Genomic DNA, 288,358 nt, shown 5'->3' with positions numbered 1-288,358 from the left:
AGACTGGGCTACATAATGAGAACCGACCTTAAAATATCTAATGACTAGTAGCTTAGGGGTTATGAACTTTTGCTGCTCTTACAGAAAACACAGGATCAGTTCTCAACGCCTATACGGTGGTTCACATCCATCAAACACTCCAGTTTCTGCAGATCCAACACCTTCTTCTGGCCCTCACAGGAAGTGCACACAAATAGTACACTTTTTTTTTAAGTATTTTTTTTATTTGCTGACTACACAGGACACAATCTGGTGGTCATTAGCCATATTCATGGTCATTCCAACTGCTAGCCTCTGTACTAATCAAAATGAAATGTACTAAAAATACTATTTCAGCCATTCAACACGCTTGTTCCTACTGAAGTTCAGATGGTTTTGGAAAACAGCTATACTTTGCATGATAGCTCAACTATCCAGGCTGCTTTCCAGGTTGTAGTTCCTTGATACTGGTACACACCTTCCATGGTCACCACTGAAAGAAGACCACATCACTTCCTTTCATAGTCTACTCACCAGAAAGTCACATGACTCTAACTACAACATTTGAGGTGTGAGAATGTTGGCCCATTCTTACCAGGAGAAGGAAAAAAAAAAAAAAAGCAGAAATACATTGCTATTTCTCTTCATCTTTGTTTGCATTTCCATGCATAAAATTATCATTGGAAATGTAAATCAACACAGATATTATATTAATATGGCCAGGTGGTGGTAGCACACTCTTTTAACCCCAGCACCTGGGAGACAGAGACAGCAGATCTCTGAGAGTTCCAGGCCAGCCTGGTCTACAAAGTAAATTCTAGGACAGCCAGGACTATACAGAGAAACCCTATCTCTAAAAATCAAAATAATAACAATAATAAAAAGAATTATGTGACTATAAAAGGGACTGTTAAGGAAAGTGAAGTGCTATTTTAAATTCTCAAAATGTTTAGACTACAATCATTGCCTTTACAAAATTTGCTACCTTTAAGATAGAAGAGTAGATACTTAAGCCAGTAACCTATTTTCCATAACAAATCATCCAGCTCAAACTCAGTGACCAAACCAATGATCTTTAGAGCATGCTCAAAGATCTGTAGGTCCTCAGTCCACAAACGGTTCACCCAAGATCTGTTTCAAGATGTCCGGGGACCTTATCTGGAAGGACGTTGATCCTGAAGAAGTGATTTGAATAGTTGGAACCAAGAAACTCAAAAGCTTATACATTCATGATTCTGGCTGCTGCCTAGGACTTGATTTTCCACATGAGGCACCCTCCTGCCCTGCTCTACCTCTCCATAGATCAAAGATAGAGAGAAAGCAAGCTAGAACTGGGGTGGAAACTTCCTCCCTGCAGCTAGCTTTCAAAGTGTTGGAAAGTGTGATGGAAAGTCAGAAATGGTCTTGCCCAATTGTAGAGCTTATGAACTACAAAACCAGTCTGCTGGTCAAAATTTACCCACCTGTGAAATAGTGGCATGACTGCTTATGGGAGTAACCAAGTGCCCTCTGGATTTAAGACCAGCTCCACAGAGGGAAAGTCATGTCTGAGGATGTCACAGGCCCAAGTGGGAACTTAGTACTGTTTAAACCTACACAACATCAAACTACCTCCTAAATATCGATGTTTATACCCATAGACAGAAGCTACACTCAGCCGTAATCAGAGAAGTTCCTCTTTGCGATGAACAACAGCAAATGCACAGATTCCTGCCTACCCAGGATGCTGAGAAAAGGTCACAGTTGGTGGTCTAGCCATAACAACCCCTCTAAGACTCAGGGACCATTGCAGATGAGAAGCAAGGCAGCATATAAAAGCTGTATATTATATTCTGAACATAACACAGCCATTGCAATCATGAACTCACAGCAGCTGTGGCTACTTTCCTTGGTCCTGCAAAACACCAGCTCTGTCAACAATCACTCTTGGATGGTGAAGGGCTCATGAGAACTTACCCCTCCCTGCTCAAGTGTTAGCTAATGATACAGTGAGATAAAGGCAGAGTTACTGTCTTCAGTTATATATCCACTGTTAAATCCATCAGGCTCCAGGGGACAGCTCTAAATCTGGGGTCACATAAACAGTACAGGTTAAACTCAGTAGGTACAAAACAAAACAAAAGCACATGAATGAGCAACAGATTTGCCAAGAGGAAGGAGGGGTGTACAGAGGTGGAAGGGAGATTTTTTTAAATGGGTGGTTTGAGACTAATCAGTATACGTTGTAGATATTTATGAAATGTCAGTGGAAATTTTTAGTTAATAAAAAAAACTAACTTAAAAGCATGACTGGCCCTGCACTAAAGCCAGAAATACAATAAACACAAGATGCTTCCTCTGTGTTTGAAGAAGCAAGACTATCACTACACTTCAATAAGTACCGAGCTAGTGTATATAGAGGCTCATTAGATGAGCTACTTTGCTGTCCGTTTATAGTAAAAACCTATTCTAAGATGTTCTCTGTTTTGATCATGGTACCCATGCCACAACACTTGAAACAGAACCCCTAGTAATGTCATAAATAAGGATGTGTGAGTGCTATCCTGCTTGAAAGTAATACAACAGAGATGTAGCTTAGAATGCTATCATTGGAGAAAGGTGGGGGGGGGGGGAATATGCGGTGAGATCATGAAGTGTTCTCTGTTATTAGGAAGGACTCTTTTTAGAGTCAGGGTCCCATTATATAGCCCTGAATGACTTGGAATTTACTATGTAGACCATTAGAGACTCTGACTCACAGAAGTTTACCTGCCTCTGCTGCTCAAAGATTGGAACCAAAGACATGTGACCATGTCCAGCTTTTTATGGGGATTTTAAACCAACAATCGAGACAACCCATTTGTCTTTGAAGAATTATTTAAACTGCTTGTGAAAAGTTGAGGTGGTACAAGTGTGAGCAGATAGTGGGAATGGTTTCCAGAATCCAAGAAAGAGGAAATGTGAAGTTAAAGCTAACATGATGGGAGTAGACAACGAGGCTGAAAACATAACTGAAAAGAAGTCTGGATTACTGGATATGGACATCAGGGGAAAACACGGACCAGTTCCCAGAGGTGTCCTTCAGGTCCCTGGTATGACACGACACAAACAGCAACTACCAAAGATAGAAACTTACTTTTGTAAAACAGCTTAGACAGCCATGGATAGGACACCAGCAGGGAAGTGAACAGGTCTGGCTGGACAGGGCAAACACTAAGAGAAGAGGGGAAGTGGGCAGAAGATGATTCCCTTGCCTTTATCTCCTCTGCCGTACACTCCTCCTCACAATTCCTTGCACCCCCCCCCCAAAAAAAATAACATACATGTTGAAATTATTGTAGAACAGTTTTGGGTGAAAGTATAATAGATGGGATCAAAGCATGAAGAGATTAAATCCAAAAGGATTTCTTCAAGAACAGAGCTAAATTTTGGACATGATAAAAATGCAGGTGTGACCTGCAAGTGACATTTCTGAATAAGAAGGCTGGCACACCATGCTCCTGAAGTCAAAACACTGAATTCTGAAATAGTGTATCTGGTAGCCAGCCTGTGGAGAAGTCTGAACTCTCCACATCTCCTTTGAGATGCTTCTTCCACTTAGAGACCCTGGTGGGACTGGCACTCACTGTCCAATCTGAGGTAACTTGCTAACCAATCACAGGTGATAGGCTTTATAAGTGGTTGCTCATGTCCAATAAAGCAAATGCTGTTGTAGCACAAATTCTGGTTGATCTTAATAATAAAAACCCAAAAAACAGATATTGGGGCAAAAGCTGAAGATCAGAGAAGCAAAGCAGTCAGCCTGTTGAGAGTTCTCACCTCTACAAATGCTCAGACCAAACGGGCAATCCTGTCCTCTGACTGCATCTCCAGACTGCATCTGCCTCCATCAAGCATACCTCAGACTGCACTGAGCTTCTGTCTCCTGCCTTATATTCCCCTCTCTGCCCAGCCATGTCACTCTTGTCTCTACCTCCTTAGCTCTGGGATTAAAGGTGTGGGATCCCAAGGGCTGAGATCACATTTGTGTAAGCTCTGTTTCTCTATTAGACTGGATCAATTTTGTGTAGCTAAGATGGACTTGAATTAACAGATCTGTCTGTCTCTGTCTCCCAAATATTGGGATTAAATGTGTGCCACCACTGCATGCCCTCTATGACTAACTAGTGTTGCTAGCTTTGCACCCTGATCTTCAGGAAAGCTTTATTTGTTATATCATGAACAAAATATCACTTCATGCTGTTCCTTAAAACAATCTCCAGAAGTGGTTCATCTCCATGTCCTTTACTGACCCATGTCATTTCTTCTTTTCCTGAAGTCATGTTTTCAGGACTCAATTTCACCTCACAAATTAATCTTTTCTTGGACCCTTTGCTGACTCCTCACATCCACTGCAATTTAACCCCCCTACTGAATCTTTTACACAATACACTAAAAGATAGCTTGTAATATGTTTTTACTTATGTCATTATTTATTGATTTTATATAGGCCTTTCCTTTTTCCATTTAAATTTTTTAAAAAGTTGTTTTTCATGTCAATCCAAATTCCCTCATCCTCCCATCCTCCCCCATATGTCTAGTTTGAGAAAATATCCCTCTATGTGGGTTGGACTCCCAAAGTCCATTTGTATACTAGGGATAAATACTGATCCACTACTAAAGGCCCGATAGACTGCCCAGTCCTCCTAAATGACACCCACATTCATAGGGTCTGGGTCAGTCCTATTCTGGTTTCCCAGCTATCAGACTGGAGATCATGAGCTCCCCCTTGTTCAGGTCAGCTGATTCTGTGGGTTTCTCCAGCCTGGTCTTGATCCCTTTGCTCATCATTCCTTCCTCCTGTAACTGGATTCCAGGAGTACAGCTCAGTGTTTAGCTGTGGATCTCTGCTTCTGCTTCCATCAGCTACTAGATGAAGACTCTAGGATGGCATATAAGGTAGTCATCAATCTCGTTATCATAGAAAGACATTAAAGGTAGCCTCCCAACTATTGACCAGATTGTTAGTTGGAGTCATCCTTGTAGATCTCTGGGCATTTCCCAAGTGCCAGATTTCTCCTTAAATCTATAATGGCTCCCTCTATTATGGTATATCTTCTCCTGCTCTCCTCTATTCTTTCCCTGTCTCAATATTCCTGGTCCCTCATGTCCACCTCTCCCCTCCCCTTCTCACCTTCTCTTTCTCCTAACTCCCTCTCCCCTCTCTCAATGCTCCCAATTTGCTCAGGAGATCTTGTCCCTTTCCCCTTCTCTAGGGGACCATGTATGTCTCTCTTAGGGTCCTCCTTGTTTTATAGCTTTTCTGGCAGTGTAAATTGTAGGCTGGTAATCCTTTGCTCTGTGTCTAAAATCCATATATGAGTGAGTACATACCACTTTTGTCTTTTTTTGTGACTGGGTTACCTCACTCAGGATTGTTTCTTCCAGTTCCATCCATTTCCTTGCAAATTTCAAGATTCCATTGTACTTGCTGCTGAGTGGTACTCCATTGTGTAAATGTACCACATTTCCTCCATCCATTCTTCAGTTGAGGTGCATCTAGGTTGTTTCCAGGTTCTGGCTATTACAAATAATGCTGCTATGAACATAGTTGAACAGATGTCCTTATTTTATGAATGTGTATCTTTTCCGTATATGCCTAAGAGTGGAATTACTGGATCTTGAGGTAGACTAATTCACATTTTCCTGAGAAACTGTCTAGGCACTTTTCACAGAAGCATGAGGATCCAAATTCAGATCTCAAGCACCCACAAAAAGCAAGGTGTGACTGTGCACACTTGTGACCTTAGTGCTGAAAGAGGTGGTATCAGAGACAGACAATTCTTTATGCCCACTAACCAGCCAGTCTAGATGAATTGAACTCCAGACCCTGCCTATAAATTAATTAGAGGGCAGTAGAGGAAGACATTCAATTCTAGCTTGTGACCTTCACATTCACACATGCATACACAATATGCACAAATGAACACATAAAACAACTCAGTGAGAGACCCTATTAAATAAATGGATGATAGATAGATAGATAGATAGATAGATAGACAGACAGACAGACAGACAGATAGATAATATAGAGGAAGACAATTCTGATATCTGGCATGCACATGCACGTACAACATATGCAAATTAACACATACACATCACAACACAAACACACACATGCCCAAGATCCCTTTGAGCTATTAAAAGGTCTGTTTTAAAACTTCAGTAGGCTGTATATTCTCTAAGAGTCACCTCTTTTCCATCTTGCATTTGAAATGATATTCTTCCTGTTTAATTTTCCCTAAGTACCTTCCTGTTTCTCCTATAGTGTGTGTTATACAGAGTAAGCATCTCTTTACTTGCCAAGTTCTAACATTGAACTGTTTAAGCAAGAATGAAGGTATGCATTTTTACCCCCAGAACCTACCAATATACATGGCAAGCACTTTGCATTCAGTAAGCAGTACTGAAAAGAAAAATACAGCCTACTACAATACCATGAATGTGGTGGACTAGCAAACATTTCTTGATGATTCAATGGGATCATAAGGCTGACTTATTGTGTCTTATATTGCTATCTGAAGTAGATTAAATACACTCCAGATTGGGTAAAAGGGTGTCAACTAGAAGACAAAGAAATTAAGTGGCCAGCTAGGATATTTCAACTTGATTTACATGGAAGGATCATGCAGATCCCTGATGAACAATCACTTGTTTTAGTATATTTGCAGCTCTTATAGATAAGACAGTAGGTTAGTTCCACATGAAATAAAATAAAGCTTGGTAGTAACTTCTTTTGATCCCAAAAGCTATTTCTTCCAAGACTTTCTTTTATTGTTACTTTAAATGTTTATTGCTTTAGTCTCCACTCTGTTTAACACAAGGGAACTAAGACTCTGATCTCATCTTAATTTCCACCTATCACATCAACAAGACCAGGGAAGATAACATACTTTGGTTTGTATAGTTTAATGTTTGATTTGTATTCAATGTAGCAAGCTTCTTTCTTGAAAACAGCATGGTATCCAGAGATAATGGCCTAAACTATTTATTAGTAATTGGGAAAGGCAGGCAGACTCTTAATCATGGTATAGTTTAATTATAGGAATATAAGTATAATTACCATCCTTGTAATAAATTACTAATTTACATGATGAATTATCTTGCTTCAGTTTTCAAAATAAAATGAGTCTTATATTATTGAATGGGTTCTTGATTTAAATTATTCTTCTTCTAGATCCTGTCCATCAGTGACTGAAATTTAACTTTATAATTCTTACTCTACTTATTAAATTCAAGATTTCAAAGCTGAAAGTAGAAAACCATGAAAGAAAATATTTTTACTCATTTTATTTTACATTATTCATTAAGCATAAACTTCCATTATTTAGCCTCCAATTATTAAAATTTATTTCATTCCAGGCCAAAGAGATGTCTCAGTGGTTAAGAACACTTGCTGCTCTTGCAGAGGACCTGGGCTCAATAGCCAGTGCACACATGGCAGCTCTCAACCATTTGAAACTCCAGTTCAGGGGCTCTGAAACTCTCTTCCAGCCCCCATGAACACCATGCACTTATGTGGTACACATACATACATGCAGGTGAAATACTCATACATATAAAAAATAATGGAGCTGGGTAGTGGTGGTACTTCTGAGTTGAAGGCCAACCTGGTCTACAGAGTCAGTTCCAGGACAGCCAGAACTACACAGAGAAACTCTGTATCAGGAAAAAAAAAAACAGTTAATTAATTAATTAGTTAATTAAAAAACTAATGTTTTGAGGCAGTGTCTCTGAATTTGGCAAGACTGGCTGTGCATCAAGCCCCAAGGTGCATCATGTGTCCTTCTCCCCAGCACTAAGATTACAGCAGCATACTGTTGAGTTTGAGTTTTTATATTGGTTCTGGGATCCAAACTCAGATCATCCTGCTTGCAGACATGTACAAATAACCCTCGGTACTTGTTACCCTTGCCATTAGCACAAGAGTAGAAATCAACATTCTGGATTTATACCTAAGTTCTGGGGACCTTTAGTAACAATGTCAGAGAAATACCATTGGGGAAATCAAAACACATAGTGGCTGAAAAATTACTCCAAAGTTCATTTCACTGTTTTAGAACAAAGTATGTTTTGTATTACTCTAATAATTCCTTGGTTGTGTTTTTCAGCTTACTGTTTAAAATTCATTTTAAAGTGGCATATTTTTCCTTCAGCCATCATTTTTTTTTAAAAAAGGGAGGCCTGAGAGCAAACTATCACTGTTTTTTAATGTCATCAACTTCCAATTGCTCTTTTCCTTTATCACTTTGCCATTCCCTGCAAAGAGCAGTAATAAGCTTTAGGCCAGACACCTATTGTTAGAGAAAGATGGCTATTTTAAGCTCTTCTTTCAGTTTCATTTTTGTCTCAAATTCTAGCATTCTTCTTCCCTTTAAACAAATAAAGGTGAAGAAGAAAAAGGAGGAGGAGAAGGAGGAAGAGGAGGAGAAAGAGGAGAAAGAAGAAGAGGAAGAGGAGAAGGAGGAGGAGGAAGAGGAGAAGGAGAAGGAAGATGAGGTGGCAGAGGAGGATGAGAAGCTTGGGAAAGATGGTTCTTCCTCTATTACATCAGTGGCCAGAAAGTCTCCACAAATTAAATAAAAGTCTAAAAACAAATTTCAGATGTATCTGAACTCTAGTAGATCTGAGGCAAAATTGATTTCAGAGCAAAGTGTACTCATTCCTCCATCTTTCAAATTGTAGGAAGCAAAATAATGGGAGAACTTGTTGTACAGTTAATCCTGGAGAAACTCGACCTGTAAGTGTGGGTTCTGATATTGTTTTTTGCAGTACAGCCTGCCTGACTTCAGAAGTGCCCACCCCCAGTCAGTTCTGAATATCTTCAGGGGGTGAAGACTCATCACAGAGGCATCTCACATCAGCAGTAATAAGGCATTTGCCTCTGTCAGACAAGAACCCGGCTCCTGAAACTCAATGCTGAAATAATGTGCTACCATGAAGAACCAAAGAGAAAAACACTGATTAAGAAATTTTATTTGAGCCAGTCAGTGGTGATGCACACCTTTAATCCCAGCACTTGGGAGCAAAGGCAGACAGATCTCTGAGTTTGAGCCCAGCCTGGTCTACAAAGTGAGTCCAGGAGCCCAGCCTGGTCTACAAAGTGAGACCAGGACAGCCAGGGCTACACCGAGAAACATCATCTCAAAAAAAGAAAGGAAGAAAGAGAGAGAGAGAGAGAGAGAGAGAGAGAGAGAGAGAGAGAGAAAGAGAGAGAAACAGGAAGGAAAGGAGGGAGGAAGGCAGGGAGGAAGGAATCTCATTTAAAATTAATTACAGAAATTATATAATTTATAGAAATTAACCTAATCAGATATTTTGCCCAATTGTTTGCCTCAGAGGACTGTAACATGTCCTGGTCCATGTCTTCTCAATACTCACAGCACACCATTCACCATTCGTATAATATGTAGTGTGTGTGTGTGTGTGTGTGTGTGTGTGTGTGTGTGTGTGTGTGTGTTTGACAGTACTTCTTACTGCGTACATCATAACAATGGAAGAATGCTTACATGAGTGAGAAAAAACATGACTTTCAGCCGACATAGTCATGCCGTTCACCTTGAGCTTCTTTTAAACAAAATGAATTGGCTTACTAAGGCAGTCGAGGAGGAAGCTAAAACCATCATTTTCTAAAGATTTTCAAGGTAAAATCCCTGAGGGATGATCTTTTGTCAGTGTCTAAGGCTTGATTAGCTGCCTTAATTCAGTATGATTAATGGCTTTTCAAACTCTGGGGCACCAAGTTTCCTCATGCACTTTATTATATGGGTGGTGTAAGTGGGGTGTTCTTCAAGTGAACATCACAACCTGCACACAGAATACATCAACAGCTATAACAGGTGATTACGCATCATGTCACTCTGCTAGTGTGAAAGATGTTTATAGGTGAAGCCCTCCACTCATTTAAACACGCATATCCATTTCTTACAAAATAAATAACCTCATCGCACTGGAAATTTTCCTTTCATCAAAAAATGACATTCTATTCTTCCTGCTTTATTTGTGACTGTGCCTCCAATAGTGCTTCTCTTAGTCAAATAAATCCAGTAACAGTCCATTTTTATCTGATGCAATTTTAAGTCACAGAACCTAAAAATTGCTTTGCAATTTAATTCCTGGTGACTAGAAAATATTAAACAGAGAAAGCAAATATCGATGCTTAGGGTGAGTGTTAAAGCTCTGCAGGTTCTTAGAGAAGACAAATTTCAAGTTCTCCCACCCAATTTGGTAGGGCTCTGCTATATGCAGTGAACAGGATGAAGGCTTCCATCTTACTCAAAAGTAGAAGAAATCACAAACATTGGCTATAATTTATAAAACCACTGTAAAAGTTGTAGTGAAAGAATTACAGTCTTTCTCTAGGGATAGAGTGAATAAGAACCTAAAACCTTTTCCAAAGCCCAATTCAGGCCTCAAAGCAAAGGTGAAAAATGAATCCATTGCTGCAAACTATAATGGCTTTCACTTCATACCCATTTGCCTTCAAGGCTGCACACAGGGAGGCAGACGAGCCTCAAGTATCTGGTTCTCCATAGCTAGGTCAGCCAAACCCCAAGAATTCCCTGTTTCTCAAGATCTTTAGGATAAAGCCAGAACATAATGAAAAACAGTCAAAGGGAGTCCCAGCAGAGAAGCATTTCGTTGGCTCCACTGCCTGAAAGGACTTGCTCCTATTATGCTCTCTGTAACTCCTGTTGACACACTCAAGTTTGCAACTGGTGTAACTTCTGTGTCACATCAGCTAAAATGGGTGAAATTGGTGTGATATATGACACAGAAGATCGCAGGAAACCAGTGGTTACTAAGATTGAAAAGAAAATAAGACAAGGGATTCCATAAGAAAAGTGTGGGTGCTTGTTTTGCCAGCCTCTTTCCCTCAATATAAGTAACTCCTGCTAGTGATACAATTACAAATTATAGTTTTGATGAGTCAAATAACTGAAGCAGAAAGTACCTGGCCTCTGAAGTTTATTTCATTCTAGATGGGGACTATGTCATTTGAATTCTCTTCTTCAAGAAGGGAAATAATGACTTTAATTTTACATGGTAGATATGTGTTTATGATAGATTTAAAAAGAAAGAATTCCACAGGAGATCATTATTCATGGAAAATAAAACTGTTTCAGAGAATGAACTGATAGCCATTAGAATTTTTTTCCTACATTTCTTTTCTATGTTAAGATTACTTGATGATGTGACTCATCTATCTCTTGGGAATGTAAGACTTCTTTGGTGCAATAAAAAAAAGGTGCAAAAATTAATTTTGGGGGAAGAAATGAATGTAAAGATTGATCTTTAGGGGATTGATATCAGTCATTACTCACCTTAGGAATGTTAAGAGTTGCATAGGCCTCAGTAACCTGACAACATTTTCCTTAGCACAAGATCTGTGACAGATGAAAAACCCATTCGATTTCTCCTCAAGTTAATACAATGCATAACTTATATCTCTAAGAAGTTTTCCAGCTAAATCTCTAGAGGCCAACTTTCCATACTGTACAGAAAGGGGAAAAGGAACAAAGTACAGCCATGAGAGACAATGGCTTTGTGCAAAGTACAGCCTTGGGGAACGATGACCTTGAGAAGTCTTTTTATTGAACTAACTCTCAAGCATCATTTTGAAGAAAGTGAAGATTCATCATCTATAAATGTCTCTATGAAAATGCTATTAACACAATAGTGTGTGACTTCAGCATAGGAACTTACCTTTAACTATTGGGAGGCAACCAGGAGCAAACAGCAATAGCTAATATTGTCTTGGGAGTCTCTTGGGCTCCCTGGACAACTCAAACACACACACACACACACACACACACACACACACACACACACACACACACACACACACACACACACACACACACACACACACACACACACAAAAAAAAAAGCCTCATAACCTAGTACTGGGTAAGTACTGGATATTTTGTTAGTCTATGGCTGTTGCAGGCAGCATTATAAGCCCAAGTGGCAAAACTTTATTTAAAATATATACATCCTTTAGATAATTCCTTGTGGCTTTTTCAAAGAACCTTAGTATTATTTCCCCCTTTCCCTCCTCCTTCTGTATTGGCTTCCCTCCCCTTTCACCAGAGTTTAAACTTCCTACTACTGGCCCTGAAATTCCATCCTTTACCTTCCTATTTTGCTTACCTGTGTGCCTAACAACTTACCTTCCACACCATTTCATTAGTAGTGCTTCAAATACACTTTCAAAAGGAATCTATCTGTTCCTTGGGTCATCAGCTTTTCACAATGTGGAAAACCTCTAAACTTGCCTCTTCCTCCCTCACTGTCTGAAACTGATCTTCATCCTTAGGTCACCAAAATATCTCCTCTCCTCTCTGGGTTTTCCAATAAAATTAGCTATAATCCATCCAGGCTTTGGTTGCCCTTTCCACATGACCCAACCCCACTGTTCTCTACTTGTTAGATAATTATCCTTCCTTTTCAGCATATCCACATGACAACTATTTCTTTGATATTCACTTTGTTCTTAGGACTGCTCAACAAACAGGGATGCAGCCATCAACTGGGTCCTTTCAGGAAGTGCCAGTGTTTATTTAAAAGTGTCCCATCATTCCCATAAATGTATCCCATTCTAGCTTTACACTCCCATAGCCTGTTCTTTAATGCACTTCATCATCGTGTCTTTGACATTAGTAATTTTTACAATTAATGCATCCATATTCAGGACATTCATATATATGTAAATGTATGCTCTCTGACTTATTCCAATAACCCATCTTAAACAGAAAAAAAATTAAGCTAATGATATATTAACACATTTATCCTATATAGAACCACAGCTTAGCAACATGGTACACTAGAGAATGAATATCAGTTATATTCCCTGGTGATTGCATTGTGAACTGGACGCTATAGGTCACTTCCAGTGCTGGGTATGTCTGGAGATTATGCAGCTACATACATCCATCCTGTCAAAAGAACAAAGTTCAAGATTCAATGTATGTTTTATACTAGGTGAGCATTGCTTTTTCATTATTGTGGAACTAAAAACCTACAAGGTAAGCCACAACTAAGCAAGCAACCATCTGTGGGTTTTACTATATACATTATTCAATATAAGTAATATGCATAAATGCATATTGAAAATCTCCCAACTGTTTTGCAAATTCCTTAAGGGATAACATATTTCTACCTTAAATCTCAAGACAGATAGCAAGAATATAAAATTACTTCAGGAATGAGTCAGTGAGAATACCATTAGAAGAGGATTATTTATTTATCCATAAATAGAGCAAAGATAAAATGTCAACTCAATTCCTTCTTGCAATAATAAAGGGTAACTTTTATTGAACAACATGCATTCTGATCATCATTTAAGTTCTTTACACACATTTAACCTCAAAAATCCTGTGAAAGAAGTGCTATTATAATCCCTGTTTTTCACATTTTCAAAATGAAGCATCTAAAAACAAAGCAAGTAGTCAAAGACAGTAAATAATGGTATCAGAATTCAAATCCAGCCAAGCTTGATTCTAAATCTAATGATATACTTTATCGTTCTCTTTCATAATTCTGAGTCTTCAGAGCTAGACTTCAGACACTATTGAATGCCTCTGTCCTGATAAATTTCCTAAGTAACTACATACTTAAATCTTTAACTATAAATAAAAACTCCTAATAAGTTCATGAGTAAGACTTCTGTTGGTGTCTTTTGTGCAGAGTGACCTTACAATTTTTCATCCAAATCAAGACACCATTGGAAATGGAATGGGTGCTATATCTCTTGTTTATTGCTACATAACAAATTACCTCCACATTTTAGCTGCTTCAAGCTACAAACATATTATCTCACCCACCTCGAGTCATGAATCTGGGAGACATTTATTTAGCTCATGATTCTGCCTCAGCATTGCTTGAATTTGTAGTCAAGATCTAGTCCCAGCCTGAGGTAGTGAGACAAGGCTGGAGGCTGTTCTAGTCTCAGTTGTGCAGCTGCTGGAAGGTTTCAATTCTCTCTTCCACAAGCCTCTCTGCAGAAGGAATCTGGTTCTCCCTAGAGTGAATGGTGATAGCAGGAAGGAAGGGAAGACAAAGGAAAAGGAGGGAGATAAAAGGAAGAAAAGGGCAGTTCTTATAATCTAATCTAGTACTAGCATACTATTCTTTATGTTTTTTCTCATTTCATTGTTATGTGGAGTTGGTATGGCGTTATAGAAGGGTTCCTATAATGAGAGTGCTAAGTGGCAGATCATCTCATTTGGGGGAGAGGTGCAAAGAGTGAGACAGGGTCTTAATATGTAGCTCTGGCTATCCTTGAACTCACTATGTAGATCAGGCTGGCCGTGAACTCTCACAAAGATCTGCCCGCCTCTGCCTTCTTTTTGTTTTTGTTGTTGTTTGTTTGTTTGTCTTTTAAGCTTTGGAGCCTGTCCGGGCACTGGCTCTGTGGACCAGGCTGGCCTGGTTCACAGAGATCTGCCTGCCTCTGCCTCCCAAGTGCTGGAATTAAAGGTATGAGCCACCATACCTGAGTAATAGACTTGTCTTGAAAGCAGGCCACCTATGTGTTAATTATAGATATTCCAGGGCATCAGGATTTTACATGAAAATAATCCAGACAAAACAAACCTTACATTGCTCCACCTTTGCCCTATATTTGGATTACATATACTTATATTAGTGATTTTCTACCTCTGAAATTATTTAATTCTATAACTAAGTCCCTGATAATCCATAGAGTGAATAACTGCAATGACTTTTCTCATTCTCACCCACTGAATCCTCCTCCTGATACTGATGTGGAAGCTAACAGCAGTCATCAACCACTGTGTTCTCAACCATCTCTCTCCCTTTCCACAGCAAATATTAAACGGTTGCTTCTCTGTATGCATTACAGTTTCACCCAGTCCCAGCCCCCTAAATGTCATAAAGGTCTTCTTGGCAATCTAAGGGATTAGTAAATGGTTTTAAAAGGTTTGGGGACCTTGTAAAACATTGAAGTATTGTTACCTTAAAATTTAAAATGTCTCTTCTTAAAATAAATTATCAAGTTATAAACATGGTATTTGCTGTGACAATATCAATCTACCGAGAGAGGAAAGCATGTAAATCTATAAATTGTTAATAACAACAGGTACTCTCAACCTTAATCATTTTCTTCTCAAAAGTTAATTTTATCATGTATTGCCTTAATAAGTTCCAGGTGGATTTGGGCATGGTACTAAAGATAACTCCAATTCACTCAGTGAGGCTTCAGAGCAAAAAATTAAAGCAGCAATAATATATCTGGAATAAGGGTTTGGTTTCCCTTGTTAAATATGTTTAGTGTTATGAATATCTACCTATCCATTGACCAAAGACAAGGAAAAAGTGAGGAATGATACAGGGGTCATAATTTATTATAAGTAGTAAGCCAAATTTACCTGAAGACATTCCTTTCCACAATCATTGAGGTCAAAGCAATAAAAGTAAAAACTGTTGACTTTGAATTATTTGGTACTCTGAACATGTTCTTTTTAACCATGTGAATATTATACATTACTCTATGCTCAGCTGGACAATGGAATGGCTGCTTTGCTCAAATACAGCAATAGCCACTATTATATCATGGAGAGGTCATTTGGGAAGCTAAGCTTAAAACCTGAGTCTAAGCATGATTTGGTGCTATTGCTATATTGATGTGCTGGAGAGAGGACAAGTGGAGAGCGGGAGAGAGGGAGGGAGAAAGACACTGACTGTGACTATATCACTTTGCTCTAATTGTTTGTTCAACCCCATGACCAAAGGAAGTCAAGAACTGACTGTCTGAAGAATGAAAACGACTATGAACTTCCCATAAAAGTCAAACAAGAAAACACACAAGCCATGAGAAAATAGAAACAAAGCACCTCACTAATCTCTTCCATGATTCATTGCTCACATTCATGCAATTTCCAGCATTGTCTTGACACATCCTGTTAGGAAGAGTAAGGGAGAGAACTGTGCAACCAGGGTACAGTAGCTCTTCCTTTTCCTTTCCGTTTTGTTGAGGAAACAAGTTGCATCTTCTGGGGGGGGGGGTTCCCCTACTTATAATCTATCGTCTCATCAATTTAACACACAGATACTTGTTTTCATCTCAGTTGTAAAACAAAGTTGATGTCAGCTGAAGCTGACTTCAGCTTGCCAAAGGCTGACTCCTCCAGGCAGTGCAATTTTTCATCTGTTACTTGAACAGTTTTCCCTAGTGCAGTCCTGTCATCCACTTTTTCTCCCTCCAATTTAGGAACTGCAACTGATTTGACAAAAGTTAAGTCAATTGACTCGTAAATTTTTCTAGTTATTTTTTAGAATATTTAATCACGTGCACAGAACACCAGCCATGAATCGTATTTCTACTGCATCATCAGTCACCTTTCTACATGTGATAGAGCTGTTGCCACTTCTTTTTTGTCTTGGTAAATGTGCACAAAGTCTTATTTACTGAGTCAATTTCAAAGAATTTTCTTTAGCATGGGCATAGAATTGCTTCCCAAGTATAGGGGTTTTTTTTTTTCCTATTTATAAACAATATGAAAGTGTGTTTAGTCCTGTCTGAAAGGATTACAAACTAAATCTCAATACACACATGAGAGGCTCTCTTTTGAGTTGGTGGCTAGAGCTGTTCAAGAGACTCCCCAAATGTATAGCTTATTGCTTTTGCCTTTGGCTGTCCCCAAGAGGTAAAAAATAAGTCACTACTGCTGAAGACACCATAAACTTCAATAACAGAGCCCAGAGATCTTTGAGGTAGGACTGAATTGAATACACCTTCCCTGACAACAAGTTTTCATGGTACTAGAAGGCACCATACAACAGTCCTACCTAGCTGTGACACCTATGAACCACAACAATGACCAGCATGGCACAATAGCCCTAAGAGTGCAGTAGTGGCATGCATACCTTGGCGGTAACCAACAGCTAAGTGGACTTTCCACCAGAATTGGACAACACTTTTTCTTTCCCTACATTCTCACCAACATTTGTTGGCATTTGGTATTGATTTTGTTTAGATTTGATAATGATCACTCTGGGATAAAAAAAAAATCTTAGATTTCTCTGATGGCAAAATATATTGAACATTTAAGAAAATATTTATTAGTTTCTTCTTTTGAAAACTGCCTGTAGTTCATTAATCCATTTATTGATTGGAAGATTTGAAGCTTGGAGTGTTTGGTTTTTGCAGTTCACAGAATAAATATATAAAGAATATCTATGATTATTAAATACTAAGAAGACTGCATTTTTCTCCAGCTATATATATAATTTCTGAAAATTTTGCTTGATTATATTTTTTAATATTAACTGTTGGTTTGATGACTATTTTTTCAACACACTCTTGCTTAACATCTACATGACAAAAAACAAGCTGAAAATCTCTGAGTCATAGATCAGTGGAGAGCAGCCATCTGGAGCCCTGACACTCAGGCTCCAAGGCTGATGAGGAGATGCCTGCTGAGAACTTTGCCACATCATACATCACCCTTTCAACCGTAGACTAGCTAGTGTATTTATCTTTCAGGTAAATAAACCATCAGTTAGAATCACTGCCTGACCACACAGACACACACACACAGACACACACAGACACACACACACACAGAGAGAGAGAGAGAGAGACACACACACACACACTCCCCAAAGTCATTACCCAAAAAGAGGCAGTTTTCCTGCCAACCTTGGACTAGCTAGTGTATTTATCTTTCAGGTAAATAAACCATCAGTTAGAATCACTGTCTGACCACACACACACACACACACACACACACACACACACACACACACACACACACTCCCCCATCAGTTAGAATCACTGTCTGACCACACACACACACACACACACACACACACACACACACACACACACACACTCCCCCATCAGTTAGAATCACTGTCTGACCACACACACACACACACACACACACACACACACACACACACACACACACTCCCCAAAGTCATTACCCAAAAAGAGGCAGTTTTCCTGCCTCTTGACACTCAAAGTCTTGTCTATTTCCAGAGAATGAAACCACGACTTGGAGTAATTTGATACTCTGTTTTAAAAAGTATCTGTGTTTGTAAACAATCACATTTTAGGAATGGTACAAGTATTTTTGAAGCCTCCCACACAAAGATACACAATCTAATTTCTAGATTTTTCAAAATAGATTCGATTACATCTTAGAAGAAAGGGAAAACTTCCAGGAAGCTGGGTTTTGCTAAGCCTTACCTTTTCCATGAAGTAAATGATAGGAAAACAGGAGTTGTAGTTATCAGCCATCACAAATAAGAAAACCAACCACCATGGCTAAGAGAGGAACAAATGAACTTTACAAAATCCTATTGCTAAGAACTCTCCTAGAAAAGTGAAATCTGACATCTATTAAGGATATTAAAAAATAAAGCACAAAACCTTTTGCACATCAAAGCCATCTTCTTCCCCAGGCTATCTATCCTATTGTTTTGTCTCTTGCACTGTTGATTCAAGATGTCCCTTACAACACCTGGAGTGAGGTTGTTACCCCACAGTTACCCCACTGCTCTATTAGTCACAGTGCATCCCCTCTATTGAAGATGCTCTATTAGTCACAGTGCATCCCCTCTATTGAAGATGCAATAGTATCCAGGATATTGTGATGAGAATGCTATAGTACTGATGCTTACTATTCCTCACTACTATACATGTGAGTTGGCCACCACACAGGCTAAATTGACTTGGCATCATTTCTCATTGTTAATCACAATCAAAGACCCTTTCTTACCTCGTTAGTAGATATTCATTGTCAGGAGCCTAGCACTTTTTTTCAAAAGTTAATTCCAATCCTTTATCTAAAATAAAAACATTAACTGTTACTTACCCCTTGCTATGCTGGTAAACAATTAAAGCCAAGCTCCTAAGGTATATTGCTTTTATACTGCAGATATTGAAATGTGACCCTTGTGATTATAGACTGATTAAAAAAGAAATCTTATGGCATCCCAGCATGCAGTCAGCTTTTAAAGATTAAAAAAAAATGAGAAGAGTAAAGAATAATGAATTGCCAAGGCAGTTGTCACTAAAAAGTGCTTAATTTAATTTAAAAAGCATTTCCCATAGTTGTGGTTCAAGATGTTGATGTTTGTAGCTAAATTAGTTTACAACTCACCTGCATCAAATTTCTAATTATATAGTTACTACCATGTATACTCTTTAAGGAGGCCAAAAAACTTCCAGAATAATTACTTGCTTTTTTATTTTAACCTGTAATTCCCTGAATTTTTTTTCTTTCTTTCTTTTTTATTTATTTTTTTTTGTTGTTGTTGTTGTTAATAAGCTTCATGTTAGAGTAGAAAGGTCAAAGGTATAAAAACCTTTCCTTTACCTTCTCAAAGTCCAAGATTAGCATCTTCATAACGACAAAATATTGTGGTGGACTGGAGGGGGTTGTCTTCCAGAGGCTTGGGTGCTTGAACACTTGGTCTTCATTTGGTTATGCTGTTGGGGTAACTTTAGGTTAGGATGTGTGATCTTGCTGAAGGCTGTATGTCACTGGGGTGGGCTTTGAGGCTTCAAAAGCCATGTGCCGTTCTCAGGTCACCCTCTCTGCTTCTTGCTTGCCATTCCAGATGTGAACTTTCTGTCCTCAGCTCTCAGCTCAAGCCATCATGTATACCACCTGCTGTCCCTGCCATTATGAGCCCTCAACTTCTTTCTGGAACCATAAGCCCACATAAGCTCTTTATTCTCTAAGCTGCCTTCATCAGGAAAGTAACTAATAGAAATATCAGTAAGAGAAAAGCATGCAAAATGTGTATTCAAAGACCTACATAAGAACATAGTTTTGTGTTTAGGCTTGATAAAGAATAGGCAGCTAAGTATAAGTATCTTTGAATAACAACAACAAAAAAAAAGATATCAAATAAGGGATTTGTGAGATGGTTCAACTGCTAAAATGCAATGCTTGCCATGCAAGCAAGACTGACAACCTAAGTTCAATATGCATGAATATACTGTATGTATAAAATAAAATGTTTGAACTTAAAACAAAATCAAAATAGACCTAATCTATATAATAAAAAGCTGCCTTGTGTTGATATCTTGCTTGTACAAATAAAGCCTGCCTGAAGGTCAGAGAATGGAGCTTCCCACTAGCTAAACATAGAAGTCTGTAGGTATGTATGGCTTCATTTGCACAAGCAAGATATCACCACACCTTATGATAAACAGAAAGGCCATAGAACCACTCAAGTACTTTAAGAAAGAAAGAAAGAAAAAAAGAAAAAAAAAAAACCTCTGTTACAATGAGAACTTCATGAACTCCAAATCCAAATTTATGAATATACTAAATACATCAATTCTGCCAAATTCAATGACTTAAACCTGGAAAATTTAGGTGAGTGTCTCAGATTCTTAATTCTGTAAATATCAAAATCATTTTCTTCATAGAGGAGATAAAGGTAAAATGAGAGTTGTGCATTTCCTTTTCTTTTTATACCCATGTGTCTTTGTTAGGCCAGAGCAGAACACGTCACTCTCCCAACTCTACTATAACTTTAAGTCTTCTCAGCTTAACCCTATTTTTATAGTACCTGACTCATTTTCAATTGTTTGGATTTTTGTAGAGTTTTGTTTAACTCAAAACACAGTCACTCACTATGCTTTTACTTCCTAAGTGCCAGAAGTTCAGGTATGCACCCCTGAGCCCAAACTCAGATTCCACTATCAGAAGTCTATCAGTCTGGTCTCTTGTCCAGTCTTTAAGAAGTCTGAGCTTACAGCCAGGATTTCTGAATCTTCTTCGAATCCCCCATGACAGCGCCCCTTACCAGCAGGAAGTAGTTTGGAAAGAACAACGCCCAAATTCCCAAATATTGTCTATAAATGTTTGTTTTCATTTAAATGGACTTTGTTATATAAAATAAATTTTAAAAAAATAAAAAAAAAAAGAAGTCTGAGCTTTAGAGGGTTAGAAAAGTGACTCAGTGGTTAAAAGTACATGCTGCTCTTGCAGAGGACCTAGGGTCAGTTCCCAATACCCATGATGGGCAACCCACAATAACCTGAACTCCAACTCCTGGGGTTCTGATACCCTCTTCTGGATTCCATGTACATGTGAACACACACAGTTGACACATACACAGTCACACCCATATACACATTAAAAAATAATTTAAAAAATCATTTATTAAAAATCTGAAGCCCATTAGAGAACTCTGTTTATTGTTGATGCTTTGTGTTCTTCTCTCCTTCCTCATTTTATCTATATGCTACGAATTCCCTGTGAGACAACATAATGCAACTAGGACACTTTTTCTCTCTCAGTAGATCAGCTCTGGTATCAATCTCTGGGTAATTGGGATAAAGAGTCCATTGCACAGAAAACGATAGAGGCTATGTTTCAAAGGTCACCTGACATCTGAGCATGGACTACAGATGTGGTCAGCAATAACTTGTCAATTTCACTTTAAATGTTCTGAACCAATACTGTACCATTTTTAATTCTTTCTTAGAAGATGAGAAGGACATGCTAAGGAGTTTGCTTTCTTTTTTAGAAGATAAGTAGGAGGCTATTGAGGCAGAAGGAGGTGCTAAGAAGTTCAAACTAGTAGTTCTTCTTAAAAAAAAAACAACCCTCCATTTTTAATTAGATGTTTTCTAAGAGGGATGGGAGAGTAAATCACCTTTCCATTCTCAGGACTGTTTGCTATGGCCAGATTGCCTGTGCATTCCAATCAGTAGCAGTTGAAGAACTGAAGCACCTTACATATCAATCTAGGATTTTAAAGTCACAAATCCAAACACACATACTCAATGACTCCATTATCTGTCTGGTGGCTTACTACATAACCCAGTGGTCACTCTTTCCATTTCCTTGTCCTTCACCCCCATTTGTCACCTGTTATGAATTAGCATTTTCTCTGAATAGACAAGCCTTCATGAGAAATTACGTGACCCTTCAGCTTTAAGCACTATCTCTCAGTACCTCCTGCCATGCTCAGTGCTTTTAACACCACTTTTGCATCTCCTTAGTTTCTACTCATCTACACAATACATTCGCAGTGCAACTAAGAAAACATTGCCTACTTTAGTTCAAATCCACACCATTTCTTACCTGTTTCCTAGCAAGAGATTCCTAACTGATCTTGAGGGGTGGCTCTTCCCTCCCCATCCTCCACCAACAGCCAGAGTGAACTCAGTCATCAAAATGCAAATTTTACCAAATCAACCCTCCCCTTTAGTGTACCTCAGTGACTTTTCATTACTATGAGGATAAAAGCCAATCTTTAATGGGTCTTTAAGATTCCTTAGGGTCATATTTGAATATCCATCTATCATGCACCCACAATATACAACCACAATGGATTGCTGTCAGTAATTTGAATTTATGTGTCTTCATCATGGGTCCTAAAGCCATGATTCTCTCACAGCTTCAAGAACTCTCCTCCAGTACTACTTGTCACACTCATACACCAGCACCCCTTTCACGCTTACTTAGTGTCTAGTCATTCTTTAGGTATGTACCCTCCCAACATCATATATATTATCCTTTATGTCACTAATGATGCTTGTAATCTAAAATGTATTTGTAAGACTATTTGAATAAAGTCTATTTCCCTTCTTTTCTAGAGATTTATACTAGTATTTTTATTTGTCTATAGGGGGTATGTATCTGTATGTATAAGTCACATGAGTGCAGATGCCCACAAAGGCCAGAAGAGGGTGTCAGAGGCCCTGGAGCATAGTTACAGGCAGTTGTGAACAGCCTGACATGGATGCTAGGAAAGAGTTCTCTGTAAAAGCAGTTGTATGTGCTTAACTGCTGAGCCATCTCTCTAGCCCCTCCCTTCTTGGCAATAAGTTCAGTGTGCTCAGGAAATGCATTTATATCCAAATTATTGAATCAGTGAATGAATGAATAGCATGCTTACTGAAACAAAACTGAAAAACAAAAACTAAAGACCTCAGACAATAAAAAACAATTTCTTATACAGCAGCAATTCCAGAAAAGGTGGCTGTCTGGTACCACAGGGACTACCTGTGGTGATATCATGTTTGTACAAATAAAGTGTGTCTAAAGATCAGAGGGTGGAGCTTGTCACTTGCTAACCATAGAAGTCTGGAGGTCTGTACAGACAGACAGGAAGTGAAATGGCGGGGTGGAGAAAGGAATACAGGCAATAAGAAACAGGAACTCAGTCTCTTTTCCTCTGGGAGGCTAGTGAAGTAAAGGTGGCTTTGCCTTACTCCTCTCTGATCTCTCAGCATTTTACCCTATATCTGACTCCAGGCTTTTATTATTAAGGTCTGTTAGAACTCATGTTACAACTACCCAGGCTATAGGTACATAGAGTTTGTGTCCTATAGCTCCTATAGGAACAAGCTGTTCTGAAACAACAAGTTAAGAAACACCTAAGTGCTTGCTATACCAGCATACATGCCCCAAATTAGTCACAGGAAAATAAACAAATTTGCATGAAATATAGTTGAAATTAAGTTCCTAATGGCACACTTATGACAGTGTCATTAGAAATGCATCCGGTTTGTACCATATTTTAGGTGGCTTTGCCTTTAATCCTCTCCTGTTTCTAGCTGATCTTAAAAAAAATAAATAACATTGAGGAGGTTGATAAAAACACAAAGCTTACTGAATAAGTAGTCCCCTCTTCCATTTCCTTCTGAGTGAAAAGCTGTGCCATTCTCACAATGCTCCTAGCCATCCGCAGGCCAGATGATGCATCTGCTTTTTAATTAAACAGACTGAACATCACTTCATTAGAATTGGACACTCTCCAATCTTTTAAAGATTTTTCTACCACCAAGCAGTTTGTCTATTTTTAAAAAACAATCTCAGAGATGATGCCTTGTTTGTCACTTTTTAACTAAAAGAGGAGATTGTAGTGTGCTGATATATTTATTTTCATAACACATTTTAAACCAGATGCTATTTCCAGGGAAAAAATGATTTATGTTTTAATTTAACTAACTTTGCAAATTGAAATGCTATTGTGTCTTCTCTTTCTTAAATGAGTATCCGAAACAAAGAAGTTATCAATAAGATGGATAAAACTCCTTTATTCTACAGTGGGTACTGGCTGAGGAGGAAGGTTTGGGGCATAGAAGGATCAGTCTATACATACAAGGGAGGATCTCGGGCTCCAAGAACAGCATCCTGACCTGAGTTACTATCACAGAATGCCCAGGACAAGGAAGCCTTCAGTAGCAAAGTAAGTGAATCCAGAAACACTTCTGCAGAGGACAGCAGCAGCAACATAGTGGACTGCAAAGACCTCAGGTTATGACATTACCCTGCCTCTATGGGAATGGATCATCATTGGATGATGAACTCATTAGTCATCAATGGATCTGTGGGAAACAATGTGTGTGTGAATGGAGAATCTTGGTGTCTTAGTGAACAAAATCTGGAGTCCTCTCCAGTATCCATGCATAAGTACACTAACCGAATGTGATGATTTTAGTTAACAGATGTGTAAATATGGTTTTCACAGCTTTTTTGTAAATTTAAGGACTATAAGAAATACTTCGGAGGAATGGAGCTGAAGAGATGGCTCAACAATTAAGAGTGCTTGCTGCTCTTGCAGAGGTCTCAAGTTAAGTTTTCAGACCCACATTGGACAGCATACAATAGTCTGCTGGACTGGAACTGAAGTTCCAGGAAAATGGCTGCCCTTTTCTGGCTTCTACAGGCATCAGGCACTCATGTGCTGCATTTCAAACATGCAGACAAACACTTATACTCACAGAATAAAACTACATAAAACCAGAAATATTTGGGAGGATGTCATGTGATTTGGCCTGGTATTGCTAATGGCAGTTCTCTAAACTGAAGCCAGTACTGTCTTGCCATTTGCTGGTCCACATGTTCAAGTGAGTGACTTTGGCAGCTGCCCACCTCAGATGCACTAATGTGATGTATTGGTGGTTGACTACAAAAGAGCAGCAGAGTGGCCATCCCCTACCACGTGTAGTACTCCACCATTAGCTCTGTAGTTCAGCTGAGCCTGGATAATTATGTTGTGTCCAGTCCTGTGTTTTTTGAGTGAAGGATATCTACACCAAAAGAAAGTTCTTTTCATTTTGTTTATAGCTAGGGCTCTAAAAGGTGACTCTACCTGTGTGTTTTGATTGTCTTGTTCTTGAGGTGTCCATGAGGGAATAGTACAGACATGAGATAACTTAGTCCATGAACACCTTGGCTAAGTGATAGTGAAGCCCATTGCTGGGAACACTGAGGACAGGCTTGATCCATTCCTGTTCTCCACAACACCAACACCCTGAATGCTACCTGCCACCCACCCCCAGGATGAAGGAAAAGAAATGTCAGTCAGCAGGTAGCAGCCTGGGTAATTGGAGGGTGGGCCAAAGGATTCTGCCTTGGCATGAAGGGGCTAGTAGCTACTGTGGGAATAGGAGCAGCCCAAGGGTACCACATCTGTACTGTGATTGCCATTCATGAAAACCCTGAGTTTCATGCTCATGCCACCCTCAATGAACATTTTGCTGGGGCACAGCTGTGACACACAAGTTCTGTGGTCTTGTTCTGTCCTTGAACTGTCTATAATAGTTTACATGTGCATATTTGTTCACTTAAAACACCTGTGTTTCCAGAAAATGAAAAGATGTGGATTCCTTCCAGACTAATGTGGTTTGATCACACCAGACCGCCTGAAACAGAGTACAAGCTGATCCTACATTCCAAACAGCTGGACAGGACAGCCCTGCAGACTACAGCTAGGATATCTTCTTCGAATCCCCCAAGACAGCGCCCCTTACCAGCAGGAAGTAGTTTGGAAAGAACGACGCCCAAATTCCCAAATATTGTGTATAAATGTTTGTTTTCATTGAATTGGACTTTGTTATATAAAATTAAATAAAAAATACTCTATATGCATAAAAAAAAAAAACCTGTGTTTCATCCATGCTCTAACTTCCAGTTTTTAGGTAACTTTAGTAGTAGAAAACAACACTATCTTATTTTGTCTTATAAGAACTGCTAGGGTTTTTTTTTTAATGATTAAATCAAGCACCACCCACAACAAAATTCTCTTATTCTACTAAGCATGGCTTAGTAAGTATAAAGCATATAAACCCATAACAGCATAGGTTGATATAAAATACTTGTCAGGCACTTTATTTGACTAAAGTCTCTCCTTGAGGGAGAGCCAAGTCTGTCTAGATAGGTAGGTAGGTAGGTAGAAAGATAGACAGATAGATAGATAGATAGATAGATAGATAGATAGATAGATAGATAGATAGATAGATAGACACAACCTGAAAGGTGCCAATATAAATCTCTGGTGGTACAGAGATTGTAAGAGAAACCAACCAATGACTGGTCCAGCCTCAGATGCATGCCATGAGAGTGAGCCCACCCCTGACACTGACTGGAGTGCCAGGACCCAGAATCTGGATGGCCAAGAGACCTAAGATAGAATCAAACATGACTGAAGAAAAAAATGTCAATGTAATAATGCCTAACAATATTTTGCTATACCCAGTTGTCATCCAGCAACTAACAAAAGCAGATGCAGAGATCCACAGCCAAACATTAGGCTGAAATCAGGGAACCATAATGAAGAGAAGGATGAAGAATTGTAGGAGCCAGAGGGATCAAGGATAAAACAAGAAATCCACAGGATCAACTAACCTCAGCTCACAGGAGCTCACAGAAAACTGAACTTACAACAAGGAAGCCTGCATGGGACTGACCTAAGCCCTCTGCATATATTTTACAATTGTGTAGCTTGGCCCTCTTCTGAGACTAATAGTGGGACTTTAATTCTTTTGGGACCCTATCTCTCATATTAGTTTGCCTTGCACAACCTTAATACAAAGGGAGGTGCTTGGTCTTACTGCAACTTGATATGCCAGGATATGCTTGGTTGATGTCCTTGGGATACCTGCCCTTTTCAGAATAAAACAGAGGAGGAGGATTGTTGAGGGGGGGTTGCATAATGGAGGTGAAGGAGGGACTGGGAGGGGAGGAAGGAGGGGAAACTGTAGTCAGTATGTAAAATAAATACATTTTTAAAATTATATATAATTAAATTATATATAGTATATATACATATATATTAAGAATAAAAAAAGGAAGAGAAAAGAAAACATAATAACACAACCTGAAAGTGCCTATATAAAATCTGATCATTCCAGATTAGAGGAAAATAATTAGCATAACAAATGAGAAAAAGAAAACTTAGACCAAGAAAAGAACATTTGAGAATTAAAGGCTACAGAAATTATAAAAGATGAAATAAAGTCTTCAAAGGTGACTAGGATTTTTGTTTACAAAGACCTTGAACATGGATCACAGAAAGACTATAACACCAGAGTTTTCATTTAGAAGAATCATCTTGTCAAGTCTAAAATAATTCATAAATAGAAGACAGCTTCATATCACTGTAAATATAAAAGGTGACTATTTTATGTGCGGCCCAGGGCAATTTGGTGCACACCTGCCGCTTGGCTGCACTGCTGTCATGACAAGTCTTGGTGGAGAGCAACCAGAAAATTGAAGTTTCAGTTTACCCTTGGGCACTCCTGACTCCAGGAGACACCACAGGCTGGGACCACCTGAGCAGCACCCAGGAACGAACCATCTGAGGGGAAAGTACCTAATGGTCCAAAGGTAATTTCTAACCTTCCAACCATTGTAGAGAGGGTCACCTGATGTCCCTTAGCCTAACACACCCACCCCTTCACCAAGATACCCCTAGGTAAGTGTCAGCCAATCAGGGGTCCTAAACCCTTAGAAATCCCTCACCCCAAGCTTTCTCCCTCCAAACCTTACCATATACTCCTCTTGCTTTCTTTTAAATTCATGACCTCTTTTTTATTGCATGCCTGTGTGTGTGTGTGTGTGTGTGTGTGTGTGTGTGTGTGTGTATAGGAATATATATATATATATATATATATATATATATATATATATATTCCTAAATATGATGATTCACTTAGTCTGTATAATGTTACTTATATGTATATTTTTGGAGCTGACCATTTGGTATTAGAAAATCAATTGCTGTGTTCTTCCCTGGGGAAGACTATTTCTCCCATTGTCAGTATTCCCTGATTGCCTGTAATTCTTTATGTAGGATTTTGGTCTCATGGGCTTTCTCCTGTCCACTTTGGCATGTCTATTGGTGTAGCCCTTGTTCAGCTCACATTTGGGCAGTCATATTGGTGGAACTTTATGGGTGTCACTTCTGACATTCCTAAGAGGCATGATTTCATAGCAAACTGACTGATCCTCTGGCTCATACAGTCTTTCTGCCCCCATTCCATAGTGTTCTCTAGTCTTTGTTCTTTTGTGTGTATATATCTTTTGGGTCTGGCCTCCACAACTCTGCATTTTTATTGGTGGTGATTTTCTACAGTAGTCTCTGTTTCCTTAATGAGGAGGGGTGGGGACCATACTTATCTGTGGGTATAAAGACAAATGTTCAGATTGTTGATAGGGATTACATTGGTTTAGTCAGGTTGTGGTTGCAATTCTCCACAATCCAGAACTTCAGTAGCACTGAGTATCTGGCTGGGTTTTCCCCTCTTTTGAGAAGATCTTAAATCCAATTAGAGACCTGTTGGTTACCAGCAGGGTATGTGTACCATTATTGTATCCTTAGGGTTATATTGTGCCAGGCTGGCTATTGTTTTAATTCATAGGCATCACAGCTAGGTAGGACTAGTGGTTGCTTCTCTCCTTTGGAAATTTTCATGCCACCTTCTGGTACCATTAAAGCTAATCCCTCAGAGAGAAAGCTTTCAGGTTGGGGCAATTGACCCCACATTCCCTTGGAGAAGCACCTAAAGAAAGAGGAGAACAACAAGGGAGTAAAATTCCAATCATTAATAAGTACTTGTTATTAGTGACTGAAAGCATCCCTGTTTCTGATGTGCATGGTGTCTTCAGCAATAGAGACTTACCTTCAACTTCTGGGAGAAATAAGTCAATAGCAATAAGCTGTATGTTTTGGCAGCCCCTTGGACAGCCCTGACCAAAAACACAAAAGGGGGCTTCTAATATCTGGTATTGGGGTTTTTGTAAGGGAGTCTTTGACTCTTGGGCGATCATTGTCATCCCAGATGGGAAGAGTTTATCTAAACTATATGTGTATATTAATATACGGAATTATATGTATTATAGATATTTTAGATAGTATGTTTCCTTATGGCTTTTCTCAGACATCCTTATTATTATTTTACGCTCCTTCTTTTGTCTTTACCCACTCCCTATGATCAAATTCTTATCGAATCAATCAGTGAGTACTGATGACAACCCTTTAGTTTTCCATTCAAGCCAGGACAATGTGGTTCCTGAAACTTTAAAACAGTTTACTAAATATGTCACTTCCTTATATATTTTCAAAAATACATTAAGCTGCTTTCAATCACTGACAAATTTTTATAATAAACATTTCTTATTAGTCATTGAAATTCTACTCCCTTGTCAAAACCTTAAATATCTACAAAAATAAGGAAAGAAGCCAGAAAGATGGCTCAGTGGATAAAGGCACTTGCCACTAAGCCTCACATGGTGGAAGGAAAGAAACCATTCCAGCAATTTGTCCTCTGAGTACCATGTTTACATTGTGGTATGCATTGTACCCACACACATATACTAAATAATGCAAATAAATAAAGGAATTGAAAGTTACATTTGACAACTAAAAGCCCATATCTTTGACTCATGTTTATTTAGTTCCACGTGAATCCTGGGCATAGATCTAAATGATTCATCTACACCCTAATAAAGAAACACTTGCATGTCCACGTTTGTCACTGCTCTTTTTACAATAACAATGAAATGGACTCAGCCTAGACATTTGGATAATGAAAATGTGGTATGCATATACATGGAATTCTGTTCAGTCGAAAAGAAAAATGAAATTATAACATTGGCAGGAAAATGGACAGAACTAGAAAATAAACTGTCTCTGAAAGGCAAATACAGTATCTCTCTCTCTCTCTCTCTCTCTCTCTCTCTCTCTCTCTCTCTCACACACACACACACACACACACACACACACACACACACACGTGGACCCTGGCCTCTAACTGTCAAATATATGTATCCAAATGCAAATAAATGTTAATAAAGGCCAGAAAACAAGAAAGGAGCCCACAAGATAGATGTGTGTGTGTGTGTGTGTGTGTGTGTGTGTGTGTGTGTGTGTGTGTGTGTGTGTGATGGTGGGTGCCATAATGCACCTAGGGTAGAGAAGATAACTGAACAAAGTAGAAGGAGGAATACTGCAGCAAAAATCCAGAGATATCGGGGATAGAACAGTAAAATATGAAAAGGGTGTCAGAAGTGTTATGCAGCACTTTCCTCAGAGGTTAAATCCTTCCATCTGGAAGAGAAACTTCTTGAGACATAGAATAATAAACAAGAAGTTCAACAACAGGCTATTTTATGACTGATGTTTACAGTGAGGTGAAATGACAGAATGTTCTAAGGGGAAGTGAAAAACTCCATCCTGCAGAGAAGCTCTTGAAGATGCTAAGTAAACAATTCAAAATAGCTTCAGGAAGTCCCTGACACTGAGCAGATTTACTATGCCCCACCTTCCCCAAAAGTAATAAGCAGTAAAGACTTATGGGAGACACTCTCAGACAAGCCAAGCTACAAAGAAGACAGAGACAAATTGAGCAAGCTGAAGGCAGCAAAGACCACCCAAACTACCTGAAAGAGGCTCAGACCAACTGAGCTGTCTGATATAGACACTCTCCAACCTATTAAGCTGCCTGAAGTTCATACAGTATGGTTCAGGTTCCTAGCTTCTGTGAGTGGTCACTTGTGCTAGGGTGGCTATTTGGTGATGTGGATGTTTTAGGTCATTTCTGCCCCTGTAAGTAACCCCTCACCCATATTCCTGTAAGTAACCCCAATAAAACTCATGATATCCTTACTTGGCTTTTCCTATCTGGGTTGAATTGACATTTGTTCATGTCACCCCAATAATAGTCCTATACAACCAGGAGATGGGAGAAAGAGTCAACCAAAATGAAAAGTGTATGAAAATTCTATATAGAAACCTGTTACAGTGTTTGCTCATTTTTTAAAAAAAGAAACATAATAGCCAGCATAATCACAGATTATAAACTTCATGACAGCAGGCTCATAGTAGCAAATGAGAGAGACATTGCAAGCTTCTGAGACACCCCCTCAAAGAAACAGTCAAGACAGGAAGCCATTGAAGAGAGTCCATAAAATTGTGAGGAAAATGCTGAAGTGTAGTTCTTCACAGCACATGGCTTCAGGCAAGGGGATGGAAAAGGACTCAGTTACCTTTAAGGGCTTAGCCACTGGGAGTTTGACCATGATCCAGTGAGTATATGAGCAACACAAATTGGGAGGAAGGAGGCCAGAGGAATGGGAAGTAAGTATTATCAAGGTACATTGTATGGAACTCCCAAATAATGAAAATAGTATGTTGGAAAAAAATAAAGATAATTTTGTAATTTAATTCTATTTTAGATGCTTAGGTGTTCTGCCTGCATTTATATAAGTATACAATGTGCATTTCTCCAACATTCACCACATCTATGATCTGCTGGAGTGCATGAAAGGGCCAATCCTGCACACCCAAAGTAGGATATTCAAGAGGAGTCCTATTGAGGGCCCAGCATCAATAATGTAGCAGTAACCAGACGCCTTGAGCCTGACCAATGGCTCAAGTGTTTGTAATGAACACTTGCAAACAGATCTATATCTATATGAATACAAGTGTTTACTGTGTGACTCACTGTGTCACCATGCAGCTTCCATGATGAGATTGACTTTTTTCCTCTTTTTTTTTTTTTTTTTTTTTTTTTTTTTTTTCTCAAGCTTTATTTTGGGAGGAGGTTGCAAGCAGAGGATAGATATGAAGGGATGGGGAAATGAATGGGACTGAGATGCATGATGTGAAAGACACAAAGAATAAATAAAAAGAAAGTTAAAATACTGTAATAAAGAGAATTTGAGAGATTTTTAAGTGGCTACTATAAGGAATTGGAAATAGAGAACCATGGAAGCACATCTAATTAGTGTTGACAGCTCAGTTTCTCCAAAGCAGAAGTGAGCTACAATAAGGAGTACCTGTTAGCTAAGGCCTCACAGTGTAACATTGAGTCACACTCTAAATCCACTCAGAGTTGCCTGTATATGGTCTAATCACAGTCTTGTGACCTAAGTTGTCAGGTGTTGTGGAAGAGAAAGCATAGTGGTTCACATGAAAAAGATAGAGGAAAATGTCTAAGGAAACTCAGACTGAATACCCAGCCTCCATTTCATAAAGCTATCTACCAGCTTGCAAAAAAAAAAAAACAAAAAAAAAAAACCCAAGCCAGGTGTAGTGATGCATGTTTGGTAGCCCAACACCTAGAATGCCAATGCCAAGGCAGGAGAATTTCTAAGAGATTGAGGCCAGCCCGTGCCACCTAGTGAGTCCAACCCAAGATACAAACCAAGACCTTTTCTCAAAAGACGAACAATGACAGGCCGGGCAGTGGTGGTGCACTCCTTTAATCCCAGCACTCAGGAGGCAGAGGCAGATGGATCTCTGTGAGTTTGAAGCCAGCCTGATCTACAAAGCTACACAGAGAAACCCTGTCTCAAAAACACAAAAACAAACAAACAAAAAAGGACAATGACAAAAAATTAACCAGCCTAATAGTATAGAAATTTATTAGAAATATCTTATTGAGTGTTGTTTCTTACTCATTCATCTTAATACCTTTCTTTCCTCTTATTCTCTCTGCCATTCCTTTAATAGGTAATTATTTATAAAACCTAATGGAATTTTTCCAAGAAAAACATTCCCTTAATGCTTAGAATATTAATAAGCTACATCCTTCATAATTGTCACATCACATATGTTTGCCCATTGAACAAAGGATAACTCTAAATTTAATCCAATATTTAAATCAAGAAACAACAGTCATGACCTAATATACAAAGCCCTGGAGTCCAGAGGGCCAAGCAGTGCTGTGTAACTCCCATATACCTCCTGTTCTGGACAGTTTAACTGTATCACAGACATGTGTGCTAGAGGTCTGGCAGTCAGTCCATGGAAAGTGACAGAAACTTTGGAGTGGGGGTCTAGTAACAACTTGGACTCTAGTCTCTGCAGGGGCTTGAAAGCCAGGTCACTTCCTGTCTCTCTTGCTTATTCAATTTCCTGCCATGAACTGAATGTCTTCTTCTGCCACACATTCCTGCCATCATGTACCAACCCACCTCAGGGCCAAGTGACCATGCACTGAAATCTCCAAAAACCTTTCCTCCTTTTAAGTTATTTATGTTAAATATTTTGTCATAGTGGTTGAAAGCTAAAGAAGACTTCAATATACTAAGCTTATAAAAATTTGTACAGTCCCACCATATATTTTTTGAACAATGAACAGGTGATACTTTAAGTATGAATAGAACTTCTTTGTATTAATCATACTCGTTAAAGAATAAAATATCTCATACGAATAAACTTCTTAGGCTAAAGTATGGGATGAAATAACTCTCAGCTATGACTATTTTTAAAAGGATATATTTCTGCAAACATCTCAGGTTTATTTCAGCAAAGAATAATACACACTAACACAAACAGACACACTGCCAACTCATTATTCCCATCCCTATTAAGGCAAATAGCCACACACAAGCTAACCTGGAGCACTGTAAGTAATGGGAGTGTTAAACCAAGTCCAATGCATAATTCATGGGCTCTAATTCCTCCAATTCCTTGGCAGTTCTCTCACAGCCAGCTGAAACAATGCAGAATGATTACAAAGATGCATCGTCTCTGCTGCTAGGGTGTATGCCTGATCTATTAAACTAGCTCATTTATTTAAATAATCATCATCTGTGGCTACTTTGCATGCTCAGTGTTGGCTTCTGTAGGATAATGTAATGCAAATGTACCTTGTTGGAGTTTTGAAATGAGATGGTCTCCACACAATGTCTGCTTCACACACGAACCCTGATTTAGAGGTGAACTGGAGCTCCAGGGTATGAGAGCATACCCTGTGACTCTTGGAGATGTGAAGTCACATTCCTAGTTCATCTTGGCAATGTGAAGGAGTCTAGTGTCAACAAGATGATCCCAATAGTTAAGAAAGCTGAGAGATGGTTCTATTTCTGGATCTTCCATTGACTCGATTTGACCCAAGCCAAACTTGTCTAGACTTTCCTCTCTAACTCAATCACATGAGATGAGGACCAGAATAAATATCTTTCAGTTCCCAAATTCAGCCATCTGTGTTATCACCAAAATCACTCAAGCTTCCAGCCATATTCCACTAAATTGCAAATAGAAACTTTGCAGAGATTTTAAGTAATAGTTTATGTAAAGGTTTTCTAAGCTTAATTGATGAATTAAAACAGTAAAAGTAATCAACCTTTGCCCAAAATCTGATGCCATTCTGAACAACAGAATGGTTATAGGCTATGATGATATTAATAAACCACTAGTCTAGTTAAGCCCACAGACTACTCTCTTCCAGGATTTCTGGTGAGATAATACATTTTCTTCTTATTTAAGTTAGTTAAATTAGGGATTCTGTTACTTGCAGGCCAAACAATCCTACCTGATGCATGTAGTTATTTATTTGTAGATTCCATCTACTACATAATTTTACATGTGCATATAATTTAACTGTTTTTAAATGATCTATACAGCAAAAACTTTATAAGTAATAGAAAACTTGTGGAGAGTTCTGTAGACAGATGTTTCTGTCCTGCCTAGTCCCGAAGCTGTATAGCACTAAATAAACACGCAGAAGCTTGTGTTAATTATAAACTGTTTGGCCAATGGCTCAGGCTTCTTATTGGCTAGCTTTCTCTTAATTATTAACTCATTTCCTTTAATCTGTGTAACTCCATGTGGTCTTGACTTACCAGTGATGCACAGGTCTCTTGCTTCCTTGGCAGCTAAATGGCATCTCCCTGAATCCACCTACTACCTTTTTCTATCCTTATTTTGTTTTCCCACCTGGCTAAATCCTACCTTCCATTGGCTGAAATTATTCATCAACCCAGTAAGACAAACATATATTCACAACATACAGAAGGACATCCCCTGTCTGAGTTCAGCCATATGTAATATTAAACAAGCACATAATGGCTCATTCTAGGAACACATTATACTGGGAAGGTGTTTCTACTCAATTTACCTGAGTTTTTTGTTTGTTTGTTTGTTTGTTTGTTTGCGTAATTATTTGCAAACCAAAAGGTTAAACATAAAAGGCACTTTAGGAATAAAACTTTTTGTGCCTGGCTTTCACTTTACAGAAGCACTAGAGGGAATAGGCCTTGTTTGCAGTTTTGCCAAGATAACTAGCTTCCTACAAACTATTTTCTTGTTAGCATTACACAAAAGATCGTGAATTTGAGGTTATTAGTGCATAAGCTGTCATCTAGCTGGAACTTGCCTTGAGGAACAGTACTACAAATATGATCAGGTGAATTACTGAGGGATTTCATCTTAGTCTATAAAATTCCTGGACTGTTCCAGGGTGATAATTTCAAAATTCAGAGAATTGGGAAAACACACATGTTTAAGAGTAAACTGGAAATTCAACAGAGGAATTAAACTCAGCCTTGGGCAGACAGTTTCCAGTGGTTATGTTTAACATTTTAACTGATTTATCAATTATGAGGTCCACAACAATGACCTCAGTACTCTGGCTTGTCTCACTAACACACAGACCATGCTACAGTTCGAGCATCATAGTTTCTTGCAATATTCCTACTCTTCCTGTATTCACTTATGAGGGTTTCATTGTACCACACTCCTTTCATCTTTGCTCTTCTCTGTTCCTCCCTGTTCTGTCCTGTCCTCCATTCTGCTTTCCTTCCCAGGGCTCACTCATCATCTCAGACCAAATTCATGTCTGACCGTCTAGAAGCCTCCCTGGGCACCCCTCTCCTCTCAGATGCTATATAGGAAGTCTGCACAGCATAATTCTATTAACTGATTTAATGAGGTAGAGTGGCGTGATGAAGGGCTTACTCATTAAGAATTAAGGGCAGACTCTGATGTGTCATTAAGTCAGTTTCTGTACAGCAGATTCTCAATAAAAACTGCCTGGATGGTTGGTATTAATTGTTGACTGGACACCAGGTTACAAAGCTCTGAGCACACCTGTGAGTGACTGCCTAAATTAAGAATAAGCTCTAGGAATGTCTGTGGAATTATCTTAATCATGTGACCTGAGATGGGAAGATCTACCCCAAGGCAGGGGGTTCTGAATTGTAGAAAACTGGGAATAGCAAACAAATCACTTGAGAGTATGCACTTGTTTCTTTGTTCTTCTGACTGTGGCCATAATGTGAATAGCTGCTTCAAATTCCCTGTTTACTTCCCTGCCATGATGGACTCTAACTTGAACTGTGAGCTCAAATAAATCCTTTGTCTGTCAAATTGTTTTTGTCAGTAGTTTTTATATCACAGCAACAGAAAAATAGAAACAAGGTTGTTAATTACTTTTATTAGTAACAACAGCAAATAACAATTATTAAATTCTGATTTTGCTATCTAGTCTAAACATTTAGTCTATTCTGCAACAATCTACAAAGATTACTGAGTGTGAGACAACCCTGATAGTGCACATGAAGCTAAGGCCCATGCTCACATGGGCATAGAAGTGAGTTCAGGCATGGGAAGCCCAGTTATACTCTCAAGTAAAACAATTGCCCTGTCTGTAATGTATGTAATATGTGCCCTACTCACCTCACAGAATTGTGGGAACTGAAGAAAGATGAGTGTAATGGTGTTTGTAATGATTGTAGCTATTCCTCGCCTTATGAAGTTACTGCCTGTTAAACCCACAGGAAGTTGAAAACTGCATTTAATATGCTTGACTTACCAAACATCACAGCTCAATATCACAGTACCCTGTAGGAAATAGGTTGTTTACCCTTGTGTTCTCACACTTTACTGAAAGCTGCTGCTCATTGCTAAAGCCCTGATCGACATATTACTCATATTACTAAGCTAGAAAATTATGAAAATTCAAATCTGTAGTTGTTTCTACTGAATAACTGTGTTGCTTCTACAACACTGTAATGTCAAAAAAAATGTAAAAAGATAAATCACTGTAACTTGAAGTCTGTCTTATATACAAATACTCAGAATGCTTATAGCATCAAACGAACAGAGAATGCATAATTATTTAATATTATGACTAAGGCCACTGTGATGGCTGTTCTTGGTTGTCAGCTTTACTATATCTGGAATAAAGTACAATTCAAAAATGGAAGGCACACCTCTGAGAGATTTCCTGCTTGGTTTAAAGTGGGTGAATCCACTTCCAATTTGGACCTTTGAGATAGAAAGGCACACACCTTTGATCTGGTTTGCTTCAGAGTTTGGGAACAGCCAGGGCTACATACTGAGACCCTGTCTTCCTCCCCTGGCCAAAAATAAAGTGAGCACTGAAAGTAAATAATACGGGCTGTGAAGTGGTGGCTCACACTTTTAATCCCAGCACTCAGGAGGCAATGGGAGGTGGATCTCTGAGTTAAAGGCCAGCCTAGTCTATAGAGTATGTTAGGGCTACACAGGCAAACCCTGTCTTGGAAAAAAGAAAGGGGGGGAGGGAGGAAGGGAGAGGAAAGAGAGCAGGAGTAGGTGGAGCCAATCTCTTAAAGGGACCTCCTGCATAGAGCCAGGGTATTCTTGCCACACACCCCCAAGGGGGCGTTGCCACACACCCCCAAGGGGGCGTTGCCACACACCCCCAAGGGGGAAACTGAGAAAGCTGGGATACTGGCTATGTCCTGGGATAGCCAATTGTCTCACTGCTATCCAAGCTATGTGGAACCATTAGGTGTCTCTTGGACCTGGGCAAGATGCTGGCAGAGCAAAGGACAAGATTAAGTTTAGGGGAGAAAAAATTTTTCTTAGGTCCTGGCAGTTGAGGGAGGGGTTAGGATGGGATGGTACTTATCTGGAGTGAATCTGACCTGTTGGGGTGGATCTAAGTTAAGTCCCCAGAGCTTACAAGAATTCTTTGGGTTTATGAAAACATAAGTTTTAGACACATTAGCATTTCTACTGTTTGTAATCTGTACAGAAATTCACATTGTAGAAATGGCAGTATACTCATGCCAGAAATGATTTTGGTTGAAAGCATTAACACTCTTCCTTCCACTTGGAAAGCTGTGACAGATGTTTTTAGCACAATGAAAAGCATCTTTGAAGTCTATAGTTAGGAACAATCAAAGAGAATTTAAAATCTTGATCTTGTAGTTATGATCATATAGTGGTATAGTATGGTGTTTTGTACTGTCAGAGTTGGATTAATAGCTTATCAGAACTTCATCAATTACTGTTTAAAACTGTGAACTTTTGGAGTGTTAACATAATAGAAGCATTCTCTTTCTCAGCACTTAAGCCTTTCCCTCGGATCTTCATAACTTGCATTTACACACCGCAAGTCACTTTTCTAAACCCTGTCTTAGATCCTCATATCATAAGCTTTCCTATCTTTACACAAATGAGCCTTAAAGCACCTGTTCTTTTCCCATCAATATGAACTCTGAGTTACCATCTGCATTAATTAAATAAAATTAACCTTGGGTCAGGAGGCTGCCTTAGCAACTAGTCCACAGAAAAATAACCATAGAAGATCAGAGAGCATCTGGGAGAGAAAAACACAGGAAGTAGTAAGGTGGGATTTGGAGTGTCACAGTTCTTTTCTGGTTTGGCCAATCAGAAGCACAGGTCTTTTTGTGGAAATGACACCAAGAAGGGAATGTTAGCTAATTTTGATCCAGCCTCTCTGATCTAGCAGGTTTTTACCCCAGCCTTTGAATCTTCAGTCTTATTCGTAAATACAATGATAGATATTTAGTTAAATCTACCTCTAGGGGCATGACAGCCAGTGCCTGCAAGAACAGGATTCCCACCAAGTTATGTCCTGAGCAGACAGGTACTGCTAGAAAAAGCAGGTCAGTAACTGGGGAATGGCAATTACTAGCTAAAATAGCAGTAGATTAATGTCCAGCCTCTGTGCCAGAGTTAAAACAACAAAGAAAGCTTATCATTTTTATCCTAAAATGATTCTAAATCTCACTGGTTTAATGTCTCCTTTCGTCTTTCCAATAAGACATACCAACAGTCCTTGATTTCAAAAAAATAGGCCTCAGAACTCTTATACATCTATGGACTAAAAGAAATTAGTCTGCACCTCATCCCACTTCAGCTTTGTTTAGAGGGAAACATGTAGCTAACAGTCAGAAAAATGAACTTCCACATTCTCAGCTAACTCATTTTTTTAAAAATTAAGTTTTTCTCAACTTGTGCTTTACAACTGTTTAATGGCTCATGAAATTGATTTTTTCAATCATATTATATGTTTGTATATATGTACAAAGTGCTGGGTCAAGGCATTAAATGCATTTTTTACTATTAATCACAAGTCAAAAAAAAAGGGGGGGGTTTAGGGTTCTGGGGATTGCATATGATAGGCAAGCACTCTACCACACACAGCATAGGCCATTGTTACACAGTGTATAAAAGGGAATACCCTAAAAAAAACTAGCAGCCAGTTATGATACGATATTCGTAAGCACTGAGTAAAAGCCCACAAGTGGCCAAATATATCACAAGGAAGACAGACTAGAATGTGTAAAATGACTTCTTTGCTGTTTCCTACTTATGCACCCTAAAAGGTCAGCTCCACTGATAACAGACTGCCTTGAATATTAACTTAGAAACAAGAGCAGTCGTTGCCTTCATCACATTTCTGCTCATTATTTTATCATTTCTCTTGCCAGCATTCTTAGATGGTATTATTTGGTAGATATTCCAGTCATCAACTGACAAGGTTGGTTGTTTGCTATACTTCTAGGCTGTGTTTAAAGTTATTCAACATATTTCTGAGAAAATCATTTTTTCCTCACAAACCTAAAAGAAATAGGAAGGCAAAGAAAAACATACAGGACTTCCCGTGGAGCAGAATAAATCAATTTCACTTTAGTCTCACCTCTTTATCCCCAAACATGGTCATTATGCTACTTAGCATTGGCATAAATGGAATCTGGAAATGCATGAGGGAGGAGAATCTGAGGGGGGGGTGCTCTATTAAATACCATTTTCATAACTTTTAGCAATCTGACAATGGCACTTACAGGTACATTAAAACACTTAATTCAGACGCACTGTGGTATGTGGTACAGAAGACATTATTCAATCTCCATTTTTCAAATATGGAATGGAAGCTCAGAGGGATAAAAACAATGACAAGACAAACTACTGTCTACCCGATGCTTTCATTTGCTGCCCTGCCCCTCTGCCCCTCTGTTAACCCCATATGACTAACATTTGTTCAAAAAAAAAAAGAAAAAGGCTGAATTCCAAAGCAAAACAAAACTTTAATGTGACTTATAAGTCAATCCCTTTTGGGTTCACCTATGATTATAATTCTCCACAACATTGCATAGATCTCACAAATGCTTGTTTTAGTCATAACTCTCTGCTACTGTCCTAATTGTCATGGCACAAAGCCAACCAAAGCAGTGGTGATGACCAGCTACAGCAGAGTAAATATTCCATTTGTGTCCATCCTCTCAGTTCAAAGCTAACTTGTGTATCTTAACCTAACAGTTAATTAAATATATTTTAATTCTGAGTCAAAATTAGGAAATGAGTTTCTGTTCATTCTAACTGTAAAATATAACTGAATAGTCCTGCAATCCTAGCACTTAAAAGACTGAGACACAATGATAGCCGCAAGTTCAAGGCCAGCCTGGACTGCATAATGAGTCAGAGGATAGCCTAGAAAGATCCTGCATCAGAAACAAACCAAATAACAAAAATCCAAACAAAGAACTCAAAGCCAGTCTTACATTGTTCTCCCCCTTTGTATATATGTGTATTTGTTGGGAAAATGTTGTGTAGATGTGAAAGAAATAGTTTTGCCAATAACCCAATCTTCCTCAATCTCCTATATTCAAGAAATGATTGGCAAAGATTCTAAGCTATTGAGATGAAAAGGCCCTTTGATGAATACAGCGTTTGATTTAAAAAGAGTAAACTATCAAACATCTACAATGCTCAAGGCTGTGCCTGCCACAACCACCTGAAGTAGTTATTTGAGGAGAATGTCAGAGTCCCTGTGATCCAGATCTCCTAACAAATGAGCAACAATTGTTTTAATATCTTGTCTTTTTCTCCTGCATTCTTTCACCTAAAATTAAGACATAAATCTGACTCACAACTCAAGTCCATAGCTGGACTCAGTGGTGTCCACCGAGTGTCACAGAAATTGAAACTTTGAGTCATCCCTTTGTCTAACTTAATAATGTATAATATCTTCAAGAATATTTAAAATGCTGTCCAGTTATCCTATGGTATATGTTATTGCTGTTTTAGTTCGATTTGGAGTTATTTCTTTCATTCATAGCTTTTTATTTTTGTTTCACTATTTTTGTTGTTGACTTCATGCAATTATAACTTCATACAATGTAGTTTAGTAACATAAACAAATTCCCAGGAATAACACAACTAAATTGCATACAACATACATATTAACATTCCATAATTATAATCTAAAGAAATCATGATCAATAAGAAAAATAGTGAGTAAAATATTCTTACTATAGCAATTGGCATGGGCTTTATCTTACTTTCATTTTTTTTTATCATATTCACTGGGAGAGGGTAGCTATCAGTGTAACCCCTGCTTGTACATGCTAGGCAAGTGAGCCAACATTAAGCTATATTCCCAGCCTTCTTATCGATTATTCTTTACTATATTAGTGATTAGTCACTTTATAAAACCATTTAGTCTTCAGGATAGAAGTACTGCTATTATTTCAAAACAGTTTTTGTTTTATTTTGTTAATGTTTCCTATTTTAGTAACTTAAAATGAATTAATGACAGACTACTTCAAGTTACGCTGTGGTATAACCTTTCTATAAAGTATTTGTGCCATTAAACAGAATTGAAACTGTATGTTGAGTTTCATGTTGGCTAAGCACATACAGATCATTTTTGGAAGTGAGAGCACAGTGAAACAACTTAACTAGACTGGGGATCAAACTGCCAAGGCTGTGGGGCAGGGGCAGAGAGAAGGAGCAAACTGTAGAAAAACAAGCAGAAACCTGCTGCTCTAATAAAACAAAGCTTGTTTACCTGATAACAGTCCTTCTGTTTAGGACAATGTCACCAGTATGCCCTTTTTAGCTGCTGCTTTGTATCTCACAGTTTTGAGGTTCTAGATCTACAGCCAAGTGATGTAATATAAATAGGAATGTGTGCTCAACAGAACTTAATGTGACATGATGGAAAATGTCACATAGCTGCATTGATCTAAGATCTCAGTAATGTATTACTGGACCAACAAAGGACTAGGATAGCTACCTTTTCTGCTTCCTCTTATTGTTTGTTGCTTTATTTGTGGTTTGTCTCCTTGTTTGTTTGACAAGATTTTGCTACCAGAGTAACCTTGAATTCCTACTAAGTAAATGAGGGTGTCCACTATCTGAGTAATGGGATTACTGAGGTGTACTAAAATGCTTGGCTAATAGTTTCTGCTCCTTTGCCTTTTTCTTCTTCTTCTCCTCCTCCTCCTCCTTCTTCTTCTTTTCTTCTTCTTCTTTTTCTCCTTCTCCTTCTATTTCTTTACATTAGAACAAGCTTTTTTTACATGCCAATCCCAATTCCCTCACCCTTCCCTCCTCCTCTGTCTCCCCACTCCCTATCCCATTCCCTTTCTGCTCCCCAGGGAGGGTGAGAGGGTGAGGCCTTCCATGGAGGATCTTCAAAGTCTGTCATATCATTTAGAGGGTCCTAGGCCCTCCCCATGTGTCTAGTCTGAGATAGTATCCATCCATGTGGAATGGGCTCCCAAAGTCCATTTGTATACTAGGGATAATACTGATCCACTACTAGAGACCCCATAGATTGCCTAGGCCTCCTAACTGATACTCACATTCAGGGGGTCTAGTTTCTCAGCTATCAGTCTGTGGGGTCCAGGAACTCCCCCTTGTCAGCTGTCTCTGGGTGTTTCTCCAGCCTGGTCTTGATCCCTTTTCTCATCAGTCCTCCCTCTCTCCAACTGGATTCCAGGAGTTAAGCTCAGTGTTTAGCTGTGGGTGTCTGCTTCTGCTTCTATCAGTTACCAGATGAAGGCTCTTGGATGGCAAATAAGGTAATTATCAATCTCATTATCAGGGAAGGACATTTAAGGTAGCCTCTCCACTATTGCTTAGATTGTTAGTTGGAGTCATCTTTGTAGATGTCTGGACATTTTCCTAGTGGCAGATTTCTCATTAAACCTATAATGGCTCCCTCTATTATGGTATCTCTTTTCTTGCTCTCCTCTATTCTTCCCCTGGCTCAATCTTCCTGCTCCCTCATGTCCTCCTCTCCTTTCCTTTTCTCCCCTCCTTTTCTCCTCTCTTCTTTCTCCTTACTCCCTCTCCCCTTCCCCCATGCTCCCAATTTGCTCAGAAGATCTTGTCCCTTTCCCTTCTCTGGGGACCATGTATGCCTGTCTCCCTTAGGGTCCTCCTTGCTTCCTAGCTTCTTTAGCAGTGTGGATTGTAGGCTGGTAATCCTTTGCTCTATGTCTAAAATCCAAATATGAGTGAGTACATACCATGTTTGTCTTTTTGCTATTGGGTTAACTCACTAGAGGATTCAGAGAAAGGGGAACACTCCTCCACTGCTGGTGGGAGTGCAAACTTGTACAGCCACTTTGGAAATCAGTATTTCATTTCCTCAGGAAAATGGGAATCAGTCTACCACAAAATCCAGCAATTCTACTCTTAGGCATAAATAAACCCAAAAGATGCAAGCACATGCATGCAACAAGCACATCTGTTCAACTATGTTTATAGCAGCATTATTTGTAATAGCCAGAATCTGGAAGCAACCTAGATGCCCCTCAACTGAAGAATGGGTGGAGAAATTGTAGTGCATTTATACAATGGAGTACTACTCAGCAGAAAAATAAAAACAATGGAATCTTGAAATTCTCAGGCAAATAGATGGAACTAGTTTCTACTTCTTACAAACAATATTTTTGGAAAAAAATAAAGAACATTTCTGGGGGTAGTAGTGCACTTCTCTAATCTTAACACTGGCAAGGTGAAGGCTAAAGGATTGTAAGGTCAAGGCCATATTGTGTTATATGTCAAGACTCTGCTTCATTTTCTTTTTTAATTTAAAAAATTAAAGATGATAACTTGAGTTGTCATGTAAAAGCACCATGTAACAGTCTAAAATTATGGTCTTTCTGATTTCTATTATTTAATAACAAAACTGTGCAAAGCAAAACTGGTATTTACACAGATTGGATAGTACATGACAAAGCACAATGCATCCAGTGTTTTATACTTTAGAACACCCAACTTACAGTTACCTGCATTAGACTCACACACAGTCAAATCTATGGATTCACACTTTACCCATGTCTGTCGCCATGCACAAAACTCAAGTCCAAATGGATCAAAGACCTCAACATCAATCCAGCCACATTGAACCTCTTAGAAGAGAAAGTAGGAGGTACCCTTGAACAAATTGGTTTGGTATAGGAAACCGCTTCCTGAACATAACTCCAGGGGCACAGACACTGAGAGAAACAATTAATAAATGGGATCTCTTCAAACTTAGAAGCTTCTGTAAGGCAAAGGACACAGTCGACAAGACCAAATGGCAGCCCACATACTGGGAAAAAAATTTCACCAATCCTATATCCAACAAAGGACTGATCTCCAAAATACACAAAGAACTCAAGAAACTAGTCAACAAAACACCAAATAACCCTATTAAATAATGGGGTACAGAACTGAAGAAAGAATTCTCAACAAAGGAAATCAAAAAGGCTGAAAGACACTTAAGAAAATGCTCCACATCCTTAGCTATCAGGGAAATGCAAATCAAAACAACTTTGAGATACCTTCTTACTCCTGCTAGAATGGCTAAAATTAGAAATACCAATGATGACTCATGTTGGAGAGGATGTGGAGAAAGGGGAACACTCCTCCACTGCTGGTGGGAGTGCAAACTCATACAACCATTTTGGAGATCAGTATGGCAGTTCCTCAGGAAAATGGGAATTAGTTTACCACAGGACCCTTTTAGGCATATACCCAAAGGATTCACATCCATGCAACAAAGACATCTGTTCAACTATGTTCATAGCAGCACTATTTGTAATAGCAAGAACCTGGAAGCAACCTAGATGCCCCTCAATTGAAGAATGGTTAATGAAGATGTGGCACATCTACACAATGGAATACTACTCTGAAGAAAAAAATAATGGATTCTTGAAATTCACAGGCAAGTGGATGGCACTTGAAGAAACCATCCTGAATGAGGTAACCCAGTCACAAAAAGAGGAACACAGTATGTACTCACTCATATATGGATTTTAGACCTAGATCAAAGGATCACCAGCCTATAATTCATATCACCAGAGGAACTAGGATACAAGGTGTATTCTAAGAGATTCATATAAAGTCCCTCACAGAACTGGGAAGGGACAAGTCCCCCAGAGCTCAGGGGAAGTAGGGGGACAGCGAATGGAGAGAGAAGTAGGAGAAAACGAGGGGGAGGAAAGGAAAACATGTGCAACCAGGAAGATTGAGCCTGATTAGGAATAGAAGACAGGAAAGAGGGAAAGAGAGACAGAGACAGAGAGAGAGAACATAAAAGAGGGAGCCAATATTGGTTTGAAGATAAAATTGAACACAAAGAAAGGTCTAGAGAACTACAAGACTGCTGCCAAATAACAATTTGAGCTTCCGTGGAAAGGCTACCATAAATGCCCTTCCTGGAGAATGAGATCAACAACTAACTTATCCATGGAGCCCTCAACTAATGCCTGTTGAAAACAGGATCAAACACCCATACATAAACACTGAGTCGAAGTAGAACTCAGATGCAGATGGAGAGGACAAGACCAGGCAGCAGAAACACATAGAGACAGCTTACCTGAACAAGGAGGAGCTAACAGGCCACTAGACTGATAGCTGGGAAGCCAGCATGGGACTGACTCAGGCACCCCTGAATATGGGTCTCAGCCAGAAGGACTGAGCAGTCTAAGGGACCTCAGACAGTGGAGCCAGGATGTATCCCTGGTGCACAAAAGGACTTTGTGAACACATCCCCCATGGAGGGATAACTGCCTTAATCTAGAGACAGGAGAGAAGCCCTAGTCCCTACTTCACATGACCTGTCAGATCTACATGACCCCAACTGGATGGCACTCCACTACATATGGAATTGGGGTGGGGGATGGGAGGGGAGGGTTAGAGTGAATGTGAGAGGGCAGAGAGGGTAAAAGGGAGGGAAGGAGGGAGGGAGGGAGGGAGGGAGGGAGGGAGGGAGAGGGAACTGGGATCGACATGTAAAATAATAAATTAAATTAAAAAAAAAATGCTTTGACTCCAAAATTTAAGTTGAAGGACAAGTTACTGGGGAAAAGGATTTCTATTTTTGTTTCCCCAGAAAATGAAAAGATGTGGATTCCTTCCAGACTAATGTGGTTTGATCAAGCCTGACCGCCTGAAACAGAGTACCAGGTGATCCTACATTCAAAACAGCTGGACAAAGCAGCCTGACAGACTACAGCCAGGATTTCTGAATCTTCTTCGAATCCCCCATGACAGCGCCCCTTACCAGCAGGAAGTAGTTTGGAAAGAACGACGCCCAAATTCCCAAATACTGTCTATAAATGTTTGTTTTCATTTAAATGGACTTGGTTATATAAAATAAATTTAAAAAAATATATTGAAAAAATTTCAAGGACAGAAGGGAATTGTTATCAATCGTTCCTTAAGGAAGGGTCTCAATGTAGCTTTTCCGCTTTAAATTTTGCTTTCCCAGTGTCTTATGGGGAATAGAGAGGGAAACTACCAATCTTAATTAGAATAGGGCATAGTGGTGGCACATGCCCAAAATTCCAGGACTCAAGGCAAAATGGGTTCATGTTGTTCCAAAGCAAGTCCAAAGCCAGACATGTCTCAGTTAAAAAAAAAAAATCAATAAGAATAAAAGGAGATGTTTCTTTACAAGAATTAAGAATTCCTCAAAAGTTAAAAAAAAAAATTCCTCAAGGTCAAGGTCAGTCACTCTACATATAAATAGGATGATGGTAGGTGCTAGAGGGGTAGGGGAAACAGAGATAATAATTTTAGACAATAGTATTCTTCCAAATGCCAACAATACCCAAGGCTTATGGAGGGATGTAGAGCACCTTGGGCCGGCAACAGATCAATATCCAGGACCCCATCTACATAAGGACCTCTGCTTCCAGCCTTGTACTTGCCTCTGCTTCACAGCTGTTTGTCTCTGGCTGACCTGACATGGAATAAGGGGTTTTGCTAAGTGCTTAGCTTCTTCATTTACTCAAAGAAGTAATTTCTAGCAAACTATGCCTCAGTCCCGGAGAACAACCAAACGACAACTGTCTTTTCTCTGTATTCTTCAGGAATGGCATATATCATAATCCTTTCCCTGGAGCACTTCAATAAATTTAGCACACAATTCCAATCAAATAGGTTAGGCTTTCAAGCTTTTCATTCAAATAAAAGATTCAACATGCCTTATTTCCCCTGCTCTCAGCATGCAAAAGATAAGGGAAATGTCAATAAATCCCCTGTGACTTATGCATTAAGCTTTTTAACATGTAAGTATGTTTTTTACCATTCAGAAAAAAACAACTATAAGAAGAAGAAAAGAAAAAAAAAAAGAAAGTTAGTTTAAGTAATATTCCCAGAACACAAATTTCAAGGTAAGATGAGCAAGTGAATCGCAAATGTTTTAGAGGTTGCAGGTTGCTTTCCCAGAGAGGAGCAGCAATGCTCAGAATCTGTACATCTTACAAAATTCCTTTGTTAGAAATAAAATTTCCAAAGATGGTTTTATGACAGACATAAAGTTGTTCCAGTGTTTCTGCAGAAATAAAGAGGGGTGTTCCAGCCATCTTGCTGAGATTTTCATCAGCAGTTAGAGGTCCCTGCAGTGTTACCACTGGTACCAAAGGTTCATTAATTAGCATCAAGAGAAAAATAAAGGCTAGATTGAAAAGCTCAAAACTTATAAATCAGAAATGGGAAAGAGCCAAATAAGGGTTATTAATAGGCGAAAATTGGGTCATGCAATGCTTTTCTAGTTTCGTATAACAACTCAGTAATATCACACTCAAAAAAGAAACAATAACAGTTCATACAGGAAGGCTCTGTTACACAGAATTATGATGCTTTGTGCGGATATTTTAAATCCTGTAAGTAATACCCCAAAATTTCAGTAAACATTAATTGGAGAGATTTTAAAAGTTTTAAAATATCTAATGCCCTCATCTGAAATATAAATGAAATTTTAAATCTTTAGAAGAATTCTTCGTTATTTGATAGAAATTTGATAATTAGTAAGCAATTCTGAGCATACAGGCCCTTTCTAGAAAGGTAAAATAATTCCTGTAGAATTCTTAATCATGACAATGAAATATTAAGCAGAACATTAACAGCTGTTATTCTTCATGGATTAATATTTCCCACAACTATACAGACTAATACACACTATCAATAATAGCACTTTGGAGTTCAATTCTCAAGGTAGTTTTTAATTTTGATTAAGTTCTCTCTTCTCTCTCTCTCTCTCTTGCTTACTTGCTCTCTCCTGAAATAACCAATAGACTATTGTTTTGAAGTTAGGAAATATTATGCTTGCTTAAAGACAGTCCTGTTCTCATATTTTAGAAAATTTTACTTATTTCAAAAGAAAGATGACTCAAATTCCCAATGCTGGGCTACCAGGAGTTATCACCTTAATGTGTTTTCTTTCATATATATTTTTTTCTTACTTTACATATCGATCCCAGTTCCCTCTCCCTCCCTCCCATGGGCCCCCCTGACCCCCACTCCCCTCCAATTCCCCACCCATTCCACAGAGAGGGTGATGCCTTCCAGGAGGGATCATCAAAATCTGTCAAGTCATTTGGAGTAGGGTGTAGGCCCTCTTGCCTGTAGGGTAAGGGAGTATCCCTCCATGGGGAAAGTCCTTTCCTGCACCAGGAATACATCCTGGTTCCACTGTGAGAGGTCCTTTAGACTGCCCAGGCCTTTTAACTGAGACGCATGTTCAGGGTGTCTGAGTCAGTCCAATGCTGGTTTCCCAGCTATCAGTCTGGAATTCCATGAGCTCCCCTTGTTCAGGTCAGCTGTCTCTGTAACCTGGTCTTGACCCCTTTTCTTATCACTCCTCCCTCTCTGCAATTGGATTCCAGGAGTTCAGCTCAGTGTTTAGCTGTGGGTGTCTGCTTCTGTTTCTATCAGCTACTTGATAAGGGCTATATGATGGCATATAAGTTAGTTATCAATCTCATTACCAGGAAAGGACATTCAAGGTAGCCTTTCCACTGTTGCTCAAATTGTTAATTGGGGTCATCCTTGTAGGTCTCTGGACATTTCTCTAGAGTCAGTTTTCTCTTGAAACCTATAATGGCTCCCTCTATTATGGTATCTTTGTTTTTTGATTGTTTGTTTGTTTGTTTGGTTTTTTGTTCTTGTCTATTCATCCCCTGACTCAATCTTCCTGCTTAATGTATTTTCTAGTTAGCTTCTTTATTTCACAGAAACAAGACAAGATACAACGTGAGATTGTCCATTCCTCTTTCAGGGCACAAGGCATGGCTGCATAAGAGTACCTGGGCACAAGATAGAGACAGACTGCTGTACTAATACATTACCAAATATGTGAAAAAACAAAAACAAACAAATGGTATATCAGGCAGTGATTCAGACCTCTGGCAGCCAGGCATAGTCTAAATAATGGAATTACCAACTTATTAGCTCTTCAGCTTTGAGCTGGTTAACCTTTAACTCTTTTGAGCCTAAGGTTTCCTTATCTGTAAATGGGAATAACCTATTTTATACAAACACTATGAGAATTATGTTAGTACAGTGACAATGAATTTGGTACCTGATAACTAGGAACTGACCAGATTTTTAACTTCTTTCATTATAATAAAACTCTAGATAATCTGGTGACTGATGGGAGATGTCATTCTATAAATATGTTTCTCTTATTGGTTAATGAATAAAGCACTGTTGGCCAATTGGAAAGCAAGATAGGTGGGACTAAGAGACTAGGAGGAGAGAGGAGTAGTAAGGAGGAGTCAACATGGAGGATGGAGAAAGAATGCCAGCCCCTCTCTCCGGTAAGATAAGACCATGTGGAAATACTTAGATTAATAGAAATGGGTTAATATTTAAGACAGATCTACCCAATAAGAAACTAGTAACTGGCCTACAGCTTTATATCTAATATAATGTCTTGGTGTGTTATTTGGAGCTGGCACAGCTGGGGGACCAGACTGGCAGGAAACTACTCATAACAGGTAACTATTTCTATTCATTGAAACTCCAGGATAGCAGAAGGGTTGGAATCAGTATTGTAGTTCCCACTGACTGGCAACAGCTGCCTGCAATCCCATATTAAAACCAGCACATTGAGTTGGGAGATACAGCTCTATGGTAAAGTGCTTACCTAAAGTTCAAGTTGTGAATTTGGTCTCTAACACCACAAAACAAAATTTAATAATCATTGTGGAATACATTAAAACCAATAAAATACTGTATTTTCTTAACAAAGGCATGATGTATTAAAATATTAGAACAATTTCTAGTGTAGAAAACTATAAAATCTTTCATATCTAAGCCAGAACTCAGAAGGGAAGCAGGGGATTAGGGCTCTCCAGCTTTCATACCTACTAGGAATATGTGCTTGTCAGGATTTAAAAAATATTTTCTAAAAATCTGGTCTGGTTTGTTTTGTTTAGCTTTACATTTAGTTTAACTTTTATGTGAGTAGGAAAATTCTCCCATGGTTATGAAAGGGCAACAGTGAGCAAATCCACAGAAAATTACTAAATTAGCTTTGGTCCAGAATACTCCAAATTAGCCTGCCAGCACCATCCTGCCAAGAACATCCCACCAACTGAGAGATCATTGCATAAAAAGTATGTATTTTAAAGTATATTATGCATAAATACTAGACCAAATGCTAAGAAATATTAAATTATTTTTTGAAATGTATAAGGGGTATAAGAGGTTATTTTCATAATGAGTTTTGAACAAAATTATTCATTTTTAATGAAATAAGCATTCAAAAGATACAGTCATGAATTCACATCTTACTGTGCAGCTGACAATCTCCTCACTTGAAAATAGGTTAGATTTAGAAAAGCAAGAAATGCCAAAGAAAACATAATCCTTAACACAATCTTGAAAGCATTGTTCTTTTGCTAAATTTGTATAATATACATCCATTAGGTCTACTGAAGATGTTTCCAACAGTTCAAAATAAGTCTATTCAACATTTATCTTCTGCTAAAGAAAATGCATCAAATATAGACTTTGTTGCCATAAAAACTGCCTATTTATAGAACCTAGAAAGACACAAAATATTAAGCTTATGTTCCCCAAGATATCAACATAGTCAAGGTATCATCAGCTTACAGTTATTGCTAATTTCATCCCAGACATCTATTATAACAAGCAGTTTCACTGCAAAACAACACTACCACTAATGCTGGTAGCTAATAAGATATGTTTAATTTTTAATTATTTTAGGTTATTAAATCATTCTTAGCAAATGAGCAGAATATTCAACATTTATTTACAAATTTATGTTTTCTTCATTAATTGTCACATGAAATACTCACTGTAAAAAAAGTGATCTAATGCAATTTGTAAGTGATACTTTTTAGTAGATCACTTTAAAGAAAAGCAAGTGCCAGGGCAGGCTCCAAAGCTACACAGAGAAACCCTGTCTCAAAAAACAAAAGCAAGCAAGCAAGCAAGCAAGCAAACAAAGATAGATAGATAGATAGATAGATAGATAGATAGATAGATAGATAGATAGATAGATAATCAAGCTGATACTTACCTGGAAGCTTCATCCCTACTGGCTAGTTTTCATAGTGCTGGAAGGTGCTAGGCACGCTACCAGAGAAAAGTAACCATCAGTTTCACCCAGTTATGAATCTTGCAAGCTATAAAATAATGGCACACCTGTTATGGGAGTAACCAACCACTTTTATGATTTAAAGCCCACTCCATGAGATGGAACCCAGCTTGGCACTGTTGATGAGGCCAAGAACCTGTGGCTAGATAGGTCATAGGCCCTAGACAAAAACCTACTACTGTTATTCTACCAAATGAGCATAATATTAAAACTACTCCTATTGCTATATTCATGTATCAATACATCTCTCAAATGTCATCAAGGAAGCGTCTTTTAGTACATGGCAATTAACACAAAGACCTACAACTTGTAAACATGCAGAAAATCCCCTCCCCTTTGCTTTACACTACCTGCCACACAGGTTGATGCTTAGCAACAAATGCATAGCAAAATTTTGTTCAACTTCCTCATTGAGATATTTACTCTTCCTCCCAGTTTTTCTCCCTGATTCCCAGTACTTATCTTGTATCCCCTGTTGATTGTACCATGAGGTCCTTAAAGATGATCACTAACAATAGGAGAAAGCATTAAATATATAATATTCCACAGCCGGGTGTTGGTGGCTCATGCCTTTGATCCCAGCACTTGGGAGGCAGAGGCAGGAGGATCTCTGTGAGTTCGAGGCCAGCCTGATCTACAGAGCTAGTTCTAGGACAGGTTCCAAAACAATACAGAGAAACCCTGACTTGAAAACCCCCCCCAAAAAAAAACTGAAACAAAACAAAACATTTCCCACAAGATCCCAGATATGTAGTCAACAAGTCTTTTCTTGAGCACTTGAACTTTTCATGATACCCCTAAGGAAATGCACCAGTTTCAGATACCTTTTGAACCACAGCATCCCTGTGACACTCTTGTTCTTTTGCCAATGCCTCTGAGGCTTACTAGGAATAAATACACATTTGGATGCAATAATATTTTACCTATTTAAGATGCAATTATAGACTGGAGGGACAGCTCAGCGGTTAAGAGTACTAGCTGCTCCAGCAGAGGACTCAGAATCGATGCTCAGCACCTATGTAGTATATAGCACAATCCTAAGAGAGTCACAGATGTTTAAAGGTAACTTCAAGTTCAGGGTATCCAACACCCTTTCTGGATTCTTTATGAGCCAAGCATACATTCAGGCAAAACACTCACATAAACTTACTAAAGCCTTTTAAAAATATATTTTAAGCCAGGCAGCTTTAAGCTTAAGTGCACACCTTTAATCCCAGCACTTGGGAGTTCAAGACAAGCCTGGTCTACACACCCGGGGTAGCCAGGACTACCCAGAGAAACCCTGTCTTGAAAATATGTATTATGCATGTATATATGTATTATTATTATTATATAATGTCATATACATATGTATAACTTTATAGGTATGTATATGTATAATTTTAATTGTACATATAATTTTAAAGAAAAACTTTTAAAAAACAGATGCAACCAATCTACCCATTTTTCTCTTTTCTATTTAATACATTTTTCATCCTCTCAACTATATCTCAATGATGTGGCTTCCTTCAATTTACTCTCTTTCTCTTCTAAAAAAAATACTGCAGTTGACCAGTGATTTTCAGATTTGATAGCCAGAATTAAGTATAATCAATTGTGTAAGTCTTATGGGTAAGAGAGGATGTGACTTCCTTTGTGATTCAACAATAACCTCATTATAAGTTTGGGGTTTGATATTAGAGAGGTTTATAACATCACATTATCAATGTGTTTTAAAATTAAAGTCAATGCTACCCCTCCTATGTCTTCATATATGCTATATTACCCACCAGCATGGTGGCTGTTATTTGATCACTTTTTAGAAATGTGAGCACTTAGAGCCTGAAGAAATGGATCAGCAGTTCAGAGCATTTACTGTTCTTGCAGAGGACCCAAGTTTGGTTCCCAGCACCCACATCAGGTGGCTCACAACCAAGAGTACCTAACAGCCTCTTCTGGCTTCCTGAGGCAATGTACACATATGCTTGGTAAACATACAGACAAGGAGGTGCACACACAAACATGTAAATAAAAGTGAGCAAAATCATTTTAATGCAGCACTTTAGGGAATTTAGTTTCTTTGAACTTGACCTTTCACCTTTCACTCCACCTAACCAGTATCATTCAGTGGATTATTTGTTTCCTATATTCACTGCTTTCCAGTTTAATGGCTGTAGTGTTTTAATGAATAGTTTTAACTGTTTAATTCAATATTTCAAAGGCATATGACTTGAGCTATACTTTTGACACTATCTGAACACAGCCTCAAAGCCAGTTTCAAATTCAATTTGAAATTCAATACTTTTAAGTGGACTATGCCTTGAAAGCCTTTTCATATTTTCCTGTGAAAAAAATTTTAAGTGCCTGAAACATTCACAGACACTCTAATTTCTAAAGATGAAGCAAATGCTGAGACAAGTTTTGCCACAGGAGACTTCTGCTGTTGTTCTCTTCAGAGCCCTGTGCTGGCAGAGTCGGCACCGAGGTTCACATGTTCCTTCCAACAGTGGTGACTGAGCTATTCTGAGAATTTGTAAAATACTGTCTTCAGTGAGACTGCTTAGAGGGCATATGGCCTGCTGAATTCTTTTAAACATGAACTCAGTACAGACTGTTTTTATGCAGACATCTGTAGCAAACTGCTCAATAGGCAGAATCCACAAACAGGTCCCAGGCAACCAAACAGGCCTGTGTATAACACTGAAATTGTTTTCTACTTGCTTTAGAAAGTTTTACAGCCAGTCTTAGTTAGGCTCTCTATTGCTGAAAAGTGACACCCTGCTCAAAGCAACTCTTACAAAGGAAAACATTTCATTGTAACTGGCTTACAGTTCAAAGGTTCAGTCCATTATCATCATGGTGGGAAATGGTGGCATGCAGGCAGACATGGCGCTGGAGAAGAAACTGAGTGTTCTATGTCTTAATCCACAGGCAACAGGAAGTGAACTGAAACACTGAGTGTGGCTTTAGCATATATGAGCCCTCAAAGCCCATCTCCACAGTGACACATTTTCTCCAACAAAGCCACACCTCCTAATAGTTTCACTTCCTTTAAGCTTATGGGGACAAATTACATTTAAACTACCCCACAGCCTAAATACCTATAAAGGTAAATTAATTCTGAACTCAGAATATAAGGTTATATATGGTTCAATTGCTTTTCTTCTGAATTTAAAATAATGAAATCATAGAGGATTTTATACACTGACTGTTCACCTTTATGTTTAAAAGTTATTGCTTTTCTTTACAGTGAGAAATTAATTGACCAAATAGGCTTATCTAGTGGAAACTGGTCCTAGCAACCACAGCCCCAGCCATCCAAGTAGCATCACCTCAGGACATGTAACATCAGGAAGAAGTCTGAACTTCCTGCTTATTGGCTAATTATTGTGGCATGCACACATACCTATGATCCTGCTCAGAATTCATTTCAGATTGAGCAATTTTATTACCATTCTTACAGCAACCCCATGCCACTGATTCTTCCCTAGAATCTACAGCTCTGCCTCCGTGAAAACACGGTGACTCATAAGCTGTAGCTCTATTTTTAGTGCACAGCATAATCCTGAGAGTCACAGATGTTTAGAGGCAAAAAGAAAAAGAAAAAAAGAAAAGAAAAAAAAAAACTAGTAAGACCAAAATAATCCTCCTCTGGACTTTAAAGAGAATGCCTCTTTCTGCCTGAATCTTAATGCATGTCATCAGGCACATGGCATACTCTGGAGAAACTGTGTACTCTCAGCACTTTTTCTGATGTCTTTTGAAGTGTGACAAAAGCCACAAATGTAAAGGAAAAACACTTCCATCACATTGGTGAGCCAGGTACCAATTCTACTTTTTCAACTTCTCTGTGTGTGTGTGTGTCTCTCTCTCTCTATCTCTCTCTCTGTATCTCTCTGAGTGCGTCTCTGTCTTTCCCTCCCTTTCCCCCCTCTCTTTCTCTCTGTGTGTGTATGTGTGCGTGCATGTTATATGGTGGGGAACATGCATATGAGTGTGAGATACACCCATTGATAAGCATGCAGAGGCCACTGAAGGATAACAGATGTCTTTTCTTGCTATCTGCCTTATGGCCTTAAGATAGATTCTTACACTCACCTGAAAACTCACCTGCTAGTCTGGTTGGTCAACAAGCTCTTAGGATCTACCTTCTCCACTACTCAACACTGTAGTTGCTAAATAAGCTTATCTAGTGGAAACTGATCCCAGCAACCACAGCCCAGAAGTCCAAGAGGCATCACCTCAGAACATCCTAGGACAAAAAAGAAAAAAGAAAGAAGATCTAAAAGAATTGACTTCAGTGCAATTCATAAGAGCACCATGGTGGCCAGAAATGAATGAATGATCTAATGTAATGGTACACAGATAGGGAACCCACGTGTAACACATAGCTTAAGCACTCACTTGGACAGATATGCACACACTCTACTTTCAAATGCTTGCATTTGTTCTACATAATTAAAGGGCATTTGAGTATTATTACTTGTATCATAGTACTTTGCTACCAAAGCATAGTTTATAAGCTCAGTGGTAGTATGTTTATCTATCATGTTCAATCCCAGCACCAAAAAAGAAAAGTAAATTAATTAAAATTCAGAATCTTACTTCTGTCCCCACTTCTTGAGTCTAAATTTGTATTCTTTTTTTGTTTGTGTTTTGAGACAGGGTTTCTCTGTGTAGCCTTGCTGTCCTGGAACTTGCTCTGTAGACCAGGTGGGCCTCAAACACATGCATATCATCTGCCTGGCTCTGCCTCCCAAGTGCTGAGATTAAAGATGTGCGCCACCACCATCTGACTCAAAATCTGCATTGTTAACAGAACCACAGGTGGGTAGTAGTCACACTAAAGTTTGAGAAGTATGATCACTGTAGATTGAAAGCATTTTCTAGCTCCAGCCTTCCACAGGCAGTATCCCTACTCCTGTTCAAATGCACACACTAATAACAGATCCAGCATATAGGTTTGTGTTCTGTTTAACTTAACTGGATTTTTAAAAAAAAAAATGTGAAAGTTGCCAAGTAATGAACAAATGACTGGCGATGGTGGCACTGATAGAAGTTATATAAAAGCAACTGATCAGAGGAAACAGGTCTCAGGGATATGATTACACATTTCTCTCTTCTAAAACTGAGGAAGATGCTGCTAAACAAGACAAAATGAAATGACCATGCAGAAATTAAAGAAGAGCTTCCGAGACAAAGACAAGAAGAAAATCATTATGCTAAGACAAAGTGTCATTTGAAGTTGGAAATAGACTTGTTTAGAACAGGGGGGCTGATGGTATCATTGGGCATTTAGTCCTTCTGCCTCACACTGCCTGCATGGCTTGTCTATGGACAACACTGCTCCTAAGCAAACTCACACAATTAACCCATCCACATTTCATATAAAATTCTTCCGTCCCTCTGAACTGTCACCAGAATGGGTTAACAACTGTACTGCAATATAGTTAATACAGAAGCAGAAAGAAAAGAAAGGGTCCCAAAAGCTTCTTTAGCAGCACTGACAGTGAAAATCTGGTGACCTGAGTTTGTTTGATCCCTGAAACTCAAAGTGGAAGGACAGAACTGACCCACAAAAGTGCCCCTCTGGTCTCAACATGGTCACCACTGCATGTGTGCACCGGCACAAACCACCACCATCACCACCATCAATAATAACAATAATACATAAAACCTCAAGGCCCCTGTACTGACTCACTTCCTCCAGGGAAGCTCCACCTCCGAAGGGTTCCATACCTTCCAACAAGCTGGTGACCAAATTTTCAGACACAAGGGTCTTATAAAGGCCATTTCACATTCAAACCACAACAGTGGTCATAGTATTTTGTCTAAGAATATAGTAAGCATCTGCATTTCTTCCAGAACTAAATGTTTCTGATAGAATACAGGCATAGGCAGGAAGACAGAGAGCCCAAGGCCATCCTGTGCTACACAGTGAGATTCTGTCTCACAAGTCAAAAAAATAAATAAAAATGATGTGATGCAAGCTAGACTTTTTTTCCTGTTTTAAAGTATTTTTTTCATGCTTGATCTCTAAACAGTTCTCTCTTGTTAATACTTAGCAACACATTTCAATGTTGATAATCCAGTGTCAAATTTTCCTATTTGATGCATGTACTTTCTTACTAAAGAAATTTTCTATTATATATCTTTGAAAACCTTTCCTTGCCATCTGTTGTCTTCTTTGGAATGTCAATTGTTTTGACAATTATCTGTGTCTATCAGCTCCTAATTGCTTTCATTTACACTTCAGTGTCATTTAGTATATTATTAATCTCTCTCACCACATTAATTTGAAGTTAATCTATTCATTTGCTAATAGATTTACTAGATTGAAAATGCTATTTTACATCTGCTTGCAATTCCTTGAACTTGTACTTGCCTTTGCAGGGGAAGGAATAGTGGAAAGTGGTGTTTTATTTTGGGACAGGGTTGTCCTAGTATGCTTTCTTTCTGTTATTTCGACAAACACCATAACCAAAAGCAACTTGGTGAGAAAAGGGTTTTGTTTACATGTTACACTTCATGGCCAGCAAAGCCAGGGGAGGGGCTCAAGACAGAAGCCACAGAAAGTATGCTATTTACTGACATATTTCCCTTTGGCTTGCTCAGCTACCTTTTCAACACAACACAGGTCCCCACCCCCAACCCCCAACCCCCAACCCCCACCAAGGGACATCACAGGCCAGAGTGGGTTGGGCTCTCCTACATCAATTAGCAATTAAGAAAATGCCTCTCACAGACATGCCACAGGTCAACCTGATTTGAGCAATTCTTCAGCTGAAGCTGCCTCTTCTCATTTACTTTATTGATTTTTTATTTATATAAAACTTCTTCCACAGCAAGGGCACTCACAGGAAATTTCCATTATTGAAATTATGGATTTTTACAGATTTTTTTTTTTTACATCTTCACTTGTATGTTGCCTATTCTGACTCTTGACTTCACTATCTACTGCTTCTGTTACCCATTTGCAGGTTTTATGCCATTTCTTTGCATCTTGTATGCAAAGAAATATTGTTTAGGGATTATACACTTTAACACAGTAAACTCAAAATCATGTTTATTTCCTCAACCTTACATAAAGGTAATGCCAAAAGATTTAACCCTGCTAATGTCTACAACAAGAATTAATAATTGATATTTTCAAATGTTGTTATGTATGTATATACAGTGTTAAGCAAGTAAATTGAGTTACTGTAATTCAGGCATGGTGAGCACTACCATGCAGTGACTATGTGAAGAGGCTCTAGGACAAACTGTAAAATGTGGTGATATTTCGTTTATAATATGACAAATAAAGCTTGCCTAAAGATCAGAGTGCGAAGCTAGCCACATGCAGTGGTGGCACACACTGTTAATCCTAACATCCACACTAGTTATCCATTGAGACCAAGTAGTGGTGGCACACACCTTTAATCCCAGCACTCAGGAGACAGAGACAAATGGATCTCTGTTAGTTTAAGGCCAGCTGAAGTTACACAAATTGATCCAGTCTAAAAGAGAAACAGCACACACAAAGGTGATCTCAGCCTTTGGGACCCCATGCCTTTAATCCCAGCACTAGAGAGGAATATAAAGTGGAAGGAGACAAGAGCTCAGTGCAGTCTAAGGAGCAGTGCATCTGGGAAGGCAGTTTGAGGACACTATCACCTGTTCCGCCTGAGAATTGGTAGAGGTGTGAACTCTCTGGTGACCAGCTGCTTTGCTTTTCTGATCTTCAGCTTTAACTCCAATATCTGTCTCTGGGTTTTTATTATTCATGCTACAACAAACTATGAGTTTTAACCTGTATATTTGGCCAATAAATTACTTAATCTCTATAGACATCAGTTTTATAATCTCTAAAACTGAGAGTAATGAAAACATTTAATATTATCACTGGAAAGAGTGAATAAAACAGTATGAACATACATATAAGATACTCATTAATGAATAAATGAATGAATGACTGTCCTCAAAAGAAAACTTTTAAATATCACAGTGTATTTTCAGTTTCAATGGACTTGATTCTAAATTTGTCTAAATTTGTGAATTGGTGCCTTTATCACTTTTTTTTTTTAACAAATGCAGCTGTTGCATGCAAAGATGTAACTTTTAAATAGCAGCTCAGATGCCATAAAGAAACTGGAAGACAATGCTTGCCATCTAGTGGAAACCTGTTAAATTTCAGGATCTCCACTGAGTTTTTTAATTGAAACAAATACAAACCCTTGGATTAAAAATGAACTGTCCACTTTGTAATATCCTTTTGCTAAGATTCCTTCATATGCCTTTTTGTGTATATTTATCAGAGGAAAATATTCTATAGTAGAGAAAAACAACAATAATAATAAACTTGAATTTTCCTCTGATTAAAGGATACCTGCTTTATAAGAGAATTTATCTATTATGGTAACCACAAGCCAGGATTGAAAATCAATTCTTGAAAATGATAAACATTTATAAAGATATCTGTTGCTGGGTCCTCTGGCAGGTAGGGCTGGGGAAAGGCCAATCCAGCCTGTCTCTTCCAGGGGCTGAGCAGGATGGTGAGTGTTGACCACTCAGACCAAAGAGAATCAATCAAATACTGAGCCAGGAGCCTATGGAAGCAGGAGCTTGTTTTATTGTAACAGGCATGCGCTTATATAGCATTGAGAAAGAGAGTAGGGACAGGTAGACAAACTCCACGAGGCCTTGCATCTAGGCCTTTTTAGGCCCAACAATATAATTATTTAAGAGTTGTTAAAAGGGGTTGGAGAGATAGCTCAGCAATTAAGAGCACTGGCTGATCTTTCAGAGGACTTGGGTTAAATTCCCAGGACCCAGCTCAAAACTGACTGTAACTCCAGTTCCGGGAGATCTGAAACCCCTAAGCCAACGTACATAAAATAAGACTATTTTAAGAAAAAAAGAGTTGTTAGCGGTCCAAGAATGTAAGTAGAATCCTGATACAGGTTGCTTTCTGATTTAGAAGTTCACCTCTTTGTTTCTATAGATTACCTCCCTTTTCTTTGCACTTGTATTTCCATAGATAAAAGTCTTTTCATAAAGTTCCGTCCTATTTTATCTTTCAAAAAATTTTCATTTTATTGTCCAAACCATCCTGGGGCTGAGGAGATGGATCAGTGTGATACGGTGCTTGCTGTTTAAGCACCAATAATTGAGTTCCTGACCTACAGCATCCAAGTAGCACACATGTACAACCCCAGTGTAGGGAGGTGAAAGCAGGGGGATCTTGGGGACTTGCTGGCTAGATAGTGAGTTCCAGACTCCATGAAAGAATCTCTTAAGATATAAAGTGGAGGGCCTGGGCTAGAGAGATGGCTCAGCCATTAAAGGCTAGGCTTACAACCAAAAATAAATAAATAAATAAATAAATAAATAAATAAATAAATAGGAGAAGCTGGTGAGGTGGCTCAGAAATTAAGAGTACTTACTGTTATTACAGAGGATCTGGGTTCAACAGTCAGCATCCACATGGTGGCCATAGCCATCTGTAACTCCAGTCCCAGGGGCTCTGACACCATGGTCTCTGTGGGCATCAAGCACACACACAGAACACTTAGTACAGACAGTACACTCAAACAAAATACTTCATGGGCATAAAATAAAAACAAATAAATCTTTTTAAAACAAAGAGCCTGGCAGTTGTGGCACACACCTTTAATCCTAGCACTCAGGAGGTAGATACAAAGGCAAAAGAATCTCTGAGTTTGATGTGGTGAGTTTCTCACCAGAATTTGCCACAGTCTACACAGCATCTTGTCTCACAAAACCAAAAACTCTAGTATCATATATGATAAATAAAAAAAAAATTCCAGGCACAAAACATGTAGAAAATATGGGACAATATGAAAGGACCAAACCTAAGAATAACTAAGAATAATAGGAATAGAGTAAGAAGAAACCCAGGTTGAAGACACAAAAAATATTTTCAACAAAATCATAGAAAAAAGTTTCCTTAAAATCAAGAAGGAGAGGTCTATCAAGGTACAAGAAGCATATAGAACAACAAGTAGACTAGGACCAGAAAAGAAAATACAATCTACACATAGTAACCAAAACACTAACATATAACAAGTAACATATAAAGGCAGACCTATTAGAATTACATCTCACAGGCTGGGAGGTAATGGTATACACCTTTAATCCCAGCACCAGAAGGCAGAGGCAGAAAGATCTCTGTGAGTTTGAGGCCAGCCTGGTCTACAAAAAGAGTCTCAGGTCAGTCTTTAAAGCTACAAAGAAGTCCTGTCTCAAAAAATAAAACAAAAAACAAACAAACAAAAAGAATTGCTAAATGGTAGTAGTGCACATCTTTAATCTCAGCACTCAGAAGGCAGAGGCTGGTGGATCTCGGTGAATTTGAGGCCAGCCTGGACTGTTTCACAGAGAAACCCTGTCTCAAAAAAACAACAACAAACAAACAAATAAATAAATACATAAGTAAATAAATACACCATACTTCTCTCATTAGAGAACCTCATTGAAACAGATGTGATACAGAATCTATGAAACCAGAGGTGCTAGCCAGATTATTATACCCAGAAAAACTTTCATTCACCATAGATGGAGCAAATAAGACATTCCATGATAAAACCAAATTTAAGCAATTTTAAATAAATTCAGCCATACATAAGGCAGTGGGGAAAAACAAAACAAAAAAACCAACAACAACAACAAAAAAAAAAAAACGCACCAACTTAAAGAAATTAACTAAACCCAGGAAAACATAGGGGATAAATAATCCCAGAACAGCAAATTAAAAGAGCGGAGACAAACATACATATACCACCACCACTTACAACAACACAACAACAAAATAACAGGAAGCAACAATCACTGCTTATTATTATGTTTCAATATCAATGGTCTTAATTCCCCCAATAAAAAGACACTGACTATCAGAATGGGTGTTGTAACAATTCAGGCATTATGCTGGCCTGCACCCTGTCACCTGGCAGAATGCCTAGCTATTGGCCATTCAGCTTTTTATTAGACCAATCACAGCAGTATATATTCACACAGTGTACAAATATCCCATAACAATGGCTTTTTAAAGCAACATGATCAAAGCTCATATAATCTCACAGAGATTGAGGCAACATGCACAGGGCCTGAACAGGTCTGCACCAGGTCCTTTGCATATGTATTATGGATTCCAGTTTAGTGTTTTTATGGGACTCCTGAGTGGGTCTTGATTCTTATGTCTTCTCTTGGTCTCTTTCCTTCTGTTTGTCTTGTCTATCCATAACGTGTTAATTTTGTTTTATCTTTTTTTTAAATTTTATTACAGTTTATCATTATCTTAGTGGTTCTCTTGATGTGAAGACACACCATGATCAAAGCAGTTCTTTGTTTTGATTTTTGAGATGGTATCTCTATGTAACAGCTCTGGCTGTCTTGGAACTCACTTTGTAGACCAGGCCAGCCTTGAACTCACAGAGATCTGCCTGCCTCTGCCTCCCAAGTGCTGGGATTACAAGTATATGCCACTACCACCTGGCTGATCAAGGTAGTTCTTCTAAGGAAAACATTTCATTGGGGCTGGTTTATAGTTTCAGAATTTTAGTCCATTATCATCTTGGCAGGAGGCATGGTGGCAAGCAAACAGACATGGTACTGGAGAGGAAGCTAAGAGTTCTAAATCCTGATCCATAGGTGGCAGGAAGAAACTGAGCTGGCTTAAGCTTCTGAGACATCAAAGCCCACCCCTTAGTGACATACTTCCTTTAACAAAGTCACACCTACTCCAGCAAGGCCATATTTCCCAATAGTGGCATTCCTGATGAGCCTATGGGGTCATTTTTTTTTTTTTTCAAATGACAATCATTATCCCTTAGAAGCCTCCAAGAGTCAAAGACCACCTACCAAAAAACTTCAAACCAGGAATGAGAAAACAATTCTTAAGTTGTTGGTCAGGGTTGGCCAAGATTTTCCCAAAACATTCGACTATTGTTAGCACCCTTGGTTGGACCCTAGAGGGGAAAGGTAAGTCCTTTATAAGCAATTTGTCAGTGAACTTGTAATGGTGGCCACACCTCCTTGGGTGTGGCCTCAGTCAGACAGAAGCAGAAAGAGAGGAGCTTGAGGCATGGCTTTCCTTGAAACACTATTTCTGGTGGGTCAGCAGATCCTGTAGGAAGGACAAGGAAACACTCCTGCAGTTCTTTGTATTTTTCTGTGTAATTGTTCCCTAGTAAACACCCATTTATCATTTATCTTGGCTTTAGTGATATCATTACATCCTTGCCTTCAGTCCCTGTTGCTGAAGACACTATGTACTTCACAAATCTCTAAGCTAGAACTAGCATTCATGACCAGAAACTGTCATGCTTCCAAAGGAGGGAAGCAATCAACAGTCCTACAAGGTTATGATACCTGTGAACCACAATAATGACAGGCATGGTACAACAACACTAAGGGTGGGTGCAATAGTGGGACACAGTACTTGGTGGTAACCAACGGTCTCTAATTGGACTTAAGACCCATTCAACAAAAGGGAAACCTGGTATTGGAAACATAGCCAACTACAGAGGCTTGGGAAATCATGTATCTTGGGAGGAAAACCTACAACCACTACTTTATTAAACCGGTATAATATCCAACTTCATTCTAGTTATTTGTTTTATATACACAGATAAGTGTAATTCTCACCCCTTATCAGGAAACTTCACTTTGCAACAGTCAGAGACTAGAAAGCCATTACAGAAAGCCACAACCCATCAAAATGCAGAATTGTGGAGCTCAGTCCCAATAACCTCCCATCCCTGAGGCTCAGGGTACTTTTCTAAAGATGGAGTAGGAAGGATTTCAAGAGTCAGAGGATCATGCAGTTTGCTAGAGATTGTATCTCCTAAGAATGATAGAAGCTACACCCATAAAAAGTCTTACCAACATGACTGTCTGAACATGAGCTGAACAAGGACAACAAGACTTGCAGAAGTAGGGGAAAGCCCATGTAGCTTCAACCTTACAAAAATAACTACAGGATGAGAGGGGAGAAAACATCTTCCCCAGGGAAAAGCACACAAATTGGTTATCCAATACCAAATGGTCAGCACTGAAAACATACCTACAACATACAGACTGAACAGAATATATTAAAAATGTCTACGTACATTCATATACATCATACATACATACAGATAGTAACAATTAATGAAAAAGGAGTCCATTTGTAAGAGAGCAAGGACAGGTATATGGGAAGGTTTGGAGGGAGGAAAGGGAAGGGGGAAATGATATATTATAATCTCTAAAGTGAAAAAAAATGAATGAGCTCAAATAGAAACCCAAGGACAATTTTATTAGAGTTAAAAAGAAAAACACCTCAGGGAGCCGGGCCTTGGTGGCACACACCTTTAATCCCAGCACTCAGGAGGCAGAGGCAGGAGGATCTCTGGGAGTTCCAGGCCAGCCTGATCTACAGAGCTAGTTCCAGGACAGGCTCCAAAGCAATACAGAGAAACCCTAACTCAAAAAAACAAAAACAAAACCAAAACCAAAAACCAAAACAAAACAAACAAACAAAAAAAAAATCCCACACACCTCAAGGCAGACAAACTGTAAATCTTAGCAGCTGCCCAGATAAAGAGTGAGGAAAGAAGGAAAAAGGCTATGCCATTTCAGTTAAGAATGCATGGAGGTCAGACACTAGGTGGCAGGCAGCCACAAGGCATCGAGCGGAAGCTTTAAAGAAAGTTTACAAAGCAATGCAAGAGGCCACCCAGACCTTAGCACAACTGATTCCATTATGGAAGGATCATACAGGCCGTAAAATGAAAACAAAGACCTAGTCCATGAAAAGTCATAGTTCTGGGAAAATTTCCAAATATATTAACCTTGTTTTTTGGCTTTCATAGTTCTATTTCTGGCTAACTGAAGCATGTCAACCTAGGATATTTTTCTTTCTTTTCTTTTCTTCCTTCCTTCCTTCCTTCCTTCCTTCCTTCCTTCCTTCCTTCCTTTCTTTCTTCCTAACTCACCTTGAGAAAGGCTCAGGGCTGCAATGGGATCTCAAACACCCAGAATAGTTACTAATTGAATGAAAATGAGGATGCGGCTGCTCCTATGTATGGATGAAGAAACATTTTTACTGTAGATACGAAGGAAAATACAGCCAGAGGCATCTGGAAGGGTCCTGAGTGAACCCAGCCATGAGAGGAGATAGGGGTTGGAGGGAGAGTGAGAAAGGAGAGAGGGCAAGCAGATCAAGAGAAGAGCAGAGGATTGGCGGGGGCGGGGGGGGGGGGGCGATGATTCATAGGGGTTATGCTAGGGCAGCAGGAATTCTGGGGCAGAAGAATGAACCCGCCCAACTCTATTAATTTCAAGTCTGAGACAATGTCATGTGTTCACCTAAAGGTAAACTCCACTTTTTGCTCTAACAGGAGAGAGCCAATCCATGTAACAACTCCCCAGTCCACTCTTCTTCATTTTCCTCAGGAATGCTTTTGAATAAATACTGTCACTAATTTCTGTCTCTTGAGTTTTCTGAACAAGTATTATGGGCCTTAGACTGTGGTGTCATGGGGACAAGAGACAAACTTGCAAGTCCTTAATTTATAACGTGCTACCCACTGACAGTAAAAATCTTCCCTGTCAATATTATAGGAGTGTGGCAATCCCTTACCTCTTCTTCCTACTCTTTATTATCAAGAGAAAGCCCACCAGGTATAGGTCAGTGCCTGGTGTGTCCATGTGTAACAGGCCACTAGTCCATATCCTACACGAACAAATCTTGAAACCAAATTTATTTGGAAAAAGAAATGACATCTTTATGAGGAGTAGAAAACTGCACACTCTGGATCATTTCAGAACCCTGTTCAGTACCATTTGTTCTCAGACTTTGGAGGCCAACCTACTTCTCTGTCAGTTCTCTTCCTCGTCCCACACTTTTAAAAAATGACTTTTTAAACATTTATTTTTACATTCCAATCCCAGTTCCTCCTCCCTCCTCTCTCCTGTCCCTCTTTCCCCCTACCACCTCTCTCTGTTCCTCAGAGAGGGTAAGGCCTCCCCTAGGAAGTCTACTAAATCTGTTCCATCATCTTGTTGAGGCAGAACCAAGGCACCTCTCTACCCCCCACCCCCCTTTGTCTAGGCTGACCAAGGTGTCTCTCCATATAGAATGGGTTCCACTAAGTCAGTTTGTGGCCAGTGGTCTCATATATTGTCCCAGTCACACCACTGTCACCTATATTAAGGGAGTCTAGTTTGGTCTTATGCAGGTTCCCCATTTGTCTGACCAGATTCAGTAACCTCTCCCTAGCTCAGGTCAGCTGATTCTGTGGGTTTCCCCATCTTGGTCTTGACTCCTTTGTTCATATTATCACTCCTCCCTCAGTTCAATTGTACTCCAGGAGCTTGGCCCAATGGTTATTTGTGTATTTCTGTATCTGCTTCCATCTGTTTCTGGAAGAGGGTTCTAGCTTCTCTGGGGCTGTGGCTTATAGGCTGTCATCCCACACTTTTTGAGTAAACACTGTTTTTGCCTGGGAGTCTGTGCTCCATGTCTCAGTCCTATTTTTGAAGCATTGTCCTGTCCTGTGTCAAGTTCACGGCAGAACTCCTCTTTTTTGTTGTTGCTTTGTTTTTTTCAAGACAGGGTTTCTCTGTGTAACAGCCCTAGCTGTCCTGAAACTCACTCTGTAGAGGGCTACTTGAACTCACAGAGATCCGCCTACCTCTGCCTCCCCAGTGCTGGGATTACAGGCATTCGCCATCAATGCCCTGCTAGGACTCATTTTATAGGCTACCAAAATGTCCCCATTGGCCTACATTTCATGTGATTGTGTCCACTTTATCCTAATTTTATTATTTTATTTTTGAGACATTACTCCTGTTCACCCAGGATGGCTTCACAGCACTGATTGTGGCAGGAAAGAAAGGGAAATTAAGGGGGTGGGGGAGAAGAAAGGCGCCCTTTATCCAGGAGTGGATTAAAACCTCTGGAAGCTGAGAAGCACTTAACTGCTCTTTGCTTTAGAGTCTGCTGACATTTACTATCCCTTTCACATACAGATCTCTTATATTAAAATAGCAATGACCCAGGCTTACATTCTGAAAGTCTATGGCTCTACTTAAGGTTTCATTCTTTCCCCAAACTTCTAGGGCAGCTTCTCAACCTGTAGGTAGTGACCCCTTTTAGGTAGAATGGCCCTTTCATAGGGGTCACCTAAGACCATCAGAAACGCATTAGGATTCCTAACAGTAACAAAATTAGTTATGAAGTAGCAACGAAAATAATTTTATGTTTGGAAAATAATTTTATGGTTGGCGGTCACAACCACATGAGGAAATGTATTAAAGTTCTTAGCATTAGAAAGTTTGAGAACCACTGCTCTAGGGAATATAGCTCAGGGACAGAGTGCTTGACCACCATTTATGAGTTCCAAAGGATAGATGATGGTTAGGTAAGAAAAAACAAAAATCTGGCTGGGGAGATGGATGGTTCAGTGGTTAAGAACACTGGCTACTCTTACAGAGAGGACTTGAGTTCAATTTACAGCACTCAAACACACACACACACACACACACACACACACACACACACACACACACACACACACACACACGGTGGCTCACAACCATCTGTAAGTCCAGTTCCAGGGGAGTCAATACTTTTTTTTTTTTTCTGACTTCCATGGGCACAAGGTACACATACATAAATGCAGGAACTAAAACACGTAAAATAAATCTTCTAAAAATAGAAAATTCCCTGAAGCTATCTTACCGTCCGACTCACTTCTACTCTTATAATGATCCGCCCGTACCTCCCCCCCGCCGCAAATTAAGGCAGTGAATCACTGTTACAGGTTGCCCCCCAATTCTCCATCCTCCTGCCTCAACCTTCCAGCGTTGGGGTAACAGGCGTGTGCTAACGGGTAAAGTGCAATTTAGGGACCCCGGCCACGAAATGCACTGCAACCGATGTCCATTGAGAAAAGTGTTTTACTCTTCTCCGGTGTTTCAAAAGAAAATTACATTTCCGGGATAATTCAAATTAAACGCTAAAATGCGAATATAACTTTATGTTCGGTCGTCTTCCCGGGAACAGTCTGCTTTTTTTTTTTTTTTTTTTTTTTCTGAAAAAACAAAACGCTTGTGAATTGAAAAGAAAAATCCCTTCAAACGCACTAAGCACCGTTTTCTCCTCAGAAACCGAGTGGACTGAGGAGGAAAACTGTGCGAGCGAACCTGAGACTAACAAGTGTGGCCGGGAAGGGTCAAACTTAGTCACCTCCCGCCGCGCTGCGCGAGCTGCGGAGCGCCAGCGGTTGTCCCCGTTTCCTATGCAGAGCGTCACTGGAGGAGCGGCGGGAAAGGAGCTGCACGCACTGCCGTGGCCACACGCGGCCTGCACGGGCCGCCGAGCCCCGGCGGCGCGAGGGTGTGTCCCTCCGTTTCCGGGGGGGGGTTCCCCGGAAGACGCTCGCTGACGCAACTTCTGAGCGCACCAATCCCGGCCACCGGGGGGCGGGCTCTCCGGATTTGAAATCCAGCGCTGCTGTCCGGCTTAGGGGGAGGGATCGCCTCAGGGGAGCGTAGCTCGCTTCTGAGTCTGCGGTCACGCGTGTTGCTGTGCCGGGCGCCCGTGGGTCTGAGGCGCAGCGAGCCCTGGGGCGCTAGGCCCCTCGGCTCGGAGGCGAGCGGACGCCACCGCTTGGTGCTGCTGCTGCTGCTGCTGCCTTCACCGAGGTAGGTCGGCTCTGTTCCCCCGCCCGGCTCTTCCGCGTTCGCGATCGCGCAGCGTGGGCACAGCCGCGCGCTAACCTCGCTGCCCGGGCGCTCGAGACGTGTGTTCTAACGTCAGGAGTCTCCGGGAGGATTAGTGTTGTCACCGCCCAAGTCGTCATCCCGGGGTCCTGCACTGGCATAAACATCCGCGGTATGCTTTCTTAGAAAGGGTTAAAATCCCGTGCTGGCCGCACGCATATTTAGATGTTAGGGAAAGTATTTGAAAAGGGGAAAGGTCCCTTTATCCTACCTTTAAAGGAGAATGCTGCTTACAGCCAGGTGCACTTGTTTGTTTGTTTTTGATGTTATAACTTAATGGCATTTCTCCCTTCCCATTAATCCCTCCCCACCCTCCTTTACACACCTCCCCACTGTCTTGGAAATTCATCGGTTCCTTTTCCGCCAATAACAGTTGCATGCATGTATGTATATACAAATGTGTATGCGTGTACATCCCTAGATATAACCCTCTGGGTCCACGTAATGTTACCTGTACGTGTGTTTTCGGGGCTGACCTGTTTTTTGTTGTTTTATGGGTTTCTTATGAGTTTATGCTCATAAGCTTGTGGTTTTGATTTTTTTTTAATATGGCTATAAACCCTGTTTTGCCTTTAAGTGCTGGAAATTTTTAATGTCTTTATATTGTTTTTGCTGTTGAGTACATTGAGTTGAATTTTTATAAATGAGTTGTCACGGGGCCTAAAGTAGGCACGGGCCTAAAGGCGGTAAGGTGCAATTAGGATGTCCCACCAACATATGTCTTTCGAATATGCTCGGTTTATTTACATTCCCTACGATACCATGCTAATATAAAAACTATCAGACATCTCACCGAGCGTGGGAAAGTTATTTGGGCAGAAATACTTCTGTAGGGTTCCATCAGGAATTCTTTATGGAGATGATGCTTCGGAAGCGTGCGGGCTGGACCCCACGCATGCTGTGCAAATCTTCAGCTATAGCAGGCTGGGAGGATTGCTTTGGTGGAGGTCCCAGGAGACCTTGAGAGCTTAGGACTTTGACCTGGCAGGTCTGTGTGAGTCCAGCGATAGTGCCTGAAGTTCACTATGGCCAGGTCTCAAGTCTTGTCATCAACACAGAGGCTAGACCATTGGCATTCCCAGAAGTGAAATTTTTGTACTCTTTCCTTGGGCGGTAGTATTGCCCCTTTAAGTTCACAGCTTGGGGTTAGCCCTCAAGCATATCAGCAGCATCTTGGGGTTCATTAGCATATTGGCAATTCCCAGAGCTAGGCTTGCACTCGAGCTATCTGGTGGCCTTTCAGCGGGGGCCTTTCATATTTCAAGCTGCACACAAGGACTTTTAAGCTACATTCCTTGCGGTCACCTTAACTTGTGAATTGCTTATTGTTATTGGAGTCTAAGTGTCTGAACCTAGAGCCTTCCAGGCCAGGCAGACTGCAAGCATCTGCCACTGTGCTGTAGCCTCAAGTTTACCTTTTCTTTTGAAACAGGATCTGTTGTTGACTTGGCCCTATAGCTTCCCCTGGAGGCCTGGAACTTTGATCCTCCTGCTATGCAAAGAGCCCATAGACCTGAACCTCAGGCCAACGTGTGTCCATCCTTGAAATTGCTGTCAGTACAGATTGGGCTTGTTTTCAGTTTATTTACAAGTTTTATTTGTGAAACAGTCCACCAGACCAGGAACTGAGATTAGGTCAGTTTGACGGTACTTTTTGCTATTTTCCTCTGTGATTGTATAGTCTATTCATTTTTATTTTTGAGAAAGTGTAGTTCTATTAGTAGTGTTAGTGAATATCACTAACTCCCATCACTGCCCACCTGATGAATATACATCTAATGAGTGCTAGGGCTGTATGTAGTTCAGTGGTTACATGCCTAGCATGCCTGAGGCCCCATATTTAATCTCTAGCAGTGCTAAGATAATGAATAAAGCATATCAATACATAGTTGTTGAGCTAAAATGTGTGAGAAAATTACAATGGCTTGTCTGTCACAGGGCCAGACTTAAAAGATACATGTTTGGCAGCTGTTGAAAAATATTTCAAGTAGCATTGTGTGATGGTGCAGACCTTTAGTCCCAGCACTAGGAGGCAGAATCTCTTGAGTTTGAGGCCAGCATGGTCTACAGAGCAAGTTCCCAGACACACAAAAAACAAAAAGAAAGGAAAAGAAAAATATTTCCTTGTATTCCCCCCTTATTAAATTATTAGATAAAGTAAGATATTGTGTATGGATATTCAGGTTGCTCATTCACACACACACACCCCATTTAGGGGTTTCTCTGTAGTTTTGGAGGCTGTCCTGGAATTTACTCTGTAGACCAGGCTGGCCTTGAACTCACAGAGATCTGCCTGCCTTTGCCTCCCAAGAGCTGGGATTAAAGGCATGTATCACTACCTTATTCACTTTTTGAAAAAAGAAAAAAATTGATATCCTTTGTTCTAGTTGCTGCAGTAATCATTTTCCTGTTTTTTGAGACAAGGTTTTATAGCCCAGTCTGGCTTTGAACTTCCTATTTTCTTTCAGCTTCCTGAGTGCTAGAATGTGCCACAACGCATCCACATGTGTTCATATTTTCCATGATAGTTCTTTTCCATTTCTGTGATGTAAAAAGTTATTAGAACTGTTATAAATCAATAGATTTATAGATGTTATAAATCTTAATTAGTAAATTCTAGGTAAAAAGTTTGTACACCCCATAGGCATCTCCACCAATGCAACAGTCCAAATCAGACCAAATCAAACTGAATTAGAAAAGGCCCATATTTAATGACTACACTGCTCCTGGGTGGCCTTTTAGCCACCCCCCCCACCAGAGAGGACATGGGAAAGAGAGACAGGAAAACCACATGTCTATTTCTATTTGTGGGGGGTGGGGTTGGGTGGCAGTTTAAATAAACTACTTGAGTGGTCTTAAGCATCTGTGGGCGAAGGGGTAGTCATTTGGCAACTTTCTGAGATACAGCAGGGTTTGGAGGGAGATGGGGGGGGGCTTGGATAGAACTTCCATCATAACATTCCAGACTCTTTGGGTTATATGGATGCCAGGGGCTGGGGTGCTATTTCCACCATAACACCAGGTACCTAGGAGTGAAACATTCATTTTAAGTATTACTGCAATATACAGTTTAAGACCATTTGTATTTAAATAAATAATTTTCTTCCAAAATTCTAAATAGCAATACATTTAAATAATTATGATAAATTCAAATTACTTCTTCATTAGAATGTTTTGATTAAAATCTTATAATTTAAATATTCTGTAGCATAATAGAGCCAGACTATTTAAATAATTGGATGTGTATATTAGGATCATTATAGCTATGCCTTAAAAATTCTAAGTGCATAAAGGGAAGTACATTTGTTAACTTTTTTTTTTTGTAGCCTAATGTAGTACCTAATTTGGATGTCATTCTCTTTTTATGCAAATACTAGATTGGAACCTTAAAGAGTTAATGTTTGAATAAATTTCACTGCTGCAGTAGAATGTCTGTATAGTATGCTCAAGGTCCTGGGATACAGCTCTAGCACCAGACTCAAAAATCTCAAAAATGTATAGGAAGCTTCATCCTGGGTAGCTCTAAAACCACTTAAAGGGATATATTCCCATAGCTGTCAGGTAAATTTCAAAAAATGGATATTTAAAAGTCAGAAGTCAGGGATATTAACTAGGTTATTTGTTAAATGGCATCTTTTTTTGTTTTGTATTGTTGAGTTTTTTGTTGTTGTTGTTGTTTTGGTTTGGTTTGGTTTGGTTTTCGAGACAGGGTTTCTCTGCTTTGGAGCCTGTCCTGGAACTAGCTCTATAGGCCAGGCTGGCCTCAAACTCCCAGAGATTCTCATGCCTCTGCCTCCAGAGTGCTGGGATTAAAGGCCACCAATGTCCCTCTGTCCTTTTTGTTTTTATTTATTTATTTATTTGTAAGAAGGCAGTTTTAAATGCCAAACTGCTTTTCTCTTGAAAAAGGATGAAAACTGTAATTTAATAAAAACAGTAAATATTAATCTGATTTGTGATATATAAATTGTCTAGTGTTAATAAGAACCAATTAAACCTTTTTAATGATATAATGTTACGGAAAATCGGTAAACTTAAAAATCATCAAATAATGATAAAAGTTGATTTTATTACAGGTTTCTCTGAACTGCTGTTGAAGTTCTGCCTGGAAACTTGGGTTGATTGAATTTTCTATAAAAGGCACTTTGTTGCCACTGCCTTATCAAGATGATTGCAGCAGCGTCTTTGAAACATGTAGGAATTCATTTGTCTTCTGGGCTCTCTCCAAGAAGAAATATGCCTGTAGATGCAGTGTTTATTGACAGCATCCCTTCAGGCACACTTACTCCTATAAAAGATTTGGTGAAATATCAAAAGTCCTCTTTGAAGTTGAATGGCTATAAAAAGAATCAGTTAGAAATGGCAACTTCCAACAACAAAAACATCTTTCAATCCACCATGCTTTCAGAGGCTATCCCTTCAAACAGCTACCTTGATGTCAGTGCTATAAAGCCCAGTGTGAATGGATTAAGAAATGAAGCGAACTGTGAAACACCAGGAAAAATTTTTCAACGAATGAAAGAAAAAGTACAGCACAACAAACAAGAACAAGCATCAAGGAGCAGTAACATGTTGGGGTCACCCAAATGTGAACGTAATGAAGTCCTCACTTCTAACAGAGATAAGAGAATTCAGTTGCAACAAACCTACCTCTGTGAGGAAAAAAAGGAATCATTCCAATCCAATAATACTTCATTTAGAGGTTGGTTTAATTACTCATGGATTTAAAAAACTACAATGTCTTTTTTATCTGTTTAATATGTCAGACTCTTTTTAAGTTCTTGGGATATCATAATGAAGAGAATACCAAAATGTTTGTTCACATTCTGGAGAACTTTAAAAGTAATTTTTGTGGTATAATAAAAGAGGAAGAAGAAGAAAGGAAAAAAAAAAAAAAAAAAAACCAAAACGGAGCCAGGCATGAAGAGGCAGTCCAGAGCATTACCTTTGTGTTAGTACTAGCCTGGACTACTGGGTTCTTTAGTGGGGCCTTGTCTCATAAGACAGCAAAAAAAGTATAGTAAAGATGATGGGTCTAAGTGAATGGTGTATGGTCAGAATAAGCCTCAGTGAGAAGATGAGATTTTAGGTGCAAAAGTTTGTGAGGTAATAAATACATATCCGAATAACTAACCTAACCTAAATTCAGATACTAGCTGTGAGTTTAGTGCATCATGAATGAAGAGGCAGCTCAAAAGTCAGTTGTACAGAAACACTGTGTCTCTCTCTCTCTCTCTCTCTCTCTCTCTCTCTCTCTCTGTGTGTGTGTGTGTGTGAGAGAGAGAGAGAGAGAGAGAGAGAGAGAGAGAGAGAGATGTCTTATAATCGGGATAATTGTTGATCTGATAGCCTAGTCTGGAAAAATAAAGTGTAAGAAATGAAAAGTGGAAATCTTCCTTTCTTCCTCCCTCCTTACTTCCTCCCTCCTTCACTCACTCACTCCCTCCTCATTCCCTCCCTCCCTTCCTCCCTCCTTCCCTTATACTGGGGATTAAGTGTGAAGTCTTAAGTATATTATACAAGCACTGTCACTAGCTTTGTAGAGGTTTTGTTTTGAGAAGGTCTTGCTATGCAACCCAGGCCAACCTGAACTTGAGAGATTCATATCTTAGTCTTTAAGTGCAGTTATGTGCCACCAGGCCTAACAACTATAAGAATTTGGGGTACAGATCAGAGTACACAAAACAATATTTCTTATAGGAAGTAGGAGGATAAAAAGGAACAAATGAAATAATGTAGCATGATATATATATATGCATATGTAACATGTGTATATACATATACATATATATATATATATACTATGTATGTGTGTGAGTATATGAGTCAGTGATAGGATTTGAGAGCTGATGAGGTTCTTATGTGAGATTCTGATGACTTTGTCCAAATCTGCACACATAAAATGATCTCTTTCTTCTCTGGCACACATTTTAAGCATTATCCCTTTCATGTATGAAAAAAAAAAACCTCAATTCTATATTAAAAATGCATTAAATGTAAAGATTTAAAATATAAAATGGAAATAGTACTACTAGTCCATATTTGTCTAGTTGATAGATGTTCATTTCTTTGAAGGCCTAAAACTTATGTCAAAACTGGGCATGGTGATTGATATATTCCTGCAGTCCCAGTGTTCATGAGGCTTTCAGGCTTGAGGCCTTTACAACTAGGTTTCATATTTGGAATTTTAAGTGGTGGGTCACAACTCGTTAATTGTTCATGCCCTTAGGACCACCTGAGAAGGATCCCCATAGGGCCTTGTCCCCATAGGGCCTTGGCATCCTCTGGTACCCAGTAGTATGGAATGTGCTGCTAATCCAGAATTTCAGTAAAGATAGCTCCAGTGGCTTTTGACAAACTATGCCCTAGTCTTTGGTGCTGCTTATATAAGGAGGAATCAGGGGCAAGGACTGTCAGTCAAAGACACTCCAAAGAAGAAACAAAACAAAAACTAGAGACACTTAAACAGGAAGATGGAGCACTCCTAATCTGATGTATTTTTACATGGGGCCTTTCTATAAATTTTGTTTTTTGTATTTTTGGCAGAGCTTCCAGTTTTGAACCAAGAACAAGAAAATGCTACAGCTTCAAGCGCCCCAAGCAGGGCATTAACTAGAGCTCAGTTTGCTAGACAACTTCTTCATTCAAAGGAGAACACTGTTAAAACCACCATGTCCAAAAAAGACACATTTGTTTTGGAAGACATTAATTCTACTTATGAAAAGTTTGAAAATACTGTTAAAACTGATAATACTAATTGTGTTCCTATTAATAATCATAGTCAATTGATGACTTCTCCCAGTGACACATCAACAGAAGGAACAGCAAAAGAGGGGACTTTAGAACAAAGTGAAAAAAAAGGTTCTAGAAGGACTGTTTGTCAAAATTCCACGAAAGATACCTGTGAAATTATACCTGCAAATTCAAGACTTAATCTAACAGTATCTGGCTGGTCTAAAAGGAAGGTTTCAAAGCTTGCAACTATTGTAAGTGAAGTTAAACAATACCAGGTAGGAAGACATTTAAGGCAGGTATTTATTTCTATTTTTAATTGCCTCCTTATTTAAATTCTCATTATGGTTTTTTTGTTTGTTTGTTTTATTATTGACTGTAGCAACAATGATCCTAGTGAAAAGATGAATGGGTTGAAAGTAAGGTCACTCAGTCATTAATTCTTGTCTTGTTCTATTACTAGTTGTAAATGTCAACAATTCTCTTAAGCCTATAAGATGATGACATTGCTCCTGCTTCTGTTTTTCTGACTTTTGAGGTATTACTGACAACATTTGCAATAGAAAAGAATTTTAACAGCCAAAGAGTTGAGAATTTTCAGGCTGGAGAAATGACTCAGAGATTAAAAGCATTACCTACCTGTTCTTCTAGAGGTCCTGAGTTCAGTTCCAGCAACCACATGGTAGCTCACAATCATCTATAATAAATTCTGGTGCCCTCTTAGTAGCATACAGGCAGAACATGGTGTACCTAATAAACAAATCTTGAAAAAATGAAAAAAAAGTTGAGAATTTTCTTGATATAAAGTTATATAGGTAGTCAATAAAAAAACTTTAAAGCATCAAACTATGTTACATTAAGACACGTTTTTGAAGGAAATGTAATGTCAGTTCAAGAAGAAATATAAGCATGGTATAAACCCGAGGCTTAATCTTCCAGCTCTGAAAAAAAGGAAAAGGACAACATAAAATTCCCAACTTTTAAAACTATGCTTGTTACGTTTAAGTAGGTGATAGTATCAAATTGAGATGGTGTTTAATTCTGTCTTAACTTTAAAAATGAAATAGTTATAGTTTTATATCTCAGTACATTTGCTATAAATTGCATCATTTAAAAATATTTAAATTTAATGGTGAAAATTTGGAATTTACTTAATGTATGAGGAAAGTTTGAAAAATATTTTAAGATTTCCTAGTACTTCTTCATCTCTATCATGCTGTTTATATCAGCTACCATAAGAACTTCAAGCCTTCCAGGACTCATCTGTAGATAGTTTTGTACATTCTCTAACTCTGACCTAGTCTCTCACTCATACTCAATATACTTTATTATACTGTGTCCTCTTCAACTTGAGATATATTCTATTATCTATGTTCTGTGAACATTTTTTTTTTTTACTTGCTCTAGCTGAAATAGGCATTATATAAACAACCTCCTTTATTTCTTTTTCATTTCTCTTCTTTTCTGTTTTGTTTGTTTGTTTGTTTGTTTGTTTGTTTGTTTGAGATGGGGTTTCTCTGTGTAGCAGTCCTGGCTGTTGTGGAACTCCCTCTGTAGACCAGACTGGCCTCCAACTCAGAGATCCACCTGCCTCTGACTCCCAATGCTGGGATTATGGTGTGTACCACCACCTGTCAATTTCTGTTTCTTTAGTGATTCCTTTTCTACATTTACCATCTACTTGAGCCCTACTCATATCTATCACATTGCTAGTACATGTACCAGATTCTTGATGCAGATGTTTCTAATGTTACTATAATTCCTTCTTCATTAAACTTTATAACTACCTCATGCTCAAGATTCTGATGCCACTAAGACAGCCAGTCGTTCATTACAGACACATATCCTCATTGCTCTTTATCCCATGCAGATTTCTTTGGTCCATCATTTCAACCATTATATGTTAACTCTCTTAACCTTTGAGCCATCTCCCCAGCCCCATATGATAACTCCCAACACTATTTTTCCAGTAACTTCTAGTGACAGAAGAAAAGCTTATGCCTTTACTTTAGTTTCTATCCTGACTAGTCCTGCAACCATTCAGTCCCAAACAAACACACAGAGAAACTTATATTAATTATAAACTGTTTGGCCTATTGCTCAGGCCTATTTCTTACAACTTAAATTATCCTTTAATTCTTATCTATGTTTAGCCACGTGACTTGGTACCTTTTCTCAGTATGGCATTCTCATCTTGCTTCCTCTGCGTTTGGTTGGTGACTGCATCTCTCTGCCTTTCCTCTTCTTAGAATTTTCCTAGTCTGATAGACCCACATACTTCCTGCTTGGCTAATGACCAATCAGTGTTTTATTAAACCAATATGAATGGCAAATCTTTATAGTGAACAAGAGTATTATCCCACATCATAGTTTACCATTCTCCACATGATTAATCATGGAGTGAAATCTTCTTGCTTACCCCTTTCAAGTACTTGTGCTTTTCCTGCTACCTATTTAGAGCGTTTTAACCTGTTCTTTGATTAGAAAAATCTTATAAGCCATGTGGACTTGTACTTTATTTTATTCAGTTCTCTGCTCCAAGACCTTTCTTAACCATCTGTGTTAAGCACCCCTGTATGTTTTTATTATTCATAGTAACTATGTATATATTTGTTTGGGTACCATCTCCTTCCTTCTTGCTTCTACTTCCTCCCAGTATGTTCTCATTCACAGGCAGTGTTTACCCTACAACCGCAGCCAGTTTATTTCTTGTCCAATCCCCAATGTCTAGAACAGTAGCTATAGCTCAAATGTTTGATGATAGTGTTTTAAATAAATAATGTAGCATAAGATTCTAAAATTTGACTTGTAATCTATCAATTCCACTAGTCATCTATTATAGGAAAGTTTAGATATTTTTTTCTTTTTGTATTTTTGTAAAATAGAAATGCTGTTTTCTTCCTAGTGTTAAGATACATAAACTAGTGAATCTAAGGCACACTAAGGAACGCTTTCTCATCTTTTCTATTGCCGCTAACCTTTTCAAATGTGGTGAAAATAGTATTACTCATAGTCTTCTTATCTTGTTTTCAGCTCTGGAGATCAAACCTGGGGACTTATGCCATACCACTCTAGCTATATGCCCAAATACCTATATTTTAATAGAATGATTAAGAAATTCAATACCAAAAACCATCCACCCATTTTAGCATGTTTTCCTGGTTTAGTTTAAAGTCATTGGGGAACTTGCCTTTATATATAAATTCACACTTTTATTTAAAGTGAATGGCACGCATTAGTTATTCTATTAACTTTCACTTATTTCTATTTAGAAACATTTTAACTGTTTATGTTATTAAATTTTTATGAACTGTAAATGTTTTTATTATCAGTGTTCATAGAAAATTCTATATTTTAGTGGCATTTTACTTATACCAAAAACATTTTCTGAGTTAGTCAGCTGCTTGCTTTGGAATAGAATAGTATTGAATGTTTATTACCAGATTACCAGCTCTGATTTTATGGTGTATAGAAACTGAAAATGTAGCTCTAAGTCGGCTTAACAAAATTATATTCAAGGTATATATTTGGCATTTCTTTGTTCCCTGAAAGTTGTGTTTCCTAAAATATTTGGTGGTTTGATGTGTGTGTTAAGATTCTCTTCCCCCTTATAGATAAGCCATTTTGTATGAGTATTTGAAATGAAGATATTTCTGTATTATAGGCAAACAATATAGCACAACCTCAGTTAAATGTCTATTTTTTTTTTTTTTTTTTTTTTTTTTTTTTTTTAAGAATTGCTGTTTAAGCCAGGCATTGGTAGTACAGGCCTTTAATCCCAGTACTTGGGAAGCAGAGGCAGACAGATCTCTGTGAGTTCGAGGCCAGCCTGGTTTACAGAGCGAATTCCAGGACAGTCAGGACTGTTTCACAGAGAAATCCTGTCTCAAAAAAACCAAAAAATAAATAAACAAACAAAAAAGAATTGCTGTTTAAAATGGGCTGGTTCTTAGACTGATGTGTAAGAAAAAACTGGGGTTATAAGGCTTTTCTTATAGTTCATATTTTCTACTTTTTAATGCTATAATTTTATAATCCTGCTGCAAGTAGCTCAAGAAATGTCCTTTGTTTTATTAGTTCTTTTGTTTTTGAATAGGCAGTCCAGCTACAGGAATGGATGATTAAAGTCATCAATAATAATACAGCTATATGTGTAGAAGGAAAGCTGGTGTAAGTATAACATTTAAGTGTTTTTTTATTAACATTTAAGTTTGTTTTATGTAAGTGATCAGTGACAAATAGCATCTTCATACAAAACACATTCTCATGAGGTTATAAACGGCTAAAGTTATCTGATGTAAATTACTGATCCACCAAAGGATTAAAATTATTTAAAGCTATCAAATAGTTGCATATTAAGTAATTGACACTCTGGTTGTCTCAGAAGTAAAAGCATTGTCCAAAAGTAGAGTTTAATTCAGTTTCTCCATAGTAAAACAACTTATAGTAGAACAATATGAAGTATCCTGGTTCTAAGGTTGGATATGGAAAGTCTAGTTGTCTATCTTACTGCCTTATCCCGTTTTCCAGAATGTCTTAAGATGCGGCATAGATTGCCTTTGTGAGTCTGATTAGTGCTGCTTACTGCCAATGTTACTTGAACAAGTTGCTTATACTCTGTGAGGCTCCATTTCTTCATTAATACAATGGTAATAATAATATGACCAATATTGTGGGATGCTTTTCTTGTCTTAAGGGTCTCGTATAGCCCAGGTTGGCCTTGCACTACTATGTATTGAGGACAACTTTCGCCTTATGTTTAGTGCTCAGCTTTATTGTAGGTGGTGTAAGAATTAAATGAGTTAATATTTGCAGTGTTAAAGAGCAGTACTTTTTAAGAGTTTGATTTAAATGTTAAACAAAGCTCCAGGCTATGGTGGTGCAAGCCTTTAATCACAATATTCTGGAGGCACAAAGGCTCTATGTGAGTTTGAGGCCAGCCTGATCTACAGAGTTCCTCAGGGCTATTTAGAGAGACCATGTCTTGATTCAATTTAGGGAACTTCTTTATGTATATGTATATGTTTATTGCTCAGCACTTATCTAATAGATCTTCATATTTGGTTCCAATTTTATATTTATTGTTAGTTTCATTTAAAGAAGTATGAAAGTGTAGAAGTAAAGAAGTGTAGATTTCTGGGCCAGTGATTTGCAACTTTGATTTATTTTTTTCTCAACTAGAACAAAATGGAAGGTAAAAACATTTGCCTTTGGGGGCTGGAGAGATGGCTCAGAGATTAAGAGTACAGGATGCTCTTCTAGATGTCCTGAGTTAAATTCCCAGCAACCACATGGTGGCTCACAACCATCTATAATGAGATCTGGTGCCCTCTTCTGGTGTGAGGGTATACATGTAGATAAAACATTGTATGCATAGTAAATTCATAAATCTTTATTTGTAAAAAAAAAAAAACAACAACAACAACATTTGCCTTTGTATTTATGGTTAAGAAAAGATAAAAACCCCTAAAAATTACATGATCTACTTGGCATTTCAGAACATGGAACAGGAGGGAGGGAGTGGGGGTGCACAGGTAATCTATAATCTTAGGTACTTGGAAGATGTAAAAGTCCAAGGCTATCTTGGGTAACATAGTAATACCCACGAGCCAGCAAGGTGCTTCAGAGGGTAAAGGTGCCTGCTGCCAGGTTGTACAATCTTAATCGATCCCTGGAACCTATATGTTGGAAGAACTGATCCCCAGAAGCTCTTGCTTGACCCCATATGAATTCCATGGCATATGCAACGATATAAAATTGTGGAAAAAACCAGCAAGACCTCATCTGAATAAGTAAAAATAACATTTCTGGGGGGAAAAAAGCCAGCACAGTACAAAAATGTGAGGAAAGAGGCTGCCAAAATTCTTTGCAAGTTTAAGCTGAAGCTTCAAATTTGCCAACAGCAAATAATTGATGACAGTTGGTTTCTTTTTCCTTGCTAATTACTATGTTTTATATTAGGTGGATAAATTGATTGGCCAAAATATAGTTCTTGGCATATACTCTGAGGATCACATTAGCCAATCAGTTGAGTTCTGTATTGTTTAGCCCTCAAGTGTTTTGTAATTAGATTAGTAATACTGTTATTGTTGCAGTAGCCAGAAGTGCAAAATAAGTACTTCATTTAGGAAGGGTGATCTGACTTCATTTCACCATGAAGCCTTAGTTGTCATGGCCTCATTCTTGGAACAATCTTCCTGTTTTTATCAAGTGTTGATTATATATATATATATATATATATATATATATATATATATATATATATATCCAGCTCAAAATCACTATACTTCATTACACATTTGTATGCTTCTATATGTATATACAGCTTCTGGTAAAGTGTAAACATGCTGACCTTACTAAGCTTATTATTTTTTCCCTAGAGATATGACTGATGTTTATTGGCATAGTAATGTAATTGTAGAGCGGATTAAACACAATGAACTTAGGACATTATCGGGCAACATTTACATATTAAAAGGATTGATAGACCAGATTTCCATGAAAGAAGCAGGTAAATGGGTATCATTATTAGTTAAATCTTTCCATAGTTTCTCCTTTTTCTTAAATACCCAGGCTCATAAATTGACCCTAACCCTTGTAATGTACCATACACCCCACTGCCTTAATTTCCCCTTTGAGTAAATGCCTAGTACTAACTCCTTATGGCAGTTCAGCTTTGCCAGTCTTAGGTCACAAACCGACCAATTGTCCTCTTGTCACAGACTTTTCATTTTCTTGTTTCTAATATTCTAATTCTATATTGCCATTTGACTCATTCCCCCAGGTTTTCAGAACTTGGCTTCCTATTTCAGTAGAATTTCCCTGACTACCCCTTTTTAAATTGCTGTCCTCTCCTTTTCTCCCATGAAAATGCTTAGTCACTTTTTCTGTAATACCAGTCTAGCAATGAACTTTATTTCCTGGCTTTGCTTTCTCTTTCTCTTACACACAAGACATCAAATGTGTAGGGATTTTTATTTGCTTAACTGATGGGTCCTCAGTATTCCCAGCAGTGCTTAGCGTATATAGTAAAACAAGTATGTATTTATTGATTGACAGTGAATTAGAGATGGCTCTTTAAAATTCTAGGCTTTTAGATAATTTTATTTTTTTAAATTAAAAAATTATGTATTTATTTTGCTTATTGTTAAATAGGGTATCCCTGTTTTCTCATAAGAAAATTTATGTTTGGATTCCCCCGAAATTGGAAGGAACACATTGATGATTTTCTAGAACAATTAAGGTAAAGTGTCCTTAACATTTTTTAAAATCAGCTTTATCAAGGTATAAGTTATGTTCCCTACCATGTACCCACTTTAGGTACAGAATATAATGGTCCTTTCATATGTATATGCCTCTGTAACCAATGTAAAATGGTTTTCATTTGTTGGGTTTTGTGTTGATGTACTAGTTTGGGAGTTTTTTGTGATCGTGGGTGTTTTAGAAATAATAACATTTTATTGGCATTTCTGTCATGTTGAGTAAGTTCATAAAGAAACTATAATCTTTGCCATATTTCAAGAATTCTTCAATTACCTACCCTTTGAATTGCGTGTTGTTGTCAAATATTGGTCTGAAGCTCTTGATTAATTTTATTCCATTAATTTTCAGTAGTTTTTGAGTGTTTTTTAATCCTGTCCTATAGTTTTCTTCAATCTGCTTCAATAATTGTTTTGTTGTTGTTTTGTTTTTAAGTGCTTGTTTGTTTTGAGAAGGGTCTCATGTAACAGATTAATCTCAATAAAAGCCCAGACTGGCCTTGAATTCCTTGATCATGCTATTTAATCTGTGGGTTGAGGCTTTCAGTTTTTTTGAGGACCAATATTAGAGAAAAATATAACAAAATTGTTTTAGGGCTGGAGAAAAGAACAGGAATAAGACCAGTCAGAAAACTGCAAGACTTCATGAAAAACAAAAATCAATGAAAAATGATGCAGAAGATAAACAAACAGATGTCCTCCAAAAGGCCAACATCACTTGTGACATTACTAATGATAACTTGGGTATGTTTGAATTTTTCCTTGTTGCTACAGTTGCTATAGAATCTTACATAAGCTTAACACTGTTATATATAATATGTAGTGTGATTCTCTTTGACTAAGTAGTACCTTGAAATTTCTGCTTTTTCACTATTCTGCAGACTGCTGCTCATTATCATTATTGCTTTTTATTTCATGGGATAAGCTTTTCATCACAATGCCCAAACCCAAATCAATAAAAGATTATATTTAGGCTCCCAGCAATTGTGTAGTAAAGACAAGTATCTGTATTTGCTTTTGTGGAGGAACTGGCATATGTTCTTGACTGGCAAGTGCTGTAAAAGTAGTTGGCAGAACTGTTCTACATCAGCTCTCTTCTAACATACTCTACATCTAATACCACCCTACTCTCACAAATAATGTATAAAGTTACATATATCCTCTCAATTATATAGATGATAAAAATTAACTGAAATCTGTTAAATTACTTGGAAACTTGTGAGATTTGCAGATTGTTTTTGCTAAAGGTATGGTATCATATTCAGTGTATGTATCTCACTCTAATGTTATATCAGTGGAACTCCCTTTCTCCTTGAACTTTTCTGTATCTTTTTTAGTTCAACGAAACCAATAATTTAAATATGTAAATGATTGTAAAAATTTCACTTAACAAAGCTTTAAATCTTTCTCAATCCTTCCTGTTTACAAAAGTCATCTTTTTTCTTGTTTGCTTGTTTTGTTATGTTTTGTTTTTGAGATTGGCAGTTTGGTTATTGACTTTACTAGAACATTTAAGTCTTCTGGAGTCCTGGGACAATATTTCTTGCTGTTGCCTACCCCATCCCCCTTGTTTAATTCCAAACTGAAAAATAACTCTGAGTTATTTTCTTAAGAAAGAGAGCAAATAAACATATGTTATAGAAAACATGTGGCAAGTGGAATGTGTTACAAATATATTATTACATTTTCTACAAGAAAATAATGAAAAACATGGTTAGAGAGATGGCTCAGTGGCTAAGACCATGAACTGTTCTTGCTGAGAATCTGAGTTCAGTTCTAGCACCACATCAAGCAGCTCACAGCTGCCTGTGTCTCCAGCTCTAGGGAATCCAATACCTTCTTCTGGCCTCTGGAGCCATTGCATATGCATGGTGCCATTGCATATGCATAAACCCACACACAGACACACAGACATATACATATATGCACACATACATATATAGATACATATAATAAAAAATGAAATGGAAAAAAAAACCCTTAGCTGTGCCTAACACTAAACAATTATGGTTATATAAATGTGCCAACCCATGATAATTTAAGATGACATGATTATTTTAATTAATGTAATTTTCTGTATTTAGTGCTATAACTATTATATCATAGTATTGTAGTTTATAAAACAGTTTATATCATTTATATAAGCATCTTATGAAGGATTTCCTATAGTATTAGCTTCCTATACTATATAGTAATCTCAAGAGTAAGAGCCGTCTGTTTTGTGTCTTTTCAATTTCTAAAGGAGTAAGAAAATACCTTTAGGGCCAGATGTTTTGTTTTGTTTTTGTTTTTGTTTTGTTTTGTTTTTCCTAATAATAAATAACAGCTTTAACTTTATTCTTCAGAGATAGTGAGACAGAACAACCAGGAAAGCTAAGATCACTACTGGGATCTAAGTGGATGGTGTGGTAGTTTGAGTAGGAATGACCCCCATGTGTTTGAATTCTTGGCCCATAGGGAGGGGCACTATTAAGAGGTATGGCCTTGTTGCAGCAAGTATGTCACTGTAGGGATGGGGTCTCATACGTTCGAGCTAAACCCAGTATGGCTTACATTCTCCTTCTGCCTACAGATTGAGATATAGAACTCTCAGCTCCTGGTTTAGCACCATGTCTGTCAGCATGTTGCCTTGTTTCCCACCATGAAGATATTAGACTAAGCCTCTGAAACTATAAGCAAGCCCCAGTCACATGTTTTCCTTTATAAGAATTGCCTTATTCATGATGTCTCTTCACAAATAAGAAAGGAGTGGGGCACTGCTATGATAAGACTGGCCATGCTTTTCTTTGAAGGAATATGGACTTTGGCAATTTGGATTAGAAGAGCAGTTGAGTGCTTTAAGTAGGGCTTACTGAGCCAAGAATATGGAAAACAATGGTTCTGAGAGCGATTTGTACTGTGACAGCCTAGTGCAAAAGGTTTCAGAGTAGAAGAATTTTAGTATGTGACCTAGAGACTATTCTTGTGATACTTTGGGGGGGAAAATATGTGGCTGCTTTTTACCCTTATCCAGAAAGTTTGCCAGAGGCTAAATGGAAGAGATTTGGATTAATTCCATTGGCAGAGAAAAATCCCAAAACAGCCTAGTATGGACTCAACTGTGTGGTTACTAGTGGTCATTCTTATATAGATCTATATTAAAAAGGTGATGGGAGATGTCATTCTGTAAATATGCTTCTCATACTGGTCAATGAATAAAGCACTGTTGGCCAATAGGAAAGCAAGACAGGCAGGACTAGGAGACAAGGAGGAAAGAGGAAGTAGCAAGGAGAAGTCAACATGGAGAGACTGGGGGGACCAGACGCCGACCCCACTCCCCAGTAAGATAAGACCACGTGGAAATACTTAAATTAATAGAAATGGGTTAATACCCAAGACAGAGCCAGCCGACAAGAAACAAGCACCTGGCCAACAGCACTATATCAAACACAGAGTCTCAGCGCATTAACTGGGGCCGGCACAGTGGTGGGACAAGACCAGGGGAGGGCGGAAAAAACCCACTCCTTACATGTGGCGCCCACTAGGGCCAGATGTTTTGACACATACCTTTAATCCCAGCACTTAAGAGAATGAATCAGGAACATCTGGAATTTAAGATCAGGCTGGTAGTACAAAATCCAACCACAAAAGCAAAAATAGCAGCTAAACAAAATTCTTATTTTAATCAATTTTTTAATTAGTGTTTGTGTGTGAGTGTGGGTGCCATAAGCCATGGCACTCCTGTGGAGAAAAAAAGTTCTCCACAAAATATTATAAAATTTGATTTTGCTGAAAATAATGTGGATTTAGTTAAAAATTGAAGTATATAAATTAACTGAAACATAATTTTATACATAAAGAAATGTAAGAAAAACAGTCATTAGCTTTCTATTTAGTTGATGTGCAGTTTGGATGTATAAGTATAAATTCACAAAATTAACTATACTATCCTGCTTTTAGATATAATAAGGGGTTCAAAGCATGTATAAACAATATGATTGTTCATTTTTTTTTTTAATTTTAGGAAAATGAAAGTGATTTGAACTAAACCATACTCTATAGAGAGTGGTTTGTCTTACAAAAAATATTTTATTATAATCAAATTACAGTGAATATATATGACATTTCATTACATAGATTTCTCTTCCTATAGTTAGTTCTTTAATGTGGAAAAGTCACTTATCTTTTCCTTTTTCTATTTTTCTTCCTCTCTCTCTTTCTCACTCTCTTGTTTTTCTTCCTTGTTTCCCTACTCTCCCTCCCTTCTTTACCTGAGATAGTCTCGTATATTGCTAACATTCCATCTTAATCTCCAGGGTGATGGCAATACAGGCACAGAACACCATAATATGCTGAAAAACACTGAATCTTCTATGTAATTACTTAATGCTATCTTTGAATTCACAGAAATGAAGAAAAAAGAGCACAGTGGTTTTCCAGGAGCTGCAGAAATTAACATTGGATATAATAATTGTCGAAATAAGCCTCGGTTAAGGCTCTTACATAACCAAGTAAGTAATACTATTCAAATAGTGGCATATATGACTTAGTTAAGTAAGGTATGGTGTTTAAGAACATAATGTGGTACCTGAAAAGTTCTAAGACTGCATCAAAAGATACAATTTCTTTTTAATAAGTATCATTTATAATTGATCCTAACTCAGAAACTGCAAAAGTCAAAAGGAGTCTATTTGAGATCTTAGGAATTGTAAGAATTGTTTCAGGTAAATAGACTCAGAGTTCTTTAAGTCAGTGTTTAAGAAGTTAGAAAAGGAGAAACTTACACTGTGCAGCAAAAATTATTTTTGGAGGGAACTTCTGTTGAAGTTAAACAGTTGTTTGTGAGAGGGACCATGTATAGTAGATGATAAAGAACAAAAAGTCCTAGGGACGGGATATATTTCCATTGGTAGAGTATTGGAATGTCTGAGAGATATACCCTTGGTTTGATCCCAGTACTCCTAAATTTTTTAAGTATATGTCTTACTAAAAATGTCTATAGGATAAAATTTCAATAACTTCTTTATGAATCTTAAACGTTCAGAGACGATGTAATTATCTTTTATAGCTGCCTGCAGTCACAGTTCACATCTCTAGAAAAAAATTTGTTTAGTCTTTCTCCTTTGAAAGTCTCAACTGCATGTTAGAAAACTCAGTTAACTTTAGCTTTAATTCCCATAATGTTGTATTTTATTTTGTTTTAAAATTTACATTTATTTATTTGGAGGTCGGGGCAAGCTACCTCAAGCAAGCATGCATCAGAAGGCAATTTGCATGAGGCAGTTTTCTCCTTCCATCAGGCAAGTTCCCAGCCTTTGTACTTGCTTAGGCATCTCTTCAGCCTTTAGAGATCTTTATTTGTTTTCCATTTTTTCATTGAAAAAATACAGGCAACAAAACAAAAGTAGAGTAACGCTTTAAATAAAGTTTTAAAAAGTACTTGAAAAACTGCAAATATAGTCTTCATGGTAAGGGGTGCTTCCTGTTTTCCAGTTCCAGTTCACTTCCCTTCTGACCTCCTTTGGCCACATGGCATATACTGAGGCACGTACACATAAATTAAAAAGAAAATATTTTTTAAAAAGTAAAATTGCAAATTATAATACTTTTGTAGGATCACGTACCCCTGTGTACTACTTCTAAAGTTATAGTTCCAACAAGACTTTCTGAATGCTCCATTAATGAAATTTGTAGACTAGGAAGTACCTAAAATTTTTCAATAAATACTTGATTCATGCTGTGGAAATACCCAACATCATGTCTGCAATTTAGTTGTTAAAAGTACATTATTTATTTTGAAGGAATTAACCGAAAAAAAAGATTGCAGAAAATTCCCTTCAAAAAACTTTGAAAATTCTGAAGGAATACATGAAAAGAAAATTCGAAGTCAGAAGCAAGGTAATATCTTTGGTAGTTGTATAATTATTAGTATAGTAACTGTTTAAAATTTTAACATAATAAATTATCTTTTTAAGTTTCTTAATATAAAATGGTAAATATGTTAATGGTTTAAAGTACCTATTTGTGATAAAATGATTATTTAATGAAGTAACATGTTACTTTAAATATGATATTATTTATAGGATTGCTTTTAATGTGATCCCTAAGTAGCTTTATCTCTGCTCATATGAATGTTTCCTTTTATGTAATTAATGCCACAGTTATGGTTTGATGAAGGTTGATTTTACAAAGTAATTCAAGGTTTTTAATACCCAAATTTAAAGTGCCTTTTCTCTAAAAACTAACAAGTTCAAGATTTCATGTTATGATAAATTCATGGGCCTAGTAGTATATTTTACTATAACTGAAAAGCAAGAATGAAGAACAGCTATCAAAATTCATAAAAGTAGGGAGGAATACAATACTGTCTAGGCTACTAGATTCAAACAAGTTAAAGTACTTAAAAGAGGCTGAATATTTATTGAGATTATTGTTATTTATTTATTTGGTTGGTTGGTTTTGGTTTTGGTTTTTTTAGACAGGATTTCTCTTTGTAGCTTTGGAGCCTTTCCTGGCACTGGCTCTGAAAACCAGGCTGGCCTCAATCTCACAGAGATTTGTCTGCCTCTGCCTCCCAAATGCTGGGATTAAAGGTGTGTTTAACCACTACCTGGCTTTTTATCGAATTATTAAATAGAATGAAATGATCTAACTGAAGGCTTTATTTGATTTATATAAGGAATTGGAAGAAAATACTTTGTAAATCTGTGATATTCATGAAAAATCTTGTGGAAGTATTTTTTTTTTATTAGGATAGTGGTACTAATCAAATAAATTATCCAAGCCGGGTGGTGGTGGCGGTGCATGCCTTTAATCCTAGCACTCTAGAGGCAGAGGCAGGTGCATCTCTGTGAGTTTGAGGCCAGCCTGATCTACTGAGTTAAGTTCTAGGACAGCCTCTAAAGCTACAGAGAAACCCTGTTTCAAATCCCCCAACCCCCCCAAAATTAAGTAAATAAATAATCCACAATTTATAATTTTGCAGTTTTCCCCACCATTATTAACTGTCAACTGCTTATTTTGTTACTTTTCTTTCATGACATGATTTGTGTACATAGTTGCTGTGTTTTGATGCAACTGCAGTATTATGATGGTGTGGTGATTTATAGTTCTTAAGTTAGTGTCTTAGTTCTATTGCTGTGAAGAAATACCATGACCAAGTCAGCTTATAGAAAGAGCAGTACCTGAGAGGCCTGAACCTCAGGCCTGGGACAAGAGCTATCTGGGAATGGCATGGCTTTTTGAAACCTCAAAGCATGCTCACCAGGGACACTAACTAGAGCCAGTCATTCAAACATGTGGCTTATGGTGGCCATTCTGGTTCAAACCACCATATTAAGCATAAGTAGAATTTAATAAAGTTAGAATTATAGGTAGAGTGGTTCTAGTTTCTCAAGTTTTAGATCAGACAGCTTGTCTCATTTGCTTTCTTCCCCTGTAAGATGATAAAATAAAGATAACAAGTTCTGCAGTTTTTTTTTTTTTTTTTTTTTTTTTTTTTTCCATGATAATTCTTGGAGATTGGGAGAGATTTGCAAAAAAGGTGCTGCTTTGGCTATGTTGGGGACGAAAGGAGAGCTACCCGTATGCATAGAATTCCACATTTTCCTAACTGCATCCTTAACTAATTCAACTTTTTTTAAATCTTACAATGTCTGATTAGGTTTAGTGACCTTAATGAATTTATGTCTCCTATTTAAAATTCTGATAATTGATTATTAAAACATGTTTATTATCTACTAATACTTGAGAGTCCATTCTAATATCAGCAAAATAAAAAAACTGGTTTAAGAAAAATAAAGTTCTGACATTAATGATTTTCTTAATCTAGCTTTAAGATGACTGGTGTACAATTAAAAGTACAATTAAAATGCCATTTTAAAAAATTTTCCCGGAAACTTAATATCATGGAGAGCTTTCAGTCTGAAGAATGGGGACAGTTTGTGGATACAGATTCAGCCTAAGCAAGTAATAGTTCATCTTATAGAGAAGTAGAGGAAATTTTTCAGGGAAAGTAAACAATGTTCAGGCCAAAGCAGATTTGAAAAATAGGTGATCTAATACTCATAGAGAATGGTTCTAATTTGAGGTCAGTGAATGATTGAAAGTATGTTGAAAGGCAGGTAGAAAAGCTCACATGTGTGCCAGTAAACCCGGAAGGCCTTGGCAGGATTGTGTAAATACCCAAATGCTACATTGAAGAAGGAGTAATCTAAATAGACCAGTGCTTTGTGTAACCTGTGGGGAAAATGGTTTTATTTCGAAAAAGTATTTTTTTTTCTGTACTTAAGAGATTTTGGTTTTGATTTGGTTTTGTTCAATGAAAAAAGAGAGAACTGAAGTATTAAATATACCCATTGATACTCCAAATTCGCTGGAACCACCTACCTCTGACAAAGACAGAAAATGCCTGCCTCTGAATCAGAAGGAAGTTTATGTTTTAGTAACACCACTTAAAACTAGAAAGGTGATAGAGCAAAGATGTATGGAGCACAATCTCTGTATCAAAGGAGTTTCAAATATTTTCAAACCAAAGCATAAAGAAGACAGTGAGTCAGACGTACATATAAGTTCTACCCATAAGTCCTCAGAGACCTTTGAACATAATGTGAGTTATGAAAGTAACCACAAGGAAGATTGCAGTGAATGTGATATACTGACTGTTAGAAAGAATATTCAGATACCTTGCCCTAAAAATAAGCAAATGGTCACCAGTGATTTTAAGAAGAATACTAAGTTGCCCTCAAAATCGAAGAAAACTGAAAATCAAGTAGCTGTATCATCTTACAGCCAGTCCTCATCACTTTTGTCTTGTGACGAGAATGAAACAGACATTAGAAGAAGTAAAGCCAGAGCAAGAAACACCAAAGAAAAGTTGACTGACCAGAGAAAGAGCACATGCAATATCACAAAAGATATCCTACTGGTTTCAGACTCTAAAGATTATACCGATTCTCATATCACATCAAAGAAATCTAGATCTTCTGCTAAAGAAACTCTTCCAGAATCTGGTGTTAACAAAGACTTTCCAGTTGAAGTTAAGGGATCTGATACAAGGAATGGGCAACCGTTAGGCCGATGTCTACCTGGCTTAAGTGATGATGAGGAATGGAATGAACAAGAATTACAGAAGCTCCATCGGTAAGTAGCTTTGTCTCTGGAATATCTGCAGGATGGTTACAACAGCAGGAAGGGCCTGATTTAATGATTCCCCATCAGTCTTAGTATAGTATTGTCAGTGAGCTATTCAGAAGAAATGAACAATTATTCTTTATTTTTTTATTAATTAATTTTATTTTATATAACAAAGTCCAATTAAATGAAAACAAACATTTATACACAATATTTGGGAATTTGGGCGTTGTTCTTTCCAAACTACTTCCTGCTGGTAAGGGGCGCTGTCTTGGGGGATTCGAAGAAGATTCAGAAATCCTGGCTATGGTCTGTAAGGCTGCTTTGTCCAGCTGTTTTGAATGTACACCTTGTACTCTGTTTCAGGCGGTCTGGCGTGATCAAAACACATTAGTCTGGAAGGAATCTACATCTTTGCATTTTCTGTGGAAACAAAAATAGAAATCCTTTTCCCCAGTAACTTGTCCTTCAACTTAAATTTTGGAGTCAAAGCATTTTTTTTTAATTTAATTTATTATTTTACATGTCGATCCCAGTTCCCTCTCCCTCCCTCCCTCCCTCCCTCCTTCCCTCCCTTTTACCCTCTCTGCCCTCTCACATTCACTCTAACCCTCCCCTCCCATCCCCCACCCCAATTCCATATGTAGGGGAGTGCCATCCAGTTGGGGTCATGTAGATCTGACAGGTCATGTGAAGTAGGGACTAGGGCTTCTCTCCTGTCTCTAGATTAAGGCAGTTATCCCTCCATGGGGGATGTGTTCACAAAGTCCTTTTGTGCACCAGGGATACATCCTGGCTCCACTGTCTGAGGTCCCTTAGACTGCTCAGTCCTTCTGGCTGAGACCCATATTCAGGGGTGCCTGAGTCAGTCCCATGCTGGCTTCCCAGCTATCAGTCTAGTGGCCTGTTAGCTCCTCCTTGTTCAGGTAAGCTGTCTCTGTGTTTCTGCTGCATGGTCTTGTCCTCTCCATCTGCATCTGGGTTCTAGTTCGACTCAGTGTTTATGTATGGGTGTTTGATCCTGTTTTCAACAGGCATTAGTTGAGGGCTCCATGGAGAAGTTAGTTGTTGATCTCACTCTCTGGGAAGGGCATTTATAATAGCCTTTCCACGGAAGCTGAGATTGTTAGTTGGGAGCAGTCTTGTAGTTCTCTAGACCTTTCTTTGTGTTCAATTTTATCTTCAAACCAATATTGGCTCCCTCTTTTATGTTCTCTCTCTCTGTCTCTGTCTCTCTCTCTCTCTTTCCTATCTTCTATTCCTAATGAGGCTCAATCTTCCTGGTTGCACATGTTTTCCTTTCCTCCCCCAAACAATTATTCTTTAAAATTGAATTTGATAGCCAGGCGGTGGTGGCACACGCCTTTAATCCCAGCACTGGGGAGGTAGGGGAATCTCTGAGTTTGAGGCCAGCCTGGTCTTCAAAGAGTTCCAGGACAATCTCTAAATCTACAGAGAAACCCTGTCTCAAAAAAACAAAAACAAAACAAAACAAAAAAAAAAAAGTTGAATTTGGCTAGAGAGATGGCTCAGCAGTTAAGAGCACTGGCTGCTCTTCTAGAGGAGCTGGGTTTGATTCCCAGACCCTACATGATGATTCATAGCCTTCTGTAACTCCAGTTTCAGAGAGTCTACCTCTGGTTTCAGGGAGTTTGATGCTTTTTTGGCCTCTTTGCGCAAGCATTGATGCAGGCAAAACACAAAATCTCATAAAAATTACATATAAAAATTGAATTAGACTACAGAGACTTCAGAGTTTAGTACTGTGGTGGTAATGAAACTAGATCATAATTGTGTTATGAAGCCTAAATGGGAAGATTAAAGAGATAAGACAACATACGTGAACAAAAATCAAGAAAATCGGAAATTTTCATTTTACTTAATATAGCTTCATATTTTATATTCTGCTTTAGATGAAAAGGAGACCATGTTAACAATTTTACTTTTCTAGCTATATCTTATCATTACCTTATAATATAGCTTCTTAGCCTTTATTTTATATTTCAGAACATCTAAAGAGGTTTTTAACTTTTTTTAAAAAAATCCTTTCCTTCCTTCCTTCCTTCCTCTTCCTCCCTCACTGCCTGGTGTTGGGGATCAGACTCAGTGCCTTCTTTATGTTAGGCAAGCATTCTACCACTCATCTAAATCTTCACTCCTCAAAAGATAGTAACATTTCTGGACTGTAAAGATTTAATTTCAATAAGGTAGAATAAGTCTGCTATGTTTCTTGGAATGTACAGTTAAAACCAAGACAGAATGCTTGGAAGTTTTTGTGAGTTTAGCAAAGTAAAATGTAGTGACTCAATTGGAAAAGTGTGGAATGTTGCATATTACCAAACCTGGAATGGCTATCCATTTTTTCCCTTTTATATCCCCATCTCAGCTAGACTTAAGGCTAAAAGTGATCAAGAAATGGGCCCTCAGGCAATTTATGTTTGCCAATTCTAATCTTCAGTTCTGCTTTTCTTCTTTCTCTGCAATCCAGTCTCCTTGTGATAACACACAAAACCCCAGTGACTGATTTGCATCTGGAAAATGAAAATTACTTCCCAGTCTGACTTCATACATTGAAATCTTCAAGTGGTTCTTAATAGTCAGCCCATTGCTTTGTATTTTTTAATTGTGTTTATAACCTAGAAGGTAGATGTTTAGCATATATAGTAATCACGGTACCAAGTTTATAAGAATATGTCCTTATGAGACTGTAAAGATAGCCTGACCTTGTTTAGGTAGGTTTGTGAACTAAAAGGTGAAAGAGAAATCAAAAGTGAGCCAAAGATTGAAGACAGTGTATTTCATTTAGAAAGGAGAGGCCATATTTAGAAATCTTGAACAAAGGCTAGAATGAATAGAATATTGAAAGTTGAGGAAAGTGTAAACATGATGGACTAATGTCAGTTAGGGGATCACCATAAATTATAGCAAGGGTTTTAATGAGCTTTGATTACATATTAAATTTGCTTTACTACTTTATCTGGAATAATCTGGAAGTTATTGATAATTTCTGACTTATTAAATGCATTAAGAATTATTTTTTAATGAAGAATAGTTCTTTTAGAATATAAACAGTCATAGATTTGTTAATTGCTTTAGACACTACCTAGGAAACTTGATAAAGTTGGAGTAATATTATAATACTAGTTAATTATCCCTAATCTGAAAGCTCCAAAATCTAAAATTCTTCATGCCAACAAATAACCTCCTATGATGATGGATCACAGAACATAAGTTGCATTAAAATGATTACATGAAATTATCTTCTAGAGGTTGATGTGGCTTAATGGCAGAGTACTTCCCAGCCGTCAACAAAACAAAACTGTAATCACCTGTGGTCTGTATGTAGAAGGTATATGTGAACATGAATTAATTTCATGTTTTGACTGAATCCCATCCAAATTATTTATATCTCAAAGCTGAAACACTGAGTTTTAAGTATCTGAGGTAAGGAGTATTAACCCTGTACCATTTTAGGGTAATGGACTGAATTAGTTACTGTCTGGCTGAACTGTCACCTTAACTACAACATAGTCTTGATGGGAGTTTGGGAAGGTAGTAATAGTAGGGTAGGCTTTAAACAGTTATTTGCAAATGAACTTTCAGAGTTTCATTTACTGTTTGAATTAGGACCATGTTGTGTTTATATATTGTTAGTTTTTGAGACATAGTATTACTTTCCTTAAACTTTTGATTGTCCTGCCTCACTTTCCCTAGTGTTGGGATTACAGGTGTTCCAGCTTTATTTTTATTAGTAATAGTATTAAATCATAGGTTGTATGTATTAATGCGTGATTATTTCCATGTAAGTATGTGTTATGCATTGATCATGTATGACCACGACCTTTCACCACTAACCATAAAATTATGTAAGAACTAGGAGTTCACCTGGCAGATTTAGCACTAGTAATACTTGATAAACAATATCTAGAAGTTAATTTATGCTATAATTCCCTCAAAGATCAAATCATTGAATAGTTGAACTTCAGTGGGGGAAGTGTTAAAAGGTCGAAAAAGCTTTTATATTTATATAATAGAAATAGTTGGCAAGCATTTTGCTAGACATGCAGTTATATCTTCTTCATGTTGTATTTATGTTGTAATAAGAAAGTTATGGAATAAAGAGAGATTGGTAGCTTTTGCTGACTAGTTATCTAGAATGTTTGTGGTTTAAAAATAGCCTTCCAGTTTGGTAAATGTCACTGACTTACTTTGCTCTCAAGAGACTGTTTTTATTGACTTGAATTTTTTGTTGTTAACTGGTTTTGGTCTCCCATAGTGCTTTTACATCTCTTCCAAAGCACAAGCCTGGTTTTTGGTCAGATGTAGCTATGGCAGTAGGTTCTCGAACTGCTGATGAATGCCAGAGAAAATACATAGAAGATCCCCAAGGCAAAAGATCCCAAAAGTATGTCTCTAAGAAAAAGCAAGCCGATTTCAAGGTTCAAAATGGTAACTTTTATCATTGTTTTCTCAAAGTGCTTAGTGTATACTTCTAAATGCTTAATTTGTATTTATTCATGAATCTTGTATCAATTGTTTCCTTCAAATTTTAAAATCTAGAAAAAAACTTAAGATTTTAAGCCTTAACCAATGTAGCTAATTCTACCATTAATAATTTACTAACTTTTTGCTCAGAATTTGTTCTAGTAAGTTTGAAGTAGAATAAATATTTCAGTATCTGAGGATATATATATATATTTTTTTTATTTTACATGTCAATCCCACTTCCCCCTCCCTCCCTCTGACCCTCTCTGTCCCCTCACATGCACCCTGACCACCCTCTCCTCCCATACCCCCACCCCAATTCCACATGTAGTGCAATGCCATCCAGGTGGGGTCATGTAAATCTGTCAAGTCATTTGAAGTAGGGACTAGGACTTCTCTCCTGTCTCTAGGTTAAGGCAGTATCCCTCCATGGGAGATGTGTCCGCAAGGTCCTTTTGTGCACCAGGAATACATCTGTCTGAGGTCCCTTAGACTACTCAGTCCTTCTAGCTGAGACCCATATTCAGGAGGGCCTGAGTCAGTCCCATGCTACCATTCTGGGGGCCCATTAGCTCCTCCTTGTTCAGGTCAGCTGTCTCTATGTGTTTCTGAAACCTGGTCTTGTCCTCTCCCTCTGCATATGGATTCTAGTTTGACTCAGTGTTTAGGTATGGGTGTTTGCTTCGGTTTCCAGCAGGTACTAGATGAGGGCTCCATGATGGTGGATAAGTTAGTTGTTGATCTCACTCACTATCAGGGAAGGGCATTTATGGTAGCCTTCCCACGGTTGCTCGAATTGTTAGTTGGTGTCAGTCTTGTAGATCTCTAGACCTTTCTTTAGGTTCAGTTTTCTCTTCAAACCAATAATGGCTTCCTCTTTTATGTTTTTGCTCTCTTTCTCTTTCTCTCTCTCTCCCTCTCTCCCTCTCTCTATTCCTACCCTGACTCAATCTTCCTAGTTGAACTTGTTTTCCTCTCCTCTCCTTCTCTTTCTCCTACTTCTCTCTCCATTCACTCCCCCCCACACACACACAATTCCCCTGAGCTCTGGGGGACTTGTCCCTTCCCCCTTCTGTGAGGGACTTTATATGAATCTCTTAGAATACACCTTGTATCCTAGTTTCTCTGGTGGTGTGAATTATAGGCTGGTGATCCTTTGCTCTAGGTCTGAAATCCATATATGAGCGAGTACATACAATGTTCTTCTTTTTGTGACTTGGTTACCTCATTCAGGATGGTTTCTTCAAGTGCTATCCACTTGCCTGCGAATTTCAAGAATCCATTATTTTTTTCTGCAGAGTAGTATTCCATTGTGTAGATGTGCCACATCTTCTTTATCCATTCTTCATTTGAGGGGCATCTAGGTTGCTTCCAGGTTCTTGCTATTACAAATAATGCTGCTATGAACATAGTTGAGCACATGTCTTTGTTGCATGGATGTGAATCCTTTGGGTATATGCCTAAGAGGGGGATTGCCGGGTCCTGTGGTAAACTAATTCCCATTTTCCTGAGGAACTGCCATACTGATCTCCAAAATGGCTGTACGAGTTTGCACTCCCACCAGCAGTGGAAGAGTGTTCCCCTTTCTCCACATCCTCTCCAGCATCAGTTGCCATTGGTGTTTCTAATTTTAGCCATTCTGGCAGGAGTAAGATGGTATCTCAAAGTTGTTTTGAGATTGCATTTCCCTGATAGCTAAGGATGTTGAACACTTTTTTAAGTGTCTTTCAGCCTTTATGATTTCCTTTGTTGAGAATTCTTTCTTCAGTTCTGTAGGCCATTTTTTTTTAATAGGGTTATTTGGTGTTTTGTTGACTAGTTTCTTGAGTTCTTTGTATATTTTGGAGATCAGCTCTTTGTCAGATATAGGATTGGTGAAAATCTTTTCCCAGTCAGTGGGCTGCAGTTTGGTCTTGTCCATTGTGTCCTTTGCTTTACAGAAGCTTCTAAATTTGAGGAGGTCCCCTGAGGGTATAATTTAACTTGAGCATTTGCTTACAATCCCTGTCATACTTTATGAAAACTAGTAAATTTTGTTTTTGTAATCTTAAAATTCACTCCGGCCTAGAAGTCCCATAGTAAGCTTTAGAGAGTACCTATGTCCTTGCATAATATTGATTAATAAATCAAGTCGATCTCACAGAGTAACTTTATTGGGTATGGGTTGTTTTTGTTTTTATTTTTTTCTGAGGCAGTGTTTCCCTGTCTAGCCGTGGCAATCCTGGAACTCGCTCTGTAGACCAGGCTGGCCTCAAACTCACAGAGATCCTCCTGCCTCTGCCTCTTGAGTGCTGGAATTAAAGGTGTACATCACCACTGCCCAGCTATCACCACCACCCTGGCTGTCCTGGAACATACTATGTAGATCACTTTGGCTCCTAACATTTTTAACTTACTCTTTATTCTTTGTGTACTCCCTCAATGTAGGAAGAATTATTTGTGATGACCTCATTATCATTCATAGCCAATATGTGACCAAGAGCTTTTTTATCTGCCCATGCCCAGCAGTAATTGAAGAGGTCAAGAACCTGAAACATGCACAAAAACAAGTACCACATAGCACCTTGTGACATTAATTTATTTGTTGGTGGGGCAAAAGTCTTGATTTGTTGTCCAGACTGAGCTCAAGAGAGCTTCCCAAGTAGCTGGACTACATTGTGTGTCAAGGTGCTATGTTTCTAAAGCCACCATGTTGTTTTATTGTTGTTTGTTTGTTTTATCTGAGCTGTGCCTAGTGACTTTTGTTAGGGGTTTGGCTTCAGGAATGAAAGTTTTAGATGGGAGGCTGCCTCCTACCTTTTTTTTTTTTTTTTTTTTTTTTTTTTTTTTGATGTTTTAAAGATTTATTTATTATGGATAGAGTGTTCTGACTACATGTATCCCTGCAGGACATAAAAGGGTACGAGATCTCATTACAGATGGTTATGAGCCACTGTGTGGGTGCTGGGGATTGAACTCAGGACCTCTGGAAGAGCAAGCAGCCTCTCAGTCATCTCTCCAGCCCCTTAATTTAAAATTTTACCAATTTGTTTATATGTGTATGTGTGCATGTGTATGCTTGCATGCTTGTTGGTGTGTGTGTGCAAAGGCCTGAGCTTGAAGGTGAGGACAACTTTAGGCAGTTGGTTCTCTTCCACCTTGCAGGTCCCAGGGATTGAACTCAGGTTGTCAGGCTTGGAGGAAGCTACCTTTACCTGCTGAGTCATTTTGCTGGCCCATCCTTGGTCTGTGTAAGGAAATATAAGTGAGAGTGGGGTGGGAAAGATGGCTCAGAGGTTAAGAGTCTTGTATGAGAGTGGGGTGGGAAAGATGGCTCAGAGGTTAAGAGTCTTGTATGAGAGTGGGGTGGGAAAGATGGCTCAGAGGTTAAGAGTACTTGTTACTTTTGTAGAGGGCCCAGGTCTGAATCTCAGCAACTCACATGGTGGCTCGCACCATCCATAATGCCAATTCCAGAGGATCCAGTGCCCACCTTTGACCTTCACAGGCACCAAGTATGTATGTGGTATACATACTCACATGTATGCAAAGCACATATGCACATAAAATAAATATTTTTAAAATGTATTTTAAAAGTATCTGTTCTGCAGGAAACAGAATAAGATAAACTTTTAGTTTATAAAGCAGGTAAAATTACCAGACTATTACCAAAGGGTTTTAATTCTTAGGTGAGAAAGACAATGCTGATGAGAAAAAGACTATTAAGATCACTGCTAGAGTGGGAACTCTTAAAAGGAAACGACAAATGAGGGATTGTCTGGAGCAGTTGCCAAAAGACAACCACGATGATTTTTTCACTGCAACACCCTTGCAGAAACAAAGAATACTGGTAAGTGCTGAATACAAAAAAAATCTGCATTTATATATTGATTTTGGTATTTTTCATTTTTTATATAGTTTTAGTGTTTACCACTAATATTTAAGGCAAGGATCTGTGTAGTCTTTACATGAATAAAGCATAGGAAGAGATCTGCTGATATATGTTGTCCTTACCAGTTTCTAGGGTCTGCTCTTGAGTGTTTAATACAAAATGAAGAGATGGGCCAAGGACATTACAAGACAGATGACACTCATTTTCTTTCACCAAGAATAAGTAAAGCAACTGGGTAGACAGCTGCATTTTGAAGCTTAGACTTAGAAGCTGAACATTTAGAGACCAATTGGAATTCATACAGCTTTAGGGGATAGAGGCCTTTGAATCTCCACCGCTGGGTCCTGTGGTGTCAGTGTGGTGTAATAGAACAGGGGCTCATCCTTGCTAAACCAACTAGCCCCAGCACTGCAAGTGGTGGTACTGCAGAACCCAGACAGGGTCCTGCACTGCAGGAGACAAGTGGTACAGCTGTGGTAGTTTAAAAATGTCCCGAATAACAAATGAATTGTTTTGTGCTTTGGGGTCTGTATAATACAATTAGTCTGCTTAATTCTCATGAAGAATATAGAAGGTAGATGGCCTGAGTGCTATAAAACTGATTTTATATGTAGAAAGACTCCTCAAAACTGAAGAAATTAAGCAAAAGCAGGATCTAAAGCAAATATGGGCCTAAAGATTGCTCAGTAGTTACACGTGCCAGGCACTGTGTTTTATCTCTTATTATCACAAAACCAGCATTTATAATAGCAATAGCATTTATTATAATACCCTGAGTGAATTGGCTGCAAAAAAAAAAAAAAAAATTGAAAACAAGACATTGGAAGAAATTGAGTGAAGGATCTCCTCAATGGTATTGATTTCAGAAAAAGAAAGAAAAAAAAATAACAGATTTAAAAAAGAAAATATTGAGGACACTAAAAAATGGAAAAATGTTTGTACATTGGAAAAAATTAGTATTGCTAAAATATCCATATTGTTCAAATAACATTCATCATTGAATTGGTGGGGGGAATCACAAAGTTCATGTAGGATCAAAAGACCCAGAATAGCCAAGGGAATCCCAACTCAAAATAACCAAACAAAGACAAAAGAGAAATAGATAGCAATTAATTAGCTTATTTTTCTATGCCATGAGTCCACTTTCTGTGGGTTTTTTATTTTTTATTTTCCCTCCCTTCATTTTGTGAGAGATGGTCTTGTTATATACAACCAGGCTGGCCTTGAATTCACATCCTTTTGCTTCAATCTCCTGGGTGATTATAGCCATACCTGTTCACTTTATGATTTTACTGTGAAGGTAAATAAAAAGAATTGAGTTGGTTATTGGAAATAATACACACACACACACACACACACACACACACACACACACACACAAATGTAAAACTAGTTGAGTTGCCAGTAAGTGCCAAAACAAAAGTGAATGAGTTTAAGTTTTGTTTTGTTAACATTTAAATTCAGCAACTTTGGAGCTAAGTCCAGCATCTGATCTATTTTAAATTTAAAAAAAAAAAGTTAATGAGAAAAGATTTGCGTATTCATGGTGTATGTGCTTATGTGGAGGCAGTACTATCCATCCACCAACATACGGGACTAGGGATGTTGCTTTGTGGTTACATGTGCCAGGCCCTAGGCTCTGACTTTAACTTTACACAGGTCCAGGGATTAAACTCAGGGCATCTGGCTTCAAAAGGGCCTTTACTGCCAGGATCATCTTGTTAGACCTTTTACCTGTTTTTATAAACAAACTTTTACTGAAACACAACCATACTCATTTGTTTTCATGTTATAGCTTTCATACTTCAACAAGAAGTTTGAGGAATTGGGAAAGACTATGTAGTTATAAAGCCTAAAAGCGTGAAAGATGTTTTGAAAGTATATCTGCTCTCCATAGCCTTTAGGAATAGGTACAATTGTCTATATTTTTCACAAGAGAAAATTGTTTTTGTAGTGAATATTCTGTGTTGCACCATTCTTAAATCCACAAAATTATTTTGAGTGTTCATGGTGAAAATATTTGTTTTGCAGTTGCCGAGCTTTCAATACAGTCAAGATGATGATTTTGTGCTAGATATGGATGGGAATCCAGCATCTCCATCATCAGTTATTTTGCCATTGACAGACACCCCACAATGTCAGCATGTCAGTCCTGGTATGCTAGCCTCTGTAAAAAGGTAAATGTGAATGTGGTGTTGACTTTTTAGTTTATTCAAGAACTTTGAAATATTTGTGAAATGTTAAACATAAATGCACCAAGGGGAAGAGTTATCATTTTTAAAAAATGAAAAATAGATACTTCTAAAAGTTAAGGATGGATAGTTTCAGCAAATTAAAGGATATACTCAGTATATAATATTAGAAACACAGAAAAATTTAAAGTATATATATATAAAAAAACTAGTGAATCTTTGTGGTGTTATACTGTCAGGTTAATAGTGTTTGTAATGAAAATGCAAAATCTAGAAATCACTAATGAAAAGATTAATAATTTTATGTCTTATCTGCTACCAACCACTATAAACAATATAAAAACAGAGAGAAGAATGTTGTATGTAGTTGGTCTGGAGAAATGGCTGTGGAAAAGAGCACTTAGTGTTCTTGCAGAGGACCTTCACTAGTTTCCTTGCACCCAGGTCTCAGGAAGTTCTTAACTAATTTATTTACTCCAGTTCCAGGAGTTCTGACTGTCTTCTGGCCTCCATGAACAATGCACTCGTATGTGTAACCTCCCTCCCTGCATCCACATGCACACATGACTAAAAACTAATACCACAAAACCTTTAAAAGAGTATAAGTTAATGCAAAAATTTATTTCTCTAGTGTTTTTAGCATTACTGCCAACTGGCAATCAGTAACCTTTTTCATGGCATAATAGTGGAAAATACATATCAGAATTATCTGTGCAGCTGCATTTGTTGGTAACTATTAATGTAACTATGAACTTTGACCCAGGACTTCTACTTTAGTGTTTCAGTTTTCAAGGATGCTAGAAGTTAGCTTGCTGAGCATTGTGGTGCATGCCTTTGATCCCAGCCCTTGGAAGTTAGACAGACAGATCAGTCTGAGGACATCAGGGCTATATAGTAAGACCCTGTCTCAAAATTTGAAAAAGGGAGTATGTATATTTTTACTTTTTATGACAATTTTAAAACTTCTAAAGTGAAAAACTTAACTTTCCTTGTACAAAGCAGTCATTTGGAAAGTAGACTACTATAGTCTATTATAGGGTGCTAATCTGGGTAGACCTATCATTTGCTAAACAGTATATTAGCAGCAAGCTGGTTGGTATATTCATTTATACAGCAATGTTTGTGATTAAGCTACGTAACTTACATGTCATATCTTTGAAGCTCCTCCAAAATCATCAGTAAGGAAAAAACATGATAGAATGAATATATATATATATATATATATATATATATATATATAAATATATATATATATATATATAAATGATCTTGATGCCAAGGGACAGGATACAAATAGCCATCTGTTGGACTTCAGCTTTTATATGTAGATTACAGATCAGTCATCTTTGCTAAATTAAACTCTTCACAATGAGTATAGAGAACACAAGTAACACAATTATCTAGAAAGAGAAGACTTGCTAAGTTGGATTAAAAACGATATAATTGGGAGATGTAAATTTGTACATCATAGCATGGAAGTGATCAACTGTGGTATCTGATTTAGATTAATGAAAGTGAAAAGGAAAAAATACCAAAGACAAGAAGTCAAGAGTTTTAGGAATAAACCTATATGAATGTCTTAGTTACTGTTCAGTTGCTGTGAAGAGACTCCACAGGGGCTTACTTACAGTTCCAGAGATTTAGTTCATTATCATCATGGTGGGAGCATGCAGAAAGGCATAATGCTGTAGATGGAGCTGAGAGTTCTACATCTGCATCTGCAGGCAACAGGAAGACAAATCATTGGGAATGACTTAGGCTTTTGAAACCTCAAAACCTACACCCAATAACATCTTCCAACAAGGCTGTACCTCCTAATCCTTCTTGTGCAGTGCCACTCCCTAATGACTAAATATTCAAATATATGAGCCTATGTGGGCCTTTTCTTATTCAAACCACTACAGTGGGATAGTGACCAATAAGCAAATTGTAATTTTCTAGAATATTCTCTTGAGAGAAGTTAAGTAAATTTTAAATTTTTATTAATTGCTATTTAACATATGGATAAAATTATGATAATGCTGATTTGACATCTTGATATTATTTTGTATTCATACAGTGATGATTATGATAAATATGTTTTCCATCTACAAAAAGATGCTAAAAAATTTGGCAAGCGTAATGGTGGCCTTACCTGGGGCAACATTAGGAAAAAAACAGTAAGTATGTTTATTATTTGTCCCATACTTTTATGTAGAAAAGTTATAATGCTTGTTAAATTCCAGTAGTTAAAAATTGTGTATAATAGTCTCTGCCCTCTAATATGAAGTAAATGCATAAGCACTGTAAACAGCTCTTGAACTGAATCAACTGGACCAAGATGAGAATGGCTAAAAATTCTCATTTGGCAACTAAATGGAATATAACCAGTCCAAAAAGGACATTTTAAACAATATAAAAACTATTCTATATATTAAATAACTGTGAATACAGACTTACTGATTTATGGCCTTTATGGAATAAGAATTTCATATAATCTCTTTGAAACAGGTTGAGATTCTTTTAGATTTAGTGACTCAATTTTTGTTTTAATATTCCAGTATTTAAAATCTAAACACAGAAGAACTTTATTTGAAGGTTGCCTTAATAATGAATTATACCATGAACAAAAGAAACCTCTTCTGTTGTATCTGGGAGCATGACTCAGTAGTAGAGCACTTGTCTAGTATGCCCATTGGCTGAGGGTCCAACCTCTAGTAGTATTTCAAAAGTACACACCTTACCTGGGACTGACGCTACAGACCCACAATCCCAGCACTTGGGAGCTAGAAGTCTAGAGGATCAGGAGTTGTTAGTCAGGAGTCTATGGTCTCAAAAAACAAGAATTTTTTAAAAACTTTTATTTTTTTTTTAAATTATAATGTAATTACATCATTTCCCCCTCTTCTTCCTTCCAAACCTTCTATTATACCCTTCCTTTCTCAGATTTGGGGTCTTCCCCCCCCTATTCTTTGTTATTGCCTTTAACATTTTTGATTTCAAATTTTTAAACTTAAATTTTTTGAGTGTTTTTGTAATAGATAACCAAGTATTTAGATTCTAGAAAAGGTAACACCTATGATTTTATTTTTAAAGTAGTTAATCTTTGAGAATAATTTATGTAGAGGAATTGTGAGATTACTTGCTTAGTAAAGTAATTCTTCAGGCTAGATATGGCCATGTCTTCCTCTTTTTAAAAACTTCAAATTTGCTCAAAAAATTCTTAGATTGGGTTATATAATCATATCTGTCTTCATGGGCTTAGCCACAAGAAATAGTAAATAATTCTTCACGGTAGACCTTGTTTTAAAATTAATCTAGTGGCTCATTTCTTTAAAAGAAATCTATTTCATAAGTGAACTAAGCAGACTGCTTCTCAGTGATCTTCAGATACTTGATTTTTTTCCATCTCCATATTCCTTAATGAGAATGAAAATTTGGTTCTTACAAAATGCCTTGAAATTAACATTGTTAGGAGGAAGCCTTGAAATAGGAATCCAAAGATTAGAGTTCTAGTCTATTTCTCTTTTTTGGTTGCTTTTGTTCATAAAATACCCTAAGTATCTCCTTAATTTAAATATTTTTAGAAGTCTCTTAAGGATCCTGTTAAGTCAAGACTCTGATGCAGTATGCTTGAGAAATTTACGTTTTTAATAATTCCAGGTGATGTCCATTCTGTTGATCCATGGAGCATGGATCAGTACAGCAAACTAATACATTTGATTATTTTCTCTACTAAATAAGGAGAGGTAAATTTTGATATATCTTTGGGTCTTTCTTATTAGAAAGAAACACATTTTTCTCTTTCCTTTTTTTTTTGTTGCTATTATTGTTTTTGAAACATGGTAGGGTTACATCGCTCTGTGTAGCCCTGGCTGTTCAGTAACTCCCTTTGTACACCAGAGTGGTCTCACACTCAGAGAACTCAGAGATCCGCCTGCCTCTGCAACCCAAGTGTTGGAAGTAAAGGCACCCACCACTATGCCTATTTGGTTGTTTTTCTCAATGTGTTCAAATTAATCAGTGTACAAAATTGTGATTTACCTAGTTCTTTTCATATCCTCACATTTGTAGCCAATGTATAGGAAGAGCAAAGAATTTTGTGTTCAAAGTACTCATTACAAGGTCTGATTATCAGTGACCTCATTAAGCAAGTTTAGATAAAGACTGGCTTGTTACTGAGTGGTTATGAGATATATCTCACAGGGATAATAATAAAATATTCTATTCAAGGTAAGTACTGAGTACATTTGTGCATCTTTTATAGGCTATAGACTATTCTTTGCCTTCTGTAGCATTAGTTTATATTTTCTTATATATATAAATATTTGCCATTGGTAAGATTTTGTTCTGCATAAACTCAAGAATGTGCTTCAGTGACTGAAAGTGATATTACAGGCCTATGTTTACAGTACTCTGGGGATAAAGCATACTTGATTTTTATCTAGGACTGTACTAATCTAGTTAACTTCCTCATCACAAGAGATAAAATTTTGCTATTAACATATACTCTTTTATAGGTTAAAAATGATTTCTCATCTCCAACACCAATACGAAAAGCCCTGTTTAACAAAGGTATTGCATTTCTTTATTTTGTAGCTTAGTTCCATTACATTAGGATCTCTATTTGATGATATTAAAATTAACTGGTTCTCAAGTAGACGCACCATTTAGTTCGTTGGAGTTACTTTCAGGTCTATTAAACTTACCAGAAATATATTAATACTTTTTATTAAACTTGTCTTTACAGATTTAGGTGAGAACACTGCTATTGCAAAGTATTTCGTTGATGCCATAGAATCAGATGAAGAAGAAAAAGATTATTATTTTTCAAATTCTGACTGATAGTAAATACGATTTGTAGGATTTTTACCATCAAACAGAGCATACTTGTATTCTTATTTGATGAATGGGTATTTTCCTTGTAACAAGGGAATGCAGATTTGTTTCCCAAAGATGTGTTTTGTTTGTGTGCAAGGTTAACATCCTATAGAACATTCCTCAGTGATGCAATAAAATACAAGTAAAACTGCTTTTCCCATGTATTTGTTTTATTTTAATAGTAGGAAAGTATGTAAAGCTTAAGTTTCTTGAACACCCAAGTCTGTTTACTTTAGTAATCATGTCTCAAATAGGTTTTTAAATAAATTTTTAAAAGCACTGAAGTCAGGAGAGAGAAAAGGCTGGGGTTAAAGAGTTTGGATTGTGGATACTTACATGAAAACTTGTAATATAATATAATATCTTGCCATCAGGTATTATAAGCTAGAGTTCATTGACTTTATGTATTCAAATTGTTTTATGTTTTTTTAATGTTCTACATGTTTTCTTTTTCTAATAGTTTTTCTTAAAAATTACCATAAGTTGGTCTGTTTGTGAAACCTCTAATTCATTGCTCTCTGTTATTTTGTAAAGGGAACCAGAGGACAGGTTCTGTTGTATTCTCTAGCTGTGTTATGTATAGTTGATAGTTGCCACAATAACCAGGTTTTCCCTTTCTGACAGCTCCTTTAGAAGGTAACTTTTATCTGCCATTGTTGTAAAGTTTGACAAAAGTTATTTGTCCTCAGGTTCATTTATCCTTTGCATCCTGTTATAATGTTCAAATAAAATTTTAAATTTGTGTAGTATGTTTTTGGATTTTTTTTTTCATCAGGAAAAGAATGCATTTTGTTATTGTTAAGTGTTATAGCTCTGAGGAGTAAGGTTTTTCAAATGCATGGTGTTAAAGCTTGGATAGAAAGGTAACCTGGCAGACTGGAGCCAAGAAGTACCAAAGTCACACCATACAACAAACCTCACATGAGATTTGTTGGGAGGAAAAACTCAGGAAAGTTGTGGGACAAACTGCCAGCCAGCCTACCCAAGCTGCAGGTGCCCAGGCCAGTACAAGATCATTCCTTCCTTCCTTCCTTTCTCTCTTGTCACAGGCAGGGTCTCCCTGTATTGTGTCTGCCCTGGAACTCTATGTAGTCATGTTTCAGCTACTCAAGGAAACAGGCAGGAGGAACTGAAAGTTTGAGACCAGCCTAGACAATTTAGTAAGACCCTGTCTCACAAACAAAATTAAGGGGATCAAGAGATGGCTCAGCAGTTAAGAGTACTAGCTGCACTTGTTGAGGACATGAATTTGGTGTCCTGCACTTAGGTTGAACAATATTTAACTACCTGATATTCCATCCACCTCTAGGAGATAGAACATCCTCTTCTGGCTGCTACAGGAACTGGCACTCAACTAAAAAGAAAAACTAATAAAAGGTGTTTTCAAAATATAAAAAAAATCAAGTTCTTAAGTGGTAGGAGACTGGACATAGCAGTTAGAATGCTTGTCTACGTGGCAGAAAGTGCCAGATTCCATCCCCTGTAGCCCCTCCCCCAAATGGCCAGCAATGAATAGCAGGTATTGGTAGCTATAGAACAAAAGAATGTTTTGGAGTCCCCCTAAACAGAACGGAATTTGAGCTGTCAATTTTTAATGTGATGCTTTGCTGGTTGAGGCTAATAGTGTTTTAGAAGGCCACTAAACGATACAGCTAGCAATATTTTTTTTAAGCCTACACTGAATTGGTAATCAGTATGTAGATTTGGATTTGAAGTAATTGCTAATTGCATGCTGGCCAATATTTTTGAATACTTCCTCTCTGGCTTTAACATAATTCTGAACAGCAAATAAGAGGTGGGATTTTAGGAGTTCAGGCTTTAAAGTTATTTCAGATGACTGAAATTCAGAATTAACTCTTTTTGTAAAAAGTTTCTTCCTGGTTTTGTTTCTAAATTTGCCAGTGTAACTATGAACAAGCTACTTGTTCCAAGACCTCATTTTTATGATCTGATAGGAAACAAAACGCATGTTGAATTAGATGCGTCTGTCTGAAGTTCCTGTCGTGTAAGGTTAGGGAAGCTCTCTTGGGATGGGTTCAACTTCTCAATCGGAGAAAGAATGGAAGTAAGGCGAGCTGCTGACAATCTCACATTACAGATAGAAACAGACCCATCTTAAAACAGCATAAGACAATGAGTTAAGAGTTCATGTTAGTAAACACTGAGTCAAACTAGAACCCAGAAGCAGATGGAGAGGACAAGACCATGCGGTAGAAGTACATAGAGACAGCTTACCTGAACAAGGAGGAGCTAAGGGCCACTAGACTGATAGCTGGGAAGCCAACAGGGGTCTGACTCGGACCCCCCTGAATATGGGTCTCAGCCAGAAGGTCTGAGCAGCCTAAGAGACCTCAGACAGTGGAGCCAGGATGTATCCCTGGTGCACAAAAGGACTTTGCAAACATATCCCCCATGGAGGGATAACTGCCTTATTCTAGAGATAGGAGAGAAGCCCTAGTCCCTACTTCACAGGACCTGTCAGATCTACATGACCCCAACTGGATGGCATTCCCCTACATATTGTATTGTGGTGGGGGGTTGGGAGGGGAGGGTGTTTAGAGTGCATGGGAGAGGGTAGAGAGGGCAAAAGGGAGGGAGGGAGGGAGGGCTTGGGGGGAGGGAGGGAGGGAGGGAGAGGGAACTGGGATCGACATGTAAAATAATAAAAAAAAAAAAAAAAAGCTTTGACTCCAAAATTTAAGTTGAAGAACAAGTTACTGGGGAAAAGTATTTCTATTTTTGTTTCCACAGAAAATGAAAAGATGTGGATTCCTTCCAGACTAATGTGGTTTGATCACACCAGACCGCCTGAAACAGAGTACAAGCTGATCCTACATTCCAAACAGCTGGACAAAAACAGCCCTACAGACTACAGCTAGGATATCTGAATCTTCTTCAAATCCCCCCAAGACAGCGCCCCTTACCAGCAGGAAGTAGTTTGGAAAGAACGACGCCCAAATTCCCAAATATTGTGTATAAATGTTTGTTTTCATTTAATTGGACTTTGTTATATAAAATTAAATAAAAAATACTCTATATGCAAAAAAAAAAAAAAAAGAGTTCATGTTAGAATATTAGACTGTACTTGGATACATTTGTTGGTAATTATATAGTTAATATTTGATTTAATTATTCAATCATTTGTCTTATGACATACCTCATTTTACTTAGTATACATTTAGACTTAACATTTATTTTTAAGGTATGTATATATACATATATATATATGTATATATACACACTTTTGAGTGCATTGCCCAAAGAAGCCAGAGAAATTGGATGCACCAAAGCTGGAGTTATGCATTTATGAGTGGCCACCTACTGACGGTGCTTTGTCTGCAATAGCAGTGTGTGCTCTTAATCTGAGCCATTTCTTAAGGCCCTAGACTTAGTACACTTAAAATGTTAAATATTACAATTCATATCCAGTACAAGTTACTTATAAACAGTTTTTACCAGTTATAGATAATATTACACTAACAAATTATAGTGCTTACTCTTTGAAGAATTCCAAAATGTATTTTGCTTTTATTTTTAGATTTTTGAGACAGGATCATGTTTGTAGCCAAGGATAGCCTCAAACTCATATGCCTGCCTTGGGTTATAGCATGCTGATATTCTAGGTGTGTATCACCAGAGTCGTCATAATCATCTTTTCTGTGTATGTATTGTATGGCCAGATCATCATGGGGATATTTTTTGTTATTTTGTTTTTTGTTTGTTTTTCCTTTTTTTGAGACAGGGTTTTTCTATGTAGCCATATTGTCCTGGAACTCAATTCTGTAGACCAGGAACTCAGGGAGATTGTCCTGCATCTGCCTCTCCATGCTGGGATTAAAAGCTGTGTGCCACCACCCACCAGCTATCATCATTCACCTCATTTATGAGACAAAGTCTTCTTTCCTCTAAACCTAGAGCTCCCCAATTCTGCCATGCTGCTTAGCAAGCTCCCAATATTCTCCAGTCTCTAAATTCCCCAGCCCTGTGATCCCAGTGTGCACCAATGTATCTGGCCTTTACATGGTGTCGGAGATGAGTTCAGGTTATTAGGTCCTTAGGTTTGTGCAACAATAACTTAAGCAGTTGATCATCTCAGTCCTTTGGCTTGCTTTCTTAGATGCTTAAACCAGTCTGAACAACACTTCACACAGACATGATTTATTCAATAAAAAGTTGTTTCACAGTTTAGTCAAAATGATTATGGAACACCGAAGATTTCCTTTTAAAAATAAATAGTCTATAAATAAAAAAGTATACAATATATAAAGATATCTTTAAGACATGGAATATTTACATACTTAAACTGGTAATCACAAACTACAATAATTATTGAGTATAATGGTGAGAGTTCTTTCATAATCATACTTTAAGTGTTGAACATGTGTCAGACTTCAGTTTCTCCTGGTTAGGAACACTTGGTAACATTTGCATGTCAAATGTGTAATGAATATATCTGTAGATTTCTTCGGCCTTTTGATGAGTTACTTGAGCACATGCGGAGATTTCTTCAGGTGAGCTGAAAAGAAAGAGAAAATGAATCTGGCTCTTATGCAATTCACTATTTTTAATATGCCTCAGGCTAGAGACGTGACTAGAGCACTTGCCTAGCAGGTATGAGGCACTATATTCAGTTACCAATGACCTACTCAAAAACCTCTTATGTGTCTAGCTAATATGTCCTTAGCATTAGTTTAAACATAACAAAAACTTGTTTCTTTAAACCGACAGTATACTGGGCTTGGTGTTGTACTCCTTCAATTCTTAGCATTCAGGCAGATGAAGGCCAGCTCTCATGTTTGGAAAAAGCATAGTCTACATAGTACTAAGGGAACATAGTAGGGACAGTCTCAATCATCTATGATAGCTTCACACTTTAGATCTGCAATGGAGCAAATATATAGGAAATCTGTAAGGACCTAAAGCTGAGGGTTGCAGTATTGGAAGACTAAGCCTTTGAGGGGTGGGGGCAGAAAGGCCCTTTGGAGATGTCCTTAGGTGACCCTGAGAAGGTGTGCATGTGAGGTTTTGCTGTCAATTTCACACAATTTAGATTCACCTGGGAAGAGGGAGCCTAAATTGAAGGATGTTTACAAAAATCCTTAAGGAATTATACTATTTTTAATATTTACCTAACATAACATAAATACATATAAATGAGTATTTTTATAAATATATCTTAAATGAAGTTACGCCACTTTGGCTGACAATGTTTCCCACAAAAGCCATAGACTAATAGAACTCCAGTAGCAGGCATGAGAAACCTCCTTTTGAGTAGTTATTTAGGGTTAGACAAGAGTAGCAATATAGGCTATTGATATGGCCTCTCAGAGGTTTAAGGCAAGCCCCTGTTGCTAAAGGAATCACACAATTAGGACACAGACTGTTTTGTAAGCTGCCAAGGGAGGGAAACAATCAGCTCTACCTATCTGACGCCTGCGGACCACAATGGACTATCATGGCAAGATACCTCTAAAGGTACAGAAGTTAGTGGCACTCAGATCTTGCTGGTGAGCAATAGCTATTTAACTGCCCAGTCAACAGAAGGGGAATCATGCCTGATACTTTAAATCTAGTCAACTATCCATAGCTAATTAAGTTTCTTCTAAGGAAGAGATCCTTTATTAGAAAGCATAATTCCTATCTATATTCTAAAACTTGTACCCACAGATAAATGTAACTCTCAGTCTTCAACAAAGAAGCTGCTTTTGGGGAATGGGGAGATGATTTAGGTCACTGGCTACTGGCTACTCTTTCCTGAGGAATCCTTCAATTCCCAGCATCCAACATGGTGGTTCAACTGTCTGTAACTCCAATACCCAGGAATGTAACCTCCTTTTCTGGATATACATGTAGGCAAAGCACGCGTGCGTGCGTGCGCACACACACACAAAATATGTTATATATAAAATACATGATATATAATAAACAGGGCTTAAGGAAGGGGTGGTGTAAAGATTACAAGAGTCAGAGGACCAGGAAAACTGTTGTGAGATTGCGTTTCCTAGAAATGATAGGAAAGCTACACCCATGATACCTCAACAACATGGCTGCTTAAACAAGACCCAAAGAAGTCATAACAATAGACATACTAACATGGAATGGGAAAAATATCTCTCAGGTTCCTACTCATAGACAAAGAACTAATGACTATTAGAGAGGGGCAATTAGACTTTTCCAGGGATAGGCCCAATTAGTTATTCAATACCAAGTAGTCAGCTCTGAAATCATACAAATAATACAGACTCAACAGGTTGTATTTATATAGTTATGTGTATGTGTGTGTAACAATAAAGAGAGGCTATCATTAAAGTAAAGGGAGGGAGATGGCATGAGATGGACAGGAGAGAGGAGGATAATGCAATTATATTTTAACTTCAAAAGAAACTACCAACTTAATTAGTAACCAGAGAAATGCAAGTTTAAGATGTAAGATTTTATAAATAACAAATATATACATACACAGAAGAATAAACACAAAAACCAAGACAATAATGGCATGCAGTGAGAGTGGGTTAGATGAGATCCCAGACAGAAGTCAAAAGAATAATTTTAAAGAATAAATTTACTGGTAACACAAAACAGCTGAATGAAATAGCAACAATACAAAACAAAACAAGAAAAGCCGAACCTGAAATGCTGGAAATGAAAATCAACAAATAAGCTCCATGGGAAATCTAGCAACAGGATGGATCAAGGACAGGACAGAGCAACTGCTCACAAAGACAAGATGAAGAAACTGGAACAGTTCAACAAGGACAGAGATACAACAGAAATAACTGCATAAGTAAGACTTGAACAAGGCAGTACCAAAGGACATGTCAATGTGGAAGGGGAAATTTTCCCAGGGTCCCACTCACAGACAAAGAACTATAGGCAACTAATTACTCCTGGGAAAAGAATTAGCCTCCCCCAGGGATGAGCCCTTACTTTTCCAGTGTAGACTGGTGAGCCTTGAAACCATATACACAAAAAATGGACTCAGCATGTGGCATTTACATATATTTGTGCATTCACATAAATGTATGTAACAATGATTAAAAAAAAACACAGGCTATCAGCTTGGGGAGAGCATGGGGTAGACTTGAGGGAAGGTAGCTGGGAAGGGTCAGAAGGGAGAAAGTGATGTAAAAAATACTAAGGTACCAGTGGGAATTCCAAGGTATCTATTCTTAAAACACCAACTCTATGAATAATAATCATATAGAAAGAAGAATCTACCTATAAAGGCATAAAAAATGTTTTTACAGTAATCATAACAGAGTAGCAGGCAAGATGGGTAAAGATGTCTGCCACCAAGCCTGACCACATGGTGAGATAGAACCAACTCCCAAAAGCTATCTTTTGACTCTGATGTGCACACTGTGACAGGCAGGGGGATGGATGCATGCCTGTACACACACATACACAAATTCAAAGATTAAAAAAAAAAAAGTAACTATTTACAAATACTAATAAAATAGACATACCTGTTAGCCATCTTTTTCACAGATGAAAACCAGTGACACATGTTTAAGGCAGTTATATAACTTATACTGGGAATACTTAAATAGAACTGAAGTGCCTCACATTTACTAGGATTCAACACTGCTGAATGAATACCAACATTCTTTCTTTGTTCCACCAATGACAGCTCCTTTAGTAAATCTGCAGTTTCTTCTTGTCCAGAGCTAAAAAGGATTCGGATTCCAGCCCCAACTAAGGCAGTTAGCAGACTGTCATAGCACTTCGTTCTTCTAAACATTCTTGATATGTCTCCTAAAAGTTTCATATTCAGGGAAAATGAAGTTTAGTGACTAAAATCAGGGAGAATAACCGATCTACTTTATTAGAATTCTAGCATCTTGCTGGGCAGTGGTGGTATGTGCCTTTAATCCCAGCACTTGGCAGGCAGAGGCAGGCAGATCTCTGTCAGAGCCCATAGAAATGGCTCCACTTCAACTTGACCTAAGGTCAGAGGGTTCAAAACCATCCTTGCTTTTTCAAGGTTAGAGTCTAAGACCTAAAGGTCTAAGGAGTGGCTAATGAAGGATGTTTGGTCTAAAGTGTGGATGTCTTGCCTAGATAACAAGAGATTTGATCTAAAGTGCAGTTACTAAATGTTTAAGGTACTCATGCTTTCTGACGTTCCTGGAAAGCTTTAATGACCAGTCTGCTTTGTCTTTGCTTTCTCACTGTTCATTTTCATAAGCCTCATTAAAATACAATGGCAGATGAAACGCATACTGGTATGAAGTATGAAATAGTGTGCCCTGACAGAAGAATGACTTAAATAATAGTCAATTTTGTTTAGTCTTATAAACATTTGAAAATACAAACCTGCTTTTTCTCTGTCTTTTTCTACAATCACACATATTCTTTGGAACATGCTCTGCAGCCGCTGGATCTGCTCGATGAACTTGTTCTTACTGCCATTATTTAATATTTCAGACTGAGACTTCCTTTCTACCACCATGCGGTTACTTATGATGTAATCACAGCCATTAAGAGGACAAACCTCTACTTGTAACCCATGAACTGTTCTTAGCGAAGAAATTACTTCTAAACCAGAAGTGATTTCCCGACTGTCTACAAGAATGCAAGCTCTATGTCCTTCTTGTGGAAGTCTAGGGGCTGCATGCAGCTCAGTCACATGTAGCAGTGAATTAGAAGAGGGTGCTGCTGAGACGCTGCCTTCCTCCTGGTCATCAACCTGAAAGGAGAAAACACTGGTCACTGTCCTGCTGAATATGCATCAGAGCCGTGAATGTTGGTTCTCCCTGCTGAAAACATTCCTTGCTTTAACTCCACCATGACCAATGTGACTGGATAGAAGACGCCACCACTCTAACAATTTAGAGTCAAGCCACCATTGACAACCAACAAAAGGAAAAGGAAGACAATAAAATCCAGTGAAATCTAAACCAAGCAGGAAGCAAACTTTCAAAGGGAAAATAAAATTTTTAAGCTAGAGAAAAGAATGTCTTAATAACATGTAAGCAGACTGAAATTATCTCAGGAATAAGGACTCTAGACAAGATATTATTGCAAAACTGGGGAATAACCAGAAAGTCTGTCTATCCGGAAACAAACCTTAACTGTATGTTTGGGTTTCTTTGTTCTGTAGTAGTGAACCCAGGGCCTTTTGCATGCTAGACAAGTATTCTACCATTAAGCTACATCCCTAGCCCTTAAATAACTCCCCACTCAGGGAGTCAGGTGAGAAGGCCATAGTAGGGATTGAACCTAGAACCTCATACATGCTGGGCAAGCACTGAGTCTAGTTTAAAAAACTGTATTATTACATGGGTGCCTGCCCTGGTGCACATGTGGATATCACAGGAAAATTGGGAATCAATTCCTTACTGCCACCTTTCCACAGGAATCAAAGATCAAACTCAAATAACCAGGCTGCATGGCAAGTGCTCTTACCCTCTGAGCCATCTTGCCTACCCCTACTAATACTTAAGAGGCCAGAAAAGAGTGTGTGAACCCTTCAAACTGGGTTTCCTTCAAGAAAGTGAGTGTTCTTAACTGCAGAACTCTTTCCAGCTTTGCAGTAACATTTTAAAACTGGAGCTAAAGATGTAGCTCAGGATTAGAACTCATACCTAGCACTGTAGAAAGAAGACACATGGCCAGCTTGCATGCACAGAGGTCAAAATCAAAAATGAGAGACCTGAAAATTAATGGAGACAAAACAAACCCAAACTCTGATCAGAATGAGCTCTTTATGTAGAGATGAGGCATACAAGGAACATGCATGCTATGTTAAAAAAAATGTAATTATTCAGTGTCTAAATAAATCTATAACATGAAAGCAGAAAGCAAGAACCAGTTAATCTTGACATTGGTGGTGCAGAGAATCTTTTTAAAATCTGATCAACCAATGAAGCCTTCTAGTCCAGTGAGATTGAAGCCAAAGTACATACAATACCTACAAAGTTGACAAAATCCTCCAATAAATAAATAACTTGAAGTGTTCTCCAAAAAGGAATGCAAATGGCTGCATGAGTCATGTGAGTAGACAGAACTATATGAAAACTTTGCCACCTTGAAACTGTACATGTTGATGCCATTTCTCGAAAGACAGATTATATTCTGTTGATGAGGTCCTAATCAATCAGGAATTACAAACTGCTGGTAGAAAAAAAATAAAAAAATAAAAAGCCAAAGACTCAATGGAGAACTGTCACCACTGCATGTACATTTGCCTTTTATAGCAATGCCATAGAAGAAATCCACCTCAAAAGGACAGGAGGGAACACATAAGCATTGTTAGAGAACTATTTATAAGAATCAAAAGGGAAAAGATTGGCTGGGCATGGTTGGAGGCCCCAGTAATCCTAGCACTCAACAGCCTGCGAGGCAGGAGGGTCAAAGTCTGAAGCCAGCCTGGGCTACAGGATGATAAGTCCCTGCCTCAAACAAACAAACAAACAAATGGATGAACATAAGCCAAAGAGAACGTGTCTCAAAACATCAATAGCAGAACACCAGAACACCCACCACACATAAACAGAATGAAAGATTCAAAACAAGCCAAATACACAGAAGTATTAAATGGTTGAAAAAGTGTAATACAATCACACAGTAAGGATCATGGAGGTAAAACAAGAGATAGCTGCTATAGTACAAACCCTAGGATGGGTACCGAAATTAAAAGTCAAGTGCAGCCAAGTGTGCACTGAATGCTATTATCTATGTAAAGGAGATTATAAATGCATCTTCTTATGTATTTCATAAAACAGAAAAACAAATATACACATAGTTTAAATGATTCCCTTTACATGAGAGTAAAAGGTATACAAACAGTTGCAAATTGAATTTATTTTGTTTATTTCAATTTGGGACCATAAGAATCCATAAGTGAAAAACAAAAACAGAAACAGAAACAAAAAACCTTAAATACCCAGCTGACAGAGCAATCAGAATAAAAGTAATTTGTAAATAATTATGAATTCTGAAAAAATTCCTGAACTTATTCCATTAGCTGTACTGTTTCATACTATGGATATGTAGGATAAATATGTTTGTGAGTGCTGACAAACAGTGCCACATAGGGATGTGGTCCAGAGGACAAGTTGTCCTTCCACCACAGTGACACAGGGTCTGTCTTGCCGTTTCTGCCATACTGTACATTTAGGCTAGCTGACCTCATGAACTCTGGGGTGATTCTCTTGTCTTTGCCATCTTGCCACGTGAGTGCTGGGATTAGAGATGCTGGCCACAATATCTGGCTTCTTATGTGGGCCCCAGGGAACCAAACTCATGTTGTTGAACTTATACAGCAAGAACTGTTACCTGCTAAGCCATCTCCCAACACTGAGTAACTGCTCTGATGTTAAAAATGATACCATTATTCCAAGGCTGTAGTGTGATTCTAAAAGCTTCATAGCTTTGACCACAGAAAAGGCCTAGAAACTCAAATCAGAATCGAAGAGACCAAAGTCTATTTCCCAATGAAGAGAACCAGAGCAGCTTGGAGAAACAGCTGTTCTGAGGTCTGGAAAAGGTCAAGAGTGTCTTGCCCAGTTTGCCTACCACACAGCAAACAAGATGACCACTCCCGTGTTGCCCAGGCTGGCCACAAATGTACATTCCTGGCGTTAGCTCTTGAGTGTTGGGATTACAGGAGACACCAACACGTCCAGATAATCATTTATTCCTACAAACAGAATTAAAACCACCTTTTCCTCACAAACCTCAGTACCAAGCAAACCAACAATAGAGGTCAAAAGTCTGAAATAACTACAATTAGCAGTAAAAGGAAACAATGTAGAGGGGGCTCACAAGGACCCACCCCAACCTGAGGCTCTATAAGCAGTTACTGTTTGCTGTGGGAGAGAGACATTTTCTGCAGTGTAGCCACTTAGGTAAGATGCCCATGCTCTTATAAATAATCTCTTACTCATGCCCTGGATGTGAGTAACCCTAAGGAAATTCACTGAGGCACCAAATCAAAACATGTGAAAGGGATCAGGGATAGAAGAGGGACAAGAGGGTAATGGGAGTAAATGTAATCAAAATATGTTATTACAGATATGAAAATGTCATGATTGGTGGTTATGTACAACTAACATATGCTAATAACAAAAATCCCAAACTTTACAGAACTAAAAAGGATTATTTAAAAAAAAAAAATACAATGAACATCTATAGACCAACAAGCTGAATAACCTAAATGGTGTGGAAGAGTTTCTAGAAATATCTAAATTGGTAGAATTGACTGAAGAACAATCAGGAAATCTGTCTAGATTAAAAAAGAGATGTAGCTGCAAGATGGTGGCACATGTCCTTTAATTCCAGCTCAAGAGGCAAGCAAAGCTCTGTGAGTTCAGGGACAGCCTGGTATACAAAGCAAGTTCCAGGACTGCCAAGCCTGTTTGTTATACAACAAAAGAAAAAGAAGAAAAGGAGAGATGCAATGCAATAACTAACCAAAACCTCCTAACAAGCCCAGGAACATGTGGCTTCATTTATACAAGAAGTAATACTGATACTTTGCAAACTTTTCTCAAAACTTAAGCATTGGATATATTAATTTGTTCTACAAGATCAGTATCTATGAAACTAAACACTCTAAGACAGCTACAACCAATATCCATTATGAATTAAATACAAAATCCTTCACAAAACACTGGTAAATCGGAGCCAGGTGTGGAGGCATCCACCTGCAATCCTAGCACCAGGGAAGCTGAAGTAGGAAGTTCAAGGTCAACACAGGCTAGCTAAAGAGTTTGAGGCAAGCCTGGGCTACATAGCAAGACCCTACATTAAATAAATCAACAGACAGCAGCAAATATTTTTGGTTAATTCAACATGCAGTATAAGCACATTTTGTGGCATATGCACATTTGTGATAAGCAAGCCTGTAAACTTGTAGAAGGGAGAAAGACAGTTCTTTATATGACAGCATTTCCCCATGAACCTAGAGTGAGGAGTGTTTTCTTTGATTTAGTTATTTAGTATAACACACACACACACACACACACACACACACACACACACACAAGACTCTTTTAAATTAATGGCACTTTCCTTCATTTTTCATACATACCTTCACCTCTACCAGAGGTTTCCCACAAGCCTTCATACATGGAGATGAAGTAGATGTGATTGTACTATGGTTCTGAGCCTTCAGGCTCACGACTTCTGGAAGGGCATCCATTACATTCTGTAGCACCTGTGGTCTCTGTGCGGGTTTCTGATTCGCTGCTGAAGACCCAGGGGGCCCTAAACTGCACTGTTGGCCCTGCTGTGTGTGCTTGTCAGCAGTGCTGCCATGGATACTGGAGTCCTCTCTGTCATCCATGCTGTTTTCCTCCTCATCCGAATCATCATCTGGTAAGATAATTCTCGATAATTTCTTTTTTGACCGCGGACAGTTTTGCCTCATGCTCATTTGTTTTAGCTTTACTGCATATCGGGTTTTATATCTTACATTCTCATCTGTAAAGGAATCTTTTGTTAAGTTAAAATCAACACAAATTTCTTCTTCACACGATTGGCTTTTACAAGACTCCTCTTCATCAACACAGAAACTGTCCTCCAAATAGTCTTCATCTTGCTCAGGAATCTATCAATAAAAATAGACAGAAATATTTATCTTACAGCTAGTTTGAATTTACATTCTTTGAGGCACTAATGTTTATTCCATTTCATGAACATTTACTTAGTACCTTCATTATGGGGAAAAATGAAGACTGAGAGATTTTTTAAAAAGAGCAAGTGTGGTGGTACACAATTTTATCCCTAGCACTGGGAAGGCAGAAGCAGGCAGAGCTGGTCTGCAGAGCGAGATCCAGGACAGCTAAGGCTATACAGAGAAGCCCTTTCTCAAAAAATTACAAAAGAAAAAGAAAGATAACATTTTACCCTCTAGAAATTTACAGTCAACTGCAGGCATCCAGAAAAGTAAATACGGAAAGCTTGTGGCAAGGGCTACAGAATAAGCACAACATTAAGTATGGAGATTTTATTACTATGCTGAACATGGCAATTTATGGATAGAGAGAATATTACCATAAATAGTACCTTAAAGGAAAGCTATCCTAGCCATGAACCATGGTGTGTACTTATAATCCTAGCCACATGGAAGACTGAGTTCAAAACCAATGAATGTTTGTGGGTAAGAGCAGTAGTTGTGATCCCTCTGGCAAACCTCAATCTTCAAAAAATACTTATATTACAATTCATAATAGTATCAAAATTCCAGTTCTGAAGAAGCAACGAAAGTAAATTTATGGCTGGGGGTCACCACGACGTGACGAATTAAAGGGCTACATTAGGAAGGCTGAGAACCACTGGCTTAGGTACAGCATTTGCCTAGTTATGCAGGAGTGCTACAGTCATTAAGTACATAGAGATCAGCAAGGGCAATACAGCACCATCTCATCCAAAGCATCCCAACACCCCAGAGTGGGAGGCAGGAGATTATATATGGCACCTTAGGTACATAGCATGTTTGGTTACACAGTGAAATCCTATGGAAAAACACCAACAAAGAAATAAAAGATCCATCTGTAATTTTTAGAAACATTTTTCTGAAAAAAGGGAACATTTTAAAATAATTAAATTCTATTCATTTCCTTTACACTAATTCTCACAGTTAGGAAAAATTTCACAGTACAATTATCCAAGCCAATTCTGACTTCATAAGTTTAGACACAGAATGGAAGGTTGAGTACCTGTGAGAAAATGTTCATGTTGCTATGTTTCTTATGGACCATTTTGTACTTAGTGCTCATCAGTGGACTATGTATAGATTTCATGTAAACAGCTCTCATTTCGGAATCTGTGTACAGAGAAGAATTGAAAATAAGGCAGCAAGATTACTTACATGAAAATTTTCATTTAACTTTGACCACTCCAAGTTTGTATGCCTCAACATTAAGAAAAGGTTAATGGAGAAGATAAACACATACACATACACACACACACACACACACACACACACACACACACACACACGGGGGGGGGGAAGTATTTTGTATGTATAGATCTCATCCAAAACCCAAATATATCTCAGAACTCCAGAAACTAGGGAAGGAGAGTCTCTGGTTACATATGGCACTTTGGGTACATAGCAACTATGAACCCTGCCTGGGCTACATAGTGAAATCCTACTATAAAACACTAACAAAGAATACAAGGTTCATCTATAATTTTTAGACTAAGATTTTTTTTTTTTGTTTTTGTTTTAGAGACAGGGGTTCTCTGTGTTGCTTTGGAGGTTGTCCTGAAACTCACTCTGTAGACCAGGCTGGCCTGAAACACACAGAGATCCTCCTGCCTCTGCCTCTAAAGTGCTGAGATTTAAAGGCGTGCACTACCTCCACCAGGCAAGTTAAAATGTTTTTATGAAAAAATTAAATTTTAGAGAGGCCAAAAAAACAAATTTTAAAATGCTATCAGAGGCCAGGTGTGGTGGCACATGACTCTATTCCTATGGTCCAGAGGCAGAGGCAAGCAGATCTCTGTGAGTTTGAGGCCAGCTTACCCTACAAGTGAGTTCCAGGCAAGCCACAACTACATAGGGAGAGCTTGTCTTTAAAAAAAAAAAAAAAAAGACCAAAAAACAAACACAAAAAAACAAAAAAACAAAACCTGAAACCTAAAAATAACAATGATGATGTCAAAAAACCATCTAGTTGGGTAACTGTGGACAAGTCTCTTAAACTTTTCTGAAAATGAAGACTAGGACCACAACTTTCTACTCACAACAAAAGCACATAAAGACTTCGGGACTGCACCTGACTAGCTGAGGTCAAAGAGGGAAAACATGGGTTTTTAATTTGTTGATGCTTATCATTTTTAAAAAATTATAGCAAATGAGACCTAATACATAAAAATAAGAATTTCTTTGTACTTTTTGTTTTTGTAAACAGGGTTTCTCCATAGCTTTTTGGTCTGTCCTGGAACTCACTCTGTAGACCGGGCTAGTCTCGAACTCACAGAGATCTGACTGCCTCTGACTACCCAATGCTGGGATTAAAGGGGTGTGCCACTACTGCCTGGCTTCTTTGTACTTTAAAAACAGCTTTGAAAAAAATCTTTTCTTTCAACGGAGCTGTGTGTAAGTGGTTGTGTAGTGGGACTCTACCCTTCCACTCTTCGACTGCACACTGAGAACCGTCACCTCTAGCTGCCCAGAATCTAATCATTCTCCCTTCGTCAGTGCTCCCATAGGAGCCACCACTACCCTCTGTATTGCTGCAGAAGCTCTCCTACTTAAGAGAGTGAGCGACTGTAACCAGTGCCAGGCAGACAGTGACCTAACTGCTGGCTCTGTGCTTCCTGATTCCCTCCAAACATGCTAATCCTCGAGAAGTCTAGGCACACTGATGCCTGAGGGCCTTTCAATTGCTGTTATTATTGACTTTTACCGAGATCTGTAAAATCCTCATCCAACACTGACTACTGAGGGCACTACACCTAATTCTGCAGACTGTATCCAGGGTTATAATATGGAAGTTTGTCCATCAATAAGGTTTTTTGCTTTAAACTCATGGTCCTTGGGAAACTACAGCTTTAAATTACATCAGAGTCTGCAGAAAAACAGAAAAATGACAAAACCTGACCTCTGAAAGGCCAGAATATTGATGAGCCAATCAGAACATCTCTCACTTCAGTGGTAGCCAATCTGAATTGGCTCTGAATGTACTGGGCATGCTCTAACACTACTTGACCACATTATTTTCTGAAAGCAGATCTCCCTTATCTGATAAATTGAGTAAGGAGTGTTTTCCTCAACTGGTTCGATTCATCCACATTGCTGAATGGCTTTCTCCCAGTCATCGATCAAATGTCACATTCTCAATGAGGCATACCCCTCACAACGGCAACTTCATCACCTGGCATGGTAATGCACTCTTATCATTACGGCAATCAGCAGGCTCAGGAAAAAGGCTTATAGACTCCATGTCAGAGTGGGCTACACAGCAAGGCCTACTTTCAAAACAACTAAACTACAGCAGTAAGTTGCCTGTGTTCAACCTTAGCAAGTTTAAGTTCCCCTCCCCACTTTTCTTACTTCTTTGTAAATGTTTTATCATATATTATTCTGCACATTTTAATTGTTATATACATTGTCTATTTTCTTCCACTTGAAAGCAAGCATCATATAAAGACCTTAAAGGTCTTTTTTTATTCTCTAGTTTCTCATTCTTGGCTCCTTTATATTAACAGCAAAAAGAAGGCACCGAACACTAGTTAAATGAACATCTGATGCTTGAGCTGCCTAGGTAAATAAGAAGCCTAAAAGCAATAGAAATGGAAAAAAACATGGCTTTGTATATGCTGAATTTAATCCCTATAAAGCCAAGTTTCTTTCTTCTTTTTTTTAAAATAATTTATTTAACCTTTATTTTATGTGTGTTGGGGTAAAGGTATCAGATGCTCTTGAACTAGAGTTACAGACAGTTGTGAGCTGCCGTATGGGTGCTGGGAACTGAACTCGGGCTCTCTGAAGAACAGTAAGTGCTCTTAACGGCCGAGCCATCTCTCCAGCCCCCAAATTTGTTTTAATAAAGGGACCATATTTAAATATGACATTAGACATACTGGAAATAATTACAAAGTATCATGACAGCATTTACCATTCAAAGCCTGTGACAGCTGGGTCTGGTCATTTACAAAGTCAAGAAGTGATGAATCCTGCTCGTTTTCTGACCCATCATCTTCATCTGATGAGACACACCCTGCATCCTCTTCAGAAATCTCTGCTTCATCATCTAGAAACATCCGAGCTATATTCTATGAAGAAACAAGAAACAGAAAGACACTCCAGAAAGTGAAAATAATCTTCTCTCACAGTTTTTGTTCTGGAAATTATATTTTTAAGTTTTTGTTTCAAAATTGACCTGGCATGTAATTGTACATATTTATGCGGTACAGTGCAACATTTCAGTACATGTACACAATGTGTACTGTTGAGATCATGGCATGTCCATCACCTTACATATGCTCTTAAGGAAGTAGCTTTCTTGTCAACAATTTCAAGAGCAAAAATCCAAAGTAAAATTTAAAACTACCAAAAAAGAAAAAAAGAAAAAGAAAAGATACCTATGTAAAATTTCTCCTTATAATTTTAGGTAAAATAGCATCTAAGATATTAGTTGGCTTAGTGGATGTTTCCAAGAGACCACCACCTACAAAGATTCCAAAAGTTAAGCTCTGTCATGGACATAAAGAATATCAGAGTGCCAACTGGAGGGAAAGGTGCTAAGAAGAAAGACGAGGGAAACCGGGACTGGTCAGAGAGAGCTCATCAGGGAAATATGAAAAGATTGACACCTGCACCCGTCCCTGGGACCCACATGGTAGGAGAGGAGAACCGACCCCTGCAGTCTGTGCTCTGACTCCAGTTTCCTGCAGTGCCTTGAACGTGCTGATCCCCGCCTCACACACAAGGCAAATGATGCAATGAATTCTTACATTTTCTTTGTAAAAGCAAATTTCCTAAAACTCAGAAATGTCTCTACATTTTCTTCAATTTGAACAATAAATTCTCAATATATTTCAAATTCTTCATTTAATCATTCAAAATAACACACTGCTAACAAGATAAAGACAGAACACACACACACACACAAACAAACAAACAAACAAAAAACAACAACAAAAAAAAAACAAAAAACAAAAAAGCAATACACTGTGAGATTTTTATTTTAAGTCCAGGAAAAAAATACAAAATAGGTGGGAAAATACTTTTCTCTCCCTCTCTCTCTTTCTCGCTCTCTCTTGTTTTGTTAGGGGAGAGTGTGAACGCAGTCCCCCACTACCACAAATTATGCAGTTGAGTTTCCCAAATTTGGGGAAATTACAAGGATCAGCACATCTGGAGTGCAATGGATAAGCCTCGCCCTGGGAAAACCACCTTCATGATCATGGTATCTCCCCTGCCACGTAAGTGTGGGAAAATAATTAAAAACTGTGTTTTGAGGCACCAGAGAGATGGCTCAGCACTTAAAATCATGGTCTGCTTTTCAGAGAACACAAGTTTACTTCTCAGCACCCACATGGTGGATCATAGCCATCTGTAACTCCAGCTCCATGGGATTCAATAGGCTCTTCTGGCCTTTGTAGGTACCAGGCACATACATGGTACATAGATACAAACAGGCAAAGCATCTTTATCTATCTATCTACTTATCTATCTCTATCTAATGCATATAAGTATACACCTGTATAATAATACACATGTATTTGTGTGCATGTAATAAATACTATATACATTTAAAGAGACTAAGGAAAGATTACCTTTACATAATTATGTTTCTTTCGGACTTTGGAGCCTTTTCTGGCTTTCTTGTCATGAACCTTGAAGTCTTCCAATGGTGTATGAGAATTCTCACTTTCATCACTAGATGATAATTCTGACTATAAAAAGTTAACACAACACTTACATCAGAAAACAACCTAGTTAAACCCACAAATGTCAAATCAGGTAATAGTCATATTAGTGTATGTGTTTACTCAACTTAGTATTACATCAAATCTATCTGATGAAAACCTGCAGTGTTTTCTTTAGATTTTCCAGGATTTCCCAAGTCCATCCAAACATACAGAAATCCAGAAAGTAATATGGTTACAGAGAAACCCTGCCTCAAAAAAGAAAAACAAAACAGAAAGTAATATAGCAGTAAGGAATGTTAACTGAGACCTACAATCACTGCTCTTATACACTATGAACCCAGTAATAATTTGACAGGAATAATTTGTATTATATAGAATAGAGCATGACAATCAGCTTTGTCAGAATTTAGTTCACAATAGTCATTTCAGATACAGCACAATATTAAAGTAATTGTGTGGTGAGTATGAGTATACAAGGTTAATATGGACTGGCTGTATTTTTAATTAACTTTGTCCAAATGATCCTAGACACAAGATCTATGAAGTATTACATGTGGATATGTGCTACTATAGTAAAACACAATGAAAGTTAAAGAAACTATTTTAAACATGAAGCACTTACAAGTTCCTGGGTTGGAGTAGGCAGGATTCTCCAGTTCAAAATCTCATAGTGCAGAGATGCAATTTCCTCTGCGGGTAGTTGTTCAGGCTGTTGACAGTACCTTCTCTTTGCCCGCCACCCCTTTTTGTCAACTGTGACATATTCCAAGAAGCTTACTAAAACTCCCAGCAGTTAAGCTAAAGGCTGTTTTACTCTCAGCTTCAAAAATTACACCTCACTGACCTACTTTCTTTATTATTTCTGTTTCTGTATTATTTATTTGTTATCATTAGGGTAGTTTATAATAAATACTTTTCTTTTGCAGAAGTATTAAGTCTAACCACCGAAGTTATTTTATCTTTTTAGCTGTTAAGTATAACTGTAAGATCAAATATACTATTATTTTTCTGTGCACATTTTTCTTATGTTACTTATCATAAAAGAACTTAGGTATTATGGCTGAAGAATATACACTGCTCTTCCAAAGGACCCAAGTTTGGTTCCCAGCACCCAAGTTGGGTGACTAGAAACTGCTATAAGTTTAGATAGATCCAGGGCATCTTGTTTCCCAGCTGCTGGCATGCAGCACATACACACTAAAGCAAACTGTTTTATAAAAAGAATTGAGGCATTATACACTACCAGGAATTTACTTACCCTAAGAACCCTGGACTTTTTTACAGCATAAATAGGCGAATCGATGTCACTGTTTTTCTGATCCTAGATAGAACAGAAAAACAGTTTAATTAAAATGTGACACAGAGTCTGAAAGGGGAGAGCATGGCCTTCACCTGATTACATCACTGTGATAAATGAATGACTTACCTCGGGGGACTTCAGGACATTTGCTTTTGGTTTTTTAGTTCTTCTCAGGAAAACTTCATCTTCACTTTCACTAGTTAAGCACTCAACTATAATTAATTGAAAAGTGAATTTTGTCAATCAGAAACCATTTTATCTATGACTACAATAAAAAGTTCTAAATGTCTTAATGACAATCTCATTATTCACTTTTGTAAAAGGTCATCAGGCCAAGTATGGCAGCACACATCTTTAATCCTAGCACTTGGGAGGCAGAGGCATTCAGATGTCTGTGAGTTTGAGATCAGCCTGGATACATAAGTAAGTTTAAGGTTAGCAGGGGCTACATAGTAAGACTCTGTCTCAACAAAACAAACAAAAAATATCTTCAGAAGTTTGGCCAACATAATTATCATATAGACACAGTCCTAGAAAACACTGAGAGGCTGAAAAGATAGCTGAGAGGGTAAAGGCCCTTGCTGCTCAATCAGAAGTCCCAAGCCCATTTCTCAGTGTCCATGTCAAGCAGCTCCCAGGCCCTCTAAAATTTGGGTCTTCAAGAATACCCAGAGACCAGGCAGTGGTAGCATGCACCTTTAATCACAGCACTTGGGAGGCAAAGGGAGGTGGATCTCTGTGAGTTCAAGGCCAGCCTGGTCTACAGAGCCAGTTCCAGGATAGCTAAGGACTGTTGTATAGAGAAACCTTTTTTCTCAGGGAAACAAACAAACAAACAAATGACAACAACAAAAAAGAACACTGGCTGCTGGTGCAAAGGACCAGGGTTAAGTTCCCAGCACCCATATGGCACTTACAACTGTCTGCAACTCTAATCTGGGATATACAATGCCCTCTTCTGACCTTCAAAGGCACTATATGCATGGACACTTCTATTCATGCAGGCAAATAAAAACAAATCTCTAAAGACATATTTAAATCAGGCTCAAAATGTTTTAAATGTAATGAGAAAAAAGGCAAATATAATTTATTAGTTCATGTTCACTGTTTAAAAACATTTCCAGTGTGTGAGAGACAGTCACATGCTACACCACACATATGGAGATCAGAGGATAACTTGTGGGAGTCTAACCTCTCCTTTCTCCATGTGGGTTCTTGGGATAATGCTTGATCTGAAGAGCCTTTACCCACTGAGCCATCTCACGGGCCCTGTTTGCCCATGAATTACAGAACTTTAGTTGAAGCAACTAAATCACGAAAACATAGGCTACAAATACATTAAAAGGTTCTTCTGGATTTTTCAAGTATGCATATGAATGCATTTGCATGTGGTTATGCAGAAGCAAGCATGTGTTTGAGTGTGGTAGGTTGAATGACTACCATAAGCTTATATATTTGAATGCTTAGTCATCAGGGATTGGCGCACATTTGGTGTGGTCTTGATGGAGGAAGTGTGTCACTGTGGGTGGGCTTTGAGGTTTCAAAAGCTCAGTCCAGTCCTAGTCTCTTAGTCTTCCTGCCTGCTGCTCCAGCTACAGAACTTTCAGCTACCTCTACAGCAACATGCCTGCTTGCCCACTGCCATGCTCCCCACCAGGATGGTCATGGACTCAACTTCTAAACTGTAAGTTTCATAAACTTGTTCCCCTATAAGTTGCTTTGGCAGGTCTTCACAGCAATTAAAGAGTAAAAAAGACAAACAAAGATTTAAATAAATTTGAAAAAAGAATGTATTAGAAGGGAATGTGGGTTATTTATAAGTCAAAGTCACACAATGCATTGGAGCATCGTCTTTGCTTTCTCTTCGATGATTTGGGCTGGGAGAAACCAGATGTTACATTTTTTATCCCACGGTGTCCAGGCTGGTTACTGAATGAATAGGTTCAAGCACTCTTTTACCCCAGCCACTTGAGTAGATGGCACCACCACCATTCACAACTACTCTAAACTACCAAGCAACTCTATAAAGAGGTTACAAGCAACAAAGTGAAGTCTGCCACCAGTAGTACTGTGAGCAAGCCTGCTTAAGGAAGCACATCTAACTCAAACAGTTCAGTGAGCACTTGTCTCAAAAACTAAGGTAGCGAGTAAAAGAGGAAGACACATGACATTGTCCTCTGACTTCATGCCATGCACCCGAGTGCAAATGTGCTACTTGTGTACACTCAGCACATATGAAAAGCAAATCTTCCAATCCTAGTCACAATTTCAGAGAACTAAAACAAAGTCCTGGCCAAAGTCTTGATAGCAACCTCAATACCCTGAGCCAGGCCCACCTGGCCACACTTGGATTCCTGACTCACTCAAATCATGTTCCGTTCTAAGCCACCAAGGTTTGGGACTAGTTCATTATACAGCACCACGTGTATCTTGACTTCTAGAAAGGAGAGACTGCCATTACAAAAGTCTACATTAATGAAGTAGCTCTGAAACTAGACCGTGGGTAGAACCCAGGGACTTCTGTGGTTTTTCAAAAGCTTAGGAATTGTTTATAGAGAAGATTGACGGCCTTAGGGGGGATTATTGGTGAAAACGGAACAGAAATCTTTCTAGAAGAGGAAAGGAAATCCTTTACAAATCATGTCAAGAAAGTTTAACATGGTAAAAATCAAAGTAGGAAAGACAGGTAAGAACTCACATACAAAATGTGTAAGGTATTAGTAATTGATTCTTGCTGTGACAGGAAAACAAGAGAGACATACTCCTTTTAAACATGTAGCAGAAAGAACTTAACAGGTTTTAAAAATTCCCAGCTCCTCTAGATGACAAATACAAACAAACAAACACAAAACAAAAACAAACAAACAACCCTAAAATTAAGAAATCTTATGTTCAAACACCAAATCCAGAGGACAGCCAGGAAAACATGAAGCTGAAAGTGTGACAGCAAACGCCTGGGGAAGACTTCAAGAAGGTCAGAGGTGGCACCCCATGCAGTTCCTAGAAGACAGATAAAAAGCACCTCCTGTTTTTAATGGGTGGCCCTCAAAGGCCCCTCGCAGACAGCAGGCCTGCTATGGGGCTTACAGAATTGTCTTCCAGTGTCTCAGCTCAATGCCAAAGTAGAAAAGGGCTGTTATCCAAAAGATCTGTGGCAGGGGCAGTGAGTGATGGAGCGACCTCCAAGATCCACTAGAAATCCATTCCTGAACATTTAAGATTTCTAATGGTTTTATTACAAGAAATGCACCTAGTCACGTGTCTGAACACAGACAAAAGAATGATACGTGGTGATCAATGCCTTGGGGAACTGTGAGAGACGCTTCAAGGAAAACAGGCAGAGGGTCTTTTTTACTGCAGATTATTTTGTTCACTGATTATGCTCAGATGTAACTTCATGCCTCCTGTGGCAAACTCTATATTCAATTTATAATACACATTTATTCTTGGATGTCAGAACCCAATCTGGTCAGTGTACCCTGAATCTGGATATGGTCTTTTGCCTTGGTTTTGTGCTTTCCCAGATGTAATTAATGTATAGTACATGGCAGGCAACTGTGTTTAAATTAGTCTGTCCTGAGAAAGTTCTGTGGATGGGCTGTTCTGTTAATATTTAGTCTATGCTTACTGACATTTACTTACATGTTTTCATGATCATGCTTTTCTGAACTCAAACAATTGCCCTTGGATCATTGTTGTCTTTGTTTCATTAGTGTATAAAAGTACAGTGTAACTGAAGTGAAGTGAGGTTGTCTACAGCATTAGACTGTAGTCTGCCCCATTCTTTCAGGTCCTCAGATCCCAAGTCCAGCAGACAAGATCTGCACAGGTGGGACAGAAAGTTGACAGTAATGACTGAGGCCTTTGTATGCTCAGTCTGCTATGTGTGTATATTTGCAGTGCTGGGGACGAACCAATAGCTCAGTTACATAGACTATCACTGAACTACATCCCTAGTCCTGGATCCCCAACATTTCAAGCAAGAGGAATCAGACTCAGAAACCTCACAGGGTCAACATACAATGAGACAGAACCAGGAAACACAGAGAACAGTCACAGGCCCTGAGACCTAATCCAGAACCTTCCACTGGCAGGGTAGGCGTGGGCGAATGATGCCTGTGCACTCATGGCCAACACCTCCTAAAGCCGCCTCTCGGAAGCAGCGTCCCCAGGCTTCAGAAGACCTTTCAGACTAATTCAGGGAATTCTAACTAATACACTCAGCTCAGAAGCTGCTGGTTTGCGGACTTGCTAAGATGGAGCAAGACTCTGAACACTGCATATGACATTATCTTTTTTGTTTTTTAAGACAAAGTTTCTCTGTGTAACAGCCCTGGATGTCCTGGAACTCACTCTGTAGACCAGGCTGGCTTTGAACTCACATATGTACCTCAGCCTCCTCAGTGCTGGAATTAAAAGTGTGAGCCTGGCCCTTTCATTATGTTGTAATGAAGGCAGAGTTAAATAAATTGTTTAGTTACAGCAATAACCATTTCAGAAAGCTTCCTTTTCAACTGCCTCAGTGAGATTTAAAGCACTCCCACCACCACCACCAGAACACAGTATGGTAAATAATGCTAAAATCCCCTTTTAATTAGGTGAAGCAAAAAGTACTAGCTTCAGATCCCCTTATCAATTCTTTTATCCACACGCTGTTCATCATACTGCACATAAGTAATAGTTAAGCACAAGACAAGGAGAAGTTTTAATTTAGATCAGATACAAAACTGGAAAAATGATTGCAACGACCAGTGAGAAGCAATGAAGATGTTATTACAGAACTGAAGGCTCAGAGCAACAATGTAACTAGTGAGGAGATACATCAGAGCTTTCCCTAAGCTATGCTTTAAAAGTTAAATGCTACTTCATTGCTGTGGTATAAGCCCACAACCCCAGCATTTGACAGGTAGATAAAATCAGGAGGAACCCAGATTTAATACTACCCTGAGCTACATAGTGAGACCTTGTTCCCAAAACAAAACAAAGAACATCAAACATAGTTTTAGAACTTATTTTGTTCCTTCAAACATGTTAACTTGAATAACATAAAAACAAGATTTAGAGGAAATTCATGTCATCTTCCACCTGCTCCTGTTTTTGTACCCACGGGGTGAAAATCATAATCAATTCCAAAAGACAGACTATCAGTAAATTAGAGTTAAAGTCCCACCAGGATTAGAGGGCACTAACTCACAGGTCTCATCAGCTATGCAGCCTAGGCTGGTCTCAAACTCACAAATCTTCTACCTCAATCTCCTGGGTGATGGGACTGTGAAGTACACTCATCTTAAGTGATTTTGTTTTGTTTTTCAATTGGAGAGAGGGTCTCAGTATATAGCCCTGGCTGACCCGTAAGTCATTATGTAGACCAGGCCATCCTCAAACTCAGAGATCCATCTGCCTGTGTTTCTACAGGGCTATGATGAAAGGTATGCACCACCACAACTAGCTCCAGCCTAAGTTATTTAATACCTAATACTTATCCTCATATTTCTAGTTTTTCTGTAACTGTAACATTAGACCACAGAATCCAGACATTTCTCTTGATCTTATGGTCTTTATTATTTTCAACATCTAAATTATATTCCCGAGGAGCCAAGCTGAAAGCTGACAATACCCATGAATACTTTCCAATCTAATCTAACTCAGTATCTTTTCACTCTGCCTTCTAAACTTCTTAGACAGCCACTGTCTTTTTTTTTTTTTTTCGGGGGTGGGGGATAGCTCAAGACAGAGTTTCTCTATGTAACTTTGTAAACCAGGCTGGCCTCGAACTCACATCCATCTGCCTGCCTCTGCCTCCCCAGGAGTGCGGCACCACTGTCCAGCCGACAGCCACTGTCTTATTACTTATTTGCTAGTTGTTGCTGCATGCTGCATTTTTACAGGCATTTTCCAAATGTCTTATATGTCACTGTTTGTGTTAATCGTGCCAAATTTTACACTTCTTTATACAATGACAGTAAAGAGCATACAGCATTCCCAGTGGCATACAGATTCAAGTCTCCCAATGAGTGTCAGCTTAAGAAAGACTATACACATAATTATCCAATTATATATACAAGTGTATATTATATATGTATGCATGCATATAATTTCTGGAATGTTTTCCAGAAAATCATACTCTTACCTTCAGTGTGTTGACGGGACCGATGACGGGACTGATCACTGCTTTTGGGCTCTTCTGCTAAATCCTCAAATCTTGGATTCAGGAATCTCTGTACATCGGCTTTCTTCTTGGTAGAATCTGGTGGCTTAGGCACGTCTGCTCCTGTCTTAGAAGGCATGCTCAATATATTTGCTTTAGAGAGCGGCGTACTCATAACTCTCTCCTTCACTGGCAAGCATGGGGCAAAGTAAGGAGATGCAGGTTCTTTCTTCTCTGCAGAGTGCCAACACTGCGCGTTTTCTGTCGGGATTGGGGATATGGCTCCCCCTGGTGGACCTGCAGCATCACTGGCACCCTCTATCTCCTTGTTTCCAGAATGCATTCCAGTGAGATGCTCTGCTCCCTGTGTGCTACTCCTACCTGAGGCTTGTCCTGTGATTTCATCATCAGAACCTGAACTACAAAATCCCAAGTCGAAGGTAACAGAAAACAAATCCCCAGAGCAATCAAAGGTATGTCCCTCACTCTTCAGTTCCTCATGTTTGTCTTTCAAACCTTTGTGAGATTTCCAACTCTTGGTATCACAGACGACTTGATCTTCAGGTTCTGAATCATCATCTAACAAAAGCTCATCAGAAATTAAGAAGTTAGAGACTGGCACCATTTCACTTGGAAGAGTTTTATCTGATACACACTGGGGCCGACTATTACTTTTGGAGGGAGAAAGGCCCATATCATTTAACCCTTCGATACTATCTTCAAATAATAGTAAGCTCTCACCCTCATTGGTGAATACTGGGGTGTCACTATCACCATCATCATGGCTATTTTTGTTAACCAAATCCTTTGCCTGGTTTACTTGTATCTGAGCGTAACTGTTAGATAATAAGCTTTTATTTTTAATTTTACTATCAGAGTCACAGGAGGGCTGATCAGAAATCTTGTTATCAGTTATATCAAAGAGACAATGTTTTTCAGAAGGATGATTGATATGCTCAACTGAACTCAGTTCTACACTGTGTTGAGAATTCACAGCTGAGTGTGACATGAGAGAAGCAGGTTTATGACTGTGTTCACACTCTGAGCTGGGTGAGCAGGATGTACTGTCAAGTTCAAAACCCTGGGTGACTTCATACTCCACGTCTGAGAGTCCACTGAGAGACGGGGGAGAGGAGGACAGAAATCTCTCCACATGAGCGCATACCTCTTCTGTCACCAGATGACCATGATAAAACGGTTGGGCCTCTTCATCTGTGTGGAGCTCTTCTTCCAATGGAAGAAACAAATTTGACAAAAGAGATTTCTCATCACTGAAACTGCTATAACCAGAATCTAAGGAATACCTGGCAAATGAGCTAGATTTATCTGTGGCCTGGCGCTCCATTAGTAATGGCCCGGGGTGGCTATTATCATCACTGACAGTAGGCACGGCCGACATTCCACCTGTACCTGCCACCCTTTCGTCACTCGATGGGTCTACCTGGGGAACAGCTTCTGCAGGGGGACGTCTACCAGTGTCTGAAGAAGCGGCATCGTCATCGCTTTCTTCACTTAGCAGGTTTTCCCCCGTTGCTCTAGAAGTTCTGTCCCTCAGAGAAGTCATCTTAGTACGCTTGGAAGGAGTTTGCCTAACAGTCTCGGCACCCTCTGCATCAGGCACTATCACCGAGAAGGAGCTGCCTTCATCTACACTTGGTCTAAAGGAAGATTTCTCATGAGTAACAGCAGTGACACAGGCTAGATTATTGTATGCATCCTTAGGAGTAGTATATGTTGAGCTGACGTCTTCCATGTGTAGAAAAGGCTTAAGTTTTAGTTCATAGCTGCATTCATCCTAAAAAAATAAGAAACAGGAAAGTCACAGAAAAACAAAATAAGCCAATTATAGGAAATGAGTTTCACTCTATATTAAAATTTTTTCTGTCCAGGCAGTGGTGGCACACATCTTTAATCCCAACACTCAGGAAGCACAGACAGGTAGAGCTTTATGAGTTTAAGGCCAGCCTGGTTTACGGAGCTAGTTCCAAGATAGCCTCCAAAGCTACAGAGATACCCTATCTAAAAAAAAAAAAAGAAAGAAAAGAAAAGAAAAGAAAAAAAACGATGTCACTTCATTGATTTTGTTTTAAAGCCTCCAAATTCTAAGAAATCAAGAAAAAAAAAATCAAAATGACATCACTATGAAATCATTTATTAATATTTTAATCTCAGTCAAGACACAGAACCACTATGAAGGCTCTTCCTACAAAAACCAACTTCAACCTAACATTCACTTAAAAATTCAGTTTCCTAAAAATACATATATATAATAAACTTAGATTCTCAATATCAAACCAAGAGCAGCCTCGTTTGCTTGTTTTGCTTTTTAGGACTGGGTCTGGCCTTGTAGGTCCTAGGGTTATAGGAATGCACCCCCCTGTCAAAAACACTTTTCCAGGCCCCTAAAACAAAGGTAGGGTACAGCTTTAGGTATACTTCTATTTTCAAGTAAAATTCTCAACCAAGACCTTTTTTAAAATTTCCAACAAAGAACTTTTGTGGTGAATCTGTTTTACTTCTCTGTCATTGGCTGTGGTCTCTCCCTTCCCTCTTCCTCTGTAAGAATACTTCTTTAGTCATAATTCCTCTGCTGCTCATAAATGAGACCACCCTCCACATTTCTGAATAATAAAATACTGCTTCAGTCGGCAGTGTCTGTCTCCTACTAGTAGCTATGGTCCCTGAGACATAACATTTCCTTCGGTTTCTCTACAGTTGTGGTCGTAGGGCCTAGAAGCCAGCATGGGACACAGAAGTCATTCAGGAAATGTGTTAATTTGATGGAACATGACTATCTGAGATCCATAACTAAATTCTTAATTTGAAAGTATTCATGATCACCCCCCACAAAATAAAAGCAGCTACAAGTATTAAGCACTGATTTTGTGGCAATTACTGCTTAAATGCCTTATGTCATATTATGGCAATGGTCCTATGAAGCAGGTATTCATGAGAGATGTCATACTCATAAGTGATTCACTATTTTACTCCTGCCAGAAAATGAAAAAGAAATTATTCAACGGCTGGGCTGTGGCTCAGTGGTAAAGTGTTTATTTTGCATGCACAAGGCCCTAAGTTCAATTCCCAGTACTGACTCACAATACAAACAAAACACAGTGTTCAAGAAATGAATGATATCAACAACAGCTGGGTCATGGCAGTGCACGCCTTCAGTACCAGCGTTTGAGAAGAAGAGGCAAGTGGATCTCTGAGTATTGGTAAACACAAAACATTCCAGGGCAGCCAGAGCCACATAAAGAAACTAAAAAACAAACACAATAACAAAAAAGAAATGAACAATTCCCTCCTCTACCACCAGGATATAAGAGAGACGTAAATGCTAGAGAGTATTTTAAGAAATCCCAATACAGCTGGGCAGTGGTGGCCCATGCCTTTAGTCCCAGCACTCGGGAGGCAGAGGCAGGCGAATCTCTGTGAATTCGAGACCAGCCTTTTCTACAAGAGCTAGTTCCAGGACAGCCTCCAAAACCACAGAGAAACCCTGTCTTGAAACAAACAAACAAAAAACTAAACCAAAACAAACAAAAAAAAAGAATCCCAATACATAAATCTTTTCTTTAAGTTTTTTTTTTTTTAAATCTTATTATTTTATTTATTTATTTACTTACTTATTGTTTTTTCGAGACAGAGTTTCTCTGTGTATCCCTGGCTGTCCTTTGCTGGCCTCAAACCCAAAGATCCACCTGCCTCTCCTCCTGAGTGCTGGATTAAAGGTGCACCCAATATTCTATTTTTTTTAATTGTAAAAACTACTTCATTGTGTGTATGGGTGTGAGATGGAGCTACAGGCAACTCTGACCAAAATGAGAACGTTGGGAACCAAATTCAGGCTCTCAACTCTTAACCACTGGGCCATCTGTAGCTTCTGCCACGAGATTCTTAAAGTGGCTTTATAAACAGTTTACATAAGTGACTATTGTGACATGGTATTTAGAGATATTCCTCTTGTGCTTAGTAAAATCTACTTCTCTTAAGGCAGAAAATTAATTCCTTCACACACACACACACAAAAAAATTTCTATCTATAATTAATTATAATAAACACTGCTGTTTCTTATAACAATGGTTTCACATTCATGATGAAGCTTAAGGACTGGAAATGTAGCGCAGTTTATGGAGAGCTCATCTAGCATACATGAAGCCTGGACTCCATAGCCAGCATCCCTGTAATCCCAGCACCAGGGAGGCAAAGGCAGCAGCTTCAGAAGTGCTAGGTCATCCTTGGCTACATAGGGAAGTCAAAGCAGCCTGGAGTACATGAGACCTCCCCACCCCTCCACACACAAACAGGCAGACAAAAAAAAGAGCAAGAAGAGGAGGAAGAAGAAATGGGGAGGAAATAAATGTTATACATTCTAGTTTTCTAGTCTCGCTGGCACACTAACAAGATAAAGCCCTTGCCACGGAGCCAGGAGGATTACAGGCAGCACATGCCTGGAAGCCCAGCACTCAGAAGACTGAAGCCATTAGTGTGGAGTTGAAGCTACGTAGCAAGAGCCTGTCTCCAAAAATGACAGAGGGAGGGAGGGAAAGAGGAAAGGAGGAGGAGGGGGGAAGAAGAGAGAGGAGGGGAAAAGGAGTGAAAGCTATAAGAAAACTACCTCTTCATGTCTCATTCCTTCTATCATTTGTATAATGCTTATAAAATGCTGGCAACGATCTGAATGGTCAACTTGATGTGTAGGAAGCGGATGATCTTGCCACACACTCCATTCAGAGAGTGACAGTTGACGAATTCCAGTAGCTGGCTCTTTAGTCTTAATTAGGATTTAAAAAGAAAGTAACAAAAAAAAAAAAAAAGAGAGAGAGAGATTTCACAAGTCAATTTTAGAAACATGCTTAGTTGCAAATAATAAGTTTAGCATAAATCATTTAAATCCACATAGGCTCTGTCAACTAAAATTCTCAAGGAAAAAAAGATAATTTTATAATGTATAAAGATCGTCTTTTAAATACATTTAAAATTAACTCTCCTTTGAGTTATGATTTACCATATCCCTGATTCTATAAAACATGTTAAGAGCAAATATTTGAGAAACATGTTTGGTTTTGAAATCACTATTTTGCTGCACACAGATCCCACAATATGAGGTGACATCCATAACGTCCCTGATAAGCCAGTCACAACTCTACCTGCCTACTGCCATTTGTCATTCTCCCTGCTAGTGATTAAAACATGGCATATCCAGATGAGGAAATAATCCCTGAGCATCTTCCAGCTTTCTCACCGTATGTGCAACCTGGTTCAGTTCTCTGCCATGACTAAGCTTACCAGGTCTGTTCATGGAGGCAAGCGCATCCAACATAAAAGTCTTCACTAAAATTTCAAACAGACAAACAAAACCAGGATGCACAAAGGCACACGGAGCAATATAATTTATGCTATAAGAATATCGAGAATCCGAAGACACAACAGGGAAATAGTCATGAACCCTGCGCTATACTTCGGGATGGTGATAATCAAGTGACATGAAATCCAAGCACAACCTACATAAAAGCAGTCACATGAAAGCAAATGAGAAAAATCGCAGTTCTTAACAGTTTGAAGCTGATCATTACTTCAAGTGAACTAACATTTCTTTGTCACTGCTGCCATACTCACTACATAAGCACGGCATGCCATCAACTCACCACTATGTCCTCCTGTAAAGAGGGGAAGTGAGACTCAGGCAAGGCCACTCCTTTCACGGTGTCACTGTCTCCTAACCTATAGAGTCTGTCCCATAGGTTAAACTCCTCTTCTGATAAGAGCCCATCTTTATTTGAATTAGTAGCTTTCATTCCTGGAAGTCGAAACAATAGTTGCAAAGAGGTTTAAAGTAATCTGCAAGACAAACACAAAATACACAGTACCGACTGAACTCTATGTAAAAATTAGCTTATGGCTCTATAAAACCAAGACTCCGTTTCTGAAAACCAGAATGGGTCACATCAAAGCATTGCGCCTGACTTCGCCAGTCTACTGTCATCTAAGTTTCTCTCTCCTCTTGGTCATTTTCGTCTAAGAGCAAGCCTTAGCCACAGTGTCGTTAGTGGGACAGAGCTAGGTCTAAAAGAGACCCAGCCTTGCTTCTTTTGGATACTCTTATGAAAAATCTGTTGTGAAACTGAGTTTGATTCACTTACAAATGAAAACTAGCACCAGCATAGTTGTATTAAAACGATTATCTGAAGCTTCAGGGGAGGGAGAACCAATAACCCTAAGGACCAAAAGGATTTCGGGGTTAAGTTTTAAGTAGGGGACAGATAGGAGGAGAAAAAGGCAAGGGGGACAGAGAGTGTAGAATTCCAGCCCAACTCAGGCAGAAAAAAACTCAAAGGTTACTAAACTAGGTAGGAACTCGGGAACTGTGGTCTGTACTATTTCTTAATACTGTATAGGAAGTTATATAAAAGCGATCTTTTGGATGATGTTTCCCCAGCTGTAAAATCAAGAGCTTGAGCTAAATAATCTTAGAGGGTCTCTGACTTATTTTAAGTTTTAAAGATATTTTTATTCTATTTTATGTGTCTGGGTGTTTTTTGCCTACATGTGCATGTATGCACCACATGTGTGTGCAGTTCCTGAGAAGGCCAGCAGAGGGCATCAGATTCCCTTGGGACAAGGAATTACAAACAGCTGTGAGTCACCATATGGGTCCCCTGGAAGAGCAGTAAGTACTCTTAACCACTGAGCCATCTCTCCAGGCCCTCTCTCCTCTCCAAGTTTATAAATAGGAAGAAACTCCAATGTTTCAGTTACTTAGAACTTCAGGTCTCTCTACCTTGAATTATATTCTAGTGCACATATACGATAGTTTATGAGAAATTGTGTAGAACATAGTCACATAATTTGAATCATAGACACTAGAAAAATCAGAATGGGGGGGGGGGGTAGAAAAATGAACACTAGCAAATATTGTATCAGTTTTGCTTTGATTTTGAGTCTTAAATGTGATCTAGACTTGCCATGTAGTCTAGGCTGGCATCTAAATTCAATACACTCAGATAAATAATGAAAGGCTGTGTAGCCAGCCGATGGTGGTATCTTCCTATATGATGGTGAGTTACCTAATCCTAGGAATGTGCAAGGAAGGGCTGGGCCTGCCTAAGTGTGCATCTAAGGGAGAACTTCCTTCTCCCCCTCTCATGCCATGGACTGTAAAAAAAAAAAAAAAAAAAAAAAAAAGCACATGACACTCTACTTAATGTGTATTCTGACTTGGTAACGTTGTTTCAGCTTCCCTACTGGGTCTGGGTCTGTCACTTCATACCACCAGTGTCTTCCCCTTGTCACATCAGTAATCTGTTGTCTTTCCTAAGAGAATACTGAAAACATTAGAACATATATTGAGTTTTTCAAAGAAGAAATACTGTATCAAGACAGGGGATATGCCAGGTGGTGGCACACATCTTTAATCCCAGCACTTGAGAGGCAGAGGCAGGTGGCTCTCTGAGTTCAAAGCCAGTCTGCTCTACAGAGCAGGTTCTAGACTCTAGGACAGCCAGAGCTACACAGAGAAACACTGTCTCTTAAAAAAAAAAAAAAAAAAAAAAAAGACAAGGAATGTTCTGCTCCTTCCAGGTGGAGCCAACCTCTTCCAGGAATTCTTCAAATGACGACACACTAGGAGAGAGGAGAGGCACTGATGCACGTTCTCCAAGACTTTTAGAAAACAATTGTTTTTTTTTTTTTTTTGCCATATATATGTATTTCTACAAGAATGATACTACAAATAGCAAGGGATTAGATACTATTCAAAAAGGAATGTCTCATAATTGTTGCCAGGACAAAACCGGGAGCGTCTACTAGCTTTGGCATGCTGTTGGCATTGTTGCAAACAAGCGTGTTAAGGGAAAGATTCCTGCCGAGATGGCTACCCGGGACAGATGAAGGGAAAGGACCAGGACAGAAACAAAGCCACAGGGAGGGCACGGATTCAACTGAGGCGACAGCCTGTTCATCCAGAGAGGCACTTTGTGAGAAGTAACAGAAAGGAGCCTGAGCTGCTGGGGCTCGTGCCCTGGGAATCCTGACTTTGTACAAATGGGAAGGAAAGACTCAGAGTTTGAAACAAAACAGGGCAAGCTAAAGACAGGGAGGACAAAGAGTGTCAAGTGCAAAAGCTTTACTTATTTATTTACCGCGCCTTGAGGACAGTGGCTTCCTAGGTACACTCCGAGGCTTCTCTGCTTCATAGACTCCTTGTGTGATGAACATCTTGTGTAACTCGGGATTGATTTTCTCAGGAACCATTCGTGGACTTCCTTGGTAAAAATGAAGCACTTGCCTGTTACCTGAAATTGCTTTATAAATACTTCTTTTGTTGGACTGGCTCTGGTTGTATGTCTGCAAAACGAATACATTTTTCATTTTTTTATAATACTGTTTAGCTATGTTTGAACTATGTTCAAGATCACTTTAAACATAAAATTAAACTCTTAAAATTCACTTAAGTAGTAGGGAATAGGGATCCTGTGGTCTTGAGTGAGAAAACAGATAAGTAAAATCATTTTAAAATCTACTATTATATAAGCTTAACAACTATTTGTGAAAAGGAAATACACATACATGTCTGTGAGAATGTCATGGGCCTGTTTATTTTTATTGGCTTATTGCTTCTGATGGCTAACATTCGTAGAAGTATACAGTTACACTTAGTGTGAAAGAAAGTATTTACGGGAGAGGAAATAACACCTTTATTTCAGCTTGGTCACCTGTCTATTTCCACTCTCCCACCTTCTTCAATGCTTCCAACAACAAAAGCACCTCTCTGTTCACAGGCATGGACCAGCTAGCTAATCTAGCACACCTGAAACACTGCACAGCACAAAGGAAGCACTCATTAAGTGCAAGTCATTACTACTATTTTACAGATAAGAAAACGCACACCTAAATAAACATGCCAAGTGGCTTGGCTAGGTAATAAAGTCAGAATGTGGACCCACTTTAACTTGACATACAAACATTACATTCATTAGGATCAGTTCATGTGTAGCACACACATTATAATCACATGGGCAGTCCTACTGCAGGAAATTGATTTTTCAGGTTGAACTGAAGGGTAAAGAGAACATTTTAAATCAATTTCTAAAAGCTATCATAGCTGATGACTCTGTGATGTGAAACTGTGTATTTGCACACTGAATTTGTCCTAATGTGGTGGTGGCACACCTTCAATCCCAGCACTCAGGTAGCAGAGGCAAATGGAGCTCTGTGAGTTTGAGGCCAGCCTGGTCTACAGAGCAAGTTCTAAGACAACCAGAGCTATTATGAAGAGAAATCCTGTCTCAAAACAAAAAGTGTAGGGAAACAGTAAAATCAATTAATCCATATTAATTGTTGAAATGAAGGTGCCTTGAGTTATGTTGATTTAACAAAATGTATTTCTCGAACAAGTAAAATTTAGGAAAGTGAATTTTACCAAAAACTCTTATAATCAGACAAAGACATTAAGAATCTAATAAATATGGGGAAAAATAAGCCACATTTATCCAGAGTGTTTGGATTTTGAATGCTAAAAGCCTGGCAATTGTCTTTGGGTTGTTTCTCAAGCCTGGCAGTTGTCAAATGTCAGTGTCAATCATGATTACACAATCCACTTACACGCTCTTCCCGTCCCTCCGAGAGGATAACAACAATCCTGCCTTGCCGTCGGCGGCCAGTTCTGCCCATGCGCTGTATGAGACGGATTGGGCTCTTCTGGGCATCAAAGCATATTATAAGATCGACTTCCCCTATATCCAAACCTTCTTCACCAACACAGGTAGAAACCAGCGTATTATACCCGCCATCACGGAACTGTCTCACCACCTCAAATACAAACAATTCAAACATCACATTACAGAATTGCAGACCTTACAGATCTTCTTACTCATCTTAAAAAAAGGTAAAATCAGATTTTAAAGCATTAAGGATACTGAAAGGGGAGGGGGTTGTAAAATGACAAAATAAGTCAAAACAGTACTGATAAAATGGAAAGAACAGTCCTAATTCCTTTGTTTTAATAATGACTATGATGCCACGTGAACTTGTTAAGAGATTTATGAGGAAGCCTATGAGGAAGCCCAGGTTTTACTGTTAGCATCACTGAAAGGAGAGGTGGGCAGGTAAAAAGCCTGAGGCAATCACTCCTATTTATCGTATTTCAGAACTAAAGGCATGGTTAGGTGTATCTAAACTAAGAATGTTGATTGCCGATATGGTGATGTTCACCTTTATTCCCAGCACGCAGCATGCAAGGCACGGCTACAAAGTAAGTCCCTATCTCTAAACAAATAAGCAAATCAGACAGAATGTCCCGGGCCTCAAAAATGGCTCAGCATGTAAGGACACTTGCTAGCAAGCCACAGAGCCTGAGTGCGATCTCTAGGAGGATGGTAGATGGAGAGAACTGACATCCTCAACTTGTCCTTTGACATCTACATCTAAAAGCATCTGCTGTTCTTGCAGAAGACCCAGGTTTGGTTCCTAGCACTCACATCAAGTCCCAGTAACCTATAACTCCACGAGATCTGAAATGCACTTTTGGCCTCCAATTTGAACATAGGCACAACCCCTCTCCCCTCTATGCACTTAAAAATCTTTGTAAGAAATTAAAATGTTTCATTACTCCTAGAACTCTACCATCCCAGGGGCATACATGGACCACATGCTAGAGATACAAGAATAGACTCATTTAACATAGCCGGGTAGAATGGATTATCTGAAATCCTAGCATTTGGGAAGTAAAGAAAAGAACATCAGCAGTTCAAGGCCAGCCTCATATATAACTCCTGTCTCAAAACACCAAAAATAATTAAATGGTTATATAAATAAATGCTCCAAAACACATGATCTGTCTTTCAAAACATACTTATCTTTACTTGCATATTAATTATAAAATTATCTTTTTAGTTGTTGCTGGGTTTTTGGGTTTGTTTGTTTGTTTTTATTTTGTTTTGTTTTGTTTTTGAGACAATCTTGCTATGTAACTCTGGCTGGCCTGGAACATGCTTTGTAATCCAGGTTAGCCCTGAACTCAGAGAATGCCTGTCTTTGCCTTCTGAGCGCTGGGATTAAAGGCATGCACCACCATGACCCGATTACAAAATTATCTTTAACTAATCAATTAGAAGATGAGTTATAACACAGCTAATTTATTCTATTTTTATTTCATTATCTACAAAATCAATAACAATTACCTCTAGTTGTTCCTTCTGGGTAAAACCCTTTGTGTTTTTCCCTGAAGCATGGCCAACAAATGTCATCACTCTAATAATGGGCTGATGCTGTAAAAGCATTTCTGCAATTTCTTCCACACTATCTCGGAATGAGGAGAAGATCATGACTCTGGTCTCAAAGCATTTCTTTCCAGTGCTGTTTTCAGCTGTGGAATGGGAAACACTTTATGTTTTTAAAAAGTTATATTTAAGGCTAAGAAAATATGTCAGTAGTAGATAGGCCTTGTCTTCAAGGCCCAGGACCACTTCCACAAAACAGCATTTGGAGAGGAACTCCCAGCAAGCACAAGCCTGAAACTATAGACTCATGAGTAACTACTTCAGAAAGAATTTCAGACATTTTGGACTCCCTGTTTCTGATTAGCTATCTTAAAATAATGGTCAAGAAGTCAACTGTTATCTGGGTCAACATCTGACCAGTCCATCAATTCAAGCACATGCCTGTTGCCTCCCTTTACACACTGTGCAGCCAGCGGTGCTGGAGAGCTCCAGCTGACTCTAGCCATCCTCATTACAGGCTCTGTTCAATCCCTCTAGCCCTTCAGTCTTCGCCAATGATTACCTCCAGCTGCAGCCTAGGTTCATTCCAGCACCACCACCTCGTGGCTCGGTGCTTGTGGGGTGGCGGTGGAAGGAATTGGTAAGGGTAGCACTTTCCTGGCAGTGTCACTTGCTCTCCTGTCTCCCAGTGATCCAGAACCACAGCAAGAACTAAACTACTTAAGTTGTTTGAGTCTCTATTTCCCTTACATTGCCCCCAAAACTAAACTTTTCATGTAAAACCTTGTTGATTTAAATCCCATCATTTCTTTTGCTTCTAACCATCCAAACATTCTCAGAAATTTTAAATATCTTTATCCAGAGTAATTGGAATCCACTTTCTCACTAGAGTTTCAGATTTTTGTCAGTAACTACTTTGCCTAATTGTTACCTACCATTCCATGACCTGAAGTGTTCAATTATAACTTCTTCCAGTTTCTTTAACTTCGGATGACTATAGAAAAATTTTTTCTCTTTATTTCCTGGAATGGGGAGAGAAACAAACAGTTTTTCTCTCTATTTTCCCATATCAATTATGGTCTTGAACTCGTAGAGATCTGCCTGTCTCTGCCTCCAGAGTGTTGTGATTAAAGGTGTGCGTCACCAGGTTCAGCCCACAGTAACTATCTTACAGTGGAATAACATCTTTTTGAAAATACAGATTTGGGCTGGAGCGGTGGCTCAGTAAGTAAGAGCATACACTGTTCTCTAAGATCCAAGTTTAGATCCCAGCATCCACATGAGGTGACTTGCAACTGCCTATAACTCCAACTCCAGGAGGAACTAAATCTCTGGCCTCCCCAGGTGTTTGAAAACACACACATAAACACACACATACACACACACACACACACATACACTTAAAAGTAATAAAAATAAATCTATGACAAAAGAAAAAAAAAAAAAACAAAAACAAAACAAAATTAAAAAAAACACAGCAAGCCTTTAATCCCAGCACTAGGCAGACGGATCTCTGTGAGTTCTAGGTCAGTCTGGTATACAGAGTGAGTCCCAGGACAGCCAAGACTACACAGAGAAACCCTGTCTCGAAAACAAAAACAAAACAAAAAAAAAAAAAAAACCCTTGAAAATTTCCACCAGGTGTGTTGGTACCCAGTTGTAAACTTAGCACTTGGGAGGTAGAGGATGGAGAATTAGGTCTTCGAGGACAGTCTCAGTTACAGAAAGTGTTCACTGCTACCCTGAGCTACATGACACCCTGTTTCAAGAAAAGGCCCTAAACACTAAAACCTTATTTTTTTAACTTTCAAATGTCAGTATCCTCTTGATAGCATGTAAGTGTAAACAAAAATTTCATTCTGAGAGAGAATTCAAATTCAGCAAAGTAAAAGGGAAAAGGTATCTGTAGTTAGAACGCAGTTCACTGTAGTTGCAACAGTTTTCACAAACAGGAACTACTGCTTAAAGTTTATTAGCCTCATACAAATTTGTATTCATCAACCTTAATATCCTAACTTACTGAAGAAAACTGTATTTAACAGGCAGGCATGCTGCTACACAAGCATTCAACATAGATAGATGTGTACCTAGAGAGGTTTCAATATTAATTTCAATCAAGCAAAACGATAAACAATATTTTTTTTTTTTTTGTAGGGGTCTTGCCATGCTGCCTAGGCTGGCCTAAAGTCTTGGGCTGACGTGATCCTACCTTGCAAGCAGCTATCACTGACTGTACTTGGTTAAACAGACACAAACTTCCCAGTGAATTCACACCTTTCTGGAAAGCAGAAGCACCGCTGGCTGAAGGATCTTGCACATGAGCAAACATGCTCTCCAGGTGACTGTAGATCTTCATGAAGTCCTCATTTCGGCTGAGTTCATTCTTTGCCCGGGTCATTCCTTCAGAAAGTATGAAAAGGTTTAACAAATGAACAATAGCAAAGCTGATGACAATTACTGCTTATTAAAAAGAAATTAAACTTTAACTCTGAAGACAAATATCAGATCTTAACATGAAAGTCAACAATATGTTCTAGTTTGACATTTTTGCTTGTTTGTTTTGAGTCAGGGTTTCTCTATGTAGTCCTGACTATCCTAGACCAGGTTAGCCTCAAACTCAAAGATGCCCCTGCCCCTGACTCCACATTTATAATGCATTATTTTCTAGCAAGCTATCAAAAACAATGAAATATGAACTTCATTGCATTAGTCCATTGCTTTTAAAAACAAAGTATTTAAAGTTAACTCAAGTTACATAGTAATGAAATGACTCCCAAGGACACTCTGGTACTCCCATAAGTCAGGGCATTGCTCAACTTTCATAGAAGCTTTGTAGCAGATGGGAACTAACACAAGAGACCCACAACTGTACAATGTGAGGAGAATGAAAGGCCATGGAATACTCAGTCCTAAATGAGATATCCATTGTAATTGTAAAAAGCGGCGCTCAAGAGACAGAGCTTGGGTGGAAGGGTTTTTTTTTTTTTTTTTCTTAATTGGGGGAAAGTGAATGGGAAAAGGGAGGAGGGGAGAGGGAAGACTGGCTTCTGGGGATAGGAATAACAGGAGAGGGGCAGAGAGAGAAAAGGAGGGGGGGGGACAGAGAGACAGGAAAGCAGCAGAGAAAAATGAGAAAACAGGGAAATGGGAGGTGGGCAGGGCATTTTTAAAAGAGAACCTATTGAATGTGCATAGGTGGTGCTCTTAGTGGCTACAGCTGAGGGCATATCCTGTCAGAACCCCAAGGTCAGGCCAATACAGATGCCTGAGTACAAATAATGTCGTCCTCCCCTCAGGGACTGGAAATATGTAGAAGATGAGGTGGTACAGTGTAAGAGCCAGAGAGGATGGAGGACACCTTGCAAACAAGGCCTTCTGGACATGACAGGATCAGCACACAGGAACTCATCAGCACCGAGGGGGAAGTGGACACAAGCTTGCAAAGGAAAAATTAGTTCTCTCAAATGGAGTATCACTGTGTGTACAAACCACATTTGTAAGGCTCCATACCCGTGGACACCATCACAAAAGGTATCTTTGTGTCAAATTATTCTGTATGGGTATTTCTTTTTTTTTTTTTTTTTTTTTTTTTGCCTTACTGGTCTTTTGCTTATTTATGGCTTCTGACTTTGTATTTTTATGGGTTTTGTATGTGTATGTGTATAAATACATTTTTTTTTGCTTGTTTGTTTTCTAAGAAGAGAAAGAAAGAATGAATAGAGTTGGATCACTGGGAGGATCTGGGAGAAGATGTAGAGGAAACAGTGACCAGAATATATTGCATGAAAAATTTTATTTTTAATGAAAAAAAAAAAAAAAGAATAAAAGAAGTTACCTGAAGTTTGACTCCAACTGCTCAATAACCTGAACTAAAATAACACATTTCATTGTTCTTTAAAGTAATTTCATATAACTTACCTTTAGTTCCATCCATGATTCCAGAAAGGAAGAAATACAAGGATCGCATCCCCATTTGCTGCAATAACTCATATCCGTGATATAAACTAATGCATATGGCAAACTCTCCCTCAATTATGCCTTGCTGAATTCCCTGGAAGAAACACATGTCAAATTTAACCAGAGAAGAAAGTGAAGATACACCCTCTGTGCCAATTGTTACTGTAACAAAATATGGTTCAAATAATCAGAATAACTGTTACACCAGTTATAACTTGATAGTTTTACCGGGTGTCATGTTTCAGGGTGGGGCTATGGAAGTACCATGTAGTTTCCATATAAAGCCTGTCTCTTTAAAAAAAATCAACAGGAAACCAGTATTTATAATTTTTCATCATAAGTAAATTACTTGCAACATATAGGTTCATGTTTTCTTTCAAAGCTACTAATAATTATCTATCATAGGTAAAACACTGAGGCAAATATGAGTTATGAAAAGACTTAGCCTCATGAAGGATAAATATTTGTTTGTTTTGTTAATCTCTCTGTCTCTGTCTCTGTCTCTCTCTCTCTGTCTCTCTCTCTCTGTGTGTGCCTGAGTATGGCCTCAAGCTGGCCTAGAACTTGGTATATAGCCCAGTCTGGCTTCAAACTCAACAATCCTCCTGTCTTTGTCTAACAAGTGCTGGGATTGTAGACAGGTGACACCACCAAATAGGAAAAATATTCAATCAGTGTGTAATGCCAAGTAAACACGTCATCACACTGGATATTAGGCAGTCCTCTAAGTCTATTGCTATACAAACTCATTTAATCTTAGCACCGGGATGGCTATGGTCACTGTACAGAAATGAAGAAAGACATCTGTAGAGCTTTAAAAGATCATCATACTTATTTTCCTACATTTGATAAAGGCATGATTTCCTCCTTCCCTCTCCCACCCTTCTGTCCTGTCTTCCTTCCACTTATCTACTTTGTTTATTTGAGACAGGACTCCCCACCTGTAGCCTCGCCTGTCTTAGAACTCTGAGCAACCCAGCAATCTTCTGGCCTCAACCTCCCCCAGGATGAAATCATGGGCATTGGTTATCACTTCCAACTTAAATCCCTAGTTTCAGCCGGGCATTGGTGGCGCATGCCTTTAATCCCAGCACTCAGGAGGCAGAGGCAGGCAGAGATCTGTGAGTTCAAGGTCAGCCTGGTCTACAGAGCAAATTCCAGGATAGGCTCCAAAGTTACAGAGAAACCCTACCTTGAAAAAAAAAAAAAAAAAAAAAAAAAAAAAGGAAAAGAATCCCTAGTTTCTTGCCATAACATTGCAAACTAGTCCCATGTGGTCACATTTACACTAACAACCTCTAATCCCTGCCTCAGCCACATCACTTTCTGTCCTCTTTCAATTGTCTCTTGCCTTTGCATATGATTTTATTCTCAGTTCAAAGGACTCAGAACCTGTTTTCATGATGAACATCTTTTAACTTTAGACAGTCTGAGAAAAATTTTCCTATTCATCCATTATTTTTCTAGTAAAATTAAACAAGCGTGTGGGCCAGCATAATGTCTCAGCAGGTAAAGGCATTTACCAACAAGACTAATGACCTGAATTCAATCCCTAAACCTATAGGGTAGAAGAGAACTTACTCTCACAAGTTGTCCTGACCTCCAGACACATCATGGCATACACATTCCTATGTATGTACACAGGCACACACACACACACACAAATCAATACATCAATCAATTAATAAAAACAAGTAAATGCAATTTTCTTTGTTTTAAAGAAGCTTACTAGAATGTTTTCTATGACTTCTGGTGTCAAGAATTAGACTAAATTGCCAAGTGGTGGTGATGCACATCTTTAATCCCAGCATTCTGGAAGCAGAGGCAGGAGGATCTCTTGAGTTCAAGGCCAGCCTGGTATACAGAGCTAATTCCAGGACAGCCAAGGCTAAACAAAGAAACCATGTCTCAAATACAAAACAAACCAACAACATGAAAAGAACTGGACTACATGCTATGGTTTTAAATTTTAATCACAAGTAGACTAAAAGGCAATTTGTTAAAAGCTAAAATATGTAGGCTGGGAAAGAGCTCAGCAGGGAATGGCTCAAACTATACAAGTCTGATGGCCCAAACTTCATCCCTGAACCTGAAAGATTTTAGTTTGCAGAGCAAGGATGTAGGAAAGGGGCAGATGAATAATTCTTGCAAGCAGAATATAGAAAAATCATAAAGAATGGACACTGACATGGGAGGAAAAGACAGAAATTATGAAAACAAGAAAGGTTACTGTGGTGATGGGGCTAGTGGTTATATGCTAGACTGATCTTGTTAAATAGGGCTAGTTACAGCCAAGAGAAAGCCAGAGTATGAAAAAAGTTTCTCACAGGTCTTGGCCCAAACAAGGAAATAGGCCCCCAACCCTGGAACAAATGGTCCCAGATGAACAGACCTGTCTGGGTCACTCCTGGCCTACAGACAGTCTGGGGACATTACAAGTCATTCTATGGTTTATCCTTTGAATAAGAACAGGTCATACCTGGGTGATCTCTCAAACATGAGATCATACTTTGTAATCAATCACCTTGTGCCCCATGCATGTATGCTGGTTGCGGTCTTTCTCTATAAAAAGGAGCCTGAACCCTTTGAGGGGTGTGCAGCTTTCCTCAAGATTGCTGACACCCGAGTGCACTCGCTCAATAAACACCTCTTGCTTGTTGCATCTCCTGGTTTTGGTGTTTGTGTCACAGGGCTCTCCCACAGGCCCATCGGGACCCCGGAATTAGGGTCCAACAAACCCACATGCAAACACAGATACGAGTTTGACATGATGGTGTATGCCTTTAATCTCAGCAAGGACAGGCAGGTATATGTGAGGTCAAGTCTAGCCTGGTCTACTACAGAGTTTGGGTTCAGCCAGGGCTATATAGTTGAGTCCCTACCTCAAAACCAAACAAAAACCTGGGGCGAGACACAGCACAACTGTACCTCCAGCACTCCTATGGTAAAATGGGAGGCAGAGGTTGGTGGGCCAGCAGTGAGGCAGCACAAATAATAAGAAAGACTTGCCTCAGCAAGGAGGAAGGTGCCAACAGACTCTTGAATGTTGCTCTCCAGCCACGAGTACCAGGGATGGGGTGGGGGGTGTTGCATACATGAGTTTTTATTAAATTAATCTATTTGGTGTGTGTGTGGGTGTGGGTAGGTGGGTACATCTGTGCCACGGCACACACAAGCAGGTTGGAGGACAATCCTGCTCCCATCACATGGGTCTCCATGACAACTCAGGTCATCGGGCTGGGTGACAAATGCTGCTAGCAGCTGCTGAGCCATCTCCTCTCCCTCCTTCCCCCTCCCCCGCCTTTTTTTAAAAAGGTGTTCTCATAGCAATCCTTTCACCTCAGTTTCCCAAATACAAGAATTACAAATGTGAACCTACACATCTGCAATAAATGGTATGTAAATCCTTTTTGAACTAATTAATATATACCTAAGAATTTATCATTTACATTTTACCAGGCACTCAATAAAAATTTAATCAGTCTCCAAAATTTATTTAAAAATACGTACCACAATATTTGGGGATGGGTTCTTCCTAAATTGGTCTCTTGCCAGAATTAACTGGTATTTTGTTAGATTGGGGATGTCTCTTCTCATCAAAACATTTCTCTGAATCAAGGGACTGGCAAATGTTTCCAAAATCTGCAAATTCAAAAGAAATTTAGTTCAAGCTTACTTTCAAGTCCTTTTTCAAATACAATGACTATCATATATTAAAAGTTTTAATTTAATGAAATATACCATGAAATTAATTTTTAAATGAACATAAGATACCAAAATTCCAAAGGACTGGCATTTATATCTAGACACCATCCACCTAGGAGTTAGCAAAAGCATGCATTCCACTATGTTCAACTGTAATGTAACACCACGCTTATTCTTTTCATTTCCTTCACAGCACTGGGGGTTGAACTCAAAGTCTTGCACAAGGCAGGCAGGCTCTACCACTTCCACATCCATCCCCAATCCTACTTCTTTCTTTTCCTAAGTCACTCTCTCCTCCTTTCCTCCCTCTCTCTGTCTCTCTCCTTCTCTTCCTTCCTCCCCTCCTAGACAAAATTTTTCACTGCATAGCCCTGGCTGGCCCCAAACATGTTATATACACTAAGTTGGCCAGGAACTCACAGAGATTTGCCTGCCTTTGCCTCCCAAGTGCTGGGACTAAAGCTATGTGCAGCTATGCCTGGCCTTTTAGCTTATTTCTAAATCAGGGCACGTCCAAATGTGAGGAAAGGGAAATTTACCCTGTCTCTCAGTGGGCTAAGTGGAAAAAAATTGAAACCATCTTTCATCCATGAGGAGGAAGGTTTGAAAACACACAGTTCTCTCCTGTGAGACTGATTATAAAGGACAGACATTACTTGCCTCAAAAATCAAACTCTAGCAGTCTCTCAAATGGTAACTGGGCCAGAGAACTCCTCGTTGTGAGGTGGCCAATGTGTCCACTGCAGGATGTTAGTCACTTTCTGTTCTCTATACACTAGGAGCAGTACTCTATATCCTTTCTCCCCTGTCCCCCTACTCCCAATAAAACAACAAAGAGTGGAGATTTTTGCCAGACATCTGGCAAGGAAAACCATTTCCATTTGAAAATCATATTGTGAGACTATTATAAAGAAGCTGGGCACTGATGGTGCACACCTTTAATCCCAGCACTTGAGAGGCAGAGGCAGGCAGATCTCTGTGAGTTTGAGGCTAGCCTGGTCTACAGAGTGAGTTCCAGGACAGCTGGGACTGTTACACAGAGAAACCCTGTCTCGAAAAACATACATACATACATACATACATACATACATACATACATACATACAAGAAACTTCTGAACTAGCTGGTGATGGCACACGCCTTTAATCCCAATCAGGAGACAGAGGCAGGTGGACCTCTGTGAGTTCAAAACCAGCCTGGTCTACAGAGCAAGTTCCAAGATAGGTGACAAAGCTATACAGAGAAACCCTGTCTCGAAAAACCTAAAGAAAAAAAGGAAAAAAGGAAGGAAATAAAAGAAAATAGGGTTAGTCCTTAAAGACTGACCCACTGGGCTGGAGAGATGGCTCAGAGGTTATACGCACTAAGTGCTTTTCCAGTTGACCTGGGTTCAGTTCCAAGCACCCACATGGCAGTCACAACTGTCTGTAGCTCCAGTTCCATAGCAAAACACCAATCACATTAAAAAAGAAAGAAACTTCTGCCAGTACCTAGAAGCAGAAGCAGACAGAGTTCTGTGAGTCCTTGTCTCAAAAACAAAAAGAAACTCCCAGCTGAATGACAGATATGTTCACTTTGGAAAAACTTAGAGCCATGGTTTACTGCTTATATACATCTATGCCTGTATGCATTTCATACTGTAGTTCAAACAATCACCAAAAAAATATACAATCAAATGCCTGGTGGTGGTAGCACTGCTAGTCCATCCTAGCAGGGGCAGGCAGATCTCTGAGTTCAAGGTCAGCCTGGTCTAAAGAGCAATTTCTAGGAAAGCCAAAGCTATACAGAGAAACCCTGTCTTGAAAACCAGCATTCGTGAGTGTGTGTACTCAGTTCACAAGGCCTCAACCATAGAGTACCACAGGGAAGTAAGGAATGTTGAGAGCAGAAGAAATAATCTTCCCCAGGGAAGAGAACACCAGCTGGCTGTGTAATAGCAAATGGTCAGCCCTGAAAACACACAGGCATATGTAACACTATACAGACTGAGGTAGAGGTAGTTATACATTCAGGGGTACATACACACATAGTTTCTCTCCTCCCCTCCCCGTCCCGTCCCGTCCCGTCCCCTCTCTCACCAGGAATGTTGCCACACTCCTTGTAGAGGGCAAAAAGGTCCTGGTGCCCACAAATAAGCACCAGAGAGGCCAGGAAAGTTAAACACACAGCTGGTCTCTCCAAAGAAAGAAGATACTTGGCTGTCCTCCAGGAAAGTTGTAGTTAAGACTTGGTGGCCCTTTGCTGTCTAATGAGCCCATACCCCCAGAATTTATGTTTTACTTCTGCACACCCTTTCCCCCTAAAACCTTGAGCATCACTTCTAATCCATAAAACTCATGCTTGTGAGAGGCTTTACAAAAGCCTAAGTGACTTACATGTTATCTTATGGACAGGGATTATCTTTACCTCATTTCTTCCCCCTAGACCAGTGGTTCTCAATTTTCCTCATGCTTCAACTTTACTACAGTTCCTCATGCTGTGGTGACCCCCAACCACACAATTATTTCATTGCTACTTCATAACTGTAATTTTGGGGCTGGAGAGATGGCTTAGAGGTTAAGGGAAGTAGATGCTCTTTCAGAGGTCCTGAGTTCAATTCTCAGAAACCATAGATAGCTCACAACCATCTGTAATGAGATCTGGTGCCCTCTTCTGACCTGCAGGGATACATGCAGACAGAACATTCCATACATAATAAATAAATCTTAAAAAAAAAAAAACTGTAATTTTGCTACTGTTATGAACTGGAATGTAAGTATCTGATATGCAGCCCCCAAAGGGGTCAAACCCCGCAGGCTGAGAATCGATGCCATAGACTCTTACCTAGAGCACCACTTCTAAGTCTACAAGAACCCATCTTACAGATGAAGTCATATGTACTTCATAAAGCACTTCAATGCAAACATGCCTTGAGCTTTGTTGTACTCACCAGACTGAATTAATTGTGCTGTGCTTAAATATGGTAAAAATAAAAGCGCTGATGTCAGATTATAGAAGTCTTAGCCTAGAACCAATTACCTAAAATCGGGCTGAACCAAGTTTCATTCTTTCTTCATTCAGAGCATTTCCTTATGGGCTGTAAAGCCTGTAGGGACCTCCCACAATTCCTGTAATCTTAATAATCAAGAGGAGGAGATAAGAGAGTCACAAGTTCAAGTCCAGCCTAGGCTACATAGTGAGATTCAATCTCACTGCAGGGAAAAAAGCCCAGAGTCATTTAAATATATGTTCATTAAGCAGACAGTGTCAACCCCAGCACTGCCATATCCAGCTCAATGCTACTACTCTGTTTTACAAATGGCCCATTTTGTAAAGAAAAAAAAAATGGTTTCTTGCATATAAAAATAGGGCTAACTTACCCCAAGTTTCAATTTCAGAGATGTTTTTCAACTTCATATTTATAGGAAGTACTGTACATATACTCTGCCTTTTCTAACTGAAATAATTCATCCCCAGTTCATTTATCAGAACCAGAAACTGATAAAAATGGCTTACCTGGATGTATGTCTTTTGGATAGCTCCAAGTTCTTCCCCCAGGGGGACAACGAGCTTCTCAACTCGTCTTTCATGAGAATAAGGCAAAATATCCGGAGAATCTTCAGAACGAAGCTCTACCTTCCCAATTAGTAAGTTGGTAATCACCTGCTGCACAGCCTATGCAGAATCAGAGAAGTAGAGGTATAAGTTAGATAACACACTAAATTATAAATCTGAAGCTAGCCTCAGCTCATAAGACCCTGCATCAAAAACACAATGATATAGCCAGGTCAGGCAGAGGCAGGTGGGTCTCTGTGAATTCAAGGCCAGCCTGGTCTACAGAGCAAGTTCCAGGACAGGCTCCAAAGTTACAGAGAAACCCTGTCTCAAAAAACAAAAACAAACAAAAAACCCCAAACAACAACAACAAAGCCCCACAATGATACATAAATAAATGATGTAATACATTTCTGATGTAAATTTCACTCAAAGTTTACAGTGAGACTTAAAACAATTGCATCAGGAGATGATGTAATAATGGAAGCTCATGGCACTTACCTTGATATCACTACCCGGTGTGGCACTAAGAGCCAAGATTCGAAAATGATTTGTGTATTTGACCAGTTCCCTTACAACCTTAAAAAATAAATAAATAAATAAAACAAAACTCTTTAATTTCATCTGTCCAATGTGAAAATAAAAGTTGTTCAGTTAAATGACATTATATGTGGTCTACTATGGATATTCTGATGCATGGACCTACCAATAATCATCTCATCACATAAACAAATGATGTAGGTTTCATGATACTCACACTGAATCTTGACTATTGTTTGAAACATATTAATAATTTTTATTAATATTTTTTTAGAAGATGCTAGACATCACACACAAGGTGTAACATTATATACAAAGTAGACTTCGGTAGAACTGTTTTGATTAAGAACCAATAAGCTAGCACACTTACAATCACAGTACTCAGGAGGCTGAGATTGAAGAACTGCCAAAAATCAAGGTTAGCCTGGGCAGCATAGTGAGTTCTCAGCCAGACTGGGCAATAGACAGAGGTCCAGAAAATAGAGGGAAAACCAGAACTGATAAAAAAAAAAAAAAAAAAAAAAAGGCCTGACGACATAGCTTAGGGGAAAAGTACTTGCCGAGCACGCACAAGGAAAGTCCTAAGGTTCATCCCCAGCATGGCAGAAACAAAAGCTTTCATGTAAAATAAAATATCTCTAATAACTGATTTTGTCTTATTGTTTATTCTAGTTGGCTTTTTGCTGCTGTGAGGGAATACTGACTAAAAGCAACTTTCGAGAGGAAAGGGTTTGTTTCATCTGACAAGTTACAGCTGATGGCTGAAGTGATGGAAGTCCATTTCATTGTGAGATGAAATGAAGCAGAGACCATCATGGAAGAAAGCTGCTTACTGGCCTGCTGGCCTTGCTTTCTCAAGCAACTCAGATCTACCTGCCAGGGGTGGCAGCACTCACAGGGGGCTGGCCACCCCCACAGTAATCATTAATCAAGTGGTGGCACACGCCTTTAGTCCCAGCACTCAGGAGGCAGGGGCAGGTGGATCTCTGTGAGGAGTTCTAGGAAAGCCTTCAAAGCTACATAAAGAAACCTTGTCTCAAAAGAAAAAAAAAGAAAAGGACCCACAAACATATCGATAGGCCCAACCTATGGAGGCAATTGCTCAGCTGAGGGTCCCTCTTTCCAGGTAACTCTACTTTGTGTCAAGCTGGACAAAAACCAGTCAGCAGTGTGCTTGAAGTGATGTTCTCAGATATGAAAGGCAAAGGCCGATGTCTTGCTCGTGGCTATAATATCAGCGGCACTTGGGGGGCTGAGGCAGGAGGACAGTCAAGAGTTTAAGGACAGCCTGGGCTACACGGTGAGTTTCATCCTGTGCTACACTATGAGGTAATGGTACTGTTATTCTGTGACTCAGCAAATTGTATATTTCATGGAGCTTATACACCTGTTTTCACTCACATCTAGAATGATTCCAGGCTATTCTGTTACTAGTTAAGTCAATATGTCAATTGTATTCATTAAAAGCACAAGATTTGCAGTTTTTGAAAAAACAGGCTGTGATTCTCCACAGAAGAGCCTGTACTCATGCTCAGTATGTCTCACTTTCCATAATTCTTCCTAGAGAAGTCTATACCCATGCTCTGAGGTGTGTCTTACTTTCTTCTAGACACCTTCTCTTAATCTTTGTACTGGAACCTATATTAAAATATTAAATCCCAACTCTGCTTCAAAAAAAAAAAGAATCACGTAATTCCTAGACACCTTTCGAAAATGAGTTAAATAGAAACTAATTCTACAAAGGGAATTTCCATGAAGCTGGAATAAGTTTAAACTATCTCTCAACATGGGTGTAGTGATAAGTGATGTAATCTAGCATTGAGAAAGGAGGAGGAAGACCAGGACTTCCGGGTCATCCTTGGCTACAGAGTGAGTTCAAAGCCAGTTCTGGCACCAAAAAACAAAAACAAAACAAAAAGAAAACCAAATAAATAAATAAAAAAAGCAATAAATATCTTCCTTAAATGTAAATTTCAATACAATCTGTACTAATCTGGAAAGATAACAAATATATTTCCTAGATATAAAGTGATAACAGTAAGAAAGATAATTCTCCCTAGGATAATACAGAATAATATAATAATACTTATCTCCAAGGAAACTAGAGATCATAAACTGGCAGTGAAATCCAGGACCTTTCCTTTCTTTCTTTCTCCCACTTCTGTTCCTACTCTGAGTCCTCAACCTACTGTCTGTCATCACTTTCGGTAAGACCACCAGCTTTACTGCTTTCCACACACACACGATTTCAATTTCACTATGATCTTTACTCCCTACTGTATAATGGCTATTACACATCTCAACAGTCACCGGTTATGATGGCATATGCATATAATCCCAGGACTCTAGAGGCTGATTTAGGAATATTCCAAGTCAGAGGCCAATCTGGATTCATAGGGAAAACCAGTCTTAACAACAACAGTATCAGATCCTCCAACTGGACACATATAATAAAGGCTACTTGGGCTGGAGAAACACCATGCAGTTAAAGGTGCTTTTGCAAAAAAAAAAAAAAAATTGACTTCTGTCCCAACACCTATGCTGGCCATCTGGAACTCTAGCTCTAGGGTATTCAACAACCTACTCTGGGCTCCAAGGGCACCTTCAATCACAGGTGCAGACCCACCCACTCATGCATATATATGCAACTAAAAGTCAATAAAAACAAATACCAAGGTAGAACAACAGAGCAGACATCTCCATACAAAAAGGAAAGAGATCATTTCTATTTAGTGAAAAGAGATGAATGTTTCTATGACCAAACCCAGCTGAGTCAAGTGCTTCTCAGAGTACTCTCAACTGGAAGGTACAGTTAGGTATATTGCACATGTCACTAACACCTTTTAACACTGACAATTGTTTCTTATCTTACCCAAATGCCAAAACAATGGCAATATATAACCACTTTCAAAGTTTGAATTATTACTGCCTAAATTCCACATATGTCCTACTTTAAATTATTGCCTAAACTAAGACCGGGCTTATCTATAGGCTAAACAGCTTTGCCTACTTTATTTAAGAATGCTTTCATGCCAGGTACTCTACTTAAGGGAAGAACAATTTAACAATTCATTGGAATGCTTCATTTTGGAACTCTGGTGAGGCCTAAGGGTCAAAGAAGGCTCTTGTGCAAGAATGCAAATATACTGTTTAGATAATTCCTATGGAAGAGCATAAGATACGAAGAGAAGCAAATTCTTCAACTGGGAAGGAAACCAAGAAACACGTTCCACATTTGACATTAATGGCCCTGCTAAAGTTAGGTGGCAAGCAGAGGGCTGGGTGTGGTGGCATATACTGTTAGTCCCAGCAGAGGCAGACAGAGCTCTGTGAATTCAAGGCCAGCCTGCTCAACAGAGTGAGTTCCAGGCCAGCAAAGCTACATCATGACATCCAGTTTCAAAAGAGAGAGAGAGAGAGAGAGAGAGAGAGAGAAAGAGAGAGAGAGAACAGACACAGTTCTGAATGGATGGGAGAGTGTATTTCCCATCATCATGTGTTCTGACACAGTGAAAGTAAAGCTTTTAAAAAAAAAAAATCACACCAGCAACATTTTCCATCACTTAGACCTGTCCCCCAAATGCTTCTTAACAATATATGCCTCCTCTACAGAATAGCTTTTAAGGAAATGATTACCTGGCAGTAAGCATAGTTCCCAAGGGCTTTATGAGCTTCATCAACCACAAGACACTTTATACGGGCAGCAGGACAAGCTCCTCTAGTAAGGTCGTTTACCATGACCTGAGGTGTAAGAAAAAGCACCCGCTTGCTGCACCATATGTCCTTCCTGTTGACAGCTTGAGTTGAACCTGTGAATAAAAGTGACAGTGGAACAGGGTGTTGTGGTAGCAATCCCCTGTAATCCATCACTCTAGGTTGAGGTGGAAGGACAACTGTTAAGTGCAACGCCAGCCTGCTTTAACACCTCAAGTTCCAGACCAGCCAGGGCTGTACAGCAAGACCCCGTCTCATAAACAACAACAAAACCAGAAGAAACACATACCAAGATAGTGAACATCGGAAAACTTAAGACCATCGTTGGTAGACTATAAACAAACAGCCTGGTCCAGTTTCTGAATACATTCATGCTCTGGTATTCTACTTAGCTGGGGGGGGGGGGGGGATAACTGGACAATTCGTTGAAATGTTGCATTTTGGAGTTCTGATGCAACCCAAGGGTGGAAGCAGGCTCATGGAAGACTACAATTACAATGTCTTTAGGTAATTCCTACAGAACATAAAACTTCAGGAGAAGCAAATTCTTCAATGGGGATATGCTCCTTGGATAAATTGCCAAGCACTACGTTCACAATTGCTTCAAAACACTGGCAATTTACAAGATACCCTAGAAAGTAACTAAAGCAAGTCAATGCAACAGACTTGGCTTTGCTACTACCAACTGACGGTGTTCTTGTAGTAAAGAACGTTAAGATGAACACATTCGCATTAGGACACTCTTCCTCCTGCACAGTTAATACAAGTGCCAGCCTTTCCCGGGGAGATGAGTTTTGCTCAGATACCTGTCATTTCAGCCATGTGAGACTGCGGGATACCCATCACGTGGAAGCAGGCCTCCATCTGCTGTGTCACCAGGGGTTTCGTGGGTGCCATGAAAACTACCTTGCCGGAAGGGAACCATCGGTAGAAATTATACATGACTACGGCAGCAATAAAGGTCTTTCCCAGCCCGGTGGGCAGGCACACCAGGGTGTTGCAGAACAGGGCGGTCCGGGAGATGTGCAGCTGGTAGTCGCGCACCGGACAATTGGTAGGGTAAATCCACACGGCGCCCGCAGCCGCACAGAAGCCGCCATCCTCGGGATCCAGCTGCCGCTCCGCCTCGTCCGCGGCCACCAGCAGCGCCTCGTCGTCATCCTCCTCCTGCAGCACCTCCGCCACGGCGGGCGAGCGCGCCTGGCTGCCGCCCGGGGCGCCAACACCTCGCACGAGGCTCGGGCCCCACGTCTGGAAGAGCGTTCTCTGCCGTCCGCTCATGGTGCCCCCCAGCAGCGGGGCTCCGCCGACGGACCAGCCCGGCTGGCAGCGAAACCGCCCAGGCTCGGACGCCCATCAGTCTCCGGCCCGCGACACGGTGGAACCTGGGGGCGGGACTGGCCGCAGCCCATCGGGTTGAAAACGCCGCCGCCCGGTCTTCAACGGGGAAATGATTGGCTGTTGTTCCGGAAACCTGAGAGAACGCATGCGTAGTGCGCGCCCGAGGATGGGCTCTGAATTTGGTATCCTTTGCAAGTTTTTGTTTTTGTTTTGTTTGTTTGTTTTGTTACACCCTCGACCCTCCCCAGCGAGGGTTTAAGTGCCATCTAAAACTAGGCGTGGTAGCGATTCTTGAAATGGAGGCTGGAGAATCGGGTTCAAGGTCATCCTTGGCTTAAGAGAGTTTCCAATCCAAAAGTACATAAGTAAATAGAATCTCGTTTTTACTTTGCTTCCAACGATGAGATGTCGCTACTAACGTAGCACCATTTATAATGTTAAAATACGTGACTTTGAGATCTCAGGGAACGCGCTTACTCATAATTTGTTACCTTAACCTTATTGAATATTTAAACCCAAGATGAGAGTAAAAGCAAAAATAAAAAGAGTTAAATAATTCATATTTTTCTCCACTTATGCTAAGAAAAGTGCAGTTTTCTGTGTTAGAAATAGCAACCCATTATTTTACTACTTTGCCTGTCTAAAGAAAGTGAAATGTGCTCTGGCCCTGTATTTATTGGAAAACCAAAACAAATAAGATTTTGCCTTGGGTTTCATTTTCTTTTTCCTCCGTATGTTTTTGTTCCACACAGAATCTTGCTGAGGCCCATTCTGGTCTGGAACTCGCCAAGTAGACCAAAAGGGCCTTGAACTGCCAATGCCTGCCTCAAATTACAAGGGCTATACTGGCTCCCAAGTGAGTGTTACAGGCTTGTGCTGTGTACCTGCACTATTACATAAGTACAGGCTTAGAGCTGCAAGCGTCCCTATGCACTTCTGTTAGCCATAGCTTTCTACTTCAGACTTGGGTTACCGGTACAAATCTGTTCCTTCAGTTACTGAAGCAAAGCACAAACACACCCTATAGCTGCTGCTGTACGCCACCCTCACTATTGGAAAGTGTATTTTAAGTGGAGCTTCATTACAGTGCTTTATTCTAGTTTCTAAATTTGTTTGTACACAAGCATCTGTAGTTCTGTTTGGGGGCAGTTTGCATTTAGTTTTGTGTAAATAAAAGTTTTGATGGGCAAGGACTAAGCCAATTCAGATGACAGTAGGGGAGAACTAGATAAAATGAAATGCAAACCCGAATACTGTTATTTTCTCTAAACGGTTTGCTCTCTGTACCTCTAAAGACATGGTAGGCCATAAATAAATAAGCAAGTGTGGGTAATGACTGCCCAAACATTGCCTCACAAAGCGTCAAACTAAGGAGGTTTGACGTCATCACTGCATTCAGTTGGCGAAGCCACTCCCACACATTTCTTATTCTACTTAAGAGAGTCCTCAAAACCAGGCCTTGACATCACTCCAGCACATTCCCTTTTAGGATCACGGCGGCCCCGCCCCTGTGTGCCTTCAGGCGCGTGTCCAGGCTTGGCCGAGGCTTGCAGGCTCGGAAAGGCTCGGGCTCGGAAAGCCCGCCCCTACGGCCGGCAATCTGGAAGCCATGCCTGGGCTTAGGCTCGCGGGACCAAAGGCGAAGGCCACGCCCCCTCCGGGCATTGCGCATGCCCTGGCCACGCCTCGGGGACGGGGCCACGCAGGACTAGCGGGCTGACTCAGACTAGAGGCCCCACCCCTAGAGCGTGGCGCAAACCCAGGCCACGCCCCGGGGCGGAGCATCGCTGGACTGAGGCGGGCTGGCTCAGTGCAGCGGCGGCAGCGGGGGAAGATGGCGGCGGCTGTTCCCCAGCGTGCTTGGACCGTGGAGCAGTTGCGCAGCGAGCAGCTGCCCAAGAAGGACATTATCAAGTTTCTGCAGGATCACGGTTCAGATTCGGTACCAGAGGCACCTGGGAGGCCGGGTCGGGGCGATCCAGGGCCGCTTCACCCCCCTGAGATGCCTTACATCCCGGATTCCTCGGTGCCCCCGCCCTCGCCTTCTGTGGCCGGTGCTGGCCAGGCCCGAGCGGCCCTCGTGAGCTCGTACCCTCCCGCCCCTTGGGCCGCCCCCGCTTCCGCGGGCCTGGGCCTGTTTTCCCCAGCCAGGCGAGCGAGCTTCCCTCGTAGATTTAAATCTCGGTTTGGATCTGTGAGGGCGATTGAGAAAAAGGAACCTGAGATGTTGGTGTCTGAGGCGGGGGCGAGGAATGAGGAACGCAGGATTCCCGGGCGCAGAGTGCTTGGCCCCTGGGAAATGGGAGGGGTGTAAAGATGTGGGGAGCCATGTGTGCAGCTTGTCTGACCAATTTACTAAATACCGAACTTTAATAATCTGTGATTTTTTGAAAAACCCATGACATTATGGTTTAACTATTTTGTTACAAAATCATTTTACCTTTATAATTAGGGGGATTCGATTTGAAATTTTTATACCGGGGTCTCCTATGGTTATGAACACGCAGATTTGTAGAGTCACAGGTTATTCTTGTCAGACTTGACTTTTTGTACTTCAGAAATGATCGTTCCAATCACCACCTTTTAAATGTTTTTTTTTGGGGGGGGCAACGTCTGTCGTAGCCCACACTGGCCACAAACTCCTGATCCCCTTTCCTTGGCCTCTCAAATGCTAGAGGTAGGAGTCATGCGCCACCATGTCGTCGTCATGTTCCCTATCTCTAAATTGCTGAATGATTGTACAAGCTGGTGTTCATCTATCTACCATCTGAAATCAGAAGGTGCAGCCTGAATTTGATTTTCTTACAGGTTTTCAAATTCCAAAATGTCAAAATATCAAGTGTTCTGTGATAAAGTATGAAAATGCTTTTGGTGACAGCCATTTAAATGCATGTTTTCCAGTGATCATTCACAAACTCAGGCTATGTTTTTCCAGTCGTACTATTACCACAATCTTAAGTTTCCGGGTTCTTTTGAAAGAACTGTATTTTCACTTAGGATCTTGACTGGGAGATTCAAGAACTCTTACACTTCCAATTCCTCGAATATGCATAATCTGGCATCAGGATATAGTTCAGCTACCATTTATATAATGTGTAGTAAGAGTAGGAACTATGCTCCATGTTTATATATACAAGGATGAAAAGGAAAAGACTCCATGCAGATAGACCCTTATGCCATTTTAATGGAATTATTTTTTATTGAGCCTTTCTGATTTTCAACAAAAGTAGAGTTAGGCATTTAATACCTCGATATTATACATCTTTAATCTGTCTTAAAACAGTTTATCCCAATGTAGACTTTTAATTACTGACCCGACTTGGACATTTTCAGGAGATTTGGAACATCATACTATTTTGTAATAAGTGCATGGCCCCCAATGATCATTTTCTTACCTTCATTAGTTGATGGTCATTATTTCTGTTAATTGTAAAAGTATTAGATAGTTGTATTTTAGATATATTCTGGACTCATTCAAAGAAATCACAAGAGTACTGAAGTAACTGATTACTTGTTTTGCCAGCCTTTTATCACTGAAAATATTTTTTTTTAAATGCAGTTTTCAGCCTTGTCTTAGCCACCCATTTATAGCACAGGTGATAGTACACACCTTCAATCCCAGAAGTTTAAGTAGATAGATCTCTGTGAATTCCAGGTCAGCCTGAACTACACAGTAAATTCTAGACTGGCCACTGTAACTTTTTGAGACTTCCTCTCAAAGGGGTTGGATTGCGGTGGTAGTGCACACCTTTAATCCCAGCACTTGGGAAATCAGAAGCAGGTGGAGCTCTGTGAGTTCGAGGCCAGCCTGGTCTACAGAGGGAGTTCCAGGACAGCTCTAAAGCTACACAGAGAAGCCCTGTCTCAAAAAAAAAAAAAAAAAAAAAAAAAAAAAAAAACACCAAAAAAGAAACAAAACAACAAGCAACTTCCAAATACAGTAAAGGAAGCAGACTAGAATAAAAGACTGAAGAAATGGCTCAGTGGGTGAAGTGCTTGCCACACAAGTATAATGCTTAAGATGCCAGAACCATCTGAAGCTACAGGAAGTAGTAGTACTTATATCACAGTGCTGCATGGGAAGTGGAGACTAGAGAACCTCAGAAGCTCTTAGGACTCCTAGCCTGCAAGAGAGAACCTGTCTCAAAATGGAAAGCAAGGACTGTGGGCACACCGCGCATGCTTTTTGTATGTCCACACAGCCACACCCACCCACTGCCAAACAGATTTTTTTTTTCTTTTTGGTAGGGGGGATTTTGAGACAGGGTTTCTCTGTATTGCTTTGGAGCCTGTCCTAGAACTAGATCAGGCTGACCTGCCTCTGCCTCCCTAGTACTGGAACTAAAGATGTGTGCCACCAACGCCCAGCTTAATTTTTATCACAAAATTTCTAACCCTCACTTGATTTTAAGAGAAACATACTATGAATTGGTTTTATTATTATTATTGCTTATTTTTTGTTTCTTGAGACAGTCTTACTGTGAAGTATTGTTAGGTGGCCTAAAACTCTGCATTCTTGCAGGTGCTTTGTTATTTTACATTTACTTATTTGTTTGTTTATTTATTTATTGGCTTAATATGGTGAGCTTCTAAAGGCATGCTAATGGCATTCTACCAGGAGCAGCTGCTTATAGTATGCTTGATGTCTAGATAGTCTTTTCTATGTATTCTGTAATGGGAAAAAGGTTACAATGGATCTATCTCCCATACACTATAGTTCTAACCCTTTAATATTTAAAATATGCCTTTTAAAATGGGATAGAAAATACAGTGTTTATTTCTTCATTGTTACTATTGAAAATGTAGCAACTACCACAAAAAGATTGTTTCTAAGTTTCTTGATTTTTGAGACAAGGTCTTACTGTCTTTACAGACTAGTCTTGAATTCCTGAGGTCAAGGGATCCTCCTGCCTCACACTACAGCTCCATCACACCAGGCTCCATTTTCTTTGTTTTGTTTTGTTTTGAGAAAGGGTCCCGTGTATCTCAGCCTAGTCTTGAACTCAGTATGTACCTGGCTGTGGCCTTGATACTTCAGTGCTGGGATTTCAGGTGTGTGTCTGCAAAACCAGTTTATGTGGTGTGTGGAATGGATCCTGGGTTTTGTGTGTACCAGGCAAGCACTCCTATCTTCTGAGCCACATTACATCCTCAGCTCCAGATTCCATTTCTAATTTTAGATCCTTGCTACTGGAGGGAAATTTTTTTAATTAATGAGCTTTTCTCTTTGTAGTTTCTTGCAGAGCATAAACTATTGGGAAACATTAAAAATGTAGCTAAGACTGCTAATAAGGACCATTTGGTTACAGCCTATAACCATCTTTTTGAAACTAAGGTAAGTGATAACATCCTATTAGAAGAACTTCATTTAGAAATTTTATTTTCACATACAAATTTTAAATGGATTGCTTTTTGAAGAATAAGTTGAGGTTTTTCCACCTGCAGTTTTTCTTAACAATGATCATAATTTGGACTTTCTGTCTTATCAAGAAAGGCTAGTTTGTAACATGGTTGAATGTGTGGGGTTATTTTTAAAGGAACCATATTTAAAAAAAAAAAAAAAAAAAAAAAACACCTAGTAGTAGAAATCAAAATGTAAAAATCTTAAGTCATAAATCCATTAAGTCAGTTGACATTCTCTACACTGCTATAACTTGTTATGTGGAAACAGTGAGTTCTATGTCATGGAAGAATTTAGACTAGTTTAGATGATAAAAACAGACTGAAAGAAATTCTTTAATGTTTGCTCACTACAGAGTGATCACCATCTACAAAAAAGGGTTTTTACTGAAAGAGCTGTTGAGTAGTATATGTCTGATTTCCTTTTCTGAAGGTAATGGTACTTATGAAATGATATGAGTGTCATAATTTACTTTATTTAAACCAGTAATATCTTGGTTTTTTAGATGATTCCCTTCTGTGATTTGCTTTTGAGTTATTAATACATAAATGTGTCTTCATTGTGCTCATTTATTGAAAGGGTGGAATCTAGACACTCTTGTTAGTTCCTGGCCTGTCTCCAATACTCATGTTAGAATTTTTTTACAGCGTTTCAAGGGTACTGAAACTGTAAGTAAAGTTTCTGAGCAAGTGAAAAATGTGAAGCTTAATGATGATAAACCCAAGGAAGCCAAGTCTGAAGAGACTCTTGATGAGGTTTGTATATGATATCATTTACTTTCCTTCTTTTACTACTAGGGATTGAACCTAGGACTTTAGGCATGGTAGGCAAGTGTTCTACCACTACATTAACTCCAAGTACTTTTAATTTTGAGGACTTCACTAAGTTGTGTAGGCTGGCCTCCATAACCTAACTAGCAGGGATTAGCCCCTAGCCCAGCTAACATTTGCTTTATAAATAAACTAGGTGTGGTTGATTGCAGCTACTTTTCAGAATGAAGGTATACACTCCCTATTTTTAGTATAGAAGTAAACCAAAGAGCAGTAGCTTCTGGCCAGAGCTCCTAGGCTTTCTGAACTATTTTAAGAACCTGATCTGGAAGTGGAAGCTAAGTTGGGCTGAATTAAAGAAACTTCCTTTTAAGTTATTTTTAGCTTTTTCTAATGAACAAGATGTGCCAAGTATGGAAACAGCCCATGCTTGGCTTCAGGGTATGGGTTCTTTTCCCATCTCTCTCACCCCAGGTGAGAGAGATGTATAAAGGTTGAAAAATCTGAGTAATCATTTGGAGATTTTTTGGTTTGGAGACAGGGTTTTGTTTTTAATCTAGGTTGACTTCAACATCTTTTTTTTTTTTTTTTTTTTTTTTTTTTGCCTGATTCACCCAAGCAAAATTGTAGGCCCAGCTTTATACTTACTCATTGCAAGCAGTCAGGATCAGTGATAATAATCTACATTTAGTTTTATAGCATTTGGGTATGTATTCACAAACTGTAAGTTAAGATGTAGTAAAGTCAAATAGTTACATAATTAAAGCCAGTGAATTTTACAGTCTTTTTCAGAAAGAAGAAATTAATGTAGGTGGGTATGTACTTACAGAACAATTTGGAGATTTAATATAACTGTGTTTGATGACTGTTTTATCTATTGAGTAAATACTAAGTGACTACAAAAGTTAATAAATCTGTGATTACTATAGGGTTTCAAAAGCAATGAGCATAGTGTATCCTCGTGGAAATTAGGTATAAGACAAAATGATACATTGTCGAAGAGTTAAGAAAGGGGGTGGTGGTAATGGTGCACACCTATAATCCTAACCCTCAGGAGGCAGAGAAGGCAGAGCTCTGATTTCGAGGCCAGCCTGGGCTAGATAGTGAGTACCAAGCCAGTGAGGGCTATGTAGTACAACTCATTCTCAAAAAAAATAAAAAATTAAGAAAAAGAATTTCTAGCAAAACACAATTCTGGGGTTTTTGTTTAAGTCCTATATCTTTGACCATTATTTTTTGGCTTAGAAGTCCTATGAATGCTTAACACTACTTTTACTTCTCTTGTGTCCTTAGGACTAAAGCTCTCATTTGTTTTATTAAATTGGGAACATTGAAGTCAATTCCACACTCTCTTCCTGGCTCTTGTAGTCTTTTAGTAATACTGTACACATCCCTGGGGTCATTTTCTATGTTCTTACTGTGAAACTACAAAGGAAAAAAAATGAAGAAACAAGCACGAAGTGTTAATTAGGCCTGTTCTGAATTCATGTTAGTTTGGTAAATTTGTGGCCAAAGTCACAAGTCAATATTCTAAAATCAGGATACAGTTCATTCCCCTCATGGGTACTCATGTAGCTCATAGGATACATTTCTCTTAAAAAAAAATGATGGGCTGATGCAATAGCTCAGTTGGTAAAAATATTCTCATTATAGGAGAAAGGACTCAGGAATTTCTAAAACCCATGTTAAGCTAGATAGAGTAGTAGATTGTCTGCAGTTCTAGCACTCCAAGGAGGTGGGAAGCAGGAACAGAAACCCCAGAAATTTGTTGCAACCAGGCTACCCTCTAACACATGATGATCCTCCTTCCTCGGTCTCCCAAGGGCTAGGATTCACATAGGCTATCATGCCCAAATTGTGTTGTCTTTTTTGTTTGTTGGTTGGTTTGGTTTGTGTGTGTGCGTGTTTACTGGGGCAGAAGAAGAGCGTTGGGGCTCAATTTAATATTTCTCTGCTGATCTGCTGATGGATACTCTCCTGGGATATAGGATGCTTAATATCTCATGCTGTTGGTTTTGTCAATATACAGTACTAGTCACATGGGAAAGGGAACCACCATGGAAGATTGGCTGTGGTCAGATTGGTCTATGGCCATGTCTGTGGGGGTATTCTCTTGATTGATGTGGGAGAGCCCAGCCCACCCTGGGCAAATGATCTAAGGTTATATAAGAAAGCAAGCTGAGCAAGCCAGTAATCTTCTATCTGTACCTGCCTTTACTTCTGAGACATGAAGGCATAAATAAACCCTTTCCCTAAGTGTAGTTGGTTGTTTTTACTCTTTTGGTTCCTTTACTCTTTTGTTCTTAGTTCTTTTGGGGTCAACCACCCAGCACCCAAATAAACTACACAGATGCTTATTCTTATGAATGCCAGGCTTTAGCTTGGCTTATTTCTAGCCAGCTTTTCTTAATTTAAATTAATCCCAACTATCTTTTACCTCTAGGTTTTTATCTTTCTCTGTTTCTGTATATCTTTCTTTTTCTTACTCTGTGGCTTGCTGTGTAGCTGGGTGGCTGACCCTTGGAGTCATCTTACTTATGCTGCTCCTTGATCTTTCCTCCCAGATTTCTCCTATTCCTTTCTCCTGCCTTGCTATTGGCCATTCATCTCTTTATTAGACCAATTAGATGTTTTAGATAGGCAAAGTAACACAGCTTCAGAGTTAAAGAAATGCAACATAAAAGAATACAGGACAGTCAGATGGTGGTGTCCCATGCCTTTAATCTCAGCACTCAGGAGGCAGATCTCTGAGTTTGAGGACAGCTACAGAGAAACCCTGTCCCCAAAAAAAAAAAAAAAAAAACTTACAATAATACTCTACAGTACCCAAGTTTTTTTTTTTTTTTTTTTGGATCATGATGCTTGTCATAGTCATACCAACAGAAACTAGGCTAGGAATACATCCCTAAGCCCCTCCCACTTGTAACAATTTATACCTTCTCCAGACAATACTGAGTTCCTGAGGAAGCAAATTCCTTGTAGAAGATGTACTGTTGTTATAAAATTGCAATATAGTGCTGGTGAGATGTGATGCACCACTGCTACATGCCTGAGAGTACTAATTTTTCTTTTTTTTTTTTTTTAAGATTATTTATTATGTATGCAGTGTTCTGCTAGCATGTATGCCTGCAGGCCAGAATAGGGTACCAGATCTCATGGATGGCTGTGAGCCACCATGTGGTTGCTGGGAATTGAATTCGAGACGACAGTAGTAATTTTGAACATCAGTCAAGAACTACCTATGTCATAGATATACTCAGCAGATTTTAAATTTGTGTAGACAGTTTTGTTCGGAGCTAAGCTCCATTTACATGAATGGGTGAATGTGCCTTTTAAGGAAGACAAACAGTGAAGGAGAGGGATTGGCAAAGACTTGACAGGAGCAGGAAGTGCAGATGTTTTTAAGACCCAATATGGAGTAGGAAACTTTTGTGTTGCCAGTTATGCTCTTAAACTACAGACTGAGACAAGAAAGCCTAAACCTTTAGCAATGGCTGGAACAGACAGTAAATTCTTCTGTGTGTATTGAATTTCTCAGAGGGATAACCCTAGAGCAGTAGCTCTCAACCTTCCTAATGCTGTGACCCTTTTAATACAGTTCTTCGTGTTGTAGTGACCCACAACCATAAGATTATTTCCTTTCTACTTCATAACTAATTTTGCCATTATTATGAGTCATAGTGTAGGTATCTGATTTGCAGGATATCTGGTATGTGACGCCCTAAAATAAGGCCCTTCAGTGTTGGAAAGTATTACTGCTCCTCACAGGCCAAGATTCAGACCTAACCCAGAAGAGGATAAGACCCTGGTTAGTTTGGTCAATAAAATCTTTACCAAAGGGAGGAGAGACCATCAGCAGAGAGACTAAACAAGTTTAACTCAAGTTTTGGAAAGTGCAGGAATCTAGAGTCAAGGGAAGCAGACAGTTGAATGCATGACTTGACCAATTGCAAATAGGTAAGGAGGAAAGAGTAAAAATACTGTTTCTCTCATTTCCAAACTCAGGAACAAAATATATTTTAAATCCTTGATATCTAGCCTTGCCACTTGTTTTAAAAGATTTGTAAGCCAAAAATTAATGTGGATAATGCCAATCCATTTCTAAATACCATTTGTTTGCATTAGCATATTTCCCTCCAAAATTTGTTACAGCTCAGACTGTCCCGGAACTTGATATGTAGACAAACTAGGCTGGCCTTGAACACACAGATCTACCTTTCTCTGCCTCTGACTGTTGGGATTGTGTGCCATCATTCTTGGTTCCATCTAAAATTCTCGAGTTGTATTCAGGCTGTGGATGGAGGCAACATCACTGTATTAATTTTTATTGGATATGCTAAAGACAAAATCTGGTGATACAGCTGGTAGGGGATGTCATAGTACTTTGAGAATTTAGTATTTTTCTAACTTTGAGGATTTTTGGTACTGGATAATTAAGGGCATGCCCATTTTAGTTTCAAAGGATGCTATTAATTATGGCCTCGTGTAAATAATCTCATCATTGTATTAAGATATTTTCTTAACTCATGTTGGCTACAAGTAGCTTGTTTATCTGACTATTTTTGGTAACCATTAGATATCAGTATTCTGTCATCTTTTTTAAAAGGACATAAATAACTATGTATTTTATTTTTAGGGTCCACCGAAATATACAAAATCTATTCTTAAAAAGGGAGATAAGACAAACTTCCCCAAAAAGGGAGACATTGTTCACTGCTGGTATACCGGGACACTCCCAGATGGAACTGTTTTTGATACTAATATTCAAACAAGTAAGTCTTATCTCTTATGCAACAGCAAAGACCATTCTTTTTCTTTGCTGATATCTTTTGTACTAGGATTTTCTTGGCGCTCTACCATTTATGGGTTGTTGGCTGACTAATCTTGATCATTTGGGAAGGAGGTAGGACTGGAAGAAAACTTTGTGTCTATTTTAGAACCATTAGATTATGAAAGAGGTTTAGCTTGGCTCTTAGTTGTGGCACTCCAAGAGCACAATGAAAGTGTTATATGCTCCAATCCTGGTGTTAGATGCTGTTTGTCCTAAAAAAGTGGAGACTACATGAAGAGAAGCACTTAAGGGGCCAGGATTGAGGGAAGTCAGTGTCACAGCTCCACAGGAGTGAGGAGCTTGTTCTTATTGAAAAAGCATTCATATCCCTTATACATCTAATCATTACTTATAGGTTCCTTTGAAGCCTCATTATCAGGGTAGTAAGGAAAAGCAATATTCAAACCTAGCAAAGTCCCTTTTAGTGTAAAAGACAAAATAGAAATAATCCCAGCACTCTGGAGACAAAAGGCTGGAAATTCACTGTACATTCAAGGTCTAAGTAATGAGTTCTAGACCAGCTGCATAGTAAGATTCTCCTTCACAAGAAGAAAGTAGGCAGTCACAGCATGTAATTTAGCTTCCTGATCCTCTGCTTTCAGGGTGTGTTCACCTTGAGTATACAGGCAACTATAAGTAGGTATGTGTGTGTCACAATAATCATATACTTGAAATGTGTTTTAAGATTACTCTTGTAACTTTGTTGGACGATTCTTAAATACCTAATACAGTTTAGAAGGTAATTAAAGCTATAGTTATTTGATTTAAAGGTACATCTGTTTTACAGGTTCAAAGAAGAAGAAAAATGCCAAGCCTTTAAGCTTCAAGGTCGGAGTAGGCAAGGTTATCAGAGGAGTAAGTAGAATCCCTAGGTTTGTTGTTTGCAGTGTAAGGCTCTTAAAAAGTTTGGATTGTGGGGATGGTGAGCACATTTGTAATGGAACACTTGACTTGCATGGTCCTACTACTTTAGATTCTGAACATGTCTTAGTTATTCTTTTGCTCTGAAGTGACACCATGGTCATGGCAGCTCATATAATTGAAGGCTTGCATAGTTTCAGAACCATAGTCCATTAATGTCATGGTAGGGAACATGAAGAAATGGTGCTGGAAAAGCAGCTGAGAGCTTTACTTCCTGATCTGTAGGCAGAGAGATGCTGGGCATTTAAAACCTCAGAGCCCACCCCCCAGCAACACATCTCCTCCAACTAGGCCATACTTGTTTTTGTTTATCAAGATAGGGTTGTTAGAGCCGGTTTTCCCTGCTAGCCTGGTCCCACCGCCATGCTAGCCCCAAATAACACACAGAGATGCTGCATTAGATATAAAGCTGTAGGCCAGTTACTAGTTTCTTATTGGCTAGCTCTGTCTTAAGTATTAACCCATTTCTATTAATCTAAGTATTTCCACGTGGTCTCATCTTACTGGAGAGTAGGGATGGCATTTTACTCTGTCCTCCATGATGAATCCCTCCTACTCACTCCTTGTCTCCTAGTCCCGCCTATCTTGTTTTCCTATTGGCCAACAGTGCTTTATTCATTAACCAATAAGAGAAACATATTTACAGAATGACATCCCCCATCACAGGGTTTCTCTATATTGTTTTGTAGACCAGGCTAGCTTCTAACTCAGAGATCTACCTGCCTGTCTCCCAAAGGCTGGGATTAAAGGTATGTCCCACCACACCTGGTAAGGCCACACTTCTTAATTCTTCAAAGCAGTTTATCAACTGGGGACTAAACACTCAAATATATGAGCCTATGGGGACATTATCATTCAAATCACAAAAACATACAATAAACAATAATAATCAGGTTAGAGATAGAGTAAAAATGATCTTTAAAGTCAGACAGACTTTGTAGTGTCTTGCTGACTGACCTGGTACATGTTTTGAAGGTGTTACTTTACCCATCCATCATGTTAAGAATCCTGGGCTAGGCATGCTCGTTCACATCTTTCATTCCAGAATTCCTAGTGGATGCAGCTAGATCTGGAATTGGAGGCATCACCCAGGTCTACATATCAAGTTTCAGCATAGACAGGCCTACTTAGAAACCCTGTCTCAAAAATAAACAAGAATACTGACAAAACTTGAACTATAAGCTTTAGGAAGTATAATTTGATATGATGAGGACTCATGCAGTAAAATAATCTTACTGGAGAAAAAAACGGCCTTTCATAAGTTTTGTTTGTTTTAATATGGGAAGGAAGTTTTATTGGGAGAAGGGGGTGGAGGAAGGGAGGGGAGACAGAGAAAGAGAGACAGATCTCTCTGCCTCAGAAATGGCAGAAAGGGCATTTAGGATGTTTTTTGTTGTATGTACTTATATGCCCAAGCATGAGAGAAATAACAAAGTAAATCTTAAGGATAAGTTAAGCTTAAGTAGGATTAACTGTTATTACATTATATTGAAAAAAAGTACAAGTTGGGTTGCTAATTTCCTCAGATTATGTTTAGGTTTCTCAAGACAGGGTTCCTCTGTAGTTTTTTTTTTTTTTTTTTTCCCATGTTAGGGTCTACCTCTTGTTTTACTGAGATTTCTTAGTAACTCAAATGGTGTTATCCAAACTGTTTACTTAATGTAGGTTTAAAAATATGACATTGTTTTAACTGTAAGATGAGGCTTAAAGTTCCTCTGTAGAACTCAAAATGGAGTAAAACAGCAAGTCAGAGGTTTTAGTGAAAGGTATAGCTTGACTGGCGTGTATAAGGATTGGTCTCTAGCCAAACAAACAAACAAAGACTGAGTGGAGCTTTGCTTTTAACTTGAAACTTCATATTGAAGAAATTTAGATTTAGTAATTTATCTAAGCACATTATTTTAAGGAAATAATAATTTTTAAAAGATTATTATTTTGGTTTTATGACACAGGGTTTCTGTGTGAAACCGCCCTAGTTGTCCTGGAACTATCTCTGTAGACCAGGCTGGCCTCTGACTCTCAAGTGCTGAGATTAAAGGTGTGAGCCATCACTGCCTGGCTGAAGATCATTTTTATACTCATGGTGGCACACACTTTAAACCCAGCACTTAAGAGGCAGAGGCAAGTGGTTGTGTATGCACTCAAGGCCAGCCTGATATATAAAGGATGCATAAGCCATGACTACACAGAAAAACATTATGTCTATTTGCTGTTCTGTAATTACAAGTATTTTGTTCTTGCTTTTAGTGGGATGAAGCACTCCTGACTATGAGTAAAGGAGAAAAGGCTCGACTGGAGATTGAACCAGAATGGGCCTATGGAAAGAAAGGACAGCCTGATGCCAAGTATCCTTTTTTCCTTTATTTTACACACACACTCTCTCACACTCACTAACCAACACAAAACCCCTACATATTTAAGATCTGGGCCAGTGAGATAGATAGCTCAGCAGGTAAGGTGTTTGTCACCAGTCCTTTAACCTGAATTACTCTTGGAACCTACATGGTGGAGGAGAGAATGCCCACAGGTTGTTCTTGGACCTACATTTGCATACTGTGGTATGTGCTCAGAAAGACATGCACATAAATACAGTAGCATTTTTTAAGAAAAGACTACCTGAAAGTGTGAAAGATGTTGTGGAAACAGGCTGTCAAATCAAGAATCATTTCTGCATAGCTTTCCTGATACACATAATTCTGTCTACCTTGGCCACAAGAAAATCATTGCCTGGCTGATACTTTTATATCTTCCTTGCTATGCCAGGTTGGAACTGTACAGACAAGTCTTGAATCATGTGTCTGCTTCCAAAAGTCCTAGGGATTAAAAGTGTGCAACATGTTAACAACTGACATTATTTATTATTCTTAAATCAACTTAACAATTGAGCTTTTGGGGCTGGAGAGATGGCTCAGAGGTAAAGAGCACTGACTACTCCAAAGAACTCAGTCAGGTTCAATTCTCAGCACCCAAATGGCAGCTCACAACTGTCTGTAACTTCAAGATCTCACACCCTTACACAGACAAACAGCTGAAACTGCAATGCCCAACAAATAAATTTTTTACAGGCAAATTTCTCCCCTTTTTTTGGAGAAAGGGTCTTGTATCTCTGGCTAGCCTTAAATTTTCTAATCTTCCAGATGCCAAGAGTCATACTTAGGAACAGTTTTGTGCTATAGTATCATTTAACTGAATGAGAATTCAAAGTTTAGAAATGGAACAAAGGAACAATGGTTATCACATGTAAAATGAAGACCACAAGACAAATGTTAGTAAGCATTTATTAATAATTACAGTACTTCTACGACAAACTGGTTTGTCAGCATTTACAGAAAGCAGAAAGGCAATTCTAGACTTTAAATAGTCAAGTGGAAAGTAATTTTTAGCTGTTGATTCTATACTTGTTGGCCAAATAGTTTTGATAGTAGTTATGGGGAATAAGGAGTAAAGTTAAGGTTGGAAATCATCTTTAGTCTAAAAAAGTTAAGTTCACATACAGAGTGAGTTCCAGGACAGGGTTGAAAGCTACAGAGAAACCCTGTCTCGAAAAACAAAACAAAAAGTTAAATTCATTTTAGCTAGCCCACAGCTTCATCTCATGTGAAAGCATTGTTAAGACTGATCTGATGTGTGTAAAAAAAGTCATTACTTTTCTTTTCCTTTTTTGTTTTTTTGGAGATGGTTTCTCTGTGTAGCCCTGGCTATCCTGGAATTGCCTGCCTCTGGCCTCCCAGTGCTGGTATTATAGTTGTGTGCCACCAAGCATTCTTGAATTTAGCTTTTAATTCACAGTAGGCACCATGATCTGCCTCATACAAATGCTGATTAACTTAGATGTTTTAAGTACTATGTAGCAGCCTTCATAAGATAATGGCTAATTCAGTAGCATTAGTGAGGGCTACCTTTGAACTAACTCTCTCCAGCACACAAATGTTGGGACTTAGGGGTGTGTCACCAAACCAACACTCCTTTTGAGCTTAAATTACTAATTTGCCAAATTTCACAATTCTAATATTAATACTGTGGTTTAGTGTTTGGGGGAGAGGCACTTTTCATCAAATTTACCTTGACCATTTCTCACAGAATTCCACCAAACACCAAACTCATTTTTGAAGTGGAATTAGTAGATATTGACTGAAACCAGTGTGATTCAGATCTGAAGACATCAGCAACAATAAAAACTTGGCCTTGTGACTAATTAGAGCTTGTTACTATTTTAAGGGAAGAGTGGACTGGAAAATTCAGAGTTAAAGCTTGTTTACTTGATCTCAATTTTTGAGAAATGTAATCCCCTGGAAGTCCCTTTAAGTCTCAGATATTTTACTATAGCTGTGTAAAGTATTAAAGAAAACTGCTTTTCCTTTTACCTCGTGTTATAAACTAAAAGGCTCAATAAAAATGTCATGGATTGTCTTGATTTGACTGATTTATTTCATGTTGCTATATTAATGTTCAGATTAGGTAAGTAGGACTCGGGAATTCATCCAAATAGAGTATTAATTAAGGTGGCTAACTTTGTCTAGAACATTTAAAAAATATTTCTCAATGGTGAAAAGTCAAGGACACAGAACTTGATGCAACATCCTCATAGGAAGATAATAAATTTAGAGAAATCTAACTTCAAAACAATGTTAGTCTGTATTTTGTGTACTTCCCCCAAATGAATTCATAAACAATTGCTGCATGAGTCATTTTTATTACAAAAACGACGGTAAGTTTGATTAAAAATGAAAGCTTACTCACAAGTTTTACATGAATATTCTAGATACAAAGTTTCCAAAACATACTTTGATATTTCATTTTCTTAAGGGTATATTGACATTATACTTTCTCGTTTATAATATTAATAGTTTATTTTTCTTGCAATTAGAGCCAAATTTCCAACTATAACTGAAATATATAGACAACCTTAGGATTTAAGATTAAAAATCTTTCTTTTAAATCTATTTTTGAGAGAAAATTCTCAATAACCAGCCCTTATTTTTCCCAAAATCTTGTAACTGACATGATTTGCAGTCAGTTTTTTCCCTATATTTAAGGCTACAAATCTCTTGCATGAGCTGCAAAAGAATTCTAGACCACTTAATGAAAATAAAATAAAAATAAAAAAAATAGTTCTCCAATAAAAAGTAAATTTTAAAAATGGTAGGAAAGTTTCTATAGTACACTAGTAATTGACATTTTCTACTATTAACTAAACAAATGTTACACAGAAACTGGGAAGACAAATTATCAAATACAACAAGCTTATGCTATGTTTACATCCTTCAAAAAATAATTCCACATTTCTCATATAACCAATCTGAAATTTACATTTTCCCCATCAGGTTGGAGGCGGAGGGTAATACTGTCCATAATTCCAAGGATTCTGATAATTGTACTGAAAAGGTAAAAGTAAAATATGTCAGCATATTAGTGTAAATTTAGACTGGTGAAATTCCACTACTAAATCACATAAGGAAACAACAATGCAAAGAATAAATTACGAAGACCTACCTGATACCAGGCACTGTAATTATATGCAGCTTGATTTGCCTGTAAATCCCCATCAATGATCTGGGCTGATGACATATCTTCTGTGTGGGCTTTCTTTTCTTCTGGTTCTTCTGAACTATATAAAAGGTCAAAATAGAAACTTAAATTTCCCACAGACAGGACCTTTCCTAGACGACTGTACCATATACATTTGTTTTAGTTAAGGATTTCAATCATCTTTTGGGAGCAAGGTGCTGTTCATAAGAGTCTTGGGGGGTGCAGCTAGACAAATTGGTAAACAGAGTGAAAGCTAAGCCCAGTTTACTTTTTTGTTATAGAGCAATCTCCAAAACTCCATCCTAAGAACTTTACCTTCCATTAATATATTCATGAGTTGCCACTAGATTAGCTGCCAAGAGCATAGATGGTACTGATCCCTGTCCTCAGACAAACAGTAGATTGCTACTCTGAAGTAATGGATTTCAGTTTTTTAACAAGGTAAAATGCTAATGTGGCCTTTGACTTTATAGCCTTCCTACTCATCACAAATCTGTAATTCTCCATTTATACAGTGACCTCTTGCTGAGAAATTGCATACTCAGTTCTTTCTTTGTGCCAGAGGTGGCAAACTGGCCTATGGTTTGGATTTGACCTGTGCTTCATTTGCTAGTAGAGTGTGTTGGTGCATGCCATTAATCCTGACCAAGTAAACCAGAAACTGTCTATACAATATTCACATTTCCGTGTAACCTATTACAGGTAAGCAGTTACAATGTAGATGAACAAACATCACCTCCAATTATTTCTAGCTACACAATCCCATTGTGACTGTCACCAGATTGCCTTTAACTATCATCCCAACTACTATAAGCATTTCCTAACATACAACCCTCAAATTAAGGTCAGTGGCCTAACTCTAGTCATCCTAATGGCTTTCCAACTCTCAGTTTCATCTCATTTTTGACCTTGGAGAGTGGTAGGCTAAAGGTGGCCTTCATACTTGCTTCTAAGCTCAACCATTCATGGTGGTCTTTTTTTAAAGATATAAAAAGTATACATTGTCACAATATAGAAGTAACACTCAAAAGTACATGTTTTAAAAAGAATTTTCAATTTTCATATGAAAAAAAAAATTTTAAGCATCCCTTCCTGATTTATCATGAAGTTACATACCCATTTTCAGCTTTCCTTTTTAAGGTATCCTGTTCTTTTAGGAGTGTTTGATGTTCATCATATGCATTCAAAAGTCTGAAAAGGGAAAGAAAATCCTTTGTGATGTATAAAAAAAGTTTATATCTATTTCTAAATGGAATCTTTGTCTTGTCTTTTAAGACTTTAAATCTTATTTCTGATACCTGAATGCTCTACACCGACATGATGTTGAAGGGCCTATGTAGTACCTTTTATTGGCTATTACTACAAAATCAAAATGACAGTTCATTTAATTCTGTATGTGCCAATTCCAAGAATTTGCTATTTCGTGCTGATTGGTACAAGCTCTGAATTTCAAAGGCACAATGCAATCAAAATCCTTGTTCTGGACAGGGGTGATATGTATATATTTATGTTAACCCTAACACTTAGGAAGCAAATCTCTGAATTCAAGGCTAGCTAAGGATACAATTTAAAACAAGAGAAAAATAAAACAACAACAAAAAACCTTGGTTCTGGAAAAGTAGGTTCAATGGGTCAGTGCAGTGGTTCTCATCCTTCCCAATGCTTCAGCCCTCTAATATAGTTCCTAATGTTGTAGTGACCTCAAATTCTTTTCACTGCTACTTCATAACTAATGTTGCTACTGTTATGAATCATAATGTAGATGGATCCCTTGAAAGTGGTTGAGAACCACTGGGTCACTGGGAAAGTACTTAACTACCATGTACAAGGCCTTGGATTCAATATTTAAGACTATATCACATACTATTCCACTCAGGCATGTTACATGTATTCTATTTTCATCACTGTGCTTCTCTCTTTCATCAGAATCCAGTAAGTACTAAATGAGAGTACCTCTTCTAGGAAGCATAACAGATAAAGTCTATATTATTTCATATGCTTTTGTAGAACCCAAGAATCATACTAGCCCCATGAAAAGCTGGCATTACATACAATCAGACATGTATACCTTCTTCAGTGTAAGACAAATAATGATTATATTGTATACAATGTTAAGAGCAGAAGATTTCTGAGCCTCTCTCCATCAAATAACAGTACCTGTATTCAGTTAAATGGCTATGAACTTTATACTATACAAATAAAAAATACTTAGTATGATTTCAAAAACTGAAACACTTGCTGCTATGTCAAGATGATAATTTTAACACACCATCAAAAACAAGCACATGCACATAGACACTCAAGTTTTGAATGGTTTCAGTGGAAATCATTGTAAATCATATCAGCAAAGGCACATACATGCCTGTTAGGCACTGAAATATTTACTTACTAGCAAGAGAGAAAGACCAGAACTTTACTAATGTTGTAGGCAGTTATTTCTACTTTCAGGGTTATCAGATTTAAATCTTTTAAGTTTAAATTTTGTACCCCCAAATCTACTGCAAATGCTTACTTACATCATCCTCAACTTTTAACCTTTTACGATTCAGGAGGATGAATCTAGTAAGCAAGATCAGTGTGACCACATCTACTTTTTTTCCCAAGCTGAGATAAAATGGCATTCCGTTTCCGTATTCTATCCTAGCTCTGTACATATTGTTGAGGATTGAACTCAGGGTCTTAGACATGACAGACACATACTCTGCCACTGAGTTTTACATCAACTACAGCCATCCCATGTTCCTACCTTCATGTGTCTCAGCTTTTATCTTATTTTCTTTTTGTGGGGCCCACATCGTGGAAGGAGAGAACTGACTGCTACAAAACTGTCTTCTGACCTCCCTATGTGCACCATGGTATATGTACACACAAAATAGTTTTGAAGGGATGATAAAGCCTAAGTACTATTAAGCATACACTCATTTACAAAACTGAATTTATCTCTACATGTCTCTAAAGGAAAAGTAGCCTTAACAAACATTTTCAAATTAACATTAGCTCCAACAAGGTAGTTCAGCACATAATGAATGATCTGGATAAGACTGATGACTTGAGTCTGATCCCTAGTGCCCATGAAAGATAAGACAAGACCCCATGAAGTTGTCTTCTGATCTCCTCATACACATCTTGGAACACATGCACCTTCTCCCATACATATACATCATACACATAATAAATATTTTTTAAATGAATTTAGCAATGTGTTAATTAATTACAAATTCTCATCACAAAACAACAATGTTCATGTTCCAGTCAAAAAGATGATGGATTTAAGATCTTACTTATTAACATCTGAACCAAAATCTTCAAGGAATTCCACTTTTCTTTGAGAAAATGTAATTCTCATTTTAATAGGCAATGAACCATGTATGGCTTTGTCAAAGCAATTGAGAATATTTTCTTCATTTTGTTTGAGGTCACAACTGTATTCCATTTCAAGTAAGTTGAGGTATAACTTTGTGTTCTCCTGGGTAAAAAGCATTATCAATTAGTAACATTCCTATAATATTTTAAAGCATAAATATCTAAGATTAAAATATAACTTCTATCAGTGTTTTCAGCATGTATATAATGAAGTGAAACATACTCTTCAGGAAATATTTTTCCCTGTCCTGTGGCACTGGGAACAGCAGCCAGGTACTCTATTACTGCATCACAATCCCTATACTTCTTTAGCAAAATTGGTGGGTTGTGACACCAGTCTATTATTTCCCAAACTGTGTGCTATGTTGTTACATCCTAGCCAATTGAAGCTCAATATCCTATGTTAGTTAACTGAACTTGTCCTAGCCTGGAATTAAAATACAAAAGGACAATTTATATATTATACCTCTACTTGTGACTATACTTATTGTATCTTCAATAGGCCAAATAAAGCTTAAGATCTACAAAATGAAGCATTTTCATTACACTAGCTTTTACTATTATACAAAAGGTGTTTTTTTTTGTTTGTTTGTTTGTTTGTTTGTTTTTTGAGACAGGGTTTCTCTGTGTAGCTTTGGAGCCTGTCCTGGAACTGGCTCTGTAGACCAGGATGGGCCTTGAACTCAGAGATCTGCCTGCCACTGCCTCCCAAGTGCTGGGATTAAAGGTGTGCAACACCACTGCCATGATTTTCTTAGGTTTTTCAACACAGGGTTTCTTTGTGTTACAGCTCTGGCTGTCCTGAAACTAACTCAATGTGTGGACCAGGTAAAATATGCACCTGCCTCTGATTCACGAACCCTGGAATTAAAGGTGTGCGCCACCACCTGGTAAAAGTAACTATTCTGCAAAAGAAAATCATCATACTGCATATTTGATACTATTATGCTTTTGCTCCTAAAGTCTTCTCCCAGGCTCTTTAATTCTATCTCACAATCATTAAGTTTATAAAATTTCTGTAAGTTAATTATAGACCACAATATTTACAATTTTAACTCAATAGTCATAATTTTCTCAAACTTTAAGTTAAAAATAATTAGGAAAAAAATACTAAAAATGGCAACATCAGTTTAGAGGGACTTTTGTCCTCATTTAGTAATAAAATATATTACTGTATAGACCAAATCTTTCATCATGGTTGCCAAAGTGAAAAGGCACTACTTTTATGGAAGATACTGTTTAAAATATGCATACCTTATCTCTTTCAATTGCTTCCAAAAGTACCTTTCTTGACTTTGGAAGATTTTTTTGTATTTTGAAAAGATGTCGGGCTAGTTTGATAGCATAAAATGATGATTCATTATTTGATTTGGCATTCTTTATAGCATCTTGAAGCAACTGTTCAGCTTCTTCCATATTTCCATGACGTCGTTCTAAACTTACTCTTCTTAATCGAACCATTGCCAATCCTAGAACACATTCTTCAAACGTTCTCAAGATAGTTCTGGCTTCATTAATGTTCCCTAAAACAATAATTAAATATTCACACTTTTATTTAAATTTCTAAAATAGACTTGATTATCAAGAATTGAAAAACAGCCCGCAGGCTAAATCTAGATCTCCATTTGAGGGGATGTGGGGAGGTAATAAATAGCCATACTTATTTTGTACTGTCAATGGCTAATCTTAGGATATGGCAAGGCTGAATTGTTAAGGAAACAGCTTTTATAAAAGCGATTAATCAAATTCTTCTTACACATCCCTCAGTACTCAATTCCTAAACTCCATACTGACAAAGTGCTAAATAAAATATCATTGAGGGACTAGAAATAAGACTCAGCAGTTAGTAGCACTGGCTACTAAGGACCCAGGTTCATTTCTCAGCACCCACAACTATCTGTTAAGTGCAGTCCCAGAAGATCCCATTCCCTCTTCTGGCCTCTGTAAATACTTAAGTGCAGACACGCATGCAGGCAAAACTCCCATTCACATAAATTAATTAAAATAAATCAATTGAGCCTCTCTTTCTTACCCTGCTGTTCCTCAAAAGCTGCCCAAAGCATATGTGCCATGGGTTTCTTTGGAAGATGAACAGTACAAGCTCTGCTGAAGACATGCCTCACTCCTTCAATGCTATGGTTTTCCATGTACTTGGCATACTACATACAGAAAAGAGGAAATACTGAACAATTTACAGTTGAACAAGTGATTAAATATGTGACAGAACGATAAAATTCTATTTGTAAACCCATTCAGCACCTTTATTGAACCACTAGACTAGTTTCTGTAAGGAAGGACGAAGAGAGGCAACGAGGTTGGCATATGCAGCAGTCAAATCTGGTTGCAAGCAGACCATCTCCTAATGCAACAGATATAGTTATATGAACAACATTCAACAGAAGTACAAAAAAGGTTAGTCACTAGATCAATGCTTATAATCAAGTTAAACACTACATAATTTTCTTACCTTAATCCAAAACTCCTCATAGAGGGCACAAGATATGACACATCTTTCAAAGAGAACCACAACTCTTTCATGAGTCCCATTTTCAATTTCGAATTCTAAGTATTCTTTCCAGTTTTTTAGTTGGGCCTTTTCCAATGGTTTCACATGAAAATAAGGCCTTTTAATCTGTTAAAAAAAAAAAAATGCTGTATGGCAATAAAAGCAAATCAAAATATTTTAAGTCCATCAATAAACAACACAAATGATTTAAAATACAAAGAAAAAAATTTTAATTTTTTTTTTTGGGGGGGGAGCTTGAAAGAGGGTAAACCAGGCTGGCCTCAAACTACCAGCTTGCCTCCATCTCCCAGTCTCCCAGGTGCTGGCATTAAAGGCTATACCTGGCATAAAATATTAATTAGTTAATATTAACTAAGTTTAACCACTATGAGTTTAACAATAGAAAAGAATACATTTTCCATTTATTTTGTCTTTGTAAAACACACACACACACAAGGTGTGTGTGTGTGTGTACCTACCTGAGTTTATGTGCACTACTTGCATGCAGGTACAGGTGCCCCAGAGCCCAGAGTATGGAGCCTCTGAACTGGGTTTACAGTTGAGGCCCCCAACATGGGTGCTAGGAACCAAACTTGGATCCTCTATTTTTACCATACTAAAACTTTTGAGTAAAGAAAATTTTATTTTTAATTTCATATTTTTAAAATGAACTATTTTAACATAGTTATACAGGGATAGGAATGACGGTGGACAAGGAGACCATTTAAGGTAAAGGAATTATTCTTTATTTTGATTTCTAAGATAAACTATATTGTATGTTCATCAAATTCTTTTACAGCCAGACACAAGACAATATACATATAACTCCATTCATAGGCTAGGCCATGATAGGGTAATTTACAAAAAGAAAGCTACATTAAACCTTAAGCCTAGGGTTTTCTTAAGCCTAAGGAAGCGAAGCTGCAGGTTTTTAAGCAGGATAAGAACTGAAGAGGGAAGGTGAGAAATATGTAATCAAATTGATTATGCAGATGGTAGTAAATATCTGTGAACTAATGAACTGCATACTTCAAATAGGTAAATTGCTTGACATGTGACATATACCTTTAACAAGCAGTCAGAAAATAGTTAAATTTATAAGAAAAAAACTATTATTCACAAAGTTTTGAGATAGGGTTCATGTATTGTAGGCTGGCACAGAACTCAGTAGGTAACTGAAGATGACTTTTAATTTCTGAGCCTTTTATCTCTAGCTTTCAAGTGCTTAATTATAAGATTCGGTACCAAACCTGGTCTAAGTGTGGTGCTGGGATCAGAGATTCATGCATGTTGGGCAAGTAGTCTACAAATTGAGCTTAATCCCCACCCTTAGAACATTTGAAATCTGACTGCAATAAGATTCTAAAACTGGTCATGGAAAATGTTAAATACAATTCACATGTATACCCTGAACTATTATTTATACAAAAAGAAAGAAAAATTAACAGGGGTTTTACTCTATGAGAAGTTAAAAAAATATTTTTTATATTTTGAGAACTTATAAAACAATACACTTACACCTTCTTCAAATGTCCACCTCTTACTAACTTCATGTTCATTATAGTTAAACATTTCTTGATGAATTTCAATGATTCTGTGCCTCATGTTTTCTATTTCGGTAATTAGCTTGGGGAAAAAAAGAAAAAAAATCTTGTAAGTTACATACTGAAAATTCTTAATAGCACCATTTAAGTATCTTCTACACATATTTCAGTCTTCAGTACAGAGTTTTTAATTGTTAGTACAGATGTTAATAGTTTACTTTGATTTTTGAAGCAGGGTCTATGTACATATAGCCCTGACTGTCCTAGAACTCATGGAGACCAGATTGTCTTAAGACCTAACAGAGATCCACCTGACTCTGCCTTCCAAGTGCTACCAAACCCAGCTTTAAATATGATTTATAAAAGAACTTCAAAAAGCCAATTTCTTATGTATTTTTAAAAACAATAGATTACAGTCAAAATATTTTTCCTAAAGTAAGTTACTTCCAGATGTCTCATGATTATGACTTTCTCCTTTAAATCCATACTTAAATCAGTGACCTAAATGTCCAAAACTTATCACCTTTCCACATAAGCTACCTAGCTTCTTATATACTGAACATATGATTTAAACAGTTACCTTTGCTGGATCAGTTATATCTTCAATTCCTGATGGAAGGTCATCCCCGGGAGGTCCATCATCACCACTGTGTCCATTTACAGAAGCTAATTCCCTTCTCAGCTGAATGAACTGTTCACCAGTTAAAAGATCTCTAGGCAAGTTATTCTGTATATGTTCTTTAAATCTAAAGAAAGAATTAAAAAACAATAGGTCAGATACCTCCTACATATTATTTCTTCAAAAAAGCAAAGAAACAAATGAAAATATCCTAACATTTCTCTTACTCTGTATTAAAATCCTACCATTTAATGATATAGTTTCCACTCTGTCTTTGCAGTGGAATGTAGATAACAGATATGTAAATTCCAACTCTGTGATTATTTGATTTTTCTCTTCTAAACAGAACACATCTACTTTGCAAATTTAAATAAGACATAACTAATTCACACTAAAGTTGTAAAGCGATCATTAAATGTTTCCATTATCATCCCACCTAACAATTATTTATCCACATATTTCTGTTTAGCAACTTAATGACATTGGCTTAATTAAGGCCACCAATTACTATATATGCAAAATTAAATTGGTATTTATTCTCCAGTACACTCCATCTTCAACATTTGAGGCTGCTAACCATGTCTTCTTACTTTTAGAATCTTTATCACAGCTTGGTTTCTGAGGTATCACCACTTCCTTGGTTTTCCTCCAAGTCTCTATGATTGCTCTTGGATCTCTCTTGGTTTCCCATTACTACCTGCCCTTAAGGTTGTGTACCCAAGAATTATCTTTTACTCTCATATTTCTATGTACTGTCTGGCTAAAGTTATTAACAGAGCTGATAGTAGCATTCCCCAGGGCTTGCTGGCCAGCTAGCCCAGCTAATGGATGATCTCTAAGTCAGTGTAAGACTGTCTCAAAACTTAAGGTAAAGAGTGATCAAGAAAAACACAGGAGGGCTGGAGAACACTGGCTGCTTGCTTTTCCAAAGGACTCGGGTTTCACTCCCAGCATCCTAACTGTACTTCCAGTTGCATAGGCATCAGGAACCTATGTGGTACACAGACACACACACAGGTAAAATTAAAATATACACATACAATTAAAAAATTTCTAAAAGACAGAAAAACATAAGACTTCAGTTTCTCAGCCTCTGACAAGCACATACACATTTTCCCACCAATCTCCAAATAATTAAATTAAAAACACTAATATTGCTGAATGTGGCAGTGTATATCTTTAATCCCAGCCCTTGAGAGGCAGAGGCAGGCAGAGCTCTGTAAATTCAAAGCCAGCCTAGTCTATAGAATGAGGTCCAGGCCAGCCAGACCTACACAGTGAGATCTTATTTCAAGAAAAAGTAAAACAAAACCAACCAAGTAACCAACAAAAGAAACAATTACATTTACTGGGCTGGAAAGATGGAACTTTTGAACACTTGCTGGCCTTGCATAAGACCCAAGTTCATTTCCAAGCACCCATATAGTAGCTCACAATTGCCTGTAATCAAATTATAGGGGATCTGAAACCTTGCCTCCACAGGTACCAAGCACACACGGCACACATACATATGTATAAGTAAAATATTCATACAATACACAAGAACCAAAAATATTAAATTTTTTTTATTTTGGGAGGGGAAAATTTATAGGCCAGGGAGTCACAATGACAGCCAGTGCTCTCCTTCCAAAAGTAGGAACTCAGGTCATCAGGCTTAATAGTAAGAACCTTTACCCACAGAGCCACATTGCCAGGCAACATATATTCAAGCTTAAAAATCTAACAGGTCCCAGCACTTGGGAGGCAGAAGCAGGTTAATCTCTGAGCTCAAGTCCAGCCTGGTATAAAGAATGAGTTCTAGGACAGCCAGGGCTACACAGAGAAACCCTGTTTTGAAAAACCAAACAAAAAATAAATCTAGCAAGATACTCATTTTAAAAAAAGATTTGGGGGGCTGGAAAGAGGGCTCGATAGTTAATAGCATACATCATTGTCATAAAACTTGAGTTCAGTCCCCAGCACCCATGCTAGCTAGTTGGCTCACAGCCACCTCTAATTCCAAGAGATCTGATGCCCTCTTATGGACTCCACAGATAACTGCACTTACCAAGCCACAATTTATATACATTATAAATATATACAACATAAAGAATATATAAAAATCTAAGGATTTGGAAGAACTGAGAATATAGCTCTGTGTTAAATAAAAGATTTAGAAAACACACACTTAAAAAAAAAAATGGAGATTATCTGAAGGGCATTATCTTACTCCCAGAGGATTTTTCTGTTTCCAGGTAATGGTGAAATGAGGAGCCTTGGAAACCATGTACTTCCCAAAAGTATGCTCTGCTTCAACTAAGGCATTGAAGTACCATGGGCAGCTAGCTTCTATTGACAGTTAATAGTTTTGGGGGGAGGGGGCATCAGTTTTCCTTAAGTATGACTGGCCCCTGGAAGGTTGACCATTCTCCAGTACATGACTTCATACACTGTGAGTGTATGGGTTATATATTAAAGGAATACAATATAAAGCAAACACACACACACACACCAGCTGGGAATGGTAGGGAGATTAAGGGGTAAATATGATTAAAATACAATGTATGAAACTCAAAAAAAATACAAAAAAGCAACTGTTCCAGTAACAAAAAGTTAGGTGTTGCAAACATAAATGTCACTGCATTTTAGACAAGTAAGAATTGGTCTATATAAAAGCCTTGTCTTTGGTCTTCACTTGTACAACATGCATATTTATCAGGCACTGCCAAATATCAACTCTTCTGTTAATTATTTCAGCAAGTGTGTGCCTAATCATTACATCCTAGAAACCTGTCCACCTGTTCTAGCTCATCAATATTAGACACAAGACATCAACCTACAATGTTTCTGTTTGTATTTTTCTTTCCGGTTCGTATTCCAACACAAGTCCATGTAACTTGTATTTTTAGAAAATTTATCTATAGTAGTTTACAAATATTTCATTACACTTCATTGTAAAATTCATAATATCATGTAAAATTTTCAATACACAACATTACTCATGACAATAAAAATCCAGAAAATAGCTTGGTGTGGTGGTATACCACCACACGTGTAATCTCAGCACATAGAAGGTGAGACAGGAGAATCACAAGTTCAAGACTACCTGAATCAGTCTCAAAAGAGAATAATTCCAGACAAAGTACATGTTACATACACCCATACTAAGGAGTTAAGACACAATGTCATTCACTTTCTGGGTTCTGATCAGTGGGATACCTTGCAGCAGGAAAGGACACATGGAGCTGAGCATGGTGGCACACACCGACCAACTACAGGACTCAGGGAGCACAGGAAGGAAGAGATGTAAGGTCAAGGCACACCGGTGCCACACAGTAAGTCCTATTTCAGCTAGAGCTACCTAGTATGACCCTATCTCAAAAGAAAAAAGAAAACAAAACCAAACATGGAAACCACACTACACAGAATTTTTTAATTGTTATAACAACTTTGAAAAGTTATTTATATAACATAACCAGAAAATCAGGGTTTAAAATCTTAATGGAATGGTAATAATTTGAACAGGGACAGAGAGAAGTTAACACCTAAACTTCAACCTTTGCTGTTCTGGATGTTTGTGAACATCAGAAATGTACATTTTGTAAATCATTAAGCTGTTTATAAAAAAAAAAAAAAGCACTAGCCAAACAACCGTATGTTATATGTCTATTATTTCAGACCCTGAGATGCTGAGTGAGAAGGAGTAAAGACTCTAAGCTAGCAATGGGAAACACAGAAATACACTATCTCAAAATATTAATATAAAAAATAAGCATATAGTACTTGCAAAGTACCATATAAATTTAGTATTACAAAACATCATTTATGAAACTCTTATTTTCTCATTTCTTCACTGTTATAAAGTACTTCAGATATAAAATGGACAAGAATAACTTTCTATACAATTAGTAAATTATTAAACATTTCATAGTGTACAAGAAAAAAATGACTAAATTATGACATAAATCTTATTCTCTAGAAAATTGGTTTTCTCTAATAAGATCCTATATAACATCTCAAAATAAACTGCAATGCTGAATATCGGTAATTGATCACCTACATAACCAAAGATATTTCAAAGAAAAGATCTTCCAACATACCTCTGAAAATGATGACTGTAGAGCTGTGTTGGAATACCAAGAATACGATCATATATAGCTGTAACTTCTCTCAGATTGCCCTGTTCATTTTCCCAGTTTATATACATTTCCCATAGTTTGTCAGATCGAAAATCTGTTCCTGCAGCTAGAACAGCATGCTCAAAAGTTCTGAAAAATTAAATTGCTCTTAAGTTATATTCCCCAAATAAAAGAATTTCTAAATATTATTATTAAATTTAAAAAGTAATATTCAATTGCTTCCTAGCAATTGAACTAAAAAGTGGGAGCATCATAGAAGAGTTGCTAAAAGGAAGAATAAGTGAACAAAAGGAAAAGATGAGTGTAGTTTACCTTATACACAATTACAATGTAAAATGTACACATTCCAAAGAATAGGAACATGATAGATGAAATACTTGTTATGTATTTGAAATGTCAAATATAATCATTCCTTTAGAACAGAGAACAAAACTTAAGAATTTACAAACTGTATCTCAATTCGAGGAATACTCCAGCAAAAATAACTGTAACAAGGGACTCAAACTAAATATATAAACTCATGAGAAGTATACATAGACTTCAGAACTCTCAAAAGCACCTTTCAAGTCTTTTTTTTTTTTTAACTGTATTTAGCTAAATATCAAGAAATAACTGTTTATTCACTAGACTTGATGTTTAATAAACAAAACCTCAGTACTGGGGAGATGGCTCAGCAAGTTAAGTGCTAACTACACAAATGTAAGGATTAGAACTCAAATGTCCAGAACCCTTGAAAATGTTAGGTGATGAGCATGGCAGCCTGGTCATAATTACAGCAGTAGGAAAGAAGACACTAGGAAGCTTAAATAACCTAAGTGGCAAGCTCTGGGTTCAACTGAGAGATCCCCACTTCAGTGAATAAGCTGTCAAGTGACTAAGGAAAACACCTGAAAAGTAAACTCTGGGGTCCCACACATATACACTCAGTGTACACGAAAACTATAATAAGACAAAAAATACTTTGGTTCATAGTTTCAATACAAGCATCTTAAAATCAACCAAGGGCCAGTGAGATAGCTCAGCAGGTAAAGTCACTTGCCAGCAGCAAGCCTGAGAACCTGAGCTCAGTCTTCCAGACTTGTACAGTGGAAGAAGGGAACTAACTCCCACAAGCTCATGGAACTGCAGCATACCCTGTGTGTACGTATATACACACAGAGAAATTTTAAAAATAAAATGTTATAAGAATTCAAGTGAAAACAAACAAAAACAACTAGGTTCATTTATACCAAAGAGACCACATTTCCCAAATTATCTTTTAACACAATGTCTAATTTAGGCAGGACAGAAATTTCAAATTTTATAGTCTTAAAACTACAAATGTTTTTATATAAGGGTAAGGCAGTAAGCATTTCCTGAAATTATCATAAGAAATTCAGACATAGTTTCCTGGACACATGGTATACAAATATGTATGTAAACAAATATTTATTCACATAAAACAAAAATATAAATATTTTTAAGCACATGAGTCCAAAAAGAAAAAAGAAAATGGATATATGAGAATTTAATGTACAAAAAAGGGCTGCACTTTTTAAAATTTTTATTTATTTTCTTTTTTGGTTTTTTGAGACAGGGTTCCTCTGTGTAACAGCTGGAACTCACTCTATAGACCAGGCTAGTCTCAAATTCACAGTGCTGCCCGCCTCTGCCTCATGAGTGTTGGGATTTAAGTATACACAAGGGGGGCAATGTCTAATCAACACAGAAAGCCTGGACTATTTAGCAAAAAGGAATGATTAATGTGTATTCCACAACAGCCAGGTGAATGACAGAAAAGTATTTAAAATTAAAAGTCAGGGCTTAAGAGATGGCTAGCAGTTAGGTTTGATTCTCAGCACACATAAGGTGGCTCAATTGTGTATGACTCTAGATACAGGGGCTCCAACATCCTTTTATGGCCTGCACATACACCAGAGACATATATGTTGCAGACATACATACAAGCAAACCACCTATATATAAATTTTAAATTAAAAATACAGAATTTAATATTCTTGGTAAGAAAGACACAGAACTCAGAATCTAATGATTTAATTTTTTAAAGATAGGACTCATCATGTAGCCCTGGCTATACTGGAATGCACTATGTAGACCAGCCCTACTCCAAACTCACTGAGATCTGCCTGCCAGAGTGCCAGGATTAAAGACTATCAGGACTGAATATTTTAATATATTAAGAAAAAAAACTATAATAGACACTGAACAAAGTTTATTATTTTCTTTTCAAATGTATTTAGTATTTCTATGTGTGTGTATGTGTCTGTATGAGTATATGCAGAGTCTAGAACAGGACACTGGATAGCTGTATTTACAGATGGTTATGAGACACCAGATGTGGACACTGGATACTAAACTTGGGTCATCTGGAAGACCACCATATGCTTTTCAGCAGTAAGCCCCTGTAGCATGCACAAAACAAAATTTAAAGACATATACTGGAAGAAATGTTTACTATACAAAGATAAACCTAAAGTGTCCAAGTGTGTATGTGCATGCTTATGCACGTTTATATGTTAGAAAAAAGTTAGGCAGTGATGGCACATGCCTTTAATCCCAGCATTCAGGAGGCAGAGGCCAGCCTGGTCTACAGAGTGAGTTCCAGAACAGGTGCCAAACAAAAACTAGAGAGAAACCCTGTCTCAGGAAAAGAAAAACATTAAATAAATAAGTAAATAAACAAACTAAATTAAATAAATAAATATTACTACCCAAGAACAATCTCAGTGAATCCAGAGAATTACCAGACACCGACAAAAGCTGGGGAAAGAAAGATAACATAAAAAAAAGAGAGAGAGAGAGACTGGTTAGATGGAGGTCTGCTTAATCTATGGTGGGGATTCTTTAACTCTGGCCAGCTGTCAGATTTCAGGATTTAGGCTTACATTCCTCAAGTAGATCAGCTACTCTTCCTCTAAAGAAATTGCTTAGTGTAAGCCTTACACCAACAAGATTCCTCAAAAAAAACAAACAAAAAACAACCTTAACGGCTTTTTAAATTACTTTTTATTTCAAGTATCCTCTATGAAGAACTTACTTCTACAAGGTAGGCATAATCACAAAAGAAAATGATCTATTAGAAACTCCAATAATCAGAGCCTGAAACCTAGCAATAAAGTAAAGACATTTCCTAGAATCATGGTAATGAATAATACACAAAAATTGGTATGGCAGAACTAGATAATAGCATAGACTATAGACTGAAGAAGAGGGACAGCTACAAAGGGGTGAGGGAAAACAAAAATAAGATTTACATTTTACTAATAGGCCTGTTTGGAAAGCTATATGAAAACCCTTTTATTAGACAAATGAGAAACATGGTTGAGTGAGAAGTAGCTAACCCCAGGGAAAATAAGACTATTAAAGATGAATATGATAAAAATTAGTCACAGACTCAAAATGACTGAAATATATACACATAATAAGCAGATTTACTGTATCCTATCCTACAGCTATTCTGAAAAGGTAAGAAACAGGAAAACAGGGTATATGCATGTATGCCTTTTTTTTTTTGACACAGGGTTTCTTTGTATTGCTTTGGAGCCTGTCCTGGAACTACTCTGTAGACCCAGGCTGGCCTCAAACTCAAGAGATTCGCCTGCCTCTACCTCCTGAGTGCTGGGATTAAAGATGAGCGTCATCAACAGCTGGCTCACATGTATTCTTTACAAAAGCAGTAATTGCTCTGAACTGCTGAGCCATCCCTCCAACACTAATAGTAAAAGAAAGTTACCATGGGGGGGAAGAGAATGATTACTTTCATACATTTGTGGGAGTGTAAAATTGATGCCATTTTTAAGAACTCTTTGTTAAAATGCCTTTGCAAACAGATGTTCTATTTTTACTGCATTCCATAAAAATATATATCCAGAGACAATTTTGCAGCACTATTTCCTATAATAAATATTTGGTCAAATAAAAACAGGACTTTAATATATTTTTTGCAAGTCAAAATAATGTTTGGAAGATATTATGAAACATACTGGAAAATAAAAACAAGGTGAAGAACAGTATGTTCTTCTATATAAAATCTGGAGGCACAGACATTGAGACATTAACCGTGGGGCTAGAGAGATGGTTAAAGTACTTGTTACTCTTCCAGGTAACCCAGGTTCAATTCCCAGCATCCACATCAAAGCCCACAACTGTCTCTAACTCTAGTTCCAGGGGATCCAATCAATGCCCTCTCTGGCCTCCTGGGCACCAGGCACACAGGTGATATACAGACATAGCACGCAGACATGAAAACAAAAAGCTAACAAACTGCCTTAGTCTCGAAGTGGTGGAGCACACCTTTAATTGCAGCATTCAAGCAGAGGCAGGAGGATCTCTAAATTTGTGACCAGCTTGATCTACATAGTGAATTCGAGGGCAGTCAGGGTCATGCAGAGAAACCCTATCTCAACACCCCTAACCCCCCCCAAAGAAAGACATTAACCACAAGTGAGCAACATGGAAACTTGTAAACTAAAGACATAAGTTAAGGAGTGTGGGAAAGAGGATTACATTTTTTAAGTAATAAATAATAAGTTTATTTCATGTACTATTTTTTTAAATAATAGGAATGATATTAATATTAACTTTCAGTTTAGCATTTATGAATAGTTCTCTAAATACTTAAATATCTAAATCTTCAAATACATTAAGTATTAACATACCCTCTTATTGTGCTGTTTGTATCAGGATCACCAGGGTCCAATGTTTCTTTTAAGAAGTTTACATAATGTATCCAAAGATCAACACTAAGAGGTATTGCCTGAAGGCCCCGTCGATAAACCTAAGAAGAAAACAATAAACTGTACCTCAAATATTTAATTATTTCTTAAAAGAGAGGCAACACTGTGTTATCCGGTGAACCTTAGAAATACTAATTACTGGAATTTTGTTTAAATAATCTACCATTACCATTTGGGTGGAGGTTGGATAGAACATGGCAATGTTCTGATCCCCACGTGCAGAGTCTTGATCTTCAAAGCGCAGCAGTCCCTGCATTCTGACCGGGTTGTGTGGGCAGGCTTTGGGTTACAGACCATAAGGCACAGACCCATTAGAGCATCAATGACAGCGTCTGACCAAAAATGCAATAAGACGTAGCAAACGTGACTAGCAAACCAACTATATTGTTTGGAAATTGAGAAATAAATGTAAGTGAGAGAAAAGCCCTGCCCTACTTGTTAAGCTGCAGTGTAATACAGAGGCTTGCACTGCAAAGCTTGACAAACTGTAGAGGTTTAACGCACCTGCCAACAAAGAGAGAAAATATTAGCTACAAATGCCACAATAGTGACAAATGCAAATAAAATACCCTATAAAAAAATGTTTGATCATAAATGGTAGGTACTGCCAGCCAGAAAAAGAGAGTCTGTTTGTTATTAATTGGCTTACAGTACCTAACAGAGAAAACTGTATTCACTGATGTACGCACCTCATCTGATTGTTTAATGTTGTCATGTCGTTTTTCAAGGTCTGCATACTTTTTCCAGTAACCATAGCAATATGGGTAGTGTATGAAAAATTTGTCAAATGCTTTTCTGGCAGCCGTCAAGTGATTCTGATGAAAATAAAACAAGGTGTTTAAACATCTTAGAAGCTTTTATCAAAGAAAGAATAAGTACTAACTTTGTCAAATAGCAGGGTAGCTTCTTTGTTTTCCGGAGCTGGGGACCAAACCCAGACTCTCACAGGTGCTAGGGCGGTGTGCTCCACCTCACTCAAGTGCATTCTCATATGCCCAAGGTAACTATTTCACTAATTTTACATAGCCATACACAAACCTCAATTATTATACAATATTTAGCATTGTGTCTACGTACTTTGCACAATGACTAACACTATATAATTTCCAAAGCTAAAATATATGCTTCTAGTATTATTGAACTTAACCTGAGGATCATTTAGGAGATTAAACTTAAATTACAAATCAGAAAGCCTTGAATTGATACTACTGTATTATTCTGACCCTCTTATGCATACCATTTAAATAGTTACTAACCTCCTGTTCTACGTACTGAAGCAAATATACCCAGCCTGTAAAATCCTGAGGATTAGTTTCTACTGTTTTCCAAAATTTTTCAAATTCAGGAGGGAAGTTTCCTTCTGTTTCTGTCACTGGGAGGTCCACAGCATTTGCCATTTCATTTTCTTCTGTAGATGCGTTCACAATGGGAGAGCCATCAGGTGATTGTTCCATCTCCGTAACGTTCATAATCTCAGTACTAAAATCTGGATGCTCTACTACTACCTCTGAACTGTTGCCTGTGCTGCCATTATCAGAGTTTCTGTACTCATCCATGTGAGAATTTTGCATAGCTACTTATTTGGTCTTCAGTTAATGATCTGCAGAAACACACACACAAAAGAGAAACATTCCAAATGCTAGTAAACATATTTGTCAAGACCAAAACTTTTTTTCTGTACATTTTCTCATTTTATGTGTATAAATGTTTTGCCTGAATGCATGTATGTGCACCATGTGCAAGCTTAATCCCCAAGATCAGAATACAATGCTGGATCCCCTGAAACTAGAATTACAAATGGTTGTGAGCCACCATGTGGGGGCTAGGACCTGAATCTGGTTCTTCTTGGAGAGCAGCAAATGTTCTTAAACACTGACCCATGTCTCCTGCTCCACACTTTTTAAAGCCCTGTCTGCCTTCTAAAAACATAGACAGGAAAACCAGTTCATTTTATTGATTTATCTGTCTATAAGTAATAGAAATTGTATTGATAATAACTATCAATCCTCCTGCCACAATCTCCCAAGTACCTGAGATTACAAGCAGTGCCACAAGGCCAGACATACGTGGCAATAAAATAGTTCAGGTGTGCCCAACCTTTAGCTATCATAACAGCTGTTATCACCTACAAAGATAATGCTGGAGAACTCTGAACCTGAGTTAACCACTCCCTCCCCCAAATTGAAAGCACACAAAGTTTTAAGCAAGTCTACTATTTTGTGTTAGACCACTAGCTATCCCCAGACACATATGGTCTTGAAGACCATACTCTGTACACATCTAAAAGAAATTTATTAGTTTATATGATATTTCATTATACAAGAGGAATTGTGTTAGTAGTAGTTCTCAACTTGTATGTTGCAACCCCTAATAGAATTGGACAACCCTTTCACAGGGGTCGTCTACTGGAAAACACAGATATTTATATTTTGATTCTTAACAGTATAGTAAAAGTAGTTATGAGGTAGCAACGAAAATAATTTCATGGCTGGGAGTCACCACAACATGAGGAACTGTATTAAAGAGTCACAGAATTAGGAGGGTTGAGAAGCACTGTGTTAGCAGTTTACAATTATCAATGTTAGCACCTAATTTTCTTGGCTAATCTCTATGGACTACTTCATTAGACAGAAGTTGTTTAAAGAAATGCTAAAAATCAAAGGGGAAGAAAATGAACGGCAGATGTACACTAGTTAATACTGTCCTTTTCTAATGAGAAAAGCAAAAGCTTTCCCAGAACCCTACAACATTTACAGCCTTCTAAACCCTTACCTGGAATTAGGTACACTGCTGCTTGACAAAAAAAGTTTTCTACCAGTAAAGATAATGTAACAGGCATAGTGAAGAGGTAACTCTTGTCCACCAGATATCACACAACTTTTCAAGATATATTAAGCATAACTCCAGACTTTTATTTTTTTCTTTGATCCAGAAATTCTAGTCAGTATTTGCTCACAATTTTTACACGTACATGTATGTGCCTGAATGTATGTCTGGCATCATATTGTAGAGAGGTGTCTGGGATCAAAGAGGGCACTGAATTACCCTGAAACTTTAGTTACAGTCAGCAGTGAGCTACCTAACATGGGTGTTAGGAACCAAACTTGGTTCCCTTCCAAGAGCAGCAAACTTTCTTCATTCACATTGCTATTGTAATAATTAGTATCTCTCCTATACATTAGTCTTTTTTTTTTCAAACTAAAGATGGCTTCAAGCTAGCTTCTGATTTCTTTTTTCAAACTAAAGATGGCTTCAAGCTAGCTTCTGATTTCTTTAAGAGAAAAACAAAGCAAACAAACAAATAAACCCACCAAAACAAAACAAAACAGAAAATATCAAGCAGGCACGGTGTGACAACTCACTAACCTCACCTCTTGGGAAACAGATGTAGGAAGATCAAGTGCTGCTTTACAATGGGTGGGCTACATAGGAAAGCCCTGACTGAGTAACATAATCAACTGTAATCTCAGTACTCGAAAGACTGCATTGTGCTACATAAGCCAGTTTGAACTATATAGAAAACTCTGTATTTGGGCTGCAGAGGTGGTTCAGGTTTTTATAGCATCTACTGTTTTCATGGTGGGCTGCTCATAACTGCCTTCAACTCTATCTCCAAGGGGTATCCCACACTTCTGATGTCCATATCCAACTGACTGACATGCACATACCACTACAGACATATACACATTGAGGAAAAAGGAAAAAAAAAAGTATATACACAAGCTATGGGCATATGCTGAAATACAGACAATTCAACTCATATATACACCTATTTTTGGGTACAGTGTAAAAAGTTTTAATACTGCACTACTGTACTATTGATACAGTCTTATTAGATTATTAAATTTAGGATGGAAAGAACTTTGTTTTGCTCAATGTTATATCCCTAGAAACCCTTGGATAGATGACATATCCAGTCCTGACTTGGCAGTCAGATATTCCTCAGAGTAATAAAACTCTTCATTCCCACAACTCACCACACTAACGGTTCATTAAGCATTCCCTATGCTATGACATTTTCTTATAAAATGATAGCAATGGCAGACTCAAATATGTGAGGTTAAAAACCTAAGTATATATTACACGGAAACACAGTCCCTCCATACCGTAAATTCAACTGTTTATTTTATTTGAGGCATATTAAATAAACACTTGCCTATCAGGATGCTATTTTTAAAAGTTAAAAGGAATTTCAAAAATTACTTAAAATGATGAAAATTCATTAAACATAGTGCATTTGACCTAACACTCACCTCCCCCCATGCTTCACGCCTCCTATGCTCATGGAGGCATAAAAAACACTACCTATCATTGGTTGTTACCATAAACCACGTAAGTAATGTATGTCAACTGAAGTCATTAGTTAACTAGCTCGCTGGCTTTACAATCCACAAATTACTCCATGTCTCAGCCACAGATGAGTCATCTGAATACCTCTTAGAAGAAAGGGGTTATTATAACAAGTGGTTTTGGCAACCGGTCTCTAGAGACTAAGTAGGATGTTCACAGACAGCCATGTCCCAGAAACTGAATTTTTGTTTATATATTTACAATGTCTGCATAATCGTCAGAGCTCATGTCTTATACGGAATTCTTAACCCATTAACAGAAGATTCTGCTCCTCCTTGAAAATACACAAATCCGAATTTTATAAATTGATATACAAAATCCTTTTTCTCAATTCAACCGTAAGGCAGAAATAGCACTAAGTACTGAGTCTTTTAAAAATTCTGGGGTCTGCAAAAAATGGCTCAGCAGGTAAAGGAAAGGCAACAGCCGCCAAGACTCAGAGGCACAGTGGAAAGTTCCAAATTTTTAAACTCTAGAATTAGGTTATAAACATGAGGGGAGGAAGGGATTTAATGTTGTTATTTTTTCTCAAAAAGACTTAAAAGAGTGCCATGGAGCACAAAGCACTTAAGCTGTCTTGTAAGAACCATCCATTCTTGGCGTCACTCCTTCCAGCAGCTGAACATTTTTCAAGTATTTCTGAATACATTAGTGTTCTAGTATAAGTTCTCCAACAGAAGGGACATCTAAATCGGCAGAGAGCTACACAGTAGTCCTGCATCACTAATACCGTACCCAGTACTGTGCCGGCTCCTGATCACGAAAAGTAAAAATCTACATCAGCAGATTGTTCAACAAGGAATCCACAAGCTCTTTCACGTGTCCGCTCGTCCGTCCGCTCGTCCGTCCGTCCGTCCGTCCGTCCGTCCTCCCTCCCCCTCCCCAAACGCCTGCCTACGGTATCGGTTTTGCAGTGACCGATGTTCTGGCCCTCAGGAGCCCCCTCCACTTCCCGTCGCCGCGGCCACGCGTGTTCCCTGAGCCAGGGAGGCACGGAACTCCGCCTCAACGCTAAGCGGGCTCGCAAAGCCAGGCGGAGGCTCGCTCCCCGCCCTCCCGCCGCACCCCTCCAGCCCGGCTCTTCCCAACAGGTGGGACCCGGGACCCAGCGCCAGCGCACGCCCGCAGGCCCGCAGGCCTCGAGCCGGACGAGCAGGCGAGGCCGCGGCCCGGTGCGGCCTGAGGCGGCGCAGGCCCTTCCGGTCCCGGCGCCTCCCGTGCCACCCGCTTCAGGGCGTCCTCCGCAGCTACCTCACGATGGACGCCGCTCGCTGCCATGAGCCGAAGCCTGGGCTAACGTCGCCGAAGAAGGGCCTCCCAACGCCTCCGTCCACGCAGCTCCCTCACACGCCACCGCCGCCGCCTGCGCCGCCGCCTCTTCGGGGACACACTGCGCATGCGCTGGCGACTCCTGAGGCGCGGCGGTCACGTGGTACGAACGCCATCGCCCCGCCCTCCCTTCCTTCCTCTCTCCTTCTTTCCCTCCCTCCCTCCCTCCTTAGTCACCAACTGTCCTGGCTCTGTCGGTGATCCCAAAGCACCAAGTACTGGCCGCCCAGCCTCAACCCCCGAGAGAGGCTCTAAAATATCTTTCCTAACTGCCCGACCTTTACCGTAGACACTTGTCAGGAAATGGCCAGAAGTTCAGCCTAAAACCTCCAAATGTCAGGACACTGTGGGCTCTAATTCACGCAAGTACTCTGAATGTGGAAACCTCATTTGGGCCTCAGAGTTTGAGGCTTTATACATAGCTCCCCTCTGGGCATAAACAGGAAGCGTTATGTTGACGATCTTAGTTGTGTAGATTCTAGTCCCCACCATTAAATATCTTTGTAAAATCCTGTCTTCTCTCTGTAATACTGTAACAGGTGAGCAGGAACACATTTTTTTTTTTTTTATCGCTCACCAGCCTCCTGCCTGGGCTTCAATAAAATTACAACTGGGTTTTAGCCCTTCCTGTAACACGAATAAGTAAAAGACTCGGAGACAGATATTGGGGTTCAAGCTGAAGATCAGGGAAGCAAAGCAGCCGGCCACCAGCTCTCACCTGTAGCTCAGACTGAAGGGGCTGATCCACCCACCAGCTCTTCACCAAGCCTCAAACTGCTGCCTCTCCTTAGTGCGGCTGGAGAATGAATGCCTGTCTGAGACCTTCTTTCTGTCTTATATACTTTTCTAATGCTGGGATTAAAGGTGTGAGCTATAATTATCTTTTAGACTAATTCACTCTTGTGTAGGTATGGGGTGGCCTTGGACTCTTGAGATCCGTCTACCTTTTAATGCTGAGTCCCAGGATTAAAGGTGTGTACCACCACCTCCTAGCTTCTGCCTGCTGACATTAAAGGTATGTGCCTGGCTTCTATAGCTTGTAGCTGACTTTATTTTCTGAAACCCCTGGGCTAACTTTAATAAACCATAAACATCACTACACCTTCCCTCTAGAATTGGACTCCAGAAATGTCTCTTTTTAAGATGGCTGTAACCCTGTGAGGTTTAAATCACCTCAACTATGCCTCTGCTCCCAAACAACCATCTCCCCACATTCTGCATTTCATTTCCATTGAATGCTCACACCTTTCCCTTTGCCTCTTTGTTGGGCAGTTTTGGATTCTCTAAAACTCAGCAGCTTCTAAGTATTTACCATCTGAAGGAACGAGCAATCAAGAGAGGGCACTATATTTCTTAAGATGTATTTATTTTACATAGCTGTTTGCCTGCATGTATGTATGAGAACCACATACTTGCAATTCCTAGGGAGACCAAAAGAGGGCAGGCTTTAACAGTCACATAAACTGCTCATACTTCCTCTAACTCCCAATAATTCACTCTACTAGAGCTCTTAAGTATCTAAAACATTCCATGTGATTAGCCTAAAATGTGTTTCTCACCACTGAAAACATAAATTACTCAGGTATCTTGGTGCATGCCTATAATCACACTTTGTGGGTAGCAGCAGAAGAATCAGGAGTCAGGTAATATACAGCTGCATGAGTTTGAGGTGAGCTTAGGCTACACAAGACCCAAAGCAGCAGCAGCAAAAAGAAAACGACATGAACTACTTTAAAAAAAAAAAAAAAAAAAAAAAAAAAAAAAAAAGCAGATCGAGCCATAATTTACCTTAAATGGTATACCCCAATTATAGGCATTAAGAAGAAAAAAGTATTAGACTGAATGGATGGAAAAATACAGCCTAACTCTGCAATGACTCCAGGAAGCTGAAAGTTTAGAAATACTATCTAAAAAGCCCTAAAAACCTCAAATTCCAGACCCTGTCCTCTGCCAGTAAATAGGCAAGGTCACACTCCTTGCTGTTTACGACAGTCAGGCCCTTGAGTAAGTAATCTTGGCCTAGTAAGTTAACAGAAAATGAGCTAACTAACCGCTTTGTAACTAACTAACTTTGTAAACTGCTTGTGAAACTCCCAACCCAGTGACCTATGTGTGGGCTTTGTTGTAAACCATATAAAAACTGTCTTAATTCTGCCCTTAAGGTCCTCATTCCTATGACTGTGGACCCCAGTACACTTGGAATAAAAATTCTTCATGCTATTTCCATCGAGACCGCTTCTCTTGAGTAATATGGGTGTTGCCTTTCCTGTGTGGGAGCATGAAGGTCCACGCTCTGAGGGTCTTTCAAGACCAAATACTGTAGCTTATAGTCTAGTGGCATCTATAAAAGTATTTAAACTCAACCAATCTCAAAGCTGAGAACAAGAAAATCTAAAGAGAAAAGGGGTTATTTATTACTGTAATACATTTCCTCCTCCTGATCAGTTCTGTTCCTGCCTGCACTGTTCTCTGGAGACTGACTCTTACACAGTCAGGCTCCCTTGCTCCCTGGCTCCTGTTGGATCCAACCAGTTGTTCTTGCCTGAATATCATGGAGGAGTGAAGTGGGGTATTCATTTCCCCTTCTCTGTTTAGGGGTCTCAGATCTGATGAAAGTGTCTCCACATCAGCTGCTGTTTCCAGACCACCAGTTTTCCTAAAGCCAGCCTTTGCAAATAGTAACTTCTCAAATCCGGCTTTTGGTATTCTGTTTCTTTCTAAGATCTAGACTTGGAATAGAGGAAAATGGTTCTTTCTGGACTACTCAGTACAAGGTTTCTTTTTTATGCTTTTCCAAACATAGCATTGCCGAACTTTAATGAAAAATGAAAGGTCCAGAGATAGATATTGGGGTTCAAACTTTATGCTGAATATCAGAAAAGCAAAGCAGCTGGCCACTAGCTTCCTATCTCTATCTCAGGCTGAATGGGCAGATCCTGTCTCCACCAACTCTCCCCAAGCCTCAAACTGTAACCTTTCCTCAGTGTGACTGGAGAATGAATGCCTCATACTCAATACTGAAGACTCTGCTTCTATCTTTTATACCCCTCTAGTGCTGGCATTAAAGGCATGTGATCTATTACTCTTTTAGACTGATTCAATCTTGTGTATCCCTGGGTGGCCTTGAACTCAGAGAGATCTGTCTACCTCTTAATACTGAGTCCTAGCTTCTGGCTGCTGAGATTAAAGGTGTGTGCCTGGCTTCTATGTCTTGTGGCTGACTTTGCTTTCTGAATCCTCAGACAAGCTTTAATAAATCATAAATAAGATATCACCACACCCAGTTACCAGCTATAGTGGCACAGTCCTATAATGTCTCAGCATTTGGGAAGAACTCTACACCCCCCCCCCCGTTTTTCTTCTTCATCTTCTCTTCCTCATTCCTCCTTCTTTTGAAAGCATGTTATAGGATTCATAGTAAATTGGTTCTATAGCAAATTAACACATCCATTGTCTCACATGGGTTTCCTTAGTGTCTGTGGATGTATGGAGCAGAAGCAACTGAATTATATTCACTCAACAAGAATCCCAAATAATTCTAATAGACCATTAACATAGCACTAGTAACTACAGTCCTCCTGTTGTACATTAGTTATCTACATTTATTCATGTTATGTATCTGCTATTTCATATTTTAAAGCCCTATAACCACTGTTTCCCTAACTGCCAATCCCCATCCTGTCTGCTTTATTCTCTATCATTGTATCTTTAGTTTTTGGTTTTGTTTGTTTTTTCCTTCAGTGTGAGATGATGCAGTATTTTCCTTTTTAAGCCTGACTTATTTCACTTATCATAATGTTCCAAGCTCAGCCATTTCTAGATTTTCATGAGAATAATCTCATGAAAATGGAACTGGAGAGCTGGAGCAATGGCTAGGGGTTTAAGACTACTTGTTCTTCAAAGGAGCTGGGTTCAGTTCCTAGCACCCAGCTAACAACCATCTGTAACTCCAGTTCCAGGTATCTGATGTTCTCTTCACAAGCACCACACACATACATAGCGCATAGGCATATATGAAGGTAAAACATTCATAGAGATAAAATAAAAATAAATAAATCTTCAAAATCAATCTTTAAGTCTTTGAGATTTCTTTAAAATATGACCTCAAAACCACAAATATCAAAAATAAAAATACATAAACATGCATGCATCAAACTGAAAAGCTTCTGCACATACCCATAATCTCAGCCCTCTGAAAGTGGAGGCAGAAAGATCAACATGAACCCTAGGGTAGCCTAAGCAACAGGGAGCCCCCAGGCCAGTCTGGCCTAGGTATCAAGAGCATGGGCCCAGACCAGACTAAATCAAATGAAATCCCAACAAGGCAGATGTAACATGAAAAATAAAACACCCAGAGACTGATATTGGGGTTCAAGCTTCAAGCTGAAGGTCATAAAAGCAAAGCGGCTCACTATTAGCTCTTACCTCTACCTCAGACTGAAAGGTGATCCTGCCTCTACCAAATCTCAGACTGCTATGCTCTCCTCAGCATGGCTGGAGACTCCTGAGACAGACTACTGAACACTCTGCTTCTATCTTTTATACCTCTCTAGTGCTGGAATTAAAGGTGTGAGTTCTGTTACTCTTTTAGACTGATACATTCTCCTGTAGCCCTGGGTGGCCTTGGACTTGGAGAGATCCATCTGCCTTTGTCTTCTGAGTCCTGGACTAAACGTGTGTACCACCACTCCTGATTGCTATAGCTTGAGGCTGACTTTGTTTTCTGAATCTTTAGGCAAACTTTAATAAATCACACATAATACACAGATAAGAAAATGATCAACAGCATAAAGAGAGAACACTTGAATGAGATGACTATTTTCAAACCATAATGCTGACAAAGGATTAATATCCAACTTTGAAAGGGAATTAAAACAACTAGTAAGAAAACAAAGAACCCTATTTTTTAAATGTTCGTATGACTCAAACAGCAAAAGAACACAAATGGGAGGGCAAGATGGATCAGAAGTTGAGATGTTTGCCATTAATCCTGACAACCTGAGTTCAATTCCCAGAGCTCCTATAGTGCAAGGAGCATATTAGCTCCTGAAAGTTGTCCTCAGACTGACCTCTACACATATGATGTAGCACACACACACATACTCGAAGAAGTGTAATTTTAAAAAGACAAGGAATTGGCCATCAGGCATGTGAAGAAAAATGTCCAACATCACTAGAAAGAAATGCATTGTAAACACATGGAGAGTCAGGTGAACAGGCTCCTATTTGTCTTATTTATTTATTTATTTATTTATTTATTTATTTATTTATTTAGACAGGGTTTCTCTGTGTAGCTTTGTAGACCAGGCCTGCCTCTGCATGGTTTTAAGGGTGTGCACCACCCCTGCTGGGAGAGGTTCATATTTGTCATTTCAACATGGGAGAGGAATTGGCAAAATGATCATGGTTTCAAGGCTAGATCCTATTTCAAAATCAAACAAGTAGACAATCAAACAAAACCACAATGAGTTGTCATGCTAATCCTGCTATCATTCCTTCCTCCAAGGACAAGGGATGTGGAGGAGGAAAAAAAAAAAAGACAAAACTTGTTATCTTATTAGTGAGAATTTAAATTATGCATACTATATGACAAAAAAATTGAAATTTTTTCAAAAAATTAAAAATAGAGCTAGTATATGATACTCTGAAAATATACTTATAGCTTAGTTTACAGCAAAAGGAAATAAAATTGATACAATAAAAGATATTTATATCCACATTCATTTCAGAATTATTCACAGTAGAAGAAATATGAAATCCATGTGCTGAACAGTTTTATGTCAACTTGACATAAACTAAAGTCATCTGAGTGGAGGGAACCTCTATTAAGAAAATGCCTCCATAAGATCTGGTTGTACCAAATACAGTAGGGCACTTTTTAAAATTAGTGATTGATGTGGAAGGAGCCAACCCATTTTGGGTGGTGCCTTCCCTGGGCTGGTGGTCCTGGGTTCTGTAAGAAAGCAGAACTGATAGAAGCAGATGTAGAGATCCACAGCCAAGCAATGGGCCAAGCTCCTGGTGTCCAGTTGAAAAGTGGGGGTCAATCAAGATCATGATGGGAAAACTCACAGAAACAGCTGACCCAAAGAGTGGAGCTCATGGACTCTGGACCGACATCTGAGGTGCCTGCATAAAACCAAACTAGTCCCTCTGTGTGACAGTTGTGTAGCTTGGTCATCCCTGATGCAGGGGGATGGGGATTGGTCCTGCCTCAGCTTGATATAACAGGCTCTATTGACTCCCCATGGGAAGATCTAACCATCTCTGAGTGAATGAGAGATGGGAGTATATGGGGGGGGGGGCAGGAAGAAGGGAGGGAGGGAGAACTGTGGGTGGAATGTAAAATGAATTAAAATTTTCAAAAAAAAAAAAAAACCAAAAAAAAAAAAACAAAAACAAAAACAAAAACAAACCAAAAAACCGCAAGTTGAGCAAGCCAATAAACAGCACTCCACGCCTCCATGACCTCTGCATCAGCTCCTGTCTCCAGCACTGCTTAAGCTCCTATCCTGGAAATGAAAGCTAAATAAAACCTTTCTTCCCCAACTTGCTTTTTGGCATGGTGTTTCATCACAGCCATAGTAATTCAGACTAAGACATCCATTTAAGCATCCTTAAGTGGATCAAGAAAGTATGTTATGTACATAAACACAAAAGGAAACCCTGTCATTTGCAGCCGTTTGGGTGTAAATGGAGAACATTATGCTAAGTGAAATAAACCAGGCACAGACACAAACATAATCTAACTTGTGTTCTAAAATGATCTAATGTGGGCTGGAGAGACGGCTCAGAGGTTAAGAGCACTGGTTATTCTTCCAGAAGACCTGGATTCAACTCCCAGCACTCACAAAGTGACTCACAACCATCTATAATAAAATTGGGTGCCCTCTTCTGGTCTACAGGCAGAAAGAACACTGTACACATAAAAAAAAAAAAAAAAAAAATAAATCTTTAAAAAATAAACTGATCTAATGTATAGGCTAAAATGGTTGAACTCAAGGAAGTGGGAATAAGTTCTTATATCTGTTGTATAGCATGATGATTTTCATTAATGTACCTTGCAAATGGTTTAAGAGGCTTTAAGTGTTCTTAACACACACACGCACACGCACGCACACACACACATGCAGGCATTACATGTGTTACCACCTTATAATGTATTTATAAGAAAGCATCAAGTTGTACTCCATATATAAACATATGCAATATGTTTATATATGAATAATATAATATAAATAATATAAAATAATATATATGAATAATATAATATGAATAATATAAATCCAGAACCAGATATTGGGGTTCAAGCTGAAGATCAGAGAAAGCAAAGTGGCTGGCCACTAGCTCTTATCTCTTTACATCAGACCTAAATGGGTGATCCTGTCTCCATGAATTCTCAGAGTGTAATCCAGACTGCATTGCTCTCCACCAAATCTCAGACTGCAATCCCCTGCGCTCCTGTCTCCTCCCGCCTTATATTCCTCTGTCAGCCATATCACTCCTGTCTCCACCTCCCTAGTGCTGGGATTAAAGTTATGTGATCCCAAGTGCTGAGATCACCTCTGTGTGAGCTGTTTCTCTTTTAGACTGAATCAGTTTTATGTACCTCAGTGTGGCCTCAGAGATCTATCTGCCTCTGTCTCCCAAGACCTGGGATTAAAGGTGTGTACCATCATTGCCTGCCTCTATGGCTGTGGCTGGCTTTGTATTTTGATATCCAGAGACTTTATTAAATCATAAATATTAAATCATCACATACCCCTTTGCTTATGTAATTTATAATTTGAATATAATATTGGTTACAGAATTAATACAAAGCTATAATTTGAATCCAGAAGTTTTATGTATTTGTTTGTTTTTTGAGTTTGTGTTGCTTTGGAGGCTGTCCCGGAACTAGCTCTGTAGACCAGGCTGGCCTCTAACTCAGAGATCCACCTGCTTCTGCCTCCTGAGTGCTGGGATTAAAGGCATGCACCACCAACGAGACTGGCTGAATCCAGAAGTTTTATCTTCAGAGTTCCTTAAAAATATTTATTTTCTGAGCATCCTCAGAAAAGGTCTGTGATTTAACAAACTAAAAGTACAGGACAGACCTATAGTTTACCTACAAGAAAATACAAGGTATAAAATTATAAAGTAATGGTAAGTCTTCACTACCCTTTCCCTTCAGATAGTTTCAAAATTCATTCTTCCATTGTTTCCTCCAAAGTTAGATATACACAAACAGTACTACTTCAGAACTGGCAACAGCAGCTGCAGAGTAGAAGAGAGGACTATGGAGTGCACACTTACTATCTGTGAATAGAGAAGACCCTGGCTTCTTTCCAGAGAGCCCCTCCCCAGCGGAACCTGATAGAGTGGAAACTCACTGACACACCAAATAAGAACAGACATCCAGGGAATCAGAATTATACATATACAAGACAAGACATAAAATGCATCCAGCCTAGCTCTCCCAAACCAGGGAAGGAGCATATACTCACATGTCATGTAGCTAATTCTCTGGAAGTTGAGAATGACAACTTGAGTCTACTCTTAGGTTACCAGTAATAGGGCTGATGAAATGAAAGAATGGCTAGTACTTAAACATTGTTTTCATTTTAACATATATGAGTTAGAAAAACAGGACACCTGTCACACATCTACAGAAATAAATCCTTTTATTTTATAACATTCCTTTTCTTCTTTAAGATGCATACAGTACTCGTAAGCCCAAGAATTCTGGAAAAAAAAAAAAAACTATAGAAGACCTGGCACTATTTTTGAGAATTACACAACTGGGCAGCAAAATAACACCATTATAAATGGATAGACATACAGAAATTAAAATTTTAGTGTTTGCACACAAAAATAGGAACGTTACATTCAACACGTTTCTTAAACGTGCATTCAAATGTTTAATGTTTTCTAAGCTTTGGTCATCATGCTTTATTGTAACTTGTTAAATTTCACAATTGTGCAGATGATTAAACCCAAAATGTTAGCAAATATACCATAGTAACACAGCAGCAATAGCAAGCTAATACTGCATAATCATATTAGCAGACTGATTCAGAAACATGTTATTCACAAATAGCACACAAAACTTATTTTGTGATAAAATAGTTAAATGACTTTTCTTCCAATTCATAAAACAAGGCAGAGTAATGAGACATAGCAGAACATGATTACATAATAAAAAGTATATTTTTAATTACAAATCTAATTGTACATATGGGGCAACAAATTGCAGTTTCTATAGAATAGTGCATATGAGCAGGATTTGTCTCAAAAACATTTAAAATTTAGTTCATCCCAGGCATCACAGATTTCATGACTTATAGTTTATATTAATTATTTCAGGTTTTCATGTGATGGCTAGAAGGACAGATCTGTACTCACAAGTAGGCTGCAAATAAACATAGCCACTGACTTAATTTACTAGACATGAAATGCAGGCACTCAAAATGCAAAATATAGCTTTAAAAAGATTTCAGTTGTCATTATGTAAATTGTTCATCATAACTATTTCATCAAAAATTCATAATTCATTTAAAACTGTCATATCAAGCAATTCCTCTAAACTTTTTTTGATGTGTGGTGGTTGAGATGCAGCCTGGTTTAATAAATTCTGACCCATCTGTGCAAAAAGTGCTTTTGACAATTTAGCTGTGGCTGTTCGTATATTTCCACCAGCTCCAGGCAGGGAGCCACTATGTGTCATATTCCCTAAGAGGTGCCATAAAACCACCAGCACTTTCTGTTCCGTGGCATGTGGCTTCCTTTGATAAAGCTCCATGACAATATCTGTAACACAAAATATGGGCAGCAGTCAGAGCTTCCCCAATGTCAATTAAAGGTCTGTTAAATAACAAGTACCCCAAATGTGGGCTTCTTCCCTGGGCTATCTGTCCTGAAAAGTTAGGCCTTAAAAACAAACAAACACACAAACAAAAACTAATCAAAACTTACAAATTGGGATCTCAGAGTGCCATATATATGACAACTAATTCAGAAAAAAAAAAAAAAGAAGGCTAAACAGAAACATCAAACAAACCTATAGTAAATCTCAATATTTTTCCAAATGCAGTTAAGTACCTTTCATCAAACAAAACATTGAACTATCAGTCTTCTATGAGCATCCATATTGACTCTAATGCTCATTTAATAAAGGACAGGATTCTTCAACTCCTCTCCACTTTCCTCTTTAAAGAATCCACAGTGCTGGGCATCAAACCCAGGTGTTTCAGAGTGCTAAGCCAGCAGCAATCTATTGTAAAACTACAACCTCAGTCCAAGAAGTGTTTTAAAGAATATTTTGGAGAACATGTCTTAAAAGGTTCTTTTGTAGACTACTAAGCAATTTATTTCTATTCTGTACAGCAATGATACTGAATTGACAGGTAGAGTAATTAAATGGAAATACCCAACAGTTTATCCTTCATATCATTTACCGAATAAATGGACATAACTGATGATCATCATCTTAAGCAAAATAAATCAGACTCAGAAAGCTAAATGTTGCAGGTTTTCCCTCACTGGTGGGTCACAAATTTCATGTAGATACCCAATATTACTTATGCATATAGGATATGAAAGTAGAAGTGTCCTGGCCTGAGAGACTGAATGGGAATAATGGGAAGGAGTTGGGGGAAGAAAGGGGAAGTGATATACGGTCAATGTATATAATATACTTGCATGGATATGTCTGTCCATAAAGTCTACATTAGGTACAATGAGTATATGCCTATAAAAAGTGATAAAAATACATTACTTTAGAAATTATTACTTAAAACTATTTACCAGCAAGTTTTTCTGTCATATCTTGTTTTGCTTTTCCATTTAGAAACTGAGCTTTTGTGCAAAATGGTTGTAGAAGTAAGTAATTATCTAAAATAGAAAAGAGACATGACTAAGAATGAGCTATTGATTTTGATTTAACAGCATTAATAGGAAAAATAGTTTCTACAGTGTGGATGTACTATATTAATCCCTACTTATGATTTTCTATAACTGTAAAAGTAACAATCTTGTGGCAAAGATGAAATAAAGATATCCATAAAGCATTAAAGAAACTACCACAGGGCACAGAAAGCAATGTGCTGTTGATCTCCTGGCATCTTATTTTCAAACGATGGTGGCTTGTTCATAAAACAACAACAAAAAGGCTTTTTTATGGAGAAGTGATTTTTACATTTAATGATTTTTAGAAAAATATTTTTATTATAATTATATAAATTCCCCCTCCCCTTTTTTCGTTCCAAACTTTAAAAGATTCACAGGAAGTTGTAAAGATGGTACTGACAAGCCTCCTACATTGAAAGGCTTCATCTTACGTAATTGTAGGAAAATACCAAGTCAGGTGGTAGTGGTACACACCTTTAATCCCAGCACTCAGGAGGCAGAGGCAGGCAGATCCCTGAGTTTGAGGTCAACCTGGTCTACCGAGTGAGTTCCGATTTAGCCAGAACTACACAGGGAAACCGTTTTGGAAAAAAAAAAGGGGGGGTGGGGAAATGAATGTACACAGCTTTATTCCATTTCTTCACATACTCTTACTTACACAACAAATAAGATACAGAAAGCCTCCTTCATTATAAATATTGTGATAATTACTTCCCCAAAACACAAGAGAGAATGGGATAAAAGTTTGCTTTAGGCTCATGCTTTCAGTTGAGTCCATGCTCACTAAGCCTGCCCTTTGGGCCTACGGCAGCACGGGACATCATGAAGGAGGCTTACAGTGGTGTAAACAGCTCACCTCATGGAATCCAGGAAGGGAAGAGAGGAGAAGCTGGGGTCCTAACATTCCCTTCAAGGATGTGTCAACTATGATCTAACCATTTGTTATAATTGGGTTCTGCCTTCTTTAGTTTCTAAAACCTCCAATCAGTGCCACAGAGTGAGGACCTGCCTTCAACAAAAGGGACCCCTGCAATACACTTAAGATCTAAATAATAAAAACACCAATACTTGCTTCCCTATCACCCATCAATGTAGGCAGCAACTAGAACGTTTATCACCTAAGTGATTTTGTCATTTTGAAAATATGAATAAATCAAACAGAATAGAGCATGACTTCAGTTTATTTTTAAATAGCGCCATGCCTCTATGATCCATACAAATCAACCCAAGTATCAAGTCTACTCCTTTCTACTGCTAAATAGTAATCTATGGATATGCTATGATGTGGATACGGTCTAAGTAATGTTTTATACAAGTTTACATTTTGCTTTTAAAGAAATTTGAAATTCTTTCTAGAGTGGCTATACTATTTTTACTCTCATTGGAAATGTACTAAACAGCCAGGCTATGGTGGTGCACTCCTTTAATCCAAGCACTCTGGAGGCAGAAGCAGGCAGATCTCTCTGTTAGATAAAGGTCAACCTGGTCTACAAAACAGGACAGTCAAGGGTACACAGAGAAACCTGGCCTCAAAAACACAACCAAGCAAAAAAGACATACACTCTCAAGATCCATTGCTTGTGAACCCCATGAGCATTTGGTTCCTTCTGTGTTCTTCCTTTATGTGCATGTAAGTGTGTGGACACATGTATGCCATAGATAAAGTGTGATGGGAGCCAGCTTTCTCCTTCCACCCCATGGATCCTGGGAATTATCAGGTTTAGTGACAAGCTCTCTCACCTAGTAAGCCATCTTTCTAGCCTCAGCCACACTTACAAAGGGAAAATTTAGCTGTTCTAATACTCATACAGTGATTAGTGTCCTAATTTGCTTTTGCATTTCACTAAAGCAAAGTGATGATGAATAGTTTTTGTTGGCACATTTTTCATGTATTTGTCATTCTCATCAAAATGCTTCTTCGTGTCTCATTTTCCACTTGGACTTTTTTGTTCAAGGTTGAGTTTTCAGAGTTCTTTAGATATTCTAGATATGTGATCTTTGTCTACTATGTAGTTTGCTAAGGTTTCTGTCTCGGGATATATCTTTTCTCTTTATCTGCTTAAGATAATGTTTTGTAAATTAAAAGAATTTTGTGTGTACACATTGCACAATGAGACATCTGAAAAGAAAAAGGTTTTGCTTGCATCTGGTTCCTTCATACTTAGACATTTTATCCCTAAGATTTTGTCCAGTATCTATCTTTGTATTAAATCCCAGTCATAAGCAAAATTGTCTGAACATATAAAATGACTTACACAGAAAACTGCTTTCCTTCAGGAAGTCTGGAATTTTGTCACATCCTAGGCAGACACAATGAAAATCCAGGAAGAGTCTTTGTCTTTAATAAGCTTCCTTGTCAGACATCTCACACTGGATGTGTTCTGTGCAGTGTTACTGGGAAAGGTCCCTTAAAAGCTTGCATCTAGCCAGACATGGTGGCACATGCCTTTAATCCCAGCACTGGGGAGGCAGAGCAGTCGGATCTTTGTGAATTTGAGGTCAGCCTGGTCTACATAGCAATTTCCAGGCCAGCCAGGGGCTTCTGTAAAGACTAGAGGGGGGTCTTTCCTTCCATCATGTAGGTCCCAGGGGTAGAACTCACATTGTCAAACCTGGTAAAAAACACCTTTACTTGCTGAGATATCTCATCACCACAATTGAAATTTTTTAACATTTTTTTTTTTTGAGGACTTCATGTATGAGTACCATATTTACATCAATTCCATCACACACTTTCCCCACTCCAACTTCTTATACCCTTTCCCCTCCCTCTCAACTTAGTGACCTACTCATTATAGTTACATATATAATTGCATGTATATATAAAAACAACCAGCTGAGTTCATGTAGTGATACTCATACACATATGTGTTTTGGCCTAATCATTTAGGATTGTATAACCTATCAGGGGCTTATCCTTGGAGAAGATAGATTCTCCCTCTCATAGCAGCCAATAATTGCCTGTGACTCTTCATGTAAGGGTGGGGCCTTGTGAGATTTGCCCTAGCTATGTGGATATGTCAACTGGTAATATCATTGTTCCAGTCTTCCTTATATCCCCACATTGTTAATATTGATGCAACTCCTATGTAGAGATACTATTTCATACCAGACATCCTGGTCCTCTGGCTCATAATCTTTCCACCCCCTGAATCCAGTTTATTGATAGGTCATGCTTTTAAAATGATTAATAAAGGTTTATGAAGTTCTAATGTCCTGAATATGTTTCCATGTTATGTCACAAAAGAATTATTTATATTTTATATTTAAATCTATAATACATTTAACTTCATGAGGTAGAAAATTTAGAAGTCAATGAAAAAAAGACAGTCAATTTAAATATTTCATCACAAATAATTTATGAAAAAAGTTTAGGATATACTAGTCAGTTAAAAATATTACTTATCTCAACATATAAAAATACATAGTATAAGAAAGCAAATAAAATCAAAATAATTTGAATACCAATTGAGATTCCTTACCTACATGCTGACTCAGTGCATGAACAACATTTGTGGCAGCAGCATAGATGCCTGGATTCTTAGAATTCAGATTGTTATCCACAATTGCGGGAATTAGCATGTTGATTATAGGAGACAAGTTGTCTCCAAGTAAAGGAATCATTTTATACATTGTTTCAAGAGCCACCAGATTCACTTTGCTATTAGAATCATGAAGTCGAGACTTAAAGGCATCAAAGATCTAAAAATAAGTTGGTAAATTATTTAAAGTAAAACAATGCTTACACCCATTATATTATCCTTGTTTGCTATTTCTTCTATCTCTTACTTACTCTATTTACACACACACACACACACACACACACACACACACACACTATTTGTTTGTTTAATTTTTGAGACAGAGTTTTTCTACCTAACAGTCCTGGCTGTCCTGGAACTCCATTTATAGTATAGACTGGTCTCAATATCATAGAGATATCCTGCCTCTGCCTCCCAAATGCTGGGATTAAATGCGTGGACCACCACACCTGGTCATCACACACACCCTATTTAAACTTAACTCAGATAATAGAAACTTAAGGATTTGTCAAGTTTAAATGTTTACAGATAGTAAATATTCACCCCAAAAGATATTTTAATAAATGAAGGTTATGAATGTGGCTTGATAAGAGGCTGACTTACTGCAAACATGATTAATGTGCTGTTTTGCAGGTCAGCCTCATTTGATACTAAGAACTTGGGGAAAGTTTCTATAATCTCTTTATTCAGAACAGAAGACAAGGAAACTTTACTGTAGAGATCTGACATAATTTTGGTGTAAGTTTGGGAGGACAATTAGATGTAATGTCACTTCCCTTCCTTAAACTACAGTAAGACTCAAACCCAAGGCCTTATGTTTCATGCTAGGCAAGTGCTCTACCATTAAGCTGTATCTCTAGTGCCTACGGTTTTCATGCAGCCCCTCTCCTGCCCCAGGCTGGCCTTTGAACTTTGGATGTATCTGAGGATGCCCTGGACTACAAGCATGCACCACCCTCTAGCTTATGTGGTGTTGGGGATCTAACATCTGTGTGGATGTGAGGCAAGAATGTTATAAAGAAGCTACATCCCAGCCTCCTCAGAGATAAGGGTCATTATTTTCTACTATGATACTTTAATAATTGTTCCTGTTTCTTCAGATGTCTTAACTTTCATAAATCTCATCACATAACATAGTAGATGTTAAATAAGCCTTTTATCAGGTCAGGCAATCAAAGAGGTACCTATGAAGCTAAGGCCATTAACTAGTCATTCCTTTGGCTTACTTATTTTTAATGTTAAAAATAATTTAACCAAGAGATTTTTTGGGGGGGATTTTCAAGACAGGATTTCTTTGTTTAACAGCCGTGGCTGTCCTGGAACTCACTTTATAGACTAGGCTGGCCTCAAACTCATGGAGATCCTTCTGCCTCTGCTTCCTGAGCACTGGAACTAAAAGTGTGTACCACCACTGCCCAGTGAGATTTACTTAACAGATACTAGAAAATGACTGACTGGAATTAAGAAGTAATTGTGGTATGCTTGTCAAGTTTAATGTAGTTAGTTAGGCCAACTTAAGAAGAATTTAATTAATAAACCACTAGTAGAATTAACTGAACTAAATGCTAGTAAAACAGAACCTGTGCTTCCATACCACAATGTTTATTAATCTCCATGTTCTTTGTTTCTTTATCTAAAGATCAATAAAAATAAAAACTGTATAAATAAGTATATATTCTTTTTTTTTAATATACTCATTTCTAAAACACATAAAAAGTTTTAACATCTGGCTGGGCAGAAGTGGTACACACCTTTAATTCCAGCATTTGAGAGGCAGAGGCAGGGGAATCTTTGTGAGTCCAAGGCCAGTCTGGTCTACAGAGTAAGCTCCAGGACAACTAGGGCTACTACACAGAGAAACCCTGTTTTGAAAAAAAAAAAAAAAAAAAAAAAAAAAAAAAAAATAGCATCTGTAATAAAGTAAACACTAAGTCTCTTAAATGTTCATCTGTTAAGAGAATGCATTGATTCTTTCAACATGTATTCCTGAAGTCAGGCTGAGGAGTCTCAGAATGCCAGGCTAAGCTTACCAATGTGTGAGGAGTTCTGGAGAAACAGTGACTGTTTCTCTCTAAGACTTTTATTTTAGACTGTGTGTATTTGTATGTGCCTGGATGTGGACACATAGTACAGGTTCCCTCAAAGGCCAGAGGTGGGTGCTGGGAACCCAACTCAGGTCATTTGGAAGAACAAATACTCTGACTATCTGCAGGGCTATCATCGCTCCAGTCCCTGACCATTTTCTTATTTTTTTCCCATTTCATTTTAGTTTCCTAGAATGTTTTAAACATAGTAAATCCTATGTAATCCATTCCTATCATCAAATTTATTTTTAATATTTTTAAATAAAATAAATAAAGCTTCATGGTTTGGGGTAATTTGCTATATTAATTTTTTTTTCCTTTTCCAATCAGATTAATCTTGAGGGGCCAAGGACCTGAATTTAATGATCCTTGGGTCCTATGGGTGAAAGGCGTGAACTACCTCCCCAAATTTGTCCTCTGAATTCTAGAAATGCAGTAGGGCTCACATGCACTGAAGTGTGCACGCACACACACACACACACACACACACACACACACACACACACACACTCACACACACACTGCTTAATAAAATTAATTTTGAGTTTCTTACCTTCACAATGTTGCCAACCACAAGCTCTTGGTTGTTTTCAGTATCTGATAAAAGTTGTTTAATCCCATTAATACGATCACGAAAGTCTTTTGCATTTAATAAACCTGTTATGACTTTAATGTACTCAGCACTTTCTAAGGAATTTCGAGGAGCTGGTTTTCTGGGGACTTCTCGAACTTCAGTTACTTCCCTAAAATGAAAGATAGATTTCACTTTTACTTCCCTACAAAACCTAAAATTAAAAATTCTTACTATAAATTCAATTTTGTTTTCCAAGGCAGAGTTTCTCTGTGTAACTGTCCTGGCTATCCTGGAAGTACCTCTATAGACCGAGCTGACCTCAAATTCACAGAGATCCACCTGCCTCTAACTCCCCAGTGCTGGGATTAAAGGTGTGTACCACCATGTCTTTCTAGATGTAAGCTTTTTTTTTTTTCCTTTTTTTCTTCCTTTTTTAATTAAACTGTTGGCGATGGCTAGGGTTTCTTGCTGGCTAGCTCTCTCATAATTATTAACCCATAACTACTAATCTATGTATTTCTACATGCTCTTATCTTACCAGAGAACGCCTGGTGTATCCTATCTTCCTGGTCTCTACATGGCGTCTCCTCCTGGCAGCTTCTCTCTCCTTCCTCTCTACCCAGCCTACACTTCCTACGTGACTACTGGCCAAACAGTGTTTTATTCATCAACCAATAAGAGAAACATCCCCCATCAGCTCCTCCTTTCTCTCTAAATAAACAGAAAGGTTTTAACTTTAATAGTAAAATTACATACAACAAAACAGTTATCAAGTAAAAACTATAGTTAACAATATTTATTTAGTCCATTAACATTTGGAAAATTTTAAAGAAAATATTCTACCATATATCCTATCTTTGTGAGTCTAAAGTTTTATATAAAACTATCTTTCATCATTAGATGTAAGCTTTTAAGGGACCTTCCCCAGGAACACTGCACAGAACACATCCAATGTGAGATGTTGTCTAACAGGGAAGCTTATTAAAGACAAAGACTCATCCCTGGATTTTCATTGTGTCTGCCTAGGATGTGACAAAATTCCAGACTTCCTGAAGGAAAGCAGTCTTCTGTGTAAGTCATTTGATATGTTCAGGCAATTTCTGCACAATAAAAAAACTTACAAATTAGAGAATAGTACACTGCTCTTCAAATTCTACTTTCTCATACCAGTAAAGGATTAACTTTACAGGCAAGTTAAAAACAGCATTTTCCTTCAATCAATGTATTTATTTTGTTGATCTTGTTAATCTTGCTTTTTTTTTTGTTGTTATTCTGTTTGTTTCTTTTGTTCTTTCGAGACAGGGTCTCTCTAAAGAGTCCCAGCCATCATCCTACTCTCAGAGGTACACCTGCCTCTGCCTCCCTAGTGCTGAGAATAGAGGTTAGAGGACAACTGTAGATGTTGGTAGTCACTGTCCACCTAGTTTGAGACAAGGCCCCTTGTCATTTATCACTGCATATGCCAGGTCAGCTGGCCAGTGAGCGTCTAGGCGTATCATCCCTGCTGGGAACTGAAACTCAGTACTCATGTTTACACAGCAAGCACTTCATCCAATGAGCCAGCTACTCAGTCCACAGTTTTGCTTGGGACAAGGTCTCACTATGATGTCCAAGCCTGGTCATGCACTCATTATCCTCCTGCCTCAGCCTCAACAGGAGCTGGGATTACAGGAGTATACCAACACACCCTCCTGAAAACAAAAGCATTTTGTTATTAGTTTTTGTTTTTTGGAGAAAGAATTTCATTCTGTAGCTCATTCTGGCTTGGAATTTGGTAAACAGTCCAAGCTAGTCTCATAGAAACCCTCATGCCTCAGTCTCCTAAGTACTGTATTACTGGTGTGAGTCGTCATACCCAGCAAAATTTTTAAAAAGCCTATTGAAATGAATGAGTGCAGTGGTACTTTGTAATCTAACAAAGCTTGCCTGAAAATCAAGAGTGCAGAGCTAAGCCACTAGTTAGCTATATACACACTGAGTCACTAGTTAGCCACACACCTAAGCCATTAGTTTGCCATAGAGGACAGGCAGTGGCCACACCTTTAATCCTAGCACTTAAGAGACAGAGGCAGATGGATCTCTGTGAGTCCAAGGCCACCCTTAGCTACATGAGAGTGAATCAGTCTAAAAGACAAACAGAGCTCACACCTTTAATCCTAGTACTAGAGAGGAATATCAGGCAGGAGCTCGGTGTAGTCTCAGGGAGTCTAAGGTTTGGTGGAGAGCATGGCAGTCTACACTCTCTCTGAGGACAGGATCGCCCCTTCAGTATGAGTCTGGATAGAGGTAAGAACTCTCTAGTGGCTGACTACCTTGCTTTTCTGACTTTCAGCTTGATCTCCAATATCTGTCTCTGGATTTTTATTATTTGTGCTACAACTGAGCTCATGCTGACCTCAAAACCACTATATAGTCAAGGATGACCTTCAGTCTTCTAAGTGTCGGGAGACAGACATGTATCAGCACTCAGTTTGTGAGATGTCGGGCATCAGATCCAGGACTTCATGCAAGTCAGGAAGGTACCCTATCAATGACACGCCTGGCCTGCACACTCTACACTTGAATTTGGTATTAAATTTATATTAAAATACATAGACAATTTTAAAGACATATATATATATATATATATATATATATAAATATAAAAGATACCTATTTTGCTGGCTGGTTTTATGTAAACTTGACATAAGCCAGAGTCACTGGGAAACAGGGAGTCTCAGACAATGTCTCCATAAGACTGGGCTACAGGCAAGCATCTTCTTAATTAGAGATTGAGGTGGGAGAATTCAACCCATTTGGGTAGTGCTATCCCTGGGCAGGAGGTCCTGGGTTCCATAAGAAATCCTAATACTGGTAACATGCACTAAGTTACATGTAATGTTTTTAGAAATATAGAACTGCCAGGTATTTCAAATTTTTCATGTCCTTGCTAAACTTTTAAGACTCATGAGTCTGACAAATACTACTGAGCTAGGTCATGAGAATGGGCAGTTGATAGTGAGGACCATTTCTCAAATAATGTGGACTATCAGGTTATCTTACCTTTCGGCTGAACTGAAAGCATCTCGAGAAACAGATGATGATCTCATGTGTCCAACACTGCCAGTATGAGATCGCCTTCCTTTTGCTGATGGTGTGTCTAGTGGTACCTCTCCCAAGCCCTGAAAGCAAACACAAAGTCAATGGGAGACATTTAAACTAGCAGTGCAATAACTTACACAATGGCTTTTCGAGGCAACCTGATAAAACACACTGCGTATTATAGAGTCTGGAGAGATAGTTCAGTGGGTGGAAGCACTTGCAATGTATTCCTGATACCTAAGTTCAATTACTGAAACCCACATAAAACTGGAATCAAGTGGGGAGAACCAAGCCTACAAAGTTGTTTTCTCACCGCCACATGCTCACAGATGATAAATCTTTGAAATGTTAAGTGGTTGATAATACAGGCTTTTAAAGGTACTGCACACATAAAGTAGTGTGGTAACCTAACAGATTTGGATGCCAGCACTGTAAAATAAAGGTATGTTAATATGCTATAAATGATACACTCTCCTACCGCCATCATATTGAGGACTAATCCCTGGGCTTTGCACATTAGTGATCTAAGTCACTATTACTTAACACTACTCTATTATCTTAAACAGGGTCTTACCATGGAACTGCCTGGTCTGGAACTCACTACACAGACCAGGCTAGCCAAATTCACAGAATTCCACCTACCTCTGCCTGCCAACTGCTAGGATGAAAAAAGTGTGTACCACCAAATCTTGTCCTACTCTTTAAAATTAAAAACAAAAGATTGTATTTTATTTTTGATTATGTGTATTTTTATACGAATGTGTACAATGAGTACAGTGCCTATGGAAGCCAGAGGAAGGCATTATATCTCCTGGGGCTGGAGCTATAGGCAGATGTGAGGTGACCTATAGTTGATGAACTCAAGTCCTCTGCAAGAGCAGTATTACCATTTAACCATTGAACCATTTTTCCAAACCTTAAAGTACTTTTCTCAAGGCTTACAATTTATACAGAAAACAAACGTAATTCATAAATAGTGATTTCTATATGACATCAAGAGTGAGAATAAACATTTGGTTAGAACTATTTTAGGCTCTGGTTCAGTGGGTATAGGCACTTGGGCCAAGCCTTAAGAATATGGGTTAGATTCCTAGGATCCAAATGGTAGGAAGAGAAAACTGATCCCCATAAGTTGTCCTCTAACCTATATACATTCTTATTATGGTACACAGGTGTATATATACACACACACTAAAAAATACCATTTTTCTCTGTTTTGTACTGGAAATTACTCACAAATACAATAGTCAGTTGTTTACATGACTATTTAGTACATTCTATATGAGTAAGAATATCTATGAAATGTGTATAATAAATGAGTCCTCCTTAACCCGTGCCATTAAAAAATGATATGAACTTACAATATACAAACTGTACATTACTTGGAGGGTAGATGAGAAGGTGAGGGGAATGGGAGGAGGGGAGGAAGGGGGAACTGAGACTGGTATGTAAAGTAAAAGAAGATTGCTTTAATAAACAAATAAATGGAACCATAAAAATTGTACATTACATTAAACACATCAAAAATGTGTTTTTTCATATTTTATTACTCTCATTTTATAAAAAATTCCATTTATAGAAATGCTGTGTTGAATATTATATAGTTGTAAACTTTCAGAATTGTAATGCAAGTCTTACAATTGTGATAGGCCAAACAACAGCATACCACATTTAATGTTTTCTTCAATGTCCTACCATCATTTAAGGTTTTCAAATTTTTAAGATCTATTTTAAAAAATCTTTTATTATTATCTATGTGTTTTGTCTGTCCATAAGCCTGTCATCACATGTGTGCCTGGTACTTGGAGTTTAGAAGAAAATACAGGATCACCTGGAACTCAAGTTACAGAGAGCTGTGAGTATTCAGGAAGGTGCTGGGAATTGAACCTGGGTCCTCTGGAAGAGCACCTATGGTCTAAACCACTGAGCCCATCTCTCCTGCCCCATAATTTAAATCTTGATAAGCAATAAACATTTACTCTTTAGGCCCAATAGTACATACTTCTACTTAGAATTGAAGGTTAGAAAAAAAAAAAAAAAAAGAATTGTAGGTTAGCCCTATTTCAACGTGTACCATAGAAATAATCTAAAAAACAATTGTTTCTATTCTTTACCTTTATGAAAAATATACTTTGTATTTATTTTTATTTAGTTAGTTCTTAATCTGTTTATTTATTGATTTGGAGGGTGAAACTGTGTTTTTGAGCCTAGGTACTATGCTGCCAAGGCTACATTAACATTCATTATAGGCTGAGGATAGCCTGACCGCCTTTGACTCTCCTGTTTCCATCCTCCATGTGCTGTAAGTGCCTGGCTTACAAGCTTTGCTTTTTAAAATATTTTACGCAACAATCTTAATTCACATACCTTTTGCCGTAAATTTTTAACAGATTCTTTAATATATGGCAAATCTTTAGATGGGATATATTTTTCAAGCATTTTTTCAAAGTTAGGATGACCCATCAAGAGGAAAAGCATCTTTCGACCATAATACCTATGGATTTGTAAGAAATGATTAGTACTTTGTCATATATTAACAAACAGTGAAACACTCAGATTAACTATAAGCATTTTGCATTCTCTGAACTACAAGTAATTAACAATATCAACTAAAAGAGAGGCTTAGTTCAAGTTGGGGCATACATAGCTCTGTGGTACAGCACTTTCCTAGAGTATATTAGGTTCCAGGTTTGGCTCCAGCACAAAAAAAGAGACACACAAAAGAAAAAATAGGGTAGGACTAGTGAAACACACACACCACATAACCACCAAAAACCCTTTATTTCTCCCTCTAACTAGTCGAAGGTTTCATCCTTTTGAACCCTTGTTTGGTTTGAGGTGAGTCTTCCTGAGTAGGAGTGGCTAACCTCAAGCTTAAGATCATCCTGCAAGCTTCAGCTTCCTAAATTTTAGGATCACATGTATGTACTACTATGCCTGGTTCTCATGAATGTTTCTCAATGTTTTTGTTTGTTTATTTGTTTTGTTTTCAAAATAGGTTTTCTGTGTGTAGTCCCAGAACTCACTCTGTAGACCAGGTTGATTCAGAGATCCGCCTGCCTCTGGCTCCTGAGTGCTGGGATTAAAGATAAGTGCTACCACTCCCAGACACTAAATATTTCTCAAGACACTATTGGTTACTATGTCCAATCTTCCTAAATGTACAAAAACTGACCAAAATAACTTAGTGAAGAGCAACAGTAATGCAGGCAAGGAATTTAATCTAGGCTTCTGACTAAATAAAAATTTTCTGCCACTACCAAAGGTATCATGCTATAAATATTATCTTGCCTTCTTTTTGCTGAACGTTATTAAACTTTCCTAAACTAGTTCAAGTAAGTCACCAGAAATTCATGAAATATTCTAAATATAAATACATTATTCTTTGTTGATAAAGTTGTTAAGCATATTCTTGTATTCTCCATGTGAACTATTCCCTTCATTTTTATATAATAGCCTTAAAAACATTTTTCCCCTCAATATATTACCCAACTTTTGCCCACAATGAAGTTCTGCCACTCTTCTGCCCATTACAGTCTTGTGTCACTTAACAACTTCCTACCAAGAATTATGAAGTACCACCTGTATATTTGGAAAATTCATGACGTACTTCCTTGATATTATTTACAAATAGGAAAATAAGATTATTCTCGGTATCAGTCCAATACCCCCTCTTTCCATTTAGAAAAAATGTTCATTTTTAAAAAAAGATTCTTGCTTTCTCCTTCTAAGGCCTTATTTCTAAAACTTGGGGGCAAGCAAGATGATTCAGTGGGTAAAGCACTGGCTTCCAAGGCTGATGACTTGATTTCAATCCCCAGAAGCCACATGGTAGAAGGAGAGACTTGACTACTTCAGACTGTCCTCTGTCTTTCACATGCACACCATAGCACATGTATGCCTTGGTACACTCATGTGCCACACACACACAAAATGAACAAATGTAAATTTTTAATTAAAACAAACAAAACCCCTCAGGAAATATTACCAATTATTCACCTGGTTTCTTGTGAGCTATCTTGAGCAAACTTAGCAGCAGCAGGCAATAGACGTTCAGCCATATCCTTTGTTCCAGATAAAATACGCTCTGGTTCCATAAATTCCACTACATCTGCCAAGTGCTGTGCTGTACATCTTCTTACTGCAATGTGCAAATGGCTACAAAGAAAACATGACCAAATAAATCTAAGTTGAGGCACAAACTATTTTCTAATAGTCATAGTTTAACAAATACTTTTTAAAAAATTTAACAACTTCTCATTTTGATGGGGAGGTTGCAAGGGCAGAGGGTGGATATATAGGGACAGGGAAATGAATGGGATTGAGATGCATGATGTGAAAGACACAAAGAATAATAAAAAGAAGGAAAACAATTAACTTCTTATCAATCACCGGGGGGCTGCAATGACAAATAATTCACATTAGTTATCTCTCCCTAAGATGATATATCAAATATGTAAATTCTTTTTTGTTTATTAAGACTTGCTTTTGGGAGCTGGAGACATGGCTCAGCACTTAAGAGCACTGACTGCTCTTCCAGGGGACAGGGGTCATCACGAAGAGTGGCAGTAGGCTTTGACAATTGAGCTCTCTTGCCAGCCCCTTCCTCATAGCTTTAATTAACATTGCTTATCTGTTTTGCATTTTGCACAATATTTTTATTAGCATTTATTAATTATACATAATAATGGGATTCATTATAACTTTTTACATCTTGATGATGATCCATCATGCAGAGGTTTCTCTTGGTGATGTCTATTTGAAGTTGTAAATGCCTTTGTGTTGAGAGTTCCATTTCCATACCAGGCACAGAGAAAGCTTCTTGCCTTATCCTAAAGTCCCATTGTACCCAGAAGTGAAACTGAAAATAGTTAAACTTTATTTGGTTCCAAATTTTAAGCATATGTGTTTTTTGTTTTGTTTCTTTCTTTCTTTTCTTTTTTCTTTTTCTTTTTTTTTTGGGGGGGGGGGGGGAGTTGTTGTCGTTTTGGTTTGTTCCTTGTTTTTTGAGACAGGGTTTCTCTGTGCAGCCTTGGCCTTGGCTGTCCTGGACCTCATTCTGTAGACCAGGCTGGTCCTGAACTCACAAAAATCCGCCTACCTCTGCCTCTCGAGTGCTGTAATTAAAGGCATGTACCACAACTGCCTAGCCATATGGGATATTATTAGAAAAACAAAATGGTTCTTTTCAGGCTTAACTTGTGTTTTTTATCATGGAAAAATTATTTAAGCACAATTTGCTTTTATCTTCTTTATACACAAAAGCACAACTTAATTTTTAGTTTAAGGGTATTTCAAGGTTATATTGAACATTACCTTTGTCCTCCATTGATAAGAGAAATGACTGCCCGTGCAGGAGTTACATTATTAACCATAGCTTTCAACGCTTTGTCAACATCTTCCCTTATGAATGTGTTAGATTCTCCAGCCTTGTGCAGCAAAGCTCTTACTGCAGTATCTAGTTCTTGATCCATGCTCCTTTTCAGGTATGTGAAAAGATCACTTAAACATACCACAGCAGCACGGGACACGCCAGACCGCAAATTTTTCACCTAGAAGACAATGTTGAAGCATGAACTGTCCTCCCCTATGCTGTTAGAACACAGCAACATCACTCTGGAATGAGTTTTAATATTAAAGTAACACAACTGATTACACAAACTCACTCTGTAGACTAGGCTGGCCTTAAAGTCACAGAAATCCTCCTGCTTTGCCTCCCCAGTGTCAGGAATAAATGCATGCGCCACCAACCTGGCCATGATTATGTGTTATTATATATCCCCAAAATTAATATCAAATAACTTTTCAAATATTACAAATTCAGAATGTTCTACATTATATGTAAGTACATTCAAATCATGTAATATGGAGTTATCTAAAGAGTGTGAAAATCAAGTGTGTATGTTAATTCCTAATTAATTAAACAACCCTCAATTTATTACCTCTTGAACTACTGCAAAGTTTGTTTCATGTAACTTTGTATTCAACAGATCGGAGTGAAAAGCAGCTAAGCATCGAATAAAATTTAATCCCTCCATCTTCTTCTCCCTATGGAAAACAAATAACAAAATCATCTTTGAAACAGGATTTAGTTAGAACAGAATCTCAAATGTCTTTTGGCAGGGAGCAATGAGGAAGCCATTTTCTTATTATTCAGTAATCTCAAAAATCCATGTAGAAATTTTATACTTTGGGGGGGGGGGGTCCAAAACAGAGTTTCTCTGTGTAGCCCTGGCTGTCCTGGAACTAGATTTATAGACCAGGATGGCCTTGAACTCTCAGAGATCATCCTGTCTCTGCCTCCTGAATGCTGAGATTAAAGGCATGCACTACCACTGCCCATCATAAAGAACTTTTAATATCAAAAACTAGTCAAGCAAAGTTATTATCTCAGTAAAAGTATCATCTTCTCTCTAGAAAGTAGGAGACAAATAAAAGATAGGGAAAGCAGTAAGAGAAAAAAAAAAGGAAGAAAAACCTACTTGTTAGCTCATTAGTGAGGAAAAACACTGAAAACTACTGCCAGTTACTTCTATGACTTGTCTTTATCTTTCATTATCTGACTTAAAGGGTCAGATGAAGGGTGGACAATAACAAAAGAGCTGGTGTTCATCTCACAGGTATATAGAATGTGAAGTACAGAAGACCTGGCTTTGAACTCCTCATCTCCCTGCTTGTAATTCCAGGCGTGGATTACAGGTGTGCACTACCTCCAGCAGAGTTCAGGATTCACAGTAGAGACATTTGCCATCTAAAGTATATGTTTTGTGGCTCTTTACAAGAAATGATTGCTAAGGGAAGACTCCCTGAAGTACAGAATGAAAGTAGCTTAGAAAACACCAGAGGAATGAATTCCACAGTACTCCTAAAGGAAAACAGAATAAAAGAATCAGGAGACTGCTTTTTCTAAGGAAAAGTGAAAAAAGTTTTCCGAGATTAAGAGAAGCAAAATAGTGCCTTTGTGGTTTTAATGAAGTGATTACTAATTGAAAGCCAATTACAGAAGGTTAAGAGTGAAACTGTAGAGTCAATGGGTCACTTTTTTTGAGAATGGTCAGTTTAAGGTGGAGAGAGAGGTAGAAATGGAGAAATGCATACAGTTAATGGAGAATTTTTTTTAAAAGATATATGTTATAGCACACTTATTAGCTGGGACAGGATGGGGGGTTACTGGGGATCAAGCCAATGTCCAGACACATGTCAAGAATTTGTGTACCACTGAAAAACAGCCCAAGCTTAATGGCACAGTTTGATATTAATGAGCATAATCTATCAGAGGCAACAGTGTTGTTGAAGTTTAGAACAGTACTGCAGAGATTCTAAGGGAAGAGAGTAGAAAAGGAGACAAAAGCCAGCAGATACTCCAGCTGAAACACTAGATTTTTAAGGATTCCAATACTGCAGCTGTTTCTAAAATTGCTTGTTATACATTATATTTCAAGTGAATTACGAGATAATCTAATGCCAAACGTTTTGCATAACTTATAATGAAGCTAAACTATGGTACATAAGTTAAAACATAGCTGTTAATACATCTGGGCCAGAGGTAGCCATATTAAGTTCAGAAGACTCAGATGCCTAAGAAATAAAATAATCTTCAGTGATACTATGGGTAGCATTAAGAAGGGGGTTAACTTACCAGTCCTCATCAGCTAAAAGTCGTAAGGCTTCTGTCAGGGCTATTTCTGGTTTGGAAAATGGTCGTAATTCCAATGAATCCATTATCTCTGGACTATGAGTGACAGAAGACATTCTTTCTTTATATTGTGGAATGACTCCAGGAGATGCTTCACCTAAAACAAAATGTTAAATGAGGCAAGAAAGAACCTTTACATAAAGAATATAAATGCATTCAACTGTAGAGGCACAAGCATTAGGACCTGATTTCTACCCCTAGGGCACATGTAAAAAGATGGGTGTGGCAGCACAAGCCTCTAACCTCAGCACTGTGGAGGCAGAGAGAGATTCCCTGCAGCTGTGGCCAGCTAGTGTAAGCTCCAGATTCAGTGAAGACTCCAACTCAAAAAACAAGGTAGAAAATGACTTAGATGTCATAGCCTCCACAAACCCATACATAAGTACACAAATACAAACATGTAAGTGCACACACCTGAACATGGACACACACACACACACACTCCAAAGCCACACCCCAGAAATCATGGCACCTACTCTTGCCTAAGTGTAAAAACATAGTAGCAGTCAAGGACAAACTGAATAGATGATCAATAGTGACTTAATTTTTTAAATTGCATTTATTTGTGTATACACATGCCATGGTGCACTTGCAGAGAGAGGGCAGAGGATTATTTCTGAGAGTTAGTTCTCACCTTTTACCATGTGATTCCTGGGAGTCAAACACAGGTCATCAGATAACAAGTACCTTTACCCTCTGAGCTAGCTCATCAGCCTTAGAGTGACTTCTTTGATCAAGATCTAACATAAACTAACTTCACTAATTCAATAACCTCAACTATACAAGGGAATAACACTTCTAGTAAAAGAGGAGTATTTCCGGTGAAGATGGAAGGGACTGTTGAGTCAATCTGGATATGAAAACAACCTGTATACTTACATACGTAAAAAAACTGAAGCCAGTTCTTAAACCTAATCAGATGCAGGACCAAAACTATCTACTGACTCCACTGATGTCTGTTACGATTGTACTGGAAATTTTTCTTAACAAGCATTCACAAAATTACTTACTTTCAGATGTCATTTTCTCAGTTCCTGTATGTTTTATTCGTTCCCAGGGATTCAGCTCTTTCCTTTCACCATCTTTCACATCAAAAAGCTCTTTTTCTTCTTTTCTCTTTTGTCTCATCTTGTCATAAGTAGACTTTGCAATAGAAACTTTAGTCTGCATGAAAAAGTTGAAATATCTGTGCTGTGGAATAATCCTTCTATAAAATGTGAAAATGTGTTGCTCTCATTGTTAATCAAAGGCTGACTAGCTGATTGCTAGTCAGGATTTTCAGGACAGAGAAGATGCTGGGAAGAAGAAGGGTGGAGTCTGAGGAGTCACAGGAGACATACAAAGAAGCAAGCTGAATATGCCATGTTGAAAGAAGGTATCACCACAGGGCAGAGGGTAGCTAAGAAATATGGGTTAATTTAAAGTGTGAGAGTTATCAAGTAACAAGCCTGAGCTATCAATCAAGCATTTATAATTAATAAGTTTCTGAGTGGTTATTTGGAACTAGCTGGTGGATTGGAAATGTCCACCTACATATCTAGAAGTATTCAGGAAGTCTGACATTTAAAATATCTTCATCTTAGAAAATTGTGTGTGCGTGTGTGCACGCGCGTGTGCACAAGTGTGTGGAGAGAGATACATAAGCATATTAAATGTCTATATAAGAAAAATGATACTTTTTGTTTTGAGACAGGGTCTCACATAGTTCAGCTTGGCCTTGCCCTCTCAATGTAGTCATATCAAGTTGAACTCATGATTTTCCTGCCTCTTCCTCCTAAAGTGCTGACTACAGGTATCCATATTTGATCCTGAATCAATCCTTATTTTATAACTCCCGAAATCTGAAATAATTATGTAGTGCTAATATCTAATTAAATTTGTGCTTAAGATTATCAGTCTGTCACTGTTTGAATATATATACTCATAGCCATAGGATATATAGCACAGGTACAAGATAAAATATGTAATATATACAATATATATTTATATACTGTGTATCAATAATCTAAGTGATTAAAATCAGAAATTTCAATTACCTAAAATTTTAATCAAGTGGGGAGACAGCACTGGGGAGAAAGTGTGTTATTCAAGTTTGCTGTTCAAGAGGTGGTGGCGCACTCCTTTAATCCCAGCATTCGGGAGGCAAAGGCAGGTGGATCTCTGTGAGTTCTATGGTCTACAAAGCGAGTTCTAAGGCCGCCAGAGCTATCACACAGAGAATCTATCTTGAGAAAAAAAGAAAAAAGAGAGAGTGTGTGTGTGTTGCTCAAGTTTGCTGTTTAAGCTTGCTTATCTCAAAACCTTACAACACAAGTTGTACTATGCATCTATAACTCTAATTCTCCTACTGCAAAATGAGAAATAGAAACAGTAGAATTCCCAGAAACTTGTGCAAAAGCTAGCCTGTGTCACGGTGCAGTGACAGAGATGTTCCTTCAAATAAGTTGGAAGTTGTGGACCAACACACAAAGATATGTTCTAACTTCCACCAGCATGTGTGTGCACATGCACACACAAAATAAAATTAAAGTTGCTAATTAAAAGATGTTTGCTATCCCACATCTCATATAAAGAAAATAATGACATAGCCAAAGATCAGCAGAGAACCTTACATCTTTGTCATTTTCAACATCCAGATATGATGAAGTATTTTGCTGAACTGCTTTTCCATAAATCCCAGATGGTGGTTCAATGCTTGGTTTCACTGAAAATGTATCCTCATGTTCCACAGAGGATATCACTGGTTGGTTGCAAGTTGCTGGTGATGGATTTCCAAACACACCTACAATCAACCAACCATCAAGCAGTTATTGTTTCTGTAATAGCACTCCAGATAACACATTTTAAGGTTTGTCATTTAAGAAGCAAACAATATGCTATGAAACACAAGTTAAAAATCATGAAATGTATAAACAAATAACAAATATCCTACCCATGTAAGAAGATGGCCATTAATGAAGACAGAGGTTAAAATTGCATTTTTAAGTGAAGTTCAAGGGAAAATTCATAAGACTGATGTGTAGGTATTGAAGATGATTTGAACTGGAATTTGTTTAGATATACAAGGAAGAAAGGAAAACAGAAATCCTGAGGTACAGACATTTGTATGGAATGCTGGACAAGTAAAAGTATGTTCATGGATACAAGATGTGGTAGCTTGAATGCCAATGGCCCCCATTGGCTTATAAATTTCCATGTTTGGTCACCCGTGAGTATTGCTATTTGAAAGAATTAGGAGGTGTGGCCTTGTGGGAGGAAGTGTGTCACTGGGGGAGGGATGAAAGGTTTAAAAAGCCCATGCCAAGCCCAGAGTCTCTATCTTCTCCTGCCAGCATATCAGAATGGAAAACTCACAGCTCTTTCTCCAGCACCATGTCTGCCTGCATGCTGCCACGCTTGCCACCATGATGATAATAGACTAAACTGAAGCTGTAAGCCAATATCAATGAAATGTTTTCCTTTGTTGGAGTTCCCTTGGTCACAGTCTTCTTTATAGCAATAGAACAATTTTATGGGTCCATAAAATTGGCTTCACTTCATCTTGACTTAAGGTCGGAGAGTTCAAAACTACCCTTACTATTCCAACATTGAAGTCATAAGACCTAAAGGTCTAAGGTGTGGATGTCTTATCTAAATAAGAAAAAACTCAGTCTAAGGTTGGGTTACTCTTAACCATCAAGGTCAGAGATTTATTGTACTAAATGTTTGGAGAATTAAGGAAGAAAATCTGTTTATTCTTTGTATCATGGTAAAGAAGTCTTTGGCCATTTTCCCTTTTTTTGGTTGGGGTATGTAAGAATGCTAAAGAACCAAGTTGGCACGTCCAGTATTCATTGGAATGCCCTCTATTCTATGTCTTTATCTGTTCTTTAGTAGCTTTACCTGCCATTTCCTCAATCTACACTCCCCTTCTCAGGTACAAGAGGCAAGTCGGCTATATCTGACTGAACCCCCCCCCCCCAAAGGCAGGTTCCTACAGAATGGAGCTGCAGATGGCAACTACAGGTGACTCCTCAACTTGGGGTACAAACAAACACAAGACACTACAGAACACTGACCAAGACACAATAGAAATTGAAAGTACTGACAGTAAATCTTCAAGGATTGTTTAAGGTAATTTGAGGAGGGTATTTATTGAGATTATCAAACAAATTATTTCTAACAAAATCTATTTCATAATACGGAACAAAAAGATGCATTCCTAACTTGATATGCCATGTTTGGCTGATATCTGTGGGAGGCCTACCCTTTTCTGAAGGGAAAACAGAGGAGTGGATTGGGGAGAAACGGGAGGTGGGGGAGGGGGGCTAGGAAGAGAGAAAGAAGGGGAAACTGTGGTCAACAAGTAATATATGAGAGAAGAAAACACATAAATAAATGAAAAGGGTGCCTTCCTTGCTGTGTATCTTAGCACATCTTGGTTTTCAGCTAAAAGAAGAAACTTTGGAGCACCAGCACTCCCTCCACTCTGCACTGCTTGCAAATGCCCAAATATTACAACCCAAGCTGGCAGCAGAATTTGGCAGCATAATCCACATGATAATTCTTCATGCAGGCAAAAAGTCAGAGATAAAGTGCCATGGACACTTGCATCTGCGTTGCAGAAAATTATGGTGGCCAGGCAATGTGAGACAGGAATAGGTTTCAAGGAAGGGGGTCCTTGAGAGACTACTGACTGAAACTGTGTTCCCCACAGTGGCAGGCATTTCAACACTTGGTCCCCACTTGGTGACACTCCTTGGGGAAGTTTTGGAGGTGTGGCCTTGTTGGACAGTATGTCACTAGAGGGCTAGCTTCCAGTGTTCATAGCCTTGCTCTACTTCCAGTTTGCCATCCTGGCTTCCGGCCCCTACCACCACGCCTGCTACTTGTGTCACACCTCCCTCCCAGGGTGCAGTGGTATTTTCCAAGGCCTCTGCTTCCGTTTCTGCCTCTAAGTTCCTCCTTGAATTCCTGCCTTGGCTTCTTTTCATGATGGACTGTAACCTTAAGTCACATACACCCTCTCTTCTCCCAAGTCAGTTTAATCACAGACCATAGGACAAGCTATGAATATGAAGACTAACTTGTAATGAAGACTGTAGAATGTTAAAGATCCCAGGATCGTGGCATATATTTTTTTTTTTAGGAAAATTGTATGCCTAGAGTGGATCTGGCCCACGAAGAGGGCAATGTGCTATAGGTGGGAGAGTTGGAAAGATAGGGCTACTCAAAGCAATGGACCAGATATTGTGATCACAAGCCACAGAGCCAGACACAAACCCCAGTTCTGCTGGGTTTTTGTCTTGCTTTGGTCACATCTTCCTTGGCTTTGGTCCTCTCTTTTGAAATGGGAATGTTTACTTTGTGCCACTGTATACTAAAGTATGTAACTCGGTTTTTATCTTATTTTAAAATTTATTTTATTTTACTGGGATTCATGCTAACAGACTGCCTTCAATCTCTGAAGAGATTCTGGACTTTATAATGGTGGCACTACTGGGATTTTGGAAGTTGGAATAAATACATTTTACACAAGTACCATACACTAACTGATTGTGCCAGAATAAATACATTTAGTATAATGAGATGATCATGAACCTATCCAGCCAAAGGTGGAATGTTATGCTTTAAAGTGATGTGTCTGCATGTCAAACTGACAAGGAGTGGAGCTGTGATAGTAAACCTCCTTGACTGAAACTGGAATGATCTTGGAAACAACACCTCTGGATTTGCCTCTGGCATTTCCAGAGAAGTTTAACCGAGGGAGGGTGCATGTTGCCGGTGAGGGAGCTGAGGGCCTATATTGACTAAAAAGCAGAAAGTGAACTGGGCATGAGCACTTATCTTTCTGCTCTCCTTATTGCAGATACACTGTGAGCAGCTAGCTCACATTGTCACCATTATGACTTTCCCTCCATCATGTACTATATTCTCACAATCAGGGGCCAAATTCAACTTTCCATTCCTTAAGTCCCTTTCTGTGAGGTATCTGGTCACAGTCATGACAAAGTAACTAAGACAGTATTTAAAGAAAAACAAAATAATATTTAAAGATATTGAAACTGCATCTTCAAGGTTCCCTTGCATCTCTGAACTATATAACTCTAAATTTTCATTAGAAATAACAAATTCCGCATAAAGTTTCATTAGAAATAACAAATTTCACATAAAATTCCACATAAATTATTACACTAATAAGACCTGCTATTTGACTTTGCCTATAATAAAATTATCATAGTTATCTTTAAATTGTCTTAGAATTATCTAACTACTTTTTGAAAGTTACTAATATGAATGTCCCAAAGTTTCATTAAAGAGCAGAAATATGAAATTAAGTATTCATTTTTAATTATTTCAATTTAATATTGACAAGTATTGCTTATGTGTAATGAATGCATAAATGTAAAAGCTAGACAACTTTGAAATACCTTTTCCAACAATTACTACTGAGTCCTCTGATAAGGTATTTGTAGATGTAAAGTCAAAACTGGAAATCTGCTGTAAGTTTGATGACCTTGTAAATCCTAAAAGAAAGCAAAAGGAATGGAAAAGAAAGGCAAAAAGGCACATTTAAAAACACTCATAGTATATTTCAGGATATTATGTAGCCTTTTAAAACTGAAATTTTATTTCATAATAAATACAAATAAATTAATTCAATGAATATTTAAAATCAGAATATCCACTATACATTGGCTACAACAGAGAACAACAAAAACAGAAACCTTCCTTTCCTAAGGAGTTTAAACAGGCCAGAGTTGAAGATGAGAGAAACATACAATCATATAATCATCAGAGAGCTAAGCAATGGAAGTGGAGGAAAAAAATTCATGCCCCAAAACAGATGAGGTCAATCTCAAGGCAAAGAATACTTTTCTAGGCTAGCTGGGTTACTTCCACAGACAAATAAGCACACATCCTAACACTCAACTGCCTTCCCATCCGTGATTTAAGATGATCAGAAGTAATGAAGCACAGAGGTTGTCCCCGCTCCTCAAATGTCCATGTGTCCTGCCTCTGCCTCCTGAGTGCTGAGACTGTAATGTGTACCCCATGCCCAGCTTAAATGATCTTAGATTCACAGCTGCCATATGCAAACAAACAAACAACAACAGAAAGGCAGCTCTTTACTTATTGGAACCCAAAATGACTCCAGACTAGCCTTAAACTCAAGGTAATCTTCCAGATACAAGCTCCCAAGTAGGAACTATTGTGCTGACTAAGGAAATTGCTTTAAAGGCAGCTACCATGGAGTAACTTGGGAAATGGACAAAGCACTCACCTGAAGCCTTGTTCACTATTGCAGCTTTAAAATACAACATTTAACAAGAACTAGTGATAACCAAAGTTCTAGCATAAAGAAGGTACATTCCTGTTGCCACATCTTGGCTCCATGGTTAACATCTACTTAGACAATTTATTCACATAATTGTTCTCATCTTGTGAGTGATGAAGTGTCTTATAGAAAATCTGTTTGTATGTATGTACCTGTGAATGTTCTTGGGGTAAAGCCCAGGGATTCCTAATTTTAGCTAATGTTTAGTCCTTTGCATTGGCTCCTTTAGACAAGAGCATAGACCATAAATCCTAAAAAGTTTTTTAGAAATAACCTGTCAGTAGAATGGTAAGTTGAAAACCTTAAAGTTAAGAATTCTTTGTTATTTTTTTCCCTTGGTATGTTTAGAAAAGACTCTGACTTAGATATATTTACTATTAAAAATTAATTTGTCATGAAATTTACAAACCTTTTGTATGCTTATGTCTTGGGTGTTCCTTATTTTGCATTTTTAAAGCACTAGGTGAAATGTCATGTGACCTATTATCTTCAAATTCAACACATCCAAACCCATAGTTCATACGTTGACCAATTATGCTTACACTGGATGTTGTAATCCCTATAAAATAAAATACATATTTATTTGAATAATTTAGGTAATATTTACAATAGGTGCATATCTCTCCTCTACATCTATTTTGCTAACTACCCTTTCAAAAAGATCAGTAACATAATATTAAAAATTATAATGTTAGTAATTTTTAAAGTTTTATCATATTTTAAACTATGTAACTTTCAATAAAATAAAAATGTAATGTTTGAAAGAGTCAACAAAATAATTATATGCTGAAGTTGATGTGGTGGCAGAGACCTGTAATCCTAGGATCCAAGGAGAAAAGATAATAGAATTACAAGTCTGAAGTCAGCCTAAGCTACATAAAAAGTTCAAGGACAAATGGAGCTACAAAAAAACAAATCAAGAACTTAACTTGCTAACTTAGCAAATAACATTCTTAAGTCACAAAAAAGGAAAAAAAAAAATCCAATGTTAAAACAGTAGATTAAGGGGACCTATGTTCTTCACACCTTTTTTGTCTTCTGCTCCCATGTGATGGGTACACAGGTTTGGCTAATGAGGCATACACTTCACATAATTAAGAACTCTATCTGGAATCATGCTCAGCAGACTGTAGGTTTCTGCCCTGACACTTAACTGTTGAAGAATCCTGGTAAGACATTTAATGTATGTAAAATGGGAAGAAGAGTTGAAACTTTCCCAGAACTGTCACTTGAGTAAAATACAGGAAATAGAGAGCTAGACATAGTGGTGTGTGCTTTTAAGTCCTAGTGTGGGGCTGGAGAGATGGCTCAGCAGTTAAGAACATTGACTGTTCTTCCAGAGGACCCGGGTTCAATTCCCAGCACCCCCATGGCAGCTAAAAACTGTATATAACTCCAAGATCTGACAGCTTCATGCAGACATACATGCAGCAAAACACCAATGCAAATAAAATAAAAGTCCTAGTGCCTCGAAAACTGAGGCAGGAGGAGAACCCTGAGTTTGAGGTCAGGACAACCTATACGATAAGTTCAAGATCAGCCTGGTCTATAGAGTGAGGCCTTCCTTGTTGAACATCCCCTACACCTGCAAAATAAAGCAAGCAAAAAAAGAGAGCGCATGCACATATGAAAGGGAGAGAGAGAACAAGCAAATACACATAAGGAACTTAGTACATTGCCTAGCATATTGCAAATACTCAAATAGTATTATATCACTAATAAAGGATAAAATTTAACACTATTGAGTTAATAAATAACAAAGAATTTAGTCCACATTTGAATATATACTCTTTACCACTATTGGAGCTACTTAATGCTGACTAAATAAAAATTCCTATTCAACATATTTGCATCACAGCCCATATTTATACATAGCTACACCATAAACCAGAAAGCAATAATAATATACTTCAGTTTTAAATAATGCAGTACTTGAGGTTGAAGAGATGGCTCAACAGTTAAGAACACTGGTTGCTCTTCCAAAGGATCCTGGTTCAATTCCCTGCACCCACATGGCTCACAATTGTCTGTAACTACAGTTCCAGAGGATACAACACCCTTACACATTCATGAAGTCAACACACCAAAGCACATAAAATAAAAATAAATAATTAATAGTGCAATACTTTAATGAAAACAAAATGGTTGGAAAAGTGTTAGTTTTTGGAAGTGGGCTAAGAAAACAGTAGACAAAAGGTTTCAGCTAAGTCCACACATACACAGCCCTAGGTTAGATCCCCAGTACCACATAAAACTGGTAATGGTGGCATATGCTAGGAATACTAGTATTTGTGAGGTAAAGACAGGAGAATCAGATGTTCAAGGCCATCCTCACTTTCATAGCAAGTCAAGAACACCTGGCTACATGAGACTTTCTCTTAAAAAAATAAAACTTCACTTTAAATGATAATGGCCTGGTACTTTTTAAAATTCTTAACCTGAACAGTTAATTCAGATATTGGATATTGGTGAAAGATAGTGGAAATATTTCTATTAATATTTGACACTAATGGTACAGAAAAATCATTTAGAAAATTCAGTGATATCTGCAGTAATAATTGTAAAAAATATATGAGGAAACATCCACTGAAAACAACTGTGGTAAAGGCATGTTTCTTTATCATTTTTATACCATTTCAGTATTTAAATGTGTTCACGTGCATGTAAACAACTAACATCAGCTGGTAGTACCTAGAAGAACATATTTTTCACTTGTCTTCTGTGATAACCAGTGTTCTCAAACTATGTTGTACATTAGAATTACTAAGCAAGGTCTCAAAATGGTGACAGTCAAGTTTCAATGCATTTCAATTCAATAAAAATACCTTTTTTTTTTTCCTGGTTTTTTGAGACAGGATTTCTCTGTGTAGCTCTTGGGCCGTATTTACTCTCATTTGAATTGCTTTTTAATGAATTATGATTAGTTGTAAATTGGTGACAAAAACTAAACCTAAAACTCATTTCTTACTTTTTTATGTTACAAATCAACTATAGTCTTTATAAAACACATATACAAGAACAAGATACCTGTACTGGGACTCTGTTCAGCAGCATGGGAGGTCTTCTTTGCAGAAGAAAGTCTTGTTGAGCAAGGTTTTGATCCAAATGTTGGAAATATGTCTGATCTAATGAAACAAAGTAATTTCAATAAACATTTGTAATCCAGAGATGTGCAACACATTTTATCACTCATTGTACATTTTTTTCATTAACACAGTTGGATACTAGATAAGCATGAAGAACAAAAACCTGTGGCTAAAAATACTTTGTTGCTGTTGTGGTGTTTGTTTTGTTTTGATTCTGAGACTGTCTCATTATGTAGTCATGGCTGAATCTGAACTCACTGTAAAGACTCACAGAGATCCATTTGCCTCTGCCACCCAAGTGATGGGAATTAAATCTTATTATTAACATGCCTGGTTTTTAATTAGGCAATCTGTACCTCCGTTTGTGAGAGGCTTATTAAATTGAAAATGATTTTAAATTTTAAAAATTTACTTCTGATATTTGTATATTAACAAGATCCAAGTAAAGCCCCCCCCCAAAAAAAAGGCTGACACCATCAAATTTTAGCAAGAATAAGCAACAATCATAGCTTTCATATTACCAATAGGAGTATAAAATTATATCACCATTTAGAGAAGCTATTAACAATTATTTAAATATACATCTCTCTACTCATACCATAGCAATTCTACAATGGACTTTCAGTCCTAAATAAAAGGTGTTACTTCAAATTCTACGAGGTCTCAGAGATGCCCAGAGTTCAGGGTGGGGGTCACTCTTTCAGAGCAGAGGCTTTTGGGAAAGTTGGTGTGAGATAGCCAGGGCTTGAATCCCAGCACTATTCTATAGACAGGACAACTCCTCACTGGGTAGGTTACATGAGCTACATGTATGGAGTCCCAAGCTTTATAAGATTATGGAAATAAGATGTAAGAAATAGTGGGGCAATAGCTGGAAAGAGCTTACTCACAAATTAGAGTTATGAGTTAAAATATAAAAAACAAAAAACCACACAATTGGCAAAAAAAAGCAAATGATCCAACAAAGAGCTAAGGGACAAAGAGTATTGAAATAATTCTCAGCTGGGACATTTGATACCAGACCCAAAATAATTAGGAGTTAGAGATGGAGTCACACTCTCTTTCTATCCCTATTCTATGGAAGGTAAACTTCCACACTGTATCTTCAAGGTATTTAAACTCTTTTTGCTTTATTTTAAACAAGGTCTTACTATATAGCTCTAGCTAGCCTGCAGCCTGCTATATAGACCAGGCTACATTAAACTCACAGAGATCTGCCTGTCGCTGCCTGCCCAGTGCTAGGATTAAAGGCATGTGCCACCACACCAGGTGTATTTAAATACTTTAAGAACTAAAAATGAAATGGCTTTAAGTATTTTTCAGTGTTAAAGGTCTAGATCACTAAGTGAATATTAACTTGTCAAAAAATAAGTACATTATTCTCTTCCCCTGGGGAGTTGTAGAAAGAGAAGAGGTCAACGATTCTTGGCTATAAACTCCACTTTCACTATAAGAACTGATGTTGGGAGAGGAAGATCGGGACGGGGAGTCCATGGTCAGCTCAAGCTTCATTGCGGAGTCAGGACTGTCAATATCAGAGGTGCTGCTACTGCCACTCAGCTTTGCTCTTTTCTTAGCTGCACTATTACGAAGGGACCTAAGGGAGCTTTGCATCTAAGAGAAAGAAAGAAAACAAGTCATGACATTAAATTCTTATACATATAAAAGAGGTATCCTTAGATGATTGAACTCCATTAACTTTGTCAAGCTAGCCAATCCTCCATCTGGTACAAACAAATGGATGTTAATATATGAACAGAATAAAAACTAGACTCCATTGCTTGGGTTAATAAACAACCTACTAGACTATGAGTTGCTATGAAGACAAGCCCTCCACCTATTACTAACCATGACATTTTTGGCAAATGGCAAAGTAACTGAATATATTGTATGAATTCCATTAATACTGAATCAGCGACTCTGAAAGTAGAAATTACAAGATTAAAAGTGACAGAAATTAATCTGCTACTATAGCTCCTTACATTCTGGAGATGAAACAGGAGCAAGCCATTTTATAGAATATGAATGTACATAAAACCAGCAGGGCTACACTTCAAAGTAATGAATCTCTAAAAAGTCATGCCACTTCTAAACTGAGCTATATAAGTGAGCCCCCAAACTGAATTATTTTTATGTGTAAGAAAAACTGTTATAGCATGAAAGTACCATTGTTTTCCTTATGCAGCAATTATATTACAGGATATTAAAGGGATTTTTTAATAATTAAAAAGGTTTTGAGTTCTTACCTCTTCTTGATCCAAATCTTTATCCCTGAAATTCAATTCCGAAAGATCAATTGTAAGACTATCTTTTTCACTTTTCCAAATATCATCAGGCTGTTTCTTTTTGTGTCCCACTGTGCTTAAGTCAGTTTTATCAGGCAAAAGGCTTATTCCCCTAGGTATGGGAGGGACAGGCTTTGTCCCATTTAGGCCTCTTCGGGAAGAAGGTGATCTCACCAAGGCAGGTGTAAGTTGAACTGGCGTAGTTTTCTCTTGAGAATTTTCTCCTGCATGAAAAATATGTATTTTATTTTCTCTCATTTTCAGAGTAAGTTTGAGTCATAAGTATTTAAAATATAATATTTTAAAATTAAAACGTATATTATTTGTTATGAAATATTTGTATAATGTGGGAAGACATATTGCTGTGATTGGTGTAATAAAAATGTGAACAGCCAATAGCTAGGAATAAGGTATAGACAGAACTTCTGGGTGATGGGAGATGTCATTCTGCAAATATGTATCTCTTATTGATTAATGAATAAAGCACTGTTGGCCAATAGGAAAGCAAGATAGGCGGGACTAGGAGACAAGGAGGAGAGAGGAAGGAGGAAATTGAAGATGGAGGACGGAGAGAGGAGAACGCCAGCCCCTCTCTCCAGTAAGATAAGACCACATGGAAGTACTTAGATTAATAGAAATGGGTTAATAATTAAGACAGAGCTAGCAGATAAGAAATGCTAGTAACTGGCCAACAGAATTAAATCTACTACAGTGTCTCTCTGTGTTATTTGGGGCTGGCACGGCGGTGGGACAAGACCTGTGGGAAAAACCTGATTATAACATCTGGGTAAAGAGAGAACTCCAGGAATTTGAAAGATGGAGTCGCCAGCTAGACATGGGAATAAGAGGTGTAAATTGGGAGAGAGGTATTACAATGTGGCAGAATGTAGATTAATATAAATGGGTTAATTTAAATTAGAACAGCTAGTTGAGACAGGCCTAAGCTAAAGGCCAAGCTTTCATAATTAATACTAAGTCTCTATGTTGTTATTTACAGGTTGGCAGTCCCAATGAGAAAGTACTACACAATTATCTTATATTAGAAACAAACTATTATGTAAAATAAGATGAAATAAAAACACCAGCGTTTCCCAATAACTATAGAAAAATAAGCATATAAAATCCCTGCATATTACATTAAAATACTATATGCTAAGTTATATTATCACTTATCATAATATTTGTAATGTTAAAAGTTAAATCCCCATTAAAATCCCACCACAATTCTTCACCGACCTTGAAAGAATAATAATCAATTTCATATGGAAAAACAAAAGACCCAGGATAGCCAAAGCAATGTACAATAAAAGAACTTCAGGAGGAATCACCCTTCCTGATTTTAATCTCTACTACAGAGCTTTAGTTCTGAAAACAGCCTGGTATTGGCACAAAAATAGACAGGTAGACCAATGAAATCGAATTGAAAATTCTGATATTAACCCACACACCTAATGAACACCTGATTTTCAACAAAACAGCTAAAATTATACAATGGGGCGAGGACAGCATCTTCAGCAAATGGTGCTGGCACAATTGGATGCTGGTGTTAGGAAGACTGCAGATAGACCCATGTCTGTTGCCATGCACAAGACTCAAGTCCAAATGGATTAAAGACCTCAACATCAATCCAGCCACACTGAACCTCTTAGAAGAGAAAGTAGGAGGTACCCTTGAACAAACTGGTATAGGAGACCACTTCCTGAACATAACTCCAGGGGCACAGACTCTGAGGGCAACAATTAATAAATGGGACCTCTTCAAACTTAGAAGCTTCTGTAAGGCAAAGGACTCAGTGGACAAGGCCAAATGGCAGCCCACAGACTGGGAAAAGATTTTCACCAATCCTATATCTAACAAAGGGCTGATCTCCAAAATATACAAAGAACTCAAGAAACTAGTCGACAAAACACCAAACAACCCTATTAAAAAATGTAGTACAGAACTGAAGAAAGAATTCTCAATAGAGGAAATCAAAAAGGCTGAAAGACACTTAAGAAATTGCTCAACACCCTTAGCTACCAGGGAAATGCAAATCAAAACAACTTTGACATACCATCTTATTCCTGCCAGAATGGCTAAAATTAGAAACACCAATGACGACTCATGCTGGAGAGGATGTGGAGAAAGGAGAACACTCCTCCACTGCTGGTGGGAGTGCAAACTCGTACAGCCATTTTGGAGATCAGTATGGCGGTTCCTCAGGAAAATGGGAATTAGTTTACCACAGGACCCGGCAGTCCCCCTCTTAGGCATATAACCAAATGATCCACATCCATGCAACAAAACATCTGTTCAACTATGTTCATAGCAGCACTATTTGTAATAGCAAGAACCTGGAAGCAACCTAGATGCCCCTCAATTGAAGAATGGTTAATGAAGATGTGGCACATCTACACAATGGAATACTACTCAGCAGAGAAAAAAAAATGGAATCTTGAAATTCACAGGCAAGTGGATGGCACTTGAAGAAACCATCCTGAATGAGGTAATCCAGTCACAAAAAGAGGAACATGGTTTGTATTCACTCATATATGGATTTTAGACCTAGATCAAAGGATCACCAGCCTATAATTCACACTACCAGAGGAACTAGGATTCGTATAAAGTCCCTCACAGAAGGAGGAAGGGACACGTCCCCCAGAGCACAGGGGAAGTGGGGGGGGGGGGTGAATGGAGAGAGAAGTAGGAGAAAGAGAGGGGGAGGAAAGGAAAACACGTGCGACTAGAAAGATTGAGTCAGGGTAGGAATAAAAGACAGAAGAGAGAAACAGAGAGACAGAGAGAGAGAAAGAGAACATAAAAGAGGGAGCCAATATTGGTTTGAAGAGAAAACTGAACATAAAGAAAGGTCTAGAGACCTATAAGACTGCCGCCAACTAACAATTTGAGCAACCGTGGAAAGGCTTCCAGGATAGTGAGATCAACTAACTTATCCATGGAGCCCTCATCTAATACCTGTTGGAAACAGAAGAAGACACCCATAACAAACATTGAATCGAACTAGAATCCAGATGCAGACGGAGAGGACAAGAAAAGGCTGCAGAAACACATAGAGACAGCTGACCTGAGGAGCTGACAAGGAGGAGCTAACGGGCCACCAGACTGATAGCTGGGAATCCAGCATGGGACTGACTCAGGCCCCCCTGAATATGGGTCTCAGCCAGAAGGACTGAGCAGTCTAAGGGACCTCAGACAGTGGAACCAGGATGTATCCCTGGTGCACAAAAGGACCTTGTGAACACATCCCCCATGGAGGGATACTGCCTTAACCTAGAGACAGGAGAGAAGTCCTAGTCCCTACTTCAACTGACCTGACAGATCTACATGATCCCACCTGGATGGCATTGCCCTACATGTGGAATTGGGGTGGGGGGATGGGAGGGGAGGGTGGTCAGGGTGCATGTGAAGGGGCAGAGAGGGTAAAAGGGAGGGAGGGATGGAGAGAGGGAAGGAGAGAGAATTAGGATCGACATGTAAAATAATTTAAAAAAAAAGTTCAAAATAAGCTAAAAAGTCTATTCTTTTGGTTTGACTTAATTATACAACCAATACTTCGGTGACTGGTAAATGTGAGCAGCACCAGGGAGAACAAGATGAAAACACACACACACACACACACACACACACACACACACACACACACACACACACACACACACACATTCTCTCTCTCTGTCTCAATTTTGATTCTGGGATCAAAATCAACACTTGTCACACACACAGACCAAAGGCTTTCAAGATCTTATAGAGAAAAGAAAGAAATTAGTAAAAAGATATTAAGGGTCATCATGAGGAGAATGCAGTGATGTAATTGGCTAAGGATGAAAGCATTGAACTCTAGTTGTGTGGGTATCTCTAAAGCAGAACATCTTGTCTTAGAGGCTGAGGATAGGAAAGCATTTGCATATAAGGAATGCCTTTTTATAAACTTTATTTGGAAGCTGGATTTGTCTGAATGCAGTTAAATGCTAATATCACAATATGGGAGTATCATATTATTAAAAAATAATATTTTAGTTAATAACAAGAGACTGTTTTACAACAATTTTAGCAAATAAGTATTTAATGAATGTCAAATACATGAGTAGGTATTATAGTAAAATATGAAGGGTCATTAGGCCCTTAAAACAACATGTTCCTTTCTACTATTAAGCATGTTTACTCTCCTAGTACTAAAAAAGCATCTTAAAGTGGCAATGTAAGGGAAGAAATGTTCATTTAAAATACATTTCAATTATTTATTTTGTCTATTAAATATATATTAAATACTTTCCTAAATATCTGTAGGTCAGAAGAAAATATAATTAGCCCAGTTTTAAAAATCTAACAATGTTATATTAACTACAAAGCATGAATTCAAACATAAAGCATTAATCTTTACCATTGTTCTTACCTGTAGGGTCAGATGATTTCTGGTTGATAAGTTTTTTCTGTGGACTTGGCTTTGATAGTCCTTCAAAACTTTTAAGAGGCCAAGAATTTGAGAAACTAATGGAATTATCTTGAGATTTCTTTGGAGATACAGAAAGAGGAGATGTGTGCTTTGGGCTAGTTCGAGGAGATGAGAGAGGATAGGATGGAAGGATAAAGGGTCCTGGGCTTGCATTTGAACCAGAGTATGAAGAAGTTCGTTCTGTTTGACTACCAAATGTTTGCTGTGTCTTACTGCCAAAATTCAGGCTAGTGTATACTGTAACAAAACAAAGAGAATATGTTATTTTCATGTACACATCGTCTCAGAGTTCAAAGGCTCCTCCCCTTTCACATTCGGAAGCACCCATACAGCATTTTTGTTGTTTTTATATGGTGTTGGGCATAGAACCATTTTTGAGCACTAATACATCATATCTTTGAATCTCAAGCTTTCTTATCCTACTGAAAATTTCTCTTACTTCTACATTTATTTTCTTCTTGCAATTTTATAAAATTGTATTTGTGTAAGCATTTATTTACATTTATCTCAAGTACATGCATTAAAATTTTTAGTGAATCATAATTTTGGTGGAAATATTTCATTATCAACATACTTATTCTTCGAGCATTTGTCTACTGTACATTTTCCACACTTTATCTTCTCCCAAATTACTTTTGATAACTTTTAAATAATGACTTTTTAAAAGTGTAGAATATTTAGTATTTACCATAGGGTCTTTCATATGTTAAGCAAATTCTCTACAACGGAGCTGTAATTCCCACCCCATCCCAACACACACACACACACACACACACACACACACACACACACACACACACACACTACCTGCTTTTCAGAGGGAAAAATCATCAACTGCATTAATTTATTTATTTACTTAGTGCAGGTGTATGTGTGTGGAGACCAGCTCTGGTCCTTAACTGCTCTCCACCTTATTTTTGGACTAAGCTAAAGTAGTTTGACAGCAGTCCCCAGAGGAATCATTCTCTCTCTACTTTGCCAACACTGGCATAACAGGTGCACTGTTGTGTATACATTTGTATATATATGCTTACACCTCTACATTTTTTCCTTTTTGAGGGGAAGACAGGTTCCCATCTTGTAGCTCAGGCTGGCCCAGACTTTATGTTATAGCAATTCTCCTTGTTCCAATTGCTCGGACCATAGGCATTAGCCACCATGTCCATTTTATATCCTGTCTTATCTGAAACAACCTGTTAGGAAGTTTAGTTCCAAAAAAACCATAATTTAGCTTTAAAATTTAAATAACTGCATGTACATAGTACTTATTTGATAGTATTTCAATTCATGTTAGCCTTCATCAGAAATTTAAAAACTTTAATTAGTCATATTTAAATCAAAATTAAAAGAACTAACATTTTAGATTAACAATTACAAAAAATACCAGTATCATTTAATTGTAACAAGTTTTCATTATGATCACACAAAGTAGCATCTGAACTAGTGTCAGAAATCTTATATATTTATAAATACCTTTATCTTGATGGCCATTGGTTGTCTCCAGGAACTGTAAGTCAGAACCCACACTGCCTGTTTTACTGCCTATCTGTGATAGTCCAAGCTGCCCACATTTCCCAGGAAGATTTGTCTGATGAGTTGTAGTATTACCTTTGAAGGGAGGCATGGGGGGAGCAAAATAAAAGTAAATGTTATTTTTGATTATATATTTCATAAACATTTGTGTAATTAATTATATTCTGACTTTAACTAACTTTAATCAGATTTTCCAATAACAATATTGTCCTTTCTTCCTTACCTCACTTATGGAACCAAGCATATGCATGTATGCACGTGCGTACACACATACAGGGAAATAAGAGGAATTCTGACTTGACACAGCTCAAAGAGCACTCAGAGACATAAGTAGTGGCAGGAGTATCTCTGTGAGTTCAAGGCCAGCCTGATCTATATAGTGAGTATTTCTGTCTCCCTAGTACTGGGACTAAAGATATATGCCACCATACCTGGATGAATATATACTTTCTATGACAATTACACAATTAAACATCTTTTCTACAGAAGTTCTTAGATTATTTTTTTACTTCCCTTTTCTCACCATTTGTAAGGAATCTACAAAAATCAGCAAATCATGTCAATTTTACCTATGACATGTAATCAGAATCCAATCACTTCTCACTACATTCACTGCTATGCTGGTTAAAGCTTCCATAAACCTCAGCCAGGATTAGGACAAGGAACTCAATCAGTTCTCCCTTTCTCCATCTTCCTCCCCCCCCCCCCGTTTTAATTATAACATCCAGAATGAGCTTGGAAGGCATAAGGAAGGGGTAGCACTTCTTTAAAATTCTCCTCAGAATAAAGGCTTCATTCAATAGTCATTCAAAAGCCTCCATGACATCTGGAAATTTCAGCTTTGCATGCCTTTCATTTCATTCCTATCATTCTAGTCTCTGCCACCTTTGTGAAGGAAGTCCTCCATTCAACTATTTTAGTTATTCTGCCCTGAAATCACTTGCTCTTCTCTCCTCACTTCTACTAGTTTGTTTCAAATATCCCCTCCTCAATATGGTTGCTTTTAGTCATATAGTTAAAAATATTCCTATTCCTCTTCTACATCATCCGATCTATCAAGTCTTACACTGATTTAATATTTGCTCTCTGCTCAACTAGAATTGGAGCTTTTCTGTCTGTTTTGTTTTTGAGACAGAATCTCTCTATGTAGTCATAGCTGGCTTGAAACTCTCTGTAGACAAGGCCTGGAACTCAGAGATCTGTTGGTCTCTCCTCTCCTAGTACTAGCATTAAAGGTATGTGTCACCACATCCAGCATAGAAAGCAACATTTTTTGGCTTTGTTATACCTTTCTTGAAAGCTACATCCCCAACACTAAGAAATCTATCTGACATGCAGAGATGCTCAAGAAACACTAGATGCTTATTAAGTGGCCATGGCCCTATATTACTAACAGTCTGCCATGAGACCTATGATCTCATGACACAATTATGTCAAAGTCCTCACTCTTTAACCAATCTTCAACAAACATTTATTAAACAAGACTTGCCTGCTAGATTATATATACTTTTTTTACAAGCCTTCAAATGGATAATGAAGCTTAGAGAATCTTTAACTTAGTTCAACACGCCTATTATTCCAAACATTTACTTACCAGCACCACATGTAGGAATTGAATCTGAGTTAAAATCCCGACTACTCTGAAATAAGTTTCTTGATGATCTTTTTTTGCTAAAACATAAATCATCATTGACTGGCATTCCTTGTGAGGGCTTTATTTTTGGAGATGGGATGAGGTCATTAGCTGAAAACTGAGGAGAGAATTAAGTTAGCAAATTTTTCCTAAGCCTCCTTGGTAATAAATATAACAAAACAACTTAGATCCAATTACAAAACTCAGGTAAGAGAAAAATATTCTTGCATATGTAATACACTTTATTCAATATGACATACTATTTTTTTCCTTCCAAGATAGAAATGCTACTTTTCTTTGACTATACCTCAATTCTGTTCTTTACCTTTATATAATGTATATTTGACAAATAGGCAGGAGTAAAAATAATGATGGTAAAGGATGAAAGAAAAACACAAGAAGAAAATGCTCATGGCATATGCTTTATTCTATGCCATCTTTTAGCAACAGTCAACAAGCAACTGAAGATCACTGAGAAAATAAACATTCTAATCTTTTACCATAGCAAAATTATCAGTAATATTCTGCAGTCCAAATATATATGTTACCACCAGGCTCCAGTTACAACCATGGAAGTAGGGGCTAGAGGTGTATTCAGTGATAAACCATGTGCTTACAAACATGTGAGAAACCTGACTAGCAAAAATGAAGAAAACACCCAAGTATGTTACACATACACACATACAAACACAGTACTTGGTGGTTCCCAGGCACTTTCTTATAAAATCACATGATCTATAAGCGATAAATGTTGCTCAAAATTCAGTATTATAATTTCTACAATTGATCATACGATAGTAGTAAAAAGGATCAAATGGAATTAAACAAGAGGCCAGTAAAGATTCTTTTACATTTATTTTTATATTAATTTCAATTTTTTTAACCCATCCTCCCCTATTACCCTTCCAAATATGCGATTCTCTATTTCTATTAACAAACTTCATGTTTTTTTTTTACAAGCATTAAAAGTAAAATTTTTCATGTTCAGATAATTCTAGACTTTTAAAAAGAAAATTACTTATTGGTGATCATCTAACATCTACACTGATAACTTTCATGATTTTGACAAGCTCTAATACCTAAGTTGCTTGTTTTAGAAGATTTGAGACAGGGTCTCATAGCCCAGGGTGGGCTCAAACTCACGAAGATGACCTAACCTGAATTCTTGATTTTCCTGCCTCTGACTCGCAAATGCTGAGATTCAGGTATGAGAAACCAGATCCAATTTTTGAAGCATTGGAGACTGAACTCAGTCTCAACAATCCAGGCAGGCACTCTACCAACTTAGCTATAAATACATTACCATGCCTATTGTTTATTGATTAACAGATTTGTAGAGGCTGATCTCAAATCTGCCATTTAGCCCATGCTGGCTTGTATTCACAATCATGCTGAAGCATACCAAATGCAGGAATTATAGGCATGTGCCACCATACATAACAATGAGTTTTTCCTAGTATACAAGAATACAATCAGTATCCCCTAGCATCATATGGGTCCTGGATATCAAACTCGGGTCATTAAGCTTGGTGGCAAGTGCCTCTAGCCACTGAGTCAGTCATCTAACTGGCTCCAGAATCTATGTTTTGAACAAGATCCTGAGAAATTCATACACACATTAAAATTTGCTAACACTAAAGCTCTTCTTTTCCTTTCGACTTTTAACACACACACACCTACCTTGTTATAGAGAAGCAAGGGAAAAGAAATAGATACAAGCAATAAGAATAAGAAACATATACATCACATATGAATACAGGGACTGGATTTTCTTTATCTTTTATACTTAGAATCTACAGTACTAACCACAGAGTATATCTGCGGGATTCAGAGTTGATTCTCCACACTGTCTCTTTATAACAGAACTTCCTTATTCAAAAGTAAGCAGTAATAAGCCCACCCTACTATGTCCTGTATACTATGTTGTTTGGTGGGTGTTTTCCTTCACTGTCACAAACAGCGAGAAGAGCACTGTGGTAAGTACTGTTATAAAACCAAAACCATGGCTGGAGAAATGACTCAGTGGGCAAAGAATATTGCTACCAAGCTCAATGACCTGAGTTTGATCGTCACATGAAGGTAGTTGAAAACCAACTCCTACAAGTTGTTCTCTGACCACTACATGCTCACTGTGGACCTCTTTGAGTTCAAGGCCAGCCAGCCTGGTTTACAAAGCAAGTTCCAGGACAGCCAGAGAAACCCTATCTCAAAAACAAACAAAAACCACCACCACCACCAAAGCAAAATATTGACTACATGTAAATCTCTTTCAATAGTGAGGTTATGGAAAATTTTTAATTTTTCTTTTCTTTTTTTTCTTATTTCCAAAATTTTCTATGTATATACACAATGTATATAAGAAAAAGAGCTAGACAGTGGTGATACATGTCTTTAACCCCACCACTTGGGAGGCAGAGGCAGGCAAATCTCTGTGAGTTCAGTCAGCTTGGTCTACAAAGCGAGTTCTAGGACAACCATAGCTGTTACAGAGAAACTCTGTCTTGAAAAGTGAAAAGAGGAATGAGATATTAAAGACAAAATTAAATGTAGTTCCAGAATACAAGGAGTAGGTGCAATATGTACAAAGAAACCCTACTCTGGGCGTTGGTGGAGCATGCCTTTAGTCCCAGCACTCGGGAGACAGAGACAGGAGCATCTCTGTGAGTTCGAGGCCAGCCTGGTCTACAGAGCCAGTTCTAGGACAGGTTCCAAAGCAATACAGAGAAACCCTGCCTCGAAAAACCAAAAAGGAAAAAAAGAAAACAAGAAACCCTACTCTTAATTTTTACCTGCTACAGACTGTACTACATCATGCCTTAAATCTGTTTTGCTACTTCACTCTAGAACCTTGCTTTGTTTCTCGTTCAGCTTTGAGGTACATATTTGCTTTCTCTTACTCATTTTATCTATTACTACTTCTTAAATGAGGCTCTATAGCAAAATTCGATCTTATAGTAGTTTGAATGAGTCCTAGTTGATGGCAGTGTTTGGGGAAGCTTAGGTGGTATGGCCTTGCTGGAAGAAACATGCTTTTAGGAGGCAGGTTTTAAGATTTCATTCCAGTTTGTGTTCTCTGCTTTATGCTTTAGGATTAAGGGTGTGATCTTTCAGCTTTCTGCTCTGCCAGCCTGCCTCCATGCCTCTCCCACCATTAAACCTTAATAAACTGTTGTCATTGGCCCTGGTATTTTATGGCAGCAAAAGAAAGGTAACTAATACAGTCTTAAGCACTCCATGGTACTCTGTATGCCTCTCGATACAGAGCCCACTAGCTGTTCAAGTGACATTCTCACCACATGACTTCCAGAGCTGCAGTTCTGGTTCTTTTCATGCTTTCTGAAGCTTTGAACATAACTCGTATACGCTGTCCTCTTTCACCAGAACTCCGTTTTCCCCAGACTACTTTCTTGCTTTAGGCCATCTATGGCCTTCACAGGTCTAATATGCCTTTAGTTCACTTTGTTCAGTTGTGGAACTATTCCCATCCTTGCTTCATTTTTATTTCAGCAATTTATCATTAAATCCTTTAGAGTATTTCTTCTATCCATCATTTGCTTGTAGAATCTTGACACCTGCTAATCTCCATTAAAAAAAAAAAAAAAAAAAAAAAAAAAAACCCAAACACAAACCATCTTATACTAAGGCACTCCAATGAGCATCTAATTAGTCTTCTTAAGTCTTTTTAAATTATATTATAATTACAATATTTTGATCATGATGTCTTATCATATCATTAATGACTGGCATATGGAAAAGTTAAACACTCATCAAATTAAAGAACATTTATTCAGAATATACACAAACACAAACATACAGGCACCACATTTATTTTGTTTGTTTGTTGTTTGGTTGGTTTTGCTTTTTCAAGACAGGGTCTCTCTGTGAAGCCCTGGCTGTCCTGGAACTCATTCTGTAGATCAAGCTGGCCTCAAACTCACAAAGATCTGCCTGCCTCTGCCTTCCAAGTCCTGGGATTAGAGGCATGTGCCACCATCATTGGGCTTTTTTTTTTTTTAAATGTGTATGGGTGTTTTTGTCTACGTATATGTCTGTGCACCACATGCATGTGTGATAGAAACCTGAGGAAGGCTTCTGATCCTCTGGAACTGGAGTTGCAGATAATGTGGGCAGCTACATGGGTATTGGGAAATGAATCTAGGCCCTCTAGAATAGCAGCCAGTACTCTTAACCTCTGAGCCATCTCCCCAGCTCCTGGTGTTACATTTATAATGAATAATCATTAATGGGTTTTGGAAATGTATTCCACCTTTTACTTTCATGAATGCCTTGAGGCTTATAACTTAAACTAATTCTATTTCAGATTTGGAACAAAACTGTATCCATTATTTAAAAAAAGAAAAAAAAATACAAAAGTAACAAAGTAATTGTGATTGACTTTAAATTTTGTAAATGTTATTAAAAGTGAAACTTGATAGTGTCAAGGAGGGCTGAGGGTACAGAACATAGTAGAACATTTATTTGCCTACCATGTGTGAGACTCCACATACAATCTCCAGTACTACAAACAGATACACAACAACAAAAGCATGGACATACACCCATTAAAAGCCCAATTGCAACGAATAGGTAGGTACTCAGAATTACAACTGACAGGCGGAAGTTCTAAGCAGAAATCTCTGAGGTAGACAGAAGTAGGACAGGGAAAAGACTGTTAATTAACAAATTGCTAGAGGCTCAATAGCAGCACAGGGAAAGCTAAAGCTCTAGGGATAGGAGCAAGTCACAGGGGAGTCCCCACTCTTCTGAGTTTACCTCCAGGAACTCTATCATGACTTCACACTGAGTGAAGGAAAAAGTTAAATGTTTGTGACAGGAAAGAAAAAATGTTATCAATTATTGTGAAATACAGAGCTTTTTTATACTTAACAAGGCCTGCCCTGAGGAGAAGCTTTTCCTTTTAAGTAAAGCTTGATCTGCTGACGTTCTACCAGAACCTAAGTGATCCAACTGAAAGGAGAAGATCAGTTAGTTTCCTCTAGTCAGCTTGTGCTATACAAATGGCTCAGAAGGCTAAAGGCATGGGTGAATCTCTGAATCCAGAGCACAGGCATCAGGGAGTACTAAATACAGGACTATAGAACACTTGCCCCACACTTTAACACCTATTTTGTTTTGTTTTTCAAGACAGGGTTTCTCTGTGTAGCTTTGGAGACTGTTCTGGCACTTGCCAGAGATCTGCCAGTCTCTGCCTCCCAAGTGCTGGGATTAAAGACATGCGCTACCACTGCCTGGCTAAAGTTAATTTATTTTTATTTTATGTGCATTTTTCTTATGTGTTTTGTCTCGTGTGAGGTTATTGGATTCCCTGAAGTTGGAGTTACAGACAGTTGTGAGCTCCCATGTGGAAGCTGAGAATTGAACCTGGATCCTCTAGAAGAGTAATTAGTTCTCCCAACTGCTGAGCCATCTCTCCAGCCTGTCCTTCACTTATCACCTATTTACCACTTTTTCTCTAGTACACCACAGTCAACTTTCAACCAAACTTACAAGGAATAAAAAATAAAAAATCAAAAACCAAACAAACAAAAAACAAAACAACAACAACAAAAAACTAAACTAAATCAAACGACGGTTAGAAGAAAATGAACAAGCATTAGAACCAGCATCAAATATGGAAACAAGGCTGGAATATAATTAGGTCATGATTTAAAAAAAAAAAAACTATAATTTGTAAAAGGCTATCCAGGAAAAAGCAGACAAAAATACAAGTACATGTTAAAATAAACTGAAATTTGGCAATTGTGAGAAAGCAATATAAAAAACATTGGAAGAGCAAGCAGGAATGCCTTCAGTATGGCTTTAGTCTATACATGGTCTGTCTATACAGTAGGAGCTTCTACAGTGAAAAAGCACTAAGGGGGGGGGGGAACACTAAAAAAAAGAATATGTAAAACTGTGGGAAACTATAAGAGGAACAACATGCATAGAAGAAGAAGAGGAGGAGGAGGAGAAGACGATGACGACGACGACAAAGTGGGATAATATTTGAGGCAATAATGGCTGAGAACATCCCTAAATTAATGTCAGAAACCAAACCACAAATCCAGAAAGCTCATGAACACCAGTGCAAAGGCCATAGATACTATGTGTAAGCATATCATTTTCCAGCTACTGAAAGTCAAAGACAAAGAACAATGTGGGAGGCAAAGAAGAGAAAAAACACTTGATTTACACAGACCAAAGGTGTTGGAGTTGCAGCAGAGGAATGATTCTCTGAAGGAGGAGAATCCCATCTGGGTATGGCCTGGGGGACCACCAACTCTGGAAACTGTTGTTCCTGTCTGTAGTTTCATATGTGTAAAAGCAAGTATAATGTCTCCCCAATACCTGTACTGTAGTGTGTAATTTCATATGATGTGCATATGTAATCTCATGATTGTATCTTAATCTTAAGGGCACATATATCCGTGGATGGTCAGAAGATGACTCTCATTAAGTTGTATAATTTTGAAAAATAGGAATATACTAGAATATGCTTCATAACTAATTCTATTGTTCCACATGGACTGTAAGACACTTAGAAGCCTGTTCTTTATAATTAGCTAAACTGATAGGACATAGTGACCAGACATAATCTCTGTGGATAAATCACCAGTTGGACTTTTATGGATTATAATCAAGAATGGAATTACAAAATGTCTGGGTTGTCCAATCAAAGTCCTTCAGAAACAAAAGTGACCTAAATTGGTTGTCAGCTTACCTCACCAGGTCCAACTCATAACAAGACTGACATCATTCCCTACCAAACTTTTAGCAATTAACACTCTACACAAATTCTAAACTTGGTTTATGATGTAAAACTCAAGCTTCAACTAACCATTTATTGTTTAGGTCTCAAATAATAACTAATCAATTAACCAAGTCCAAAGAAAGTTAAGTCTTAGTTAACGTCTGCGAGTAAAGTTTCACAATTAGCCAGGGCTACAAAGGATGGTCTGGTCTTGCAGCCAAACTTACAAGGTCCCTCCCCCACCCCCTTTTTTCTTGTTCTGGGTTTACAAACAAGATAAGAGAATATATTTGGTGGCTGGGATGTTTTTAATGCCACTGCCCAGGAAGGTGCCAAGAACCATGTCCCCACTTACGCATTCCCATGGCATGTACTTTGATCATGAGATGAAACTACTGTAGTTTTTGTTTTGTTTTGTTTTTTGATTTTTGTTTTGTTTTTATTGTTTCAAGAATCCTGTGATGGAAGATGTCATTCTGTAAATATGTTTCTCATATTGGTTAATGAATAAAGCACTGTTGGCCAATAGGAATGCAAGATAAGCGGGACTAGGAGACTAGGAGGAGAGAGGAAGTAGTAGAGAAGAGTTCCAAGATAGAGGACATACAGGGTAGGACGCCGGTCTCTCTCTGGTAAGATGAGACCACGTGGAAGTACTCAGATTAATAGAAATGGGTTAATAATTAAGACAGAGCTAGCCAATAAGAAACTAGTAACTAGCCTACAGCATTATATCAAATACAGAGTCTCAGTGTGTTATTTGGGGATGGTGCGGCGGTGGGACCAGACTGGCAGGGAAAAACATACTCCTAACAATCCTGTAAAAAATTTATTTAAGATGATGAAAAGGAAGCAACAGAGATTTAAAAGAGAGAATCAGAACCAAAGATTTAGAATTACAAAACTGGAAATAAATAATTAGAGCTAGAGAATTACAGACCATTAAGACAAGAGAGTTAAAACTGAAAAAACAAAATAAAATAAAATGATCTTCAGATCATGTATGTGAGTCTTTAGCCCTCAGATAAAATGGCCTTAAAGCTCAGTTTGGTTTTGTTGTGAATGTCTTCCTCAAACTCTGGAGAGACCCTTGAAGAGTAAGGAATGAGGCTATAGTTACAAAGATAAAAATCACATCTGACTCCTCAGAAATCATGGAAGTGAGAAGGGAGTGAAATAAAATGTCAAGAAAAAGAAAGGAAAAACCAAACAACATCAACCTAGAACTCTTGTACCCACAAAAATGAAAAGCAAAAAGACATCCACAGACAAGCAGAAATTGAGGTAAATTTCCAGTAAAAAACTTGCCTTATAACAAATGTTAATAGTTGTCCATATAAAAATAAAATTAAATAGGTCAAAGTCCTTGAAACACATAATCCCCATACACACATACCCCCACCCACCCCACACACCCCCACACACACTCCAAGAGAGAGAGAGAGAGAGGGGGAGCGAAAGTGGGGGAGAGAAAGAGTGAGTGAGAGATGAAGTGCACTAGAGACATAAATGAGATATAATAAAATTTTCTCTTCTTTTTAAAAAAATTTTATTTTATGTGTGTGGGTGTTTTGTCTGCATGCATATCTATTTATTCACCATGTATGTGTCTGGTGCCCAAACAGGGTATTACAGATGATTGTGAGCCACTATGTAGGTGCTGGGAATTGAACCCCAGGTCTTCTTAAAGAGCAGCCAGTGCTCTTAAGCATTGAACCATATCTTCAGCTCCTATTTTTCTTGTTCTTGATTGCTCTAAGAACTCAAAACAATAGTATTAATGTTTCTATTTATCATGTCTGTATATATGTAAATGCATACTGCAAACTCTAAGGCAACTACAAAATAAAGAGAAAAATAGAAGAGCAATTGATATGCTATGAAAAAGAAAACAGAATCATAAAAATTCGCAATTAAATCTACCAAAGACAAAAACTATTAAAGACAGAAATAAAAAAGATAAGCAACAAATAAAGCATGTTATATACTAAACTATCATATTAATTAGACTAATTAATTAATATCATATTAATTAGACTAATAGCTTAGTCTAAATTAATTAAAACACAATATGGGCTATGAACATGGCTCAGCAGTTAAGAGCATTTATGTACAAGCAGGAAGTTCTGAGTTCAAAACTCCAGATCACATTTTTAAAAAAAGGAGAAGAAGAAAGAGCAGAGCTTGATTGAACATATGCTGGCAACCCCAGTGCTGTTGGAGACAGAGACAAGAGAATGTCTGAAGATCGCTGGCTAACAGCCTACCTCTAGGTTCAGTGAGAGACCCTGAAGGGAATGAGGCAGAGTGATAAGGTAGGATAACAGATACCTCCTGCACACACACAGCATTTAGCACATACATATACCATACTCACAGAAAAGAAAAACATTTTTAAAATTGTCTGAGTAAAAAACAAAAAGCAAAGCCCAACTATGTATTTTCTATAAGGAAGCAACTTTTAAATATACTAATGGAACACATTAAATAAAAGGATAAAAATGTATCATTCTAACACAAATGAAAAGAAAGCAGCATGGGGCTGGAAAGACGGCTCAGCACTGACTAGCTGCTCTTCCAGAGGACAGGGGTCAGATTCCCAGCATCTACCTGGCAGTTCATACTGTCTATAACTCTTCCTCTTCTACTCCCAGGAGCACTGGATGCATGTGATAAACAGATATACATAAAGGCAAAATACTCATACAAATAAAATTAAAAATTAAAAAAAAGGAAATCCAACATGATTATATTAATTTCAGAGCAAAAAAAAAAAAAAATATTAGCCATAAAAGGAGTACCACAAGATAAAGGGATCAATAATTCTAGAAAATAAAATCATCTTTAATAACAACATAGTGTCAAGTTATGTAATGGAAATACAAGCCAAACTGCAAAGAGAAATAAATGAATCCACTATTACAGTTGGAGACTTCATCACTCCTGTATCAGAAATTGCCAGATCCATATGGAAAAAAAACAAAGAACAACTCAACTCAACAACATGAATGAACTGGATATAATTAACAGCTACAAGTAATTTCATCTAGCAACAGATTAGGAGTTCTTCTCAAACTCACATAGGACATTCATCAACATAAGACAACATTGTGAGCTAAGGAGATAGCTAGAAGGGAAGACACATGCTATATAAGCAATGAGGACCAGAGTTCAGATCTGCTGGGCTCAGTGTCTGTAACCCTAGTGAGAAGTGGGTGGGGGCAGAAACAGGATGATCACTGGGGCTTGCTGAGAACCCTTGAGCTCCAGGTTCAATGAGAAACCCTGTCTCAGTACAAAGAGTAGACATCTTTAGAGGAAGTCACTCAGTGTCAACCACTGGCCTACACACACACACACACACACACACACACACACCCCTGAGGAAGCACACTTTTGTGCATAGACACACACAAACAGAAAAAAGAGGACACATTCTAGGTCATAAAATACACTAAGAAATTTAAAAGAATATGACAATATAATATCTGTTCTGAAACTGCAAAGACATTAAACTAGAAATCAGCAACACAGAAACACTAAAAACAAAAAACAAAACCCAGTAACTGGAAATTAAATAATATACTTGCAATTACACATAAGTCAAAAGAAGCAATATTAAATGAAATTTAAACAAACTTTAGATAAAGATGTTTCTAGAATGACAAAATTGTTTCCATTATTAAAAATCAAAGTTGTTGGGTCAGCAAGATGGCTCATTGGGAAAAGGCACAGCAGCCAACCCTGGTGAGCAGAGTTCAATCCCCACAATCCTCTCAGCTCAAGGAAACAACCCAACTCTCTCAAGTTGTCCTATGACTTCCCTACCTCTGTTATGGCACAAATGATCCCCACTTTCTTCCAATAAGCAAATAAAATGTAAACAAGAAAAAGAACAAGTCAAATTAAAAGCAAGCAGAGGAAAAGGGTATGTCATCGAAGCAGGAGTAAAGCCTAATGTGAAGGATGAACTTTTTGGTTCTTCTTCCTGTGGTTTCACTGACTCTCCCATTATGATGTGCTACCAATGATGTGCTGGAAATTCTGGAGCAGGCTATTTAAGTGTGTGGGCAGGGTATTCACCAACACCTGCACTTCTCAGTTAGTATAGCTATCATTCCAAATCTGCTCTATAAACAAACAGTAACAATAATACACATATACATCTTTTTAAGGCTGCACGTTTTCAAATGTGTATCTGTTTAGTCTGTGCCCTCATTTTAGAAAAGTGTATTTCTACGAGCATTTCTCTGAGTACATATTTACAACTTGATCTCTATGGTAAATTTCAGTTTCACCAAAGAAGCTTTCATTATAAATTAGTCCAAACTGGCATTTTGGAAATGCACTTATTCTCTGATTCCTGTTGTTATAGTGGATCAGTATTTATCCCTACTATACAAATGGACTTTGGGAGCCTGTTCCACATAGAGGGATACTCTCTCAGCCTAGACACATGGGGAGGACCTAGGCCCTGCTCCAAATGATGTGACAGACTTTGAAGATCCCCCCATGGAAGACCATACTCTCCCTGGGGAGCAGAAAGGGGATGGGATGGGGGATTGATGGGGGGCAGGGGAGGAAGGGAGGGAAAGGGAACTGGGATTGACCTGTAAAACAAGCTTGTTTCTAATTTAAATTAAAAAAAAAAAAAAAGACAAGCAGAAGCCAAGATGATCCTACTCAAAAAGATGACAGGAGCCAGGCATTGGTCAAACACTGGTAATTTAGCACCAAAAAACTAAATTTGATGACCAACACTAAATGAACTAAATGGTATTTTGGGAGACATTTTGTCCCATGCTATGTCTGGGCATTTTTTTAAGCCTTGCAGATCTTTTGTTTACAAATTATGTTTCTGATTTTGTGTTTTTATGAAATTTCTATGTTTGAGTGTTTCTTGTGCTTTTCCATTGGTTCTTTTTCCCCCCTGTTTATTTTGTCCTATTCTGGATTGTTGTTTATTTTTTAGTTGCCTGTTTATTTCCTAATTTGAGAAAGATTGCAAATGTGGGTGGGTGGGGAGTTGGGGAGGATCTGGGAGGAGTTGGGAGAGGAGAAACCATGTTCAAAATATACTGCATGAAAAATTCTATTTTCAATAAAAATTTGAATTATAAATAATCTTAAAATATTGGGTATGGAAAAAAGGCTCAGCATTTCAGGGCTCTTGCTGCTCTTACAGAGGACAGAGTTTGGTCCCCAGTACCTACATTGGGCCAAGTTGAAGACTCGTGTAATTCCTCTAGCTCCACCAAATCTAACATCCTCTTCTGGCTTCCACAGGTTAGTACACACACACACACACACACACACAGGCATACCCATAGAGTTTCCACAGGTTAGTATACACACACACACACACACACACACACACACACACACACAGGCATACCCATAGAGACACATAAATAGAAATTAATCTTAAAAAAAGAACAGACAGGAGCAGGCCTTGGTGGCGCACACCTTTAATACCAGCACTCGGAAGGCTGAGACAGGCAGATCTCTGTGAGTTGGAGGCAAGCCTGGTCTACAGAGCTAGTTCCAGGACAGGCTCCAAAGCAATACAGAGAAACCCCGTCTTGAAAAAAACAAAAACAAAAAACAACAACAACAAAAAGAACAAAAAAAGAACAAACTTGATTTTAAGGAGCAAAAATTAAAGATAGATATAATAATTACACATAGAATTTTAGGTAACAAATGTAGAAGAAGTGGTTTTATCTTTAATTACATTCTTTATAGCCCCCAATCTAATAACTAATACAAGTAAAAATACTCAGTGGATGTAAAAAACAATGAGTAAAATGTTGTTGAGGTGTTTGTAAGGTCTTAATATAACATCTATAGTAAAGGGGAAAACATACCTTTATAATGGATCTTGTTGTCAGTTTAAATCAAAAGATAAAAGGAAATGTTACTCAAGGTGGGATAACCCCTCTGCGCTGTATCCATTACTTAGGTAATGTATTTGCTACGAAGTTTTATCTTCACTACAATCATACTGAAGCAATCAGATAAACTCACAATTGTGAGATACTGTACAAAACAATTACTACAAAACCCACCAAAATGTAGGAATATAATGTTAGATAAAAAGACAACAGCCACAACAACCATAACTGGATCTTGGATGATAAAAGTAAAATAAAAAATAAAAAACACACTGTTTGGGAACAAATGGAGAAATTTAAATAAAAGTTATATACTATTTAATTACTGTTAGTATTGTAAAGCACAGTAATAGAAAATAACTTACTTTAGAAGACATATGTCAAAATATTAAGGAGTGAAATCCAAAATATGCCTATTTACTATCAAATGGTTCATAAAATATGGAGCAAATATTGCAAGATGTTAACACACAAATACAGATGAAGTACATGAGTATTCACTATACTCTGAATCTACATGTAGATTTATACATTTTAAAATAAAAGCTTTTGGGGGACAGGAATCTGAGTTCAAAGATCAGAACCCTAAAGGCTTTTTTGCTTTTTCCTACCTTTGGTTTTACACTGTACTCTGTATTTCTATTCTAGCATTTAATACATGTTAATTGCCCATTTGTAACTTCCTCCAGAAACCACATGGAAATAATTCTTTATCTGGTACCTACTAGGTATTTGATGTTTGTTGTATGATAAGAGTGACATGATGAAAACAATAAGCCATACTTGAAACCCACTTATTGTCCACATCACATCGATCCTCAAATTTAATCAAGACTTACATAACCTTTACCACTACAATGGATGTCCATATCAGTACTTAATTTAAAAATTTTCAATGTAAAGTTTTCAATTTCAACTCAAGAAAATTAAGCATACCTGCTCGGTATCTTTAGTGTCCTTGGAGTTAGAGGTCTGATTTTCTCCTGTGACTTCAGGCTGCTCATTTTCCCATGGTAATTTGTTTTTTCCCTTTCCAGCACTTAACACCCTTCGGGTACAGATCGTTGGACTGTAGGATCCATACAATTGCATGCTGTCCCTCGTGTGGTCACCACAGTAACAGTGTGCACTCTGAGTTCTGTTACCAGACATAAGCCAGTCTGTATCTGCTCCATGTGCCAAATGGCTTGACCTACCTTGGGCAGAAGATGGCATGAGTATTGCATACTCCACAAATCCCTGCTCTGTTAGCCGTGGTAGAGTTTTTCTGGCCAATCTGGCCTGCACGGCGTTCATCACTCCATCTCCGTTATCTTGCAATTCAACAGTATCTACAGCTTTAAAAAGGACATTGGTTTTACCTGAGCCCATTGATGATGCCAAGACAGCAAAGGCTTCTAGAGCTGCCTGGCGTACCCTGCGTTTGCTATCTACAAGAGCTGGAGCAAGATCAAAAGACAGTTTGGGTAAGTCAAAATCCTCACTGGGATAGGTCAGGAGGGAACAGATGCAAATGTTCACTACTTCCTCTCTTACTCTGGAATGCTTATGTTTGAGATTTTCCAGGAGCAAACAAAGCACCTGCTGAGGACCTACTTCTTTCATTAGCTTTAGAAAGATTTTCATGTATTCCTGCTTGATCACCAACTTGTTGTCTGCTAGCACTTTCACAGAAGCCGCTATAACTGGTCCCAAAAACTGTTGCACCTGCTCTCCCAGGCGAATGACCAGTAAATGCAGAACTTGAAGTGTGCCATGAACCACTTTGAAATTGGAATCGTCTAACAAATTATACAATAAGCTAATGAAACCAACAAGACTAGAATGAGGGGTAGAACTTGGGTTAAATTTCCCCAGCAACTGTTTTAGTTCTTCAACAGCCTGAGTCCTGTTCTTATAGTCTTCCTGATCTAACAATCTTGCATGCAGCTCCTGAGGAATAATCCCGAATTTAAGATTGCTATTGCAAAGAGTCATTACACAAGGGGCAGGATCTTCAGAAAACCCAGAGGTCTCTAGCTCCAAATAATAAGGAACCTGACTTCCAAACTGGGACTCGAGGCGGCGATTGTAGTGCCTCCTCAGAGCAGAGGGCAGGCGAGAGATGTAGGACTGAAACCTCTCTTGACCAAGTCGTTCTCCAATTTGTTGAAGCGTAGAGAATGCAGTCTCAGATTCTTCTTCCATCTCTTGATCGCCAAGCTTTCGGGCCAGAGATATTATTATTTCAGTGAGATCCAAGCCCAGCAACAAGTCCTCAGGAGTAAGCAAGATAGGGAGCAACAGCGCGGTGGAAGCTCTAAGCCGGGCATCTGGACTTTCCAGGCCTTGTATCAGCGTTCTCAGTACCTGGCCAGAACTACGCCTCAGACAAATATGCAGGATCTGCAGCGCATCTTTCCGTAGGGCTGGATTGTCTTCTCGTAAGGAGACAACTAGTTGGGGCAAAAGCGCTAAACTAAAGGCCTCTTCCAGCTGACCTGCCTCCCCCTGACCCCGAAGAACGTCCGAGAGTAGCTGCAAGCAGAGTCTCTTCTCATCACTACCGCCTTCCACAAGCACTCGGCCCAGCGCCCGATACAAGGCTTCCTTGCGGCGGGGAAAGCCAAGCCGGCCGCCCCGCCGCGGCAAGGCAGCCTGCAAGGCCTGGAACGCCTCGGAAGGATCCGGTGCGGTGCGCAGGAGTTGAAGGAGCCGAGTCTCCTCCTCATCTCCGCCCGACAGCCCGCTCCCAGGCCCCGACCAGCTACTGGACACGGCCTCCGCCGGCAAAAGGAGGGTCGAAGTCAGAGGCGACGGCGTCGAGGGGCAGGATCCGTGATCCCCCGCAGCCCCACGGCAGTAGTAGTTTTTCTCGCCTCTCATGGTGCCCCCAGCTCGACGACCATCAGTCCCTGGGGCGGAAGGACGACCGCGGCTCGGGAGGCGATAGGAACCAAGGGTTGCAAGGGGAGGCAGCAGGAGCAGCTCGGAAGGCGCGGCCGCCATGGAGGGTCGTCAGGTAGCGATGGCTGGAGGGAACCATTGCCGTCTTGGGAGGGCTGGATGGCGCCCAGCCTTCCAGCTCCTCTCCGAGGCCCCAGCTGCAGAGGATGGAAAGGGACGGCTCCCGTCAGCTGCCAGGCCTCTCCGGCCTTCGACTCCCGCAGCCAGCCTCCGCCAAAATGGCCCCCGCCCGAGCCCGGGACCCCACAGCCGCCACCCGGCGTAACCAGGGCCACCACGTGACCAAACCGAGCGCTTCCATGGTGATGCACCCAGCTCGGGCCTCTTGACCCGGAAATCAACATCTCGAGGTGCATGCTGGGTCCTGTAGTCCACGCAGGGAGTTTAGCCCAGGCAGAAGACTCCTGGAAGAGGAAGTCGGAATGTTGGAATGTAGCCAGACTGGTGAGACGGGGTCAAGACCTTAAACGGAAATGACGCTTCCCTGCACGGGGCGGAAGTTTCCCGCCCCACCCGTAAGAGTTGAGGTTTGACCAGCGCAACTGCGGATCTTGTCCAGGTTCGTTTTCCGTGGCTCCTCCTTCTGTCGTTGCAGGTGTAATTCCTGGGACTCAGGTATTTCCCGTTTTGCTATTTTCCAGGGGTGTAGGTTTTGGCCGAGTGTTGCCCGTGTGCCACATGAGCCAAAGAGGTAAAGGTCTGTACCGGAGCAGGCACAGAGGCGACATGTTCTTTTACCATTGTAAACGGTCTACTTACTCTGCCATCCTGAGTGAGATTCTTTCAAGCAGACTGCTCATCAATACAGGAGAACCCAACCAAGGTCACTCTTATGGACTGAGTACCTCTTTTTTCTTTCTTTAAAAAAAAAAATTATTCCGGAGGGAGGGAGAGGGAACTGGGATCGACATATAAAATAAAATTTAAAAAAAAAGAAAATTATTCCAAGTCTTTGGGAATCTTCCTTGTCCCGCCTTCCTCTCCTGTGCTTCCTTTCCCTCTCCGCCTGCTGGCTGTGGAGTGTAAAAGGTTTCTGTCACTTTTCATTGTCCGCATCACTAAATTTTCTTAAGGATGTGCAGAATCTGCACTCTCGCCTATTTACCCGCCTTGCATTAGACGAAGTGCTTAAGGTAGCTCCTCCATGGGACTCACCCCTTTCGCCCCACCTGCACTTCTCCAATCTCCCAGTAGGATCCTCGAGCGTCTCTGCAGTCTCTCGGTCTCCTGGAGACGGAGATCGCTAGACAATTTCAGTTGTGCTGCTAGTTCTTGGCATCACAGTCCTAAGAGAATTCTGCCCAGAGGATTTAAGGTTGATAGACATTATTTTAAACGAACTGAGAATTTGATAACTGATGGGTGTTTTCTCTTTGCAAATGAAACTATAAGTAAAAGTATCTCTTGTAAGGTCAAATGCTTTGGGTATGAAAGAGCAACTTTTGCTTCTGTATTTGAAAAATGTAATTGCTATGTGTATTCCAAGCTGGCCTTGAGCTCTCTCTTATTTTTTTTTTTTTTTGGTCTGTTTGTTTTTTATTATTTGTCTGTTTGTTTCAAGGCAGGGTTTCTCTGTAGATTTGCTGTCTATCCTGGAACTTGCTTTGTAGACCAGCCTTGGACTCACAGGGATCTGTCTGCTTCTGTCTCCCAAGTGCTGAGATTAAAGCATTGTGCCACCATACCCAGCTGTATTACTTTTTGAAATCTTGGAATAATTGAGTCACATGTGCTTTATTTATGACAATAACTGATAGTCCTGGTGGTGCAAGTTGAAATTTTATCTATTAATTTTTATTACAGCACAATTTAAATATCATAGATTTTTCTTTCTTTGTTTTGTTTGTTTGTTTTTTGGGGTTTTTTTTTTTTGTTGGTTTTGTTTTGAAAAGGAGTAACATTCTAAGACCATGTTGCCTATGCTTTGTTGAAAGTCTGGGTGGTTTTCTCATTCGCTTTTGGTTTGTGGTTTGCTGCTGTTTTGTCTTGTTTCACTGTGCTGGACAGTGAACCCAGAACTTTACTTATGCTAGGGAAATGCTGTGCCACTGAGCTATGTACATGGCTTTTATTGATCGTCTTGATGTGTAAGTGGATCTACCTAAGTTTGGTAGAACACTGCTGTCCCCACCCCTTTTCTATTTTTAGAGGCAGAATAAGGACAGGACTGAAAACCAAGGCATGGTTGTAACAGCTGTCAGTGAGAAAGATTGACTGCCAAGTAGCTGGGTCTTGGTAGAGCGATTCCTAGCATATGCAACATTCTGGATTACATTCAGGGTACTATTGAAAAAAAGCACAGGCTGGAGGGTGGCCAAGGGTAGGGGGGGGCTTTCCAGATTCCTATTTCCAACCTAAAAAGCTTAAATATATACTTGTATTCATATGTACTCAGACTTCAGGAACCCAACCATGTGAAAGGAAACAGGAGAGTGATGTATGCATTAGAATGTACACATTAGAATGCCAGTTTATGTTGGCACAGAAGGTTGTTCTTTCTGGTGATCAGAATTATCAGATTGAAAACTCCAGCATACTCTTCATGTATCAAAGAACTTAGGAAGCCAAGTTACTAACCAGACTAAGGTTGTGTAGAAATCAGTATCAAAGAAAAGGAACGTAGAAAGTCTTGAGTGATATTTCATTATTAGTTATGGCAGAAATTTAAAAATGGTCCTTTCCCTCTGTAAAGAACACTATTCAAGGGACCTGGATTCATAAATCAAGCAGTTGCCCTGTCCTTTTCCTTCGAAAAGAGCAAAGCAAGATGAGTCCTTCTTTCTCTTAGGTCCCTGTAGCTCAGTGTGTGCTACAAATTGTAACTTATTTATATCTATTACATTACTCCTTGAAGATTTGGAAAATACTTTAGTTTGATTGTGGATATTTAGGAAATAAGATGTCACTGTCACATATCTTAATAACTTTTATGATGATCTTATAGAACATAAATCTTATTTGTTTAATATATTTTATTTATATCTATTAAAAGTACTTAAGTGTTTAGGAGTCCTTTCTGTATTTACTAGAAAAGCATTCATATGTAATAATAGAGTTAGATAAAGAACTTGGTTTTTTTCTTTCCCTTTGGATTTTCAAGACATGATTTTCTCTGTATAGCCTTGCTTATTTAGGAACCCATTTTGTAGATCAAGCTGGCCTTAAACTCAAAGATTGACCTGCCTCTGCCTCCTGAGTTCTGGGAGTAAAGGCAAGTACTGAAGGACAGTATTTTAACAAGATTATACAATATGAATACAGTTTTTGTTGTATTATAAAAGTAAGCCTCAGAAAATTGAAAGAAAGTAGTTAGGGCTATGCTGAAAATTGCAAATTTAAAGCAAAATTTCAATGCTTTCAAAATAATTTAAACCAAAGTAGCAGATTGCAGAAAGGTATGTGTTACCTACCTTTATTCTTTCTGCTTTGCTTAAGAAGGGTGATATGGCTGCTCTAGATAAAGTTTTATTTCTAGAGTCAGAGATAATGGATTTGTTGGATGAATCACTGTAGCAGGCTTTCTTGGTCCACCAACCCCCAAATCAAGATACGGACACATCATCATCATCATCATTATTATTATTATTGTTTATGAATGCTCGGTCTTATCTTATGCTCATCCCACTAGCTCTTATAACTAAATTTAACCTAGGTGGTTTTTTTTTTCCCATCTATATTTTGCTTAGGGGTTTTGTTTTTGCCTTTCTTTCATCCTGTATCTGTCTGTCTAGCCGCGGCTGCTTGGCTGGCTGGCCCTGGGTGTCTCCCTCTCTTTCTCCCTCATTCTCTCTCCAGCCTACATTCCTCCTCCTACTTATTTCTCTCTGTCCTCAAGCCCCGCCTATCCCTCTACTGCCTAGCTATTGGCCATTCAGCTTTTTTATTAGACTAGTCAGGTGCCTTAGGCAGGCAAGGTAAAACAAATGCAACACATCTTTACATAATTAAACAAATATTCTATTCCACAACAAATCACTTTATGTCTTTGTGTGTTCTTACCCAAATTTTATAGGCATCCCTAAAATACTAGAAATGAAAATTCTGTAAACTATAAAAATGTGTACAATTTAAGAAGTTGTTACTACTAAGTACAACAGAACCAATAATTTTAATCCATTTATTGTGTGCTTTGTGCCAAATACTGTGCAACTACTTAATAAATATTATCTAATCTTCATAACAGATTCTATATTCTTCATTTGTATTAGATATAGTTTAAGGACCAGAACAAAGTAAAACTCAAATTAGTTTTGCTATTGCTGAGAGCTTTTAGAAGTTTGGTGAAAAGGGAAAAGGGTGCTAAAACTGTAGGATAAAATTTGATTTTTTTTCTATAATTAATCTTTATATTTTTATGTATTATTTGATTACATGTTGGTAATCTCCTTTTCCTGTTTCTGTTCTGAATCTTGTTAGTTATTTATGTCAGAGCTTTAACAAGGTTAAGAAATTGTAAGCTTTTGTTGTTGTTTGGAGACAGGGTCTCCCTCTATGTATTTGTGCTACATGTTTCCAAGCCCAAAACACAAGGATTTATGTTAGTGACAGGCAGCAGCTAACTTTACTTCTGTTTCTCTAGATATAATGAAAATAGTTTTCAGAGAAATTGCAACATTGCCACTCTAATTTCTTCTCTATTCACTTGTGATCTATATTTATATGGTGGCAGCTAATTGCCTCCCAGCTGATTTCCCCACCACTTCTTTATAGCTTAGATGTCAATTAAGTTGTTGGTGCTAAGCTTGCAGCCTGGCCTTTATTATCTTTATTATTAGAAACTAAAATTATGAAGTCTTCTTTTAACATATTATCGATATTAGCACAACATGAATATCATTGGAAATGACCTACAATGCTGTTGCTTTGTTGAAGCTTTGACATTGCTTCTGTTTGTTCTGTATTGATGAATTTAGATCGTAGATATATAGAACTTTACGGTTTTTTTTTTTTTTTAACAAAAATCAAAACAAATGTGTTTGTTTATCATTTGTTCTTTGTAGGCTTACTTTTTTAGATTTGTTTGCTTGAGACAAGATCTCACCTTGCATCTCATGCTGGTCTGGAACTCGTCGTAAATTCTCCTCCCTCCGCTTGGTGCTTGGATTGCATTCGTGAACCACCAGTCTCAGCTCTGATATCACATATTTTATGTATTTATATGTTAAATTAACATATGCCCAAGGTCATAGAGCTGTTAGGTAGCCAAATGTGGACTAGAGTTCATATTCTGTTCACTGTTCTTTCCTGTTTTCAGTGGTAGGTACCTGCCCTTCCTTCTCCACAAGGTTGCTATTGAGATAAATGAAACATAGTAAAATTATTTGATAGCATGGGGTTTCAAGATCTGAAATTATTTTTTCTTTGAGTTACTTTCAGACATTTATGAATAAATAACTGAGAACCAAATATAATATAGGTTGTGAGTGTTGAATAAGTTACAATTAAAATTTACAGTATTTAGACTGGAAATAGTTGACCTGATTCTCAATGTGTACAAGCCTGGGAATTACCAGGAGAAAGCAGTCTATCTGGCCTCCCCTCACCCCTGTTCCTCACTCTGTCTGTGATGGGGTACAGGAATATTCACTTCTAACAGATCCCTAAATGATAACTGATACTTTTGGTACAAAGACCGTGTTTTAAGCCCTATATTTGAATAACTTCTGTAAAAATTTAAGACATATTTCTTGAGAAAGGAAAAAGGTCAAATTAAATTTTTTAATAATGGAATATAGTAAAACTGGTGTCATTAATTTTAAGTTTCTATTTTTTACATTCCCCTTTTAAAGTTTTATTTATAATTATTTTAGTTGAGCATTAAAATAAGATTTATGTCTATTTAATCTCAATAATTATTTTTAATTTAAAAATTTTTTAAATTTAATTTATTGTTTGTATATGAGAAAGAGAACAGGTGTGTCATTCACATGTGTAGAGGTCAGAGAACAACTTTTAAGAGTCAGTTTTCTTTTTTCATTCAGTTCTGGGGATCAACTCAAAGCGTTTTTACCTGCTGGCCAATATGGTGGAAAGAGCATGTACAAATTTTACCAGGGACCTTTCTTCATCTATTTTTAACTTTTGCTAGTTTTGGTTATTAGTCTGGTGGGTAATAACTGACCCTTGAAATGAATAGTTCATACCTTGGTAAAGATGAGATGAGGAGTGTAAGTGTGTGGAGGCAGGTGTGCGATAGCACCTTATTGACCTCCACCAACCCATACAGCAAGGTGGAAGCATATCAGAGTTTTAGTGTCCCTTGTGGTTCTTCAGGAACACTGGAGAATAAGAGGGCTCTTAGGAGCTGGATAGGGCATCTCTCACTAACCTTCCCATCTATCCTGTAAGTGTATCATGAGATAATTTCTCCCATGTTCCAATGATGATGTTCAGGGGTGAGGGGTTACCCCACACCTTTTTGGAATAGACGCACAGAACTTAAAACTTTAGCTTCACAGAGTGTAAGCTTGGATCCTTAAGAATTAGTAGAAAGTCAGGCAGCCAGCCTCTTTTGTCTGGCACTGTCGTTTTCTATGTGTGGGTTGAGGATCTAGGCTATTTACTATAGAGCCCCCCACCTTTTTTTTTTTTCTGTTGTCTAAGAAGTAAATTGTCTAAATCTAATACATAGTCCAAATCATAATGTGGCTAACTGTATATTTACTAACAGAATAGTCAGGCATTGGCCTTGCCTTAGTTGTATTTGTTCCTTTTTTGGGAAACACAGAAGAGAGTCATTTTGAAAGTGGGAAAATTCAAGTCTTCTTAAGACTAATATTGATACTGATAACAAGTAACACCTAGTCATTATTGGGTTCTTACATGGAAGCAACAGAAAGACATTTCTCCCTTTTCAATACTGTTTTGCTGTGCTGTGCATGAGAGAAAACCGAGACTTTCAGATGACCTTCACAGGGCCATAGAGCTATTAAACAGTTTAGACAATATGAGCAGTCTCATTCTAGAGCTACACCTAGATCTGTGCTCATCTAGATCTGTGTAATATGTGTCACATGTGTGTGCTTATGTATTGTATGTGTACATGTATTATTTATAAGTTATATTGTGTTATACTTTTATACCACATGTACCACAGACCCTAACTGAATTTCTTTTTTCTCTTAATTTATTTTTACATTCCAATCTCAGTTCCCCCTCTCTCCTCTTGCTCCCCCCACTATTCCCCCCCCCCACCTCTCATATGCTCCTCAGAGATGGTAAGTCTACTAAGTCTGTCCCATCAACTCATGGAGGCAGGGCCAAGGCACCTCTCCACATCCCACACTCCTGTGTCTAGGCTGAGCAAGGTATCTCTCCATATAGAATGAGCTCCACTATAGACTGAATTTCTTATCTGATAGTAAGAGGTGGTACAACATAGAGAGCTAAATACCACTCAGTTAACATCTTAAAAAGAATACAAAGTTAATGACAAGACTTTACTGATCAACACTGTTGTAAGCATTTCATATGTATAAATTCATCTAATCCTCAAATCAACCCTTACTATAATTGAGCAGCTTTTATCCCTTGGCTTGCCACATAACCCTCAGTTTTCTTTTTCTCTAGACTCAGTACACTTAGTTCTATTACTCCTTCAACATGATCTGAATTCTTCTCTTCAGGGAGTCTTATGGTTTGTTTCAATTCCCTTTAGGATAATACCTAAAGTCTGTGCACTTGATGTGAACTGCCATTTCCAGAACAAAGTGAAAGTCTCCTTTCTGATATTCTGTGCATTATAGTTCTATTAATAAAGCTTAAACCCACATCAGATTAGGGTTTTAAAGTGGTACTGAAACAACAATCCCTAAACTGTTAAAACATCCCTCACATTAGTTATTTCTCTCCTTTATGCTTGTGTTTTGGAATGCTTATATTTTATCCCAATGAAAATTATGTTAAATCTCAGGTCTTGTAGGGTCCTTAATTTGTTGTCCTTGTTTTTGCTGCCCTTCATGGTCACTTCATGATCACTGTATAAAGGGAAAGGACAGAGCCAGAGTATGGTCATGATTCTATAGTACACCACTACATTCCTCCCTGTTCTTTTAGGACTATTTACTTGCCTGGACTAAGTTATAAAAAATTGGATTTTTTTTTTTTCAAAAACCATGAGAGGCATTATAGAATTCTTTGAGTCTCTAAACAAACAAACTAAACCAAACCCAAAAAAAAAAAAAAAAAAAAAAAAAAAAAAAAACCCACAAAACAGAAAACTCTAAGCTCTTGGTAAGAATGAAACAATGTTTCTAATGTGTCTTATCATTGCTAGCTTATTTAGACTAGACTTAATCCATTTAAGGTAATCATAAATCATATCATTGCTAATTTTAGAGAGTTGCCTGGAGTTAAGATGAGTCTTCCCAGACTGTTTATAAAATTTAGTCTTGCTTTTAAGATTAGTGCCCAATCTTGTATCTGGTCTTAGTTCAGAATCTTATTTGTAGGTCTTTGTAACTATCTTGGAATGTAATTGTTTAGTCTGAGAGAAATATGTTCTTATAAAGTGTCTAGCTCTTCCTTTTCTACCTTTCTAGTTCTCATTGGCATTGTTCATTGTTCACTCTCCACTGCCCAGGCTGAATACAGTTCTCCTTGTTAAATCAGACAAATGGGAGGGGGGAGTTTACAAGTCTGCACATATATAATTAAGTCAATTGCTTGTAAAGAAATAGACTTTTAGAGAAATTTGATATTAACCTAGGCTTTTGAAAGTTTGCTTTGAGGAAAGGAGCATGAAAAAGGGAAGATATAAACAGTAGTTTGCACTAACTATGAAAACATTTGGGAGATAGTACATTATATAGAGAGCTGTAACACATGAGCTTTATTGGAATGAAAGGCTATTGTGGGAAAGAATATAAATTAGTGAGCATGGAGGTCATAGGAAGATGCAGTTTAATAAAGGAGAACTATATGTGCTCTAAATCCTTATATGGAACTTTATGCTTTGCAAAGTTTCTGTCAAATGGTATTATTGATGTTATTATTGAGAAAACAGCAAATAGCTAGTGTTTCAAAACTAATTTGGCTGTAAGCAACTTTTTCTCCATACATTTGTATTTTATTGTAGTGATAGCTGAGTCTTTAATGAAAATAGTCAATGAAACATTTAGTTTGCATCTGAAAGTCCTTATAGCTTTTAGTTCTCTACTGCCTATAACTAAGGAATTGCATTAAATGATAACTAAATTCCTTCTATCTCTACAAGCCTCCTGTTTTAGTGTTCACTGTTTAAACCCAGCAAAGGGAGAATAAACAAGTTTGACTTGGGCTCTTGGGACACAGATTCACACTGGCATGGCCATTTTGAAATAACTATGTGTGTCTTTTATTTTGTGTAGATGGACCACACATCCCCGACCTACATGCTTGCTAACTTAACTCACTTACATTCAGAACAACTTCTGCAGGGCTTGAATCTCCTTCGTCAGCATCACGAACTCTGTGACATCGTTCTTCGAGTAGGTGATGTTAAAATTCATGCTCACAAAGTGGTACTTGCCAGCATCAGCCCATACTTTAAAGCTATGTTCACTGGAAACCTTTCTGAGAAAGAGAACAGTGAGGTTGAGTTTCAGTGCATTGATGAAGCTGCACTGCAGGCCATTGTGGAGTATGCCTACACCGGGACAGTTTTCATTTCTCAGGATACGGTTGAATCTCTCCTGCCAGCAGCAAACCTACTCCAGATAAAACTTGTCCTGAAAGAATGTTGTGCGTTTCTTGAGAGCCAACTTGACCCTGGTAACTGTATTGGAATTTCCCGTTTTGCAGAGACGTATGGTTGTCATGACCTTTATTTGGCGGCTACTAAATACATATGCCAGAATTTTGAATCTGTTTGCCAGACGGAAGAGTTTTTTGAGCTTACGCATGGTGATTTGGATGAAATTGTCTCCAATGACTGCTTGAATGTAGCTACTGAAGAGACAGTTTTTTATGCCTTAGAGTCTTGGATCAAGTATGATGTACAAGAACGCCAGAAATACTTGGCACAGCTGCTCAACAGTGTGCGACTACCATTGCTGAGTGTTAAGTTCCTCACTAGGCTCTATGAAGCAAATCATCTTATCCGTGATGATCGTACTTGTAAACATCTCTTGAATGAAGCGCTAAAATACCATTTCATGCCTGAACACAGACTCTCTCATCAGACAGTCTTGATGACGCGACCCCGCTGTGCTCCCAAAGTATTGTGTGCAGTAGGAGGAAAATCTGGACTCTTTGCCTGTTTGGATAGGTAAATAAGTGGGGTTTTTAAAAGGAGTAATGCTAACAGATACTGTGCTTTTTAAATGTGCTAACTATCTGTATTTTAAAAATAATTTTATTTTCCTTTTACTTGCTGTTTTGGTGTTCTTTCTCTCCTTATTTCCTAAAACATTTATGAGGATATTTTAATCATATTTCCATACATTCTGTATTATACTCTCAATTATTAGTCCTTTCCTTCACCCCAAGTATGTACATTTGTGTATCCTGGTTTTAAACTAATTTTCCTAATGTTTCATTATTTCTAGTTCCTTCTCTTCCTCTTTCTCCCCTTCTCCCTTTCCTTACTCCTCTCCCTCTTCTCCTATTCCTCCTGACAGTGTGCCAAAGAAGAGAGCTATGAACCTGTAATGAGGGCAGAATGAGGACAGGAGTGGGTTTGGATGGAAACGGTTAATTAGAACATCAAGGAAATAAGAAAAAAACTACCATAAATAATAACTTTCATGTGAAATTTTTTTTCGTTGTGCTTTTTACAATTGTAGAAAGTTCTTTTTATTTGCCTAATATTTTACATCCAGGGTTGCCAGTCTGTTTCTGTAAAGAGCCAAATAGAAAATATTTCAGACTGGTAGACTTCTTGTCTTTGTTGCATCTACTTAATTCTACCTTTGTGGGATGAGAGCAACCACAAGACAGTATGTAAATGATTAAGCATGGATGTGTTTTAATAAAAATTTATTTGTAAAAGTAGATGGACTGAATTTTAGCTCATGGTTGTGTAGCTTGCTCACCCTTGATTTAGTTTTCTATGCAAGTCACCCTTCGACACTGACAACCTAGCTTGAGGTTCTTTTCTTTCACAGAGGTTATTTCATGAAAATGGTCACATTCTTTTAATGCTGTGAATTTCTTTCTGGCCATTTCCAAAAGCTCTGGTAAACTTTTTTCTTTCACTAGTTAGAGGAAACTTGATGTATCAGTGGCATTTCATATATTCTAAATATTTAAACAAGTTTCACTATCCATTTCCTTTGTAGCCTAGAAATACTGTTATTAAGATTGGGCTACAGGTTAATTGTTTGACTCATGCTTAAAAGAATGAAATATTGGCATGAACTGAAAAACTGATATGACAAAATTCCAAGTATGCATATATGTTGAAAAAAAATCCTTGTGTAATTGCCTCTTGGTTTCTCAAATATTAAAAACAATGAACTTATCATTGAAAATCAGAAAAATGTCCTTATATTTATATCTAGTAGTATTTTCCTCATTGAGTCTATCATAGTAAAATTTAAAATATTATTTTCACAAAGCTGTTTATTGCAGCATTATTAACAACTGTGGAAAAATTGGAGCCTATCTGATGATCATTCAGTTAAATTCTATACCAAACAGTGCCAGATTAAGGGCCTTCAATAAATTCATAATTTAGTAAAGGGCAAAATATATAGTTTGCTAATGCAATGATAAAGATAATTCTGTGCAATGATTAAGGAGAAGTATTTATTTCATTTGGGTGACTTAGTGAAGATTTTGTATGGAAGTTATTGTCTAAGGTAAGTATTAAAAGGAAAACAAGAATCAAGCAGAAAAAGGGAAGATGAGGAAATGTGCAGAGATAATGGCATGGTACAGCATAGATCATAAACAAAAATAAAAACTGATAGTGAAAAATAAAAAGTTCTGATTGACTAGTGAAACAGTTGTCAATGTGAGCCTTATCTGGTATTACTGTATGCCAGAGAGAAGATCCTTATACATGTTACGAAAGGATATTTTAAAAGGTAGTATAATGATCAGATTTACATATCAAGTCATTCTGGCTGCATTTTAGAGGGACACAGAAGAACCAGGATCAGCCTCTGAGTGGGTAGGTCAGGTGCTGTTGCAGAAGTCCAGGCAAGGGGAGTTAGCAATAAGGCCTAGTAGTTTAGAGCATGGCTGCTCTTGCAGAGGCCAACACCCTTTGGCTATCTCAACTTTTTGTAACTCCAGTTCCAGGAAATCTAACACCCTCTCCTAGACACCTTCTTTTGGTCCCTGTAGGCACCAGGCATGCAAGCATACACATAATACAAAATTAATGTCTTAACAACAACAAAAAAAAATAATGGGCAAGAGAATAGGGTAGTTTAAGAAATGTTTTGAGAGAGTAAATTGATAGCATTTTGTTTTTAGATGGATGCAGAAGGAGAGGGAGAAAGCAAACATGGATGAGATTTTGTAATAATGGATTGAAGGGTTACTACCAAGAAGGAGAAATACAAGACAGGGAGCCACATTAAGGGAATAGTGTGTTCAAGTTTCAGATATGTGGAGATTAAGTACCTATTAAATATCCAAGTAAGCAGTATTCTACTGCTTATTGATTATGAATGCATGTATCTGTGGTCTCACAGCATAATTGAAAAGTAAAATTAAACTATGATGTCTTTGATGAACTCTGTTACCAACATAAATATCCCCCCCCCTTTTTTTTTTTTGCCCAGTAAGGACATATAGAAAGGAAAAATGATTGATTGATTGATTGATTGATTGATTGATTGATTGATTGATTAGTGAATGTCAGAGATAGGAAACCAATAGTAAATAATGTCATGGACCCCAAGGAATTTAAGTTTGTCAAGAAAGAAGGAATATGTTCAACAAATTAAAGTGTGAACAAAAGGTTCAGAAAGATAAAGAATGTAGCTGTTATATGTGGTAGTATAAAGACCATTCATGACTTTCATGTTGGCAGAATTGTAGGAATGTTGTAGATACATTGTACCATGTTGAGAATGAATGAAAATGGTGAAAGTGAAGACAGCAGCAGATGGTTGGAAAGGTTTGGTTTTGTTATATTTTATCCCATAATAGAAACATCTGAGTATATTTGAAAGAAGATGCCAAAATAAAGAGGGGAGCAGGCTGAAAACCACGCAGGTCTCTGACCAGGTCCTTTCATGCCAACTTATCTCAGCACATGTACTCCTTTTCAGTTTGAATGTATTCCCAAAATGTATATGTTGAAACTAAACCCTCCATGCAACGTTCCCTGAAAGGTGAAACCTTCAAGAAGCCTGGGCATGCTGCTTTCACGAGTGAATTAAGACCATTATCATGGAAGTGGACTTGTTCTACAAGAGAGGTGTTGGCTCCTTTGGTCCCTCTTTTGTGTGTTGCCCATAGTTTCTGTGTTATGATGTAGTAAAATACCCTTGTCAGAAACAGGTCCTTGATCTTGGGCCTCCTTAGGTACCATGAGTACTTCTCAGCATTAAGTACTGTGAGCCAAATGAACTTCCATTGTTTATAAAATATGCAATCAATAATTTTCTGTTATGGCAGAAAACAAACTGATAGGATATAGTAGATATTCAACAGAGGAGACACATTAAGTATGAAATTCTAAATGAAGGTCTGTATAGATAAAATTGTTTTCCTGGGTAGTTTGTACCAGTTTACAGTCTTAGCCAGCATGTTCATGTTTGCTCAACATGCTTGCCAGTGGTTATTTTCTGGCTGTACTTTCAGCAATCTGGAAGGTACATAATGATTTATTATAGTTTTGATTTGCATGATCTTGATTATTAATGCAAGTAAACATCCTTGTTAATGAGTCATTTGAGTTTTTTTAATCTATTTTTTTTTTTCTGCTTATTCATTAGTGTGGAGATGTACTTTCCTCAGAATGATTCTTGGATTGGTCTGGCGCCCCTAAATATTCCTCGATACGAATTTGGAATCTGTGTTTTAGACCAAAAAGTCTATGTTATAGGTGGTATTGAAACTAGCGTGCGTCCTGGTGTCACTGTCAGAAAACATGAAAATTCAGTGGAGTGTTGGAATCCTGATACAAATACATGGACTTCGCTAGAGAGAATGAATGAGAGTCGGAGTACCCTTGGAGTAGTAGTGCTTGCCGGAGAACTTTATGCTTTAGGTGGATATGATGGACAGTCTTACTTGCAATCTGTAGAGAAATATATCCCCAAAATCAGACAATGGCAACCTGTGGCCCCAATGACCACCACAAGAAGTTGTTTTGCTGCAGCTGTTCTGGATGGAATGATTTATGCCATTGGAGGGTATGGCCCTGCTCACATGAACAGGTATTTAACATGATAATTAAACTGCTTGTGTTTGTGGGTTTTTACCGAAGCACAGTTTACAGTCAGTTTTGAATTTTAAATAATTTGCATATATAAATGGCCTTTGTAATGCTTGAGTAATATTGGCATGCATTTGGGAATTTAGATTGTCCTAAGTGTAGTTATTTTTTATCACTGAGATTCAAATCTCTCCTATTAAATTTTATATTCAACTAATATAGTGAACTACATAAAATACAAATGAGACAAATTTAGATTTTTTTTTATGATGCAGCTATGTATGCATCTATATGTGTGAGCCTGATCTTTTCTTGTATTACTTAATAGAATAAAGTAGAAGTGCAACTCATGTATTCCAGTACATTATAAAACATAAAATTCAAATCTTGGACCATTAAGATTGCTCAGTGGGTAAATGTGCTTGCTGCACCAGCCCGGCAAACTGAGTTCAGTCCATGATGGATGGAAAGAGCTACTTCTCAATTGCTTCACTTTTTTGTGGTATAGTCATACCATATTTATGTATGTATAATAATTTTTTAAAGAAGCAGCTTTTAAAATTAAAATCTTTTTTTGGATGCTATGGTCATACTAGACATGTCATCACACTCCTAGAGTGAGAATGAGAGATTTTTGTATTCTGTAGTTTATCCTTGGAATAAAGGAGAAATACAGGTAAGAAAAAGTAAAGTTTACAGGATACTGGTTGTATATACTGCAAATCATAGTTCTAAACCATTGTTAAAATTTTTATTTCTTTAGAAATTTTATTTCTTGGAGTGGTGTTTCACTCACTGTGAGCAATCTAATGAAAAAGTTTTGTGCTTATATAGTCTATATCACCACTCTGTATGAATGATGGGAGCATCCATTAAATTGGTCCTTCATCCAGTCCCTCATGGATATCTTATCTAACCATATACAAGAGTAATATGCAGTTATTGTTGTTTCCTGTCCACAAAGTAAACTTTTATACCAGAAATCTTGTCTACAGATGCCTAAATGTTTAGAACAAATTACTGTTATTTTTGTCTATTTGCTTAGTTTTAGTTTTGCTTTGGCAGAAAGATTGACAAAATGACTTAGGAATTAATTCTTCCTCATGTAAATACTTGCAGTGTGGAGCGTTACGATCCAAGTAAAGATTCCTGGGAGATGGTTGCATCCATGGCTGATAAAAGGATTCACTTTGGCGTTGGAGTTATGCTAGGCTTTATTTTTGTGGTAGGCGGGCATAATGGTGTCTCGCATTTGTCAAGCATTGAAAGATATGACCCTCATCAAAACCAGTGGACGGTGTGTAGACCAATGAAAGAGCCCAGGACAGGTAATATTTATTTATTTTTCTTTTGTTTGTTTATTTGTTTTGTGGTACTGGGGATTGAACTATATCTTGAGCTGTTAACTCATTAAACTTAGCATACAGAGCTGTGCTTCATATAGTTATATTCTTATAATACTAGCATATTATTTTATCAGAAAAAAAATTGTAAGAGAGAGAGACAGACAGACAGATTTATACAAAGACAGATACACAAAGAGAGCAAGAGAGAGCAGCAGGTACATGATGTGGTACATGTATGTGGAGGTAGAGAAAAATTTTAAAGGGGTTGGTTCTATGCTCCCTTGTTTTGAGGGAGGGTCACTTAATTTCAAGTTGCTGCGCCACATACTGTCCTGTAATCTTCCTGTCATTTCTCCTGAGTCTGTCTGCCTCCCACGATAAGCTTGAGTTTACAGGTATTTTTATTACACGCTGACTGTCTTCCCTTTGGGTGTATACCAAGAGGTGGGATGGTGGATGCTGTAGTAGTTCTGTTTTGGGCGTTGTGGGGAATTCCATACAGTTTTCAGTCATGGAGGGAATGGTTTACACTTTTGCCAATGGTCTACCAGTTCGTTTTCCATATATCCTGTCTAGTACATGTTGTTTCCTTGAATACTAGCCATTCTCACTGGGGTACAGTGGAATTTCAAGACACTTGTGATCTGCAGTACTTTGATAACTGAGTACTGTTGAACATTTTTTCATGTGCTTAGGATTTGTACTTTTGAGAGTTCTCTAGTTTGTTTATTCATTTATTTGGATTTTTGTTGGAGTCACTTATATATTCTTAATATTGGTTCCTTACTAGCTACATGTCTAGCCTAGCTTGTCTTCCATTTTGTAGGCTGCTATTTCACTGGTAGTGGTTCCCTTTGCTGTACAATCTTATTTATCATTTATTGTTTGCTGAGCTGCTGCCATCTTAATCAGAGAGTTGTTATTTAATGCCTCTCTGACCTGAGCCATTTTCTATTCATTTACTTCTTTAAGCTTCAAAATTTCAGGTAATACATTAAAGATTTTGATCTATTTTGAATAGATTTTTGTACAGGTTGAGAGACTAGCATCTAGTATTATTCTTTCACATGCAGATATCTAATTGTCCCAGCACCTTTGTTAAAGAAACTTTTTTTTCCCAATGTATGTTTTTGGCTCCTTTGTCATGTTGGCTATAGTTGTGGTGATTTATTTCTATCCCGTTGACCTACATGTATTTTTTGTTTTGTTTTGCCAAACCATATATTTTATTTGGGAATCGAGACCATTAATATTTAGAGTTATTATTAAGAGATGTGTATTAATTCCTGTCACTTTGGTAGTTTTGCTTTGTGTTCTCAGATCTCTTTTGACTTTATGTCCCGGTGTTATTTATTCCTATGATCTCTTGAGTGTGCTTACCCTATCCTCAGGCTGAAGTATTCCTTCTAGGACTATCTGTCATGGAGAACTTATTCTCTGCTCTTGTCCACTTGGTGTTCCGCAGGTCTCTTGCTCCTGGATAGGCATTTTTGTCATAAGTTGGGGGAATTTTCTTCTGTGATTTGTTTTACTGGAGGTATTTTTTATGCTTTATTATGATTTTCTTCTTTCCTTTTGGCTTCCTTAAACATATTAATCATGTCTGCTTTGAAAACCTTGTCTTGTGTACCAACTAAGTTTCTTTTTTTTTTAAGCAGCATCACAATTTGGGGTGCTAATTTATAGAGACATAATGTCTTCATTGTTCATGCGTTTTATGGGGCCTAGGTATCTAGAGTTTGGTTGTTACTGGTGGGTTTTTGTTTTTGCTTTGGTATGTCTGTCTGGTCTCACCTTTTCCTATACATATGCATATAACATACACATACACAAAAATAATAGGGAGAATGCAAAGTAAATAGAGACATGCCATCCAGAAAAAAAAGAGAGAGAGAGAGAGAGAGGAAGGAGAAAAAGAGACATAGAGAAGAAAGCGAGGGAGGGAAAGAGGAAAATTGTCAGTATCTCTTTCTTCATAAAAGTACACATACACACCACACACACAAACACACACACACACACACACACAGTACATACCATACACACATACACCACACACACAGTACATACCATACACACATACACTACATACACTATACATACTACACACAAACCTTATATACCATTCATGCATCACAATATACCACACATATACTGCATACTACATATATCACATATACATTCATATATCATACATGCATGCATGCATACACCACACACAAACCAAACATGCACATGACACACACACATATACATACACACACTACACACATACAACACAGACACACATTTGTTGTTTCCTAGATTTGGTGTGCAAATCAGTTTTTCTCTATAAAGCCCCTACAGTTTAGACTACAAAGCACTGTTTGCAGTCTGAGTCCTGTCAGAGTGTATGTGGTGTGTAAGCCTGTTCACATGGAAGTGCTGACTCTACCCTCTGAACTGCACCAGATGAGTCTAGGATGCACCCTAGATGGGTGATCCCTCCTATCAGAGGCACTCTGCCTGTGTGGATTGTTCAGCATGGGAAATTTCCACAGCATGCTCTGGTCCTCTGGGAATGTCCAAATTAGCCAAGCCAGTGCTTTCTCTGGTCACAATAGACAGATCACAGGGCTGTGGTGGATCCTGTGCACCAGGGCTTTGCAATGTCTTACTCTAGCCATCTGTCTTGTACCCATCCAGCGTTTATTCAGATTCTTAAGATGTCCAAAAGTACTGTGTGTCTCTACTGTGCCATCTCTCCTGTCCCCTTCTCCCAGCTGATGTTCATTATCTATAGTCTTTTAATCTTTCCTCTGCAAGTAGAATATTTCAGTCAAGAAAGGATTGGATTTTAGGGTTTCTAGAAAAAAAAAAATACATCCTTAGGTATAAGGAGAAATTGTTATTTTTGAACAAAAATCAAATGACATTATTTAAAGAGCAATTTTAAATGATGAAAATGCTTTAGAAATTTTATTATTATTTTATGTTTATTGGTTTTTTGAGACAGGGTTACTCTGTGTAGCCCTAGCTGTCCTGAACTCTCTCTCTGTAGACCAAGCTGGCCTCGAACTCAGAAATCTGCCTGCCTCTGCTTCCCAAGTGCTGAGATTAAATCTATATGCCACTACCACCTGGCAAGTTTTCTTATTTTTATGATTGAAAAAACTCCAGAATCATAAGAACTCAAGAGAAATTCAAAGCACAAAATACAATGAACCATCTAACTATACTAGTTTCCTGGGCACACTCAATAGGGAAACCCATAAAAACAATGAGAATGTTTTAAATGTGAGTAGACTTACTATTTTTGAACTACAGGTAGTAATATTTAAGAGAGGATTTTTAAGACATAAGTTACATAGTGTGATGTATTTGAAAACATGATCAAATTTATAGAAAGACAGGCAAATATCATTATAAATATACTTTCTTTCTAGTACTTTAAGAATGCATGCCAGCACTTGGGAGGTAGAGGCAAGCAGATCTCTGTGAGTTCGAGGCCAGCCTGGACTACAGAGTGAATTCCAGGACAGACAGAATTACACAGAGAAACCCTGCCTCAAAAACACAAAACAAAAACAAAAAGTATGTCAGTTACCTTGATCTGATCATTGTACTTTCTATGCATGCATTGAAATGTCGCACTGTACCCTGTGACCAAGTCCAATTACTGTGTCAAAACTAAAAGCATATTTTGAAAGTAGTCCTGTAGTAGGGAGGGAGGGAGAGTAGAGTAAGAAGCAGAGGGGACAGCAACTGACTGCTTTGCTAAGAGGTTTTTGCTTTATTTTGTTTTCGTTTTCTCTAGTAAGCCTGTATTGCTATATTGCTTGTACAATTATAGTAGGTTGTTGAAATGCATTTTGAAAATGCATTAAGCTATAAATTATTTTATTCTCAGTGAGACACAGTCTACTGCATCACTAACCTGTTTGTTCTTCTCCCCACCTGTCTTAGGAGTTGGTGCTGCAGTAGTTGATAACTACCTTTATGTAGTCGGTGGTCACTCAGGGTCTTCCTATCTGAACACTGTACAGAAATACGACCCTATCTCAGATACATGGCTGGACTCAGCTGGCATGATATACTGTCGCTGCAATTTTGGATTAACTGCACTTTGACAAGTGCGAACTCATGGAAATCGCACATGGTGGTGCCACAGGAAAGAATGCCCGGTGTCTTGAACCTGAAAGCTGTACTGCTTTGTTAACTTGAAGTGGCATGAAGACTCAAGGTCTTGTTGGGTACTCTGAACTGACAAATAGTTTGAATCGCTCTTGATTATACAGTGAATCAATAATTAAAAAAAAAAGGAAGGAAAAAAAAAAAGGGAAGATCTAACCAATTGAATTGTGCACTTTTCTCCACTAAGACTGGGATAGACTAGTTTTTATATTCCTAAATGTAGAGAAAACCTTGCTGCTTTTTAATTTTGTTTTCAATAATTTAAGCTCTTCTTTCTTGATCTATATCATGATTTAGTAGGATGAGAGAAGCTTCTGATGTGGAGTGCATCAAATGACTGGACAGAATGTGGATAGTGATTGCTGGTTACAAATTCAAAAGTGTCATGTTTCTTTAAAAAGGGCTGCTTTTACTTTGGGTACTTTCGAGGACTATAAATAACCTGAGGGCTCTTTCTGCTAAATGATTTTAGGGCTAATAGTGTGATGAGGTTGTAAAATAATGGCTTTTATTATCGTATTTGGGGCTCTGTTTTAAGATATGACATGTGTTGTTTATGCTTTTCCTACATGGGCTGGATGACCTCATCTGTGCTGTGGTAAGCATGGATAGAAAACTAATCTCGTCAGTTTCAGTTGTTCCTCAGTGTTACACAGCAGGCTTCTGATGGTTAGTGTAAATATATTTGGAAGGTGTTTGGTACCACCCTTGATGCATATTGCTTTTTTCTTATATTCTTAATTTTTGTTTTTTAAGGTCCTAATTTTGTTTTCAGTGTTCAAATATTAAAATGGTGCTAACTGTAGGATGTATAACAAAGCTATAACCAATGTTATTTGGGTATTCAATGTGAGATGCATGATGTACTATGATAATCTTTCATTTTTACTGGCTTGATTTCATTAGTGTTTGTGGGAAATGTTAGTGATCACATTAATGTTAACATCCATAATCATCTGAATGGCTTGAGTTATACTTCCCATGGTTTTTGAATGGTGACTTAAAGAGTGATGCTTTTTTTTTTTAATTGTTATTATTTTCTTCTTATTCTAGAAATTTCACGTTCTTCAGCACAGAAATACATGCACCAAACACAACATGCTAGGCAGGTGTGTGTTACTTTGTTCATTTCTTAGGTAACTGAGTATTTTTATCTTATGGAGAAAAACTGGAACTCGATGTTTACTTGAATAATGGTTCTAAATTTGGTTCTGCTTTGATTAAAGAAACTATCTTTCAAAACAAAACTGTTACAGCCACTAAGAGCTTATTTTAAAAAAATATAGTTAACTTATTTTAGCATGGTTTAATAAATATCTATTAGTCTTAAACCATTAACTTGCATTTTATTACTATGTTGGTACTTGCATTTTCATATTTAGTAATTTTTTTTCATTTCTTTTATTTATTTTTTCTTTTTTTTTTACCCTACCTACTCTGTCTCTCTTTATAACTTCTATTAGACCAGTGAATATTTTTTCCTAAGAAAAGAACTCATCCTACATTCTTAAGTGCCATACTACTCTATCATTAAGAAGCCATTTGTAATTATAAAACCTAGCTTTACCTGTTAGCGTATATGTTGTTGCTCAAAAACTATAGCCGGACAATTTGTAGTTTCCCTTGTTCTTCCATAAACTACCCATTGTAGATTTGAGGATATACTATAAAACTATGTAAAATCATCTTTAGTCATAAAGTAACACCATGCTCTACAAATATTTGCACAAACTATGAAGCCTTGCAA

The 288,358-nt window shown here is 38.3% G+C and overlaps 6 protein-coding genes and 2 non-coding genes across 15 annotated transcripts; 3 read left to right on the top strand and 5 right to left on the bottom strand.

Annotated features, from left to right (window-relative positions):
• The first annotated feature begins 73,768 nt into the window (after positions 1 to 73,768).
• On the top strand, positions 73,769 to 108,545 carry Mis18bp1 (MIS18 binding protein 1). The gene is made up of 15 exons (XM_051195915.1): positions 73,769 to 74,390; positions 76,235 to 76,698; positions 80,517 to 80,590; positions 82,801 to 82,931; positions 83,576 to 83,663; positions 84,275 to 84,423; positions 88,066 to 88,169; positions 89,460 to 89,556; positions 91,989 to 92,799; positions 97,067 to 97,239; positions 100,944 to 101,104; positions 103,178 to 103,323; positions 105,398 to 105,497; positions 107,838 to 107,892; positions 108,068 to 108,545. Exons 1-15 carry the CDS (start codon positions 73,856 to 73,858, stop codon positions 108,160 to 108,162), a joined length of 3,183 nt encoding a protein of 1,060 aa, XP_051051872.1. The 5' UTR covers positions 73,769 to 73,855; the 3' UTR covers positions 108,163 to 108,545.
• A 3,790-nt stretch (positions 108,546 to 112,335) lies between these two features.
• Fancm (FA complementation group M) lies at positions 112,336 to 163,029 on the bottom strand. The gene is made up of 23 exons (XM_051195913.1): positions 162,461 to 163,029; positions 161,577 to 161,749; positions 157,902 to 157,979; positions 157,362 to 157,520; positions 153,672 to 153,803; positions 150,123 to 150,255; positions 148,479 to 148,604; positions 147,140 to 147,226; positions 146,166 to 146,350; positions 144,589 to 144,795; positions 143,127 to 143,331; positions 140,634 to 140,785; positions 139,604 to 139,759; positions 134,964 to 136,776; positions 128,960 to 129,045; positions 128,792 to 128,854; positions 127,438 to 127,557; positions 125,775 to 125,931; positions 122,865 to 122,971; positions 121,235 to 121,753; positions 116,515 to 116,887; positions 115,665 to 115,953; positions 112,336 to 112,714 (listed from the first exon to the last, which is right to left on the bottom strand). The coding sequence occupies exons 1-23, from the start codon at positions 162,933 to 162,935 to the stop codon at positions 112,558 to 112,560; spliced, it is 5,952 nt and encodes a 1,983-aa protein (XP_051051870.1). The 5' UTR covers positions 162,936 to 163,029; the 3' UTR covers positions 112,336 to 112,557.
• Positions 126,928 to 127,091, bottom strand: LOC127230802 (U1 spliceosomal RNA). Its single transcript, XR_007835205.1, has one exon. It is a non-coding gene; the product is annotated as a U1 spliceosomal RNA (small nuclear RNA).
• Positions 163,030 to 164,768: 1,739 nt separating the features above from the next.
• On the top strand, positions 164,769 to 179,328 carry Fkbp3 (FKBP prolyl isomerase 3). The gene is made up of 7 exons (XM_051195912.1): positions 164,769 to 164,937; positions 168,229 to 168,330; positions 169,044 to 169,151; positions 173,803 to 173,938; positions 174,785 to 174,852; positions 177,166 to 177,263; positions 178,999 to 179,328. The coding sequence occupies exons 1-7, from the start codon at positions 164,830 to 164,832 to the stop codon at positions 179,051 to 179,053; spliced, it is 675 nt and encodes a 224-aa protein (XP_051051869.1). The 5' UTR covers positions 164,769 to 164,829; the 3' UTR covers positions 179,054 to 179,328.
• A 263-nt stretch (positions 179,329 to 179,591) lies between these two features.
• Positions 179,592 to 203,073, bottom strand: Prpf39 (pre-mRNA processing factor 39). Of its 6 annotated transcripts, none has more exons than XM_051195906.1 (14): positions 202,935 to 203,073; positions 198,590 to 198,933; positions 198,023 to 198,148; positions 197,256 to 197,374; positions 192,559 to 192,726; positions 188,441 to 188,606; positions 187,835 to 187,942; positions 186,278 to 186,442; positions 185,843 to 185,969; positions 185,065 to 185,333; positions 183,729 to 183,913; positions 181,564 to 181,638; positions 180,412 to 180,526; positions 179,592 to 180,295 (listed from the first exon to the last, which is right to left on the bottom strand). In XM_051195906.1, exons 2-14 carry the CDS (start codon positions 198,902 to 198,904, stop codon positions 180,239 to 180,241), a joined length of 1,995 nt encoding a protein of 664 aa, XP_051051863.1. In that variant the 5' UTR covers positions 198,905 to 198,933; positions 202,935 to 203,073; the 3' UTR covers positions 179,592 to 180,238. The 6 variants fall into 6 exon arrangements, with proteins under 6 accessions (XP_051051863.1, XP_051051867.1, XP_051051864.1 ...); XM_051195910.1 differs by lacking the exons at positions 198,590 to 198,933; positions 202,935 to 203,073 and adding exons at positions 197,503 to 197,665; positions 197,769 to 197,837; XM_051195907.1 differs by lacking the exon at positions 202,935 to 203,073 and having other exon boundaries at positions 197,503 to 198,148; positions 198,590 to 198,613.
• Positions 184,928 to 185,014, bottom strand: LOC127230823 (small nucleolar RNA SNORD127). Its single transcript, XR_007835223.1, has one exon. It is a non-coding gene; the product is annotated as a small nucleolar RNA SNORD127 (small nucleolar RNA).
• An 8,585-nt stretch (positions 203,074 to 211,658) lies between the features above and the next one.
• Togaram1 (TOG array regulator of axonemal microtubules 1) lies at positions 211,659 to 267,021 on the bottom strand. Of its 3 annotated transcripts, XR_007835195.1 has the most exons (22): positions 264,766 to 267,021; positions 251,146 to 251,302; positions 249,492 to 249,626; positions 247,959 to 248,255; positions 243,527 to 243,789; positions 242,656 to 242,894; positions 241,222 to 241,319; positions 238,604 to 238,753; positions 237,287 to 237,382; positions 233,489 to 233,658; positions 231,887 to 232,040; positions 230,820 to 230,973; positions 229,123 to 229,228; positions 228,497 to 228,732; positions 227,180 to 227,338; positions 225,548 to 225,674; positions 223,142 to 223,260; positions 220,079 to 220,268; positions 217,382 to 217,601; positions 216,155 to 216,511; positions 213,798 to 213,884; positions 212,762 to 212,801 (listed from the first exon to the last, which is right to left on the bottom strand). XR_007835195.1 is itself a non-coding variant. In XM_051195903.1 (21 exons), exons 1-21 carry the CDS (start codon positions 266,815 to 266,817, stop codon positions 212,536 to 212,538), a joined length of 5,475 nt encoding a protein of 1,824 aa, XP_051051860.1. In that variant the 5' UTR covers positions 266,818 to 267,020; the 3' UTR covers positions 211,659 to 212,535. The 3 variants fall into 3 exon arrangements, 2 of the variants coding, with proteins under 2 accessions (XP_051051860.1, XP_051051861.1); XM_051195903.1 differs by lacking the exon at positions 216,155 to 216,511 and having other exon boundaries at positions 211,659 to 212,801; positions 264,766 to 267,020; XM_051195904.1 differs by lacking the exons at positions 216,155 to 216,511; positions 238,604 to 238,753 and having other exon boundaries at positions 211,659 to 212,801; positions 264,766 to 267,019.
• Positions 267,022 to 267,161: 140 nt separating this feature from the next.
• Positions 267,162 to 286,755, top strand: Klhl28 (kelch like family member 28). The gene is made up of 5 exons (XM_051195905.1): positions 267,162 to 267,390; positions 276,123 to 277,021; positions 280,650 to 281,093; positions 282,212 to 282,420; positions 286,384 to 286,755. Exons 2-5 carry the CDS (start codon positions 276,123 to 276,125, stop codon positions 286,545 to 286,547), a joined length of 1,716 nt encoding a protein of 571 aa, XP_051051862.1. The 5' UTR covers positions 267,162 to 267,390; the 3' UTR covers positions 286,548 to 286,755.
• The last annotated feature ends 1,603 nt before the right edge of the window (positions 286,756 to 288,358 follow it).

This window comes from Phodopus roborovskii, unplaced genomic scaffold (genome assembly GCF_943737965.1).
Source record: "Phodopus roborovskii unplaced genomic scaffold, PHOROB, whole genome shotgun sequence".
Lineage (NCBI taxonomy): Eukaryota > Metazoa > Chordata > Mammalia > Rodentia > Cricetidae > Phodopus > Phodopus roborovskii.
Note: the sequence above shows the minus strand (reverse complement) of the source record. Positions and strands in the feature narration are given on the sequence as shown.

Excerpts from the sequence above, each read along its gene's own strand:
- Klhl28 (XM_051195905.1), top strand. The coding sequence starts at position 276,123 with ATGGACCACACATCCCCGACCTACATGCTTGCTAACTTAACTCACTTA. Across the intron at positions 277,022-280,649 it reads CTCTTTGCCTGTTTGGATAG|TGTGGAGATGTACTTTCCTC; the intron begins GTAAATAAGTGG and ends CTTATTCATTAG. Across the intron at positions 281,094-282,211 it reads GGCCCTGCTCACATGAACAG|TGTGGAGCGTTACGATCCAA; the intron begins GTATTTAACATG and ends AAATACTTGCAG.
- Mis18bp1 (XM_051195915.1), top strand. The coding sequence starts at position 73,856 with ATGATTGCAGCAGCGTCTTTGAAACATGTAGGAATTCATTTGTCTTCT. Across the intron at positions 92,800-97,066 it reads GAATTACAGAAGCTCCATCG|TGCTTTTACATCTCTTCCAA; the intron begins GTAAGTAGCTTT and ends GGTCTCCCATAG. Across the intron at positions 97,240-100,943 it reads CGATTTCAAGGTTCAAAATG|GTGAGAAAGACAATGCTGAT; the intron begins GTAACTTTTATC and ends TTTAATTCTTAG.
- Fkbp3 (XM_051195912.1), top strand. The coding sequence starts at position 164,830 with ATGGCGGCGGCTGTTCCCCAGCGTGCTTGGACCGTGGAGCAGTTGCGC. Across the intron at positions 164,938-168,228 it reads AGGATCACGGTTCAGATTCG|TTTCTTGCAGAGCATAAACT; the intron begins GTACCAGAGGCA and ends TTCTCTTTGTAG. Across the intron at positions 177,264-178,998 it reads AAAGGACAGCCTGATGCCAA|AATTCCACCAAACACCAAAC; the intron begins GTATCCTTTTTT and ends CATTTCTCACAG.
- Fancm (XM_051195913.1), bottom strand. The coding sequence starts at position 162,935 with ATGAGCGGACGGCAGAGAACGCTCTTCCAGACGTGGGGCCCGAGCCTC. Across the intron at positions 150,256-153,671 it reads ACCCATCCCCAAATATTGTG|GGAATTCAGCAAGGCATAAT; the intron begins GTACGTATTTTT and ends TGTTTCTTCCAG. Across the intron at positions 121,754-122,864 it reads ACATGAACATTTTCTCACAG|ATTCCTGAGCAAGATGAAGA; the intron begins GTACTCAACCTT and ends TTTTATTGATAG.
- Prpf39 (XM_051195906.1), bottom strand. The coding sequence starts at position 198,904 with ATGCAAAATTCTCACATGGATGAGTACAGAAACTCTGATAATGGCAGC. Across the intron at positions 197,375-198,022 it reads ACATTAAACAATCAGATGAG|GTTTATCGACGGGGCCTTCA; the intron begins GTGCGTACATCA and ends TTTTCTTCTTAG. Across the intron at positions 185,970-186,277 it reads ATGAGGAGTTTTGGATTAAG|TATGCCAAGTACATGGAAAA; the intron begins GTAAGAAAATTA and ends TTCTGTATGTAG.
- Togaram1 (XM_051195903.1), bottom strand. The coding sequence starts at position 266,817 with ATGGCGGCCGCGCCTTCCGAGCTGCTCCTGCTGCCTCCCCTTGCAACC. Across the intron at positions 251,303-264,765 it reads ACACTAAAGATACCGAGCAG|TTTTCAGCTAATGACCTCAT; the intron begins GTATGCTTAATT and ends TTCTCTCCTCAG. Across the intron at positions 233,659-237,286 it reads AGTAGTAATTGTTGGAAAAG|GTGTGTTTGGAAATCCATCA; the intron begins GTATTTCAAAGT and ends GGTTGATTGTAG.